This window comes from Python bivittatus, unplaced genomic scaffold, assembly GCF_059951505.1.
Source record: "Python bivittatus isolate LINGU-HERP-01145 unplaced genomic scaffold, Pbiv_v1 ctg000200_np1212, whole genome shotgun sequence".
Taxonomy (NCBI): Eukaryota; Metazoa; Chordata; class Lepidosauria; order Squamata; family Pythonidae; genus Python; species Python bivittatus.
Genome location: NW_028277040.1, coordinates 17039016 through 17294422, shown reverse-complemented (window position 1 = coordinate 17294422; position 255407 = coordinate 17039016). Strand labels below are relative to the sequence as shown.

Genomic DNA, 255407 nt, shown 5'->3' with positions numbered 1-255407 from the left:
CCAAGTAGATAGCAATGGAAATTGCAGTAGCATGCTGCTAACACATTAAAGAGTTTGAAAAATGGTTTATGTCTACATCAATCCAGGTTGATGCTATCACAGTAATTAATATAAAGCGTTGGGTTTACTGTCCAAGGCCCAAGGCATCACTAACTTGTATTTCCCAATCAGCAGTTTTTCATACTACGTGTCAAATCATTTTTGAATGTATGAGATGTCTGAAAACAGAAGACGCCATAAGGAAGTTGCTATGTAAAAAAAAACAAAACTGGCAATCCCATTAGGTGCTCTCAGTAGTTCAGATATGTACAAGTTATCTTTTTAGTAAAATGAAACCCTTTAGAATATAGTTTGGGGCTTGTGGCTATTGGTTTTTTCCTTGAATTGAGAAACACTAATTCACTGCTTTAACTATCTTGAGGGGAGTAAGCTATGTTCCCCTGAATCTATAAAAATATAACAATTCAAATACTAGGTTTTGATCATTTGCATATTTGGCAGGTGTTCTAGCCCATTTTTGTAGCTAAGAAAAATGCTATGATAATTAAACTTTCATTTGACTGAAATCTGATAGTCCTCCAAAAACAGTATATCAAAAGCACCCAGTGCTTTTCTAGTATTGGACTAGAATGCCAGTCATTCTCAGCCAACAGGATCGGACTATTGATTATCTTAAAATGGAAGGCAGAACATGCTAAAATAGATGCTAGGCACAAAGCAGATTCTAGGTTGAACCAAATATTTTTCTGTGAGCGCATCAGATTCAAAACAACAATGTTTCTCGAGTTGGTAGGGCCACAAAAGGAGCACCAGCTGCATAATCCCAGCAAAAGAACCTTTGTTTTAAGGAGTCAGATAAGTGCTGCGATTGTGCTCCCAGGTGCTCTGAGAAAGCTCTTTGCCTTCAGATCTTAAAGCACTGAGCTACCCTACTTTCCATCATGTATTACTTCCTTTTACAGACTGGGCATGTCTACATGAGATTCCTGCATCAGATGAGAATCAGCTCTGGACCTGTATGAGCTCAAAAGTCAGCTGATTCTTATTTCTGGCTCTGCATCAGTTTATCTGAAACCAGAGCAAATCTGAGTTGGTTGGTTTTTTCCCTTTTGGCTCAGTGAGGCTCTCGTGGGCAGTTTGTTTTTCCTATTGGCAGGGATTTTTGCCTCACCCAGCCGTTAGCTCTTGGACGTAAGACAACCATCTTGGTAGCCCTTCCACTGCTTGCTTATACTCTTCCGCTGTCATCGTTCTCAAACCCATTGCTTGAAACACGTGCATCTGTTTCCATTATCCAGAATTTTGTTTTTTTACTCGGATCAATGACCAAGTTCTGTATCTGCTAGGCCCATTGGCTCAGATTTACAAGCCAGTTACAATAAAACTTGTATTATCTAGGCTATCAAAACCTGTGCTTTTTTATTCTCTTGCCTGCTTTCTTTTGATGCATATATATTTGGATGACACAGACTTCAAAAATAGCTCTGAAAAAGGATGCAGTTGCTTTAATGAGTTCACTCATTGAAATTACTCTTAAAAGTGGCATTTTTTTAAGGCTAGCACACCAGGGATGTGTTGTACTTACACTAGGTCCAAAGCACTTCTTCCAAATCATTTTTGAAGCATGCAGAGCCATAAGATACACTGACTTTCCTATAGAAGTTCAAGGTAATGTAAGTAATAGTCCTCTAATGTTATCATCACAACAACCCTGTGAGTTAAGTTAGGCTGAGATGTAATGACCAGTCCAAAGTGATTTAGTGAGTTTCATAAATAATTTGGGATTTTAAACCTGTGATTCCACAATCATAGTCCAAAGAACTAACCACTTCAACACATACTAATCCATAATATGGTTTGTTTCTGACATAGTGCAATTTCTGAACCTACATACTGGCTCTGAATTATTAAGGCCTACAATGATAAAAATGACACATGGCCAAAGTACATGTTAGCTCAAAGATGTTGATGGTTACTTACGTCTTTTAAAATTCTACAGTAAACACGGGAAGCTGTCTTAATCTGACATTTAGCTTGGAATGGTGGTTATGTTTTAACCATTTGTCCCCCTGCTGTAGATTGGACCAGCTCCTATGTGCCTGCTGTTTCCTTTGCTAAAGGAACACACACGAGCAGGTTCTGCTTTGGTAGCAGTAGAGGGCAATGTGTCAAGCCCCTCCCCACCACCTCCCAAACAAGGGCCTAGAACTGAATGAGTGTTTGCATTAGAGAAAAAAGGCATGTTTTCTAGCTGCATCGCCAATGTAGTTTGGTCTCTGGGCTTTTGCAGACAATCCTTTCACTTTGCTTCTTGCTCTTTCCCCTATTACAGTCATTGTGCTATTGCATTAGAGAGGTGAAGGAGCCCTCCCCTAGGAACCCACTGCAAATTTCAGCAGGCGTTGGGTCTGCAGCTTGGCAATAGTCATACATGGGATGGTCCCCTCCTATAGAGGACCACAAGGCTGCTGCCAGGCTTTTTGGCTGGCTGGGTTGAATGAATTAAGCATACAATCTAAATGGTTCAAAGCCTGGGTATCTTAGGGAACGCCTTTTCCCCAAGTTCCTGCCCATCCTGCCTGGACAACTAGGGAGCACCTGCTGAGGATCCTCACCTGCCAGGAGATATAATGTGAGGGGGCCTGGCACTGCAGGGGGCAAGCATTGAACTCTTGATTTCTTTTTTTTTAATAATTATATATAATTTTTAAAAAAGATTTTTTAAAAGGAAGATAAAAACTATTACAAACTAATATAAAGTACGAAAAAGAAAAGAAAAATCAAAATTAAAGCTAAAAGTGCAAGAAAGGGAAAAAAAGGAAAAGAAAAATGGAAAAGAAAGAAAAAAGATATAAAGAAGTGGCTTCTGATCTTCTTTACAGCAGTTATAAGTACAATTATAAATTTTCCTCTTACTCTATGGTTACAGCATAACTCTCTTCTTTCTATAATCTATCCTGTCTAATGATCAAAACCATAAATCATAAGTTCATTTCTTCTGTTTTACACAAAAAATCCATAAGGAGTTTCCAGTCAGCAATAAACATAGATACTGTCTTTTCTCTGATCAAAGAATCAGTTTAGCCATCTCAGCAAGTTCCATCATCTTCACCATTCTTTCATTGTGGGTAGTGCCAAATCTTTTCATCTTTGTGCAAACAATAATCCCACTGCAGTTATCTTGTAAAAAAACAAAATTCCACAACTTTTTTCCAACTGTTTGTCCATCAATCCCAAAAGTAAAAACCTCTGGTCTCAGTTGTATATTAATCCTTAAAATCCTCTGAATCAATATGTGTATAGTATTTGAATCCAGAATTCTCTAGTTTTTTTTATAAGACCATGAAGCATGATAAAATGTCCCTTCTTCTTGTTCACATTTCCGACATAAATTTGAAGTGCCTTTAAACATTCTAGACAATTTCTCTGGTGACATATTCCAATGGTACATCATTTTATAAACATTCTTTGTTTGGGCTAAAATTTTTGGTTATAATATACAGGTGGAACAATGGGAAAATATGTGGCTGAAAGGATTGAAATTTACACTGTTATATTTTAGCCCATTTTATCATTTATTCTTTCACTTGTTTTTCTTTGATTTCACATTTCAATAAAAGTTTATACATTTTAGCAATTATATGTTCATCATTTGTACACAATTCTATTTCAAATTCAGTCTTACAATGTTCAAAACTATAAATTCTTCTGTTTACTTTAAATCTTTCTAATAATTGTAAATAAAAGAATCATTGACAACTATACCCTCTGCCACCAGTTATTCTCTTGATTTTATTTTACATTCCCCTTGACAAAATTCTAGTATCTCACCATAAGTTAACCATTTGTGTTTACCTATTATTTCTTGTCTATAAAATGCTTCTTGTGCTGAGAGCCACAAAGGTGTTTTCAGGCACAACCTGGGTTTGTATCTATTCCATATTCTCAATATGGCACATCTAACATAATGATTTTTAAGATCCACATTAACCTTGGCTTTATTATACCACAGATATCCATGCCATCCAAATCTCATGTCATGTCCTTCTAACTCCAAGAGCCTTCTGTTTCTCAGCAGCACCCACTCTTTCAGCCAAACCAGACAGCAAGATGCAAAATACAATTTCAAATCAGGTAAACCCAATCCTCCTCTTTCCTTTGCAATTTGTAGCACTTTATGTTTAACTTGTGGTTTTTTCCCCTCGCCAGACAAATTTAGATATATCCTTCTGCCACTGTTTAAATGGTGCATCGGTTGTCAAAACAGGTATTGTCTACAACAGCCTCTCTCAACCTTTTGACCCTGGAGGAATCCTTGAAATATTTTTCAGGCCTTGGGGGACCCCTGTACATTCAGGCTCAAATATAGGCCAGAAGTCACAAATTTATTATATTTGTTCCATGTAGCCCTGTATATGTGCATTAACAATGTTCTTAAACTAAAAATAAAGAATGAAACTTACTTCTTTAATATGAAACCTGTGGTTATTTTTTGCTGCACAAATACTCAATTCTGGGCCAAACTTGAGATAAGCACACAAGGATTTCATCTTCAACTGAAATAAGACCATTTCTGTCTTTGCTTTTGATGCTTGTTAAATAAGAAAAAGCTTGCTCACACACGTAGGAAGATAAAAACTGCAGCAAAATGTTCAGTGCCTGGCAGGATACTCTTCTTGCACAGAAATCCAGAACGTGTCCATGGGCAGATCAGTGAATCTCATCTTGAGTGTACGAACAGACTGCAGCTCACAAAGTTCTTCCTCTTCGTTCGAAATGAAGTTCTCAGGCTGAGCAGAAGATGCAGAGAAAGGATCCCTCACCCAGTCATACATTTGTGTTGAAAGGACTGATCAATTTTGTTCTGCAGTACTTCCAGGTGGTTTAATCTAAATTAGATTTGAGACTTTCTGGTACCCTTCCTCACTCTCAAGCCCAAGCAGCAGTGGAAACATTTCAATATTTCCATTTGCAACATGATTTTTCCAAGCATTCAGTTTTCTTTTAAATCCAAGAATCAAAACATTTTATAATAAGAACTTGATAATCCATCTGGTCAGAGCACTTTTCCTAGTTTAATCTTTTTTATAGCTTCAGAAACTTGCCTTATTGTTATAGGGCCATTCATAATCTACTTCTGTTCCTCTGTAATCCTCTGTAAATTTTGTTTTATTCATCTATTTTCTCTAGAGAGATGCCGCTTCCTTTATACAACTTGGCATAATATTGATGAAATGCTTTTTCTATGGCTGCATTGTCCATTAATTCAGTATCTCCCTCTTGTAATTTCAATATCATTTTCTTTTTCTTTTGGTAATTTATATGCTAGCCACTTCCCTGGTTTATTTGCAAAATCAAAATGTTTTTGCTTTACATAATTCTTTTTTATTTCCATTTCCCTTACTGTTAACATAGATAATTGCTGTTGCAAAAGCTTAATTTGTTGAGAAATATTTATCTTCTCTGGAAATTTCTTTAATTCTTTTTCTTTTCTCTTTATTTCATCCAAAATAGCTTGTGTTTTCTCTTGACTCTTTTTAAGTTCACTATTGTGTTATATAAAATAGCCTCTAATAAAAGCTTGCATCCCAAAGCATTCTTAAATCAGTGCTTTTCCCTAAATTATTTTTTTTAATTAATTTCTTTTTACAATCCACTATTGCTTCTTTCTGTAGCAAGATTTCATTTAGTCTCCTTCTAAAAGATTTTTTGGATCATAATCCTATGAGTTTGGTTTATAAAAGAAAATCTAGATTTTTTTTTTATAAACCAAACTCGTAGGATTATGATCCAAAAAATCTTTGGTAATATCTCTATTTTAGAAACCTTAGTAGCTAAGTTCTTTGAAATCCAAATCATGTCTATTCTTGAATGTCTTTCAGAAAAATAGGTATACTCTCTTGAATTGCCATTTTTCTGTCTCCATATATCAACTAGCCCTAAGTTGTCCATCAAATCAAAGAAAACTTTTGGTAATTTGCCTTGAGTGATTTTAATATTTTTCTCAGACGTTCTGTCCAGTTGTGGGAAGATTATTCCATTCCAATCCCCCATCAAACACAATTTTCATAAGTGAAACCTATTAATCTCTCCATAAGTCATTTATAAAACAATACTTTGTCCTCATTTGGAGCATAAATTCCCAGTATCAAAGTCTTAGTCCCATGCAAATTAACTTCCACCCCAACAAATCTACCATGCTCATCAGTCAATACAAGTTCTGGTTTTAGTTGGGGATTTATATACAAAACAACTTCCTTCCTTCCTCCCTCCTCCCCTTCCCTTCCCTTCCCTTCCTTCTTTCTTCTTATTGTTTCTGCTGAAATAAATTCTTTACCTAAATTTTTATAAATCAATATTTTATGTCCTTTTTTTCTAATATGTGTCTCTTACAGGCAAATTATACCTGGTTTTAATTTTTTCAAGTAATTAAATATTTTCTTTCTCTTCTGAGGAGCTTTTGCTCCATTTATATTCCACATTAAGCATTTGTAATCCATAATCAAGCCACAAATTTAGAAAAAACTGATACCTGTAGCACTTAGTTCAGTATCATCCCTTTCAGTTTCCTATTGCACCTGTTGGAGTTTTTGTGTAGTTTCCTCTGACACCTCCATTTGAATCTCCTCCAATTCCTCTTTGAATTTTTCTAGAAATTTCCTCACCTTCTTGATAGAATTCAATCAAAACTCTGCTGTTTAAAAGTAAAAATCACAATTTGTCCCATTGAAATGGGATATTTTCTGCTTTAATCTTTCAGTCAAAAAAGAATACTCTTTTCTCTTACACAAAATTCTAATAGGAATTTCTTTAAGAACAATTACATCTGTATTATCAATCTTCAGTCTTGTATTAAAATGCTGCTGCAAAATTTGATCCCTTGTCTTCTTCCTGACAAGGTGCCCCAAAGTATCTCTTGGAACATTTCTTATTCTCGCAAATCTTGTATTTATTCTATATACATTATCAATTTCTGCCTCTGTATCCTCCTCATCCCAAACCAAAACATTTGCTAACACTTTAATAATTTTTTCTCTAATATCTTCACCAGAATACTCTGGGATTGCTCTAAATCTCAAACAAAATTTCTTCTCTCTCAATTCCAATAGAGCCAGATTATCTAGTTCTCTTCCAACTCTCTGTCTATAACTTCTGTCTTACTCTCCAAAATTTCCTCTTTGTCATTAATTTGTTTTATATCTCCATATACTTGTTTTACAGAGCTTCCCAATTTCTTAACTTCTTCTTTTATCTCCTCTTTCATCTTTACAAGTCTTTCATCCATTCTTTTTTCAAAAACTGTCAATTTAGTATCACGTGATTCAGCTAAATTACAGCCCAGTTACTCAAATATTGTAGTGTAATTCCTCTCTCTACAGGTTGCTCTAGCTATCCTCTCTTCTCCTCCATTCTTGCCACTTTTCTGGTGGTTGCCATTATAGTATTATAATCCAAAAATGTAAGTGTCTCAAACAAGGAAAAAAGAAAAGGAAGCTTCCCCGCTTTTGTTCTCTTTTGTCTTCTTGTGCCTTTAATATTTTCATCTCAGGTGGCACTCCATAGTTATAGTGAGCATCACAGTCAGCATCTCCCTAGTTACAGTCAGCATCACAATCTGGCTCATATTACCTTTATCTTTTGTTTTGTAAATCCACCAGTTGTCTGCACTCTAGACAAAAAACATTCCCACAAAGGTCTGGTTCATTTGTCTATTTTAATTCCAATTTATTCAAAAGCACTTTCACCAGAAAATAATCTTTCAAAATAACTATCCTCTTTATCCATTTTAAATTTTCTTACATCCATTCTTTGTTAAGCTTTTTGCAAAAAAAAAAAAACCTTAGGTCCATGTAGGCAGCCTTACAGCTGTGAGCTTGATTGGAATCCCTCAATTCCCAGCTGCTCAACTCATGAGCAGACCACTAAAACCTCAGTTCCTGCAGTCAACTCACAAGGAGGAGCTGTCTGGAGTGTAGGTGGGCAATCTCATGATCTCTCTTTTACCTGGAAAGACTGTGCCAGCCAGAATTCACCATCTGGCCACTGATCTCTGCTGTACTGCTGTCTCCATTCCTTCAGGGATGTCTAGTTCGCCATGAATCCTCACCAGAAGCTCAATTTAACTCTTAATTTCTGTAAGCCACCTGGAGTCTGGCTGGTTTCAGACAGATACAATATATATATATATGTGTGTGTGTGTATATATATATATATATATATATATATATATATATATACACACACAGTATGTATGTATATGTATATATACACACACACACACACACACACACACACACACAAAGAGTAAGAGAAAGGCTAAGAAGTCATTATGGAAACAAAATCCAACTGCTGATTATCAAAGGCAAGCTCTATTGATAATAATCAGTGTTCTTATTTCTTGCATCTTTTTCTTCTATCCATTCTGCGTAAAGAGCTAGAAGCAATTATTTTCTATGTGTAGGACAGAGTTGCCCTCTATTCCTTGTTTTGATAATGGACTGACATAGTGTGAGAGCTGTGTGAAGAATAGCTTTCACAGATACAGCTGCAAACGTAACAACCCAAACATGATAAGTATGATGTTCCAGAATTATTTTTCACATTTCTGTATTAATTAAAATATATTTTACCTCAGCCTTGATCTACCAAAATCACTTGTCATGTTTTATATTTGAGATCTCACTACCACTAGCCAAGACACAGCCTTGGTGGGTGGCAGCCTTTTCTGGGTATGGTAGCAAAATAAGCTTAGGCCCAGTTGTTGCTCAGATGGAAGACTACCAGGGAATTCCAGAATTGTAGGCTAAACAGGGAAATTGAAAAATATACTGGCAAAAGAGAAGAAATTGCATTCTGCTACATGGTTGTTGCCCTGCTTTCATCGGAGGTTGAGATGAACTTGAGACCATCTTTTCCTGTCATGGTAGGACATACAAGTTCTTCTGTTTGGTACTTGTAGCTGCCCTTCCGTCTGGGTTCAGTCTTACTAATATCTAACTTCAGTCTTCAACTTTTGATTTGTATTTGTTGTATCTTTCAAATGTTTTATTAAAAGAGAAATACTCAAATTGGGATAACACTAAAGAAAACTTCTGAGCTTGAAATGTCAACATTTTCAAATTTAAAGTCTCACTTATTTGAGGAAAACATTATTCCTGGATTGAAAAAGTGGTTTGTTTGCTCTTCTAGTATAAATCCAACATATAAATATGGAGAGAAGAATCTTTTTATCATTGTAGCTTTATATCCTATTCAAGTATTCCTGTAAAATTAGATCAGTATGAGGCAAATTTGCCTTGCCTCAATTAGGTGTTTTGAGCTGATCCTCACTGGGGCCAAAAGGCCACCCAATTCTTCATTTTGTCCCAAAGTCTCAACCAAGGAAGATCTTTGCCCTGAGCAACCCTCACCTTGGGCTTAGATGTGAGAAGGCAGTGTTGGCTTGTAAAGCTGTTTCAGGAAAACAAGGCACTTGAAATGCCTCTTTGAAGATGTCCACAACTCTTTTCAACATATTATATCTAAAATACATTTCATAGCACAGGAGATAGCAAAGCAGTGGTGTTCCTCCTCTTAATCTTTTTTGATGCTACATCTTTACATCATACATGCTGATCCCAAGAATCTGAACTGATTTTCAATCATCTTGGCAATATCCCTAAATAGTAGATTATTTCCCAATTAAATATATTACAGTGGAATTTTAATCTAAATTCCATCTCAGCAGAATTTTCATTGTTATAACATTGAACTGTAATCTTCAAAAATTGTTTTCAATATGTAATAAGATTGGGTCTTTAATCTCTCATTTCTATAAATTGGTTTTGCAATTTCTAAAAAATAATTTTGGGGGGCTTAAAGTATCAAGACAGGCCAGTTGTTACAGATGAAGATAGATAGATAGATAGATAGATAGATAGATAGATAGATAGATAGATAGATAGATAGATAGATAGATAGATAGATGATAGAGGAATAACTTAATTTTTTCCAAAAATGTGTATAGTGCTATTCGTAAATGGTGCTTGGCCTTCAAGAAATAAGATGTTCTGTCTTGAGAGCTTGCGTTTTAATCCAGAGCTGATAGGGTATGGCAGGCTCTTTGGCAAGGAGAAGGATGCACTTTAAGCATCCATTATTGTGGCCATTTTTATATCAGTATTCAGCCTAAACGCTGACAGCAGTTTCTAGGTCTGAAAAGTGATGAGTCCCAAGCAGGATACCATTTGCACAATGACAAGAAGGAACACACAAGGCAAGTACCAGAATAGAAAGGAGCCTAATTTCATTGATTAGTCAAAAGATCCACAGCAAATAAATCCTATTCAACTAACCAACTCATGAGCGTGAGTACCTGTCCCACCTTCCTTATAATGACAAAGGGTCACTCTTCCTGCTCACAGTTATGGAGAGGGTACAATTCCTCTCTAGGCTCTTGGCAGCCATTCTGTGCCTGATGAAACCAAGTGGAGTCACGGCTGCTCTTAGGTCAATTAGACCTGAGTGGACAGAGCAGGCAAATGCCACTGGCTTTCCATTTTGGTCACTGTAAGCCTGCAGATTAAATATGGGAGGCCACTTGGGGCTGGTCTAACATCTGCTTTCTTGCCCTCAATACACACTTCACAGTCAAATGTCCAAGTTGAACACATGCCGAGTGCTAACAAAGTTAAAGCCTGGGGGCGGGGGGGAGGGAATCACAATAGGAATTGCCATGATGACACCCACACCCTAGTGATCCATTTTGCACCCAGAGTTCCTGAAAATCACATCCTTCCAATTTTGTTGCAAAATCGAGCCAGCTTCTTACAATGGAAAGACCATCCTGCATACAACAGCTGCTTTCATGGGAATCTAGAGATGGAATGGATCATCCAAGAAAATTTGCTGATCGTACCTGGTTCTTGGATGTTCTGCCCAAAAAGGCTTATGAATTTTCACTTATAGAAAAACGTGTGGATCATTTGAATGTACAGACAAGCCCTGAGATTCCGATTAAGCCTTTCCTTCCTTCAAAAATTCCTCAGTGAGTCATATAAACAGGAGCCTCTAAACCAGACTTCTCTAACATAGTACCTTCCAGGTATGTTGTACCATTCAGATATCCAGTCTCTCTGGAAGGCATCAGACTGGGGAAGGCTTTCAGCATACCATCACCAATTTCTGGTTGCACAAATGATGCTATAAGGTGACTAGGGTGATTTCCCCATCCCACCACAGCCAGAAACATAGCTTCTCAGTCAATAAGGGAGACCAGCATCAACAGAGAATCTTCTGATATTGTCCTCACCTGCTTCAAATGCCATCTCCACACATCAGTTTTGCAAGCTTCCTGATCACAGGCCTATCAATAATTCAGGGCCCATCAGCAATACTCCAAAGGGCAGGCTCTTACCCTGCACTTTGGTGCAGTCAGCAAGTGATCTGCCGTGCAGAGATTCTCCATTTCAAATCCCAGGGCAGCAGGCCAAGTCTAGCTAGTATTGCATTTTCAATTAGCTTCTGAGTGAACGCTTGGCATCTGCGGAAGAGAATCTGTACACAATTAGCCTCTTGTTCCTTTCAGCTTGGTGCTGAGTGGATCATCTGGAGAACTGGAGGAGGAAGAACCGCAGCTCTGAGCAGGGACATTGCTGTGGATGTAGAAGGAAGAAGGAGATTTTGCAGTTCAGGCAGTTTCTGCTCTCTCTATCTCAGGAATTATTGTGACTGTTACAGAGCACTGGGCTTCAGGGAGTTTGCCAGGAGACAAGCAGAAAAGGAAACTTCTTGTCTCTCCTTTCAGCAGGCCAGGTCTTTCCCCCCACACTTCTCCTATTCCTAAATACTGCTATGGAGCCAAACAGTCCTAAAAAGATACAATTCGCTGTACCATTATTTCAAAGTCAAATAGATTCTGAAGCAGCTGAACAGGTAAGCTGGTTTTATCTTCACTGCCTATGGAAGAGGATAAAGTTTTCTAAGGGCACCATATTTCCAAATCTAGAAACTGGAGTGCAACTTTGCAGAAGTGACGGAATTCCATAAGAATTCTTTGTCATTGAAAGAGAGAAAGAAGAGGGGGGAGATTTGTCCTTTGGATACTCTAGGTGACTTTTTTTTCTTTTCTTTCTGAGCAAACCTCTGCTTTCCTTCTTCTCTAAGAAGAAAAGCATTCCAATAGTGAGCTTGAGAATTTTGTATATAAAAATTGTTGACAATGTTTAATGCTAGCAGATTGATTGCTAGGTAAGAAGGTAGTTTAGTTGAAAGGCTATAAATGACAAATGGATGGAAGGAACTGTAGCATCTTCAAATGGAGAAAAGACATCAAGAAAAGGATTTTATTTCTAAATATTCAATATTTTTAAGGAAATTTCTGAGCAGTCAAATTTATAGCCTAAATTTATGTTATTATAATATATCATCAAAACAATACACTAATATCAGCATCATATAATCAGAACGTTAAGAATGAATTGATATAGGTTGAAGCCATTTTCTGTTTGGCTCTTTGAAATGGTGTGTTCCCATCACTGACTGTGCATGGTTAAACCTGCAGAACAGGATGTTTCTCAGAAGAGATTCCCACTCTTAGAGTTCAGTTTTGATGCTCCGAATGGACAAACGTGGCTGCTGTTATGCACTTTTGACTCCTCTGAGTCCCACTGAACTGAATCAAATTTATATCTGAGAAGGTATGAGTAGGATTGCACTGTTAGTGTTATAGCTGAGATGCCCACTATGAACAGAACTTTCACCAGAAGAAAAAAATAGGCTGTTGATGGCAGCCCCACGGAATAGACCAAGCCTGAGCAGAATGAGATATCCTTATGCAGAAAACGTTTTAGATGCTATGCTATGACCCAAGATGAACTCTCATCCATCTCAAATAGATAAATATACTTTCTGAGTGACAAGTGCATGGTTTTGAGGATACCAATTTTTTAAATCATCTTCCTGTATGTGGACATAGAAACTCCTAGAATTAAGGTCATATGCTTCTTCCTTGACTTGGTGCCCTCTAGAATTGCTAGGGATTATCTCTCCAAATAATCAGCTGGTGAGAGGTTTTCTAGGAATGTTGGGAGCTGGACTCATGCTAGATCTGGAGTCAGTAAGCTGAGGAAGGCTGTATTTTTCCCGTTTAATGCTGCGTGGTATAAAACATCCACAGCATGATCAGGATAGATGCTGTGTAATGGATGATTCTTGACCAACTCGTAGTCTTTCTCCAGCAGCATATATACTAAGGATCAAAGTATTGGTTTTTGTGCGGATATAACATTATGCTTCTTGGCCATTAAGGTGACATGAGAGTGACTTTCAAACCAGCCAGAGGTTTACAATAAATTAATGCAACTGTGATTTTTTCCCTGCTTTCAACTGTTGATTTCTGTAGCCTCAACCACATGGCTTTTGAAATGACTTTCCATTACAAAAGCAATTTGTGGTGTGCTACAAGGGGCAAATGCATATCCCTATAGTGTCTTCTGACATCAGAAAAATGATTTGGGCCCACTTTATGACCACATCTCACTGGTAGTGTAAGAGCTAGGAGGCCAACCAATGTGACAAAATGAATTCTAAGTTTTTTGAAAAAGAAGGTCTCCAGATCAAAGTCTTCCCAGTATTTTCAGTCAGAGTAGGCAACGGAGTCCAAGTGGAATTTAAAAGCCCACTGCAAAATTGTCTGGGATGGGAATGTTCTGGGATATAGATAAAGTGCCATTTGGGATGAAAGCCACACAAAAATCCAGGCTTTCATACTCCTTCCACAGCCCTTGACACATACCCCAGCAGTCCTGATTAACCTTGGCTTTTGTGGTCTTATTGAATTTGAAAACCAGCAAAATGTGGCAAACTAAAAAGACATAAAGGAAGAAATGATCTACTAGTAATACTAGCAGGACAAGTTCATGCTAACTTGCTGTGTTTTGTTCTTGACACAGAAAACATGACCAGCTTGTAAAATTGTTCCGGTTTTGAGTGTTGTTAAAGAAAGCCAATGATTTAAATACTTAGGGTGTATTTGTATTAGTTTAGTTACTTGTCATTGACTGTGAATTTAGATATATAGCTGCTTGTATCTATATTTGATATCTATATCTGCCTATACCTATAATTTCTGCAGATCAGGAAAAGAAGGCCCACCCCAGCATCATTAGTAATTATGAATGATTCGTCTCCTGGTAAGTCCACTCTATGGCTTTCTAAGTGCTTGATGAGATTAAAAAAAATATTAAAGGGAAAGAACTAGAATAGATGTAAAATGGTGGCACGATGTAGTTGCCAGAAAGGAACATCTACACCCGCTTGTGCTTCTCCACCTTGTGGATATCGGAAAGAAATAATTTCTTGTAGATATCAGAAGAAAATAATTTCTCAGCCTAACCCTACAGATGTTTTTTCACTAGCCAGGTTTGTATAGTGGTTAAGGTGCTGGACAAGGAGTGGGGAGACCCAGGTTCTAGGGCCACCTTAGGCATGGAAGCCAGCTGGGTGACTTGGGCCAGCCACTCTTTTTCAACCCTATGAAGAAGGCAGTGGCAAACTACTTCTGAAATCTTGCCAAGAAAACTGCAGGAACCACTTCTGTATGGTTGCAGGAATCAAGACTGACTTGAAGGCACCAGACAAAAACCAAACCCCACAGATTTGTCAGATTGGGATCAAAGCTACCCAGAAAATCAAGTGTGGTCCTTAAGGGTTAGGAGAAGGTCCTTTTCAAGGTTTTATTATCCATTATTTTGTTTAATTTAATTCATGAGTCCATTCCTTTCCACAATGAATGTTATAAAAATTCTCTTACAATGTCCATAATGGTTACCCCCCCCCCCAAAAAAAATCAATAGGTAAGAAAAGAAGAAAAGAAAGTGAGCCCAAATAAGGGAAATAGTATACAGGATGTACCAAGTCAGGCCCGAGAGGCCAATCACAATTTTTTTTTCCAGAGATAATGTTACTGTACTTAGGAATGTTCAAAGATCACACGTCAAACGAGTAAGGAAGTATTTAGAGGAAAATGGTAACGAATTTGAACCTTTAATGTAATTTATATAATAAATTGTCTCTGGGGCCTGACTTTTGGTATACCCTGTATATAAAAGAACTGATAGCACAAACTGCAATATTGAAAAACCAATGGAAGAACAGGATATTTCCTCAGGATGCATTTTTAGAAACTTCAGGGTGGCCGCTCTTGAGAAAAGAAATCACAAAGAGCAAAACAATTGAACTAGAATTAATCAGGGGACCTAAGACTTTCTTTTTACATTCCAGTCAGACTACATACGTTAACTAGTTTATCAGTAAAGAATGCCTCTATTAATTACTGTTTTGCTAATGGTCACAATTTAAAGATACTTCTGTCTCTTGCCTTTCAGACTTTTTTTATCCCACCTTTATTATTTTTATAAATAATTCAAAGTGACAAACAAACCTAGTATTCCTTCCTCCTCCTATTTTCCCCACAACAATAACCCTGTGAGGTGAGTTGGGCTGAGAGAGAGTGACTGGCCCAAAGTCACCCAGCCGGCTTTCATGCCTCAGGCGGGACTCGAACTCACAGTGACCTTTCCTTTCGCCATTTGCCATTCTCCATTTCTGCTTTTCCATTCCCACCCTCACCCCCAACTACTCTCTCTACAAACCCTAACCCTTTCTCAGCACTGTACTATGTGTATCTAATGACGTGGACTGGGATCCACAAAAGCTTTTGCCAGAGATTAGTAAACTTTTCAGGCTTCAGGCAGAATCCTACAATTTTACACATAATGCAGATGCACAAAAATGAATGAAAATAAAACATTTTTTAAAAGTCGCTGACACCCCTTGAGAATGCCAAAGGGCACATGCTTTTGACAGTCACGCTTGAGACTGAATGGACTTCCTTGACTGGGTGTTAAGTTACCAATGTTGTGATTTACTCCATGCTTTCAGGACACTAAGTAAGCAATCGTTAGATGCCATGTCTTCTCGATTACTGTTCCAACTCTTCCCCTTGATGAGGATTGCAGAGATTCTTCCCCAAGTTTTCAGAGAGAATCTACCTCTTGAATCAAATCTTTGGCTGAGCTGCCCTGTTTTTCCAAATCTGTTAAACCTCTAATGTCTGCACTGTTATTCTGTACCAGGATGGTGTCTGCATATTGCCTGCATCCCTAAATCCATTTCTGTGCCCCCTGGCACTCCCCTTGATCATAGTGCCAGAATTTAGCAGTAAAATGCCAAGGACAAGAATAGAGTTTTCCATGGGCATCAGGGGCGGGGGTGGGGGGGGTGGGGGTGATGAAACGTGGTGCAAGATAACCTCTGCACCTTTTATAACTTGCACTGTGACATCCAGATGCACATTTCATCCTTTTGATAAACACTCAGTTTGCTATAGTTGCTCCTGCAGTATTCCATTTTAAGGATGATTTTGATATTTTCAGCCTTTAAAACGTTTAAAGTATCAACATTTCCCTTATATTTCCCATTACTTATGGGCCTTCAAGTCAGTCTTGACTCCTGGCAACTGACTGGACCAGCCCCTGCAGTTTTCTTGGCAAGATTTGCCAAAGTGGGTTGCCCTGGCCTTCTTTTACGGCTGAGGGAGAGGGACTGGCATAAAGGCACCCAGCTGGCTTGGCGCCCAAGGCAGGACTAGAACTCCTGGTTTCCTGGTTTCTAGCCTGGTGCCTTAAACCACTATATCAAAACGGCTCTCAACGTTTCCTTTAATCCCCACAAAAAATCTCGGAAAATGAAAAATCTGGAAAATCATGGCCAAATCATCTGCTCCAATCAACTGCAGCTTCTCTATACTAATCTAGGAAAACAAAGTTATATAAATAAACTGCACAACTGCTCTAGCAAGTTGTTTATTGGATAAATGTGTACAACAACTCAGAGATACCTTCAGAAGGGTGCTGTACATGACAATCTTCCCAATCTGGGATGTACAGTGTTTTCCTCAATTTCAGACAACCCTGAATCAAGTCATGGTGAATATTTGCATTGATGGTTGGTGTGGCTTCAAGGTGACATATTGTTTCAGCTGATGCCCTGGAAATACAGCTCGAACATATATGCTAATCTAAAGCATTGCCTATCTACCGATACATTAAATAATAAGAAGCATTTGCCTCTGAGACTTCTGGCATTTCTATATGGGTGTTTGATGTCTGCAATTGCTGACAGCTCTGCCTGAATCTATGATACGAGAGAGCTTTCAGTGAGTTGGTATGGATGATATTTTCCATCTGAGATGTACAGCAGCTCGTGAGCCAGCCAAAATCAGCCCCACAAACTGTGCCCTCAAAGTCATGCCACTGACAGATTTCCTAATCAATTTTTACCACTGCCCATTTAAAAGCCATTTGAGAAGCAACCTCGCTTCTCTCTTACTGATATTCATTCCCCATTTTCTATAAAAGCTTTACAGCATTTTATACCCATTAAGCATTACTAGACTAGCAGGTTCCAGCTCGTGCAATTGGTCCTGCTCGGGCACTAGATGGAGGTCGGGCAACAAAAGGCCACTTTATTCCTCTCATACTAATAAGGCATACAAATAATCTACTTTCAAGGAGGGGCAGTATTAGCAAATGGCCATGAAGGTTTAGAAAAGCTGTAGTAGAGCATTGCTCAAGGATGGAAGACGTTGTTGTTGCTGTTTTCTGCTCTCTATATCCATCAAAGGTACGTATAATTTAAAATGAACCAAAACCTTATGGAAACTACTTGGAAAGACATTACAAATAAGTATGAATCAGGGAGGGATGGTAATCAGTAGCTTTTAGCTGTTAATATACAACTCCAGTAATTTCTAATGGAGATGAGGCTGATATCTAGAAGAACTCCCAGCCCTGAACCAGACAAGATGGAACTGACTTAGCTCTTATCTAAGTGAGATGATACTTTCGGGTCCAGAAATGATACAAACCAACTTTTTGCCCAGCAGAAAGATGGAAATGGACCATTATTCCTGGTCTGCCAGCAGAAGTGACACACATAGCAGGAGACTAGGAGAAGGTGGACTTTTGGTCCAATCTGGCAGGCTCTTCTGATGTACATATTGGCTCCTGAGCTTGGGACATGGAGTAATTTGGCAAGTCTGTGGTAGGTAGGCCCAACTTAAGAATATGAGGCCAAAGATGCCTTTAGGCAATCTAGGGGAGGGGAAGAGGATGCATCTTCTAGCCACGTGCTTAATCCTTTCCGAGATGGAAATCCTTCGGCCATCTCAAAGACTTCTAGGAAGCCACATAGCCTCATAGCTGCCCCAAAGGAAGCATTCTACTGGGAAAATGTCTTTTAGCCTTCATCCCAGGAAAAAAGAGATCCATGTGAAAGGCAAGCACTGGAATATCTGAAGCAAACTTCTCTGCCTATAGCAGAAACTTCTGCCATCTTATCAAACCGTGAAGTCTGGCCCAAAATATTCTGCTGCTTGAGACAGAGCAGCAAAGTTATGAACCACAGTACTCAGGGCTGATCATGTTATTTCCGTTCCTGTGTAGGCAGTTCATTAAAAACCACACTAAATTGTTTAAAGGCTAGCAAGATACTTGGCTTCAAGGAATGGGCTCATGGAGAATTGACTGGAAATGTTTCCTTTGCATTCTTAAAATTGCTGAATGGCAGTTATGAAGAGCCCATTTATTTTTCATGGACTATGCAGCTTGTTCTCAAAAACAGCAGGACATTCTGAGGAGTCAACCTCATGTCCCTCTAGCCCAGTGTTGTCCAAACTTGGCCACTTTAAGATGAGTGGACTTCAACTCCCAGAATTCCCAAGCCAGCCATGCTGGCTGGGGAACACACCTTGCTGTTTTTATAAGCCAGGTGCTCATGACATTGGCTTTATCTCCCTTTCAGCCTACAGCAGAGGCAGCTTAAAATCATCTGTTCCATTTTTAAAGTTGTTTCCTCTCTTTTCCAGACACAGACTTATGGCGTTACAGTTGATAATATGGTCAGGGACTAGGATATGTTGAGTTCAGGCTACTGAGGCACACCCCTCCCCTGTAGGCACTCTCACCACCACCCTGGGCCACTTTATCTTGGGCTATTGGAGAGACCTGACATCTGGCTTCTGCACAGGCATTTGCCTGTGTAATCCCTGGCCAGCATTTTCCAGGGTACTTCTCAGGTCTTACACCAGCTCATGAGTTTGGCCCTCTTGCTGTGCATTGGTGGGTCTGTTAGCAAGTACAATATAGGTTTTATGGTCCTTCTGCTAACAAGGAGTTTTGTGTGGCTCTACTTTACTATTTACACCACTTTCATTATTTCTGGGGAGTAACTCATGAGTACTGCAACTGAGTGGTCAACACCACTAGTACCAGTATCATGCAGCTGGTGGTTGTTTGCTGTTACTTATGCTGCCATCAATATTATTGGTGGTGAGGATGGGGAAATAGGGAACCAGTTTTCCTACTCTACTCTGGCTCTGATGGCACCAGTGTCAAGGTGTCAGCTGTTGTTCTTACATATGGGACAATCCCAATTGCATTCATAGGGCACTTCCAGGTGCTGCTGACCAGAAGGTCAGAGCTGGACTTCTTGGTGACCACTATACAACAGGAGTACAAAGATGCAGATTACTTGCTTACTCTTCAGTACTCATTCCTTCTTCATATCTAGGCTACAGGCAATTCCTCTTCCATAAACCAGCCAGGAAGACATCCCACCAAATGACGAAAGGGGAATATATGGGATGGAAAAGGACTGTTGCGAATGGTGCAAATCAAAGCATCAGCGAAGCTTCAGGCAGTCATTTCAATCTTTGAAAAAATTGCAGAGGAATGACATAGGCATGGATATTATCACCCAGCAACAGAATGTCAGATAAAAACAAAGGAAAATTGCAAAACCCAGAAATATCCTAGCAAAAACATTCTCCCAATATTCCTGTTCCATGAAGTCCCTCTTCTGCACTTCCAACTTGGAAAGTGGGCTACCTGGGCTACCTTTGAACATGGGTTTAGCGTTCTTTCTGAAGATTGCTAGACCCATGTTCAGAAACAATCTGAATGGCAGGTGCACAGAGTGAAGTGTCCCTGCCACACCTGCGACCTATTAATTAGGCTATTTTTGAACACAGGTTTAGCATTCTTTCAAAAGGGTTCTACTAGACTACTATTCAGAAATAGCCTGAATAATCACAGGCATAGAGGACCTCTGGATGTGTGACCTGTCACTCAGGCAACTTGCCTAATCCCACCCTACCACATGTTAAAGCGAGCAATTGATCATTTTTTCTGCTAGCAGGAAGGGAAATAAAAACAGGGGACACCACCAATTATTTTCTTTAACTAGTCCTGCATTCAAAACTGTAAGGAGAGCATCACTTGCTCTTTGTGTTCCTGTAGTAGAATAGGGCTCAGCCAGTATGGCAGCAGAATTTATGCTGGCATATTTTTTTCTGGCTCAATGATTGAAGGATGTCATGTTAATGAGGCCTTGAGGAACAGCCTGGGAAGGAATGTATTGTGGACATAAAGAAAGTAGCAAGAAAAGTACTATCATCTGAGTAAAATAGCTCATAGTACCCTCCTCAAAATTTCATGTTGGAGATTTTACTACTATACTAAAATTCCTTACTAGGGCTGATGGGAAGATACTATGAGCTATTTTACTCTGGCTTGTTGATATTCTGATTGTGAAAGTTTATTTACTGAATAAACCCGCAGTTGGTTTACCCAATTGTTCACCCAACATCTTAATCCATAAATCATGGTTTACAACCATAAGGACCCCAAATGGCTAAAACCAGATTAAATGATCTGCAATGCAATGTGTGAGCCAACCTGCTGAGTCCATTAAGCTCCAAGCTAGCTAAAAACGCTTGAGGGTTTCATCTGCCTTGCACTTTTAAACAAATCAGCCTGATCATATTTCCTAGATGAATAAATGTTGTAAGGTAAGCCACTTTGTCTCCTATAAAGATTTTGGATCACAATTCCCGTAATCTCTGATTATGGATTAAGGATGGGGCTCATGAGAGTGAAATCCAAAGTATCTGGACAGTGGTGTCTGCAGGGAGGCCGAGGGAAGGGGCAGTGGGATGCAGGTGCCGTTCTAGCATTGTGACTCTTTTCTTTGAGCTTTGCAACAACACTCTCCCCCACACCCCACACGCAAAGGGGCAGACCTTGCGCTGTGATGGTGTGATGCTGCTTTTGTCATTCTGATGCCTTCGGGCGCCACTGTAATTAGAGAATGTAGGTATTTATATCTCCCAATGAAACAACATCTCATGTTACGTTTTTCTACTTTTCTGAAGTCTGTGATTCAGTTCTCAGCTAAAACAAGTTCCTAAACATGGAGGACTGTGGGGTTGGTGACAAGGAGTGTCTGAGAACTCTGGACCAATAAGCTGGTCACTGCCTCCCTCTCATCCTCCGATTATACATAGGGGAAATTTTAACCACATGGAAGCAGTTTGAGTCACATGGAGAAAGTTCTAACCACATACAGGAAGTAATCCTGAATCCAGGAAGTAATCCTGTATATGACAAATCCCTGATGGTTTTTTGCATAAGAATTGTTTGGTGGTGAAGTACTGCTTCTAACTACATTCAATTCAAGAAGAGTACTTTGTTTAAAGAACAGTGTCATAACTGGGCTCCAACTTGCCCTGTTTTCATGAGACAAAACTTAAAGTTAACAGTTGTGTGAAGCAGTAGAAAGTAGTCAGGGAGCGTGTGGCTTCTCTGAACACCAAAAGGAAACCATTTGGAGAAACCAAACAATTCTCTCCAAACATCCCCTGAAAAGGATCAAATAGAAAGAATTTTCCTAATATTTCAGGCCATTCCAAGAAACCACAAAGTAAAACTTGTAGAAGGGCAACAGGTGATTTTTCTTGTTTTTCCTGAAATATTCTTTCCATTGTCCAGAAGGCTTTCTCTGCTGAACCAAAATAGATGAAGAACAGATGTTGAGGAATCATTGCAACACTCTGTGCAAAAGATTGATGACTAATGTGCACGTGCTGTCACTTTTGAACAACTTGGCTTTTTACATGAAAATCTTAAAAAACAAGACAAGTGCCAGCAAGACCACAATGTTTCTTTCCAGAAATGTTTAATGCAATTAATGAATTGTGGTACATCATACAACCTGCAGATGGGAAGACTCAGATTACTGAACCTGCTTGTAGGAAACAGCAGGAACTGAAGTCAAACCAAGGCAGAAAATAGCAGGAAGTTCTGGGCACAGAGGTGCTCATCTGGGAGGTAATTGTTTTCTGAGATGGATGCAAGTCAGCCACAACCATGGAGAATAATTCCATGTTATGCTATGAACTTGGATAAGTCATGCCCTAAAATTATGGTCTGCCACTGATTCAAAATGTAATTTAGCTTTGCTTGGTAATACCTTCCCTAACCAGGTGTCCTCCAGATGTGTGGTATTACTACCATTGTGAATCTCAGTAGTTACAGTTCAATACCTCCAGGGGGTCAGTCCTTCTTGGGCCCATCAAGAACTTGGCTGAAGCTTTCCCGAAATTTCACATGGCATGGCTAGCAAAAAGTCTTGATTGGCAACGGGGGCTGAAGCTGCCTCAATCAGTTCTTTGCCTTCTGATAATTAAGGCTGCTGCCCACATTTTATACTCTTAAGCTGGAAATAGGTGCCTTTTCTCCCTCACTTTCAACAGCTTAATAGAAACCCTGTTTTACATACCCCACGCTTGGGGCTATGTGGCACGTAGTGATTGGCGTTTTCAGCATTCCTGTCTCAGGAGACTGTAGCTCCCCAGAGAGAGTACAGGTACCCCAAGTACCAGGTTTGGGGAAAGCATTAGATGCGCTATCTCAGTGTTTCTCAACCTCAGCAACTTTAAGATGTGTGGATTCAACTCCCAGAATTTGCCTGCCAGCAAGACTACACATCTTAAAGTTGCTGAGGTTGAGAAACACTGCTCTGGTTCACTGCATTTCTAACAGGCTGCTCGATTTCCAGTGAATACTGGAGGAGGAGTTAGGGAGAAGATGTCTCTCATAACAACATTATTTTCAACCATACAGACTTCTCTGTGCGGCATCTTTTGGCACCGGCAGCTGGAATCTAGCAGAACTAACATCAGCTGCTTTCAGTTTCAAGTTTGTGCTTATGGTTAGTTATAAACTCTTCTGACAGAGCCATATATCAGCGAAAACAGCCTTCATCAACTACTGATTTTACATGTTCTTCTTTCAGAATTCAGCACAGATGTTTTTTCTCTCTGTGATAGCAGTACAAAGGAGCAAAATATGCTTAATATTAATTTAATTAGAAAATTGGTGGGTAGAGATTTTAGCAGCTAAGAGCAGAAACAAGCAGAGATGAGGGACACTTTACATTTTTTTAAAGGAAAAAAAAAAGCAACACCCTGAAATGGTTTTGAATTTTATACAAATTTCTTTACCAGTCCAATTTGTTTAAGAAAATAATACATGAAAAAACCCTGCAACAATTGTTATTCAGCTTTAGACAATTAAGGGCAGAGAAATATGCAAATAAAAAATAATAACCAAATTATAAATATGCAGGCCAACAACATCAACAACAAAATTTAACCATTAACAAGTTAATAATCTGATCTTCTGAAACAAGAGGGTTCTCATTGTTCTCAGCCTGGACAGCCATGCTGGCCGGGGAGATGGTTTTATAGCTTAACATTTCTGGAAGGTCACTCAGGCTGTTCATGACTTCACAGTGTCCATCAGAAAGGCAGTGAAAAGATGGACACAGGCCTTTTCCCTTCCAAGCTCCATATGAACACATGTTCATGTGTTCTACTGTTGTAAAAACTCAAAGAAAGCCCCCTTTCTGTTCCTTTTTCTCTCATCTGTACATGTTATTCTTCTTAAGCAATGAGCCACATTTTGCATTTAAGGGAAATATATATATAATAAGACAAAAGACTGCAGATTTGTTATATCTAGTATGTGAGTGAATGTGTGTGCATGTTTAAATTAAATTAAATTAAATTAAATTAAATTAAATTAAATTAAATTAAATACTTTTCTAAGCCATGCACCACAGCCACAGGTCAGTGGACCAGAAAAGTTTGTGGTATTGTGCTAGGCACCCAGGTTTTTCAATTTCTTTATAAAAATATGCAATGGAAATAGTAGTATTACATATTATTTCATTTACAGTTTCTAACGGAATACCTGTATAAATCGGTTTGATGTTTGACTGCTCCCATCTGATGGATGGTTGGGACTTAGGTACCCCACATCCCAAAGAGAGACCCCGAACAGAGACCCCTAAGATATCTTATGAGTGAAGCATTCAAGCAACACTCAAGGGAACTAAGGTGAAGCCTATTCGTTCACCGAAGTGGTAGGTGGGCACACGTTACCGACTTATGGCAGGATATGGCCCAATATTTCACATCTGCAGCTTCCCCAGCCCATGCCATCAGGAGGCAATACTAATCAGCAAATGCTGGCAGTGGGGTGAGGGGCATGGAAGGACCTGTGTCCTTGTGCACTCCAAGGATTTAAAAATGGTGGCCATTTTTACCCGATCTTATTCTGGGTGGATCTGTTGTCGACTCTTTCTGATTCATCTGCTTGTTTTTTGGGTACTGCTGTACAACTCTGAATCCTACTATCCAAACATTTGTGCTTCATAATAAATAAGAGGATGCCTCTTTGTACCTTCTTTGCATAGGAATTGGAGATGGGGAACGAATTGGTCTAGCCTGCAGTTGATGGCAAACTCCTTAATTTTGCACTTTTGAATTAGCACAGAAACTGAAATTTAGCTATCATTTGAAATTTAAACTTCTCAGAATTTTCTGAAGCTATTTGCTCACAATTTAAAAATATGTATTGGAGAAAATTCCATATAAAAACATACCTAGTCATGAAAGTATGACATAAAACACATTGTATTAAAGAAATTATTTACAGAAACTATCTACATTAGACCAAATTGTAAAGTGCAACATCTAAGTTTGAAAAAAAAAATATTCCAAACTACAGACATTTTAATGTAATTTTTTGAAAAGATTAATTCAGTGAACTCATTTTCACATATTTGCAGAAATAAGAATGAGAGAAAGTGGAAATGAGAGATTCATCCATCCTATTAGGAACTGGAGAGCCAGTTTGGTGCAGTGGTGGAGGCTCCAGGTTAGAAACCAGAAGATGGTGAGTTCTAGTCCTGCTTTAGGCACAAAGCCAGCTGGGTGTCCTTGGGCCAGTCGCTCTCATTCAGCCCTGGGAAGCAGGCAAGGGCAAGCCACTTCTGAAATCTTGCCAAGAAAGCTGCAGGGACTTGTCCAGGCAGTCACCAGGAGTCAAGACTGACTCAAAGCTACCAAAAAATAAATAAATTAGCTTACAATCCTTTCACACACATTTTAAATTCTGCTGATTCCAAGCTTTCTTAAGTCCAGCAACCTCATTTTAAGTAGGAAAAGTAATTTTCTTTCTGTTGTTGAGAAATGACTGAGAATCCGAAACTCTTCCTAATGCAATACAGTTCACCCAGAAATGTCTTGAGAAATCCGATCTATCTTCTGCTCAATCTGAATAGGAAAATCACTTACTGTAATTATGTTCTTACAGTGACAGTATTGTCCCCTGAAGGCTGGATTAGATTTTATTGGATGCCGTGTTAGAGAAAAACATTTTACTGCTTTCCTTGAAATTGCAGAAAGACTAGCTTTAATTTGTCAAGGAATGTCATTCTGAAGCCCTTGTTTGCTCTCATAGAAATTAACATCCCAAACTGAAGCTAGAAAGGATGGAAGGCCAGTGGCAGTTTGGAGACATTCATTCCATGAAAGGAACATTTTGGTTCTCACATCTCACTAGAACTTAATCTCCAAGATCATTTTTTCCTTTCCCCCCACTTTAGTGGCTTTCTTAAATTTAATTAGCTAGCGGCTGATTTATTAATCCTCAGAGCAGAACAACTTCTATTTGCCATTTTATAATTGACATAATTTCTTTATCTTTACAAGCCTTTGCAGAAGATAATATCCATTAAGCAATGTTATTCCCAGATGCCTTCACCATGAAAACTAGAACAACAGCAATCCCTATCAGGAGCATTAATACTTACCCACTTGTTAATTTATATTTCCCTTTAATTAGGTTTTTTTTTAAATAAGTTTTAAAAAAAGAGTGAATGCCTGAAGATAAAGACCAACAATCAGCCAAATTCTTCTCTAAACATTTTTAGATACAAACTGGATTAGATTCTTCAGAAGAAGCCTGCCTTGTATGATTTCAGGAGAGGTACACATGGCAAACTTTAGCTTGGATTTAGCACCCAAGCATTCGTTCCATCTTTGTGAGACACAGTAAAGTGAGTGGGTAGGAAAACAAGAGGTAGTTATAGAACTACCTATTTGTGGTTTTTAATATATTTTTATTCCAGTCTTGTTCCCAAAGGATTGCTGAATAATTTAAAAGCTGTTTGCAAAATGCTGTGGAAACCCAAAGTTAGCACCATGATGATGATGATTAAATATATCGCTTTTCAGAGAACATAGGACTAGGGCATCTAGGGTGCAAAATCTGAACGAGCAGAGAGACACTCGTTGTCTCTATGGCTGCCACCTCATGGCCGTCTGGCTTTTTGCAGTCCAGGTCTGGTGGCTCTGATGCGTGGCACCTGAATATTGTTCTTTCATGAGGAACTTTACCACACAGACATTTACAGAGGTATATGCTCAGACAGAGAAGATCCTACCTGAAAATAAGATAGGAGACATATTGAATAATTTGAGAGATGTTGCTGAAAGTATAGGATATTAGCTGCAATTTTTAAGGGGGTGCCTTCGAGTCAGTCTTGACTCCTGGCGACTGCCAGTTTTCCTGAAGTTTTCTTGGCAAGGTTTTTCAGAAGTGGTTTGCCCTTGCCTGCTTCTTCCCAGGGCTGAGAGAGAGGGGCTGGCCCAAGGTTCCCCAGCTGGCTTCGTGCCTGAGACGGGACTAGAACTCGGGTCTCCTGCTTTCTAGCCCAGTGCCTTAACAACCACGCCAAAGTAGCAAAGTGTGGTGAAAAGAAAACTCTGTTGCCAGCAGCATTCCTGCCATAGAGGGGCAATTGAAGTCCCTCAAAATGGAGGCTTGGGAGGGGGGAAGACAGGGTGGAACAGGCCGAAGTGGATTTGGGGCCACTGGCAGGTGTTTTCTGAACTGAGTGACTTCTCCATGTAGCAAAGCAGACAACTGCTTGACTTTACTTGCCTCCAAAACTGCAGCTAAAAAAAGGTGTGCTAGTGAAATGTGCAAACAGTGGTCTCACTTGTAAACATGAGAGCTGACATTGGGAAATGCTCATTTTAAAAGCCTGCAGCCAGGAAGTTTATGAAAGCAGAATGATTTACGTTTTTTTAAGGAAGTGATGTTACTAGTCCTGCAGACTGAATAACAAACTTAGAAAGCTTTAGTATGTTATGAGAAATTGTGAATAGAAGTGTGCATATGTGTAGAGCAGTGTTTCTCAACCTTGACAACTTGAAGATGTGTGGACTTCAACTCCCAGAATTCCCCAGCCAGCCATGGGAGCTGAAGTCTGCACATCTTCAAGTCGCCAAGGTTGAGAAAGACTGGTAGAGAGGATTAGGGAATGGCATGTTCCATACTGCATCATAGAACTGCCTATTCGTTGCTGGCGGTTGTTGGTAGTATGTTTTCATGGTAATTACACAATCCCCCCCTCCCCCTTCCTCTGTCACTTCTCCCAGACTGTGAGTGGGTGTGTGTATGGGTGTGTCACCTCAGCCATGTCTCCAAGCTGGAGAACAGTTCAGAGACCTTGGTTGTACTGAAACCTTATGGAAAAGAGAGCAAGAGAACTAGACTTGGAAGACCCATGCCAATGTATAAGAGCTGATAGGCTCCAGACTGATCCCCCCCCCAGGGGTCAGCTGACTGCCCCTGGCAAAGTGCTTGCATTGCACCCATGATAAAACTTATTGACTGCTTCAGAGAGAATATTCTTTGAAGCTGCTTCTCAGAAGGGTTGAGGACAAGATGAAAATGGAGTGAGGGGACCTGGCATAAAAAAAGATGTTGCCAGGGGATGTCCATGCTGTGGTTAGATGCAAGGGTGGGAAGGCTCTCTGCCTCAGCTCGAGAGATAATTTAACAGGTTAATTGGTGCCCAAGGTTGAAAGTTGGCATATGTGTTATTTGTCAAGGTTAGACAGCCTCTGGTGTATTTTGGCAGTCACAAACAAAATAAGATGCCTTTTCCTTCTAACAAGAATTGATCCTTTACATTTTTCAAGTTAGATTCTGTTGCAAATGCCTATATTAACTGAAGATAGCCAGTTTGGTGTAGTGGTTAAGGCACCAGGCTAAAAACTGGGAGACTGTGAGTTCTAGTCCCATCTCAGGCAAGAAGCCAGCTGGTGACCTTGGGACAGCCCCTCTCTCTCAGCCCTGGGAAGGAGGCAGTGACCAACCACTTCCGAAAAACCTTGCCAAGAGAACTCCAGGCAGTCACCAGGAGTCAACACTGACTCAAAGGCACCAAAATAAAATCTGAAAAACAGCTTCTGCCTTAAGGGCTTGGTAATACATAAATTGCCAGTCACAACAGGAGATGAATGACAGGACAATTCCACCTGCAGATGTGAAAAACAACAAAATCACTGAGAAATCCAAGACCCTTCTGGGCCTTACTGGCAGTTGAAGGGGGGAATTTTTCTTTCCTCAGACTGATTTTCATTTCAAGTATTTTCGTTCACTGCAAGAAATGAAAAGTGAATTATTATGCAAGAGTGAAACTGAGGATATTTGGGATCTGGAAACTGGGATCCAGGAGCTGGAATCAGGAAGTTTTTAAATCCCATGGCTGCATAGTCATCTCCTATTCACCCATCACCCCACCCCTTTTCCCATTCTCCGCTAGAGCTCTGACATCAGAGGTTTTAAGATCTCTCTTTCTCTGCCATTAGCAGGGGAGATCCAGTCTGTCTTTGAATGTCCGAAACACATAATTGCACTTTAAATAACTTGCTAGTTTTACCCATTTTTTAAAAAAAGATACCAAAACCAGTTCAATTTCACAGGTAATAATAATTAATCTTGCACTCATCTCTTATGGAAACATCAGCATAAACTGACATCTATCTGACATATTTATTCACACTGCAGAAATAGAGGGTTACTTTCATGAACCATAATGAATTATTTCTGTGCATTGATGAGCTACACATTGTTTCCTTGCTTGCTTGTTTTGAAAAATAAAACATCACTGGTTTTGGGGGTGAAAGATGTTTGACAGACTGAAGAAACATGTGGATTGAAATTCTGAATCACTTTACAGTTTCTCACAGTAAAAGGGTGCCTTGTGGAGAAATAGTTAAGGAGAGTCAAAAGCTTGAGAATGCGTTGAGCAGGAAATGTCTCATAAGTCAAGTGATGAATTAAGAACAAGAACTTGCTAGAAACAGACATAGGCTTATGAAATTAATGGAATCAAAATGTGGTTGGAAATCAAGATAGATTTTTAATTTACAGCCAATTGAGCTGAATGACCGTTATTCCTAAGTGGGTAGAAGAATATGAATTTTACAGCTGTCACACTTTTTTTTTTTGTGAATTACATTGTGTTGATCTCCATTCAGTGCTTCCACAGTGAAATTAAGATCTTCATAGACTCAGATTTTTACAGTGCCCTTACTTGATAGAGTGTCTAGCAGTGTTTTACCAACTGAGGGATGATTTTTCTTAATAATAGAAGAAGGAAGAAAAAAACTACTTATACTACCATGCACAATGTTTCTTCAAAGCATTATGAGCCCCAATTTATGTTGGGGCTCATAATCAGAATATAATGTGCTGCAAAATTTTATATCAGGACTCAATCTTTTCCCCTTTCTGTTGAACCCTGAAAATAATGGTATGCTCCACCCCATCATAGGAATTATAGTGTAATGAGAGGATCAATTTAATGTACCCTTGCAACATAATATGGTGGACATTTTCTCAGAAAAGGCTACTACGCAGGGATTGCTTCCAAGAAAGTGTGAATAGAACAGTACTTCACACTTGCTTAGATTGGACTTTCAGCTGCATTATTTGAGTTGTAATTCTGCACATATTTCCCTGAAAGTAAAATCTACTGAATTCACCAGAGACTGACTTCAGAGTAAGCTTATGCTGTCTTTATGTTATTATATAGTTCTTCTTCTAATTGTGTTTTCCTATCCCATAGAAATAGATGAGAAGAGAATGAACAACAACTCCCAAGATGAAGTAAGTTAATTGCAGTTTAAGAAATAAACCGCTGTTGCATTGTCTGACAAACATTCAGAAACATCTTAATTCTTTCCTTCTTGTACTGCAGCAGAGATAATAATTCTTAAATTGTCTTTTGGGATATACAGGTGGTAGAAGACATCAACAGTGCAATGACATTTATTGAGTAAAGTCAGCCTTCTGATCTTAATTTTTTTTTTTAAAGATAATGCTGCCCTCTGAGTCTCTGCATGACTGTCTGCTTTGGCTCTGGCTTAATCAGTTTCCTTGAAGGCTGGGGAGGACGGCAGGAAAATCTGCTCCATCTTTGCTTAAATTCTGAGGGCCTTCTGCACACTCAAACTAGATATTTGAATTGAGCATAGGTCTGAGGCTCATGAATAGGCTCATTCTGACACCTAAACTAGGATTACCAAATCTGAGCTGCAAAATCCTAGACAACCACTAGATCGCAGCAAAGATTTGGATTTTTCTATATCTCTTTGCTGGCACCTAGTGGTTGCCTGGAAGCATGACTTCAAAATTAATTCGGGAAAAAAAAAAGATCTCCAAGCAGTTAGATATGAAAAACATTTTTTAATACCTGAAAGGCTGTATCCTTCCACTAATTACTAAAAAGATTTACTTCATGTGAAATGTATATGCTGAGAATTAAATCATGTAATAAATGTAATAAATTATTATTATTATTATTATTATTATTATTATTATTATTATTCTGTAAAGAGATGGAGGCTACAAAAATATTGCACTGGCATATTCCATTTTCTAGCCAACCATGCCCTCTTTCCAAGATACTCCATGCCATTCCTGTGTTTTCTCCTTCCCCCATCAATCAGTACTTTATGTGTAATCCTCACTATACAGTTTTGGATAACATCCACCTTTGTTTAATGTACTTCTTAAATTACAAACCTTCCCCCAAGACGACTAACGTCTTCCTTTTGTGTATCAGTGATGCTGTTTTAATCATATAAGAATCCAGGCTTGTCTCTGAATTTTAAAAATTGAAGAAATTATAGAAAATAGAAGGAATAAAGAGAATTATCCAGACAACATAATGTCATCTCTGAAGTGGGTTTCACCCAACTTTCTGTGCTCTATATGATATGTTCCAGACCAATTTAATTTTTACTGAAAGTTGAGACGGGCCAGCATTGCTTTTAATAGCAAGATACATTATTGATTTTTTTTTCCAGATTTAGGTCCAAACATTTAAAAGCATTCAGTGATGACAATCAACATCCCATCATGCAATAAATATAATTAGCACTCTCTGACTGCATCCAATCATTTATTCATAAAAAGCATCTTTCCATCCATTAACATAAAATGTTATGAGCCACTTTAAATTTCACAGGCCAGGTTATAGAGCGGCTGAATCTTCACTGATTAGAACAGGTATCCTCAAAATATACTTGGTGAATATATAACAGCCTCAACTCTCTTTGGAAATGGGATATGGTGTTTTAAGTTGAGATTCTCTAAAGAAGTAATATGAACAGTTATTATTTCATAACGCTGAAGTGCCATTAGCTGAACTCAGTGGTGTTTTATTTATTTATTTGTTTACAATTATAGTTGGGCTGCCTAGTTGAGCAGCTTTAAAAATCTGGTGCTAACTTCCAGCTTTTGGGAACAAAGCTTTCAAAGAAGAAACAAAAAAAGAGCGGTGCAATCAGTTGGTAGACACTGTAGGAGGAGGGCTATGTTAGTCCCTGATGGCATCTGATGAAGCGTGAGCTCATGAAAGCTGATGCCTTTTAATAAAATTTGTTAGTTGGAAAAGATGCTACCAACTTCCTTCTGATTTTTTGCAATCGGATTGTGTACTAAAATAAAAGGAAATAAAGGATGTGGCCTTCCCCTAAAATATTTATATCAATTTTGAAATTTCTCAAAGTCAAATAAGGAACAGATTTTTTTAAAAATTTATTAAACCAATTTATATAGCTGCCCATCTCACCACAGGTGACTCTGGGCTGCGTACCACAAAGCTAAAAGCAGTCCATAAATACATTAAACATATAAAAATAGAATAGAGAATAAAAGGATGTTAAAAATAAGGGAGCCATCTCACTAATTCCCCCATCCCCTGGGGTCCCCAGGCCTGCTGGCATAACCAGGTCTTGAGGGACCTCCAGAAGCTCAACAATGATGAGGTCAGCCTCACTTCAAGGGGGAGAAGATTCCACAGCGCGGGCACCACAGCAGCATAAGAAAGAAAATACTGCAGTGCAACCACTGCAGCAGAGCAGACCAAGATGATGCCTCAAGACCAAACCCAAGAGTATGGGCCTGTGTTGAGAAAAGGACCTACAGAAGCCCATCTCTGTAGTCTGGTGTGTGATGCCTCGCTTAGCTCTTGATTGTGCTAAAAGGTCATTCTTTTTATTGACAGTCACAGAACGCCTCCCCCAAACAGAGGAAGCAGAGTGTCTATACTGCGCCTGCCATGAAAGGTACTGTCCAGGTACTGTTTCTTCTTATGCAAACGCCTCTTGGTTCATCCCTGCTGAGTGTGGCATGTCACCAACTCTCTGCTGGTCTGTCATTACCTGAGAACTTCATAATCATATGGAGGGAAAAGAGCCACCTGTCTATGATGCTGGTCTCCAGAGATGGATTGAAAGGAAGGGAATGCAGAAAGGCTAGGAAAAAAATTAGGCCTTTCTGGTACAGGTGAAGGATGGGCTCCTCCCTCATTCCTTTCCTAGCAATAATCTTATTTCCATATTTATTTCTTTATTTAACTTATAGGGCTGTCCACTTGCCAGACAACTCTGGGTGGCTAGCAATCCATTAATTAATTATTTATTAATCCAATAATAAATAATTGTTTAAAAAATTAAAACCACAGATCATACCCAGAGTGATATAGAAACCATACATCACCAACGACGGGCTCTGCAATCATCCTGGCCTATTGCTTGGGGGAAGAACCAGGTCTTCAATGCCTTATGAAAGGCTAGCAGAGTTGGGGCATCTGAACTCAGGGTGGGGTGGGGAGATTGCTGTTCCATAGGGGCTGCAACAGAGAAGTCACTCTTCCTGGGTCCTCTTAGATGGCATTGTCTGATAGAAGGGATCTGTCTTTTACCTTGTCAGATTTCAGGAGACAGGCATAATTTTTTTTAAACAGTTTCTAATAAAATAACTATGACCTATCTCACAATGATAGATACCACTTTTTCAGAGGAGGGCAATAATACTCCTGCATAAATCTCCCTTGGTGTCTGTCATGTTCCTTGTTCTATCTGCCTTTATATTTTAAATCTTTCTTTAATTTAAAAAAAATATGGGAAGCTAGCATGGCTCAAGGCAAAACATTAGCTTTTAGCATTAGAGGAGATTGTTATATTTTATTACTCCCAAATAGTGGTTCTTAACTGTGCTGAATTTCCTCAGATACTCATTCCTAATCTCTTTAACTATAGATTCTGATTCATTTTATTTCTGGTACAATCAATGGACTTGATTGAGGACCATGATACTTCTCTAGTTTTGGTCTTGATTATTGCAGAGATGCTATATTATGCACCTAAAAAATCAAAGCAAGGGCTACACATTCCACAAAATGAGTTTATATATGTACCATACCTATAAAGTGGAAATGCTATTATTTACTGTAGTCTTCTTTAATCTTCAGATATAACATAAATCCCCTAAATAAAGTCAGGTGCACAAAAGCACTATCTGGTAAGTTGAGCCCAAGATTTGCCACACAGGAGCGGAGGTGGATCTTTTAGTACCGATCCAAACATCTTTGAGATTGATCAAGCATTCCTGAGCATAGGAGTGCCCTGTTCCCTTGGCAACTTTCCAGCTGGTTGAAACAATCACTCTGGCTAATGCTAATATTGTTCATGGAAGAATGGAGAGGCTGCCTTCAGTCCCCTTTCTCCAAGCTGCACACACTATCCAACTGCTCTAACAGTGTGCAAAGCAAGCTTTTGTATATGCCAGGGATTTATTTATTTTGCTAGATTTACATCCTCCAGGAGCTTCAGGAAGTATACTGAGCAGTTCATCCTCCAACATTTCCCTTACAGCCCTGTAAGTTGGGTTGGCAGACACAGCATGATTTATCCAAAGTCACTCAGTAATCTTCCCTTGCTGAAGGCAGAAGGAACCAGTGCCTTAACCACTAGACCACACTGGCTTTCTTCACTGGCCATGCTTGATTGACAAGACTCCCTTAGTTCTGTCATCAGAGCCTCCAAGGTATCTGAAACCCAGAACCAGTTTCTGCCATCAATTCCAAAGCAAGGATCGGTGTTTAATTTTTCTTTCAATGCATTTCTTTTCACCAAACTAATAGGAAGAAAGATAGGGTCCCCCCCCCTTTTTTTTTTTTACAGTTTAGGGGCCAGTCTTGGGAAGACAAGGATTGTGGACTCTGTGTGTCCAGAGCCACTCCCAGTGTGCTGCTCAGCTTATCCCCAGCAAACCTCTCTTCCTCTTTCTCCAAAATCAGAAACAAACTGGCCTCCCTGGAGCCTGGGACTGGGGGGAACACCTGATGTCAGATTCACCCTTGATTTTCTGCCCATGGGGCAAGAGAATGCCATCAGACCTCCTTACAGACTATAGGGTTGGAGCCTTAGGTATTTAACACCCTACTTAGTTAATATTTGGGGGATATGATTTCAAACTCTTTAGTTGTGTTAGCTTAATGAAAAACAATAGGAGTCTTTAGAGCAGAAGCAGGCAACCCATCTCTTGTGGATCCCAGATGACCTCAGCAACCCATTTTCACCCCACAGCACCGAGATTACCTTGCCAAAAGTCAGTATCAACATGAAAAAAGATTCAGTAACATGATTTCAAACTACTTGGGGTTTGGGGGGGAGGGTTTGGGGGGGTCATTAAGGGTGGGAAAAGTAATAGTTTGGCCCCAAAGCCTCCTATTTCCATTCCCACACTTAAGTTGCCCAAACGCAAAATACTGATTGAAAAAGAGACCACTTTGGGGTTTGGAGTAGGGGATTTCATAGTGGAATTGGTAGTGGGACATCTTTGGAAGGCAGGAAAAAAAGACTTAAAAAGGACCAATTTCAGCCACATCACTGCATTACATCCCTCCTAGCCACATCACTCCTACATCCCTCCTAGGAAGTCTGGAGAATGAATTGCCCCCAATCCTTTAGAAATTACCTACCTCAGATTTAGAGAAATAACTTTCATTCATGTATTTGAACTGACCGGAAGAAAAAGAAGAAAAACATCTTGATGCTATTACTATTAAGAATAGCAACCAAGAGCCCTAATGTTCCTTGCACACAAACCTTGGTACTCTGGGCTCCTTTTTACATTTTGTAAACATTGTTTTTATTTTAAACAAAATTAAAAAGGAGTATGCCCTCATGCTCATTTTTGTTTCCAATAATGTTCTTAGATTCTATATAGACCTAGAGCTCCTTTAGAAAATAAACATGATTGGCTTCAGCCCAGTCCTTTGCTTGCATCTATGCCTGCCTGCCCATCCAGGGGGAAAAAAAAGGCCCAAGAGAAGTTGGGAAGTTGGCAATGAGCTTCTGGGGATGGGGGTGCTGTAGAATGGATGAAGAGAAACCTCGCCAGTTTGTTTTCTAATTTTGTGGCTGGCCATGACCACAGTGGTAGCCATGATGTGAACCAGGAGAACTCCTCAGCAGGACTTTCTTTAAGAACCCACCAAGCTCTCAGGATGTTAACATGTCTACTTGCTGCGTCAATCATACGTTATATGTGTTGTAGTTTGTTTTGTCACCTGTGGATAAGATCAGGAACTGGAACCTGTATCTGGATAACTCATTCTCACTTTACTCTTTGAGTGAATGTGTCTCAGCTGGATGCTGATAGAGTGATAATGACTACCTTGCATCACCTATGGGGACCTCCCTTTTCTTGAATTTGAATTCAACCCCCGGGGCAGGCTGGCTTTGATCAGCAAGTTTTGATCTGTGCACCAAAACTAGCTAATGCATTCAAATCATCTTTGCTGGATGATAGACGGAATGCCCAAGCAAAGCCAATGAATGTTGAATTGAACCTAACATACACATAAAATCTTAAAACAGTGTTAACACCCATATCTCTTTCCCAGCCTTAAAACAGAATATTTTAAGCAGAAAGGATAAATGGTGCCATATTATATTGTCTGGCCTGCTAAGCTGGTATAAGAAACTCAGCATATCCTTCAATCTGTTGAACTACTAAGGAAGCAACATCTCTACTCTCTCCATATATGGCATAGAACTGATTTTGTTGTTGTGGTTGTTTAGCCCTCTATGACTGACTGATTGATTGATTGATTGATTGATTGATTGCCTAATGGAACTGAGGAGTTGTCTAAATTTAGAGAGAGTTCCTTCCTGTATTGGAAATTGCAATAAGGCATCAATAGCATGCCAAAGTATGACTGATATCTCACAAATTCATTTTTTTTCTCCCTCTCCAAACTCCTTCTGGTGTATTTTGGTTTCCTCTGCATTTTTGCATGGTATCAGCAAATAGACATTTAAGCGGGAAATGGCTTACTCTTCTACGCACGTGTGCATTTTACTGGAATACAGCACCCTGGAAAAATCAATGTGAGTGCTATTGATTGCAGAGTGAGGCGGATAGCAGCCTACAGAACTATTCAGGGCAGGATATTTGAGCAGATTATATTTCTGTGCTTAATGGATGTTGGGAGACACCTTCACTGTTCAAAAGGCCTCTACATTTCTGCTCTCCCTGATGATGCTGATTGCCTTCTTCCAATATGTGGTTAGCAAAGATATCAGATTGGGTTTCTGTTTTTAGGAGATTAAAAAAAATGTTCACAACATCATGTTTCCCATGTCCTGGCCAAACAATTCACCTCCCTTATATACATACGTACACATACAGTCTTCCTCTCAGCCACCTACACATATTGTACAGTACTGATGTGATGATGCAGAGTTGGAGAAAAAATGTTCTAAAGGCAAACTCTGACCATCTGGGCATGCTCACTAAATTTAGTAAGAGAAACAATTTTAATTTGTTGTAAGCTCTGAATCCTGCATACAGATTAGAACTTCTTTCTCCTGCTCTCCATAGATCCTTGCCACTAGTTTCAGCTCTTGGGTGGAAGTTCCTCTCTCATCAAGGAGTGCATGAAAATTAGACATCAGAGAAAAATCAGAAAGAGAACTCTTCTTTTTCATAATTGAGACACCCCTAATCATTTCCCGACTTTCAGGACACTTTTTTGGGGGGGTGATTTGCCATTACATGGTGTGGATTGTTGGAGAAAAACATCAAAATATATTTGGTATTCCAAACCCAGAATGAGGATGATACAAATTCCACCCTAATTCCCATAGCCCATTAAAAAAAAAAAAACCACCAAAAACTGGCTACCTTTTCTATTATCTACTTCATAGGATTGTTGCTATGGAGGAAAATTAGAGGAGGGAATGTTATATATATATTACCTTGAACTCTTGAATGAAAGGCAGAATAAGAAGCTAATAAACAAACTTTGTTAGAGAAGAAATAGAATAAAAATGGATTTATTTATTTAAAAGACACATACGAGTAGTCCTCACTTAATGTTCACAATTGTGACTGGTAACTCCATCACTAAGCAACATGGTCATTAAGTGAAGCATCACATGACCACGCCAGACTTACAGCATCAGTTCTGCTGCAGTCATTAATTGAATCACCTGCGGTCGTTAGATGCAATGTCACGTGATCACCATTTGCGACTTCCTGCCGCTTCTCCATTGACTTTGCTTGTCAGAAGCCGGCAGTGAAGATTGCAAATGGCGATCATGTGACCATGGGATGCTGCGACTGTCATAAATACACACTGGTTGCAAATCACCCAAATCGCAATCACATGACCACAGGGATGCTGCAATGGTCGTAAGTTCAAGGACCAGTCAAAACACTACTTTTTCAGCTCCTTAGCAAGTTTGAACTTACTAAAGTTGCTAAACAGGGCAGTTGTTAACTGAGGACTAACACAGGGCAGCTCACAGAACAACAATACAAATATAAAAACTATAAAAACCATAACAGAAACTCCTGGTGCCCCAAAGGCAACATCTCCCCACATATCCACATTCAGCTGTACTAGGCTCCAGCCTCACTCTCCCTAAAACATTTGTAGGAAGAGCAAGAGTTGTTTGGAGACTGGAGGAAAGTTGTCCAACATGGTCAGGTCCAAGAATGGCCTCTTGAGAAGGCAGGCAGCACACCCCCTCCCAGTGAGAGATTAATCACTGCTTGGACCCAGCTACTTCCCAGAAGGCCTTAACCGACCAAAAGGGACATGGGTCCAGAATATAGATGGCAGAAGTCACAGCCCTGAGGACCCTGTCTACTTCCTTGGGAGCAACTGGCTCAAACTTTTCCCAGATAACTGAGTACAGATGTGCCTTAGTCACTTCCCTAGGATGTGCCCAGCTGGTGTCCAACTGTGAGCAAAGTTGAGCGACTTTACCCAACAGATGCCAAGAATATTCTAAGATGTTCTCTCAGAAGTAGAATAAGTATAAGAATAATGTATGCTATACCTAGATCACGCTAGTAGGAGAAAATATTTTAAAATTCCCAGTTGTTCTTATCCCCTCATAGATACAAGGACATGATCTGTTATAAAATACCTGTTTTAACTTCCCATCTATAACTGCTGATTCTTAGTTATAGAAAAATTGGCCAAGGGGATGATTTTCAAATGTGTTAGAGGTTGTGCAGTCGGGCTACAAAAATGTGTTTATTTCTACTTAACTGTTGCCGTGATAGTTTGCTATGTTAAACTTTTTTTAAAAAAATATTCTTTCATTAATTTTTCTGTGCATTTGGATAGATGGTACTTAACTGACACCACATCTATTTCTGTAGCCCTAGGGCTAAAATAAAGAAACAAGATCTTCTTTCAATTTCCCATTGTTCTAAATAGTTCGTTTTATCTTAAGTTCAAAACAAAGTCTTTTGTTCCAAGTTTGAAATACTCAAAATGGCCATTTCAAGCTTGGAATGTTTTGCACAATACCAGTTATAAGAATCGAAGCAGCTTCTGCTGAAAGTACTTGCTTTGTACATGAGCTGGCAAACCACAAGAGCAAAAACTGCTTGGAGCATTTAGAACAATTGAAGTTCGGAAGTTCTATTCGTACAGATTCTCGTTCAAGCAAAAAAAAAAAAAAAAGGGGGAATCTTTGCTGTTCAAATGCTGAAAAAAGCAAAAGTGACTCTAGAAGTCTCCGGAAATAGGGTGAAAAGGTGACGTTTGCCTTTATGCCTTAATACAGTAAAGGCCTCTGGGTTAACCCTTTAGGGATTCTTTTGGTACAGAAAGTCACCACTGTGGCTGAATTTAGGCAGATCTGTATATGTGCGCCTGTGTGTAACGTCATACAGCAAAGCAGAAAGAATATAAATCACGTACAAATGAATTAAAGCCAATTCTGAGGCTATTGTGGAGATATCGCAGTTGATATTTTGGACTGCAACTAATTTTTCCTCTCCACGAATGGAATAAAACCTTCCAAAACTGGAATGAAATCTTTGGATCCAGTTGATCTTGTTGGAATGCGTATTGCAGTTGATAAAGTAAAACAAGCTGGGAAACAAGTGTTTGAGACAACGAACCTAAAAGACTGGTGTATTGGAATAGTTCCTTATAAAATCAATCATATCAAGGGAAAGAAAAGATCTTGGAACAGGGAATGAGAAAAAACCAGTAGACTTAACAGAAATTTCCCTAAACATGACTAGATATCACAGACTGAAAACTGCTTCTGTTTATATGACTATATAAACAGAAAATCTCAAGATTTCAGGGATTATGAATTAGGGATATAAAGTAAGCACATGTGCATATATACGTACATGCTTGCTATGTCAATTCTACTTTTTGTCAGGCTGCCTTCTCAGCGAAAGGCAATGTTTGGTTAAATAGAGACGTTTGGGTAGGAACATATCAAAGCAAAGACTTTCTGTGTCAAGGCTATCAGCGTGGCCACAGTTAAGATGGATTCCTTATGCTTAGTTGGAAGGTGGCTTGCTCTTTAGGGACAAAGCGCCCTCTAGTGGTTCATAGAGCTTGCTGCACTTGCAGTCTCTGCCCCCACCCCCCAAAAAAAGCTGTAGAGGGCTAGATTCTCATTGTTGATAGAGAGAACGGTGATTCTTCAGAGCAAGTCTAGAAATTCAGTCGGTTATAAAGAGGACTTATCTTCACTTGTGACTTGTGCGGGCAGCCACAAGCAGCCCTGCTTCTTGATGTGTCAGATGTGACGTCAATCATCTCTGGACATGTACAGGTGACTTATCTCCAGCAAAGGGAACCAAGGCTATCTGAAGGGACAGCCTCTGCAGTCTGGGAGGGGTCAAAAAATCCTCCAGTTGTATGCATTTATTTATTTACTTGATTTATAGGCTACCCAACTCCACTGCAACCCTGGAGCAGCAGGCAATATAAAATGTAATGACCCTGAAAGGAACATCTGGATAAACAACAGAGTCCAGTAACAAATCATCCTGTAAAGGGCCCACCACCTACTCTAGCCTAAGGTCTGGTAAAACAAGCCAGGTTTTAAGGGCTTTTTAAATATGGTCAGGTTGAAGGCCAAATATTTCTTTGGGAGAATGCCAGGACAGAGAAGGTCCACTTCTTGGGTCCCATCAGGTGGGCATCACTTAATCAGTGGGACTCAGAACATGCTGACTGCTGGATGGACAGAAACTATGGAAGACAGACGGTCCCTCAGATAAACAGACCCATTACCCACCTACCCCTAAAAGGCAGGACAATCAAAGATCAGTGGCAGGGTTCTATGTAGAACTTTCTGGACCTTAACAAACCTCTCAAATGCCCCCCCCCGGATGAGTCATCAGTTCAAGAGCTAATGGCTACATGCCAGGGAGCAGACCTTTAAGGTGCTCTCTTGGAAGGGGTTAGAGTGGAGACAGCAGGTATTCTGTCAATACCTGTCAATACCTGTCAACACCTGTCAATACCAGGGCTACCAGATCGGGCATGCAGAAATCTGGACAGAGAGCTGGGCATTTCCTGTGCTCCCTTGATTGTCATCTAGGGAGTGAGGTAGGCACCTGCATCCTGCTTTGGCCTACACCTATCATCCTACTTTAAGCACATTTGGATCCTTGGATCCAGACCAGGGTGGAAGTTTCCACAAACCACGCGGGTGATTTCCAACTGGAAACCGTGCCACTAAATTTCAGCAGTGCAACTGGAAGAGTTCATGCAGGTTGAAAACAGGTTGGGGGAATACATGTGTCCCTCTCGCTGTAGGTGGCCTGGGCCTATCAGACAGGATGCCTTCCCACGGAGGACTCTCCGCAGGGAAGTAGGATGTACAGTCCCCTCTCTGCACAGTCACTTATTAGAATTCAAGGAAAGCTTCCACAACTGCCACTGGAAAACCTAAATTCCATGTGGGAAGGAAAGGACTTATTTTCCCATCGTGCCATAATCTCCATGAACGCTCAGGTCCTTGAAGAATGCCATCCTTCTCACCCATTTAATTTTTGCCTCTCTTGCAGCCACACTGGGAAGGGGGGATGGCAGAGTGGGATGGAGTGGATGCCCTCAACGCAATCCATCTGCAGTGGCTCTGATCCCCACCAGGCCACTGCAAGTTTTTTCCTTCATCCAGGGTGGGAGGAAAGCCTGTGCAGTGGCTGGGAAGACATTTGCCCTGGAGGAGAGTTTGATTGGGTCAGCTGTGATCTGCTAATATGGCCATGGGATGATTTCAGAAGGATGGCTTCTGCACTGCCAATCTGTCAGCCCTTCAAGGTAGTCCAGACAAGAATCCAAAAGCATGAGTGCTAACACTATCTTTATTGAAAGGTTACAGTAACAGAACCTTGCAAGTCTGAAAGCGCTTCCCCCTCCCCTGCCTTTACTTTCCAGAGAACTAGGGAGAGTCCCTTCTGAGATACCGTCTCCACCCCATCCTTCCTTTGGACTCAGATGTCTCTTATCAGACCTGGCTGCAGCTCTTCCTCCTGTCTCCCAAGGTCATTCTCACAGCCCATTACACAATCCCAGGGTGTTTGTTCCAGGATCTTTTTTGTAATGTTCAACTGGGCCTAACTGGGCCCCCAACTGAACAGATCATGATAACCCAAGGATATTAAAAGCTGTTTTTATTCCATGACTGCACTGTGCTTAGTTATAAGCTTGTGACAGATATTGTATGTTTATTACTACAACCACTCTGGGGAGTGACAGGTCTGAATGGGCACACGTTGGTTTCAAGCCCCAAGTTCTGCAGCCTCTGTAAGCAACACAGATGATGCCAACTGGATTATAGCAGCCTTTAGACCCCCAAGAACCACCCCCTTATCAGGGACAGACCGTTACTATGAGGAATCTCTGTGCAAGATGAATTTCTGGTTCATATAATATTGCTAAGCAGTAAACCAGAAGAAGCTGGGCTCCAGCCATAAACCATTGTTTCTGAGTCAAACTGATGGCATGATGGCTTAGCATTTTGTGTAGTTCAGGGCACAAAATTGCTCAGTGCTGCTGTATGTGAGTCACGCTGGAAATTATAAGGTAGTGAAGGACTTCGATGTGAGGTTACTTCTGCTCATGCAGGTTTTAGCATCAAAGCCCAAACCCCCAGTACACTGTATCTCTTAATCAGAGGATTGCACAGAATATATTATTTTCCAATAACCAAACTCAAATCTTTGTGGGCAGATGTTCCTGTAAATCTACTTCAAGTCTCCGTATCAGCTTGTAGGTGCATTATAGAAAGGATGTACAGACACCACAATTGAACTAACTCTGGCCATGTGATACATTTTGCTGAATTCTCAACATTGCAGTTTCCTGAACACGTGAGTTAAAAATCAGTGCAGGGCCTAGTTTCTTGCTTACACTTTCCGCTGCTTGTGATAGTCAGACTCTGACTTTTTCTATGAGGCACTGAGGCGTATTTCCAAGCTCCTTCTCTGGCTCACATGGGAAATAGTCCAGGTGCTGCTTGTTCCCCTATTGTGTTCAGGACAAAATGTGGCAAAGTCACAGACCTATATTTAAAATGAGTTTATCTTCCATAAATGTACATTTTTCCCCACTTCTTCTTTCCATCACCCCTTTCCATCCTGATGTACAAGCCTGTGTTTAGCTAAATATTTGGCTCTCTCCAAGGGAATGGAATTAGTCTCATTTTATTTGTGCTCACTTGCACATTTAGTTTTTGACACCTTTGTTTATTGGCGGTGCTCTGCAGATCTATCTTCGGGGGGGGGGGGAATTAAAAAACACACACACACACACACAGGGCAGTTGTTATTTTGGGCAGCCTAGTATGAAAGTCAGAGTGCTGCTTTACTATGCGGAAACCTGGCAGCCTTTCCAGTGTATCATCTTAGTCCACTGGTGCCTTGTAACAGGATAAACTAATCCTGAGAAATGTATACAAAAGAAATATTGTTGTTTGGGGCATTTTGCTCCCCACCTCCAGTCGTTTGCAAATGTCACTTACTTCTTTATCAGTACCCATCCTGTCTTGTTTGGCTCATTCAGCGCAAAAGAGAGTTTCGCCGGATCCTGCTGCTCACCCTGTGCCCAATGATGGGCGCCCACCAGGGGAACAGATTCTTTCTGCAACTGATTTGAAGAGCAGGGGAGGGACAAGGAGGGAGGAGAAGAAGAGGAATTCCAATTGCATACGTGGATCTGAATTTGTGCATAAATAGCTATCTGCATCTTGTACCAGACAGTCAATTGTTCCTTCCATACCTCAGTCTGAAATAAGGAAACATGAGCTATAGCCTAATGGACAGTGGTAGATTCACCAGCCCTATAACTGAGTCCATCTACCTGCTGCTAGTCATCCTCTTCATTCCTTCTACCTTTCCCAACATTATGGACTTCTCAAGGGACCTAGGTCTTCAGATGACGTGCTCAAAAGTTGATAAATTGAGGCTGGCCATTTGTACCTCAAGTGAGAACTCTGGACTGACTTATTCTATAATCCATTTATTTGTTTTCCTGGCTATCTATCCACGGCATTTTCAGGAATCTTCTCCATACCAAAGTTCAAAAGCGTCAATACAGTACTCTTTCCATCCTGCTTCTTCAAAATCCAACATTTGCTTCCATAGAGTGACACAGGGAATACCATAGTTTGCACAATGAATGAATGAATGCTTCAATGCTTCTCTTAGCACTTTTTAAATGTGATGAGGGTGAGCAGGGAATTGAATCCATATCACCTGGAATAATGAAATGAGATATAGACCAGGCAGTTGTTGGTTATTCTCCTACCAGTCAAGCCGAGGCAGGAAAAGCAGTGGACCCTTTGCTGAGGCAAGAAAGGGGTCAGAAGCACTCTTGGTCTCTCATTTGGAAAGGAAGCAGGAGACCTTGGAGCAGGCAGAGAGACGCAGTCAACAAGGGTGGTTAAAGAATCAATTCACTGGTATTTTCTTCTGTTTTGCTCTTTCACATTGGAGTTCAAAGTTGCAGACAGGGGCAGTGCTGAGATATAAAGAAGCTTATAGTTCATCCTTATGGGAACAACCTGGAACAGCTTCAGACTTGCCCTTTTCTCTCCCTATAGCAATTCCAGATTTTAGGATATGAATCATCAATCATTTATTGATTCCATTCATACCCTGCTTTCCTCACAGGAATTTAAGGCAGTTTACATGGTTCTCCTCTCCCAACCCTCCATTTTAACATTACAACCACTCTGTGAGGAAGGTTACCTGGAAAGAGAGAGAGAGAGACGAGAGGGAGAGGGAGAGGGGGAGAAAGAGGGGGGGGGAGAGAAAGAGAGAGAGAGAGAGAGAGAGAAGGGTGACTGACTCAGTCACCCAGTGAATTTGTAGCTGTGCAGTCCTTATCCAAGACTTAATCACTTCACAGTACTAGCATTCCCCCTACTGTCATGGGGCGGGGTGGATGAGTGGAAGTACAACTCTATCCGTTTCCTTAAAGCAGTGTTTCTCAACCTTGGCAACTTTAAGACGTGTGGACTTTCTGTCCTGGGGCTACCACTTTCAGTGTTCTTTGCTAACATGCTGGCTGGGGAATTCTAGGAGTTGAAGTCCACACATCTTAAAATTGCCAAGGTTGAGAAACACTGCCTTAAAGAAATGAATTTATATTTTTTTAAAAAGCAGAACAAAACAAAATCCCTCCTGCAGAAACACAGTTAAGAGCATGCCAGAAGAAAAATATTTGAATTAGAAAAAAGTCCTGGATTTTAGCCCCAGCGTTCATGATGGGTGGGTGGGGATAATGCCTTCTCTGTTTTGTCTTTCCTTTAATTGCTAACTGTCAGATACACACAATAGCAGGAAGACTTTTAAAGTAAGAAGTAAGATTCTGACTCTGGGCAATTATAGGGAAGATGGAAAAGAGAACAACTTCTTCCCCAAGGGACATATTTCTTAAGGTTTCAAGTGCTGAAATGCAGCATATTTTCTTCATCTTGCAAGATCACAATTGCAGACAAGTTAGATTATACCCAGAGTAGAAATTATTTTGAACCATTTCAGTCTTGCTTTCTTTTATGAAGCATATCCCCACTTCTTCCATCCTACCATCGCAACCTAAGAGTCTGGATTAACAGCACACTTCTCCATGGCTCAGTTCTCTTCAAACATATCAACATGCAGGGAGGACTTTGGTAGAAGCAGGTTCTCTAAGCATCTCCACTTATATAAGGAGCTGTAGAAGGTCTTGACTAAGCTCAAAAAGCTAAGGGGTTGGACCTGGTGAGTATTTCAAAGGAAGACCGCCAAGAAATACAAACTAGACTGGGAAGTCAAGAAAACATCCTGAAGAAGGTAGTGGCAAACTACTTCTTTATTACTACCAAGGAAGCTACATGGAGGTGTCCATTAAGCAATGAGGAGTCAAACTCAACTCGAAGGAGATTTATCTTTCCCAAATAGACTGCAAGAAGACCATTTCCACCACTGAGCTTGACACAGTGGGCCTTCTGAAGGATTCTTCTACTCAGCACTCAATTTGTTGGAGAACGTAGATGTCCCACTCAGAGGAAGCTTTAGCTATAGGCAAAGGTAACTCTTCTACACAATAAATCCAGAAAACAGCTAAAGAATCTCTTAGAAGTCTCTTGCAGATTTAGTGACCCCAAACTGCCTAAACTATTTCAGGGCAAAACTGAATATAGCAAGACTAAACACTGAAATATTTTATCAAAGGAGATTTTATTAGGCAGGGTCAAAGACCCGGTTATGTTTTTCCATAGTTTGTAGAAACGTAGGTATATTTTCACTGTAAAAAACAACTAGGCAAGCTCTTTATGTAGAAAAGGAAAATTAATCCAATCTTTGGGTGGTTAGACTGAATGAGTGTGAGTAGACTGGTCTTCTCCAAGGACATCCCTTTCCTGGAACAGAATGGTGGATGGAGCCAACAGCAGAGAAGTAGGGAGGACGTGGTAGCCTGCTGTCTGGACTGAATACCTTGAAGGATGTTGCTTAAGGGTCTTAGTCCAGACCAGTTTTTCTTAAACTGGTTTAAACTTAAACTGCCAGGGCACAGGACAGGAGCAGCTTAAATGGTTAAGTGCAGATATTTCCTCAATCTCCTATAGAAGGCATATTGTATTAAAGCACCCGCTTCATGCAGAAGGTGAAAAAATCCTAAAAGGAAGATGACTGATTACTGTTGGCTGGCCTTGAGGCCCAGTTAGGTATGGAGGTTTGTCATACAGTTCATTCTTGTGTGGCTGATTTTTTTAAGGAAAAAAATCTACTGCACTGAGAAAAGACAGTGTAATCTTTTGCCCCTGCAGCGATCCTCATGGAGTTAGATCTCACATGCAGCCTTCTTGCAGATCAGTTTTCAAAACCTTAATAAATAAAGGAAACTTCACATTTGCATGTATGTGCTGGAGAACACTTTGTTCAAAGGAAACACTGAATGTAAGAAAGAAATTAAGTTTATTTTGCCTGATGCCACAATCACTATCATTGTACATTGTACAGAGGTGTCATAACTCACGGTGATTCCCGTGCTCTCTTTGGAGCCCTTCTGGATATTATCTGACCCATACATTTTGATGGAGGGAGTTGATTTACACTGAAATATCATGCAACTAGAGATCTCCTTCCTCCACCGAAATGAATGATGTATATCTGCTAAGTGGGATCACTCCATGGGTGTGCTGAAACTTGGCACCTATTGGTAACTATGGAATCAATTCATCCATAGGTAGTGAAATTTGTATTACATGAATGTATAAGCCTCCTTCCGTGCTCATGGTTTGGGTATAGGTTGAACATATGCATTATTTTAAATCTGAGGAATATTTAGTAAAGTTGAAGCACATTGTTTAATGCTTATTCAATTTAAATTTCTTCTACTTTGGTTGGATGAACTAAACCAGATGTCAAGTTTTCAGATTCCCTGTTGGAGACACTGTAATCTGGATGCAAAATGCGGGAAGTTATCTTATTTGCACAGATAATTTATCCTGAATATGGAAAGAAGTTTTGAGGGGGTGACTTAATCTAACATGCATCAATAGCACAGAGTGTTATTCATGTCTCCTTATACACAATGGCTGGCGTTCTAGCTCTCCTTCATCAACACATATTGGATTAATTAAATTATCTACAGTGAAATCAAAGACTTCAAGGAAAGGAGGAGAGAATAACAAACGTTATATATGAAGCAAAATAAGTCTCAAATATTGAGGTATTCTTTCTTGTATTTCTGACTTTGGGGGAATGTTGAGCAGAGTAATTTTGAAGGAATGAACCTAAGGTTGCAATTGGGATGGGGTAGAAAAGAAAGATGGATCCAGGGAAATCATAGTACTATTTTGGGCCTTGCCAGAAGACCGATGGCAACAAATGAAAAATATCCCTAAACAAAAACAAAATTTTGAGTTTGGAGTCTGTAATGAGGAGCACAGGCTGAGCAGAGGACAAGAGGGGTAGCAGGGCATGAGAAGAGAGGAGCCACAGCAGGCTCAGGGTCATTTAATGCTGCAGCAGAGAAATACAGGGCAGGGTGGGAACAAATTAGGAGAGGACTAATAGCATTTTTAATTACCTGGGGGTTTTTAACAGTTGTTTTCAAGTATGAAATTTACCTTACACAGGACTACCATATCTGGGTGGCAAAAATTCAGGGGACCATGAGACCGCCCCAAAGAGTTAGAGTTTTCTGCAGCCCCTAACAGACATCCAGAGTTTGCAGAGATGGTAGCCCTACTTTCAGAATGATTGACCAAGAGCCATGTTCTGCAAATCAGATTACCATCAGTTTACCCGTTTAAATGTATTATGTAGAAGAAGGGAATAAAGGGCTGCAGTTTAAAGATGGTCCCACCAAAACTAAAAATAAAAAGTAGATGAGCAGAAAAATCTTATTTCATGCTATCTGACATATCTGTAAATGTAGCTTGACAGGATTGAAATCAGTATAGAAAGATGTTTACATCTCTCTCTCTTTCTCTTGGTTATTTTTTCTTTCATTGCTATTAGATAGGGGAGATACCATATTCATTCTAGTCAACAGAGCTGGCATCTCATCCAGTTACTAACCAGGACTGACCCTGCTTAGCTTCTGAGATCAGCTAAGGCTGGCTAGGTGCTTAGCCTTGTGGAAAAAAGAACAATGTTCTCTTTCACAATCCTCTGGTCTAATTCAGATGTCTTCCCTGTTATTGCTTTTGCTGTTGTTGCTATTGTTGTTATTACTAGTGCAAAAGAAAGAGAGGGAGGGAAAATGAGAGGTTGAGAGAAGCATCCATGCACTTCTGACATCAGACTCAATTCCATCTCTGTTTTAATCATGTAAAGGACTGAAAGGTAACATTGCCATTTTCATAACTCGCAATCCTTTTAAACTTTGCCATTCTGTGGTGGTTGTTAGCATGCTGGGCAGGATTGCGCATCAGAGTGCAAAAGCGAAATCTTAAATCTGGTCTTTATATTTACAGGAATTAAGCATCTAAAAAACCAGAAGGACTTGGCATTTCCAGAGGAAGAGGAAGGCGTCTGTGAAAGAGATGAGGAATAGAACCCTTAATGGCACCAAACGTCTTGGGAAAGAGCCTTGATTGTCAATTATGAAACTGCTAAACATTCAGTACTTACCGTGGAACTTTGTGGCTTATGTTCCTGACCTGAAACAGTCTTCATCGTGGTACCTAGGAAAAGGAAGGTTTTGCAGTGGAATTCATCATCTGCAGAACTGGCCTGGGGTACCGCCTTGGTGAAGATAGCCATTTCTTTTCTTGCCATGTCCTTTTCTTTGTAACGACTTAACCTATATGCCATATATGTAAATATATGGTTTCCAAAGGTGTTGGCTCTCCTGTCTTAAATTCCAAATGTGAGCTGCAGCCTAAAATCAGTTGTAAATAGTGCAGATTTAAATGCTACAAAATAAATATAATGTACATTTAGACTAAATGGTATTTTGTAGAGTCTTTCCAGCCAGCAAGAAAGCCAGGTTGGTGTGATTCCTTACAGATATTCTACAACATTTGGGAAGAATCTGTTTCCTCTTCTTATCCTCCAACCCTGGCTAAAGCAAGAACAGGCTGCTCAGAAACCTCTTCTGGCTTTTGCCTGGGTTAGAGATGTGGAGGAGGGGCTGAGGAGGAGAGCCCAGGGAAGGAAGGAAGCTGCTAGCTTTGCTCTGCTCCTAGGAGCAAGGGGGTCCAGTTACTTGCAGAGCAACTTCCAGAGACGTTGCCTGGGTCAAAATGTCTTGCCTGGGTCAAATTTTCATGGAAACAAAGCCTTTTCAGAATATTTGCACAACTCTGGTGTTTGGATGTGGGCAGGGAAGAAATATTGTTACTCTTTCTTAGTTGCAAAGGGGGGGGGGGAGTAAAGACTTCAATAGATTTTAAATTATTTTCACCTTATTTTTATGAGATTCTGGGGCATTTCTGCCTTGGGCTGCAAAAAACCAACCAACCAACCAAAACAGATTAGGGAAATGTAATTGTACAACTTCTAAGGAAAAATTATCACATGATCATAATCCTGGGAAGAGAGAAATTCTTTATCCAAATGGTCTCTTAATCTTTTAGAGATCTCCACGTTTCTTCACATGAGTGGCTGCAGACTGCAATTTACATTAAGTCCTAAACTGGTTAAATTGGTATTTTTCTTATAGATTACTTCAGAGATTTCCCTAATTTGCTCTGAGAACAAATTTCTCTGGTAAAATGCCATTAAGACATACGCAAAGATAACCTGAGCTTGACTCTGTCAAAGAAATGGGCCTCTAGCTTTGTAATTCTCAACTCAGAAAGTAGTGCATGATGTGGTCAGGAGGTTTATGGCAATTATGTGATCTGTAACAAACAGATCATTACACCTTCAAACCTCAGCACATAACATCATCATTGGACCCACTTTCATTTTGAATGTGTGTGATACACACCTTGATCTGTGAATCTAGCAAGAACCATGTTGAAGCCAATAGACCACATCTAGCTATTTTAAAGTGGCATTTTAAATGGGCCTTCAGTTCTTTTGATTTTAGGAGAACTCATTTCCACTTATCCATGGAATTTCCATCCTAAATAAATGACACTTACAGATGAGCAGCATAACAAGGACATTCAGTTGGTGACCTTGTACAGCTACATCCATTATACCTTTCTTTTCTAAATCACTAAGTCTACTTGTGATATAGCTTATGGGGAAGGAATGACAGTTTTGCAAAATATGTGGAACAAAGTGAATAGAGCCACAAGTATTTGAAGAGCCCTCAAAGATACACATTACACTTTATGCAATTGTTCAGTGACTTCCTCTTGGTTCTCATGGGAGGTAGGAGGCTAATGAAATGGTACAAATGAAATAAGCACTGAATCTTCACTTGAGAATAGTTCAGCTATGCTATTCAAGAAAGGAGAGCTCATGTGAACCCTTGTCATGCCATGCCCAAGGTAAATGCATTTTTTGGACAAGAAGCTACAAAATGTCCATGTGGAAGCATGGAGACAATTCTAGGAGGAGAATTGTTAAGGCTCCTGGATTAGCTTATAGTAATAATGAGCTCACATGAAAATCAATGACAATTTGCCCAATGGACTGTTGCAAAAGGGTATTGATCTCCCACATTTTAGGTGTAAAATTTAACCAAGTGGCATTTTGGATTACTGTGTCCAAAATGTGTCACATGCTAAGAAGCACCTTGACAAACTGAAACACTTCTATTGTTATGGGGAACAGTTGAAAGAGTTGGGTATGATAAACTTGGAGAAGAAATTAAGGGGAGTCATTGTCTTTCTTCAAACATTTGAAGCAAAGTTGTTCTTCTTGCTCCAGATGAGCAGGCTGCAGATTTCACTCCGCACTAGAAGAAATTTCTTAAAGGTATGAGTTGTTGACAGAATAAATTGCCTAAATAGTTTCAGTGAAGGAGAAATCCTGCCTGCATTTATACAGAGGATGGACAGCCATGACTGATGTAGCAGGAGACCTTGTACTAAACAGGACTTTGACCTCAGCTCATCCTTTTCAGTACTACAGCTTTATGAAATGGTTTAATTTGTATTAAGGAGGAGAGATGTGGCCAAGTGGTAGAGATTAAGAGATTTCCAGAAAAACCTGTGTATATCTCTGCCTATGTCACTGAAAAAAGTGGGACTTGAAAGTGTTCAGCGAGAGTTTGTCACTTGGCTGTTCATGTTTCTTCCTGAACAAAGGAATTGACTTTTTACTTTTCTTAACAGTGAATAAGACATGTTGGTTTCTCATGACACCTTCTTTGACTTACGAACTCTCTTCTCTTGTATCTCTTTAATCATGCTAATTATACTGCCATATGTTATTCTCATATTTCTTTCCTAGCTCCAGCGGGAGATTGACTTCATCCTTCTTATGTCATTTATTTATCACATTTATCAGGGGGTTACACAAGGGCTTTAACTTCACTGCTTTTTGAAATATCCAGCAGAATCACCATTCAGAACTGAGGTAGAGATCAATAACAACCATAAATATAACTCAGGTTTGGATTGCTGGTATTTTTAAAGGAAAAACCAAATTAGTCACTTCCTGAAAATAGCCAGTTTATTGTAATCACATGGATATTTGTATACATTGGTGTCCTGAGCTACAAAGGCAGTCTAGGAATGGCACCGCTTTCCACATTTAGACCAGTTTTGCAACATTAGGACCCATTTCTACAAAAGAGAAATAAGTACATCAAGGGAATTGCAGGCTTCTCCCAACTGTGACAGCATTCTCACAGCTGGCAGCATGGTGGCTGTTGCAGGAATGAATATATATGCAGTCAATTTTCTAGAGAAAATGTGGAAGCACTTGGTATGCAAGCAGGAGTGTAGAAAGTATACTGTAGTTAGCAGCTGGCCCGTGAGCCCCTTGATACAGCCAGAGGAAGCCAACTGGGCAGGGCAGAGTTGACAGAGTTGAAAATATAGATTTTCTTTTGCTTTTTGCAGGTTTGGAGGGAATTTAGGAGTCAACATGGGTACATTAAGCCTTACAGAGGCTTAAAGCATCATTTCATCCTTAAAACCCAATACACCCAGATCAATACCCTGAGGATTCTGGTCCTGCTCATTTTATGAGTCATCTCCACAATGCAGCCATCAGGTTGACAGACATAGCACACCGTTCCCCTACTTGATCAGGGTGCACCTGCTCCTTGCTTGATCGGTCATTGGAGAGGAGGGAGGTGCTCTAAACGCATGGGAACATCTCTCTCACTGTGGGGATGGCAGCAGCCTAGGGACAGATTTTCTGATATGGATTTCTGGTTTTTCGTGGTAGGGTGGCATACATACATTTTTTTTCTGGAGACTTCTGATTTGCCCAGTGTTCCTTAAAAAGAAAACTAATTTGAAATGACACCTTTATCAACTATCTTTAAAGATTTATTTTTAAATGTTGGCACCATATATACATTTCTGTGCCCGATTGGTTCAGCTTCCTTTAATGTGCAATGGTGATTTTCATTGTCATGACCTCGAGAACCTGCTGTTCTTACCTATCATACACAATAGAAAATCAGGAATAGGACTCAGCAAAGAGATTGTTTGCAAATCTTCCTCCTCCTCCTCCTCCTCCTCCTCCTCCTCCTGCTGATATTTTAGATAAATCCATGGATAAAACATCCAAATAGGCCTCCATCAGTAAGGACTGTCAAATTTATCAATTTGTTTCCCATGCACAGAATACTGGATTCTAGCAGGGGTTTCTTGGTCATGAAGCAAATGGTTTGCTCTCTCAAGAATGGTTAGTCCTTACTCTCATTAGCTGAACAGCCCTAGATGGTTATGTGTCTGTTCATCATCAGCAAGGTAGAACTGGATTAAATACCTGTTTTAAAAAGAGTATATTATTCTGTATGCAAAACACTCATTACAGTCTTTGGATATCCTAGCAGTGTTTGGGATGGAATGAAGCTGTTACTTCATGGGATTGCTTGACTCATAAAGCTTTTGCTGTTACTGTTTTTGCAATTGTACCTGGAGGACTCTAAAATATTCCCCTTATGTTTCCTTAAGAGCTAACATCATTGTCTCCTCCAAATGTTATTCAGCTTTTTTCCCCCCAGATCACCTGTCAGAATGGCCACCAAATTTTTCTTAAGTACATATTTGAGCACTGAGTAAAACCACCACCACCAGCAGTTTCTGGCATAATGGTGAATAAAACTTTGAATAAGTCTTCTGGATAAGTGTATGCTATGTGTCTCACTTAATTTTTTTTAGGGGAGAGACACATACATCCAGACTTATTTAGGTCTTTTGCCCATTAAATAAAATTAATCCTCCTCCTCCAGAAGGCAATGACTTCTCCTGGGATTTACCTGAACTGCATGAAGCCAGGGAAGCTGCAGAACTTGGAAAAGGGATGAATGTATTGTAAAAGGCAGGACATTCACATATATACCCCCCTGCTTAGCCCTCTCCTAATAAATCAGTCCAGGAACCCCAGAGGTCACCAAGGCAAATTCCCTTCTTTGTTCTCTAAATGCAGAATAATTTTTCTCCCTCTGCATTTTCCAGATATTTCTTTTTACCAGATATAAGTCCAGCTCTGTTCAACATGGTTTCTCATTTAGCTACTGAACATGGCAAGACTTTGCTCCCTGCAAGGGTTCAGTGTGCACATGCAAGAGTTAAAAGGAAAACAGGATATCCAGGAGCTGCCCTCCCATATTCCAAGTGTGGCTGACCAAGGGCGTGTTAAGAAGACGTCTACAATGTCTCCACTCGTAGGAAGCCTGACAAGGCAGAATTACATTGCAGGGAGCCTGTAAGTTCATTCAGAGTTCAAAATACTTGCTCTGAAAACTCTCCATTGTCATCCCCCAGACTTGTCCCATTTCAGACAAATTAATTACTTCTAAATTGTATTTATATGTTATTATTAAACATGTGCAACATCATTCTGCTAATATAAGTCCTCAAGGCAATGGACAATAACTAACACAAAGTATAAAACATTGTGGTAGAATCAAAACAATCCAGGTCAGTATCATTAAAATCAATTAGCAGCGAAAAGCTTGGCCATGGCAACATGGATGTATTTTTTCTCTTTTCCTAAAGTTTGAGGGTGGGGCAAATCTCCCTCCTTGGGGAGTGCATCCCATTGGCCAGATAGTCAAACTTCTTCAGTGGGGGCATCTTCAAAAGGGTCTCTCCTGTTGCTCTAAGTAATGGAGCAATTTATTATGGGAAGGGTGATCCTGCAGATAATCAGCCCAAAAGCCATTTAAGGCTTTCAGAGTCAATGCCAACAATTTACAGTATATTGTGCCTAGCAGGCCAATGGTAATTAGTGCAGATCCTTCAGCATAGGCATCATATGTTCTGTGTAATTTACACTGGTGAGCAGCCTGTCCACTGCATTTTGCATCCACTGCAACTTCCAGGCATTTTTCAAGGACAGCTCCGTGTAAACTTCATTAATAGTAGTTGAGGTGGATTGTAATCAACTAATGTGGATCATCATTATTAACCAATCTGCCTTGCTCAGAAAAGTAAAAATTAGTGCACTGGCAGGAGCCCTACAGCAGCTACCTGCACATCCAGTAACAGGAATGCAAAACATGGAAGCAGGCATCTGTCACTGTCTCCCCCTGAAAGAAAGTGTAAAGGGTTCGAGTACTGCTTGGATATACATTCTGAACGACCATTCCTGCTAGCCCAGAAATTGTTAATTTCCTTCTAAGGTACCATTCCTTGGAATACCATAACATATAGTTTCTAGCCATATTTATCTTTCTTTCTCTTGAAGCCCAACACCCTGACAAGTCCTGGTAGCACATCCAAATCTGAAGCGCCTTCTGATATCTGCAAGATGAAGCAAGAGTTCTCCTTCCATTCCAGGTTTTACAGTTCTACTGACTGAAATTGAGGAAGTTCAGTGGATTGAATCCAAGAGTTCTTGTTTGCTTATGGAAGATTCTTTGAACTAATAGAGTAGAAGAAAGGGGAAGGAAGCCTTTGCCCTCTCTCATAGCACTGTCCTCTTAGATTGTCTCTTATCTCTAAACCCTTGTAAGGTCTTGTAATGATGGATCCCATCTAATGAATAGGAAGATTCTTGGGACAGAAGGAAAGTGATGAATTACTTGCAGAGACCAGGGAGGATGGGTGAAAATATCTCCCCCCTCCTCTCCTATTAGTGCAGTTTTCCATTAGGTGGAATCTGATATGCTAAAGTGCCACTGAATGGAAAGAAATATGCCACTGCAGAGTAAGATACAACACCAGCAAACCCATAGACTTGTATTGTTTTATGAGATAAAGGGAAAGCTCAATCAAATTCTGGGCTGAGTCTTTCTTTATGAACCTGTCCTACAAAATGACAATAGCAGAGGTTTCATCATCTTTGTGGTAGGTACAATATTGCAATTATTTTAAGAAGAGGTTCCAATCCATAACTTGAGATATGATCATGCTGTAGGGAATCACTAACGAGCCATTGTTCAAAATGTCAGTTTCAGATAGGAGCTCACTTCAGTTGCCAGGAGGCTCACTGAAAACCAGGAGTTTTCTGTTCAGACCTCATATCTTCTCAACCAGGAATTCACCTGAATCTGAGATATGCAGAGTACAGTAAAATAATATCCACCCTGGTTATATGGTGGTTGTAAATATTTAGAAAATACAGCAAAGAGCCAGGTCCCTGCTCCTGTTTTTTTTGTTTTTTTTTTAGTCCATTTTTCCATAGCTGTTCAGTCTTTAGAGTTTCCTAGTTTATTTCTGAACCCAGTTCAAATAGCCAGTTTTCCAAATGTAAGCCTTCTGTCTTTGGGCCAATGATAATTCAAACATTGTCTAATTTTTTGGTATTGCAAGGACAGACCCTGTGTTGTAACCCACCACAATGTGGGTGGTTAAAATGTGATGTTTTTGGAGGGAGGGGGGCTGTAACAGCCACACCGTGGAGCTTTCTTTCCTGATGGACTTCCTTTGTGCAAGCCTTGGGAAGCTTTGTTGCATGGATCACCAATGCTGTGTTTATCCAAGATATTCATCCTGCTTTCATTAGCTGCAGCTGATTGAAAAATCACAGCTGGCTAGGCTTGTTCAATAGGCCAAGCCATATATCATGATTTACAAACTACATTTGCTGAGTTCACATAATATGCTAAGCCATCGTATCATTTGTTTGTCTTTAGGATAGCAGGATATGCAAACTGCATGGCAAACTTGGTTTTATTCTGATAAACTTTCAGCATCACTTAGTTGTGCCATGACTGGAGATTTGTTGGGGCTGCTGGCTTTCCCTGTTTCATTTAAGAATTTAAGAAAAATACAGCTGGGACACATGAAAGGCCTAGAGAGTCCAGCAAAGTTTTAGGCCTCATTGCAATTAATCAGATGGTGGGATGCCCCTAAGCAAGATATAAAGATATTCTCTTCATAGCACTGTGACAACTGAAATGCTAGAGCATCATCTGAGGCTTTAATTCAGCATCTTGGGGAAGAAATTAATGCATAAATATGGCCCAAGAGCCATGTGACAGAACCACACAGATCAAATGTTCTACTTGTAAATTGGCAGGAGTCTTGAAGAAACAGCTGAGTGGAAGTGAGTGCACGCTCCTTCTTTGACCCATTCAATTACCGCATCCTTTCCCCCTCTCCCTTCTGAAAATGCCAACTTCATTTGGGGGTCCCATCTGGGGGAGAAGCAAAACAGCGAAAGGTTAATTAGCTCTCTGACTTGACCCCCCCCCCATAATGCAAATCTTCTTTCTCTTTCTCTCTCACGCACACACGCAGGCCCCTAGTACAGCAGAGAAACGGATTCCCAGATGTATCTATTCTGCAGTCAGTGCAAAAGAAAAGAAAATACATTATTTGCATTGCATAGATCGACAGCTGAACAGAAGCGGGGAGTCCGCTTGCTTCTTCTGATCAGCTTGTATCACCATTTGGTGAGTGAAATCAATCAGAGAATAGCTGAATGGCTGCGTAGTACTGAAGACCAGTGACACTCTGAATTCCATGGTGGGAAACAATGCTCCCCGTGGCGTCCTTTCTCAAAATGGGTCCTATGCAAGAGATGTAAATGTTGCGGAGGATCCATGCAAGGAAGAACACGTTCTTTTATGTAAGTGAATAATACGGTTTTCTGTCAGCCTGGGAGAGAACAGACTGTTCCCAATAATCTCTAAACGTGCTTCATCCCACTCTTTAATTATAACTTCATTGTACCTCCTTTTGCATAGTCAAAGTGGTTAAGAAGCACTGAGATCTCAACCTGAAGGTGAGGACGCTTGAAGTAAGCATTTTCAGCTTGCGAGGTCATTCCTTCGGGCAGCAGCCCTGAAAACTGGAGGCAGATCACACAGAGCTTTTGGAAAGAGAAACGGGGTTTGATGGAGTCATCTCCAATCATGGGCTATGCTGTGCTAAAAAAAAAAAAAAAATCCTACTTGGTCAGAGATGCTGGGCAAAATGAAAGTGTGCCTGTGCGATGGGAAAAATTGCTTTCACCTCTCCTTGAAAGCACTGGACTGTCTTTAGCTGTGTTGTTATAATTTTGCAACAGTTCGCTGTGATTTGTTGCAGGTCTAAGAATCAACAGAGGCATTCTTTCAAAGCAAAGCTTTCTTCAGTAGGTGAGAAAATCATACCAGAGCATCACGGATGCTTGACTATTTCTTGTTAGCAACTCACTGGGGAACAAAGTGCACCTTCTCTGGTTGCTGTTCCCTCCAGGTTGAAATAATCTCACCAGTCTACATTGCAAACAGAGCAAATTGAGTCTTCAGTTCTGAATTTAGCACATTTCAAGCAACAACATGGGAGCATCAAGCAACTTGAATCAAGGCGCATCAAAATATTTTATCGTGGGATTATGGTTGTTTTCTCTCGCTTAGGGGAGCCTTGCAGGGAATTGGGAAAGGGAAAGAAAGGGAAAAGGAAAGGGGCAGTGTCACTCAAAGGAGAACACCTGTTTGCATAAAAGTTCTGTAGCCTATGTATCGGTACAAATTTAAAAACAATTCAAAAGTAGTATTTTTTTTCCCAGGTAAGGGTCAGCTCCTGGTAATTTCACAGACATATCCATGTAGATTTCTTGGTAGCAATGCAGAAGTGTCTTGACAATGCCTTCTTCCAGCTCTAGTATTTTCTGGTGGTCTCCCATCCGAGTTCTGACCAGGCTTCCTGTCTGCTGAGACTTAGAAAAAAATTATTGTGAGGTAAATAAACAGCCAAGTGAGCGAGGATCAGGACAAGTGAATGGAAAACTTCGGATGCTCTTAACAGAAGATTGTCCACTGATAGCTCAAACAAAAAAATCATCCTTGGCAAAGGAGGATACATTGGCCCAATATTTTTCAGCCACTCTCTTCTGCCAAAGGAGCAGAAGTACTTTGATATTTCTTGCACTCGTCCTGTGGAACATCATCCCCCTGGACCCTTGATTGGCCCCAACCTGCCCAGCCTCTAGGAAGGCCCTGAAAACATGGCTCTGCCATGGTGTCTGGGGGGGATCTAGCAAAGGCAGGGACCTTTTACAGTGGCGGTATTGAGCTGATGTATGGATGGATTCTGCCACTGATCATGATTTTTTGTTTTAAATTGATTAAGGATGGTTTTTATATATATTTGTATATTGATTTTGTATATTGTTTTTATTGGATTTTTTTTTACCTGTTTTGAGCTATGCAGAATCACTTAGATGAGATGGGTGGCCATACAAATTGAATAAATAATAACAACTTCTGCAACAATCATATTTAAAAGTCAAGGGACAGAATGGCTTTTGTCCTGAGAAAGGTCAAATGGCTGAAGCCCCCTTATGAGAGCAGTTGCACAATCATCACTGCCATAGCTCTATCCCCACCTACCTATAACAAGATCTCTTTTCCTTTTTGCAGCTTCCATATCACTTCCTCTCAAGCATTTTAAATGTTACTGAAGTCCTACTAGTTTGTAAATTATGAGTGGATCATATCGTGATGTATTTGGCCCCTTCGATGGTGCTGGATTTAGTTTTATTGGAGTGGGTCAGATGTATTTTCCCTTCTTTATTTAGATTGAAAAGAGACAACCACATTCTAGTTAGGTCTCTGACTGCTGTGTCCTCTAAGAGAGGACTGATTTGTGGAATCTACTTTGCTTTGTTTTTTGACTAGACCTCCAAATTCTGAGGAAATAGGATCACTTGCTATGTAAAAAAATCCAGGCTTCGAACTAGATTTTTAAACCTAGCACTGAAGAGAGGCCATGGTCCATTTTTCCTTGCCCCAAGCCTTTCAATTTCAGCAGTGCAAATTTAGGGTTGGGAACTCTGAAGGCACCTTATACTTCATCTGATCCAAGACCCTTCTCATTCTCATTCTGGCAGAACAAGAGTATGGGTCTGCACTAGTACATCCATATCTATTATTTATTTTATTTTATTTATTTATTGGACTTGTCCCCGCCCATCTCCCCACCATGGGGGACTCTGGGCAGCTTACATCAAATTAAAATCATAAATACATGATTAAAAGTTATAAAAAACCCCCACACTTACAGAGATAAAGAAGAGATTAAAAGATCCGAGAGGCCGATAGAGGCCACACCAGGCCGCTAAGGGGCTAGCCAACCCCATTTCTGACATTTTCCCTCCCCGCCCCAGGCCAGATGGCAGAGCCAAGTCTTCAAATCCCTCCGATTAAGTACACAAGTGTGTTACCAGCTTCCCCCTCCACAATATACTCTCTTCTAGGAGGGGATGGAACAGCCCTGGATTACCATTAAGCAAAAAAGCAGTGCTGAGGGTACCTAGAGAAAGGAGGCACCACAGGGTTTCCCCCAGCTATCATGCCCTTAACTCTTTCACTGCTGCACTCAACTTTAGTTTTCAGCACTTAGTGAGTCTTCACATCTTGTCAGTTAAGTAATAGAAGGGCTGAGGGGCACCATTGTTGGGCTTGGCTTAGGGCATCAGTTGGTCTTAATTCCTGCCCTGAGAAGAAATGTTAATAGACCTTTTTCTTTCACATGTTCAAGGATCATGGAGGAAGAGCAGAGATATGCTGTACATGCAGAGGAAAGAGGAACACTTGCTGGTTCATCCCTGGACATTTATGTGGTGGAAGCACAGGTCTGAAAAAATCTTCATGGGTATCAGTGGAATGTGCTTCTTAGCAATGGGAATCCTTTCCTCACTGCATGGAGAATTCAAGGGTTTTTTTCCCGAGAATCTATGAAAACTCCCCCTTCAGGACTTCAGCCACAGGGCTGAAGGGGAATACAGGTAGTCCTCATTTAGTGACATGTTAGAACCCTTATTAAGTGAAGCGGTCACTAAGTGAAATTGCAACTGTGCTTATGATCTTACTCCCTTTGCTTTACAGACCTGCAAAGCTTTCCTTTGCTTTACAGACCTGCAAAGGTCATAAATGCAAGGATTGGTTGCAAAATTACTTTCTCATCACCATCGTAACTGCGAACTATCGCTGTATGAGGCAGTCACTAAGTGAGGACTACCTGTATTAGGAAAGACCCAGCACCTGCTGCCTACACCCCACCATACATTCAGAAGTTGACCCTTTCCAAACTCTTCTGAAAGAATCAAGAGAGGATGTACAAAATGATGCCAAGGCATGATAATGCATAACACTGAAAAATGACTGAATCACAAGCCACAGAAACCAATGGTAGTTTTATAGTACATCAGTATTGCTAAGCATAGCTAAAGGAAATTTATAGTTTTCATAATATTAGCTCAGTATATCAACATAATCAATATTTTACAAACATGGCTTCCCAATATAATTTATTTAGACATCTTATCATAGGCAGCTACAGCAGAAAGAGCCCCCCCATACATTCCATGAGGATTGCCACACTAAAATTTTTTTTTTTTAAATGCAGAAATTATAATTCACGTTTATATTACAGAGTATGCCAGAGATCTCAAGATAAATATATACAAAATAAAAGTTGGAAATTATATCTCTATATCTATTCAGCTATACTCTGAGCAGTGCAAGGTGAAAAGATCAGGCCACCATTTTAATTTCCCACAATGCTCCCTTAATTTTAAACATGGCAGACCTGCAACCATCCCAGTGAACAAATCTATTTATTGGTATAACTCATACATGGTGTCTCTGGAAAGGACAATGCACACTAACTATAAGTGTACAGAAAAGACCAGATAAGACAAGACATATTCTGCATAAATCACTGCAAAACTGAATAACTAATCCGTAACGTGGTCCCAATCCAATGTTAAAGTCAAGGGAAATTTAAACGACCTGTGGAGGAAAAGCCTTCTTTCACTGAAGCCTGTCACAGTGTTTAAAAGGTAGCCTAAAGCTAAAACAAAACAAAGAGAACACGTAGAGAATGGGTAACTTCCCCCCCCACCCCACTTTCTGGTCCTAACCGCTAATGAGCGTGCCCTACGTCAGGGATTTTCACAGTATTTCAGTTCTATCCACAAGCAAATGAAATTGAAGAGCACAATTTCAAATTAGGATCTTAAGACTTGCAACCATTCATACCTTGCTTGTTTTAAGGTTTTGTCCACAATATTTTCAACCTTTTCAACATAAGGCAACATATAGGAAAAGAAAAAAAAAACCAAACAAATTATACAAAAACAGATCTTAATGGGATTCAGTCTGCTGCATTTTTTTCTCAGCAAAAAACCCACAAAAAACTCAGCTTAAACACAGTAGCTGTTGCCGTTTTTCATTTGTAGCATAAAAAGACAAGACAGTTTTCACCGTAAAATAAAGGCCACGTAATGTACATTCTTACTGCATTGGCCTCAATGTTCTAAGAGTGAGAGGAGGTCAATTGCTTCTTTGAATGCTTGGCATCATTGTCAAAGAGCCTGTCCCTAAGACAAATGCATTTAATGAAACCAATTGTACATCTACCAGAGCCAGAAGCTGGCATTCATATGGAATTACGGCTGAAACTGCACCATGGTTGGCAGAAAATAATTGCCTTTCTTCCTGGCAGACTCATGCTTTGCAAAGCTTTAATTGTAACCGCCCTACAGTTTGGTGGGTGAGATGACTACAAGCATGCGGGTGACCAAAAAGAGAGAGAAAGAAAGAGAGAGATTGAGAGATTAATCCTGTATATTTAAGGCATTATATGAGGGCTTCCAAAATAAAACTGGAGATCTTGCTGTTGCTGGACAGTCCCATACAAGGAAGAGATCTCCAGAAACTCTCTTTCCCAGCAGAAGTGGACATCTCAATTTTGCACCCAGGGCTCCAGATTGAAGTGTCTACAAGTATTTTTCCTGAGTAATTCCTAGGATTAATGAAAGAATATTTGCCTATGATTGATACATATCTCTTGAACTTGAAGCAAACCATTCACAACAATGGTTATTTTAATCATGGGAAAATCATTCTATAAGAGCATGAAGACACAGTGAATAATCCAGATTCCTGGTGCCTCTTGATAGTGGCAGCATACGGGTGTATACGCATGACTACGTATACATATGCACATTCACATACAGAGCAGAAGAGAGAAAACACTTTAGCAAAAGTGTAAGATACATCATAGGACATTTCAGACAATTTGATTCTTCCAAAGGTCATTCCTGTGGTGCGGCACAGAAGGTCCATGCAAAATGCAAGCTCTGCCCTTGTGGACGGAAATAGTTGCCACAAGCCTTTTTTCATTTCCGATCCACCCACCCAAAACTTCCTTCAAATCAAATAGCTGATATTTAATATTCATAGCTCATATATGGCATATGTGACCCCTTTAACGTGAGCTTTATAACTGGATGTCATTGCTTTCTGCCTTCCCCAAAAGTGTGGAATGCAACTCGCTCCAAAAGTGAGAAAGCCAGAAGAAGCAGGTAGACCGCTAGTTCTCTTGTCAACTCTTCGGTTTTGCTGCTGTCTCAGTGGGAAGGAGAGAAAGGCCCTGGCTGACTTCTATCTACAGGGTGAAAACAACTTAAGATTTATTTAAAAATTCCACACATTCCCCTGGCATGCTTACCAAGATAGTCTGAAGTAAGAATGCTTAAAAAGAGACAAGCTGTTGGCCTACCTAGCCTAGTGAGCAGCAGTTCTCCAAGCTCATAGATCGAGGTCTCTCGCACAACCCTGATGTCTCAAGTCAGTCTTCTCTGGCACCAGGGTTTGCATCATGGACCCCCTACATGCAAAGCACATGCTCAGCTGCTAAGTCATGGCTTCTCCCGAGAGTCTGAAACAGCAACTAGCAGTCTGATCTTCTCATACAACCTGACCTAGCCTTGTTTCACTAGTTTTAAATAGATATTTTTGTCCCTTTCAAAAATATGGCTGGTTAAGTAAAAGACCAGAGGTTCACCTCATTAGATGCCTATAAAACCATCACTACTTATTCAACGGGCTTTCTACAACTCTTGATTTTTTTAGTGCAGCTTTTCTGAACCCTCTCCCCCATATTTCTATAAAAGCAAAAATCTGTACATCTGGATATGTCATTAATCAACAAGACAGGAGAGAAGCAGCTTGCAGCTGTCTACACTAATTGCACCTTGAGATCCAGGCCACAGTCCTCTTAATCATCTCCAAGCAAGGCAATCAGCTCAGAGGAAGCTTTCACAAAGTCTCTGCTAATCAGGCGCTTCCTCCCTTTAGCAGTCATTCTATATGGGTGTGTGTGTCTAAGAATGATTTTGGCTGAAGATGTATTCCAGCTAAGTTAAGGATAACAGAAGAACTGAAGAAGAAATCAAATAAGTTGGAATCTTGATAGCTGTAATCAATGCCTTGAATTACCAGCTCATTCCTTTGTGGTGATACATAGAAAAGATACCAGCCTTGTGGAAAATGAAGACGTTTTCTTGCTGTTCAGTTCATCCTGCAGTGGTATTAGAGAGGAGAAATTTCGGAAATTTGTTCTTGCATGAAACTTTAGGCATTTAACTAGAGACAAAGGATAAATATGAGCATTTAGAAGGCTGTACAGTTCACTCCATGCAGACGAAAGAAAAACTGTCTCGTAAACTGATCTTAACACATGAGAGATACAACAAGGCAGTTGTATAAGGGCAGAATCGTAAATAGTCCCCTGAGCACAGCAGCCTACTTTGCCACCATATAAGACTGAAGGTTTGGCCTTATGCATCATGTTAACTCTGCTCTACTTCACAATGGTCTGTTGAGAAAAAGAGTTCTTTAAAAAAAATTCTGGCATGAAACCAAAATGAAGCAAAACACTTTATGACTCAGCATGATGTGTCAATTTGGTCTAGAGTCTGTTGGAAAAAGAAAACATAAAACTGTGGAATGGGGGGATGGTGGGGGGATTCTCCTGGGAAACTGAAGAGAACATGGCTTGCTAGGATCCCGGATAAGAGCACTCCGAGCTGCATCATCTGGCTGCCTCCCTGAATATGATGTCTTTCAGATAGGTTGGGACTTGGAACTGATGCTGGCTCAAATAATGGGGGTTTATACCTGGCCCAGGAGAAGTCAGGGATCCCAGAGGGGATTCACTTGCAGAAGGTGCTTTTCAAAATATACAAGCATGCAGGCAGCACCTTTTCCAGCTGACAGAAAGAGTCTGGTAGCACCTTTTCCAACTAACAAATGTTATTGAAAGGCATCAGCTTTTGTGAGCTCACGAAATCTGTTAAAGTTAGAGCAACAAAATAAAATGTGTTTGTTGGAAAAGGTGCCACCAAACTCTTCCTGTTTCTATGCTACCATTGACCATGGCTCTCCACCTACAAAGCATGAATGTATAAAGCATAAAGCACAGACAGTGAACGTGAATACAGATTATAAATGCAAGCACCTGGAGGAGGAGGAGGAGGAGGAGGAGGAGGAGGAGGAGGAAGAATCTTGAACCTAGCTTCACCCTTCCACTTGTGTGCAGAAATGCCCCACAATGACTGGGCCCTCAATATATTTCATTGTAAAAGCTCATTCTTGTAACAAAGTAAACCCTTTTCCTTTCAGAAGTATAGAGAAGAAAAGGAAGGTAACCGTCATTAGAGAAGAACGAGGATGATTTACCTCTCAGTCTGAAAACGAGCAGAAACAATGAAGGTCCCATTGACCTAGCTGCGCAGCACAACCTGTTCTGGTTCTTTCAGTGGCTCTTCGCAATTCTCACTGAGATTAGGCTCACCTGAAATGGAAAACCATAAACTGCTGAACAAGGGTCTGCATGCTGTTCATCTTAATTCAGTACTGTGTGATCTGTGTGGCTCAGTGATTAGAGCAGAGGAACACAATCTGAGGCCCTGCACACATGTTGTCCACAAAAGCCTTGAGTGTGGCCCCCAGAAAAGTATGGAAATTGCAAGAGATAAAGATTCAAGAGACCTTTCCTTAAAGAACCAACTGCAAACTTTCTCTTATCAGGGAAGAGACTCCCCTCCTGACCAGTTCATAGGAAGGCTGTGAGAAGGAGAATTAGAAAGACTTTGCCTTAATATATATGGGGATCTATTGCTTCTACCGAATATGGTTCACTTGCTGAAGTTCTTGTACCTTATCCCTTTCATCTCAGTATATCTTGCTAAGGAGAACCCTTTGAGAACTCTGCTTGGCAAATCATCATATTTGGGGCAGGCAGCTGCCCATGTGCCTGGCATTAGCTTTATTTAATTAAATAAATTAAAATAATTAAATCAATTATTTAATTAAGCCTGAATTTAAATTAAATTAAATTTACTTTTTGTCTTGGCTGCACCCATACGTTTGTTGAGGCTCCTCCCAATTTTTGGAATGTAGCCCTCATCACGCAACTCAGCGGCCACAGGAGGTCCAATGAAATCACCCCTGAGGAAAGCCCCTTGAAAACAGAGCAAGGGGAGCCGGGGGAGAGCAGTGCTCAGGGTCCCTTGGGGAAAACATGGAACATGGGAGGAGGAAAGGGAATAGGATGGAGTTCTTGAAAGAGAGTCTGGCAGTGTTGGTTGGAACCGTAAATGGGAGAACCTCAGACTGCAAAATTTTGTTTCAGGTCCCAGTGAGTCAGCCCAGTGAGTCAGCCCAGATCAAACAGAAACAGACACCACGTAGACCTAAAACTACTTTTATTAGAACACTAATAGTAAAAGTAACTTTTTGTAAGTCGCCCATAGTCCCCTATTGTGGGGGAAATGGGCAGGGGAAGAAATCTGATAGATAGATAGACAGACAGACAGACAGACAGACAGACAGACAGCATCTTGTATGTCTGAATGTGCTTCCCTTCCTCCTTCTTTTATTTTCATGAGAATTGGGGGGGGCTTTCTGAGGCATTTTCATAAACCACTTTCTTGGCCTGGGTTCAAGTCATCTTTATCTGATCATTGCCTTTGTAGCGGATCTTCTCTCTGTCCTTTAAGGCCATCCCCTATACCCCCTACACAATTGGACTGGTGTAAATATATAACGAATGGGGGGGAAATAAAGATCTCCCAAAGTACCTTTTTGTCAGCATACTAATTTGGATTACATTTTTTCCTGAGATTTTAAAGGTATAATTAATTTAAGGGGAAGTCAATCATATTAAATTCCATGTCTTGCTTGAGTACATCTCATAGCTTTTCCATGTTATTTAAAAACAATTTCAGCAGACTGCCCCCCAACTTTTATGTAGAAGAAAAAAATGCCCAGATATGTCAATAGTTTCCCTTCCCCACCTTAGTACAGCTCTGAAAGCTACCCAAGTTGAGGAAACTTCACTTAAAGAAGATTGTTGCTACATTTAAATCCTTTGGAGGATGTAATTTTCACTTGTCCCACTGAAACCAACCAAATATTTTAAAGATTTTTTTTTAAGATTGGGTAAATCAATTCAGTTCCAGGGCCCAGTCCTAAACTTACTCGGATATGATATGTTAAACATAAATAAATACAATATAAAGGACTGGTTTCCATCTACCAACAATTATTTCCCCAGAGATCAGCTATATAATGAACATCCCTTCCAGAATGCATCCAGATGCTTTTATTAGTTCTAATCCAAGCTAATTATTGTAGTGCATTATCAAGAGCCTTCTCTCACGCTATGCTAGCAACATAACCTTCCAAGGTAATGAAATGCAATCTTCTGCAACTTCTTGTACTGGGCTGCTTCTCCTGAAATTAATGTAAATTAGCAATGGAACCCAAGTCGTCTTTTTAGTACAAATGACTTGGCTCAAGGGATTCTAATGATATTAAATGCCTGCAATTAAGGGGAGGTACTTTCTAATAGAAAGAGAATGGTTCAGCCACAAAAAGGTGGCACTCCTTACTATTTACTTAGAAAAGGTTACCATGGTGTCTCAAAAGATTTGACATTCAACAAATGACAAGACTACAATTGTTTACTTCTCTGGGAAGAAGGTCTACTGATGTCAAAGGGGCTTACATCCAAATATACTCAGTTAAATATGTCATTTTCATCACTTTTTAAAAAAAATCTTATTGAACTCTACGCACAGATAACTAGTCACATAGAAAAACTGGTTTATGGACCCATAGGAGCAGATCCAAGGGCATGTAAAGACTTTTAAAGGAGAAGAGTAATTAAAACAATCTAATATTGGGTTTTGCTTATATTGTAGGAAATATTCCTCCTTCAGTACCAAGTTTTCCAAGGTAACTTACAAACACTTCAACCTTATAGTTCTTTAAAGATAAATGGGTAATTAAAAATATACAGCATGGTTTTGAAAGAGCAGAAACTACAGGAATAAAATTAGATTAAAAGTTGCCATCACAGCAAACATTATTAGCGAGCGAATAACTTGAAATAAATTAAACAAGAACTCCCAGGAAAAAAACGTCCTTGCTTGACCCTGAAAGGGAGCAAAGTAAATGTTTGTTGTAAGCCGCCCAGAGTCCCCCATTGTGGGGAGATGGGCGGGGACAAGTCAAATAAATAAATAAAATAAATAAAATAAAATAAATAAAATGCCAGGGATACATTCCAAAGCTGAGAGGCCACCAGCAAAAAGGTCCATTCCTGCACAGCCACCTACCAAAACCCAGCACAGGGGGAAATCAAGAACAGGAATCTCTGAAGAGATCTAGAGCTCAGGTATGAAGATAAAAGAAGAACTTTTCCTTCAGATATTGTGGCCCTGAGCTGTAATTATGCTGGTTAGTTCTTACACACTGAAGAACATTTTTTGTAGTAGCTATGGCATAAGTGGGCTTGAAACAAACACAATGTCCTATGAATCCAGAAACGATGACAATGAATGCTAGGTGACTGAGTTGGTGGCTTTACCATTTAGTGGGATGTTCAGGTGCATTTCTTGAGGTGTATCCTCAGGTCCTTTTGTATTCATAGGCAATTTAGCTGCAGTCTTGAGAGTCAGATGCACTGGGAACAGAACTGAGAGGATGCACTTGAAGGACTACAGAGATGTGGGAGGAATCTATTGAAAAGGGTGTTGCATCACTGGTTTCCTGATTCTTCTCGCTTGAGAGCTTTGTTGGCCCCTCCTCTAACAGTGGGTCTGAGATATGTCTGCTTTGATCTTTCTGCCTTTTTTTTCCTGCCCATCTCTTTGCACAAATTCTTCTACAGAAAGAGAACAACATGCACACACATATATTAGATTTCCTGTCAGAGTGTGGCATTTTCCTAGGACGTGTCTGGCCAAGATTATTTTAAATGCATGGCTAGGGGTCCTGTGCTCAGTATGTTCAGTTACTAAAATAAGACCAACCATGCTGGTTTTCAGACCAAAGGCCTATTTCCGCCAACCTGGCGCCTTCCAGCAATTTTGGACGCTAATTCCCAACAAATATAGTCACATAGCCAGTATTAAAGTACTACAGAATTTCTCCTTCAGAATATCTGTGAGAGCAGATTTTCTACCACTCATCTATCTAGTAGAGTATCATCTAGAGTGAGCCACAAGGTTTAACCAAAAGATCCCATCATATATCCACTTAGTTTAACACACTGGTATACAGATACATCTGGCCATAATATCCTCAATTCAAGTTAGTAATTATGTACATACAGTCATGTGAAAAAGAAAGTACACCCCCTTTGAGTTCTATGGTTTTACATATCAGGGCATAATAAAAATCATCTTGCCTTAGCAGTTTTCAAAAGTAGGTAAATACAATCTCAGACGAACAGCAACACATGACATATTACCCCATGTCATCATTTATTTTATAAAAATAAAGCCAAAATGGAGAAGCCATGTGTGAAAAACTAAGTACACCCTTGCTGCTTCCATAGGTATGAAGAGGCTCAGTAGCAGCCAGGTGCTGCTAATCAAATGCCCTTGATCATCAGCAAGTGTGACTACCTCTATAAAAGCCAAAGTTTTAGGAGTTTGCTGGTCTTGAGCATTGAGGTGTGTGTTAACGCAATGCCAAAGAGTAAAGACATCAGTAGTGATCTTAGAGAAGCACCTGTTGCTGCCCATCAATCTGGGATGGATTATAAGGCGATTTCCAAACAATTGAAAGTCCATCATTCTACAGTGAGGAAGATGATTCACAAGTTGGAAAACATTCAAGACTGTTGCCAATCTTCCCAGGAGTGGATGTCCCAGCAAATTCACCCCAAGCTCAGACTGTGCAATGCTCAGAGAAATTGCAAAAAATCCAAGAGTTACATCTCAGACTCTACAGGCCTCAGTTACCAAGTTAAATGTTAAAGTTCATGACAGTACAATTAGAAAAAGACTGAACAAGTATGGTTCGTTTGGAAGGGTTGCCAGGAGAAAGCCTCTTCTCTCTAAAAAGAACATGGCAGTACAGCTTAGGTTTGCAAAGTTGCATCTGAACAAATCACAAGACTTCTGGAACACTGTCCTTTGGACAGATGAGACCAAAATGGAGATGTTTGGCCATAATGCACAGCGCCACGTTTGGGGAAAACCAAACATAGCATATCAGGACAAACATCTCATACCAACTGTCAAGCACGGTGGTGGAGGGGTGATGATTTGAGCTTGTTTTTCAGCCACAGGACTTGGGCACCTTGCAGTCACTGAGTCAACCATGAACTCCTCTGTATACCAAAGTATTCTAGAGTCAAATATGAGGCCATCTGTCCGACAGCTAACGCTTGGCTGACACTGGGTCATGCAACAGGACAATGATCCCAACCACACCAGCAAATCTACAATAGAATGGCTGAAAAAGAAAAGAATCAAGGTGTTGCAATGGCCCAGTCAAAGTCCACACCTCAACCCGATTGAAATGCTATGGCGGGACCTCAAGGGAGCTGTGCATAAACAAATGCCCGCAAACCTCAATGAACTGAAGCAATGTTGTAAAGAAGAATGGGCCAAAATTCCTCCACAATGATGTGAGAGACTGATAAAGTCATACCGAAAACGATTACTTCAAGTTATTGCTGCTAAAGGTGATTCTACAAGCTATTGAAGCATAAGGTGTACTTAGTTTTTCACACATGGCTTCTCCATTTTGGCTTTCTTTTTGTAAAATAAATGATGACAATGGTGTAATATGTCATGTGTTGTTGTTCATCTGAGGTTGTATTTACCTACTTTTGAGAACTGCTAAGGACCAGATTATTTTTATTATGTCCTGATATGTAAAACCATAGAACTCAAAGAGGGTGTACTTTCTTTTTCACACGACTCTAAATGTGTGTGCATGTGTATATACACACAAACACACATACACTATGCTGAATGATCACCTTGCTTTGAAATTGCCCATTCATAAAAGGGAAGTATTTTGAATTGAAGTGATCAGAAAGGGGAGAATTCTGTTCACAATTTGGAGGGGAGGGAAGGATTACTTTCTTGGTGACTTTGATTGTTTCAAAAAAAAAAAAAATGGAAAAGAGCCACTGTGCACAAGGGCTTATAACTTTTATGTTATCTCTTTTTATAATGATCTCTAACCCATACAAGAATCAGGGGACCAGGTAACATTGTGGGGTCCAGGGATTCTTATAAGGAAGAATGTGGCAGGTTCTTGAGTTTCATGAGTGCACAGGATAGGAAAAGGAAAAAAAATGTATTAAAGGATAGTTGGCCACTCATGCATTAAGAAAGCATGCTTTCCAACTCCCTGCAAATTCTCTTGAGAGTTCATTTATTATAGTACTTGCAAAAGAGGCCTCTTTTGTAAGGAAGAACAATTCCTGCATACTCTAGGGCCTGGATTCAATTTGTATGGATATGTATGCATGTATATATTTCTTCTTGTCACGTATTACCACAACTTAAACAAAACAGTTATTTCATTGGAAGAAAATTCAGGGAAAAAAGAGCTACATCTTCCTATGATACAAATTGATTATTGAAATGTCCTACTAAAGGAGATGGTGAAGCTCTGGACAGCTGTAAAATAAACATAGCATAGGTCTAGCCTGCCCTAAACAGATCCAGATTCAACAGTTTTCCTCCAAATACCTTTATTAGGCCCAATCAAATAAGATTACAGTTGTAGCCAAGGCTTCAAAATAGATATTAGGGAATGGAAATCAGTCAAGATCCAGTTTGAATGTGAGATTTGTAGGTGACCTGATTCAGTTCAAATTTATGATTTACTGGCAACAACATTCTATTTAAACTAATTTAAGGGTAGATTTGATAAAAGATTTGGCTGTAGGTTACAATGGAGAAGCACCAAAATGCCTGTAGCTGCTTTGTTTTTGAAAGAACGGGATGGAAGCAGCAGAGTCAGTAGACCCTTTAAAGGGCCCTGCAACATTTCAGGCAGATAGCTTCAAGGATTTCACTGCAATAAATTTTAGAAATATTTCCCACGTACTTTTTCTAAGGCAAAACAACAACAATGAGGGAAAAAACAACTTTTAAATTGTCCAGCAAAGGTCCTATGCAGAATTGCTGAAACAATGCAAACAAGAACAACTCCTAGTCCAACTTAAAAATGTATATTATCAAAAATTGTTTAAAAAACTAACTAAAGATGAAAGAATCCACCCCCTTTGGACTATTTCCTTTTCTGCTTTGGCAGGCTTATTGACATAGTTCATTGGCTGTGCTCGGCTCTTCTGGGAATGGTATGTTGCTTGTGCAACATTTAAAAAAACCTGAGAAGGGTGTATGCATAATATCACTCTTGTGCACATAATAAACTATTATATGAAATACTTCATCTTATACCCAATAGCTGAACAGCAAGCACACCGTCTCAGACTCACTCACATAGGCATCCTCAGCAAACCAAGATTACATTAACACGGCACACCCACCGTGATATCAGGATGTAAATTCCACCCTTACATACTTGTGCCCAAGGTCTGAGGCAAGTATATAAGGTACAAGATTTGCATCTCGTTGATGCGATGCACGTTCTGTCACCCCCCTGGCCCCCCAACCCCTGTGAATTAAACTAACCCACTTAGTATAAGATAAAACAGATCCAGACAAGATGCAGAAAGGAAGAAAGGACTTGAGTGGGGCGGTATTTTGCCTTTTTTTTTTTTTTTAGGGGGTGGGGCTAAAGGAATAAAAGGGTGTAAAGAATTGCAGACAGACTGTATACAGAGACTAATGGGGACTTTACTGAAGGTCAGACAAACAGATTAAAAAGGAAGGGAGGATAAGGATAAGAAGTTACGATTTGGAAAAGCTAGAGGTTTACAAGAAAGAGCAAAGCAGATTAGGAAAAAGAGAAGCAGAATGCAACTGAGCCTGTCTTTCTCCCTTTCGTTCTTCCCCTTTGAGCAAGCCTGCCTAACAGACTCTAAGAGAAGACTGAGGCCCAGAGAGCAGAGTATCGATTTCCCCCATCCCAAGCAGTCTGAGAGGCAGGATTTTCAAGGATGATAATATTTATTGGCCAGCTAATCACACTGGTATAAAACAGCTTGTCGCTCTAATTACCTCCTTCTTTCTCCTCCAGCTTTGTCCATTTATAAAAAGAAAGTTGCAAAATTATTTGACGCAGCAAAGCCAGAAAGTCCACTGGATCTCCAGACTGCCTTGAAATCTCCCAGAAACTATTTGAAGGCACCAAATTCAATTCTATGTCTGAGACAGACTGAAAGATTCAGTTTGAAGATTTGATTCAGGACGTGATTTCAGCAAATTCCTTTTGAATGGCATCACTTCTTCAAAGCTCTGCACAACCCTAACAGTTATTCTTGATTAAGGAATTCTAAGCCCAGGATTTTTTTCCAGTACCAGAACCAAACAGGGTTTCTAATTCTTACATATAAAAATGTCATTGACTTAATTTAGACATTCTTACTCACAGCAGGATAATTTAAGGTGTGTCAAGGGGTTGGAGAAGAAAAAATTTGTAGCTGATATTGTTACCCCATCAGGGATCAGAAACCTTTATGATCTACTGCATATCATCACAGAGAATCGTAATATTTGCACACACCCAAGTAACTTTGCCCAGTCCCCTCAGTCTCTCTGTGTAAAATTAGTTTCCAGTTCTCTCATCTTTTTTAACCTTCTTTCCATCTTTTACAGTTTCTTTGAATCCCAGCACAGGAACCAAGTGGAGTCTGATCAATACAGAATGCAGATCTATTAACTCCCTATGATTTGAAAACTACATTTCTACAGTATTTATATTGCTTAAATTGCCCCAAAAGCACATTCACCTGATTTATATTCACCTTGCCATTACAACTGCAACATCCTTTTCACACATACTATTATCTGGCCAATTATTGGCCTAGCACCTGTGTATGTATGTGATCAATTTTCCCAAATGAAAAACTTTTACATTTGTGTCCATTAAATTTAGAACTTTTTATTCTTAACCCACTTCTCTAACCTATGTTCCAATCCAAATTTCATCTATTTTGGATATGCAGGATACATAGGTTCCCAAGATATGGACACCTACCATCTAGTGGCTTGAACATACATACAAATGCAACCATATGAAGCATCTGACAAATAACAGATTTGACTACAATTTTGCAAAAAGAAGAAAGAGAAAAGAAGACTTCCTACTTCACTGTATAGACAGTGAGTACTGCAAGACTGAAGCCACTGGTTCTCTCTTGTGCATACGACCATTAGCAAATCTAGTCTTGTTATCCAGTATGTCCAAGGTAGCGTAACAAACACAAATGAAAGATGACATTACTTGACATTATTAGTGAACTGGCAAGGGAGAACATACCTTTTTCTGCTAAATCTTTCCACCTGTCTTTGTTTTCCTGTATGGTCTGGAATAAGTTGTCCTTAAAGCTTCTTAAATCCACCATTGCCAAAGCATTTTCTGAGCAGGTCCCACCAACGCATGCAGCGTTTTTGATACTTATCTTTTTCTGTATATCAGTGCTGGTGCCTCCTGTACTATTTTCACTACAAAGAGGGGAAAAGGTTCGATTAGAATTAAGACACCTTTACTGCATGGAAATACAAAGGCAGCACGCTTTTGGTAAAATAAACTGTATGCCTCCAGAATGCAGAATTCAACTAAATTGGGCCCATTCATTCCTTTTCATGATCAATCCTAGGCATATCTTACAGCAACCATTCTAACATGTTGCCTTCCCTATGTGGACATTCTGGGAGTTGTAACTAATATTTCTGGAGGACTACAAATGGGAAAGGCTAGCTTAGAAACAAGTCTCACTGATTTCAATGATATCTTGACTTCCGGGAAAGAATGCACAGCACTGAAGCTTAAATCAAATAAATTGGATTAGAAGAACTAAGGCATCCACCAGCTCCTGTAGCCCTTTCCTCCTCCTTAAATAATAGAGCAGAGCTATTCATTTTAAATGTATTTCATGATATCAAATCAAAACATTCATCTTTGACTTCAGATTTTTGGATGGTGACATGATGATAGGTAGATAAATAAAGTATATGAAGTAAATATTTATAATATTTTACTAGCACAGGGGAAATAATCAACACAGTAAAAAGTTTTTCCATTGTTTGCTTGAGATTAAAAAAACAACCACCCCACTCTCTCCTTTAACATTTTCTACATAACAATTCGGCTTTAGATTCCCTGAACTGAATCATTTTCTTTGTATGCGTGCTACTCTATAATAAGGAAAAACACGCTATAGTAAGCAATACATCCTGTCTTTGCCTTCCATGCATTCAGTTTCTGCCTTGAGTAGAATACGCCAAACCATAGATAACAATTGTAAATATTGCCACTAGATGGCAGTATTACATTAGGGTCACTGCAGTTTCCAATAATTACAATGGTTTAGGAAGAAAACAGAAAAACCAAAACCTCAAACCTTGGTGCTGTCACAAAGGTAGGACTTTCGGACTTTGATGCTTCCTCTATAAGAGGAAAAACTATTTTCTCCATGGAGTCAGTAAGAAGAGCAAATGTTGGTTTCACTATGAAATCAATGAAACCTGTAGAACAATGGAAAGTGGGGGGCGGGGGGGGGAGAGAACATTTAGGGCTTGTCCAGTCAGAATGAAAAACTTGGCACCCGCTATGCTAGCACCCGGTAAACTAAACAGACACCAGGAGGTGCCGTCAATGGCCGGAGAGAACACCACAGAAAGCCCATCTGGAGGAACCCCCAGTAGCACCATTTACATAAGTAGGAAATACCCAGGACATTCTATGAATCGAAGGACACCGAGCTTCAGTGAAGGTTTTGTGCAAGAAAAAAGGGATGGAGGGACAGACCTCACTGATTTCTCCTGGCATGTTACAGAAGTTCCCCTCCTATTCTCCCAAGCAGCTTTTTTTTGGGGGGGGGGGCAGGAAATAAAAACCGGCAAAAATCCCTTCCCTTCCGAATGCTTCAAATAGTCAGAAGGTCACTACACATTACTCTGGATCCAGCCAATGTGCTCTTACAAAATCAAATGAGTTTGTATGTTCCCTGGGTGTAGTAAACTCTGTTAAGCAGGATTAGTTGTATTTTGCTCATAATGCAGAGAAGGGGGGTGAAGAAATGGGTAAGCCAATATAGCTAGTTCAGCAGACGTGAATCTAAGATGCCACCCTATACAGAAGATGGCTTGTCACAGTTGCTTCCAACTTGATACACTTATTTTATTCTGAATTTCATAGACTATAGGCTCAGGACTGTGATTTTCATGCTGACCCACAAGATGAAGTCCAGGTCAAAAAGAAGTTGACCCTTTGTATTGATAGCTTTTCATTTTCCTAATCAGGTAATTATTCTATATGTCTTCACTCTGAAAACACACTGAATGAAGAAAAGCACAGTGTTGACCACTGATGATCAGGGCTTACTTCATTGTTTTCTCTCTCCTCAGCCAGTTTTTATGTAGCATCCCCTTCTGCATGCTTCCTCTGAAACGAAAGCCACTGAATTCCATGACGCTGACTCTCGGATAACTCTGCTTTACGCCAACCAGCATCTTATTTCTTTATCTGCAGGGCTTATAGGGCTCTCATCTGCTAACTCTGACTTGGGTACAATTCCCCACTCTGTCACTGGGGTTAAAACATACAATTAAGTGAAAAAGAATCTAAAAGTATTCCTATGGAAGTGGGAGGCATGACTAAAAACATGAACCATAGTGTGGACATGCCCTCTCCAGCCAAGAGACCGTGACAACAATCAATGGAACAACCAGGTTGTCACCAGCTTCCAAAAAGCCAGGAGGGAAGAGGAAGATTGCACACTGGAGGCCTACTCTTCCAGAGGAGAGGGCAGCAATTTTAAAGCCCTGTTTCCATGGCCCTAAAAGATGACAGCCTCTAACTGAGGGAATGGTATGAAAGAATGTAGACTCTGCCTTGGGAGGGAAACAATGAACCATTAAGGGATGAGAAAAAAAAATTACTCAGTTGTGAGAAGGAGGAAAACATGAGAAAGAAACTCAAAATAACCCCACCTTGATTGTCTTTGGTATAAGATGTGGTAGAGAGAAACTCTTTCTCTTACCAGGCTTTCAAGATGCTGCTGCAATACCCTACAACAATTTTTTAAAAATCCTGAAATCCCTACTCCTTCTGTTTCATGACCTTGCTCACCTGTCTGATAGATACATAGAAAACCCTGCTCGATTTAATTGGGAGAAGATGGTTCTGCAGATACCCATGCTTCAGACTCTGAGGGGCTTTAAAGGGGCAACCAGCACCTTGAATTGTACCTGCACACAAAGCGGCAACTAGTGCAGCTCTTGGAGTAAAGGTGTTACATGAGTGCCTCCGGAACTACCCATCTCTACCCAAGTGCCTGCATTCTGGACTAGCTGCAGCTTCCAAATGCTCTTCAAAGGTAGCCCTACATAGAATGCGTTACAATAGCCCAATGAAGAGGTAACAGAGGCATGAGTGACAGTGAGTAATGCCTGCCATTTCAGGAATAGATGGAACTGAGCAAAGGCCCTCTTAGCCACATCTGTCAGTTGTTAAAGCAGGAGCTGTGAATCTAGGAAGACTTCCAAATTGCAAACTGAATCCATCTGGGGGATTCAGAATGGGTGATGGTATCTCACTGATGGTATCTTACTGGAATTAGCTGAACCCAGAGCCACATTGTCTTACTGCAATGGAGTCTCAACCTGTTCTTCCCCATCCAGATCCAGACAGCTTTCAAGCTCCTGCACAGCACTTAGCCAGGATCAAGATGTACAGAAGGGGAATCATCAGCCTACCAATGACCCCAATAATCTCATCCAAAAGCTTCATGTAGATGTTGAATAGGAGTGGGGAATGTGTAGAGCCCTGGGGCATGCCCCCACTTAAGGTGTCTGGGGCTTGAGCTGTCCTCCCCTACAACAAACAACTGAAACCACCTCTTCATGAAGGAGGAGAACCACCATAATATAATCCTCTCCCCCGCCCCAATTGTTGGAGATGGCTTAGAAGTTTGACTGATAGTATTTGAAAACCACTGAGAGTTCAAGCAAGACCAAAAGGGTCACCAGAAATCATCAGTAAGTGCCATCAATGCCATCTTCATGCTGAATCTAAGCCTGAAACATGACTGAAATGAGTTCAGATAATTTGGATTTGAGGATCTGGACCTTTATGACATTGAATTTATATTTGAAATGATTCTTCATTATGTGATGCTAGTGATATTTGACAACATGTTGGCAATGTTCTGTCAGATTAGTGAATGAAACAAGTAATAACCCTTGGAGACAGAATTCAGCCCACAGCTCTGAGGTGGCAATACTGAACCATGTCTTCATTTTATTTAAAAGAAAACACTTGCCACTGTGAACAAAGCACTATCTTCCACTAAGAGCTGAACTGGCAAAAAACTGAATTCTATATGGAATGGTAATAGATTTTACATCCTCTTGATATGCTAAATAAATGTCCCATCACAAAGGCACCCAGGAGCCCATTTCCTTCCTGAATTCTTGGAACAAGGAACTTCACCAATGCTTAAAACTGATAGAACCAAAATCAAGATGCTATAGTCGTCTACCCTGTGTTAATAAAAAGAGAGGCTGACATGAAGACCCTTTACAGTAGCATCCACCTCCCTTTCCGACTTGCAAGATTCTGTTAATGTAACTTTACAATAAAGTGGAGCTAGTGTGCTTCTTGTCTGGACTACCTTGCAAGGCTGACATCAGTTTTGCAAGTCTGAAAGTACATTTCTCCCCCGTCAGCTTTACAGCCCAAGAAACTAGGGAGGGCCTCTTCTGAGATGCTTCCCATGCCCACATTCCTGCTGCAGGCTAAGCTGCCTGTTATCCAATCACTGCCCTGGCTACAGCTCTTCCCCCGTCTCCCAAGGTCATTCCCACATACCATTACACACTGATGAGGAGTAGAGAGGTGCTGCACTCCTGTGGGATCTCAAGCACTTCTTCTGCATCATTTTTGAAGCATCCACAGCCCTATTCTATACAAATATATCACAGAACCAAGCTCTAAATGTTTACCACACATCTTAAATACATATTCTAAAGTATACCATTTACTTGGTTCCTATGTACTCTGGCAGCATTTTGAATTATACTTCATTTGTTTCAGATGGGTTTCTACTGACACATCAAGAGAGCAGCCACGGGATACACCATGGTCCAGAAGTAACCGTGCCTTTTATGTATCGATTCAAAATTATCTTGAAAACAATCTTTATGGAGGACTGATAGCAAACTGGTGGAAATGTATAGAAATTTATAGAAAAGATTGTCTTCACTTGGAGAGGGGATTCTGGCATCCTAGAAGAATTTCACACATGGATGAAGAACAGGGATAAACGCATTGTTTGGTCTCTAAAAGGATATATGCATTTGCTCAGTGAAAAAAAAAATCTCCAAAGTGAGAAGATGGATTTAACAAAATCTGTTGAGGACGTTCACATGTGAACAAAAAATGCATGAGACATCTCTTTAAAAATGAATGAAAAAATAAATGAAATGAAAACATGAAAAAATATGAAAATATGAAAAATATGAAAAAATAAATAACTTTAGCATTTCCCCCCAGAAGGTTTAATTAAAAAAATGCAGTGTCTAATTTAAATGTAAGCTTTCAGCTACTGGGATTCATTTTGTGGCAGGTATTCACAGAATATGTGCCTTACCAAAAACTCTTATAAAAGGTGGGAATGAGGAATGGAATAGATTGCTTGACCAGGGTTGCCATATCTGGGTTGCAAAAACACCAAATGACCAAAGATGGGAGCAAAAGCTTATGGTTTTCTGTATTTCTTTGCTGCAGTTTATTGCTCATCTAGATTTTCACAGGCCTACTTATGCTGTCAGTGGGATTGAGATTGTTGAAATGTTCTCAAGAATTTTATAAATAATTATAGAACCAATAGAATGCTTGTCATTTGGTAAACATGGTTGTACATAGGGGTATAGTTTATGCTCATGTAGAATCTTTTTTGTTAGTTTCTTAATATGTATTAAGAATTGATAATGTATTTTCCAAAATGCATTGGGCAGAATAAAGAATAAGTTCTGCTCTCTGGTTTACGTGTCTTTGTTGTGTGACTTTGTGTCTCTCCTTCCTACAAGAACAACAGCTGGAAAAGACTATGGAGAAAAGTGGTGCATGAAGCAATGCAGCCATTTACAGGTAAGGAAGCAACACTCCTCTGTGAACTAACTTTAAGCCACAATATTTAGATATTTGTAATATTCCCTCCTCTCACATCACTGATTCACCCATAATTATATACCTGTGACTGAGAGCTAGTTTTGATATCACAATTGACCCCACCTATACACGTGCCGGAGTGTAAGTCAGTGCCAGAAAAGTGAACTAAGATGGGACGCTGACAGTCTCTTATGAATGAGAAAGGCACACTGTGAAGCCCCTTCCTCATCGACATTAGCAGTGGCACCAAGATGGGAGGAAACATGCTGGGATCCCAAAACACTAGTTACAAACTCTAGGAATCCCCTATCTAATTCTTCCAGTGAGGCTATTCTCCACCAGGGATGAAGGTGTGAAAAATTGTTGGAGGCTGAACTGCATGACAAAACCAGCTGTGTCCTGTTGCATCAGGCATTTCTTCCTTTCTTGGTATGACATTTAAAAAAAAACAACAAGCCTTACCTATTTGGGACTGTGCCACCATGGTGGACTTCCGGTCACAGAGAGGAGAGAATGGTAGCCCCAGCGCTGCCTCTTTGTCTCCCTAAAGGGTGGGTGGGGGGAGAGAAAACATACCATTATCAACATACAATTGAAGCAAGTGAAATAAAGTCTGAGTGAAAGTAAGCCCAAGCATTCAGAGATGACAGCTGTATATGGCCCTAACTATTTAAAAGCCAAACGCCTGGCAATACAATCCTAGGTAAGAAATAAAAGATATAAAAATTGGCAAGTAGCCTGTCCCTTTCTCATTGCTTATAGTAGAACTCTTGACCTGCATCTGCCATAGTTAGGAATAGTTAGGAATGGGAACCTCTTGATCATTCAGGGTCATGGTCATGGATATTATGCCCTTGAGCTATCTGCCATCATGAAATTATCTCCATATGGTTGGATGCAAAACAAGGTTATTGCCTGAAGTTAAATAACACATGGTTGCTATTTGGGAGGGGAGAAAGCCTGTATCTAGCCACAAGGACACACAACGAGGGAAAGGTTCATTGAGAATATTCCTATCCATAGGTAAAAGTTGCTGAGAGTCGGGCAGCATATAAATTTAAAATAACAACAACAATGTTGTGCTTGTCCTTTGGATAGGTACACACACACATACACACAGACAGACATGCCATGCTAGTGGTTCTTCTGCATTTTTTCAGTCTTTCACTTTTGACTGTTTTTTTAAAAAATTCCTGGGTGAAACAATGGGAACTGCATTTAAGTTAATTATGTGACCAAAGGGTATATGTGAATGTCCCTATTGTATGATGATCTCTCTAATAGTCTGCAATCCACAAACACCAACAAAAGAAATTATTGAGCAGTCTGAAAACAAAAGACAAAGTCTCCAACATTTAATCTGCTTAGATAAATTAATTTTTTTTAGATATTCTTCTGGACTTAACAGTTCAAGGAAGTGCTTAAGAGAGTGTAATGCATGCAATTACTTATGTCCAAGACAAATACATTTATAGAGATCTCTTGATTATTTTAGGGAACACAAGATCATAAAATCAGTGCTTTTCCAAGCAAAAATGGCTAAACCATTCTCTTCTTCCTTTCTTTTTTTTGCAACTGAGACATTCTTAAACAGACCTGCATTTGCTTAAAACAACCCTTTTAATTTAATTTTATTTTTTCCAATGTATGTGCTTAGATTGCTTAGTGCTTAAATTTGTTTTTTTATCATATATTTTTCATCTCTTCCCCATTTAACAGGCTCTGTTCAGATAGGATAGGATAGGATAGGATAGGATAGGATAGGATAGGATAGGATAGGATAGGATAGGATAGGATAGGATAGGATAGAAATCAGTATACAGCAAGCATGCTATGCTACAGCTTTTTTCTGGGTTTGTTCTAAATACCCAGATGAAGCTGCTAACAAATATTTTCTTATCATCTAGCAACTCCAATAACAGCTGCATCCAGTAATGCATGCCTCTATCAAATTTCAGTTTAAATGAAGTTTTGATAGGTTTCCTAATGCTATGTATTCTTCAATGCACTCTCTTCAGTATGTCAACTGAGATTTTTTGTAAATCAGTTTACTCTAAAAAGGAACTGTGATATCCTGGCTGTTTAGTTACCATACTCTAAAACTACAGTTTGATTCATATTTAAAGTCCTGGTTTATCCAGCTAGAATTTAATAATTAACCAGCCTTCCAAACTTGGTGTCTTCCAAGCTTTACAGCTATACTGGGTGGGCATTCTGGAAATTACAGTTCCAGTCCATCTGGAAAGCACCAGATTGCAGAAAGCTGCATTACACAATAATTTTGTATATAATTGGAAATTGGGCCTGAAGGAAACTATGCTTAAATATTAAACCTAGTGCACAAGGGAAAGGAAAGGGTGACATGTATGAGCAGTGCTTATTCCTGATTTAATAACTATTGGTATATCTGAACTCTTTGAAATCTTACTGTGCCGGATTATAAAAATATCATGCACACTTCCAAAATAAAAGAAAGGGTTTAGTTTGATTACTTTGGGACAAACAAAGTGTCCGAAGGGTTTCTTTTGGCACCTCCAAAAATCCCACCCATTTCTTGGAAAATGAATGCCAGTACAATCCCTTTAGAAAACAGTTCAAAGGGATTTATTTTATTTCATGGGTTCCTGCACAGCCCTTCTCCAGATACCTGCCATCACATGGGAGATGAGTGGGGGAAGGTCTTTCCAATCCTGGAAGCCCCCATGCAATGCCCTCCTGATCCTAATACGACAACCTTCAGAGGTTGCGAAAAGAACTCTTTCATACTGAATGTCCAGGTTTAGACTGCTGTTTGCTCCTGTATTTTGTTCTTGCTCTTTGATTGTTTCAATTCTTTATGTCAATGCTATATTACTTACATTTTTAATTTGCAGTTGAAAGACTGCATTAAAAAAAAATTAGAGAAGGAAAATTGATGAAATGCCTGATTCTATTTGCCATGCCTTGCGAAATGTATTACATGCATTTGAGAGAAGGGAGTAGTACCTGTCGAAAAAACTCTTCCATCAGGGCCTTTGTCCATCGGTAGTGCAGATCCCACAGTTTTGATGGATGGCTGATGTCTGCAGCGTGGAGGATCAGGGCCATGGCTCTGGCTTTGTCAATCCTGTCCATTCAAAGACATTCTCTCATTACCTTTCTGCAAAGGTGAGCCTTGCTCCAGGTTGGGGATGTCATTTAAACTACCCCGCCTGCAGCAACAGAAGGAAGGATGGAAGAAAGCCACTTACCCTTCTGTTTGCTGGAGAGTGTGCCTCATTGTCTTGATTTGCTGGAAATGCCCAGACATATCAGTAGATAAAACCATCTCAATAACCAGGTTGCGCAGCTCCCTGTGGGCAATCAAAGTGGCTAACTTACAATGGCATTAATTTTATACCAAGGCATGTGGATTGTACTGCATTGACCCATTTGTCTCTCAGAAGCAAAAACAACATTAAGAGGTTAAACTGCTTAAAATAATGAACTGTAACCTTCAATCCTTGTGCTAGTCGGCTTTAAAAACATAACCTTACTAATACTATTAGATTCCTTTTTACTGCAAGTATTTAGAGAATCGTGACCAGAAGTTTAGATACAATGGGAGGCTTTCTTGCTTGCCCACTATGGCAGTGAGCTGACATATACATCGTTATAATTCTGCCATCAGTATCTAACCATCTCATTGGAAAACACAGACAGAAGCAACCAACAGGTCACAAATGGGTGATCCATGACCCACAATCCGCTTTTGGGCCCGAGCCCCATTTCTGGGGCCTAAAATTGGTTCTGCTAAATTTTCAACAAAAAGAAAAAGAATTAAGCATGCTAAGATCTTAATAGCAGGATCATACTTATAAAATTAAAAATCCCACCATCCCTCTAAATGAAGGAGAATGAGCCACAAAGTCTAGGCCTGTTCCAGTAACACTATCACATTACCGCCCTGTAGAAAACAAGAGCCTCCAGTCACAAAATAGCTGGAGCTAGATTAAAATATGTAATTAGAGAAAGAGGTCCCCTTTCAAAAGATAACCTGCTGCAAAGGGCTCCCAGTCTGGGAAGATCTTTCTAAGGTGGTAGAGGTAGTAGATGAGGAGGTCACCAAATTTGTGACAGAAAAGTCTTTAGGGGTAAATCCTGCCCAAACACCTTGAATTATTAAGATTGCCCTTTATCATATTTTGGAAAGGAAACATATTCCATGGAAACAGGAAAGTATGTAGCATCTGTCCATTGATTAGTAATGGGCAACTTCCTTTCAATTAAATGTCTGGGATAAGTTTGCTTTATGATTATAGGTTTTGGTTTATTTTATACTAGCTTATGCTATCTTACAAAGGTAACTGCCTGAGCTGGTCAGTGAGTAATACAAAATGGTTTGATGTTAACTTATTCTAGGACCATGCATGTTCAGGAATATTTTCCTAAGGCCATTTTTTCTGATAGTTTTGAGAGGGAAAGAGTGTGCAATGTAACCAAATAATGATTGGTAAATGAGATCTGCTGGTAGTGGCTTTCAGCAGAAAATATAATTTCCCTCTACCTCCAAGCACAAATCTTTAGGAAAAAACAAAATGTTCTCTTCTCCCACTTTTATGTTATTGTTGTTGTTGCTAGTGGTAGTGGTGGTGTGAATCAGAGAGAGGGAGGCGGGTAGATAGAGACAGTGCATCAACAAAGTCTAGAACCCCATACAAAAAGAATGATCCCTTGGTTATTGAGGCAGAGCAGCCTGAATCTATCTCCCTATCTAGGATCTCAGTTGCAGCATTTACTCCCACGACTTCCTGTTTTTAAAATCCTCTCTTGAATAAGGCAGGCACAAAAACTACTTTTAATTCATGGTAACATTTAAGCATTATTCAGGAGTGTTCAAGGAAGTCCTCTGCTGAAAAACTGATGGGCTTCTGGATCAATGTAAAAATTTTATGAATGTAAATAGATTGCTATTCCTAAAGGACAGTGTCCAGCCATGGTAACATAAGGTTGAATTTTGGGGGGTGAGAGGTGTTGCCTTGAAGGATAAGATGTAATGAAATCCTTTGGAATATTGCTATAGAATAATGTCTCTTAATCCAAACACTCCAATTACAATCTCTGTCCTCTCTACATTACATGCAAAGAATTTGGCAGATGATCTTCTGCTTGAACCCTTAGGAATTGCCTTTTAGCTATCACAAGAGGCTGCAGCTGAATACGCCTTGGCATTCATGAGAGGTGTTGGAGAATTTCACTGGGTCTGCATTTTTCAATGAACTGGCCTAATTCTTAACAGAAAACGCATTTTTCATGGAAAAATCAAATCCATTTTCTTTCCCCCATGTTTTAAACTTACATTTAACCACACTGTAATGACAAAATTTTGTCAACAGACAACGGAAACTGCAGAAAAACAAAACGTGCACTTATATATATGTATAACTACTGATACAAAAGAGAGTTGTATTTGTGATCTTAAGGAGAAATATCCAATTTTAAGCATTCATATTTATTATTTCTATTAATGTTTTAAATTCTGTTCTGTTTATGTTTTCATGATATAAACTGCTGGAGTACTTTTTTAACCTGGCAGAATAAAAAAGATGCAAGAAGATATTTGTGCAGATGTAGATAATCTATTAAGAACTGTTTTGTTTATATAAGTAAAACATGGAGGTTAAATGTGAATAAGCTTTCATTAAAAGGGTCTTAGATTCTCATCTACTGTTTTAATCTTTCAGCCAAAGCTATTTCCTACACTTTTAAATATCATTGATTCAAAGAAAGGTACACAGTAAAACCTTGATTTAATTGACCATTTAGAGGAAAAGGGCTCTGTTCTTCCTGAACATTCTTTAAAGACAAAATCCCATGGTGATAATTATTTACATCATTTATGTAATGATGGATTTACATGTATGATGTGTAAATGATGTCATTTGCATGACTTCATGATAAATGATGGAATGTGTCATTTGCATGATGATCTCATTATGTAAATAATTTAAATTGGTACAAATAGAGTAAAATTAATGCCATTTTAAGTGCTTCATCCAGACATCTTTGGATGCAGTAAATTTGTCTGTTATTCTGGGGTGTGTCTAGATGGAATTTTCCCCTTTGCATATGAAGTAAACCTAGCAGATAATAACTACAATAAAATAATTCATGTCTTGTGCTTCATTATTTTATATGTTGGGGGGGGCAAACAATAAAGTCATATTAGCATTCATTGAGCTGTTATGTATTTTTTTCAATTTTATTATAACCTTTCAACCAACATGAATAACTACTGATACAAAAGAGAGTTGTATATCTACACATTTAGTTACAATTTCTCCAACGTAATTTAGAAAGACTTTGATAAATGTAATGCAAACTTAAGGAGCTATAGTGTACTTACCACCTATGAATTCTATTTACATTTAATTTTTGATGACTTTCTGAGAGAGATTTAGAAGGATTTTTGTGTCATAAAAAATTCTAAGCTAATTTTTCAAGAAAAGATATGATAAAGTAAGGTAATATATATCTACCAGTGTTTGACAGACGGGTAGTTGGGCCTGATTCAGTTCTGTCCATCTGAAAATCCATCATCCCACCCCTGTTGAAGCAGGGGGTGATACCAAATGCCAACAAGGACAAATAACATGGAGGCAATTATCAGGGTTATGCTACCTTATGAGCTCCTGAGAAGCAAATTAACAGCCATTTCAGGAAAGAAGATGATGTTTGTCTGGATTGAATTTTAAATTCTGCATGCCATCCAGAGTCCATGGGAGTTGGGCAGCTATAATGCATTTAAATAAGTAAATAAATAAATAAATAAATAAATAATAAATAAATAAGTGTTCTAGCTAAACCTTTACCCTGTCTTCCCCTCCTCCTCCCTATGTATCATAATTCCACATCAGTCAAGCCATACTATGTATCTGATGAAGCGAGCTGAAGCTTGTGAAGGCTTATGCCTTAAAGTAAGGGGTTTTTTTTAATTGGTGCCTTGGAGTCAGTCTTGATTCCTGGCAACTGCCTGGTCAAGTCCCTGCAGTTTTCTTGGCAAGATTTCAAAAGTGGTTTGCCATTCCTTGCTTCCCGGAGCTGAGACAGAGAGAGAAGAGAGTGACTGGCCCAAGGTCTCCCAGCTGGATTTGTGCCTGAGGTAGAACTAGAACTCAGGCAGTAAGAATTGTACGAGAAAAAGTAAGAATTGGTTATTTCTAAAAGCTGCTAAATCAGGAACCTGGTAGCAACTTTTCTGACTAACCATTTTTATTAATTTATTTTAATAAATAGACCTCAGCCGCTGCACCAGGGCTACACAACTACCACAGCCTCTCATGATCTCAAATATGTTTCATAATAGAGTCCCTGGTAATGTTCACCCACAAGGTATTAAATCCTGAACTACTGAGTGATGTCATCGTTTTCTTCCTGAGAATGAAGTTACTGCTCCAGTGTTTGGATACTGAAACCATGGTATTAGTGTCCCTCACTAATACCCACCACTGCCACGAACTTGGATACTGAGCTTCATGTCTCTAACCTAACCTAACCTAACCTAACCTGAAATCACATTGGGATCTTGAGAGAGTTGATTGTGATGGCTTGACCTCCTCTTTATCCCTTGCTGGGTAACTCAGACAAACTAGCTTTCTACAGCGGCAAAGTTCACCAAACATGTACTATATCCCAAATAATACTGAACATGATTTGGTTGCCTCTCACATCACCTTAGTAACTCATTTATTGGAAGACAGCACTGGTGGGGGATTAAAAATATCCACATGATGCAGGTCGCCAACATTAGAAGATACAATTTTGTTTTTATAAAGATACAGCAGCCAGTCAATGAGCATTGGATTTCTGATTGTTAGGATAATATGAATGATGTTCTTAATCTTATTGCAGCTAAAAATATTCACTCTCTCTATACCTTGTGATTTGTATATTTTAATTTTTAATAATATTTTAGTTTTAATTATTGTTTTATATTTTTATAATTATTGTTTTATATATTTGCTGTTTTATTTGATTGTTGTACGCTGCCCAGACTCACTTCTTGTGAGATGGGCGGCCGTATACATTTGGTAAATAAATAAATAATCAGGACTCCAGTCTTACCTCCATTCATCTTTTGTTAGATTCATCAGAATATTCATTTCCTCTTCCTGCATAATCTTATAAGCAGCACTGACATGGTGGTTTTCAAGAACAGAACGATCATTATACAAAATGGCAACCTCTGACCTAAACGCAGAGAGGGAATTAATAAGCAGAAGTTCACAGCATGACTATGGTTTTATGCATCTGTTCTCTTAGCAAGTGGAGTTATGGCTGGTTGAAATGAAACCCTGCAAAAACTTTACCAGCTGGACATGAGGTTACAAAACCTTTAGCAACTGTAGCGTCTATACTTCCACATTATAATGAAGCTGTTACTGCAGGTAGCAAAATGGCATTATTTCTCTTTCTTCCATTTCCATTCAAATATATAGGTGAATAGGAATATATGCCCTGATTAGAACATTAGATTAAATCTGTTTCGCAGAGGTGTTTAATATCGCAGGCAGCAGAAATGCTAAATATTAGATACTTTGTAAGCATAGAGGTATGGTCTAAATATGCAATAAATAGAGATGGTACCATCCTGAAGTGATTGGGTCTTCAGAGGAGTAATAGAATTCTTCCAGGTACACTATTTCCTGGCAGATCAATGATTCTATCGTATCTGCCCCTTCTCTCTATCTCTTTCTCTCTGTTTCTCTCATTCTCATTTACTCTGAATGGAAAGAACATTTTCCTACTCCCACAGCACACAAAGCCAATGTATTTTAGATCCAAACAGAAATGGGTCTGAAGTTCAAATTACTAGAAGGGATGTAAAAACTTGTATTTAGCTTTTGCCTGGAAAACAGATATGATACTGGAAAAATAGATCAGTTTAATTCCTTTAGTAATTCCTTGAGTAATTAATTCCTTGAGTAATGTGTGCGGTTAGAGAATGTAACACTAAACAGAACAATGGCCAGGCAATGTGATGGGTGAGCAAAAGAGAGTCTTCTACTTCAGGAGAGGCAGAGGATATATGTAGGGAGGGAAAGACTGTATCATGATATACAGCAGTACAGCTATCAGACCCAATGACAAGGTCCTTAGTGCAACTGAAAACCAGTATCTTCACAAATAGGATGTTCTGGTGTCTGTATAAAACATTTTGGGGAAACTTGCGGTATCTTAGATGTTGAACTCCAATCATCCCCAGCCCAAACCAGCTTAGTCAATAGCTAAGGATGATAGTGGTTGTAGCCCAACAGCATCTGGAAGAATACAGATTCTCAAGTCCTGATAGAACAGTATGATAAAAGCCACAGCATTATCAATATCCTACCCCATCCACCACAAAGAAGCACACATTATATATAAATCTGAGAGTTCCTCCCTTCTTCCTACTAAACAAATGGCTTGAAATGGTCAATAGGAACTGAGAAAGGATAAGTGGGAGTCACTGTGACTACATTCTGTTTCACAGTGATACAAGATCTACAGAACAAGTTTGACATGATGATAGGAGTGCTGAATTTTAATCAGCAAGATCTTGGTTTAAATCCCTGCTCACCCTTGAAGCTCATAGTGAGTCTCTCTTTGCCTAGCCTATCTCCTAGGACTGCTGCACGGCACCCTGGGTGTCTCAAGAATGGTGAGAAAAAAAATAAGCCTTTAAATCTGGGAAGCCACTCTTAAGTGAGGATAGGCAACTCTATTCAGAAACTCAGAATTGTCCTCTTTCTGAACTGTGCAGACCCGAAGCATCTCCAGGGTAACTAATTCTCTCAATTTACTTTGTCTCTTTTCCCCTCTCATTCTCAGTCAGTGTCCAGTGCCCCTTTTGTCTTCTTGAAACTCAGCAACTATTGTACTAGTAGGAATTTGTGCAATGTACTGCTGGCATTACTAGTGTGAGAATGCGTCATCTGCAAATCTGATATAAATGCAACATTTGGAGCCTGCTCCCAGATCAGAATTTTGTTGTAACTAATAAGCATCATGCTTACCTGGTCTGAATGTGGAAGTTGTTTGTAGTCCCAGTATGCTCATAGTCATGAACTGCAGCTGCAAAAATCATGGCTAATATTTCCAGTTCAGTGAGCCAGTGCTAATCAAGGAGAGAGAGAGAGAAAAAAAATAATCTGTAATGCAAATAGTTCATCTCTGCCAACAAAGATTCAACATGTCTTACATAATCCTGGGTTTCTTCAAGAGAACATGAAGACAATTATAGCTTACCCTTACCCAAGTTATTTATAAGATTCCTAGCAATATTCACAGAAAGGAACCCTGACACTGTAGCTTTTGCCCTTACCATGATCCCAGTCAGAAGCATGATGCAATGTACAGTATGGGTAACATCAGCTGCATGGATCAAGTTGTGGTAAGGATTTCTATGCTTGCTGTAGCCAATTTCCAAAGCTTCTCCAAATGAAATAAGACTTGGAACAGGGATCTGCAAGAGTCAAAAACTGAAGTAAAGTAAAGAAAGGGAGGGGGGAGAAATCTCCAAGATCAACCAGTGCCAGATATGAGGTCTGCAAGATTTCACGCATAGTCAGTTTTGCCATTTCAGCCTCCAAATGTGACCAGAAAAAGAGGGAAAGTAAATGAAGATATGAATACTCTGAAATAAACTTTTTGCACCTGCCCTGATAAATCATAGGAATGTGAATACCTCCAGTTCCAGATGGCCAGGTTCTACCACTTACTAAATTGAAGTGGGTCACGTCATAATGCAGCTATCTAGTTTTTCTCACATTATCTCAATGTGGCACATTTCTTTTGCATGCAGTGCACAACTTCCACTGGCTTAATGAATGCTGTGACTTTTAGAATTCATCCACACTGCCGGTTACTTGCCTTTCTTGCTGAATCCTCACAACAGAGCTCCCATCTCATAGAACAGCCTGGTGTTGAGGCAAGCTGAGGTTGGTCAAAGTAGTGTTTTCCCTGGGAAAACAGATCTCCCATCCAGACAACTCAGGGCACATGGAAGAGAAAGCTGGAGTGATATGGTTGGGGCATCTATTTGCTCACCCGCCTATTGGCCCAGCAAGTCTGTTGCAGGACAACCCTCTTCTGTCTGGTCCCAGGGCTCAGTGCTGTTTTGGCTGCAAGGGAGATTGGAAACCTGGCTTCTGCAGCTATTTCCTTTTCTAAAAAAAACAGGTTGGTTGACTGGTTGATTTACAGAGTATGACACCCTGAAATTGACTAGCCCATCCCTGGCCTAACACAAGTAAAAATGTAATGGAAAGGTCTCCACTTGTGTGCTTTCATAGCTCATGTCAGGAGGAACTCCCTTCTTGGTGGGTGCTGCTCTTGGGGAAGTCCTAACTCCATAGTTCCTCTCTTCATGGAATATCTGGATTATCTGGACCCTTTTCAGTCAGGTTTCAGGCCCAGACATTGGACGGAAACAGCACTGGTTGCACTCTTGGATGATTTCTGGCAGGACTGGCATGGAGGTAGTGCATCCATCCTTGCTCATCTTGACCTCTCAGCAGCTTTCAATACTATCAATCATGGTATCCTTTTGGGTCAGCTTGGGGAGTTGGGGTGGGCAGCACAGTTATGCGCTGGTTCACCTCCTTTCTTCAAGGCCGGTCCCAGTCGGTGTTGATAGGGAGCAAGAGGTCCAGCTCGCAGCCCCTCCTTTGTAGGGTGCCACAGGGTTTGGTACTCTCTCCGATCCTTTTTAACATCTACATGAAACCACTGGGTGAGATCATCCACCACCATGGGATGAGATATCATCAATACACAGAAGATACCCAATTATACATCTCCATCCCCGGTGATTTGAGTGATGCTGTGACCACCCTTTCAAGGTGCCTGGAGGCTGTGGGAGTCTGGATGGGGAACAACAGGCTTCAGATGAACCCTGGTAAGACAGGTGGTTGTGGGTTGAGGGCTGCTCTGTATCTGGGAATTTACCATCTTTGGTTCTGGATGGGGTGGCACTGCCCCAGCAGATCCGATGTGGAATCTGGGTGTCCTCCTGGACTCACGACTCCTACTTGAGGAGCAGGTGGCAGTCATGGCCAGGAGGGCCTTTCTCAACTTTGTGTTGTGTGCCAGTTATGCTCTTTCCTGGATCAGGAGGCCCTCCGGTCAGTCACTCATGCCATAGCAATTTCCTGTATACACTATTGCAATGCACTGTACATGGGACTACCCTTGAAGAGTATCCAGAGGCTACAGCTGGAGCAAAATGCAGCCATGCGGGCAATTTTTCCGCAAGGATGGCACATGCAACACCTTTGCTACGGGAGCTGCATTGGGTGCCAGTTTGCTTCCAGGTCCAATTCAAGCTGTTGGTTATCACCTTTAAAGCCCTACATGGCATGGGACCAAGCTACCTGAGGGACTGTCTCATCCCCATTACGTTGACCCGTCCCACCTGGTCAGACAGAGAAGGTATGTTAGACCCCGTCTACAAAAGAACGTTGACTGGCGGGGTGCAGGAGGAGACCCTTCTCTGCCATTGCCCCCACCCTGTTCTCCCAGAGGTAGGGCAGGCCCCCACTCTCCTGGCCTTCCAGAAAGGGGTGAAGACCTGGCTCTGCCAATTCATGTGGGGCGTGAGGAGGGGTAACCAACCCTGGGGGTGGCTGGCACCTTGAAGATGCTCCCGCAGGTTAACAACCATAATTTACCATAATTACTGTGGAAGATGTTATTTATTAATTGAACATTGGTTTATTGTATTTTAATCAGTATTTTAACCAGTATTTATTTTTGTTTTTACTGTAAACCACCAAGAGTCACTCACTGGGAGAGATGGGTGGTGACTAAATTTGAAGTATAAATAAATAAGTAAATAAATAAATATTCTTTTCAAGAATTTCATTGTAGAATGTACAGCACATTTTTCCCTTTCAGTTTGGATCATCAGGACTATATATACACTGTAATTTGAAACACATGTCAGTAAAGTTATTTCAGCTTTTCAACAACACTTCTCCAGCAGTTGCATCTGGGCTGAAGAAATCCAGAAGGCCACTAGATGGCAGCCAAGAGGTAGAAAATCTCCCTTTGCTACCACCTAGTGGTGGATAATTCAACTGATTGACAGGTCAGTGATGACTTTATAGAAATTATGTGGATATATCTGAGAGCACCCCAGAGATGCACATGTCTTTCACACACCAAAACCCCTTTCTTGAACTCTGGCTCCAAGAGCATTTTTATGCAGCAGCTGCACAAATCCAGACAACCACCACCCTTTGCTGCCATCTCATGTTGATAGGTTGACAGTCCTTCAGGGGAAAAATGGATGGAACACCCAGACCTTACCAGCATCCCTCCCGCAGACATTCCACTTGGTTACTGAAGGTAACTTTTCCCACAGTTGGTAATGGTTGAATTTCAGCTAGGTTGAGGATTAAGGACATGTTATGGAGACAGTAGTAAATAATCTCCTGACAAAGGAAACAAGAGCTATGATTGATTGGTCTGATAATCTGGATGCAAAGACAGTCCCTTTCTTCTTCCTTTAATGGTGAAATTACTCCTAAAGTCATGTTTCCCTTGTATCATCTAAAAATAAAAATAGCAATACCATTGTTTGACTTTTGAGCCACACCAAACAGGCAGAGAACCATATCTTTTTCCAAGTTTTTGGAATGGAACAAGCTAGAAATAAACCAGTCATGATTTTATGCAATCATTATACAGTGCCAAGCAGTTCCAGCTGGGCTTTCAAAAACAACAAAAGTAATCTTCCTGACAAGAACAGAGGAGACACTACAGAGCCAATCTTGTGTTGTTGTCTAAGATAATGCCTACAGAACCTCACTTGGATTTATTATTGAGGAGACACCCATCATTTTTACAGTCCAAAGTCCTGGCCTTTGGCCTTTGCAAGTGCAGTCTCCTATCCTGTCATCAATTTGTTGCTTCCTATTCAAGGCACTTACCCATCATTGGGCCTCAGCATCTGAAAGGAGACTCAGTGCCTGCAATATTTTTAGATGCTGCTCTTTGACAAGTTCTCATTTCATGACAACCTTAGAGCTGATTCATTCATTAGTTTTCTAATACATGAACATAATGCATGCCAACTTGTGTCTATTCTGCTCCTTTGTTCTCATGGCAGATGAACTTACATGACACATGATTCGTAGGCAGGACTGCATTCCCCAATTCTCCAAGTTCTTCCTAGCAGAACAACCCAGAAGCATAGGAGGAGTAGGTTCACCATTCTTTCTGTTCTGTTTGATCATTTTTAAAATGGGTTCCACTTATCGCAAGCAATCAAATGCACATTAAAAAAGCACATTAAATTATCTCTGCATTTGAGAATTTAAAGGAGTGCTACAAATGCATACCGCTGCTATTATGGATTGCCTCTTCTCTCATTGCTCCCTGTGTGCCTCCAAATCTGCTAGAGGGGCATATGAGAGGACAGGTGGGGAATTTCCACTTACCAAGTCTATTGAGGAAGTAAGAAAGACCAGGTATCCTTTGTCTTTTAAATATGCATTTGTAGAGAAAGCTTCTCACCTTGAAACGGCTCAGTAGATCATATCTGGTAAACAATTCATACATCATAAATTTCAGACTATGGCCTCCACTTGCTTCATTTAGGGAAAATACGTCAAATGACCATTTGTCAACATCCTATAAAATAAGGAGGGGGGAAATACTTATGGATTTTCAGATTGTTTTTCATATAATATTTTTCAGATAATTTTATAATTTGCTTTAATATCATTAGATTATGTGAAGTGCTATTTGAGCATCGTATGTATGTATGTATGTATGTATGTATGTATGTATGTCCAATCTAATCTTAATGCAATGCACAAATGAGAGAAAGAGAGAGAGAGAGATGGTATGATTTAGGTACACCTAAGCTTTTTGCTTTCAGTAGAACCGTTCACTGGATATTAAAATGTCCTCCACTGAAAATTTAGAAATGCTTAAGCATGACTATATTATATTCTACATTATCCATCAAGTTCTACCAAATTATTTGCTTGGTTCTTCACAGAAGAAAAGGCCATCCTGCTTTGCCTCTACATAGGACCTGCAATAAAAACCTTCTGTGACTACATATTCAGCTCTTATTAGACCATTTCAGAAGTTCTCCTTCTCTGCTCAGCCTTTTTGCTGAAATTATTCCTAGGCAGATAACACCTCCCTCTTATGTATGGCCGATGCGGTTTCAGCTATATAAGCACTGGAAAATAAGATCATTATTAATATATGATGTTGAGATCAGCACTATTGCTATGGGAGCCTTGCTCCCTTGCTGGTTAGCAGCTTCTTCTCACAGATGAACCACATGTGGAGCCTCAGAAGCAGCATGGCATTCTCACCGAAGAGCACTTCTTCATCACTCCTCACAGGGCATGTTGGGGATTGCCTATCTGAGAAGAACCTTCAACATTTTTAGTGCAGAAGTTATCACTTCCGCAAAACTTTGGTTAACGGAGAAGGAAACAGTAGAAATGCAGTAAGCCTCCCACTCTGCAAATGAATTCTAATCCAGAACGTTAATCATAACAATAATGATCACGTAACGCAACAACTTTCAAATCAGAAAAGCCTTATTGTTGTAATAACGTCTAAATGACCTCGCAACTAAAAAGAAAGAGCATCACAATCACAGTCCTTTGGGAATTGCCCATATATGTATTTAAAACAGAAGTATTTTGATTAATTCCAACAAGAAATGCTTTAGTTTCTTTTCACGGCTCAGATACGTGAAGAAAATCTAATGCGAATTAACCACATTGCTGAGATGGCCATTGGCCATGTTTGTGTTTGTAGCAAGATCAGCTGAAATCAAATAATTAGCTATAACTGTTATGAAATGGATAGATAGCCTTCAGAAATATGGACAACGATAGCCGTGTTTACAGCAGAACTAATTAAATGTAAATATGCCACTGTTGTCATTATCTGTTTATGAAAGTAGATTACAAATGTTGTTTTCCATGCAATTTATACAAGAAGAAGAAAAAATCTGATTCCTATTTCTCTCAATAAATTTACTGAGAGAGATTGAATGTATTTTGTACAGTAACTGAACTCAACTGACCTTAAAAGTTGCTATTACGTCAGCTGGATAGGCCAAACCAACCATGCTAGATGTTCTTCGATACATTCTAGAAGAAAGAAATATGAAATAAAGCATTAAAGTAATTCACAGTTAAAGTGGTATCTTTATTCTCTGGGAGCAGTTCCTATTAAGTTTCATGAAAGCTGACATTATATACAGAACTCTTAAGATCACATGAAAGACTGTATTGCCCAAAGCAAGATATGTGTATTTTCAACTTACTGTCAAATCAGTTAATAATCTCAGTTCTTCTCTGTATCTATCCAATGAATAAATGCTAAACCTCTTTCAATCATACCTTATTGCTAAAGGAACCAGGAAAATGATAACTTAAGTACAATATTACATTCTGTTTTAATATATGCAAGCATTACAGACCTTCTTTCAAATATTAATTATAATGAGGATTAAACAAATGAACGAACAAATCCATCAGTAAAGGATTGTATTGTATGCTTGCTTAAGAGCTAAATTCTCTTTACTATTTTTCTGTGCTCTTACTCCCTGGAAATACCAATCACCAATCTCTTACTGAGTTTTAAATGTAATACTACTCTCTTCATTGTGAACAATGAAAAAGCTGGTATAAGAGATTTTTTTTTAATTTTTAAATTTTTAATTGCATGTTTATGCAATTAGTGGCACATACTCCCAAGTAAGTCTGAAGACAACTACAGTCAGAGTGCACTTTTCTGAGTATTTATTCAGAAGTATTCCTCACTGAGTTCAACAAGGCTCTCTTTCTTTCTTTCTTTCTTTCTTTCTTTCTTTCTTTCTTTCTTTCTTTCTTTCTTTCTTTCTTTCTTTCTTTCTTTCTTTCTTTTTTGTGCCTTCAAGTCAGCATTGACAAGTCCCTGCAGTTTTCTTGGCAAGATTTCAGAAGTGGTTTGCCCTTTCCTCCTTCTTCCTAGGGCTGAGTGAGAGGGACTGGCCAAGGTCACCCAGCTGGCTTGGTGCCCAAGGAGGGACTAGAACTCACCATCTCCCAGTTTCTAGCCGGGTGCCTTCACCACTGCACCATGCTGGCTCTCAACAAGATTTACTCAAAAATATTTAAATATTTAAATATTCATATGCTTGTTCTTAATTTTGTTTTTAAAGGTCAACATATTTTGATATAAAAAGGCCCCAGGCATGAGGTTTGAGTCCAGACTTTTTCAAACTCAGGGAGTGAAAGCACCCAACCTATGGTTCACCTTGTTTAATACCATTTTTGAAAAAAAAGGCCACGTTTAAAATTCTGCAAAGTAAAATAATTATTTCTTGCTTCCTGTGCCTCTTCATCAGGATACTGATGTGGGGAACACATACCCTTGCTGTCGTATCATTAATAAAGGAACAACACGCACCTTTCCACAAAGATCCCAGCTTGTACAGCATGCACGATGCTTCGAAATTTTGGCTTTTCCTCTGGCCTCCTTTTTGTCATCCCCATTTTCCTTGTGAAGGTAGACGCTAACCAATCTCGTACTTCCAGAGGAACGGAATCGGATTGGATATCTGATAGTTCATCCTCTGTATCCAACAACCTCCTGTAAATGCATATGCAAAAGACAGCACAAATGGGAAAACAAGGACCAAACATTCAAGACTCTTAAGTAATTGGAACTATGTCTCAACTTCCACCCAGTAGCATTCCTTCCACATTACCATAAAACAGTGCAGGCGATCATTGCTCTATTTGATAGAGTGCTACTTTATACCAATCAACATCATGGATTCATCTACCACTTTATTTATTTATTTATTTATTTAATTTATATTATTATTTATTATATTATCTATGTATATAAATAAATAAATAAATATTGTCTGTTTAAAAAATTAGCACTTCAAGCTCATGGAAGTACTTTGTTTTTTTACTAGAGCTTCAAGGGCCATAAACTAGAGACAAGAGCAAAATAGAAGCTGGAATTTGGAACAGAGTTGGAAGCAAAATGGTGATTCATTAGTAGAGCCAACATCTACTGTACTTTCCCTCCTCTTCTCCCAAAATGAATCTGCATGTACGGACACAAATCTACATCTGAAGTTTGGTACATGCTAGCCCTTTGAGTTAGGCCAGATCAGGAAACAGACACCACAAAGATTATAGGAATCCTATTTTATTGTTGTAGGGTATAATAACAGAATTGCCAGAGTTTCTCTCTACTCCAACTTATACCAAACAGAATTAAGTCAGGTTATTTTGAGTTCTTTCCCATGCTTTCAATTTTCTCAGGATTGAGTTATAATTTTTCCTTCCTTAATGGCTCATCTACTCCTTCATGAAGGTTATCTTCACATTCCTTTACAGTATATCAGGCTTTCTGTTACAATTCTCTAAAACTGCACAGCAGAATAATACAAGTTCCTTATTGAAATAACACAATAGATACCTTTATTTTATGTGAGCAACACTGTCAGAGATATTTGATTATTACAAGGTCAATTATCAGTATGACCCACAACTTCACTTGCAATTTTGAAAGACTGGGAGCAGAAGTCATTGCAGATTTATTGCCAAACATCAAGTGTAGACTCTGATTAATTCTGTCAATCTCTTGTCTACCTTGACTGGCTCCAGGGTTTCCAAAAGGGGTCCTTTGTTACTAAGAATCAACCTGAAATTTTGGTATAAAAACTACATGGACTATTATTCAGCTTGTGATCAAGACTGAAATGGATCCTAGCTCTACAGATTAGGAATTAAATGCGGTATCCCACCTTACGTGGTTGCAACAGAAAAAAAAGTATGTGACACTCTTCACCAGAATTTTTGTTTGGCCAATAGCCATATTCGTGTTTCAACTGTGAGAAGTCCCTCAGTAAATCAAACAGATAAGTCTTTTTGAGAACTTCTGCTCCTTTTGCCACTTGTATCTCTCATGTATTTCTTTTTTTAAAAAATAATGTTATTGAAGTTTTTAACAAGCGTAATAAAACTAGTACAAACTAAACTAAAACAAAAAAGAAAAAGAGAAGTTCAGGAGGTGCAGAAAAAAGAAAAACAAAAGGAAAAGGAAAATAGTAGAAGGAAAAAGGCAACAAAGACAATAATAAAAAAGTGGCTTCTAACCTTCATCCCACCGAGCATAAGCTAATATAGTAACTTTTCATCCTCTTTTAAAGTTACAATAAAAAAACCCTTCTCCCCATAGTCTGTTATCTATACACAATCAAAAAATCGTCATCTTTTCAGTCCTAGTTCAGCAAAAAGTCCATTAGGAGTTACCAGAAATATCAAACAAATAGTTTATCCCTGATCAAATAGCCCAACTTTATATTCCTTCTATTTGCTCTTCACAATCTTGACCTTAAAATCATTCCAATGGCATCACAGTATTTGATCTTTCATCAGTCTTTGGCATTCAGGAGGAGTCTTCAAAGCTTTCACCAGCCTACTTTTTAAATCCTATAAAGAGGCATCATCCAGGATTTCTTGTCACAGCTATTCCATGTTCAGATCCTCTTCTTGATTTGTCTTTTGTATTTACATTTTGGTAAATTCAATTTTGTTGTCTTCCATGTCTCCAAACCCTATTTCAGGGAAAAGTTTTTAAAAGTTTTTCTCATTATCTTCTACAAGTTTATCCATTGAAATCTGTATCCTTTCTGAGATATTAGTTATTAATATCTCAGTCCAGTTTTCAAAAAACTCTTTAAGATGAGTTTAGTTCTGTTTCAGTCATTTCCCATGAGCATATTATTTAATTATATACTTGTTTTACAAATCTTACAGCAAAAATAGCCAATATTCCAAATCTCTTTGGTTTCCCAATCCATTTAAAACTTTCTTAAATCAACCCCCCCCCCTTTTTTTGCTTTTTGCCAATTGTATATTATTTTAAATTCTTAAGTCTCTGTTTAAAATTTCTTAAATCCAAAGAAGGTAAAACTCACCAGGTATTGAATTAAGCTCACCATTTTGAAGGTCTCTAATATCCATAAAGTGGTTAAATTGAACATTTCCAAATGTAATTAGAAAGTGAGTTAAAGGCTCCACCGCTGCTGAGAGCAAAGATGCCAGCTCCTGGCACTGAAACCTGCAGGAGACCACTGTTTTACAGTCTCCTTGTGAGAAGCTGCCATTCACAGCACTCATGGATGATCTCCTCTTTCTCTCCAGAGAGCTTCAAAGGACCAGTCTACTCGCCGGTGGTCATTGTCTCCGCTCATTCACAGAGACGTCTTCCGTTAGCCATGACTCATACCAGAAGCCTTTCCATGTATTTCCCAAGGGGTGTACTTGATGCCATGCTGAAGAACAATGCCATTCAAAATATATTGGAATTTTTATAAAAATAATAAAAAATATGTACTTTATACCCAATGACCTCATTTTCTTGTACAGGTAGTCCTTGCTTAAGGACCATAAATGGGACCAGCAATTCCACTGCTAAGCAGCAGAGTCATTAAGCAAATCATCCCTGGCTGTTAAGCAAGACATCAATGTCTTGCCAAATCTTGGGGGTGCTCACGCTGTCCCTCCTTCAAAATCATTCTAAAAATGCAAATCTTCACATTGGTGGGAGGTGGCACCCTCAGTCAAAATGGCCTAGGGGCGCCATATTCCCTTGAGGCAGCACTGGTTTTAAGGCTTTGAATGAAGGAAAGTCTCATCCACTGCTAAAGCGCAGTCTTGCTGATGCTGGATGTCGAGCTATTACAAGTATCAGAGGTGTTGCTGCTTGAGTAGTCTAGTTGATTTATTTTTGTTTGTCTTGATTATGGTGTTTGATCACCTTACGGACTTAGGTAAGAAACTCTCATTCTGCAACTAAAGGCAGAATCTTTGGGATCACTATGAGAGTATCTGGAATATAGTTTAATGGAAAGAGTGAGGCAGGGATTCTGGCAACAGATTTGGGATGTCATGAAAGGGCAGCAAATCATTTACTCTTTTATTTCTTAGAACTGTATTTTTACAGCAAGGAATCAGGAAAGATATTGTGAGATTTTCTGCCTCAGGGGCCAAAATAATTGGACTTATTTTGGAAACTATGCACCATGATGGCTGAAGGATCAGTGTGTACTCCTACTGCTGCTCTACTTCAGTAGCAAACATTTCCCATTGGTTGTATATTCAATTATTATCTATCCACACACATATTCCCAGACCCCCATATATATCATCAGGGGCTCAAATCAGGATTCTTATACCTATTATTGTAATGGTTCTATAGAGTATTTCCCAGCAGAAAAATTTCCCAACCATGTGACTGTTTTTTCCCCCCTAGTACAAACTTTCAAAAAAGTCATTAAGTTAATACAGGTAGTCCCCGGGTTAAGAACGCCCGGTATAAGGATGACACATAGTTAAGAATGGAGCCTATTGTAGCAACATTTGAGTTACACATAATGATTCAAGTTCAATACACAATGGTTTGAGTTCATTAGACAATACTACTTATACAGTATTGTACAATAATACTGTTCCAGCTTACATACAAATTGGACTTGAGGACAGACCTTGGGAATGGAACTCGTTCTTAAACTGGGGACTACCTGTATTCAGCAAATCAATATCTATGTGTGGAACTTCATATGAAGAAGTCTGCATGGATGATGAAATCCATTTGAAGAAATGAAACAAAGTAAAATAAAATGGTTTATGGATATACAGGAGCATTAGCATTTACTACGAGGGAGTAAACACACAAAGGAATGATCATAAAGTGCTTTGGCCTCCACTGGAATACGTGCAAAAATCCCATTAAAGAAACACTTTATTTGCTCAGTGGGGCACTGTTGTCAGGAAAAATGAGAAGTGAGGAGAAACCAAAAGGCTCCAATTTACCAGAAACTCAACAGTTATGGCTTTGCATTATCTTATTATGGCATATGCTTCTTGGCATTGATATGGTATTGATTTTCATCATCCATTCAGCAGATATAGATGTTCGTAATAGGCCTCAGATACAGTCCTCTTACTTGGCAAGGAAATTCCCCCTCACAAGGCACAGCCTAGATCTTTCTAAAGGTACATTAATTGGTTCTGCTTGCCACAACACTCTGCCTCTCCTCTCCTCTTTTCCTTCCATCTCCCCTAACCCACATATATCTCTTCCAGGCTCCACTCAGATCTATCTTGTCATCCTCCCACTTCAACATACAACATCAGCATAGAAGCCTGGCTACTCCCAGTTTTGGCTTCAGTCTTTCCCTCTTGGAACCAATATTTTTTTCTTGATTTCCTGGGATCAGGGTGGCCACAGAGCAGTAACAAGGCTAATGAGATCGCATGCCCCAACTGTATTTCGGAGTTACCAGAATGTTCTCTAATGTTCAGCATTTTTTAAAAAACAAAAGTATTAGTAGGTTTATGTCAAAGTATTAATTGTCAAGACATGAATTCTAACAAAATCTTCCTATCACTTTGCAAATGTCTTGTTTGCCAAGAATAAAAAAGAGGGAATTAAAATTGCCATTGAATTATTCTAATAGCTCTTTTCCTCAGCTCTTTAAAATGAGAAGATTCAGAATAAATAGCTATTTACTGAAGAGATCTGACTGCTTCCTTCATCTGGAAGAATTGCTACTGTATAAAAGAGGATTGTTCTCATTAATACAGACAACATGGTATTTGGTGCTGTTTACAAGCTTCTCCTCACTTGCACACAAACCACAAGCCAAACATTCCCTGCCAACCTCTTTTTAATATAATGTCCTCATAACATTGCCTTCATCTTATCACCAGCCCACACTTGGGCCAGGACTATGCTGAACTATTCTCTCAGGTCCATAATAGAATTTAGTCTACAAAGAACAATAATCTTATTAAAGATAATTCTTGATTTAACAGTGAGATACAAAGTTGGTTACAGTTCCAAACTTAAATTTTCTCATCAAAGAAGCATTATATTTGAATGTTGGAACTACTTTAATTTAAATGCTCTTTATAATCCCATTTCCTTCTAAATTTCAGCAAAAGGAAAAAATATAATCAGGTGTTGTTGATTTTTCTATTAAAAGCTATTGCTTTTACACAAGTGCTTTTACACATTTATGAAATGCTTAATGGGGTCCAGACTGGACAAGGAACTTAATTGTCATCTACTTTTACTCTGTGAGCTGGGGACTCCTACACGGGTAATCCTTTATGAAACAGATCTTCAACATAGCCAGACAGTGACATTCAAAGTATTCCTTCATCTCAGGAACACTTTGAATGTCACTGTCAAAGTATGTGACATTCAAAGATCCACATCTCAACCCTTGAAGGAGTGTTCTGCAGCTCCCATTTCCAAGGAATAAGCTCTACTGCTCCATCAGCAACTCTGGTTGAAGAGTTTTCTGCAGGGGAATAACAGCACTTTGTCATCTCCCCTCTGAGTGCCAACTCCATATTTGAGGGGATCCTGGGTAAAGTGCACTCTATCTTAATTTACCTGGCAGTGTAGTGTTATCCCAATCCCTCAAGAAATTATAACTGAGTTTTACAGATCAGCACTGAAGGAATCTGCTGTAGGCTCCAGCAGCTATCCTAGGTTGAGAAGTGCTGTTCCCGCCCTGTGTCCCCTTTCCTCCCATCTTTTTAAAAGAGAATTCCAGGCTCAGCCTTTGCCAGGAAGAAAAAGTTAAGGCTGATGAGGAATGGTGAGGTGCATGACTCTGAACAATAGGTGAAACTGCTAGCCATTCTAACATTTTGAGAAATAGCAAGCTGATGCATGGGATTTATTTAAAAGCTTAAGCTGTTGATTTGGCTTATTATAAGGCACTGAATTACTAGAGTTAAGTAGAGCTCATTGTGGATTATTAAAAAAATGGCAGGTTAGTTTAAACCAGTGGTACTCAAACTTTCCCATCTTAACTCCCACCACCAATAATTGTATTGAAGTGCCTGTCTCTCACGAAGATAGAAACCAAAAGGCCACTTCTTTTTTTCAAGGGCATATACATGTTTCCAAGTGTTCTGTTATTCTATTTATCAGTTAACAATAAATGTTAAGGACGTTAAAACTCAGAATAATGCAGCTGACAATACAGCTGTAAATGAAAATAAGACTGATTGCTCACTAGGGCTGAAAAATATTTGTCATTGTGGAAACAGTATACTCCAGCACAAATAAAAAAATATGTCCATATAATGAGGGAGGAATAACTGGGGCCGAAGCACTGTTTGTGGGAGCATTTTTTCACCAAACCAACCCAACCCAACCCAACCCAACCCAACCCAACCCAACCCAACCCAACCCTCTTTCAAGTAATGGAAGGAAAAAACAACAAATGCTATTTTATTTTGATTCCTAAGCCTTTCCAAAGTTTCTTCTTCTGCTGAGATGTTTAGTTTCTTCGTCTCAGAGCATTCAACTGGAGATGGGTGGTTCTGCCCTTCTTCCCCTCCCTTGGTTCCTTTCCTGATTCAAGGAAGGGAGTTGCATCCCATCTCCAATTCTTCTGTGCATCGTCTGTGGCTCATGCAAAATACTGACTTGAACAACACACTCAAGGAAAATCTTGCCCAATATTTTATATAGTAGCTTTGCTCTTGCCAAGAATTCTTATTTCACAAGGGGAAAGTTACCATAAATATGTTAAGTACATGAAAGACACCAGGTGAATGTCACTATTTCAAGGTCACTATGTCAGGTAAAAATGTCAACATGTTTTATAATAAATAAAGACTTATTTTTGCATTATATGCAAATAATTACAGTAAATACTATCTATGGGTTAATGATGGAATTGAGGGTGAACATTTGAATATTTATTAAGGACACTCAGCTTTGAAATTTATTTATAATGTCACTATTTTCCAACATTTTCCCTTGGGTCCCTTAAATTCTGAAGAATTGCCACTAAACATCAACATCCACCACATATTCAACAATTATTAAGCCATCATCCTTTAATATAAATGCTAGATCACCACAAAATGTTGTGGGTTTTTTGGCTTTTATTTTTACCAACCATTGCCCCAAATCAGCTGGGAAACCTACGTTTTTGTTGTTTTTTAAATGTTTTCTCTGTATTCCAGAAAATATTTTAATAGTTTCAATATGTGGTAACAAAATTAGTGCAGAGACATGGAACATTCCAACTCTTCATGAAATGCTATATGTTGGTGATAGGCTTTTAACTCTCTTACATCCTAATCCTAAAGTGAAACATTTAAAAGGTTCATATCAAAGATCAGCTCTCATTAAATGCAATGCATCTATAACCCCTGAAAATATATTTTGTGTCATGCCAAAGATAAATGAAGAAAAAAAACGTTTGAGGAAAATGCTATGACTTGAGAAATTGATCCTTCTGTCACACTTATTCATTCTGATTAATAGACACCCTGTAAGAAGGAATACAATTACACTTCTCCAATACTTTCAGTGTTCAGAATACTTATTTTCTAACTGTCATGCTTACAGCCAATCAGCAAAGACTGCCCAACAGTTGTCCTTGCCTCTTCTTTCTTCTTCCCAAAGTATCTCTTGATGGAGAAACTACTTCTCACCGTACCTTCTTCCCTTCCCAGACACTATGCACTGAGCAGCCATTTTGTCCCACCATGATTCTTCCCAGAAAGGCCTTTCCAGTATGACACAGCATCCTCCCTCTATGAATCCGGTAAGTATCACGTGGCCTGAAACATGGGGAATGATCAACAGCACTCCCATCCCTTTTAATTGCTCTGCTGCTGTGGTTACAGTTCTGGCACAGCCCTGACTAGAAGTTAAAGTCATCCTTATCATCAAATGTAAGGGATCGTGGAAATTCAGGTCATAATTGAACAGTACCTGCTGGGGTAGGACAAAATTCCAGAATGCAAATGTCTGTGAATAATACAGAGTTCCTTTTCTATCAATTTTCAGTTCTTAGTAGAGGTAACAATATACCACAAATATTTTCTTCCTCTTATTCCCTATGTATTAACTCTGGAAGCATGTATATCATGCAAATTAAATATATGATACTTAATACAACAAAGCTGACTGTCTGGACTTATCAAAAGGTCAGCTCTTCAATTAAATAAGGAAAGAGGGCCAGATGGACCAGGCATATCTAAGTGACACTGGAAACAGTTTCACAGTCATACTTAAAAGCACATTTAGTTCTGATTAAAACGTTAAAGATCAAGACACCAGAATGTACAACTTAGGTCAAGTTTGATCTGACATCTGAAAGATTTTGTTTACTGGGCAATCCTAAACTTTATTTCAAGTAATTAAAAAATGAGAAATGAGAAATTGACTGTGAAATTATTTCAGTACAATTGAGATATGTATTAGGCATTTTTTTTAAAAGAACTTATTTATAATGTACAAAAAGCAATTTATTGCAGGTATTTCTAAACATCTATATATAAAAAGTAGCATATGGCATTCTTTTCCAAATCTGTGTTTCAGTATTATCATACAAACCTTTCAAATATACTGTATAGTACTGCCCCTGAAAGGATGATAGAAGGGATGAATGGACACTCAAACTCTTGTTTCAAAAGCTCACCTTGTTTCATCAATGTATACTGCCTCCAGAACCGATGCCGCATATTCAATGTTCTTCTTCAAATCAACCACGTTAACATCGCCTTTCTCCAGCTGCTTTACTAAACATCTTAGTCTGTTAAAAACAAAAACCTAAATGAGTAATGACAAAACTAACAGCCTTTTTAGGATGCAAAGTAAATGGGTATATAGAGTAGTTAGTGGCCCAATCTTCACGTATTTACCCAAATTGCAAGTGTGAACATTCTTCAGTCATATGGAGCTCCTCCACCAAAGGCATGTAGTGGTGTCCATTTATATCATAGACTGTTTACAAATTATCCCTTCCAAAGTAGTGAATGAGAAACATTTGTCTTTTTGGAGAGGATGTTAGGGATTCTGGCATCCTTGATTATTGTTCTCGGTTTTGCTGAATGGATGACAGCAGAGACTAAAGAGTGCATCACCCTGTATGTGTAATTGTGTGAATTTAATTTAAATTGAATATGCCACTAGAAGTTGTGTAAGGCAGAGAAATGCTTTGGATCTTCTTCAGCTGTATTGTTTCGTTTCTCCCGTACTGGTTGCTGTTCACCTCAGTGGGGGCAAAGTCAGGCCCTGTTATTGGATCCATTATTGCAGGTGAGGGGGAAACTTTCCATTGTGAATTTGTAAGGGGTAGGGGCCCAACAACACATCTAGGCCCCACTCACACTCCAGACCATTTTGTCTGCTGAGGGACAAAGCACACCTAACCTAGTTCTACACTGAGGATGGCTTTTATGACTTGGTTATTCTGCAGTGCATTTGGGTTTTGTTGTATTTTTAATGTCATTTACTAGTTGTTAGTTTGTTCAGGAGCTCAAGGTGGCATGCAAAGCTCTTTCTTCCCATTTCCCCCCACAACCACCACCTTGTGAATACATTGGGCCCAAAGTTTCTGATGTGATTGCAAATAATCTTGAGTCCAAGGAAGCAGGTGGTGGATACAGTTTTGTATAAGTAAACAAAGAAATCCATCCATCCCATATGAGGTTAGCTAGATCTAGTTGACAACAGATTCTGCTGGACGGAGAAAGATCAGTGATGCATCTTTGCTTGGAAATCTTATCCCTTGAAATGTCTCTAAATATGTACCCTTCCATACCATCATCAATGTGGGCATTTTGCTAGAAAATAATATATTTGGACTAAAATGACCTGGTTTGTTCTCCAGACAAATTTGTTTATACAACTGAACATTTTCCCCACGCCTCCAGGTGTTTCCACTGTTTGTATTCATAGCTATATAAAGCAACAAAACAGGCTGTCATTTTAGCATTTCATTTGTGCTCTTGATAAAATTTTGTTCTTCTGTTTATTTTGGTCAGGTGTAAAGTACTTTGTCATTTCTTTTTGCAAAGCAGTTTCCCTGGATGGAGTTTCTGTTTTGACTTTTTTAAAAAAGTAGAAACACAGAACAAATATAGTTAATGAAGCCTTTGAGATGTGTCTTAGGTAGCACTAACCATCTTGATAACTGACTTTTTTTTAGCATGCCGACCTATTGCTACAGCTATTCTGTGAGGACCTTTCTACTCTACTTCTGGATAAATGCAGATGATCAGTTTGTTATGCATGAAGCTGCATAACAAGGTGGAAAGTTTGCTCATTTGTTAAATCAACAAAGTAGCTAGTTAGTTTCAAGCTATTTTGTAGCTGTCTTTGCTCTACTTTTGAGTCAATGTATTTTATTTTTATACTTGTCCCTAATTGATTATCCACACTGTCATTTTGATATGGAGCGAAGGCATTAATTCGACCTATCATCCATGCATTGTTGTGGCATTCTACTCCCCCCGCTTTCTTTTCACTTCAGTAAAATGTTGTTTCAAAAGGGTGAATAAAATAATTTCTCTCATTCCTTCTGTTTGGAATTCTTCACTCTCCTTACAGAAGAAAATAGAAATTTTAGGAATATTGTGTTGCTGTTGAATATTAAGACAAAACAACCCTCAAGTTTTTCAAATGCACAAGGAACACTTGGAATATATGTTGGAAATCAGAACTTTTAAGCCTGAAAATCAGATTTAATTAGAATTAGAAAGCAAACTTTTCCATACAAGAATATTCTAGCTATTAAACATTATAGCTTGGAAAAAATATTCTGTATTATGCATTATTTATTACTAATACAGATAAACAGCTAACCATCTGGAAAAATGGAAAGGTCTTACCACTTAGTAAAGTTTCCTACTTTATTACATATAAAATTAGTGGCAAAAGTTACCAAAAAAACACCACACACTGGCAATTAAGGCAAATGTAGTTTAAAACAACTATGTGATAGAAAAGCATGCCTTGTGGGGGAAACTGGTGGTATGTTCTAGTTGATTTTCTGCCTCTTTTCATAGGAAAGGATTGTTAAAGGCTGAAGAGCAGGGCAAGCTATATTTCTGCAGTAATCACTTAGCATTTCTACTTATCTAAAAGGATTCAAAAATCTACTTGTATACATTTGTGAATAAACTGTAGTAAAGTGGTATAATTTCAGGCCGTTGCTTATAATTACCTTGTTGTAAGGAAGGGGAGAAATGGAAACCTAAGATAAACATATTTTAAAATATAAATTACACAGACAAGCACTGCATCTATATTAGTGGCTGATCTTGTTATACAGGAAAAGAAAACAAACAAACACAAGCCAGCCCAAGACATTTTCCCATCTGAGAGAAGTCTCCTACCCGGTTGCTGCCAGAATCTGACCTGCTGGATTTTATTTAAATACTTTTCAATCACCTTAGGTTAGAAATCTTGGCCACAGCTGAGGATAACTTATTTCTTTATTATACTTATATCCCACCCAGCTCTGTAGACTCCAGGCAGCTAGCATCTCAATAAAAAAATAGTATAATAATGGCAATCGAAACAGAAATATACAATAATAATATACAGACTAACTAGAGATGAGAGAAACATATATGAGGGTTAAAAACAATCTGTGCCGCAGCTGTTAATCTTCAAATGGTCTCTTAGAGGCGTCTTTGTTGCTCTGTGAAAAGATGAGGCCAATATATTCCACATAGGTCAGGGTAGCTATTAAAAGCCTGTTTCTGAATCTACTCATTTGATCTGGTGAGGAGGTGAACGCCAAACATCCCTCCATGGATAGAATGAAACAAGTAGATTCCCTCTGGAGCAAACAATTCCAAAGCTAGACTAAACATCACCACATTTTGCAATCTCACAAGATTTAGGGTTTGGGGTGATGGGGGGCAGTGGTCCTGAAGAACCTGGAAAGTCCATTGACCCTTTTGATAGCGTACAGCTCTTCGGCACAAGAAACATGAACACAAACAAGGCCTCTTTCAAACCGACACAACAAGAGCACGGGGCACTGTTTCAGACGCCACCATCAGACAGACAAGAGAAAGACAGCTGAGAGGCCCAAGACATTTGGCTACCAGCAAGAAATGCCACTCCAATTTTCCACCGGAGGACTGTACCAACTGGGGCGTTGAGAGACTAAAAGTGGAACATGCTCATTTGTGTCCTCTTGGCACTAAAAACGTAGCCCAGACAAACTTTCAGATAAGGCACAAACAGTGGAACTGCTTTGCCTGGGTTTAGTATCCGATCCGTAAAGCTACTTTTGCCCAGCAGCATCAGAACTAACTGTGAAGACACCAAAACGACACCATGCATGCAGTGCTGCAATCAGGTACTTGTGTCCCAATGTCTGATGCAAGCAGATGAGTGGTAGCATTTGTATGATGACATCATCGCGTATATTTCATCATCTGCCTTTCCTTCAGAGGCCAATTTCTTTCTTTTTTTCTTCAAGAGGGAATAATTGCACAATGTCATTAGACCAACTGGAAACACATCAGAACTTTTGCTTCAAATCACACCAGGAAAAAAAAAATTAACAAAAGGCCAGGATCACTATTAATATGATTTTATTAATTCTGGTAAGACTAGAACTCTATTCTTGTTCAAGCATTATTACCATACAAGCTTTGGGGTACAGCATTTTAAATGAGATGCAAAATTAGAGGCCATTTAATTTCCTGTGAGAAAATTAGTTTTACATTTCTGCCTCTTGTGTGAAAAATTAAGCTACACTGGTGTATTCCCTTCAGCATCATTCATGCCTAGATAGAAAATAATAATTAATTGAAAATAATGAGGCCCAGGGGCCTATCCTCCAGGATTACATTAGACCTTTGCTCAGTATCTGAGAAAGCTTGATTAAATGCTGTAGACACAATATTAAAAAGCTATTCAAAATGTCAGAAGTACCATATCACTGAAGCATCCTACTGTCACTTTCTGCCTATTTATTAATATAAAGGCCCAAAGTTCAGGTTTTCAGGTTAACTGCCTTAAGTAAAGCTGCAAAAGTCAGCCCGACTGTAAGGCAGAGGGAAGCAATCCCTCCAAATAGCCAGTGCTGGTCAGTTGCTGGAGCAATGGCACTGACCCCTTGGTTCTTCCCCTAAATCGGTAGACAAAGCATTACTTGGCCAGAGCCCCCTAAGCTGACCTACTGTCTCATGTATGGGGGAGGCTATTGTTTCATTGCTAGTGCTGAAGGAATATGTATTGGTCAGGTTTCCTTTTATAGATGGAGTGAGTGGAAACACCCTCTTACCTTTAAATTTTAGGCAGTAAAGTCTTGTGTGAAAATTCTGGTCTTTAGAAAGCAGTACTACTCCTTTGTGTGAATGACTTTTTACTTATCTCAACAAAAGAAACCGCTAAGGAGACTTGTCACCTAGAGGTTGAAGCTGCTTTCTCACATAAACATTGCAGAACTGGGACCTAGTATGATCCTTTGTTGTCACCTACAAAAATCAGTTTTCAGTTAACAATGTCAACCCAACTCAGTGGGCCTACTGTACATTCTGTGAAAGAAAAGAAAGAAAGAAAGAAAGAAAGAAAGAAAGAAAGAAAGAAAGAAAGAAAGAAAGAAAGAAAGAAAGAAAGAAAGAAACCCCCATGCTTCTGCTTGGACCCCCAACCATCCACAGTGTGTGTACAGACACCTGCAAATTCATGTTATGAAAATCTCTCTTTATAATCGTGCCCTTGATATCTTTATTTTTTCAAGAGAATGTATGGGAGGGACCCTCTGTCATCTCTAGCCCCACATAAATTTAGTCTGTTTTTAGTTTAAACAAAGTGTTTCTAGTTTGGATAAAGCTGTATTTTGGAAAACTTTAAAAATATCTTTGTTTTCAAAAGCTTGAGAAACCACTGCCAGACAAACAAAACAATTAACCTTGAGTTATTATGCCATTCCACCTTTCAGTTTGTTAATATTTCTATTCAGAAAAGCCAAATAATATTTCTGAATTAAGTTCCAACTTATGACAAAATGCATTCATAATATGTAGGAATTTTATACAATTTTTCTGAGATTTCAGGATTGTTTGCACTATAATAAGATTTCAGGTAGATTAATTGATAACATAAAATTCTTGCATTTAGTTACAACTGAATCTTTATCTCTACCAGTCTAAATTGTGAAAAAATGTCTTTCTGCACACAGCTAAAATCTAGAAATTTTCTTTCTTTTGACATGCATTTCATCTAGCCTGAGAAGCAACTTAAACTAGTCTTAAAGCATTGAAAGCTATATCTGAACAGTGAAAAATAGCTCTTAAACAAGAACAAAATTCTTATGGAATCTATCACATTCTTAGATAGATAAAATAATAAGCCATGATAAATCTTGAATAATCTAACTCTGAGCACCTTATATATAACAGACATTTTCTAAATTTCACTTGAACATCACTTTTGCCAATTCCAATTTATGGTCCCATTTCCTCAATGTATTTTTTATTTATTTTATTTTATTTATTTATTCAATTTATATAGCTGCCCTTCTCAGCCCAGTGACTCTGGGCGGCTAACAACAATAAAAACAGCCAACATTTACAACAGTACAAAAAAATTAAGTATAAATATAAATGTAGCCAAGAGATCTTAAAAAACTGTCGGTATTAGCACAACCATGAAATGGGGCCCTTCACACGCTTGGGGCCTCAGGCCTGGGCATACAGCCAGGTCTTCAAGGATTGAAGACCTGATTGCACTTGCCGCTTACGAGTGGATTGCCTATCGATGTAGACTTTGTATGGACAAGTATAATGAAATATGGGACTCATTTATACAAAATACAGTAGGTTAAAAAAAGTGATAGTCATATAAATGTATGAGAAATAAATACGTACTTGAATAATATTTGATAAGTATATATAGAATTGTAATTGTTTACTGTTATAATGACATATTAATGTGTTTTTCCTTTGTTTTATTTCTTTCACTTTTTTGTTAAAGCACTTTCTGTGTTTTTTCTTCTTCTGAATAATAAAAAATAAATAAATATTTTTTCATAAATATTTCAGATACTTTGATAATGAAGCTCAAGCTCAGATACTTTGGTCACCTAATGCGAAGAGAGGACTCTTTGGAAAAGACCCTGATGCTGGGAAAGATTGAAGGCAAAAGGAGAAGGGGACGGCAGAGGATGAGATGGTTAGATAGCATCACCGAAGCAATGAGCATGAAACTGAGCAAACTCCAGGAGGCAGTGAAGGACAGGAAGGCCTGGCGCAATATGGTTCATGGGGTCACGAAGAGTCGGACACGACTTAACGACTGAACAACAACAACAAATATTTTTTTAAAATGCCAATTTCAGCCACGGATCAGTGGAATTCTGTGGAATATTTGGTCTGAAATGTTCCATGGGATTTACTAGGAAGGGAGCAAGGACAGAAAGAGAATGAGAGAACATGTCAGGCCAGATTGAGAGCCTGGCATCTGTGGGAGCTGTTACTCTGTACAAAGGAAGCATGTTTTTTTCTGCCCCTTTTAGAGAAAATAAAACAAATTCTATTTTGGATTTTGGGAGGGAAGGGAGGGCACCTTACCTTGCCTGCTGGCTGTTGGCTTTGTTTTCTTTTTCTTTATTTAAGGGCCATCCCTGGGTTTGGTTTGGTTTTTTCGTTCCTTACAATGGTCACTTCGCCATATAAGGTGCGTTTTTTGTAATTAGTAAGAAGATGGCAGTGCTTCCTTGCACCACTTGAATATGTTCAGCAGAAAGACGCACCTACTACCAGTAAGTTGACCACCCATTGTCCCTGCTTTGGATTCCAAACAGAAGTTGGACTTCCCTTTTCAACCGCCCCACTTTGAAGAAATCTGCCAGAAGAAGAGAAACTGCAGAGTGAGAACCAACGTGCTTCTTATTTCTGGGGCCATATCTCTATGATGCGCACTCCGATCCCATATGCAAAGTGGATTGGATATAGAGAGTGTTTAATAATTCATTTCCCCACCTACATTCTGAAGCTGAAATAGTAATGAGAGATTTTGCTTTCCCTATAGAAATGCCTCTAATAGATATTCATTCGATTAGCACTAGCAGACTAGACCTGGATGGAAGGCACGGTGTCACACAGAACGAAAATCCAGAGCAACTAAGGACAGCTTTTAAAAATATATAAATCTAAAAAGTGCAAAAGAGGTATGCATACGTAAGAGGCATTGCTGGCGTTTGTCATTTCCTGAGTTAATAAACCTTGCTGACCTATCAGTGAAAACATCATGTGGAGCTGGTTAAGGCCAGACAGTGGGGAGCATTTGTGCTCTGAGAATCACCAAGAACTTCTCTAAGGTTTCAGAATGATTACTCTTATCAACAAAGCTAATTAAATGAGCAGAAATGCCATTAAAAATGAGGTGGTTTGGAGCTCACCATGTCATAAAAGAAAATGTATCTGTAACATTTGCACAAAAGAACTAAGAAATTTGGCACTGGAACATCTCAGGAAATAACAATACAAACGTTAGGAGACTCTTTTCTTTTTTTTAACCGCAAAGGTTCACTTGCCTTTGCGTTCATTGTATGCTGAAACGTCTCTTCCAAAAACGATTTCTTTCCTTGAGAAAGAAGCTTCAGTCAACTTTCTCATCCTCAGGGCATTTTCTTTTGAATTTCTTTTGCAACTTGCTTGAGCTTGTTTTAGGGCTGAAAGGCAGAAGTGGGAGGCTGTTGCTGTTTTTGTTTTCTGTTATGCCTCTCTCTCATCCTTCTGCAGCCACCCCAGTTACCTCCCCTTCCTCATCTGAAAAGGCTCCAGAGGGGGGAACTTCCTCATAATATCTTCCTTGAGATTTAATTGAAGCATGGGAAACCTAGACAGCTTCACAAGCGATTATATGATAAAAGACCACTTTGGAACTAAAGAAAACAAGAACTCATTAATAGCCACTATGTAGGACAGACAGGCAGAAGACTAGCAGAGCCCATCCATGAACACCAACTAGCAGTCAGAAGACACAGTGAAGACTCCTTAATCTCACAACACATGGACAGACTTAACCATAGTTTCAACTGGGAAACTATGAGCATCCTAGACCAAGCTAAATCCAAAAATGCTACGGAATTCCTGGAAGGTTGGCATTCAGACAAATCAGCCATCAATAGATACACAGAGATAAACCACATTTACAAACCATTCAAAAGAGACAACAACAACAACAACAATAATAATAAGCTAAGAAGGAAACAAAAAGACCAGAACACATCCTCTCCAGCAAACAACCCAGAACACATTCTCTCCAGCAGCCTACACCCAGATAAGCAGGGATTAACATCAGACAAACAATCAAGCAGAAAACAATACCCTAATCAAGGAACTACCAAGGAGAAAGCCACATCCCCACCAACATGGGCAGGGCAAGCTACTGTAAATAAACAGGAAGCAAACTCCACACTCACTAGCACTGATGATGTTACCTAGTTGGGTAACGAAACGTCTGCAAGCAGACAACCAAGCTCAGAGAGCACCAAGGACTCCACAGAAGGACAAATGCTGGTCATTTTCATTATGACCCGACTATATCCCAGTATGGATTTCTTACAGCAAAATCCACAAATTCACTTCCAGCAGGAGTCACAATGGAATATATTTCAATCCCACCTGCATCTATTACAGTCTTCTGTCCGGCTTTTCCCTGCTTCTTGATGTATTTCCAATCAGTTCAGCCCACAAACTGACTTCTAACCCCTAAGCTTTTCTGGCTGCAATCTCAGCCAAACTGACGTTTTTTCCTTCTCTCCCAAAAGCTGGGCTACAAATACTTGGAAAGGTATTCTTTGAAGAATGGTAGTATCCATGAATATTCAGCTGACTGTTGCAAGCAACTTCACTGTTTTAATTCACTCAAAAAAACCCTAGCTTGATAAGACACAAACAAAAGAGCTAGCGCGTGATATTCTATAAGTAAAGAACCAATAAAATATGGGGGGACAGAAAGTACACTGATCTCTCAGGAAGCCTAAATAGATTTTCTCTTCTCCGAGCTGCATGGTAAAACTGTGTAAAAACCAGTATTTCCAACGACTAGATGCCTGCTTACATTTCTATGAATTGTTTCTGGAAGGCATCCAAAATCTGACTTTGACAAACATTTGCAGAAGCAGAAATGTGGATCGGGAGAGAATAGCTAACTGGAATGGGTTTCTATGTGCATTTACTTGTCCTTTTCAATGCTCTGATTCTTTAGACTAACAGACATCATAATGGCGCAAGGCAGCTAAACATAAATGCTTAATATTATCCTTGTAATTAGTTATATTCTACATTGGATCAATGGAATTAGGTTACAGTGCAACAGTTTTCTAGAGAAAGTCTTCTCTAGAAATTTCTCTGTAATAGGAATCGATGGATTCTTGTTGATTCAGAATTGGATTTGGATTGGATTCAAAACTGGAGTCAAACTTGAATTTCTTCACAAAAGCTCATCAAGCCAAAATATACATGCTAAATCTGAATTATGGATGTTTCCAAATTGGGAATATCAAAATTAAAATCTGAGTACTGTTTTATAGTAAGAGACATATTCCCCCCTTTCTGGAAAGAGGAATATTATTTCAAAGTAAATTGTAGCCAAGATAAAAATAATTTATTTTCTGAAAAATCTCTGAGCCATTGTTTAAAGGAAAAGTTTTCAGCTCTATTGGCTCAAGTGAATTTTGTGACAGGGCTTATATGGACACATTGACCTGGTAAAATTATTCAGTAAATAATTACAATAAACTGTGCAGCTATACAAAGGCCAACCCAGCACTTTTTATGAATACTGAACAATAATTAAATCTGGAGAGTTTAAGTGTTAAATTAAACAACAGATTAACAAGTCAGCAAATGAATACTTAGTTTTAGTGGGAAATATTCAAAGCAGTCTGCCATGACATTTAGCCCTTTTAAAAAGTTGACAATTTAAGCTAGATGAGTACTGGAAGAGCTGAAATTTAAGATGATTGATATCATAAAAGCATTAGGCAGCAGGGTGACACATCCCAGGAAACCCTGCCACGAAACTTCATTTAATGTGCTGCTACAGCTTGATTGCCAGTTGCACTTGTTCTTCTTTTGTTTCAAATTCTGATAAAAGTTTACACATTTTAGCAATCACATGTTCATCATTTGTACACAATTCTGTTTCAAAGTCAGTCTTAGAATATTCAATGCCATAAATTCTTTTGTCTACTTTGAATCTGTCTGATAACTGTAAATAGGAAAACCACTGACAACTATGTCCCTCTGTCACCACTTGATTTTATTTTGTATTCCCCTTGAAACAATTCTAGTATCTCATGGCATGTTAACCATTTGTGTTTGCCTATTATTTCTTGTCTGTAAAACGCTTCTTGTGCGGAGAGCCACAAAGGTGTTTTCTGGCACAACCTGGGTTTGTATCTATTCCATTCTCAGTATGATACGTCTAACATAGTGATTTTTAAAATCTGCATTAACCTTAACTTTGTTGTACCACAAATGTCCACACCACCCAAATCTCAGGTCCTTCTAACTCCAAGAGCCTTCTGTTTCTCAGCAGCACCCACTCTTTCATCCAAGCCAAACAGCAAGCCACAAAATACCATTTCAAATCAGGTAAACCCAATCCTCCTCTTTCCTTTGCATCTTGTAGCACCTTATATTTAACTTGTGGTTTTCCCCCCTGCCATACCAACTTAGATATATTTGATTGCTTTTGCCATCTTTTGCCACTACCCAACAATGGAGCACTGGAGAGAAGAAAGGCTGTGGGAAAAGCCAGTGTGGAGACTGTGAAAGCTTTTATTTCTAGGAGGTGGTGACTTTGAGCTCCTGTTTGCTGCTAATTCTGTGTGCCAGGGGCCTGTCACATTTTTCCTTTCCCAATCACACTGTTATTCCAAACTCTTTCATTTTTACAAGTATGCTCTGCAATTTTGTTCCTTCTTTTTTAGTTTTACTCAGATGTCATTTTGTTTTAAGGTAATCCTTAAATTTTCCATCTTAATCTTAATTTCTCAGTATGTCTGCTTATGCATGTTCCCCACTTCTTAATGCTTTCGTTTTCTTGGCATCTTGAATATTAACCTGCCACTGCAGCTAAGTAATTCCTTGAGCTGCTAAGGGGTTTGCAGTGGATGTCATACAGCCAACCCCAGGATGAGCCACTAATGCATTGCCAAACCGGGATGGCCACTATTCTTTCCACACACTTTTCTCCTTCTCTACTACCAACTCCCTCTGCTCATATGTTCACTGCCCCACTGTCTTCTCCTCCTCTCAGGCCCAAGTAATATAAAAGTTAAACTTTTTAAAGTTTAAAACTTAAAGCGTGGTTCTGCCTTTTGACTACATCATTTCTCTTTGTTCCCTTTCTGCAAATTGCCCATGGGAGGGTCCTTTAACACTTTGTCCATAGCCAAATGACCCTAACATTCCCCATGCTTGAAATGTGCATTGCAAAAGACATCCTATCAAAAATAGCAAGTTTTTTGGGGGGGGGGTGCAGAACAATAATGGCTAGGAAATCCAGTCCAGGTCCAATCCAATCTGCAGCATGTCCAGATTAGAATCCTGGTCCAAATGAAGAGGGGGGATACTAGCAAAAAAACATATCTTGTGTTCAAGGATAAAGCTACATAAGTACATTCCTATGTTGCTTATGGTTTGTTTTCCAGGGTTTCTGTACCCGCCAGCTCCCATCTGCTCTTTCTTTTGAAACCTGTCCCTCTCCCATGGGTTTCATGCTTTTCCCTCTTAGGTCTATCATGTGCCTCTCTACCAGCTCCATCACTCTCCCACTGGTAGCTTCTATTTCTTCCTACTGCCCCTTTTTCAGCAGGAAAGTCAGCCATGCACCACTGCTGCCTACCTAAACAAGGGCTCTTGCATAGACTCCTTTCACTGGGAAGGATAATTTGCCTGATCGCTTTTATTTCTGTCCATCATGGCAGCTAGGAAGGAGAGACTGTGTTGCATTACCTGATGCAATGGAAGAGTGATCACTGTGCCTCCATGTTAATCCAGCCATCCTAATGAAGAAAGACTTGCCACTATGTCCTCTTATTGATCCTGCTGCCTGCTAGAAATCTGCCAGGCCCACAGTCTCAGACAATACTCCTCATCCACCAGATGAACAGGCCATAGATGTTGTCACCATATGAAGAAATGAGTGGGGAGAAAGAAAGATTGTACCATGGATTACTGTCATGTTGTTTTAGGGGTTCCTGAACAATCCAGGTTACAAGGAAGCACACCTTTTAGAGAACTGTGGACTGCACTTGGATATTTGAGTGGCAGGCTAGGTGACATGCCCCCCTAATTAGTGATTGTATGATTTCACTTCATTTACATTCCAGTGTAATGAAAACTAAATATGGTTAGTGTGATTGCCTTCAAGTCATGTACTTATTGCGCCCCCCTTCTGTCTACTGATGCTGCAAGTACCATTTGATAGTATGGGAGGTTTGGGAGCAATGCATCAAAGCTTTCAGGGGGGTTCATGAAGACCTGGGTCTCAGGTGATTCACCTCTGGACCAGCCCAAGAAATTGTACCCATGAGGCAGTCAAGATGGTGCCTCCTCCACTCCATTATTCCTGAGGTTATACCTTACCGTCTATCTTAGACTGCATGGCATACACGCTTCAGTCTGTTCCTTGTCTACCTGAGAGATGGCTGCCTCACTTTCTCTAAAAGTAGAATCAACCCTAAAGGAAAAAGAAGCAACATTAGTTAACTCCACTGCTGATGGAATGGGGTGGGAAGCTGGGGCAAGATAGTTCTTGGTTCCTTAGCTTAGGACATTATTACCTGGGAAGAGGTAACATTCACTTTCCTGCTCTCCAACATATCTATTTCATGTTTAATTTTCAGCACCTCACACTTCTTATCCACATTTCATCTTCTCTTTCTTTCTGTACTACAAACAATATACCAAACAACAGCAACAAAACCAGCTTTAAAGAAATGGTTTAGCCCCTATATACTATCATGTCTTCCACCTAATTCCTGAAAGTTCCCTCTTGGGAATGGAAGCAGCAAGCACTAAACAGTTTATCAGGGAAAGGAAGAATCAATTACGTCCTTTTAAAACATTTAATCAGTTCCCAAGAGGCACAGTTGGAAAAGACCCTTGGCCATGTACTACCCCTAGCTAAGCAATTTTGCAGAATCTTTCTAGTCCACGGTCCCGCCTGTGAAAACTGACCAAGCTATGCGTTACATTCTTATGCAGGAATGTATGGGATGCATACATACACACACATTGATATTGGTAAAAAAACATTCATGCTAACTTTCTGTGCTCAAGATAGCTTAATAGTAAAAAAAAAAATAATAAAAATAAAAATCCAATGTAAAAGAATCAAATTATGCTTAAGGCTGGGTTGATAACAACAACCCAGCCATAAGCATAATTGTACAAATATAGTATCACACCAGCTTCTGGGCAGAAGCAAAAGTGAATGGAGCCAACTTTTCAACATACGAAACTTAAAACTCCAAAAAATTGTTGGAAGAGATGTTAACAGAGTCTTCCTGAATAAGCAGAGATAAAAACTTGATACATTTTACTGGTACAGAAACAGAGCAAGAGCAGCCTATACAGAAGGTATAGAAGATAGAAAAAATCTAGATCTTTTCTTTTGTACCCCAAGCTCAGTACACTTTCTTTAGCGCTGTTTGGTTGCTAGGCAACAGGTATCCAGAACTGCCGTTCTGTCTCATCTGGCTGACCCCTGCTATTCTATTTTTTTAAGACTATAAAGAGGAAACAACCCTGCATTTCCAAATTCTTAGCTCAATGCCTTCTAGAGTAAGGATTGAGAGAATGAACTCCTCTTTCCAAGACAGTCAACAAATTCAGGTGGAACCCCTCGAGCAGTGCTTCTTAAACTTTTTGCTCCCAGGACCACTTCCACTTTTAAAAATTATGGAGGACCCCAAAACAGTTTTTATTTGGATGGATTTTAGATATAGATATAGATATAGATATAGATATAGATATAGATATAGATATAGATATTTGCCATATTAAAAATTAAAATGGACACATTCGTTGAATATTTATTGAATCATTTAAAAATTACAATATCAAACCCATTAGATATTAACAAATAAAATATTTTTCATGAAAAAACTATATTTTTAAAACAAATGAAAAAATAATGAGAAGAGCGACATTGTTTAAAATGTTTGCAAATATATTTAATATTTGGCAAATAATTTTAATTTCATGGACCTTGAAAAGGTCTTGGGGGACCCTCAGGAGTCTTAAGACCACACTTTAAGAAATGTTGTCCTACAGTGAGCTCTGACATTACAAGTATTCTTTTGGTTCAGAAAAACTGCAAACTCTTTTACCAAACTGCTCTTCTTGTTGATTCATAACTTCTGATGTGATTTCATTTTTAAATTTCTCCTTTCTCCTTCTGGTGACACCTCAGTGCTGCATGATAACTGACATCTATTTTAAAAAGCCCCATCTATTATTTTTAAATCAACATTTTATAACAAACAAGACACCAACCAGTCTGCTAACATCTTAGAAGGGTTTATTACTATGCTATACTGTATACAATATTGGTCCAGCACAGCTATCGACAAATTATAATAAAATTTCAGAGGAGATTACTTCTGATGAGGCACCTTCTACCATGCCCATGACCAGCTATTAAAAGTGGTGATGCTGTTTTGATGATGTCACATTTGTTAGGACTCTGAATGGGACAATCTAAAAGAAGGGACTGGATATGAAATTCCCTTTCTGTTTAATCACAATTGGTGCTAAGCTTTATAAGACTTTGATGTCAACTAAACATGTATCTGTTTACACTGGTTTGGTTGTATTTCCAGGAGGAATGGAAAGTATTCCACAATGTTAATTTTCTTATCTGCTACCTCTGAACTTAACAATTTCTGCCCTTTCCACCAAGTTGTTACTAACATCAGGAGCAGCAGTATTGCTCTCCAGCAAGTATGGAGGCAAGAGCAGGGATCAACACAGTAAGAGGCAGCCAGGGGCCCATACCTGGGAGGGGGAGGCAGGCAAGGGAGGCAACCCCTTCCCTGTTCCTTGCTTCCCACCCCCACCTATAGCAGCAGCAGAAGAGCATTGCCCTTATGAGAGCAACAACTTTGCTGGCCTCATGTTTTGAGGTGTGGCAAAAATACCACTTTAGAGGCTGCTGTTTTGCACTTACCTCCTGTCTCAAAGACAGGATGTATGAATATTGCCAGGGGTATGGGGAACAGCCCGGTACTAATATAGAAATAAATGAATCAACTTTGCTGTACAATGAATAGCTGTGTGAATGGTTGAATCTATTTATCTGTCTGTCTGTCCGTCCATCCATCCATCCATCCCTATCCATCTATATCTATCTATCTATCTATCTATATATCCATCCACCTATCCATCCATCTATCCATCCATCCATCAATGATCTCTCAAGTGAAAAGGTCCTGGAAATATTTTTAAAAGTCCCTGGGACTGTAATTCAAGTGGCATTCATACTGAACATGTACAATAGTCAACTAAGCACATTTATGCTGCTTTCAAGCAGTTTTTTAAAAAGTCATGAGCGTACATCCACAAAATAGTGGGATTTTATAGAGCAAAGTGTTGCCAATGAAGGCAAGAGATGATAGGACCAGGAAAAGCAGAAAAAGCCAGCAAGCAAATCAAGCAAAAAGCTTCCTAAATGTGTGGGAAGAGGTTTCTCCATTAGTATCCTGCCCTCCCCCTCTATATAGGGAAGGCTGTCCGTGCTGAGTTGAAGTGTTCTCCAGCCATTCTTGAGTTGGCAGAAATCTTCACTGGCATGAAACTGGCTGTCTCCATTGCTCATACCAATTCTGGCTGTACTGCTTCTGTTTCAAGTCACTGCTAGTCACTTGACTTTCTTCCAAGATAATGAGTGACAAAGCTTTTACACACCATGAACCTGTTTTTGATTGGTGTCTGAGTAAGGGGGAAAAGATCACCATGAACATCAGTACAGCTAAGGATAACTTAAGTCTGTCTCACTTATAGGATGATGACAAGATGAATGCAACATTATGAAGACGTAGCAGGAAACAAGATGTTGCCAGGGCAAATGGGAAAAGGCCAATGGTCAATGATGAGTGTGCGGAACTTGTGGGACTTCAAACATTATTGGATTCCAACTTCCTACAATTTGTGGGAGTCTGAGGACATTTGGTGGGCCAGAAGGTGTCCACTCTGGTCTTTGAGATCCCCACAACTGTTTCCAACAGAACAGTATAATAATACTGTTTTAAGAGTAGCAGCATGGAATATTCTCAGTGAACTGCATATCTGTGCTTCCAAATAACTAACTTTTTACCAGGTGAAAAAAAAATGATAATTTAGTTCTCAAAATTCTCTTTATAATAAAAACTGTTCAGTACTTTGCTTTGCTACAAAAGCTTTCAGTTGTTCATGTGGAACAGTGATTGTTCAAGTAGAACCAAGATGTAATGGATATTAGAACTGCCCTAGAAAAGAGAAATGCAATCTTTCTGAATCCTTTCATTAGAGAAAGAAATAACTGATAACTCCATATTTTACTCCCATGAGCTTTGTAACAAGGCAGTGATCCATTCAGTCATGGAATTAGTTCAAATTATTCCAGCAAAGTATCTAAGTGTATTTCACATTTTCAACCTACCACAGTGAGAAGAACCCCTGAGAGGTCTGGTGTGCATGTGTGTGAAAAAATAGAAGCCATAAAGGTTAAATGTAACTGTTTTGTAGTATTCGTTGTTCATCTAGGATGTTGCTTTTACAGATGGTTAACATCATGCCAAAAGATAACATTGTCTTATACCAATTTCCATTTTTATGCCATACTCTGAGCACAGTATCTTCCATTCATTTAGCCAGTTGAAGTAACTAAACAATTTTTGGTAAAATTCAGCTGTTAAGCCAGAGTAGAAAATCAATTGATTTAATAAAGGATGCTGTACTGCTAATAGATTTGTGAGCCCTTATTGGCAAAGGAAGAAAACTGCATACTCTATTCCTATCTCCATGTCAGCCCTACAAGGTAAACCAGACTAAGAAACCAATGGCATATACTCTAGGTCAGGCCTACTTTTATTGCAACAGCTGTAGTAATAGAATCTTGCAAGTCTGAATGTGTTTCCCCTCTTCCTCACTTTATCTTCGGGTGAACTTGGGAGGGGCTTGTCTGAGACATTTTCTCAAATTAGTTTCTTGGAATGGGCTCAACCCCTACTTATCTGATCATTGCCTTGGCAGCAGCTCTTCTTCCTCACCTTCAAGGCCATTCCTTATACCCTCTAGACTCCATCCTTTGGGTCAGGCCCAGAAGATTGTCTCAAACAACAGTTAAGATGATAAGTAATGAACTGGCATGGCTGGGCAACTGCCGAGGTCCTTATACAGCAGCAAGTGCCTCATCAATTCATCTCTCATTGCTGGCTCACCTGCCCCCAGTGAATAGTTCGGAGGAATCACAGCTGTCCACTCCCTGATTTGCTGCTTGGGAGTAGCTTGCCCTACCAAATGAATTATGGTCTTTCCCTTAATGCAGGAAGGATGCCAATTACCAATTGTCTCTGCATTGCAGTCATTTCTGTATCAAAGACATGTCTATATACCCATATAAACTATATTTTATAGATGCCCAGTAGTTAGTCAGATAATAAGTTTTCTCAGATGAAATTATAATTGAATTCAATTGTCAGATAGAGTCACTGAACACCAAGGCAAAACAAACAAAAAGTATTTTTTTACTAGTATCCTGGCAACATAAGAATGAAACTTAGCCCAGAAAAAAGGATGCGTTCTCTTACAGTAATTCTCCCTACATCAGGCAGTATTGTATTACATTGCAGTGCAAGGCACTGAAAGTAGCACAGATGACTACTGAATAAAAACTGTAAAGTGCAACCACTTCCCTACTCAAGGCTGAACCCTGTTCCTGCGTCAACACAACATTGTGGTGCTTGCAGGGATCTCACAAGCTTGGCTCTGTTAAGTTTGCTTCAGCTGCGCTTAAGAGAAAATGCTGCTAAGACAGATTCGCGGCATGACCTCAGAGCTGCGAGGTGGAACGTCTCCAAAGAGTAGCACCTGCTGCCTTCAGAGTCCCCTGAAGCCAAATCAGCATGACATGTTGCCCATGTTTCCCAATTATTGTGAAAGGCACCTTTGTTCCTCTCCTGACCATTTCTTTTTTCTTGCTGCAAAACCCAAACATTTACGGGAAGAACAAGCACCAGCTAGCTGAAGTTCACCCTCCTGCATTGGCCAGCAACAGGAGCACGTTCCAGCTCTATGGGAGAGTATAGCACAATGAGAAATGCAGCTGTGAGGACACACATACAGTGATATGAAAATGGGGCAAAGGGTATGAAGGGTGACACTGAGGCTTCTGGGGAAATGCCCAGAAAATCCTGTTGCTCTGGCTCTTCTTCTCAGAAGATCAGAAATCAATGTATTGTATCAACTAGAGAGAGAAGGAGCCAGCTCCTCTCCTCACATAGCTTCTCAAGGAGAAGAGGAATGGCTTCTTCTCTCTCTAGTTGGTGCAGTATGTTGATCTACTGTAGCCCACTGCAGAGTTAGCCAAAGTTTCTCCAAGGGTATTTTTTCTTTTTTCTTTATTATGCACTCCCATAGAAAAAGGAGTCAGAATTATGCTAACTGGGCCTTTCCTACTGCCAAGTTAAAGCGATCTCCACCCATCGTTGCGATGACAGAAAACAGTACTGCCATAAAATGTGTTGTCCCCCATTGCTGCAGCTATCCATTTTCTTCTGGTCTGCTTCCAGAGGGCAATGTCCCGATTCTACACGTGCAGAGCGTATTAAGCAAAACAACTGGTTGAACCCTCTGGCTCTGCTGTCCTCCCGGTTTTGGAATGCTGTTACCAGCTGGTGGGAAACAGTGATGTCAGGAAGGATCAGAGGTGACATGGCAAGTTTTGACAGGTGGCTCAACCTGCCCTCTCCTGATCCATTGCACAAGGCAAAATAGGAGAGAGCAGGACTCCTCACCAACTCTACTTGTGCTCTCACGAGTGTGCAGGTTTAACAGTCTTTCAAACCTTGACATTCCTACAAGCTTGCTGAACAGCTGAATGGGCTTGGGCAGCTTTGAAAGAACACTAATCCTACATTCATAACAGTGGTTCAGGGGGTTCAGGGGTGTCTCCAAGGAAATCAACAGGCTCAGAATGCTGAGTGCAACTGAGTGACTGAAGTCTTGCCGCTTTTTAACCTGGGTTGCCTCCATCATGTGCACATAAAAAGGGGTAGGGCTTCAATTGCCCTAGATGCAACACCATGTTGATGCTATGGATCCCCCCTTGTGGATATCCCTGATTAGGCTTGTAGAGATGCAGGATTTGGAAAGGGCTGCAGTGCTTTACCACACACTCTCAGGAGTGCATTTTTCTTTCAAAATTCACCATCTCCCCAACTCTTTCCCCAGAAAGGCGGGGAGGGGGGAGCAATAGCTGAGGGGGAGAGTACCTAGGGACTGGAGGAGAAGAATACCCCAGGGGATATATACACACGTTCATGGGAGTCAGTTTGGTGTAATGGTTAAAGGCGCTGGAGACTATGGCTTCTAGTCCTCTCTTAGGCACAGAAGCTGGCTGGGTGACTTTGGGCCAGTCACTGTCTCTTAGCCCTAGACTGGAAGTTAAAAGACATCCAACTACCAACCCTCACTAGATCAGCGAACAGGTCTTCATCCTGCAGTGGATTAATCTGAGCCAGGGGAAGATGCATGGCTTAGCACATGTTAACTGCAAGGTTAACTGACCATTATCACGACGTTAGCTGAAGTTCCGTCAAGCGTTTTAGCCACAACTAGAAAACATGTGGGCAGCCTTCATCACACAGAAAGTTCATCCAAAACAATCTGGGGGGCATCGCAGCATCTAACCAGAGATATCTAGAAACGAATTTAAATGCTTTAACTGCACAATTTAAATGTCTCATATATAAAACTGTACTGTGCTGTTAATTCAAGTCAGGGACATCCGTTTCTATTTTTGCTTCTTCTTCAAAGCATTAATAAACTGTCAAGTTTACTGACAGTTTATTAATACTGACAGGCTTTACTGACACTCTCTGAACTTTGCAGATTAGTCCAGTATAACAATGAGCTTGACCTTCAACTTAGTCTTGGACCAAAAATACACTCTTACGCAAATGTGATAGGATCTGTACTTCAGCTCCATTTTGTAACAGCAAAAGCCTTGTGAATGACTAGAGCGCACAGCCCTGTTTATTTAACTTCCCCTAATCTATTATCTCTTCACCACTGGAAAAGCTGGCTAAAATAGTCTTTTGAAATACTTGAGAACATTCCAATATCTTGGAATTGTTTGTGATTAGAATTGCTCTTCCTACAGCCCTTCAAGTTTCTATTAATTACAAGGTGAAAAAAAGTATGTTTGTGTTATATCAAGGATCATTCTCTGTTGAAATAAATTCAGATGGCTGAATACCAATCAGTTGAATGGTCCTCGTTGTATGTAATGCTGGACTAGGGAAGCTTTGGGCATTATGTTCTTAAAGACACTTAGTTTTAAGTAAACCAGAAGTTAAAAAAGAAAAGGAAAAAATATTTCCTTTTCCCCACCTTCCAAACTCTCCATCCCCATATACTGTGGAACTTTGTGTCCTACAATCAACCACAAAGCTAAGCTCCCTAGTATGATACAGAGCAAGAGAACCCTTGGAATGAGGCATAGAAGAGACAGCCACGTATCATGTATTTTCTCTTGTTCTCTCAGACTCTTTCTCCCATATATTTAAGTCAGCTTGAACAGTATATGGCACAGTATATGGCATAGGGCCTGGATACTTGAGGGACCACCTGTCTCCCACAGTATCTGCCCAGCTGATCCTCAGGGTTGCCACACTCTGGATTCCTTTGATAAAACAATGTCATCTACCCGGATCCTGGAAGCACGCCTCCTCTGTAGCAATGCCTGCCCTCTGGAATGAGGCTCTCCTTGAGACCCAGATGGCCCCCGCACTGCTGCTGTTTAGAAAAGCTGTGAAAACCAGGCTTTCCACCCAGGAGAGTGAGACCCCTCACCTCATCGTACTTGCCATCTTTTTTCTTTATTTTGTATGTGTTATTGTAATTTCTTTGTTTGATTGTTGTGAGCTGCCCAGAGTCGTTGAGAGTTGGGTTTAATAAATTTATTTAATAAATTATTATTGTTGGTCACACAGTCAGCCAAATGTTTAGATTGGATGTGGCATTTTTGTCCACCTATCAAATCCTTCCCAAGGACCTGGGATGGGCAGATGTGGTTGTTTGATGGTGTTAAAGGTATCGTCGCAGGATGTATGCTATTCCAAGTAAAGCTGCCTTTTGCAATTGACTGATGGTGATTTTGTCAATGCCAATGGTGTTTTGGGATTGCTCCAGATGTTTTGGGATTGCACATAAGGCGCCTATAACTATTGGTACTATCTTTGCTTTCTTTTGCCACAGCTATTCTATTTCCATTTGCGGGTCTTTTTATTTCCTCCAGTTTTTCCTCCAGTGATTTCCTCCAGTTTTTTCTCTTCTATTTTTCTCTTCTATTCTGCTGTCTCCAGGTATTGCAGTGTCCACTATCCGGACTTCTTTGTCTGTCTTATCAACGGTTGTTAAGTCTGGGGTGTTGTGTGGCAGGTGCTTCTCTGTTTGAATTCTAAAGTCCCAAAGCACTTTAGCTTCTTCATTTTCTATTACTTTATTTTGTGGTCCCACCAGTTCTTGCTTTGCAGATATTCCAGTGCACCATAGTTGCTACTTTGTCATACCGTTGTTTGTAGTCAGTCTGTACAATCTTCTTGCAGCAGCTGACTAGGTGGTCCACTGTTTCTTCAGCTTCTTTGCAGAGGCGGCATTTGCTGTCTGTTGCTGTTTTCTCAATTCTGGCATTGTATGCATTGTTCTTAAGGCTTGGTCTTCTGCAGCCAGAATTAGCCCCTCTGTCCCTTTCTTTAACTTTCCTGCTCTTAGCCTCCTCCTCCTCCTTCTCCTCCTCCTCATTTCTGCTATAAAAAACGCAGAGAAGGGAGATAGGTGGGGTTGTGCTGACTGTGCTTCTCCACCCTAATCTTCCCATGTGGCTAGGATAGGTCTTAAAGCTAAAGATAGCCATGTGTCTATCCCCTCTCCTTGTTTAGTGACTGAGTTCCGTTCCAGCGACTTTTTTGTTAAGTGAAATGGTCGCTAAGCAAACATGTGACTGAGAGAAACAGCGAAGATTGTTCTCTCATACAGTGTCCTGCACTTGACCTGTTTTTTCCCTTTTTCCCCTCCCTTTCAGGGCGCAGAGGTTGCTTAAACAAGCTATTTCTTCCTGAGCTGCTTTTCTCCAGAGCACAGTGCTTCCCTAAAAAGTGCAAACCACAAGTTAACAAGTTCAACTCTGTAAACTTAATTAGTTGATCAGAAACCTCCAGCCACTCAGGCTACTGTCTAAAACTGACTAGACCTTAATCAGCTTCACACTGAAGGCTTTTGTTGTCGTAAATGCGTGCATTGGTCAGAAAATGATTTTTTAAATTACCCTTTATTACCATTGTATTTGAGGTGATTGGTACCCGAGTAGTTGCTAAACAAGGAGTGGCTATACTGAAGATGGTGGCACATTCGCTTCAAGACCTTCCCTAGCGACCCAGGGCGAACAGGAGCAGAAAAGATGACACCAGAAAGGAGGAGGTAGACCACAGCAGAGGAGGCAGGTCTTCTCCACATTTTTTCTCAGAAGTTTATTAGTGACTGGAGATACCCTGCAAGATTTAATTACAGATGCCACCTGCTATATTCAGTTCTCTAAACCAAATACTAACAATTAACTTCTGAAGAGGAACTAGATTTGTAATTATTGTAATGTATAAATGATTACGGCCTGAGTGAAAGGAAGCCCCCTGCTCTAATGCAACATCCTTTTTCTGTCCTGGAGTATCTGAGAGCACAAGAAATTTGTGGTGCTTTTAAAATAGACCACAATTTTTTAATAGATATTTTTGGATAGATTTGTAGGAATCCTGAAGCAAAGATAGGGTTAGGGTTAATTAAAAGTTATATCTTTAAAAGATTCTTGGGAATTAAAAATGTTACATAACTGTAGACAAATATTTTCAGAATCAGAATTTTTGGTGGAGCAGCAAATGTCGTTTACCTACAATTCCCTCACCCCTGTCAAGGTATGTAGTACTGGAAAACAATCAAGCAGTACTGATATCTGAGCCACAAAATCCCATAGGTGTCTTTTCTTCTGAAAAGATGATAATAATAATAATAATAAAAAATTAAAGAAGTAACCTTTTCCCACCTTCAACCATACTCAAAGAGACTTGAATTTCACTCTCCCCAGCAGTAGGATTGGCCCTAGCTTTTTCCCTATGACTGAGCCTTTGACTGGAGATCTTTATCATTTTTGTCCAGTTGTCTAGTCACCACCCCATTCTATTAAATTGTTTTTTTCAGAGAAATAACTGATGAATGTCATTCATTCAGTCTAGGTCAAATTATGTATATTTTCTTTTAAGCTCATAAAAACTTTACCATATTTTAGGCAACTTTGTTTAGATCTGTTTCCTGGACCAAGAGATAAGTTCTTATTCTACAAGTACTACATTTGTTGACTAGACGTAAATTATCTTGAGTCTGGGAAATTAGCCATGTTTGCATTTTGTCATTACAAGAGAGAGAGAGAGAGAGAGAGAGAGGAAAAAGAAAGGAATAATTAGTTTCTTATTCCATTATCCTTCTTGCTTTGAGATCAGTTAAATAGTAAATAATAAATAGTATTTTAAAACATGCCTTTATTAATTTGTTTATTCTGGGACTTCATATCAACAAAAATGAACACCATTCTGGAACCATATGATTCATTTAAACACAAAAATGGGGATATTTGTCTTCAAGCTGCAAATTTGCAGTGAATGTTTACCAAGGATTGAAAGAAAAGAAAAAAGAAAAGAAAAGATCCCAAGGCCTTTTAAAAAAGGGCCAGAGTGTCAGTATGTGTTTAGGCATTTTTCCATTAATACATCTGGAGAATGTCAGTTTCCAACTTTTTCTTTTTTTTTTAATTGGCATTGCTCCTGTACCTTGAAAAGCGGCCCAATGCAAAAAGTTTTAGCAAAGGAAGCTATTTCTGGCATGCAGACAAATGGACAGAAAAAGCTTTCCTATCTGCATATCAGGCTATTAAAGCACAAGGAAAGTACATGTATAATAAACCTTCCTGAATAAGAAGTAATGGCATGGATGTTTTATTTCAAAATATGTAAGATTGTTCTTTAACTGATACTCAGAGGGCCTGTGTTAATTACTGGATATAGAGTTTCCACACATATCATTAACTTCCGCGGGAGCTTTGATATATGTAAACACACACACAGAGACACACATACAGAGGTACATGTATAATGGATATCCTTAGTAATATGTTTCTAAGTGCGTGTCTGTATGCATTCTCTTATATACTTTATGTGCATTTAACCTTATGTGCATATTCTCTCTCTCTCTCTCTCCCCCCCCCTCTGTGTAAACATTGATTGATTAGGTGCCATCAAGGTGGTCTTGACTTTTACTGACCATATAGATAGATTTTCTCCAGGAATGGGGAAAGACACAAGTTTAAATCTTGCCCCTCAACAGCATTTTGATTAGTATACCCATACCAGCTTTCTACTTTTTAAGAAACTACCAAAGTAATGGCAATTTGCATGGGTGGTATCGCACACTGTTTAGGCCTCCACCCTATCTCAGTTTGCTTCAGCTTGAGCCACATACTTGACTGGCCAGCTACTGCTGAGTCCTGAAGACCTGTGCAATTTCCTTGACCAGTTTTTGAATTTCAGCATAAAAAATGCCTCACCTTTATTTCATGCCATTAGCCTGACATTTTCAGTACTTGCATTTTTATCTCCAAGTAGTCTGTGTGAAGATTGCCACAGAACAGAACCTCAGTCTAGGGTTTAATACATCACCGTGCCAGAATACTGTTCCAAGCCTCATCCTTTGATCCTGGTCATACTTATCTAAAGGCTGCAACCTGCTGGACACTTACTTAATTGTAAGCTTCACTGAAGTTAATAGTATTCCCCCTGGGCAAACATGAATAGGCCTTGAGTCTCTATCAGTTCTTGTTCTCCCTGCCCTTTTCTTGAAATCATGTAAAAATGATTAAGTAGGAAAAGATTAAATACATCTAGGTCTTCCCTTCTTTAAAACCACTTCCCTTAATATTTTATTTTATACTTACAAAGAGGTCAATTTATGGATGATGATCCCCTATATTCTCTCTCCCTCTCTTTCACTACCTGTGCCCCCATGAAATTATAGCACAGTAACATCGCATTCTTAGTCAGATTCCAATTATTAACCTAAGAGTTGGCCTTTATTAAACAAAAGTGGCTGTTTTTCTCCTGGAGGCAGAGAATTGCTCAAAATGTGACACGCACGCACACACGCACATGCACCCCGCTGTGGAGATGATTTACCAACCCTGCTGCGCACGTTAATACAAGCACTTAACATTTTCTAGAAGCTTTTTTAAAACAGAAGAAGTTGGTTTTATTAGCAAGGGCTGATTAAATGATTAACTGGGTTTAATGTAATACAACGACATGCATTCTTGACCCTTTCTCTTCCAGTCTGCCTCTCAAACAAGGTCACGCTAAAGTGACAGGTAAAAATTAATCAAATCCCAATGGTTTTAAAGTACTTTCCTTTTTCCTGGCCTTACAACCCAAGTCCTCTTATCAGCATCAGTTTACATGAGGCTAAGGTCACCTGATCTGCCAGGAAACTGAAGCTGAAATGGTACATTTGAGGTGGAGCTGCTTCTACCACCTTACTTAGTGCTTTAAATCTACAAATTCCCATGACCGAGACTTCATACTCCAACTTGGATGCCTTATACCTTGCCAAAAGCTCCCAGTCCAATCAGGAAATCCTTTGATATAGTAAATATGCCAAGGATAGACAGATCCATATCCCTTTTATTTATTCCTTTTCAAACTCATATACCAGGTAAGGCAATAAAAGGCTTTTGGGGCATGCACAGAAATATTGTATGGTTCCAACTTTGTTAAAAATGGCTCTTCATCTTTCTGTAATTGCTTTATGCAGCAATCGAAGCCCCAGATTTCATGCAAGAGCTGATTTCTCGAAGGAGGTTTACTGAAAGGGGCCAAGTGCGGCTACCTGACAGACAGACTTTCGCCTCTATCTATGACTTGATATGGGTTAGCTTACCTCATGGTATCCAAATTCAGAATAAGGGCTATAGTTAAATAGTAATTAACCCTCCAGGAATTAAGGAGGGAGAATTAAGATGGGAAAGAAAATGTCTCTCCTGCTGATATTTTGTCCTATTTTGTTTTGTTTTGTTTTGACACAACCCTCCGTAAGAGATGAATTGTGCGTAATGCTTCTCTGGTCCCAGTTTGGCCATTTGTTGGTCATTTAATTGCTTACTATCTGTAAAAACTTTCAGGGCAGTGTCTGATTTAAAATACTCAAAGCAAATATGAATAAATAAAATATAAAATGAAATTGGAGAAAAGAGCAGTACATTCCCTTGCATAAAGAGGCATACAGATGGCTAATTTCAACTCAGTGAGTTTACTGATGGGCTTCAGAGGGTGTTCTCTGAACCTGGGTCTTACAAAACAGTAACATTTCTTACTGAAGTGTCCTTAGGAATGACAAGTATGTGAAGTTCTTTACAGTTAATATTAATATGAAATTATAAGCTACTTGCTCTGAAAGAAAAAACCAACATGGTATCGTTACCAAAATGTTACATTTAGATTACAGAGATCTGATTCAAATTCCAAATCAGTGACAACGTTTATCATCCAATCTTGGTTTAGTCATTCTCTCAGCCTAACCTACCTCACTTGTGTATACGGCAACATGAAAACTGGACAGAGATATTCATAAGGCAATTTTACTGGCAATATATATATCTGGGGAGGGAGGGAGGGAGGAAGGAAGGAAGGAAGGAAGGAAGGAAGGAAGGAAGGAAGGAAGGAAGGAAGGAAGGAAATCCTATTGCCACCTTCATTAAACTGGTGTCCTCCAGATGTGCTAGACTCCCATTGCTTGGTCAGTATAACTGTGTTGACTTTACCATTTCTTTCATTTTCTGCTAACATCATACTTTTTATAAAACCTTTTTATGAAGATGATGTATGGTTTAATTAATTCCCAAGATTCTTTAAATATTGCTTAAAAATTTAAAAAAACTGATCTTAAATAGCAGAGATGAAGGGTAATTTCTACTATTGCTATTATTATTGACACTTTTTAATTATTATTTGTGTCAGTATTCTCCTGGTGACTATCTGGATTAGGCCCCACAGTTTTCTCGGCAAGATTTTTCAGAAGTGGTTTGCCTTTGCCTGCTTCCCAGGGCTGAGAGTGACTGGGCCAAGGTCACCCAGCTGGCTTTGTGCCTAAGGCAGGACTAGAACTCATGGTCTCCCAGTTTCTAGCCCGGTGCCTTAACATTACATCAAACTGGCTCTTATTATTGACATACTGTACAAATCCCTTAAAACAATACAGGTAGTCCTCGATTTACGGCCATTTGTTTAATGACCGTTCAAAGTTATGATAGCACTGAAAAAATTGACTTACAACCGGTCCTCACACTTACAACCATTGAAGCTTCCCTGCAGTCACGTGATCAAAATTTGGGTGCTTGGCAACCAGGATGTATTTATGACAGTTGCAGCGACTGGGGGTCACATGATCGCCATTTGCGATCTTCCCAGAGGGCTTCTGACAAGCAAAGTCAATGCGGGAAGCCAGATTCACTTAACGACCACATGATTCTTTTAACAAGCATGGTGATTCGCTTAAAGGACAAAAAATGTTGTAAAAAAGGTTGCAAAATCCCACATGACTCATTTAATGACTACAGCACTTAGCAAAAGAAGTTCCGGTTCCAATTGTGGTCGTAAGTCGAGGACTACCTGTATTGCCCACAAAGGCTATAGCTCTTGATATTCATTTCATTTTGCAAACATTGTTTATTTTACCAGCAGAACACAGGAGTTTAATGCTAAATTTTGCTCCTGGCACAACTCATGCAAACTCCACTGATTTCAGTGGACATTTCTAAATCAAAAATCATTGCTCAAATTTAGTTTCACAGAACATTACAAAATGGTTAACCATATTCACTACAGTATTGTGTATTATTCTATTACTGACACTAACTTGGTCATATTTATTCTAGCACATCATGCAGTATAAGCATTAGGTTACCTAGAAGATCTCTCTGGAAGATGTGATTCCTTTCTGACAATCTTCAAGGGAATAAGAGCTCTTAAAAATAAGGCAAGAAGAATACGTAGCCCGAGGCACCGCAGTGTCTGGTACTTATGTCAGAGTTCAGACGGCTTATAGTTAATCTTTTGGAGATAGAATTTGATTTAAGTTTCAGGGTTAGCCAGAAAACGTTGAATTACTTTGTGTGGAATGAATGAACGTTCTTTACAGGAGGTTGAGTTTATCAGATCTGCTGTTAGAGACACAATATAATCATTTGTTTCCTACACGATTTCAAATCGTGTTCAAAGATCTGCTTTACAGCCATCCATTTTGATTGCTACAACTCCTTAGCAGACACAAGCAAAGAGCTAATCCACCGCCTTCCAATAGTGCACTGGCTAGACCTGCCGTAATACCTGTGAGCATTATTGGTTCTCACATATGGCAACATTTTCTCTACAAAGAGAAAACTGAAAGCTTTATTTATTTATTTAACTCTATTAACTCTTATGTTAATAGTTATATACAGTAAATTAGAGGAACATGCACACAAAGTCTGCATACATTATGAGATGTGAAAATAAACTTGGGGATTTTATATTAAATTCTATAGAGTTTGCATGAGTTTTGCCAGGAGCAAAATTTGGCATTAAATATCCTGTGTTCTGCTGGTAAAATAAACAATGTTTGCAAAGTGGAATGATAATAATAATCAAGAAGAAAATCCAAAGAGTTTTGTTATACCAGAACTGTAAATACTAGAAATAAATTGCTGTCTGTCTGGTACAATTCTGTAAAGAACAATATGCTTTCTATAAGTCACCATTTAGGAGACAGTATACTTGGATATTACCAGCAAATATGCAACAACATATATTCAGAAATTAAACAGATTATATACTAATTAATAAATATTGAGATATAGAGTATTAGGTGTAAAAATATACCCAGGAGCTGATAAAGGTTTGAATTGTAATCCAGTAATGGCAAATAAGATTACAACTCATCAAAAAGAGAAAAAAAAAATACTAGAATTGAAAGGAATAAATTGCAGAATGCAAAACTTTTAATGGAAGTAAAACAAAATACTAGTATTACTATGAAATAAGTGAATGGAAATTTAATTTCAAGTTTAATGTTGTGAATGAAAATTGAAAGAGCATTTGCAAAGCCCTAATATAAATTACCAACAAAAATTTCAGATTGAAACAAAGAAGGAATGAAGAATGCAATTTTAGATCTAATGAAAGAATGTTATAAAATGAAAAATATAAAAAAGGAAAAACATAAATTCATTAGAAAAAAAGAATGACTGCAAAAGAAAAATGGACAAGTGATAGATGCACTGAACACTAAATATGATACTTTTAATATGCATAAGAAATAAATTAAAAGTGCTCCTAGAACACAAAATGCTAATATACTGCTAGACAAGGAAGGAAGGAAAATAACTGACACTGAATAAAAATTACATATTTGCAATTGTGGAACAACTTTTTTGTAATAATAGAGTATCACATCATAATTATACTAATGGAAACATAAAATCTTGCATCTGCAGAGAAAATGTAATATAAGCACAAACAATCATAACACTGAAAAATGTCAAAGCAGGAAGATCTGAAGGCATCTGTGCAAAAGAAATAAATGGATAGAATTGATATAGACATTTTAACAAAATTATTGAACATAGTCTATGATACAGGGATTATTCTGGATGACTGGCTAATATATACATTTATTAGTCTTCCAGAAACAGGCAACTTGAGGAAATGCTATGAATATTGTACAATAAGCTTGATGAATCATGCCTCAAAAATACTTAAAATAATATACAGTGGGCTTTTTCAGAAATGTAACCAAATTTGGATTCAGGAATGTATTATGTACTAAACAATCTCTTTTTAGGATACAGATGTTAGAAAAAACATTGTAGACATGTGAATGAGGATGTTATTAACTACGAAAAGGTGTTTCACTGAGTAAAATGTAACAAATTGCTAGATAGACTAAATATTATAGGATGGATGACAGGGATAGATGCATTATCATGAATGTATACTGGATGCACACAGCAGTTGTTAAAGTAGAAGGAAAAACAATAAAACAAATTCAAATATTACATGGAGTGTGGCAATGGTGAATATTATCACTTTTGCTATTTAATAGCTCCTCAGATGCAAAGCATCTTTAGATGAATGTCAAGAAGGCATAAACATTAATGGTGTGATAACAAACAACTCATTCTATGCAGATGACACCATTCTATGGCAAAATTTACCAATCTTACTTAATCAAACATATCAGTTGAATAAATCTTATGAATTACATATAAATCAGAGGGAAAAAAATAAATGGCCATAAAAAAATAGTAAAAATAAAATATCCATACCAAATATTATACTAACAGCAAAACAAATGCAGAAGGTGCACAATATAAATAGTTGGACTATATTTGAATGATTGATGAGATCATACCATGGAAATAAAGAACAAGATTGAACAGATGATAGTAGCATTTTGAAAAAATAAGTATATTTGTTTGCTGTAGAGAATTAAGATCGAAACTTTGTTGAGAAACAGTATGCTGTTATGTCTTGCTCATTCTTTTGTATGGAGTAGAAGCATAAACAATTAACCAAGACACAGTCAAGAGAATAGAAGCCTTTCAAGTGCAGCTATATAGAAGACAGTTTAAAATATCATAGATTGAATGTATATGAAATGAAGCATCCTCAAAAGAATAAATAAAGACTATGAAATTGTGAATACCATAAAGAAAAGGAAACTGAAATATGGAGGACACATGACACACAGCGAAAAATAACTTCGTCAATTAATTATACAGGGAAAGATTCAAGGGAAACACAGTGCTGGCAGATGACGCATATTCTGGCTGAAAATTTTACGTACATGGCTTGGCAAAAATTCAATGTCCTTGTTTTTCACATTAGCATCAAAAGAACAAATAGCACTGATGGTCACCAAGCTCCAGGAGGAATGAAGAAGATGACAAAGGGGGGCATTCTAATCCTTTGTTTTCAATATATGGAGTTCATATTTTTCTGACAATGGGTTGACCGAGCTTTTAGTATGCTAGAGCTGAAACACAGCCAGCATAGGCCAGCTCGTAACCTGAAATTTAAAAATTGGAATAATTAAAAATTGGAATAATTAAAAATGAAGCAGTGTTCAAAAACAAAAGCTTTTTTCTCTGTCAAAAATTCCAAGAGTAAGCATAACAGGGTATGAAAACAAAGCATCTTTGAAACCTAAGCCAAAAAGCATGTAAAAATATATCTATTTTTTGGCCTGACATAGGAAAATGCATGAAGTAAATGGACAAGGGTCCCAAAAAGATATTTAAAATCTATTAAAAATGTAAGAGCCAAGGCAGTTCCGAATGATGCAAATTTTGATATTTGGATATCAACGTTAAGAAAGTTAAGCACAGTTTAAATCTCTTCAGTTAAAATTGATATGAATTTAAAATGAATAACTTAACTATATTTGTAATCTATATTTAAAAGGATAGAACAGTTAAAACATACATTTTCATTGCATTCCCATTAAAATCAATGGCACATAAAATTGAATTGCCTTAAATTAAATTTCTCAGCTTCAAATGAATCCAAGTTTGAGAATGCTTTGTTTCTTTCACATGAAGCAGTCTATCTTTTTCTTGAATATAGAGTAATCCATCTTTTTAAACAGTGTCAACAAGTGGCTGGTGGCATCATAAAAAGCTACGGATTTTTGAAGGCAGCATTCTGCAAGGCTACAACGTGCTTTCCATACGTCCATCTATCTATCTGATCTACCTCCAGCAGGTTTTGCTAAAAGGCTCTTACAGGGGGAGCATGGCAAGATCCTTCCTTTTTAGTCCTCACACCTGACAGGTTTTATCATGCCTGCTCCGGGGCTCATGCTTGAGAACAGTTCTCAGGGTTTGTCTAAGAAAGGCTGGAGGGCAGCCGCAAACGGTCTGCCAAAGTTATTGGGACGGAGTGATGCAACTCTCGAATTTCAAAGTAAATGCCATTTTTTAAAAGCCAGCGTCAGCTTCAAGTTAATAATGTTGGCGTCAGACAATACCGGTCAAGACTGGGGTTTAGATCAACCATTCTAAAGAAGCAGTTTAAAAAATTACAGATGATAATGAAGGAAAAAAGATGTGGCTTCTCGGAGGCCACATCTACCTTGTGATCTATCAGAATTCCTTGGTTCTCCATTAATTGATGGCTTAGAGCCCCTTTCTCATTCAGGATGCATAAAACGGGAATGAAAGGCAAAGAATGAAAGTTATAACAGATCCAGCATTACTCTTTATGACAGGAAAGCCAGTAACACAAAAAACTTCAGCATTGCCCTTATATGTCCTAAAACCATTTTGACTGGAATACAGCACATACGTTTCATCATCACAGAACCAGAAAATGCCATCCCTCATGCAGTCCTCAAAGCCTGGATGAGTTACCCATTAATCTGCTCCTCCAGCACAAATCACATCCTGTCCCATTAAGACATGAAATTATCTTAATCCAAGACTTTCCATTTTATGGAGGCCCAGATGTTTTTCCCCATCAGGTATGCATCTGATCTACCTCAGACAGACTTGTCTGACGCTATTATGGAGAAATATTCCTTGGTTATACTGACTCAAGTACAATACAGAGACAGTTAATACTCAATTCCATAGTTTTATATTGACACAGGTCAGAAAATGGTGACTAGAAGAAAGGTTTTCTCCCATGTCAATCTGCAGAATGAGAACTTTCTCAGATGCTTTCCTTCAGGAAAATCTTCATCTGATGTGAGGGCATGGCTACAGCAGAGAGGCTAATTCGACACTTATGCCAGCGTCTTTGGAGCCTCAGACAAAGTCCTTTTTATAATTCCAGAAATACAAACCTTCTGCTCTTACTGAGTCTAGTCCTGCTTTTTAATGCCCTAAACAGATTTGTTTAGGTACAGCTGAAGTGGGAGCCTCTCCAAGAGATTTACTGTATGTTCATTTTTAAAAAACAAGCAGATTATTTTTTGAGATAGTAGAGGAAAAAAATGCATTCCTCATCCTAAAAAAATAAAAATGAGGAAAGAGAGATCACAAGCTATATTCAGTGTATACAAGATAAACACACTGAAAAATAAAAAATAAAAAAACCTCTGTCTAATTCCAAAGGGATAATAGGCTTACCATCACCTCAGCCCATCTGTGAGATGTACTGAAAAATAAGGGGGCCACAACTGAGAAGAGCCTGCGCCAAGTCACCTGGGGGCTGGCTTGATAAAGAACTCCAAAGAGAAGTCTTGCTCACCAGAAAAACACATCAGCTACTGGGTAACCCATAATTATTTATGGAACAGTATATATATTTGTATCCCTCCCAGTTGATGTGTGTCCTCAGATAACTTGCAAGCTTAAAAACTGTAAATTTAAAAGAAAAAAAAATAGCAAGAATAAAAATCGCAACCCATTCAATCAACGCATTGAATCAAACGCATTGCAGCAACCCAGAACAGCAGAAAAAGGAAACAGACCACCTATACAACATCTTCCAACAAAATGGATACCCACGTAACTTTATCAAAAAGTGCCTGACCACTCAACCTACAACACAACCCACACAAGCCATGAAAAGGATCACACTGCCATACATCAGAAACATCTCAGAAACCACCAACAGATTATTACAACCATATGGCATCTCTGTAGCACACAAAGCAACAAAGTCACTCCAAATTTCCTAAATAAACCAAAAGACCCAGTTGCCCAAGAAGAAAAAACAGGAGTCATCTACAACATACAGTGTAAGGACTGTAACAAACACTACGTAGGACAAACAGGCAGAAGACTAGCAGAACGCAACCATGAACACCAACTAGCAGTCAGAAGACATGATGAAAATTCCTTAATTGCACACCACATGAACAGACTCAACCATAGTTTTAACTGGGAAACTGTCAGCATTTTAGACCAAGCCAAATCAAATATGCAAGAGAATTCTTGGAAGCCTGGTATTCAGACAAGGCAGCAATTAACAGACACATAGAGATAAACAGCATCTACATACTATTCAAAAGAGACAAAAGACCAGAAGATCGCCTCACCAGGATTCAATCACCAGCAATCATCTCCAGCAATCATCACCCAGATAAGCAAAGATTACCACCAGGCACACAATCAAGCAGTCAACATATGCTAATCAATGAACTACCAGAGGAGCAAAACAAAACCCCCACCCCACCAGCACTGGCAAGGCAGGCCACAGTATATAAATAGAGAGCAAACCCCACTCCCTTCTAGCACTGAAGATGTTACCTAGCCGGGTAATGAAATGCTTGCAAGAAAAGAACCAAGCTCAGAGAACCCCAAGGACTCTAAAGAATAAAAATCATTAAGAGATTAAAAAGCTAGCTACACAATTAAACCTTTAAAGATTAAATGCTTGACAGAAGAGTTAAATCATAATCTGGCATTTCAATATATGCCGTGGAGGCACCAGGTGGATTTCCCTGGGAAGTCACTCCATCGATGCTCATTACACCATTATGAGCAGCAGCTGTAAGAGAAGGTTCTCTTATTTTATCATGAATGAATAAATGAGTTGATTATATACTGGCAGCAATTGTGATTTAACAATGCCTAACATGGACCTTTGACTTGGTTATATGTATTTACTGGGTTGCTGTAAACCACTTTGAGTCTTTACTGAATCAGCAATATACAAATAGAGCGAGCGAACGAATGAACTGAACAAATATAAAATCCTAATATTCAGAAGGAGCGTATGTGGAAAGAGAGCCTTCCGGTAAACTGAATTTGGGTTTATGTCATAAGAGTAAGTGGGTCTACACGGCACTCCAAATTCTCTTCTCTTTGTGGCATTAACTTGTAATTTGTATGCACAGAGGACATGGGTTCAATACACCTCAGGGATATGTCCAAGTCGCCATTTGGGAAAGAGAAGATGAGCTGGGAACAGTGTATGGGCTGTATGACATGGTATCCTAAATCTATTCATATCTCAATTTCTAGTCAGACTAAAAAAAAAAAAAGTCTGAACTTTCAGGAAACAGTTTAATATATAACTATTAAAACTGTTATTACTTACTGGGAAACATATTTTAAGAGAATTAACTGCAGCAGAGAGCCTTAAATAAACTAAGGAGATTGCTGGATATGCATGTAAGACTGAATAAACTGGATCTCAGCAAGTTCCCAGATTGCAGGACTGAAATGGCAAGGGCTCGTTCTCTTTTCTATTATTGGGAAAGGGAAGTTTGTTGTTTTTTTTAAAACTTTTTCCTATAGTTTTTTTTTTCTTAATTGGAAACTTTGTGATGTCACTTTGTGAAGCAATTCTCTGCTATATGTCCGTGTCAAGATAGCAGCTAAGTAATTAATATTCGCAGCCCGAGGCAGACACATTTTTCACAGTTAAGTAAAGGAACAGGAAAAAGGTTACTGAAGGCATTTTCCCATGCGCTTCTTGTTCTCTGCATACTATAAACCTTTCTTCTCATCTGAGAAAATTCAGATGGGTCACTGCATCCTGAAAAGTACATAAGAAGATGGGGATACAGGAGAACTAGACTGTGAAGAATAGGGACTTCTTTTTGTTTATATATATATAGTTCAATTCCTCTGGAATTAGCACAGAATTACAGATCTCGCCAGATATCTGTATGGGTACTGGAGATGGGAAGAAAATGAAATTTATACAACAGGGAATGTGTATAAAAACAGTTTTGTTTTTGAAAACAAACAAGCCAGCCCTGAATGATTCCAGATTTTCTTTCTTTTTCCCATAATGATTCCCTTCATAAATTGGGTTTAATTCATTCTTAATAACATTCTTCTGCTTCTTCCCATATAATAAGTTTCAAGCTGACATTACTGTAATTAATAAAATATAAAAATGTCTCCCTTGACTCAGGCTGAACTTCTGGTGACTACAAGTCCATTATTTGAGGACCGCCTCTTCCCGGTTATATCTACCTGCCCCATCAGGTTGAGCAGAAGGGGTATGTTGCGGGTCCCACCTACTAAGGAGCTCCATCTGGCAGGACCCAGATGGCGTGCCTTTTCTGCTGTGGCCCCCACCCTCTGGAACATCAGTCCCCCCAAGGTGACGTTGGTCCCATCCCTGCTAGCCTTCTGGAAAGCCTTTAAAACGTGATTCTTCCACCAACCTTGGGGATCCCATGGTGAGCCTGAAAGTGGCTGTATGATGTCAAGTGACTGTTGTTTTCCTGCTATCTTGGGTTTTTATGTTTTTTTTAATTTATGTTTGAGTGTTTATCATTTTTAATTGTTATTATGCTTGTATGCCACCCAGAGTCATGTTTTATGAGATGGGCAACTATATACATTTGCTATAAAAATAAATAAATGTCCTAGGCAACAAAAGGGAATTGCTTTGCCACTGCCTTCTTGGATGCTTGTTCAACTTTCCAGTTTCCAAACTGCATCCCTAGGATTTCCTGGTTGTCTTCCTAGGATGAACCTGGTCCAACCTTGCTTGCCTTTTTTGAGATCAGCCAGAGTGGGCTAGGGATTGCCACTTGACATGAAGCTACTGTACATTTAAAACAATGACAACATTACTTAGATGGGGGACCGTTTGAGCATGCCAGGACTGTTGGCTAGACTGGGAAATATTTCCCAAAAGAAGGGAATGGCAAAATGTTTCCATCCTGTTGCCAAGCAAACTGCGTGATTGCATTCATGAAGTCTGCAGGAATTGACTTCAACTTAAACAATATGTACCTTTTACCCAAGAGTAGAAAGACTGTTCTTAGGACCTGGTATATTTACCATTAGTTAGTCACCGAGTCTGCCTCCCATCTTCTGGGGTCCCTTTGGTACTTATATTGTAACGCTAACTAGTAATAGCCAATAGTACCTGTTCCTTGAATTACTGCTGTGCTAAGAAAAATCCCATCCACTCACCCTCTGCTCTAACTATTGTTTTCAAGCTTGGAATGAGAGGCAAGGATTAGTTAAATTTACAACAATGTATAAGTAAGGGCTTCCCTAGTACTTCCTCCCATAATTTGCATAGAGCGCCCTTCTACCCTAAACACTCTGTTGAGTGGATTTGAAATGGTAACCTGGTTAGGAACCTAATCTGTACTGAAAAGTGAAGCATTTCAGTACATGCATATGTTTGTTTGTGACATAGGAACAAAACAACACCTGGTTTAGATAAAAATCATGTGAAAAAATACAGTTATACACAAACCAAGAGACCATCAGACTGAGTCAGAATGGAGTACCTGAGATTAAAGAAGTCGCATTAAGATCCACACCCTGTCCCCGTCTTAAACCAAGTATTTTTGTTGTTGTTGTAGTGACAGATAGGAAGAATAATCTGTTACTACAAAAAAAGAGGATTTGGTATGTGACAGAGGTACTCTATTTATTTTGCAAAAAAAAAAAGTATATTTTCTTCCTCCATCTAACTTGTTAGCTCTCTGAAGGTAGCATGCATAAAGGAAAGGGAAAAGTAACAGGATAGAGATTCTATGCATCATACATACATTATAAATAGTAATGAAAAGTTATTTGATTGCCCTTGAAGCATAGTGTGGCAGCACTTACAATGAATAAACTCCACCTTCTCAAAAGGAAAAAAATAGCATCATTAACTTTTTAGCACAGAGTTACAGAAAGCTTGGTTTTCTCTTAAGAGTATCACTCCTTGAAAAGCAATCTGCGGGAGTCATCTGGTATAAAAGTAGGTAGGGATAAATCCAGTGGTGGGCAGGGCCATTCCTGCCTGCCTGCCTGCCTGCCTGCCTGCCTGCCTGCCTGCCTGCCAAGTGGGATGCTGGAAAAAGAAAGCCACCTTGTGGGCTAAGCCCTTGCAGACGGCTGTGGTGGTCTTAAAGCAGGAAGACACAATCTCTTTTTTTGGTCTGGGTGCCAAAGATTGTTGTCCAAAATGTAGGGAGGGCTAGGAGAAAACTAAAATCAATTCAAATTAAATCAAGTTAAACTTATAAAATACAATTAAACTGATTTCTCCCCATGTATTTAATAATTCTTCACTTCTTTTGTGCTAAAAATTACCATATACCAGCATGGAGGGGCTGGAGGATTGAGGAGGAAGCTGCATTTGGCTTTGATTGTACATTTTTGCTCTAAGACCATCCCTGACTTAATTATGAATTACTGGGTGATCCTATGCATTCCTCCTCAAGGATACATCACACTGTGGGTTTATCTCTACCAGAACTGTGTCCAGGACTGCAAAGTTAACTTCTCTGCCTTTTGGCAAAGATCAAGTGTAGTTTCATGAATAAAAGTATTAGGAGATGACTTCAATGGCAAAGTGTCTCATGATCTTTCTTTTTAACAAAATATTTTTGACATGTTTCGATATGATCTGGGATGGATTCAACAGCATAATTGTTGCCTATCATCCTTAGAATACATGAGAGCCCTAAAAACCTCTTTGATTTTACATTTTTAAACATCTCCTAGCCTTCTAGGAGACCATGTGTTTTATGCAATGTACAGATGCTTTACTTCAGTTTCTCACTTAACAAAATAGTGAGATTGAGAAATGCCAGCATAATCTGCTTTTGCAATACAGATGACTTCAGCCAAATGATGCAATAAGTCTTTCAAAGTTAATAGCATAAACAGAACTTGAGTCTGAGAGCCCACATGCACTCTTGAATCTACACACAATATTTGCTTGAACCTCCAGGTACTGTCAGCATTCTTTTAACTATGGCACAGTGAAGCATGGGGGCAGATCTGGAAAGCAAGGTTCTTTTTGTAACAGAAACATGATATAGAGGACATAGGGAACGGCCTTGAAGGATAGGAGGAAGAGCTGCTACCAAGGCAACGGTCAGATAAGCAAGGTTTGAACCCAGGCCAAGAAACTAATTTGAGAAAACATCTCAGACAAGCCCCTCCCTAGTTTACACTAAGATAAAATGAGGGACTTGCAAGATTCTATTACTATACCTGTTACAATAAAAGTAGCCCTCACTTATATGGCTTTGGTTTCTTAGTCTGGTCTACCTTGGCTGACACATATGCTGAATTAGAAAATGTTGGATTGAAAGACAGATTAAATCTGACTTCTTTAAGGGGAAAAATACAAGTTTTCTAAACTCAATTCTGGGTTTGGGGAAAGGGTAGAAGATTGGAATTGTAGCTTCAACTGTTGTATAGCATATCAGCCCTTCCATGAACATAACTGCATAACCTCCCAATTTATGCAATCTCTCACTCTCTGAACTAAGCAGTGGAACAAAGAGCTACGTGTGAAAGCTGCGGGCAGAAGCCCTGGACTGAGCATAGAGTCCTACTCTGTTCACCATAAAGCTTACTGTCTTTCAGCCTAACTTATTGTGGAAGGATGGAAGTCTTGTTACAGAAATACATGTGCCTGCCTTTCTCTGGTCTCCTTTAAGGGCTTTGATCTTATGGGTTGACAAGCTGGGTTGTGCCAAAGGGCTTGACTGTAGTGAGTGTGGCAGCACTGGGAGAGAAGAGTAAAGAAAGAAGCACCTGAAGGTGGTGTGCCAGCAAGGGAACCCAGTGCAATGGAAGTGGAGGTGGGATGGAGTTTTGGCTGTGAGAGAGCACCCAGAAGTAAGCAGCTCAGAGCATTGGCAAGAAGGCCAAGCACTGCCATTTCCAAGTGGCCCAGAGTCTTGGCAAGGCAGAATAACCCAAATGTGGGCAACTGCAGGGTAGCCCAGGATGATAGCCACTGCCACTTCCAGCAAAGGCCCAGGTGCTGGCAGATTCATGAAGTGAGTGTAAGAATTGGTTGTCTGGCTGATAAAGGGTCAAGCAACCATTACGTAAATAACCAGCTGTCAATTTCCCTGTTACCACTATAGAAAGCAGCCGATGTGCTATAAAGAAAAGACTCAAAAAGTCTGTACCCTAAGATATCCTGAAACATCTGGGTTCTCAAGTCAAAACAGTCCACTTCCTCAGGTTCTTGTACTATGACCTGTTTTGTCTTAATCATGCCAATGAGTCCTCTGAACATCATACTGGGAGAAGAAGGGCTTTTGGTGCAGGCAGTTATCCAAGGCCTAACTCCTGGGACTGAGGACCCAGAGCCCAGCCAGAGCTGCAGCAACAGCCAAGGAGAAGCACCCTCAACTCTACACTCACCCAGCACCCAGTCCTCAGCAGGCCAGATCAGTGGCTGTAGGGCCAGAAAGACTAGATGAAAAAAGGCTCATTTAAGGAGAAACTAAAGCAACATATATTATGGATTATGCTAATCTTTCCAAAATTTCCCAGCATCCATCTGTGGCAGTTAGACTAGACTAGGCAGTTAGAAATGTCTCATTTCCTCCAGAGAAGGCCACAGAAAACCCCTCAAATTTAACTATATGGTCACTATTCATCACCCTGCTCCTGGGGTATCAACCTATTTGAACAATTAGTCATTACACCAGGGTAGGAAGCTTTGAGACAATGGAGCTTTGTCACTACTTTGAGCAGAAGTATCAGCAATCTATAGAATGTGTTTTTTTAAAAGCAGAAGGGATTCACATTTAAGCACAAAGCTGAAGGTCCTCAGTTCTGGTCAAAAGGTGAGCAATGATTTGTTGACGATTCTCCATATTCACCTTGGTTATCAGTTCTCTGCAAGCTTTATAGGCCCATAAACAGTCAAAACAGTTTGGATCAATCTCAATGTTTTCAAGTGAAATAGGAAAACTGACAAAGAAAGGAATGATGGAAAGTGAGGCATTTTATGGTTCCAAAGTCACCCAGTAAGCTTCATGGATGAGTAGGATTCTAAACTTGTGCCTCCCATTTCAAGCCCAATGTTCTATTATATAATACTAAGCAGAGTGCAAATGTAATACTGTAAAAAAATACACCTTTTTTTCTATCTCCTTTCTTGCTTCTGCTGCCCACAGCCTTAAATTGCTTGCCCTCCACCTTTACAGACAATGAGACTGATGAGTTCCAGTGTGGCATTCATAAAGTTCTCCTTCAACCATCAAATGATTTCCTATTAAATAATTAAACTACTGTAACCATTTGCAGGTACTCTGCTGGAATTAAAGAGTCCAATCGGACCTTAGAGGTAATCTAGCCCAACTCCCTGTTCAGTGCATGATCTACTAAAGAATCTCTGACAGATGACCATCCAGCCTCTGTGTGAAGATCTCTAACAAAGGAGAAATCACCACTTTATGTGGCTGTCTGTTCCACTGGCTGACAGCTCATTCAGTTCCTCCTGATGTCTAGCCTGAACCTCCTTCCTTATAGTTTTAACCAATTAGTTCTGGTTCTGCCCTCTGGGCAATAGGTAATAAATCTACTTCTTGTTTGTGACAACCCTTCAGGTATTTGAAAACTGCTATCATATCTCCCCTCAGTAATCTTTTCTGTAGGCTACGCATACCTACATTCTTTAACAATTTATTTGAAGGGCTTGGTCTCCAGGCCTTTCACAATCCTGATACTTATCCTATGAACTTGTTCCAATATGTCCCTCTTCTCTTGAACTATGGTGCCCAGAACTGGACTTAGTACTCTACAGGAGGTCTGATCTCAGTAGAGTGGAACAATAACTTCTGATGACCTGGATTCTATTCTCTTGTTAATGCACTCCAACGTGACATTGCCTCTCAGCATCTATATCACACTGTTGGTTCATGTTTAACCTCTGGTCAACAAGGACACAAGCTGCCTATCCATGGAGATTTTTATCAGTATACCAAACTAAAAAATGTTCACCTAAATCATCCTTCTCTGTCCAGATATTTTCCCATTGTTTTAGGTTACAATTCTCTTCATATGGGAGTTATAGTCCAGAGATTTCCATTTGGGAAGACCAAATTTTGCTTCTATTGAGACCAAATTATGCTTGGAGAAATGAAACAGGCGCCTGCTGCAGCTTCCACATCTTTCACTCAAATGTCTGCACAGTGGGGCTTCAATTGCACTGCCCTTAGTGTGTGTAATAAATTGTGGTTTATTCAATAAACCATAGTTAAATAGGCCAAGGCTTAACTTGATGTGTGGGCCAGGCCACTGAAAAGAGATATCATGAGTAATTACCAGAATGAAACACAGATCTGAAACTGTTTATATTTATTATCCAACTTATCACTTCTAGAACACTCTAAGGAGGGAACAACTTTCCTTCTCCTTCTTACAATACCAGTATGACATGGCTGACCTCTTTCTTGCCTCTACTGCTTCTGTTTCAAGTCATTAGAGTCACTTGACTTCACTCTCAAGGCTATGGGTGACAAAGCCTAGGAGATTTTGCAAACCTGTGTGAATTTGGAAGAATAGGAGAAACACTTAACACAAGTGCAACCAGGATATGGGCTATACATGAGATGACAGAAGTGCAAGTGGGGGAAAAGTCTCAAGAGAAAACAAAGTTTAAATTGCAAGCTTTCAGGCTCATTGCTCTTTAAAAGGGACAGAGCCTGGGAAGAACTGTCTGGGGTAAGCAGCCTCTGTTGAACTCCATCAGGTAGTCATCCTAGTGTGTTCATACAACATACCAAACAATCATTTACCAACCTAATGGCTCTATTTACACATGATAATAACCAGGTTTAGGGTTAACCTTGATTAGATATTTTGCAGCTTAACTTGTCGAATAAACCCAAACTGTGTTCATGGGCATTTGCAAGAGAGACAATGGAAGCAAATGGTGACCAGCGAGTTATAAGGTCCTCATGCAAATGATTCGGCTTACATACTTACATCAGACATCATGACACTTGCATTGCACAATGTCATCATAATGCACCTGTCATCATTTTGATGTCATCCTGGCTTGTTATGGATGCCATTGCTCATATGGTTAGTTTATGGTGTTCTACCACGAACACCTAGAAAATAGATTAATTCAGTAACCAAGTTAAGTGTATCATGTGATACAGCCAGAATGTTTTCTCCCTGGATCTCTCCAAGACCTGATTCCTCTAATCTGATACTGGGAGATTGTCAAACTATTCATATGCCTTAAACCTGAGCTTTTAGGGCTATCTTTGATTCTTCGAGTAGGGTTGCCACATTTCAGCTGCAAAAGTACATTCAATCACAAGATAGGAGCAAAGAAGCATCGTTTGCTGTCATCTAATGACCATCTGAGTTATTGTGGCCCAGTTAATTCCTGTCAAGACAAACTGAAGTGCACTGTCCTTGTGTTAACCTACCCACAACTTTACACAAATTGTTACAAAGAGCCATTTAACATAAATATCTGAGCAAAACATAGGATTCATTATAGCTGAGAGGTTAGGAGGTAAAGTAATTCTTCACCATGCAGGATTTTGAGTAAGGCTTTCTGAAGCAGGAAATGAATAATGAAACAACAAATGTGGCATACAGCGATGTTCACCTTTGATTGTACCAGGAGACTAGACCTGAATTACAAAGAGGGAAGGGCTAATTCATTCACTGCACTCATCAGAATGCCTGTCATAAACTGTTCAAATATTGATGTTATATGCATTCATTTCTGCTATGGCCAGACCTGACCATGTTCTTACGCGCATTTGCTATATCGCAGTCTGATTCCTGTAATGTTTTGGAGGCTGCCCTGAAAACTATCCAGAAACATCCTTTAATATAGAATATTCTTGGCTAAAATCTTGATTGGGGCAAAATGCTGAGTTCAGGTGAGAACATATTCCATCATCCACAGCTAGGATGCTCTTTAGGTGTATCCTTGTCTTAATAGGCACCATTCATAGTAACACATGCTAATGTCAGGATGTGGAATTCCCTGCCATAAGAGGTTAGATCATCATCCTTCTTTTTCAGTATTCTATTAGCAAATGAAAACTTTAAAGAAGCATTTGATTCACTCAACTGTTGCATCAAATAATTAATAATTTAATAATTAACAAATAGTTTGTTTAGTTTACATGGGCTCAACAAGTAGAAATACCTGGTTTATCTTGCCTAAGCAAAGAAACTTAGCACGGTTGGGCCTAATTAATACTTGCATGGGAGACTTTTACAAACTAGCAGGATTGTTGGCTAGACTAGGAAGTTGAAAAAAACATCTCAGGAGAAGACAATGACCTCCACTTTGCTCCCAATAAAATTATATCGTTGCATCTGTACCTTCACAAAGAGTTCAGCTTAACTGTGTGTGCTTATTACCTTTTGCATGTCAATGTGTTTTTATTTTAACTTTTTTGTACGTGCTTTAAAGGTTTCTCTTATTTTTTAGAAGGGAAATGTCATAAATTAAAGAGGCTACAAAATTTAAAACAAGTCTCATTTTTGCTCCAAGCCAAGTAGATGTGAGTGCTTCTGAATCTGAACTCTATCACAGCTTTGGGAGCAATTCAGAAATCTGAGAGGAGAGAGAAAGAGAAGGAGACAGAGCAGTCTGCCAAAATCTGATTTTTTCCAAGTTTTCCACAGGGACCCCATTTATGGAGAGGGTACAGCTCTAGCTTTAAATAAAGAAATAACCTTTATACTTGTTTCCATCCAGTGCTGTTCCTGTGTTTTCACTTTGGGTCTGCTAGCTGCATCAGTGGTTTGTGATAGTCCTTATCGACAATTACTTGGACTTTCCAGACTGTAATGGATAGTTATCCTGATACCAACTCTCTGTTTACCCCACATTCAGCCAAAGCTAATCAAATCACATTATACCTTAGTGCAATGTGTGAACTCAGCCACAGAACGCCACAATGGTACAGCCCACACATTATACAGAACCACAAGCTAGCCAACCACAATTTAGCTTAGTGTGCCCCATGAAGCCAGTCTGTGGATAGTTTATGATTCAGTGTGACATGAAAATACAACCGAGTTAAATCCATGAACAAGTTCAGCTAATCATGGGTAAGTGTATCATATGAACACATCCAATTTGTTTCAAGCTCCCCTAGAATATGGCTGCTGAAACAGGGAGGATAGGTGTTAACAAAGAAGTTCTAAGGAAGGTCTAAGGAAGGTCTAGGTAGGCAGCCAGGAGGGGCAAAACTGTTATGCAATTTCCAGACTGCTTCTTTCTGTTTGAAACAGGGCCTGGTTTGCATGTAATCCTAGACTATAATGTACCTTAGATGAATTTTGCTTTGGTACAATGTGTGAAAAGCCATCAAAAGCACCTGAAGAACTTTCATTTTTTGCTTGGGACATGAGTCTTTTGAAGGTTTTTACAAAGAGGGAGGCTAAAACAAATGCCCTCTTGCGGCAACTCTGTCCTGAAATTCATGAGGCACCTATGACTGTATGACATCTTTTAGGTGCCTCTTGAAGATGACCCTCTTCACTCATGCCTTCCCTGTATGAATGTGGTACATATGGTTTTACTTATGGGTTTCTTTCTTTTCCACATTTTTAAATCAAATATGTTATTTTTATAGTGGTTTGATCTATTGTTTTCATTTTGCATTTTAATTATTGATTTCAAAGCACTTAGAGATTTGTAATAATGAAAACGGTATCCAAATCTGCTAAACCAATAGGTGAAACGAACAGTTGCACTCTTATACTTAATATAGGGTCAAATAATGAATTAGGGCTTATTTGAGTTGAAGCCTAACATGGGCACTAGGCTAGAAAAGATTGCTTTCTGAACCATGGTTACTGATTCCCCCAGCGTGCATATTCAATGTTGTTGTTTTTTAATCCAGTTCAGCAATGATGAACATTTGTACAATTCTGCTGCTGTCAGCTGAAGAGAAAACGCCCAGCACAACTGTTTTAATTTACCATACTTCCCACAATGTTGAAATTGTGCAGGGTTACTGCTAAGGTCACCTTCAATATGAAGGCTACACAATCTATATGCCTGTATTTGGCAGTATTTATCACTTCATAAGGGACAATTATGCCTGCACAGTTCATCCAATTCTACCAAGGAATAAAAAAGATTATATAGATGATGTCTGTGTGTGTGTGAGAGAGAGGGAGAGGGAGAGGGAGACAGATAGACAGAATATTGTAACCTATCCAGGTCTTTTCATCCACAATTCTTGTCAAAAAGAGGATGGAAGGAAGGAAGGGAGGGAGGAAGGAAGACTGATTCATGGGAGGTTCTGGTTTCAGTTCTAAAGTGACAGCCTGTAAAGCAGTATGAACTCTTTCCACAGAATAGCTATGTGATAACTGTAGAGTTTACTTTTAAACAATACATACAATCCAATTATGAATTATAATGGGGGAGCACATGGCCTGTGGCACTTTATTAAAAAAAAAATGCTTTTGTTTTTAGAGTACCACAGCGCTGCATTTTTCTACATCATGCTAGCATGGCTATACTGGATCCAAAGGCTCTCTTTTGTTTAGGGGCAGAACTCAAAGAATGGGCAGGGCATTTCTGCACCACCACCACCATCCCAGCTGCATCTAACTCTGCCCCTTTCCCCAATATCTGCTTTGGAGAGTTGAGCTGAAAAACTTTACAAACGAGTATGGAAGGTTGTGAAAAGGACTCTGAAGGAATAGGAGAGAGGAGTAAAAGAAAAACATTATTTCTTTACTTCTTTCATTATTTCTCTTAATGAAATTCTGCATGAGATCCAAAACTCTCAATTCATAGAGGATTCCTTCAATACATTAATGGTACTCTTGGGCAAATACCATTAAATGACAGTGTAGTTGACAAGGCATTTAATTCACTCCCAAAGGAATTGGTTTACTACTGAATGTACTGTAGATTAGGTTCACTGGTATAGATTAACTCTGACCTGTATGTCAGACTTCTCTAACATGAGCACCTATCAGCTGCATAAACCTCAACTCCTGGAACCCCAAGAATAATCTGAGAGCTGAACTACTGCAATTCATGACATTCCAGGGTGGCTGAAACTTAAGCCAAAGTTATGATAACAGCTGGATAACAATCTGCTGGTCAATAATATGGGAGAAGTCCCAGGGAAAAGCACCTGGCTGCCAATATAATCCATCCATGTGGTATTCAAAGAGCCTGAAGGAAGATTTGCAAACAGCAGAATTAACCATTTCATACTTTCCTGCAAGAACTAATCTTTTACCCTTCTGTAGCATCAACAATCCAGCTACATGTAAATACATATATTTGAACTGTGAAAATTTAATTTAGTGTAATAAACTTCTTGATATTTTGCAAATATCTTCTGAAAAAAAAAATCCCCATGCATTCCCAGGTGTCATTTGCACTTTTGGTGGGATGGAATTTACATCCTTAAAATTTTGCATATTTAAACATTTTTGGGGAAGGCACAGCTGTAATATTATCCAAACCAAGTCTCTTTTTTTTCATTAATGCATTTTCAGCTCTTAAATTATATTAATTTATCTTAAAAACATTCACTTAATACCTCCTGAAAAGTGAGCCAATGCTACATTTCTTCTATCTTCATTGCAATTTACCAGAGATCAAATTTACACTGACATCCGCACCAACTCAGTTATTGTCCAGTGATTTTTTTTTCACTGCTGCTATTAATCTGAAATGCCAGCAAGCACTTTAAAGTAACTGGTTTGCAAGATCTCTCAAAATATTCATGTTTTTTCTCTATAATTCAGCCTTCTCTAGTCCAGTGCCCCTCAGGTATATAAAACCACAGTATCTATCATTCCAAGCCAGCAAATCGAGTAGCTGAAAATGATGGGAAATAGCGTTCAGTGCCTTGAAAGAATGCCAGGCTTAGAAAGACTGCTTTACTTTCATTAGAATGCAGACTAACAAAATGCAGATTTTTTAAATAAAAAGGGGTTCAATCATTTCTTCATTACAGTCTACTCTTATACTTATAAAACTCACATACAATAATCATTCATCTGCACATATCCTCAGATTGTTCAAACTATGCTAAGCAGGAGAAGGAACGTATGAATGATCAGCATCCAAATGATTCTCACCCACCAGATGTATTATTTCCTGGGAATCATATGTTCCTTTAACATCATTTCAGTTCAAATCCGCTATAAAGTTTGATCCCTTTCCTCATTGATTCTCAGTGTTGTGCCTCTTCCCTGCTTCTCTTTTCATCTGATTTTCCCCCCAGTAATATGAAAACAATTAGCTAAGTTAACAAAAAGCATTTATAACCTGTGATTGCTGCTTCTTCATTTAAAAAAAGGAAAATAAAATATTCTAATCTGCATGAAAAAAACATGCTATTAACCTGGAAGGGATGAAAGAGACGTTTATGACTTAAATTGTTTCTCAACTCCCAAAAAGGCTCTGGGTCTTTCATTCCTTCTTCTGTGCTAGCAATGAAAGCTGTCCAATTTCAAGGCACACATCTCTTTCCAATCACAATAAAGAAGGCATATTTACTATGCATTACGCTCAACTTCTGAAAGGTCATACCCGGTCTTCTCCACTATTAAATGTCAGCCTTTGCATATGCAACAGCCTGTCCACTCCAGACTAAATGCCTGAAATTTGAAAGCCTGGGGAGAACTCTGAACTCTACAGAAAAGCCAGAATGGATGAATTTCTTTTTTTAATTTTATTAGTAATAAGTTCCCTACTAATCATTTTCTAGGCCCTTCACTACAAAAACCTTGGTGGTGGTTGTTTGGATCCTCAGAGGGCACTGACTGGTAGTTGCATGTGGGTTTCTTTCATGCCCTGTGCTATATATAACTTTCCATGCTTTTAAAATGGTACATTTAACAGAATCATTCTTAGGTGACTAGACAGCATGTGTCACTTTTTCCATGATTAACTTTTTAAAATGTACATAAAAGGAGAAAACCTTGAGAATTAAATAAAGTATGCCAGAGTTCTAGCTGACTCAACGTTTTTATATATGAACGTGCATGTATGTCTCTGTGCACCTGCGCGCACACACACACACACCACACACCATTTTAGAAGTGCTATTGTCATCTCCTTAGTCTTTACAGTATTGCTCCCTTGAGATTTTATTCTCCTGTGGTATATTATACTCTCTTTAGTGACACATACCTGAATGAGACATGGATTCATCAATCATTCTGAAGGTTAGGCTTAGATATCCAATGAATCCTGATTCATATGCAATGACGTATTATTTGTGGGCAGGGGTTGTAATATACTCATAGAACAGGAGTTTCCTGTTCACTTCAACAGAAGAAAACTATCTCCCATTATGGAAGAGAAGATCCACAAGATCTTCTGGTCTGGAAGAAATGGGGCAGTAAGATGAACATAGAAAGAGCCATACTGGGTCATGTACAGCATCCTGTTTCCCACAGTGCTCAACTATATGCCTCTGAGAAGCCCAGAGCTTGAGCAGAGAGCAATAGCTTTTCTCTGTTGCTTCCTGGCAACTGATCTTCAGTGCCAATTTGCTTCTGAATAAGGAGCTTTCATACTGCCATCATTAGGTATTGATGACACTCATATGCATTTTTTGGAATGGAAAAGTCCTCTGCCTGTATCAAAGAACCTGTAGAGTTCTGGAATGAAAGAACAGTAGATACATGGGTGTTGATGGGTCTGGTATGTGTGTGTGTAGGAACAACATTACACACATGTACATAAGAGGGAGGGCTTGTATTGTGACATCACAATGCACATTTCATAATTTTGATGAAAATTTGGCTTCCTATGGAAGCCAAGTAGATGTAATAACCGCTAAAACATGACATAACATGTATAATGGTAAGAGTAGTGCAAAACCAGTTGATATCACTTTATGTGCAGGACTGGCGAGGTTCTCTGTGAACAGCTGTGCAGAAACAAGTATTCCTTTGCAGATGTTGCACTGAATGCACATCCACCATGGTGTGACCCTATCCTTCACTGTGAGGGACAACAGGGTGGTCCTGCTCTTTTCTTTTATATATCTGATTTAATTGTATGCATAGAGTCTGAAAGGAATATAGCTAAAAACAACACTTCAGGACAAAAATGGAAATTTTGGAGATATGCCAATTTTTTTTCCAGCAAAATGATAGTTCTGGCAACCTCTATTCCAGCTGTTGAATGCATCTACAGCATAGTCAAAATATAATAAATATATTCTTTTTTCTTAATTCTCAACCTGGTTAAATACATCAAGCTCAGCAACTGGCTTAGATATCTTTTTAAAAGCACTAACGGCTACTAGTTACAACATTTAGCCATATCGGCATATAACAATGTTTGGGATAATAAATGTCACTGCAAACATTCATTTCTTAAAGGAGCACAAGGGAACACCTGGTGCTTACCAAATCTTGTGCTTCATGGCTCCTAATGTTGCCATTTCAAAACAAATATAGCCTCTATTGTGCTTTACTGTTTTGCCAATTTGCATAAAATCCCATTCTATTTGAAACAGATTATTTTGCTCCACATGTCAGTGGAGATTGTTCTGCCATTCATCTTCATGAAGAACAATGAAAAGTCTGGATGCAAATATTTGGGCAGCTGTTTAAATACATCTGAAGAGCTTGAAGATGCCAAAACAAATGTAGGACATTCCCTTACACGGCTCCTTTTTCTTTAAAAACCACTGTTATCTCTGTCTTAGATCAGTCGACATACAGTTCAACTGGATTTTGCAATTCCTTCCACACAAAATAGCCTGCAGATGGATTCAGTTCAAATATTTATATTATACCTTCCTTCATTTTATTTACCAAGTCCTTAGTAGGAGATCATCATATTATTATGCTAGCCGCCAATTGATTATTTATTATTCTTTCCTTCCTTCATGGATCTTAAAAGGCTGCACAGTCTCCCCATACCACACACACGGTCATTTTTGGTTGTCTGTGCAATAGGACAATTTACCACTTTGTCGTGTAATTCTGTAATAGACCCAACTGCAAATGCAAAGAAATGGCACAAGTGTTGCATTATTTTCTTAAGGTGGGGTTGAGCACATTTTTGGTGATCAGGGTTTAGAGAAAGACAATCTGCAATGGGGGCAAAATTAGCACATCTGGAAACAGTCAGAGTCGACTGTTTGGGTTGTTTTCTTTCCTTTTTAAACTTAAATCTAGTTCAGGGCTTTTATTCATGTTTTCCTGCATTTCCCTCTTAGAATTGTAGAAAACTGTGCTCTAGTTTTCAGTAGGTATGGTTGAGACGATTGCAGGGGTTGCAAAAGGCGGCTGCATGCTACCCTGGGGACTCAAGATGTCCCCCCCGATTTAGAGGAAGGGACATAACTGAGTGATACAGCATATGATTCTTGTGCAGAAGATCTCAGATTCCGTCTCTGGCATTTCCAGATGAGGAATGTCCTGTCTGCAAGCCTCTGGCCAGTCTAGAGACAATACAGAGTTAGGTGGAACAATGTTTTGGCTCACGCCTACTTTTGCTTCCCATTTTCCTTATTCGGCAAACTCATAACTCCAATAAATAAGGTGGCCTCTTGGGCAAAGCACTGAAATTAACTTTCATGCAAGGGAAGAGATTATGACACCCCTCTTGGAAACTCAACCATAACACAGAAACTGACCAAATCATTCCAACTACATTATATTATTCTGCTCTTTGAAAACAGGGTGCCACCTTCAAAGGGCCCTTGAAGTATTCATTACATATAAGAGTGACCAGAGAGTTGTCTTTCAATGAGGAATTATCAATGTCTCCCTAGTTCTGTGAAAGTCTGCCTTCCCTTAAACAAAAGTGAGCAATAGAAGGACAGTTTGTTTTTGTTTTTGAAGAAGCGCAGATTTTTACAGAACAGTCTCATTCTAAGGAGAAGATGCTGACATTAACCAAGATAGGTTGATTTTCCAAAATACAAAGTAGTACAGGTAAAGTGGTACGGATCTGTGTTTGTCACCTCCAAAGCAGTATGAATTCAGCCTAAAGCCAACAAAGCACGGAGTAACTCTTGTCAAATGTAACTTTCTCTCAGCTGCCGCAGAACATACATTTCAATCTTCTTCCCTGCCTATATTCCAATGTCTAAATAGCTTCCTTCCAAGATTCAACTCCTACCCAAGCATGTCAGTCATCCTGGGAGCTATTAACCACTAGATATCTGAAGCCACTGAGGAAGCATCTTCTAAACAATTGTCTTGAGCTCTTTGTTAAAGCATAGAAAGTCCTCTCATCACTGGACACAACATAATAGGAATCTCTCCTTATAGGCACATATTTAAAACAATGCTGTGTTGTAAGCATTTTGTAAACTCTTTGCAATCAAAACCAACAGGAATTAAACAACTTTAGTTACGTGCCTTGCCTACAAGAAAAACTAATCAAGCTAAGACACAACTAGACATGTACGGGCACTGGTACAATTCTTGGCTAATTTGTAATTGTAAGTCCTCATTTTTAAACTGACCTTTCAGACAAGAGGTAAAGTCCATGTAAGGGTGTTATGTTTTTATTTGAAAAGAAGAATGTTTTGTGGTGGTGGTGGCAGCAGCTTGTTTGTGCACGCATGAAAATACATTCCAGAATGTCTATCTGCCTCAAAACAATTAGATTTTATTTTATTTTATTAAAATAGAATAAAACTAACAACGTCTTTGGCATTATTTTACCTGCTGCGATGCCTTAAGCATCAGATAAAATGCAGTTTCCTGGAATCAGTGCTATTATGCTTAATCTTTTGACCAGAGGTACAGCCAACTAATCAGCTAATCAGCAGGATTAGGCAGATGATTTATGTTATGGATTTTGTTCTAGTGTCTAAGATGAAAAACTCTATTTCAAGTGTTTTCTAAGAAATGGAGCAAAGTTGGGGCAGCTCTGCCATATGTAAGCCTGAAAAAAAATTCTGGAGCAATAGTTGCCACAATCAACTGCTTTGCAATGAAGCACTGATTTCTAATCAGTGTAATTCAACGTATGCTGTAGAAGTTCTTTAAAACTGTAATTCTCAGAGCATCCCAGGAAATGTGTCAGGACTATAATAGAAACAAATGTGATTTAGGTTGCATTAAAAGAACCACCATCCCCAGGTCACAGGAAGTAATTGTCCTGTGCTGGAAGATTGTCTCCAGTTCTACATGTCATATTTTAAGGAGGACACAATAAGCTACAGCATATTAAGAAACGAAAAACTGGGACAATGAGAGATTTTACGTAGCAGGAGTTTAATGATGTAAATGATCATCGCCTTCCAACATCTGAAGGATCGGCCTTACCACAGAGATTTGTTCACTGTTGCTTCATATGACATTAATAGCCATTTGAGGAAACATTTTGGCAAAATATTAAGTTTTAAATGGTACAATGGTTCAACAGTGAAATCAACCAGTTGTGGTGGAGCTCTGAAGATTTCACACGGAGCATGAAGCTGGATTGGGTGATATTCTACAAGCCCATGAAATTAGCAAGGACCACAGCAAAATCAAAGGGAAATAATGATCTGTTATTGTGCAAATCAATCAAGATCTTATTCAAATTTGTGTTTGTGTTTGATTTGAATTGTCAATTTGATTTACATTTGTAATTCAATTTAAAAAGTTGAGCATAGTCAGTTTTAATCATTGATTTGAATGATCAAATAATAACTTGATCAAATCACCTTTGAATTAAATTGTCAAATTGATTCAAAATGTAAAATTCTACTCTCTGTAGTTTTTTAATAAAATAAAATAGGCCAATACATTTCTAACATCATTGTTCATTTTCAGGAATATTACTATTTTTATTTTGCAACTCTTCCAAGGGAAAACTAAGTTCCTTTCTTTCTCCACAATTGCTTTCTGACAGCTGTACCACAGCCACAGAACCATGCCAGGTGGTTGAGGAATATGAATTTGATGAATGACTTTATAAGCCATTTCTTCCATATACTAATCCCAGGCTGCTCTATAATTTTAAAAAAATGAAATCAAACTCAAAACTCATGCTCCGTGTGAAATTGTAGAAAGAACTACCAGGAAGCTTGTGAAATTAAGAGAATACAGCAGAACCCATGAAAACACTTCATACTGGGATGCTTGAGTATGTAAAATAAGTATTTGTTAGGTACAGGAAGTCCATTGAGAAGGATACCAGATGGATATTTTAGGGAGAGGACATGCCATAGTTTGAATGCCAGAAGCACGAAATCCCTCTCACCATCGAGCTAACATTGGCTGCAGTTGAAATAGATGGAAGCAGAGGCTCCTTAGAATGCTCAGCAGTTAGACAGACATTTGCAAGATTTGATGTTTCCAAGTTTGGGATATCAGTCCTGATTTTTTTCCTCAATTATATTAAGGGAAGTGCACGTAAATGACAGCTTTTTCCCCATGGCTAATCCTGAACCTTTGCTGAATTCCTGGGGGGAAAATGGACATTCTAGAGGATGGCTCCTCTAGGAGCACGGCTGACCTGTCACTAACTTGGAGGAAAATTCCAGGGGAGAAGACATTAAAGAGATTAAAGATGTGTCAGTGGTTGTTGGTCAGGCAGGACCCTATGGCAAAGACTCAGATAACATTCATATTGATACTGATATCAGTACTTTGATACTGATTGAAATGGAGGCATCTTCTCTCCAGAGGCTCATTTGTTGAAGCAGGGAGAAGAATGACTTGTCTCATAGAGTTCCACTAATGAAAGCATTTCCATCAATGGAATAAAAGTCTAAGACTCTACACATTGTTTCTTGATATTTTATTTACCGTATTTGAACATTAACCATGAGCTGCCTTAGAAGGAGATGAATTCACAGAGGTGGGATATAAATAAAACAGACAATAACAGGAACCTTGATGACTCTGAATCTAAGCTATCATTGTCTCTTAAAATGATGCAGAATGTAAAAAAAAAAATCCAAAGAAGTGTTCCCAATTGGATGTAAGATTATGAACATTTCACTAATTCTAAATTTCAAGTCATTTCAGAACGTTATCATCTCTGTGAAAGAATGTGGCTTGAAAGATGTTTTTCCCCATGGTTTATTTAATAAAAAATTATATTGTTATTCTCATATTTTAGATACTATTCCATACCTGTTGAAAATGCAGTTATATGCATTTCTGCTCAGAAGTAATTTCATTCAAGCCAATAAAAAGGCACAGAAGATCTCAGGAATGAGATTGAAAGGAATGTCCACTACAAATTTACACTGTCGCTTACTTTGAAGCAAGTATTTCTATGCCTAAATTATAAATGTTTAGGGCATCATCAAACAATCTTTTTTTTTTTTCTCTGACTACTACAGCAGATCTAAAAAAAACCCACCACATGATAATCAGCAGAGTATGAAACACATAAAACTCTAGATGCTGAAAACAAAGCAGCAGTATCACAACCTTTAGCTCTCTTCATGCATAAACATACTTAGTCGGGTGGGAGTTAACACTGGGGAGTTCTGAGTGCACAGTCTAGAAAATGCTGGGTTCAAATCCTTGCTTGAACATGACTCTCACTGGCAATCTTAGACAATCATTTTGGCTATGTTTGCATAACCCACTGAAATCTAAACCTACCATATTGTGCAAATCCAGCCTGTGTTATTAGTTTAGTTTTCATTATACTGTATGATTAAATAAAATGGATTAAATCCAATGCAGCCAAGTTTAGGTAGCCATGGACAAACATCTTGTGGCATCTCTCTGTATCATCATGCAATGTTGCCATAAGAATTAAAGGAAGGGGAAAGAAAATCTTATATAATATCCTGATCTTATTCACAGAAAGGTAGAATACCTTTTGTACACTAGTGCTGTACAAAAGGATTCTTCATGCATTTCAAGGGAAATGGCAATTGCCTGCATGCAGTGTCCTTCTCCTGCTTGAAACAAATTGACAAAAACATAATAAGTAGGAAACCCTATGCTAGCCTACTCAGGTTTCACCCTAACCTGGATATTGCCTTCAACAGTAAGTCAAAAAGAACCAAAATATTTCATGTGAATCTACTTAGAGTAGAATCACTTTTATCTTTGGAATTTAACTTTTGGGCAAATACTAGAGTTTTTTCCAGATGCAACCCAGTTTGCTCTTCCATGGTCTAAAGTAGTCTTATATTTGTCGATCATTTATTTATTTATTTGTCACATTTATATAGCCGCCCATCTCACACAAAGCGACTCTGATCATACCAGCAGTTCAGGATCAAGATTTCTTAGTTGTGATCTCATCCTTTCCAGAAGAATTTTTAAAAAGCCAGGAGAAGTAGCTGCAATTGTTCTGAGATATGATATACATCCCTGTGATGTATGATACAGCTATCATAGCACAGTAGCAAGGCTGAAGTGTAACTACTTTGAAAAACCATTTGGTCCAAAAATGGTCACAGGAGACTAAACTAAATGGCACATATTGGTATAAACATAGTGGCATTTGCCATCAAATACATTAGATTATATAATACAAGCATAATAGCTTTCAGAAGTGTTTTCTTTATTATTTCAAATATCAAATATATTCAGAGTATCTACTGGTATCTGGACTGGATTTATAGGAAAATTCTTAAGTTGGTCCTGATGTTTGGCTGAACTGATGATCGCTCCCCAGGATGCAATATGGCATGCAGCTATGCTGCATAGAGACACAATTCTATATGTGTCTACATAGAAGTAAATCCTATTAAGTTCCTAAGACTGGATTTTAAGCCTTTTCCAATGGGACTCTAAGCAATTTAGAGAGCCAGTTTGGTCTAATTATTAAGGTGCTGATCCAGGAGCAGGGAAACTTGAATTCTAGTTCTGCTTTATGCACAAAAGCCAGCTGGGTGACCTTGGGCCAATCACTCCCTCTGAGCCCAAGGAAGAAGGCAATGGCAAATAATTGCCAGGAGTTAAGTTTGACTGGAAGGAGGGAGGGAGGAAGGAAGGAAGGAAGGAAAACAACAGAACCATGTTAAAAATCACAGCCGTGAAGTTTTTGCAAAAGAGAACATCTTCATAATTTGGACTGAAATCTTACAAATGGTTGCTAGAGACTAAGATCCATTAGGATAAGTGGTATGTACAGCTCAATACATATCAATAGGACCGTGCTACTGAGTGGCTGATATTTTTTTTAAACAAAACAGTTGCATTTAATTTCCAAATCAAACATTCTATTAAGGCTACATTCTTCAGCATATTTCCTAGAAGTAAGTCTGTTTGAAAATTTGCAGTTTAAAATTGCAAGGGAATGTCATGAAGAGGTATTACATTTCTGGCCCACAACAAAATTAGCTAAACTGAGTATGAACTAATGCATCTGAGCAATTAGAAGGCTTTAAAAATAGAAATTCATTCCCAGGGATTTTTCACAAGCATCAAAATCCCAACTCATAGTCTGAGAGAAAGTTGATGATGTCTGGGGAGGTAGAAGGTTGCTGCTGTTTTCATTCCAAGCTTCTATCAGAAGTTGCCAAAGTTTACTACAACTTTCATGAAAATGTCCATCTCCAAACTCTGCTGGCGCACACACACACACTCACACAAACAAGCAGATAGAGCACGTTAAACTTCAGATTCCTGCTCCTGAAAACCTCGTTTGCTTTCACATTTGAAATCCAGGAAGAGTTGCAAAAGGTTCTGTTCAAAATAACTTCACATCCAGAGGAACGAGAACACCACTTACCTAAAGATAGGTCTCTGGAGATGCTTTTTCCTAATTGCAACATAATCATCCATTTAAGTGTGGGGGAGGAACAGCCTCTTCCTGAAAAGAGTTCCTGAGAAAACCTGGGAGCAATCAGGAAACTTGTTCTTAGCTACTGTGCTGAAGAGACCACACCAAGGTTTTTTTCTGGTGCTGGGGAAAACCTCCCTCCGTGTGACAGTCCGGCAAAATGAGGCCATAGAGACCACATAGAGTCTAAGCAGCACCAAAACATGCAGGCTGTTACACAGAGACTGGAGGCAAGTTGAGCGAAGCAGAGAAGAGCCTCCTGGAAGGGTTTCGGCTGCCTGAGGAAAATGCAAAACTTTTACCAACTGTTAACCAAGTTTAAAAAAAACAGACCCGTGCTAGATTATTCCAGGCATGAGAACTCTTCTTAGACGCACCAGTCAAAGTCTTCAACTAGGAGGCTGACTTGCTTTGTGAAACAAGACCAGTCCATTGGGAGGCTTCCCTTTCTTTCTTTCTTTTTTTTTTTATCCTCCCCTTTCTTCAAAATAAAAGTTGTCCAGCTGTTTCAGAGCAAACCCCTGCAAGTGTTTTCTAAATGTTTCTGTGCTGTTGTAAGGCACTGTATACAAATTAACAGAGACGGATGGCTCTGATCTCCCTTCCTGGCTTCGCTTCAAGACATTGTTGCAATTATTTTACAGTCTGGCTATTATTCACTTTGGCTGATGGGTGACTATAACTATGCACATTAAACCACCACTCATAATTTTTGGCACCCACACAGCCTCATAGCCAACAGTTGGCTGAAGCACAATCTGATGTTTGCAGCTGGTGGGACCTTAACTACGCTGCATGGAGCCATTATCCTTGAGTTAGAAAAATAAAAATGGAGTGGGGTCCTTTGTTGGCAAAGTCAAATCACTCAGCCTGGCCAGGGGGCAAAACACAGATCATGCGAGACTGCTAACGATTATTCCAGAATATTCACTTTCATGCAATTTTCTATAGCAGGGGTTACAAAGTTATGGTTCTTCAAATACAGGTAGTCTTCGTTTAGTGCCTGCCTCATTTAGTGACCATTCGCAGTTATAACGGTGATGAAAAAGTAACTTTGTGACCAATCCTCGCACTTACAACCTTTGTAGGTCTGTAAAGCAAAGGCAAGCTGAAGGAAGATCATATGCACAGTTGTGGTTTCACTTAGCGACTGCCATGCTTAATGACTGAGTTGCCAGTCCCATTGTGGTGACTAAATGAGGACAACCTGTATTGAAGACTTACAGTTTCCAGAATACTGCCTATCACTGGTCTCATAGTCCTATGTAACAGAGGGGGATCCATAGACTTGGGACTGGGCCCACTAGAGGCTTTATATGGCTTCTTTAACAGCTACAGCCATATAAAGAAAACTAGCATATCACAGAGAAGAGCTTCGTGTACCTCTCTCCCTGATCTGCTAGTTTACTATTTCTGTGTGTATCTATATAAGGACCATTGACAGGTATAAACTCCTGTCATGTTGTACAAGGTGTAGATTGTTTGTTCTCAGGCTCCAATCCTATGAATTGGGGGGGGGGGGGAGAGAGACTGCAAAAAGAAAAGAAGTGTATTGTATATGTTTTACCCACATTTTTAAAAATATATTTATTTAAAACAAAGATTCGCTCACATTAACTGCGGTGTCTGCTGTTATTTTGGCCATGCTTCAGGCTATCTCCCAGAGAGTAAAACTGAAGTACGAAGAAAGTCTTAAATTACCTGTCTTAAAAATCAGTGAAACTGTGACTGCAAATCCAAAGGGACTGGAAAGCTTTCCTAGAGAGTAGCATTGTGGTCTCCCTAGTGAAACTTGATATTTATGATAGGTGACCTGTTATATGAACCCAGCAAACATATCCGTGAGATACAGTAAACAACAGCTGAAAAACCTGAGCACATAGCAAGTCACACTTTGATTGTGGAATGGTAATTTAATACTTCCCTCATCTAGGGCTCTGAAAGTTCAAGACTTCTGCCATGACTCCTGTGGAAATGAGAAACAGCAACTTTTCTTAAAGGTTTCTGTAAGTTGCCCTGAAATCATATTTGGGAAACATTTTAATAACCATCCACCACCGCAAACACCCGCACTCCATTTCTCACGCTACTATACATGGTGAGGTGAGGGAGGCTGAAGGCAAAAAACACATTTTTTTAATCATGGTGCCCATACTCCGGAACAGCCTCCTGCTAGAAGCTAGGCTGGCCACCTCAGTGATGGCTTCTGGAAATTGTGAAAATTGAACTGTTCTGGAGGTAGTGCACCATCTGGAACTACACGTACTAATTAGTTATTTATTACTGTGTATTATAGTTGTTAGAGAGCCAGTTTTGTATAAAGGTTAAGGCACTGGGCTAGAAACTAGGAGGCTGTGAATTGTAGTCCCACCTGAGGCATGAAGCCAGCTGGGTGACCTTGGGCCAGTCACTCTCTCTCTCTCAGCCCTAGGAAACAGGGAATGGCAAACCATATCCAAAATCTTGCCAAGGAAACTGCAGGGACTTGTCCAGGCAGTCACCAGGAGTCAACACTGACTCCAAGGCATCTCATATTCTCTCTCTCTCTCCCCCTCCCTCCCTCTCTCCCTCCCTCTCTCTCTCATAGACTTGGTAGCATCAATATTACTATAAATAATAACAACCACCATAGGCCTTCACAAGAAACAAAACAAAGACCCAACCAATTCTGGCTACTCTTGGTTCTGATGGGCTTTTGAAACCTGAACTTAGAATGGAAAGGCTCATTTCAGAGTCATTGGTTTAACCATACAATTGGCCACCTGTTTAGGTCTGTCAGATCTTCTGAAGAGCAGACTTGGAGAAACTTCATTCCTTCTCCATTTGAACTTTCTCCAAATCTCTCTACATAGCCTCTCACTGTAGGGGTACACAGAAGATAATCCCCAGGGATGTAACCACTACTCAACAATCTCACACTGGCCCTATAATATTTTTGCCTGGCCTTCAGCAGATAGACTACTAGAACTATTTACAACAGCTGCTCTTGGCTTATATATAGTTGAGTACCAGCTTGTCCAGGTAGTCTCTGAGACTTGGACACAATTGAACAGATTAAAAAAAAACAACAACTTAGCAAGCTGAGTATAACTTCTAACTCAGAGTGATACTGATTACCTTCAAAGCCCTAAACTACTACAGATCTCAATTTGTGAAGAAGCATCTCTTCTGATATCAGCCTGCCTTTGTTTTGTGATCTTTTGCTGAAGCTCTTCTCCAGATGCCTTCCTTATGAGAAATATGATGTGTAGGAACAATAGGGGGGGACCTTCTTGGTGATAACCTCCTTCCCTATTAAGGTGTTAGACATTTTTATTTTAGCACCAATTTATAATTAGAACTTGAGAAATGTCTTTTTATTGTTGCAGCATCTTATCAAACTTGTCTAATTTCAGAGGTGAGACCTGGTTAGTATTTGGATGGAAGACCACCAGCAATGCAGCTGTAAGCCTGGAAGAAAGCAACAGCAATTTGTTATTGCCAAGAATACAACATGGATGTCTCTGGTCCAAGAGTTGACCCTGATTCAAAGGAGACTCCATCTTTTACTTTTTTAGTGTTAATATTATGGTTTTACCATAAATGTCTATTTTCTTGCCTTCTCTAATTCCAGCAGAAACAAGAGGAACACAAATCAGTGAAAAAAATGACCATATATAGCCACTTTTCAGATATTGCAGATCATATTAATCAGTTCCTAATGGTTCTCTGTTCCCCCAAGAAAGTGGCATGGTGTAAGAGTCTGAACTAAAATCAGCCATGCTCATAGAAACAGATATCCTATATATATGTATACAGATACAAACAACCTTTCCCAGATATATCTCCTCCACTGCCCTGTAATTCCTTAATACTGTTATTAAAGGGACACAGAAATATTCTTTAATTAATGTATTTGCATTAAAAAAAGGTTCTGCCAATATGAAATATGGCTTTTTAGACTGAATGTCTTATTGAACTGATTCTCTAGATAAAGCCATGGAATTTGGCAGCCATGGTCTTCTCTAGGAGTCAGTGAATTGCCCAAAATTCAGACCAATCAAGGAAGAATTACTGAAAACTGATACATGTATTATGTGGCTCCAATGTTTGACCAAGCAGAGCATATATTTCTGGTGAATTGTGGGAAAATTGTTTATGTTGGGCTTTTTGAGGAAGGCAATCCTTCATTGGTTTGGTGAGGGTTTTGAGTAGTGATTCCAAAATTCCTGCCTCATGAAAGCTTAAAGCAACAACTGCTGGCAAAGCATGAGATGCAGGCTTAATTTTGCTTTGGAGTTAGAACACTGGCAGTAAATCAAGGCTTGGAGAGGGTGCCACCTAGCGAGTTCAACATGGAATGCTCCGCCATTTGTTACTTCTTTGGGGTGGGGGCATGGAATGCACAGTGGAGAAAGCAGAGAAGACGCGGGCTTCGGACTACCTTTCCAAAAGCCAAAATGTAGCACAATGTTTTTCAACCTCGGCAATTCTAAGATGTGTGGACTTCAGCTCCCAGAATTCCCCAGCCAGCATGGTGACTGGGGAACTCTGGGAGTTGAAGTCTACACACTCATGTAGCAAATTCAGTCTTTATTCTTCCTTCTTTATTCTCCTATGGTGAATAGAAATGTGTGGGCTGGGACCCTTGTTCTGCTCTTCTAAAAGCTGTGATACGGTTCACAACCCTTGCTGTTCATTTCTTGGGTTTGACATGAAATATGTACAGGTTTCAGAATCTTTCTCTGACACTGGATGTGCAGAAGTTAAAGCCTTGCCCTGAACTGTTACAAAACCTGCAACAACAAAAGTCCTTTCACTCTTTTTCTGTACAAAAGGAAAAGAAAAAGGGTGGGGATGAGGGAGAAATGGAAAACTAGCAGACTTCAGCTGATACCACCTGAAAATCAGTGAAAGTGGCATGTAACCTGCACACCTTTGCACAGCTTATCACTTTCACCTCTGGGTGTTTTGTCTGGACACTGAGTGGGAGCTGCAAAGCCATCCAGCTAGCATTTCCCTTACGAGTCCTGAAACTTAGGAACCTTGAATCCTGGAACCTAGCCTCACAAAGGTTTAAGCTATATAACAGCTGAACTAGAAACAAATCATCTCAGTTCTTCAACACTGCTGACTGCAGGGGTACCAAACAGCTTTCAAGCTGGCACAGAATCCTCGTGTGGAAGTGCACAATATCATATGTGTGAGTTTGGCATAACTCCTTGTTCTTCTCCATTTTCTTCCCTAACATCTGAGTACAACCTATTACTGCAAGAAGCAGTAAAGGCCATCAGCTTTAAAACAAAGTTCTCCCACTCTGAGATTGTTTTTAATTATGAGAAAATGGCACAGAAATTTTAATCAGTCGGTCAAATGAGCAAATTCATGAAGCACATAATTGGTAGCAGGCACAAGCGCTATTTATCACATGTATCCCCATGTTATATGATTTTTGAGTGCCCTACTTTCTCTTCATTCATGGTTCATTGTAAATTCATTTTGTCTCTATGGATATTATCAGCTAAAAAACAAAGAAAGAAACCTCTCCAAAAAAGTTTACCCAAGCTTACATTTTACTCCCAAATTTTGAAGCACACAAATGTGTAGGACTACCCCCTTGTCTTGACGTCAGCAAATGGAAAAAGACACTTTGAAGCTTAACCTAATGACTTTTCAAGCTTGCAAAATGGGAAACTACTGAACATAAGCAATGATGACTCATTCAGGCAGTACAGAGAAAGAAAGAAAGAAAGAAAGAAAGAAAGAAAGAAAGAAAGAAAGAAAGAAAGAAAGAAAGAAAGAAAGAAAGAAAGAAAGAAAGAAAGAAAGAAAGAAAGAAAGAGAAAGCAAGCAAAAGGGAGGGAGGGAGGGAGGGAGGGAGGGAGGGAAAAAAATAAATCCTAACAGTTTGTTGACCAGTTCCATTCTAGTGTTTGGGCAGTGAAGTTGTGAAGAGTTATAAAGGACTTTAAGCTCTGATTTCCCTTTGCGCCTCCTGCCAATACGAATGCTTACAGAAATAATTGAATCTCTTCCTGTGTGTGTGTGCGTACAGAACACACCTAGGAGGCTGTGTCACTGAGCAGATTAGCTTTATTGCAAAAACTTTCTCACCTCCATTGGCTGAAGCATAGCATCTTCAGTCTGGGCATTTCCTGGGTGGCTGCCTGCGATAGTAATACAATTCTGCTTCATTGAAAGCTGAGTTCTATGCAGATTTAGAGCTGTGGGCTTATTATCTAACCTAGCTACAGTTCTCTTGTCATCAGAATGAATGACGAGAGAACTGAATATATGCGCACTACTGGAAATGGAGAAAACCTTTCCCTAACCACTTCACCACTGAAAAGGAAATAAACTTGATCAATAAATGCAACCTCTTCATCTGTTTTTTTTCTACAGATTCTTTTAGCCCTGAAATACTATCTGATGGATTTATTTAAACAGATCATGTTGACCACCTTATAAACTCAATTCATTTATTCACTCACCTGATTTTATGCTACCTCTCTCTCCATACTGAACACTCTAATTAGCTTACATTTACTTAATTTTATTTATTTTTGTTGGAAATGCTTACAAAAAGAAGGAACGTTTTATCTTCTATGGTGGACTTGCAAGAAAGCAAAAAGGTTCTGGACACAAATACATGAGATGATTCAAAGAGTTCTTAGGGTAGAATTTGAAAAAAAACCAGAACTATTTTTATTACGTATAATGGGAAAAGAATTGGAGGAAAAATTTGGTAACTTATTATTATATATGATTACAGCGGCTAGGATTATATATGCGCAGTACTGGAAAAAGGAAAACATACCAACAATAGAGTGGATGATGAAAGTTCTGGAACTAGCATACATGGTGAAATTAACAATTTTAATAAAAGATAAGAATACTATGAGATTTAAAGAAATATGGCAACCAATATTAGACTACCTGTATACAACTGAAAAAAGTGAAGAGATGATAATAGGATTTATATACTAAGGAATGAGACAAATAGAAATAAGAGTAAGATAAAGGGGAAAATATAGAAAAGAGATTTTCAGAGATAAACAATCAGATATCTATAACTGTGAAAGTCGGAAACAGGTTTCCTCCTCCTTTCTCCTTTCTCTTTCTCCTTTTTTTCCTTTTTTCTTTTTCTCCTCTTTCTTTCTCTTTTTTCTCTTTTTAATATATTGTAAATGGTAATGTAATTGGAATTGCAATAATTGTAATTGTATTAATTCTTGTTTTTTATTCAGTGTATATGTATATAATAAAGTTCATTAAAAAAAAATATTTATTTTATATTATGTGCATCTGCTTTTTTTGCCCATGTGGCATACATCTTTCTGCCCATGTGGCTATACAAATGAGATAAATAAATAAATAAATAAATTCTACTTATCTAACTTTAAAATAAATAGAGAGACAAATAAGAGGCGGCTTCCTTACTGTGATTAACATTTATCCTCTCTTGTGCCTTCTGCTTTTTTATATTTTTAATCATGATTGTTTTTTATATATTTATTGGTTTTTTTTATTTCAGTGTCATACGCCACTCAGAATCACTGCTTGTGGGATGGGTAGCCGTATAAATTTAATAAATAAATAAATAAATACATACATACACTTAAAATAAGTTAAATAATAAAATCAGGACCCATCTTAATTATCATGTATTACCTTCATCATGCACAACCATATGCACATGCAAGGATTTTTGCCTATATTTAAGTCAATTAAAATAACTCTCCAAGCGTGCAATACAGTTTTTTGCTGCAGTGGATCAGATCACATTTAGCTGACTCTCTTGATGGACTTTTCCCTGTCCTTAAATATACTCCCCATTCCTTCTAATTCATTCAGAACCATCAGTAACCAACAATGGCAGTTGGCAGAGTTGACCCTTGGTTTCTTATTGACCAGCATGCTGGGCACCTGCAAAATAACTTATCATTGAAGGAAGCCAAGATCATGGGATATCATTTGTAATCATCGTCATCATCAACATTTACTACTCATATATTACATTTATATCCTGCCTAACTCCTAGCAACTCTGGGTGGTTTACAAGTTGTTTAAAGCATTAAAAACAGGAAAAATAAGAAACAAAGGATGACAAAACCAGATGAGAACAAAGGAAAACAATCTAGGAAAGGAGACTTCAAAACACCAATAGGGTGGGGGCCATTCAAATCCCAGAAGGGAACCTCATTTCAGAGGGTAGGTGCTGCTACAGAGAAGGCGCGCTTCCAGGGTCTCAATAGATGGCATTGCTTAATTGAAAGAACCTGGAGCATGCCAACTCCCCCAGATCAATACTATACTATGAGAGATACGCAGTCCCTCAAGAACCAGGCCTGATGCCATGAAGGGCTTTATTGGTAACAAGCAGCACCTTGAATTGCATCTGGAAGCAAACTATTAACCGATGCATCTCATGAAGCAGAGGTGCTATATGGCCATATTGAGGCATGCCCGTCACTGCCCATGCCACTGCATTTTGGACCAGTTGAAGTTTTTGGATGGTCTTCAAGGGTAGCTCCATGTATTTTGTAAATACATTTACATAAACAAACAAACAAACATTTGTAAAAATGTGTGTGTCCCAGGTGACTTATGGCTTGAGGATTTTTGTGTGTAGTTCTCAAAATTACAGAAAACTGAGTATGATTGATGCCAAAGGCAGAGAAGATGCAGCCCAGAGCAAGCTAAGCTCAGCCAACAAATTTGGGCACACATCTTGGCAACAAAGCCCATTCCCAGCACTACCAAGAGATGCCAGAAGACAATGGGAAAGTCCCAACAGAAGACTGCTACAGCACTAAGGTCAATGGTTCAGCTTATTAATTAGCTAGCTAACTTTAAAACTCAACTTCCCAACCAAAAGAGAATCTTGGGTCAGCAGTGGTAGGATCTCATGCTCATACAACATTATTTTTCAATGACATTATAAGCACTATTTCTAACCAGCATTGTACATTTGGTATCACCAATAAAGATGAACTGAGAAACCACTAGGAATGATGTCAAGAAAGACAGAGTAGAGAAATATGTCCCCCTGAGAGTGAAGAGGATGCTATATTTGTTCTGGGATACACACAAGTCAAAACATGGGATTCCTTGATTTGGAGCCAGCGGGATGTTGTTATTGGCCCGAGTGGATGGAATACAGGCTCTTTATTTGAGTGCATTATGAGGATTGTTTTTATGTACTGTATGTTTTCTAAGCCCATCCATTTGGATGTTGCAGTTCACTGACCATTATAACTGCTTGCACTTAAACTCCATAAAGAATTCTTATTTCTGTGTCCATGGTGGAGTAAGATAATATAATAACTACATGTCCCAATTTAATGTGAAGGTTACCTTGAAGGGTTTACAGATCTTTGAGAGGGCAAAACAGGGAAGGTTTCAATTCCATTTACATCAAGAAAGAATAGGATAAAAAAGTATTACAAAGGGGAGAGGGGAGAATTGCAAGCCATGATTTGCATTGACAGTAGTTTTGTGCCATCTAAATTTCCCATAAGAATATTAGCATCATGAACAACTGGAATAAAAGTTGTGCAGTAAAAATAAATGAAGAAGAAGGAAGCAAGGATCAAATTCCTATTTCCATCATTCTTTTGTTACCTATATTAAAATGGGGGGAGGGGGGAGAGACAATAAAAAAATTAAAAACACGTTAGAAGTAATGCAAATTTTTAACTATTTTTACTTCACAGAATAGAGGTAGGATTTAAGGGTAACAACATTAAGGGCTAAAGGTGCTTTGTTATAAGGTCTCCATCATAATTTGAAAATATCTCCAGATCCTCTCTGATCCCATGACCTCTGCAGAATTCAAGAGATCAATTTATTTCTGGTTCAGTCATGGTATATCTGAAACTGCAACTAAGCTAGCATTTTCTTTAGTAACATTTTTAAAATAGGGAGTTTCTGGGCAGTTTCCCTACTGGCAGTAACTCTTGCTTCACCTCACCATGATTCTCCCCTCAGTTTCAATTTAAACTATACCACTGGGGAAATCCCATTTCAAAGCATGTCGTCACTCAAAAGCACAACTGAACAAGCAGAATTGTTGTCATTTTCACCCTGGCTTGCTTTGTCTGAGCTACTACAGAACCAGGAATTGTAAAGATCTGTAAGCAGCCAAGCAGTTCAGGTCAATCACAGCTGCGTTCGCCTATGCTCATCACTGCAGCCACAAGCAACGATGACGGTAACTCTTGTGGAAACAGCCTGTTGCAAAAATGGTGATGTGCTATTCTTTCAGCTTCACAGCTTGTCCTGGTGTTTCACAGAAAGCAAAGGAGATCTTTGCAGGCAAGTAGGTTCCCCCAATAGCAACGGCTAAGGCTGTTTGAAATGTGGGAGGGTGAGAGAAGAAGCTAGCCACTGATTTTATTTCACTTTTGTGTGAAGTGGGAACAAGGGGGCTTCTGTTACTCCTGGAGCTGCAGAAGCCATCTGAATGTTCTTTTTTGCACCCTCCGATTGATCGCCTGAAGAGAGCCATCATCTCCTCAAGGAGTTCTCCCCGTTTGCTGGTTTGAGATCAGGAGAAGCGAACACGTGTGGGGCTTGGCTGCTAACTGCTTCTGAGTGGCTGCGAAGTGAAATGGAGGTTGTGCCTAAGGGGTCTGCAGCTGCACCCATATGCAGACCTCTTCAGAAGTATCTCCCCTAAACTTCGTGAGAGGTCTGACTGAACATGCAATATTTGGGGCTATACGAATCATTCTAGAGCAATTAGAATTTCAAAACAGATGAAATGACTTTGCTTCTCTGCCAGTCAAAATCTGTAGTGGCAAAGCAAGTGACAAGGCTTATTTATTAAGCATTTTGAGAATTTCTGTTTTATATCTGTTTCTTTTTTCCTTCATGGCAACTCCCAGATGAATAAGAATCATTTTTTTCTGGGTGCATAGTTCCTTTTTCTAGCACCTGAACACACAGTCAACGTTAGTTTGTCAAGGCCCATGTGCTCTCACCCCCCCCACACACACACACAGACACCAAAGAAAACCCTTGCTGTTACCTCAGGAGTGCACAACTTTTTTCAGGCTCAGTCCCGCTCTTGGCCATTGAGTAACATGTCAAACAGGTGGAGCCAGAGCCAGGAAGGTAACATGTAAAGCAGCTGAGGCGCCTGCCAGCAGAATAGCCCTCTGAAAACTGAAATGAATGGTACCAAATTTGGTGGGGCAAGAGAAACTGGCAAAAGAAAGCTCAGGTTTAAAAATTGCTCAGATCTGGCTCCAGGCTGCAGAGAAAAAAATCCTCCCCAAATCCAACCTCAGTACCTGCCTAGGAGAGAGGCTCAGAATGTGATCGGGAAGCCATGCGCTTCGTGCTTTCCTTATGATGCTCACTTAGTCTAAGATTGTACACATAAACGGATTCTTCCTGGGAGTTTCTGCATTTTATAACTTTACATTTACCACACTTTTAGATTCCTTTCTGGGACAAAGCCCTATATTCCAATAGAGATATAGCTTAGTCCTATGCCTGACCGTGCCTCAATAGGCAAGAGCTTTTATTTTAAATTGCAGCACAATGCTTTATTTAGGTAGAACTGCACTCAAGTAAAGGGTTGTCCCAAAGGTGGATTCAGCCACTAATCGATTTTTGATCAGTTAATCAATCCACTAAAGAGGTAGTATCTAGTTGGTTCACTCTGGTTTGTGAAAAACACTTGTTAAATTCTGTTTGGGAAAACGGGGAATGAGAGAAGGCTAGATCTCTTCCCTCCCCCCATATGCACCCCCCATATATGTAACTGTTTTCCCAATTATCAGAGATCTCTTACCAAGAAGACAACTGCTGTTCTTCCCCTTCCTTAGTCTTAAATCTATGAAATATGTCTGATTGTCATCTCTTGCCACTGCATATCCAGGAATAGTGTGTGACAACTTAATCAGCTTCTTGTTATCAATCCATCGCAGCACAAAGGAGCCTTTGAGCAAAGCCATAAGCTGTGCCAAAAGCAGCACAGCCCCACCCACCCATGATGCTTTTTTTCTTCTTTTCTTTTTCTTTTGCCACCAGTGACACCCTGTGAGGTGTAATACAGAGGCAGCTAGACTCAGCAAAGTCACCTTACAGTACTTTCTCGGAATGTAGTTTATTCCGTATTCCTTTAAGCTTTCCATTGTTACTCCGGAAGAACTCATTATTTTTGAGGAAAAACAGGTAAAATACTTCTGTGGGTGTGTAAAAGTCCCCACTGGAGATTGCTCAGAAATAGACACAGCTTTTTCCAAGCAGCCTTCTTTAAAACTGGGGGAACAAAGTAGGGTAATGAACAACAATTAAAGCGGATGTACAGAAAGGTGTAGCAAGTTTCATTCATGTTTCCAATAGGTTCCTAATGTCTCTAACCTCACATATTCAGTCAAAAAGTGTGCAGGGTTTAGAATGCTTAACTAAATGTACAATACAAGTAAATACGCCGTTTCTGAATTTAAACACTCACCAAGAAGAAAATGTAAATGGGGGGGGGGGCTAGCAACTTCAGGTCTAGGTTTTCATACACAGAATAATATAAGGTTTTAAGATAGGGTTAGAAGATTTTTATTTAATAAATTTACTATAATCACATTCTATGATAAGCTTCATTTTCTTTATTTAAACTCACTAGAAAATGTTGTGTCAATGTATGAAAAGGCTTCTGTGTTGCACTCCCCAGGCTGATGAACTAATCATTATTATGATTATGTTTATTACTATTATTATTGGCACCCAGCTGCGATGGACTCATGCTGTATTTGTGATGAAGGGTTTGAGACCCTTGGAATACAGCAACCAAACTAATTAAAGAATTTTGGCACAGTCAGAAAATTCCACAAACATTTCTACCCAGCCCTAGCAGCAAATGCATAATAACACATAAAACCAAACAATTTTCTACCCTTGGATGACATACAAAACCCTCTGGCTTCCTGTTTTATCAGGTTTGATGGTCTGTCAGCAGATTTTTTAAAAAAATAATCTTTTAATTTGTGCTAAATGTCTGTCCAACTCTCTATTAATAAAAATGCTGATACTGAAATAAGTATGCAACAGCATTAAAATAAAAAGTATTTCAGTGTATATTGATTTAAAAAAAAATACCCAAGAACATGCAGCATTTCCTAGGTTTTCTAGTAAATACAGTTTTAGCACTCTGTTCTTCCTCCGAATCTGCTGACTCACCCTAAAATATTTGAAAAGATAATTATGTAACTATAGAAAAACACATATTAAGTGTTTCAGTGCAAACAGAAAAAAATATTAATTTTTTTCTGAGATTAAATTAAAATTTGATTACAATTTGAATCTGAGAAGACTCACCATGTTTTACAATGTCCAGAATGCAGATGAAACATGGGGGCTTGTAAATAGATAAGGATTACTCCACCCCAAAATGTGAAAAAGGGAATTGCGAGATAAAACTTTCAGCAGAGGAGAAATACTTCGAATCTGCCACTTTGCCATACCACCATGTTTCCACAATCTTGGCCGGACTGCTAATCTCTGCTTGTCTCTAGTAGTTTCTGGTATTTATATAAATGTATGTATTTAACAACATTTTTATACCACCTCAGTTAAATGACTCTGGACAGCATGCAGAAGAATCTCAGACAGCAATTTCCCCACCACCCCAAGTCTAATAATAAAAACCAATATAAAATCAGATGCCCTACCTCTAGCCTCACTAAGAATTAAACCATCTAAAACCTCCCTAAAAAGAAAACTTTCTGCAGTCCGGGCGTGAAGCATACCTCCAAGGCAGTGTATTCCACAGGATAGGTGCTAATTTTTCAGGATAACCCAGATCAGGTAACAGACATCACAAGGACTACAGGAACTCTACTTTCTTGTTGCAGGGTATAATAAGAGAATCTTGAAAGCCTGACAGAGATTCTCTTTCTCCCCTCTTATACTGAAAACAATCAAGGCGGGGCAATCTTGAATTTTTTCCTTACCCCTTCCTGTCTGTCTGGGCTGAGCTGATGTTTACATAATGGTAGTTGATGTTTTCCTTCAAAGTCATCTCTGTCCTGCTCTATAGTAGGGGCCACTACTGAGAAGATCTGGGTCCTAGTCCATATTGCCCTCAGCTTACGTGTGGCAGGATCTATAGCAGCTCCCTTTAGATGTTCCGTTGGGATGGGCAGAATCATTATGGTCAAGATGGTCTCTAAGATTGCCCTAGGTATGACACAGTTTTATTTCATAGCTGTGACCTCTAGACAGCTTCCCACATCGCTTTCTCTTGTTACTCATAAAGCATTTCCAGGGAGGGAAAAGCTAAGGCCACCTCAAGATTTTTGTAGCCAACTAAGGGAAGGACAAGATGACACCCTGCTTCCAATTCCTTGTTTAGAAACAAGTAGATGGGCAGTTGAATCTTCTATCAGTACTGACGAGAGAGAGAGAGAAAGAGTGTCAGTCAGTCCACCGCCACAACTACAGGTAGCAAGATAATTTAAAGAGTGAAAGATAAGCTGTGTACCAATACAACTTTGTTCCCAAATGGACAGAAACATCTGAGAGGCTGTCCTCAATATCTGCTTTTTGAGGCAACTGCTTCAACTCTTCCTAATTGTAGGGCCAGCACTGGAAAAGCTATTGTGCCATCTGTGAGTCATCACATTAATATGCTTGTATAGTTCTTGCTGTGTAAATATGACAAATGCACACATGCTATCAATGACACATAATGATTGATAATTTTAACACTGTTTTTTACATGGAAGTGCTTTTTGTGTGAAATAATGATCTCTTCTCGAGCTCAATATGTGAAGCATAATCCTTTTGTCAATCAGAGGGCTATTAGCTAGTTGGATTAGGTCAGCTTGCATCAACCAGTTGTTAAATTTGGGAGGCTTTGCCTACGCTTCTTCAGGAGAGGTTTCATTCTAGGTCTTGGCATTAGCCTACATATCTGCTCCAGACAGCTCAAGTACTGCATCTCCAACCCCTCTTCTACATCATGTGTGTGTGCATCCACATGGTCACCCGGGTTATCAAGTTTGCTATCATGGGGCTGGCTTGCAATCATGATAAATCATCAGAACTGTCTGATTTTTTAAATAAAAACTTTATTATATTATATAGAAAATACAGTTAAAATATAAAACAGAGAGTACGGCAAAGAAAGAAAAGAAAAAAGACAAAAACTAAAATAGTGAGAATAGATAGAAAGATGAAACAGAAAGTGACTTCCGACTATCTCCAATACAGATATAGATACAAATTTTAAAAAAATTAGTCTCTTACCACTAATTAATCCAAATTCACATTATTTCTATCAACACAAACCATCTAATCATTAAAACCCACAATCAAAGCCTCATTTTTTGCACATAATCTAAGAAGGGTTGCCATGAGGAGACAAATTTAGAAACAGTATTATCTCTTATTAACGCTGTTAACATCACCATTTGAGCCAAGTCCATTAATTTAATGATCCATTCTTCCACTGTAGGTATTTGTGGATCAATCAGAACTGACTGTTGTCTAATTTAGACACTGTAGGTTACTGGACTCTTGAACAAAGTGGCTTTCGCTATAAATGTGAAATATTTTGCTTTTAGAAACATTCTTAACATCTAATCAAAGGGCAAGTTGCTCTCTTCAGATTACCCTCTCTGAAATAAATTCTGAATAAGATCTGAAGGCCTTTTTTTCCCCCTCAAGGAAACACTTTTATATATTTGGGATTTTTGCCTGAACTGCTTAAAGACAGAATATTTCCTAAAACTTTTCTCCTGTGGAGGACTGTATGGTTGCACAGCTATCTTTTATGGTCTTAGAGTTTTCACAAGACTTTTGTGTTTGGAGCAAGAAAATTTAAAACATTACCCCCCTCCCCCCTTAGAACTTTGCTGAAGGCAAGGTCTTGGCAGAAGAGTTTATAATTCCCCAGGTAAACTAGAATTTTCCAGTATATCCCAGACAGTATGTCAGTAGATTCAGCCTCTCAATAGTAGCCCAACCTTTTCAATTTAACATAATTTAATTGTCTAAGGTAGGGGATCTTGGAAAGGTAGGACATTTTGTTTTGTAGAAATAAGTCCATTTAGTTCAATGGCTTGTATTTCTACACAGGTGTTATTGTTAACTATTTATCAAGAATTATGTTTGATTATAATTTATGTTGTATTTTCATTATGTATGTGTAATTTTTGTGTGCTGAATAGGAAGCAGCAGAGAAACAGATGTCCGCATATTATCAAGCCTAATGGCTGGGACATATTACAAATGGGAGAGGGCAAAGAATATGCAACTGTACACTCCAATCAGCAGGATCTCTCCATCTTTTTTGAAGGAAGGGTAAAAGGTTGAGGGATCATCATCTTCCACAGCCCAATAAAAGTCAACATGTGTTTGCTTCTTACAAATGCATCTGTACTTCTATTTAGACTTCAATTCCAGAAATATCTATGGACAATTTTCTGCTTCTTGATGTATCTGTCATTCTCAAGCAGAAACTAGGGAAGTCACCTTAATGTTGAAGCTTATTAGAAACAAAGTGATGGAACTATTTTCATACCACCATGAAGTCAAAAAGGTAATTATGGGAAATTCCATAGAAATAGGTTGGCAAACCTTCCATAAAGGGAAGTGTGAATATTTTACTGCTTTTTCTCCTAGGGCATAGGGTATAAGAGTTAACTCTATCACTCCTTGCCATTTCCCAATCTAAACAGTCTATCCATTCTTGTAAACTTATTTTCTTCAATGGGGAGAGTGTGGAGTATATCATTCAACTCAACAGAATGAACTCCCAAATCAGCATGTATAGGTTTGCAAAGGTAAGCCCTTTTAGCTTAGTTTGAATCCTATCCAAAATGTGTGGTTGCCAGCATTAGGACCTTAAAAGATTACCATATTTTTCCGACTATAAGACGCCCCCATGTACAAGACACCCCCCATTTTTCCAACCCAAAATTAAGAAATCAATATTTTAAAGATAAAGCAGAGCACATTTTTATTTAGTAATTAGGTAACATTTACCTGATACACTCAGTGGGAGGAGGTCCAAACTGTCTCTCTGCAGCTCTGTTTCCATGCTGTTTTGCAAAACTGATTACATTCAGTTTAAATTTTGCACAGTAAGACATTCTCTTATTTATATTTTTATTTTCTGACATCTTTATGGGCTCTCCACCTCCAATGGGATGCGTTCCAATTGGTTTGTTCAGCATCAGCTGACATCAGTTACATAAGGCTCCTGATTGGAGGAAGCCCGTTCGCAGAGACAAAGTATGGGCAGTTTCACTCGTGGTTGGACGCTTGTGATTAGAGGAAGCCCGTTCGCAGAGACAAAGTATGGGCAGTTTCACTCGTGGTTGGAGGCTTGTGATTGGAGGAAGCCTGTTCGCAGAGACAAGGTATGGGCAGTTTTGCCACCGCGGGTTCTCTTTTCGGCTGACTTCCTTGAATAAGACACCCTTCAATTTTGAGCATAAGGATTTTAGAAAAAAGTATCATCTTCTAGTCGGAAAAATACGGTATGTTGTAGCTTCTCAGAGAATAGGGAAAAAAAAGTCCTGAAGATGATGTGACTGAAATTCTAGACTGGGCCTTATATGGGCTGCAAAGCTACTGAAAAAATCTGCTGTATAGAGTTAAATAATTACAATAAAATAAAGCAAGCTTTTATAGTGGTCTATTAAAAAACAAAGTCAATACAAGGCACGCTGTGGAAAATGAGTCACGCCATACTTCAGAGGAAGCAATGGCAGACTGAAGACGGCTCCACAAGAGCAGAGCTGATGGCCGTGGCAGAAAGAGGAGCCAGTGAATGGATTGGCTCCTCAGAATTCCTCTCTGGATTAAGGAGAGGACTAGGATCACCCACAACTTTGCTCCATACAGAGACTTCCCACAAAGAGATAATAAAATAGCAATCTCCGGTGCTATTTTATTATCTGGGAGCGAAGGGAAAGTCATCTTTCCTAAGCTGCGGTTTGGCACCTTTAAAAGGACACTGGGTTTGTACACCCCTTTCTTAACCACTTTAGGAAATTGCTTGTTTATGGCTTTTTGAATGTTAAGAACCTTCAGAAAGGCAAGTTTCATTATACTGGGTGAGTTTACTTCTATCCTTGACGAAAGAAGTTTCATGCAAGTTTAAGGACTTAAAAAAATTATTTTTGAATAAACAGCAAAAGGGTAACTAGAACATTGATTTTTGAAAGTTATAAACAGATTAAGGGGCCAGATGGACTTGAAATAAGTTTTTGAAATTAATTACAAGAATACTTCCTGTGGGTTGTTTAAAATTTTATAAAAATATATATACGAAGATTTTGAAACTAACTGTAAGAAATCTTCCCATGGGAAACTCTTGTTTATTAGAAAAAAAAGACATGATAAGAGGGGACTTTGAAGGTTGACTAGAGGGAACCAGAGAGAACTAAAGATTATAATTAAAGGAGAAGAGACCATTAATACAGAATGGAACAATATTATTTGACTGTGGAAGAATTCAAGGATATTTGAACAATGCACTCAGAAATTACTCTTAAGAATGATTGCTATTATAAAAATGGATTCAAAAGAAGTTATGGAAAAGGAGCAGATTTTACTGGATAAAACAGACTGAGGCTGATTTGAATGTGGATCATAAAATGGATTTTAAGAAGTCAGGCTACAAGAATGATATGGAAAAGGATGTTACAATGGATTTACAAATGAAACCAGCTGATGTCTTAATAAGGAGACATGCAAATAATGAATCAGAAGAGTGACTTGGATAGCTTTCTTATCTTGGATTTATAAGAGACATGCTAAATTTGTGAAGGAGTTTCTGAGAGGAAACAAAGAGAAAATGATAAGAAATCAACTTATGGAACGCTATTTGAAGGGATTAAAGATTAAGGTTCTTAAAAATAAATGGAAGGAATACAAAGTGGGTTTATCTGATCAAGGTTAAAATATATATGTTGTTGTTTCTGATAGCTCTTAATGAACTTTTTTTTGACTAGGCCTGAATTACAAGGTTTTAAAGATTTATTTATAGATAGAGATAAAATATGGGAAGAAGGGTTTTTTTGCTGTATTTTTAGAGAAAGTGATAAGTTATTATGTTAAAAGTAAAGTAAAGGAATGTAAAACTGATTTATTTGATTAAAGTTAAAATATATGTGCTATTATTTCTGGTAACTCTTAATGGACTTTTGCTGATTAGCACTGAATGATGAGGCTTTATAATGTGTTTATTGATAAGAGATGAGATTTGGGTAGAAGAGATCTTTTGCTGAAATATCAGAGAAGGTGATTATTTACTGAAGTTGTTTGTACTTGCTTGATCGAGGGGAAAGTAATTTCTTTATATATCTTTTTTCTTTTTTTTCTTTTCTTTTTTTTCTGCACTTTGCATTTTTTCTTTTTAATCAGTTAACTCAGAAGGGCAGAAGGAAAAAGCTGAGAATTTAAACTCTGACATCCAGATATATAAACACTCTGAATTCTTCCTGCTTGAGCAGGCAGCCAATGATTGTGTTATGACTGCATTCTTCTTGGCAGCAAAGATTTTAATTTATTTTTTAGTGATTTCTTATATCAGGTTATATTGCTGCCCCTGTCACAATTGCAACTCTGGGTGGTACACATAGGATTAAAGTCAAATAAAAACAACAATTAATAATGAAATAAAGGTAGCCAAGAACAAACCCAGTTCAAACCATAAAAAGCCCAAAATCACATAAGCAGGTTCACTTAACCTTCAGACCACGTGCCCGAGGGAACACCCAGGTCTTCAAGGGCTTATGAAATGCCAGCAGGGTCATGGCCTCATGAATCTCAGGGGGTATGGTGTTCTCAAGGGCAGAGGCTGCAGAAGAGAGGGCACGCGTCCTGGGTCCTGCCAGATGGCACTGTTTAATACATGGAACCTAGAGCATGCCCACCTGTCTAATCAGGTTTTGAGAATCTTCCATCAAGTCAAGCCAATAGGAAATAAGTGAGTATCTGTCTGAAGAGCTGTAATTGATTGCCAAGCCTTGCCATGAAACCTGGTACTCCAGATATTTCTAGTCCACAATTCCCAATAGATGCAGTTACCACAACCCATAGATTAGCAGCATTGTGAGAACCACACCTCAGCTGCAGTAGCCCGACTTTCCATCTGATTCCTCTTCTTCATTAATCCAGTTGGAGGTTAGTGGTGCCATCCTAGTTGCACAGTACAGTTTCAGCTCGCCGTGACACAATCATGATCAGTTTGATACAGACTGAAATGGATGCAGGTAGCAAGGATGGGTTGAAAGGTTCAACCTCTCACAGAGGAATTAGCTATAAAACAGCCTAAGATTATATGACAAAAAGATTTCTGATTTATCTTAGAACTGATTCTGACTTGTAGTTAGGACTCATCTTTAAATAGCACACTATATAAAATCAACTATATTTCTCCCCTAATACCAAATCACTTTCCTCATTTGCTTTCTACTATTTTCTCCCTATACAGTTACTCAAAGGCAAAGCACTTATGTCAGAATAATGTGGGATATCTGAGTAAATATTGAAAGGTCAAGTGCTTTTAATCGGCAAAATTCAATCTTTATTATCCTCTTATGAGTCCCACAGCTATCACCAAAACAACACTTTATGAACCTGACAACTTTCATTTTAGAAACTAAACACTGGAGAACCATCATGTTTCTATCTGCCTCCCCAGAACTGTCAGCAAAATGATCTAGGATCTCCCTTTATGTATGCATATATGAATATGGAAATTATTCAAGGCTCTTCTGATGTTCATCCTCACTCTAATGCAGAACTGATGAAGAGCTAGTCATGTTTATCACTGTCACTTCTGCTATTGTGAGGTCTTCCCCTTTTACTGAATTTGTTTTCTTGTGTGAGAGAAAGCAAAAAAGTGAGGAGACAGGAAGAACTCTAGATATTTTTGATGTCAAGAAATTACAGGAAACAAGGAGACTTTTAAAACTGGCAGCTAACCAGTGATCCTGCTTCAAATTCCCTAAAAGTCACAGATTCTGATTAAGATATAGTTTGGTTCTCAGCTGCCAGTGCCAATGGTCCAGAACAGTACAGCTTTGCTGGAAGTTGCTCAAATCTCTTGATGTCACATGCAGTGCATTAAGACTGCTTGTTTTTCTACACGAAGCATGCCAGAGTAAAGGAATAATGTTTAATAGCCATTTACCTTCTTTTCCAATCCCAGCTATATTTTCTCCAGGTTTTTCATTGTAGCTTTTCTTTGGGGGAGGGCGGGGGGGGGGGAGGAATGCTTAAAGATTATTGTATAAGCCCAAATAAATGTATGGTTGCTTTGGGCATCTATGGGGATGGGCATCTGCAGAGGGGAGGCTGGGGGGAGGGGGCAAATGAAAAAAAACTCACATTGCATTATCACCCTAATGCAATAACACTGCCATCAGTTGCTGTTATCCTGGTGTTATTGTGGTTTGCTGCCAACATTATTGCCTATAGGGACTCTCCTAGCTTTCTTCTGATCTACATATATATTGTAAACAATATGTCCTCTCCCAGTGCTCCCAATATATCCCACATGGCAAGAGGAGTTCATAAAGAAAAGAAAAAAACAGCCCCTATTGGTGTGCCTATCTGTTCACGCATGCACAGGCGTAAAGATGCACCAAGTACTTTGGAACTGTTGAGCATAGAAATTACGTAATAAAAATTAGATGTTTTGTGATATGTATGTACACTGCCAAACAATGAGGTTGTCCAAGTGGCTCCCATAAAAGAGAGTAACCCAAACCACTACACTGTATCTTAAATTTACATTCTGTATAGCTTTACCATTGAGAATAAGATTTGGATAGATCATTTCCTAAAACACTGAGTACCTATTTTCCTTAAAAATACTCTAGTGACTTGTTCTCAGAGTATCTCATATGTCATATGTTCTTTCTGGGTGCTGCACGTGGGCGGGTTTTATAATTCCAAGCTGTTATAATTATACACTTGTCTGTGGTGGGTATAGTAGATTTGCAGTTTCTTCCAACAGTAATTGGCTGTATGTGCACTTTAATTTGATTGACTTTCGCAAATCAGGTATATTTAAGATTATTTTATTAGGACAACCAATTTCCTTTCTTTCTCATCACTCATTCCACAAGAATCCAAGAATTCTCGCTGGCAGCCAGACCTCCTGGAACCACAACGGAGCAAAGCGTCAGCATCCTGTGTAGGATGCTGCCAATGGCATTAGTGTCTGTGACGACACTTTGCCTTCCCTGCACTGGCCCTGTACTCTACAATTCACAATCTCTCCGTAGCTTTCTCAGCTTCACACTGCCTTCCACACCCTATCTGGTCACTGCAATCACCCACAAAATTACATCAGTACAATTTTAATGCAAAAGCGTGCCCTGTTTTGCCTTTTCTATTACTGGTGGACATACACCTCGTTTGTGGCAAGGGTGAGCTTTTTACTGTTCTGGGTCTGTTTCATTATGAGAGAGAGAGATGGATGTATTTATGGATGTATTCATAAAATATCTTGCCCAGGTAGGTGGCAACCCCTGGTGGAACACAAAAAGCTAAATAGAGTCAGATCTAGAAAGTACTTGAGGAGCACACAATCAAAGATTACCCACTGTAGGCTACCCCGAGGAGCTGAAAAAATGTCCCAGAAGAAGGCAATTGCTCACTTTCAAATATATATTATTATTATTAAACTTTGTCATTGTACCTCGTATAATGAAATTAAATGCCATCCCCAGTGCACCTTATAAATATAAAAACCATAGAATAAAAAACACACATCCTTCACATTCCATTCACCATTGCACAACCCCTGATGCTGCATTAATACTGCACTATACAGTAGAGTTCAGTATAGCTGCAGCTCTGAGATAAAAGCTATTCTTCAGCCTATTTGTCCTTGTTTTTATTATCTAGAGTATCTAAGGTATTGGATATTGAAGGATACTTCTAAAACAGCAGCTAGTTACTAATTTTGCTTTGTATTTTCTGTGGAATTCATAACCACAAAATACATGTACACAGAGCAGATGGTTCACTTCAGAAAGCATCAACTACCCATGAGCAAATAATCATCTTCAAGAAATACAGACTGTTTTTCCTTGACAATCCTTTTTGTTTAATTAAAATTAAAATTATATTTGGACTTCATGGAGATATTACAGGTGAAGTCTGAACATTTAATTCTTCCTTCTCACATGCCAGAATATATTGATAGAGAAGCGTGTTTCAGGATTATTAAACAAATACATGAAGAAGTCACTGGAAGAATGTGAGGTGCTAACTCTACTCTTTTGATGACCCCTCCTTTGGCAATGTGATTCAGTCAAACACATAACTGAATGGAAAGCAGAAAAAATGTGAATTCCACCTGGTCTTTGCAATAGCACTTGGGGAAGGAAACCCAGCATAATCCTGCATGGGAAAAAAGAGCTAGTATTTCAGACATATACATAGAATTTTTGTATCTCTCTATATACCAAAGTAAGTTTCACTGATCTGGTTCACACTTCACTCTAAGCCATGGTTTGTTGAAGCTTAAGTTATTGAGCAAATCTCAGTTGGTTGGGTCCTGGCAGGGCCCAAACAAAAAGTGCATTCCCCAGGCCAAAACATGCTGCCCGTCCTTCCTCTGACTGAAAGGCAGCCTGGTCTAACTCCAGTTTAAAAATAAAAAACCTTAACCATGGAATATGGGGCTTTTATATTATTAACCAGCAGATTGAGTCAGCAGGTGCATAAATCACCAGGTGCTTCTAGATAAGGCTTTTACTATGCTGTTTCCTTGCCTTAGTTGTCCACTTTTACACTTGCATATGCACCCAAGCAACAAGGACTTTGATTTGTAACTCCACTCCTTTTTTTAATCTCTCATTTCTTTTTTCCTATAATATTTGTATCACAGAGACATATATATGCACACATACAACTTTAGGAAGATGGAACAACTGCACGATTCCTTCTGATTGTGCTTTCTGTTATGCCAAGAAAGCAACTACCTGTCTAGAAACATCCCTAGTCATAATCTTCAACACTAGGGTGATATGCCTGGAATTGCTAGTGAATTATTTCCAAATGTACATCTTGGTCTATAAATTAGCATAGGGAAATTTCAGGCACCTCCTTATACCCTTTTACCCTCTTGTTTGGTGATGCTAAGTAACATCCAAGTGCTAAGGAGTTCTGTTGGACTAAATTGATGTTTCCACACATCTGAAAGTTATCAAGGTTGAGATACACTGGACTAAATTAATGAATACAGAAAGCACTAAGAAGAGAAGAGTCCTAATGGGGAAACAGGAGGACCCAAGAAGTTGAGCGTAGGAACATCAGATGAAAGAAGTAATGAGGAAATAAAAGAATGAAGAGCCCAAATAAAAGGTGGGAGAGAAAACGGACTGATACTAATTTTTCCAGTTACAAGAGAAACAAAACAGAGTTGTATAATATCCTCTCTAATTTATTTTATTTTATTTATATGATATGATATATTATTTATTATATATGTTGTTATAACTTCCAAGATAAAAGAATCTATGTCAATATAAGGCTAATTCTCTAAAAGATTCCTTAATTCGCCTGCTTCATTTTAATTTGCTCAAGTCTCTGAGTTTATCTTGGGGAAAATGTGGGAAATGTTGGCTTAGTTATCTTGGCAACAACTTCAAAAGACAGAACTGGGCAGGAACAGATTCAGAGAGCAAAGTCTTTTCCATCCAAAACATATGCCAATCATAATTGGCAGGATATAACATGAACGTACCCTAACATTAAATAAAGTTCAATTACATAAGAAGGCTCAACAATGAAGACAAAATTTACTCCAAGTCTCTCAAAACTGCATATTATTATGCTGTCACCGGAGGAGAACCTTGCCCATTTACCACAGGAATTTGCTTCTGCTATTAGACCTTTCAAGAGATCAGACTAGGGACCAGGGGCCAGAGAGGGCTGACCTTGCACAGAACCCACTCCAGCATTAAAGGGAAGAGTTCAAATTCCACTGGATTCATGTTCTCTCATGTTCATCCTTCCCCCCAACTTGCCACTGTTGCTTAATTAAAAAAAAAAAAAAGAGCTTATGAAAACACTTCAATCAAGGCATACATAAAATATAATCTTCTCATTAACAGAATTTACAAACGGAGGCTCTACAAGGTGGAATCAAAATCTATATGGTATATGTAAAAACGACTCCTCCTCCTCAAATATTCTCACCTCTCATATTAGCCTCTTTGGAGAAAGGCCTTAATTGCAGGAAAATAAGGAACAATTTTCCTGCAATTAAGGGCTTCCTCCAAAGAGGCTTTACACAGCACCATGTAGCACTTCCCAAGAGGATAATTAACTTTCCTCCAGCTCCCCTTGGTATTTAGAACTTACAACTGGTCCCAATGCCTCGGTGTTGACCTTGAAAACAACTGCAGTTGCCAATGTGAAATTAAATGGTGGTCCAAAAGACGTACGGCCTAGCTTCCCCTAGAGCAGGGTTTCCCAGACCATGAGGTGTACCTCCCTTGGGGAGATGCAGAGTCCAGGGGACGTGTGAGGAACCTTTTAGTTACATGGTTACAATAAACTCGCCTTCCCAAAACTTTAATTGTATTATTTTCACTGTTCATTGGTGTTCACTGTGGTGTCTGGAGTTTTAGGGGAGGTGTGTACATTAAGATACTAAAGGGAGGTGTGAAGACAAAAAGTTTAGGAACCTCTGCTCTAGAGATATGTCATTTATTGCAGGGATGGGTAACCTTTTGATATCCTAGGGCTTAATGTTTCTGAGGCGCCGAGTATGTGGACAGAATGAGGTTTCTTAAAAGTTATGTACCTATCTAAGGGCCTACAATACCACTGTCATGTGTTTCTCACCTGAAAATGAGAAGAAACTGTGTTCTCGGTTTTCGGACATTTAAAGTAATTAAAAATAGTATGGATGTGCCTTAAACTGAGAACCAGTTTGGTGTAGTGGTTAAAGGCGTTGGCCTAGAAAACCAGGAGCATGTGAGTTCTAGGCCTCCCTTAGGCATGAAAGCCGGCTCGGTGACTCTCTCTCAACCCAGCCCACCTCACAGGGTTGTTGTTGTGGGTAAAATAGGAGGCAGGAGTTTTAGGTATGTTCACCACCGTGAGTTGGTCAAAAATAAAAGTGGGATTAAAAAAAAAAATCTAATACATGAGTAATTATAATAAATATGTTTTTAGCTGAATTAATTTGTAAACATTGATAAGCATAATAAATATGTTGGTGATCAGAGGAGTGCAAAATGTTTCAGATTTAAACTTAAAGGGGACATTTCAAACCGGAAATAGGGTATTATGCGTTCTAACACTTTTGCATGTTTCTACTGCCACTGTTCTCATTCATTTCTCCCCCCAATTTTTTTTTCAACAATGAACCCTCAGTTTATCTACGTCCTCATTTTGGACAGTATAACTGATAGGACTGCTACATCTGTAACTTTAGCTTTAAAGCAACAACAGCAAAACATTCTTGTTTCACTAAGCCTTCTGAGATTGGGAACGCTCCCTCACTACGTGAAATACAATTGCTATGGCTTTCTTGTTGTTTAATCATTTGCTTTGAAGGTACTTTGGTTATGAGGGCATATGGTGACTTTGGGCCAGTAACTCTCACTCAGCCCAACCTACCTCATCAGGTTGTTGTGGGGATTATAAAAGGAGGGAGCATTATGTACACCGCCGTGGGTTGTACAAAATAAACATGAGAGGGATGGAGATGGGGGGGAGGGAAGAGAGAGAGAGAGAGAGAGAGAATAAAATAAATGAGGGTTTGTTTTAACTGGAAGGACCTTTGATAATACTGTCCCAGCAGAGAAGCCTGTAACTAGCCTTGTCTGCCCTTGGAACCTAAGCAGGGCTGGGCTTGGTCAAGGCTTGGATGGGTAATTATCAGGGAATATCAGGACTGTAGGCTAGATTAGGAAATCAGAAAATCTTCCCAGAAGGTGGCAATGGCAAATCACTTCAGTCTTATTGCCAAGAAAATTACATGGGTGAAAATGACATGAAATCATCAGGAGTTAAGTTTGACTCTGGAGACTTTTCTTTTGAAAATATTAGGGTGGAAAAACAATTTACTAAACGAAAGTATACACGTTATATAATATAGGCGGCCTTATAAAATGTTCAAATAAAGGTTTCTCTACTGTAAGTTGTATGTATCTTTTCATACATAACTGTCCATATGCACACTTTTTTCTAAGATAGTTTGAAAGTTTGTCTTTCTTCATGATGATTGGTTTTGACAGTTAGCGTAAGCAAGTTCTGTGGTGCGTGAACGGAGCGCTGACAGTGCGCACAGCTTACTGTGAGTGTCCCCCGAGGTCCTGTAGAATTAAAATAAACACCTGAAAGCGAGGAAAACCTTGCCAGATACAAACTGTCTATTTGCTCTTTTTGTTCTTCGTAGGAATGAAAAGCAGAAGCTCAGTGGCACAGTGCGTGTGGTCCTTGACAAAGGTCCCTCGTTCATTTTTCTTAGCATCTCCTGGCGAGGAAGAACTGGGACATCCATCTGAGACCTCGGAGAGCTACTGTAACCCAAGACAGTCAGGGTAAACACTACTGGATCAGACTCAGCTGGACTTGATAGAAGGCAGATATGTAGTTGTGGTTTGTTTAGTATAAAATAACTGGGAGTCAAAAAAGTGTAGAAATACTTCATGCATTTGATTTCCATCTACAAAGGTTTATGAGCCTCTTGATTTTCTGTTACTACAATAACAAATACAGACATCTGCATCTCCTAGTAACACCCTTGTTTCAGCCCAGGTTACAAACGTATCTTATACTACTCAATGTTGTAATATATTTTTCAGCATCATCCTGTTGGTTGCTATATACACATCTTTAAATACACTTTTGTACATCTCCAGGAGGATCCACTAGAGGCCAGTTTTCACATCCGTTAGGCTGTGGCTAATAATCCTTTCCATGAGGGTTGCTCCTAATATTTGTTTAGCATGCTAGGAGTAACACCTCTAAATCTGAACAGAGCTACGGCTGAAAAGTGAGTGGAGCACCTATGTTTGTTGAAAAACAAAATTAGCACACTTCTTTCACTCGATAGAGGTATTTAAAATGTGAGAAGCTGCTTTGGCTGAAAAATTACGACAAGTTTTGAAAACTCTACAGTGAGGATAAGTGTATTCAAATTTGATCACAAATTATCCATATTAACATTTTTTTTCCTAGATTAGCTTTGTACAAATAGATATACTTAATGAATATGGATGTTTAAAATGAGAATTGATGATTGGCATGTATTCACATATATGTTTTCAAGTAGCTATTTTTCCTTTTTTTTTTTTAATTTGCTTTTGATCTTGTTCTTGGTTTATCTTTTTTTAAACACTGAATTTATTAGTTTTGGTCTTTATATTTATAAAAAGCAAATATGTTTTATAAAGAAACACATGAATGATTTATTGGTAGTTTACAATCTTATATATCAGAATTTCCAATGCAGTCAACAGAATGCTGTAATGTTTGGTGTGACAGTGGAGGAAAATGATTGAATACATGTACAGTCACATTAACCATATTTAACTGGGTTAACGCAATGCACATTAACTGTTAACAACAGGACAATCAATATAACTTTTGTCTTGTAACCAAAATATTGTTGGTTCAAAATCCAACAAGAAATTGTTTGAGAACCAGCTTGATGTAGTGGTTAAGATGACAGGTTAGAAACTGGGAGCATGTGAGTTCTCGGTCTCCCTTAGGCATGAAAGCCAGCTGGGTGACTTCGGGCCAGTCCCATTCTCTCAATCCAGCCCATCTCACAGGACGGTTGTTGTGGGGAAAATGGGAGGAGGAATTTATGTATGCTGCCTTAACTTGTACAAAACGAAGGTGAAATATAAATAAATTAATTTAAAATGTTATCCACTGTCATCTATTTCCTTCTCCTGGCCCTGCCCTCTTTTTGGTGCATGGCATTCAAATAATGTTCTTGGACCCAAAGACCATATATAGTATAGGTTTCCCATCCACCCAGGTTTTTCTCAAACATATCCTATTTTATTCAATATTCTGTCCATCTGGAAACCCAAAATCTGGCAAAACATCCAGGTTTCAGAGGCTGGCTAGAACATATCAGTGTAAGTGGGAGCACTGCATTTTCTACAAAGACACTGTAAGTAGAGGGTATGCAGAGAGAAGTAAAAGAAGTCCTTTTCCAGATGATGGAGAAGAGTGGGATGGGGTTGAATTATTGACAGGGGAAGCCAGAGGAGCTCAAAAGAAAAAATAATTGTAGATGTCCTGTCACCAAGGAAGACACATGGCATCTTGCCATCCTCTGACTTATTGGAAGGTGTTGGCATGCTTGATGGGCATTCTAGCTCCTGAAATCCCATAATTCCCCCATTCCTTTTTCTTATCCAGGTTAGAATCAGCTGTATCTCCTTGTAACCCAGACCACGCTGGCTGGCAGTGCTGCAAATTGTAGCCCAACCCAATTGGAGGATGCCAAAAAGGGGAAGAATTTCTGATGCAAGGAGAAATATAACGGAAGCTCATCTCCTACAAAGAGACGACAGAGCTACACGTGAGCTTGCCTGTTTTAAAAAGACCCCAGAAACTAAACAAAACAAAATTCCTGCATGGAGTTAATGTGACTACCATCTTTACTCTTCTACAGTAACTGCTCCTCTGCCTTTTTGCTAATGCTTTGTTCTGTTGACTCTTTCCTTTAAGCCTTGAGAGACAGAATATCTGCTGGAATATAAATGCATAAATAAATAAATGCTGCACACCATGCTATATTCATCTACAAACATCTTTAGGAAAAGCAGTAAAGTCTAATAAAATTATTTGATTGCTAAAATATGAATATGGTTGATTCTGGGCTGTAATACTTTTTAAAAATGCAGTTCTTGTTTCTGGCATCAAACAAGTTGGCTTTGTTCACAGATATTGTATGAAGCAATAGCAAATGCAAAAACAACTCCTGAAATTAGTTTCTTACATATGGTGATAAAATAAGGTCTTGAAATTATTGGAAGATTTGAATGTTGATTACAACATGAATTGATCTGTATTGCGTTGGAAGAGAAAATAGTTTTATGAAGAAGGAAAATAACTCCCCCAAAGGCAGAACCAGGGTAGACTTGACAGTCTAAGATGCAAAACAATAATACTCTTTTATGATAATTGGGGAAGTGGAATTTCTTTCTATCATTTCTTTTTTTTTCCCCCCTATCATTTCTTTGTAAAAATTTTGATGCAAAGACATGCTATCATGTAGAGTAAACATAACACGTGAGTAACTTCCTTAGTGGTTTGCAAAGACCTGGAAGAAAAGCACAATACTAAAAAATTTCACTGCATTTGTAGAGTCATCAAGTAAACCATTTCTGATATATTGTCTTTGCCATGTTATAGTGCATGACCACATATGGAGGCTCTTTTAACCTAGGGTGTGATCATGTCAGTTCTTCTCCCTGGCATAGTTTACTTTCACATTTTCATCATCCACCATCTTGAATTTTAGCAGTAGCACAAAATTAAATCAAAGAAAAAAAATCTTAGCTCAAGTGTGCCAACAAACAAGAAAGCCAACAAGCCTAAAAGCTAGCATAGTTTTAGATTACCATAATGGTAATCTAAAAATTTTATTCAAAAGAAGATGCTCTGTAACTAGCCTGAAAGTACTAGTAAATGTTTAACTCTCTAATCTTTCATTTAGGACCACCATATCTTAAGATCAGCAAAGAGGACAGCACAGTAATAGTTCACATCAGAGTATCTCCACATCAATTAAGTGTTTTTGTTACCCACTTCCCTATCATGGAAATAGGTTTAATATACGCATTAAGCTCCTTTATGCCAATATTTAATGCTCTCTTGTTTTTTTTCTTAGCCAGACCAGATCTGGACTACAATAATCCAGAAGACCACTAGACAGCAGAAAACTAACTCTCTGCTTCTATCTAGTAGCCATATATGGTATGGCTACTCAATCTCAGAATTTGGTGAAAAGTAACCTCCACTGAATGACCTTATACCGTATATTCTAACAACTCATACCCATACAATATGAAATAAAATTTACAGGAAATAGGCACTCATGCATCCACTCAAAAATAAGTCTGTTGAGTTCCATGAAACATATTCTCAAGTTAGCATGTAAATCAAGAGTAAGCATGCTGATGTTCTCAAAAATTTTAGAATATGTTGCCTACTGTCCCTTGATGTTGGTAACACTGATTGATGCTGATGGGAACTGAAACACAAAACACCTGCAGATCTCAGGTTGCCCATCTTCCTTCAAAAGTACAAGACTATAAAGGTGCATTCCTGCAGTGCTCAGCTTATTATACACTTGAGTGCTCTAGTCCACAATTATCCAGCTGATTTATACAAATGTTTTAAAACTGCATCGGCAGGGAAGAAGGAGAGGCAAATGCTTTTGGAGATATTGGAAAATGCACATTACAAATTCTGTAATTGTAAAGCGACATAAATATTCACACACAGAAAAATAACAGTATACCACTACGAATGCTACTAATAACAATAATGGGATTGTATTAGAAAGAACAGATGTGAGAATGGGGGGAAAAAGCTAATTGCCATTGGAATATCATATTGGGTTTTGAGCTAGTAAAAGTAATTGAGTGGAAGGAGGAACAGCTCCATTTCTCTGGCAGACATAGCAAAAATTCAACAGCTGAACTTACCATATTATGCCAATCTCATTAATAGGTCCAAAAGAAGCTCCCTGAGCCATAATTGTCTATGCTTTGCTTGCAATGGGAGCAGTTAAGGTCATAGCAAAAGAAGCTGAAGTAAAGCCAGAAAAGACTTCAACAGCTCTTTTGGTTTGTTCCTAACCGGCATCCAATCAAAGTAGAAGTGACACTGCCAAAGTTTAGCTAAACTGTATTTGGCCTATCCTGGCTCTGGACTTTGCGATATCTGTCACAGGCTGTACTAACAAAGTGCTAAAGATCCATTCAGCTGACCCCCAGGGTCAATCCCAGCCCACCAGTTCCTGCTCCTGCAGGTGCTTCTGTTTCTTTTCTCTGGGTCCCCTTCCTTTTCCCCGATTGGTATCATGGGACTTGGCCATTTTGACTATGAATCAAATCAATTCCTTTCCTCTCCTGATTTGAACCCCTTAATGGCAGCAAAAAAAGTCTTGTTCCAGAGGCATGTTGCCCTTTGATTCAGGCCGTTATATCACCAAACATTTGGTTTTGGTTTAGCGTGTGGTTTGCAAACCAGGGATTATCGCTCAGGGTTACATATGAACCCGATCATTATGGCTGGCACAAACCAAGAAACACAAGCGAAAGCTTAGTGCAACTCTACAAATGCAGCCACAGTTTTTGAAAGAAAAATTAGGATCTTTCAAAGGATGCATTTTGAGTAGCTACCCCATGTGACGCTTGGAAGGAGCACTGCAGGGATGGCATGGCCGAGCAATTAAATTGCTGAAGCATTTGGCTGCAGCAGCAACGTAGACGGTGACTCCTTGGCAGGAAGAATATGCTGCAGATATTTAACAAGAAGATGCTGACAGGGCAAGTGGGAGAGTAAGGATGCCACATGGCACCGTGGAAATTTCCTGTGTCCCAGCTTCTGCCTGAGAGGTCTGTTTGTGTTTTCCACCTTCCATATCCATTCGGGGCCAACCCGTGCAGATGCAATCCAGTGCTACTCAAAAATGCAAAGATGGCATACCTCCTATCATTGTGCTATACCAAGTCAAACTAATGATTGATCTATGCTAGTATTGTAGACGTGGATTATCTTTTGTTTGTCTGTGGTTTTCTTCCTTGCAGTTCCATGGATTAAACCAAAGACCTTTTACCTAATATTGTGCTGTTTAACCCTCCTTCACTGCTGGTCGAGGGTGGGAGAGGCCTAATCAGGGATGTTCACAGGGTGTAGTCAAAAAAGTTAAAATGGTGGTCATGATAATGTGACTGAAGCTTCACCTGTTTTTATGAGTGCCACATGCCCAACACACATAAAAATTAGGCAGAGTTTGATAACACTCTTGTGGCCATCATCTTGATCTTTTTGACCACAACCTGCAGATGACCTGATTTTCTTCTTAGAGGTGTCTCTCCACATGAACTTCTAATATCAACTGTTGGGAGACACAGAAAAGAAGGCTGAGGTACTCCATGTGTGTGCACATGCACCTGGGCATGAGAGAGATGTCTGAATGTCTATTCTAGCTGGACTGTTTTTTGCTTTGTTTAATTCTTCTTCTTCTTCTTAGCATACATCATTTTTAATGCATTCTTAATGCATCCACTGCATTTTATGTTTGTTGAAAGCTGCCATCAAAACTATGGTTAAAATTAAGGTATTTTTTATGTTAACTGTGCTAACAATGTTTCATTTAACCATAGTTTATTGAATAAATAATTCAATAAAATAATAAAATTCAATAAAATAAGTCGTAAACTGATTTACAAGCCACAGTGACTGGGTTCATTCAGTATACTTCACCAAAACAACTTAGCATGAATCTGTGAACCCAGGCTCAGTTCCCCTTGGCGTAACATTAGGACTAAGTAGACAATAATACTGGTTTGAAATAGCCATTTTCGGAGCCAATACAATGGAGTTTGCAAATTGTCCTCCTATTTTAACTCAAAAACAAGTTCCTTAGAATTCTGTGGAGCTGATTCCATCCAAGTAAGTTTGCCCAGGATTACAGTGTCTCTGTTCCCCCTTAAAAAGTTTGACAAAATAATTTGTCTCCTGAGTAGAAGCCAGTCTAGATATAAAGCTAGACATTTTAATGTCTAGCTTAATATCTAGACTGGCTTCTACTCTGGCTCATCAGGAGACAAATTATTTTGTTTCTGCATGACCTTGTGGCTATTGCTGTTGCAATGGATGGGCTATGAGGCAAACATTAGTTACTGTGGTGCTTTGAACATTTTATCAATGTCATTGGAAACATAAAATGAAGTACTCAAAATTTACACAGAAAGAGAAAAGGGGAACATGTCTGAAATTATGAATGCAGAGAGGAAAGATGATTTAAGGGTTGGCCACTTTCGGCCATATTTAAATGATACAGGAAAAATACACCACATTTGCCATGGTACAGAAATACAATAGCAGAACACCACATTTTATAGCTGTGCACAGCTTCAGTTTGAAGCTATGATTTGAAAGTGTAGACCAGATATCTGAGCTTCAGCCAGCGACTGAAAAATGAGGGATCTGAGAAAGAAATTTTATTGTATATTTGTTGATTTAAAGAAAATGTATGAAAAAGTAAATAACTTGGGGATGTGAAAGTATGTCTACCAATGATGCCATGTTGTTGTCTGAAAACCAAATGACCTGCAGCAAATGTTAGATAAATTATATGCTGCCACAAGGAATACGGATCTGAACATTAAAATAACAGAGATCCAGGTACTTTTGTTCGAAGGGAAAATGGAATAAATGTTTGCAAATTAGATATCAAAATAAAAAAACTAGAGCAAATATATGAATATAAGTAGTTTGGTAGAATGCTTACTAAAGCTAGGAAAATTAATGATTTTTATGTTAGGTATTTACTACAGAACAAAATTCTAGAACTTCATAGCAAGTTGCAAAGTTCTGACTGCCTGCTTCTCAATCCTGATGCCGCTGTTTAGAAATGAATGAGGAATAGACAAATGAAATAATGATATGCTTATTAAAAGTTATTTTACCTACAGTAATTTCATGAATTTTATATTGTTTGTGATGTCTATTGATGGTATTAAATTGAGTATAGCACAGAGATTGTAAAAAAACTGAATTAAACTGAAAATGGTTGGAGAAATATTAAGACATACAACTGCTTGTAGAAAAGCAGTGAGTAGTATGTTTTTACTCATTTTCTGCATTTTTCATAGTTGTTTACCCTAAAAGGAGATAGTGTCATGGATTATGAATGTACCTATGCATGATCTGAAGGTGATTTGAATTCTTGATTGAAATCATCAGATCAACTTGATGCATAAAATAAATGCACCAAGTGAATTAATTTGAAGATTCCAATAATTTTGCATTTGTGCACATATACTTTCATCGAAATGATTTTTCAAATCAATTGAATCTCCAAAATGAATCAATTTAATATAGCAATTTGAAGCAGCAGTTCAAACAGAATTATAAATTTGAATCCAAACACACACACACATACATATAAATAGTTGTTGGTTGATTCACATTCCTCTACTGCATTTGCCATGCTTTGGGATTATTGTAAGGAAATGTTTCTAGAAATCATCACTAATTAAGTATCTTTAATATTTTAGTTATATAGCAAAGGTCTATAAAAGAACAGCTACTTGAAATGCATGGGGAATCATTTCCTACCCACAAAATAGGATCAATTGTATAATAAATGATTAGCATTTGAATTAATGTTGAATATTCAGAAACATTATTACTCCCAGATGCATGCATTGAAAAATGCCTGAATCCTTCATCATAGCATAATTTTAATATGCCTATGCTGATTTTGAAATTTTGAGTTCATTGATGAAAATGTACACAAAAATATGTACATTAGAATACACACAGATTCACATACTGTATTTTATACTGGCAAATTCCTTCCAAAAATGTATGGACAAGGACTTACATGCAGAAAAGTAGACACAAAATCCACACATATCCATAATGTTTTTGGGGGCAAATTTGTTAAAATCAAGAACAAACAGAACTTTCATCAAATCAGAACAGAATTCCAGACTGAAATGAATATTTCAAACTGGATAAGATAGAATCATGCATTTCTGGTTCCTGTGACCACTGCAAAGAGCAACATTAATTTTAAAAACAACAACACCACCGCCACCACACACACACACACACACACACACACAAACATACAGTGGGAAACAAAGAATATTAATAGAAGGCGAAGTCTATAGTCATTAAGACAGCAACAATTTTATCACCCCACAACATAAAATAAACTGCAATCTGAAATATTCAAGGATCAATTTAAGTCCATTTGCAGTTCAGAAAAAAATGGCATCATTTCTGGCTAGCCAATAAACCATTTTAAAAAAAACTTACTGTATCTAACTGCTCTGAATTACGGGAACTGCAGAACTCCTGGGAGGAAACTGATATCAGGACATAGCAGCTATTAACATCACCAGTCACTGATAAGATTGTCACTTAGTCATTTGTTCCCCTGATTAAAAAGTTGGGAAAGGCAAGCAAGATTTAACTCAGGTTTTGGGTACATGTGAACATGCAGTACATTGTTTTAATGATCCTGCCACTGAATGAAAAAACACTCATCAGATGGGATCAGATATATTTTCCCTGACCAGAGCTGAACACAAAACAGCTATGCGCTAACATTCAAGCAATTATGCATTATTAACCTAGCTGCAGAGATGCTTTCTGAGTCTTTAAAAACTGTATTTAAAATTAATGAGTATTTATCATGCATTTTTAAAAGGACAGCATACCTCAAGACTGGAAAAAAGCAAGGCAGATTACTGAAATGAGTAAACACTGGCCAATATATTTTGTATAAACTAAACTCACTCTGTCAGAGAGTAATAAAGCAGGCCTTGCTCAACAGAACTTCTGTTTGCAGCTTCGGAACTTCTGTTCATTTCCTAAACGGACATGAACACCCTTTATGAGTTAATTCTATTATTTATTTCTTTAATTCTGTACTTACTCAGAAGAAAGATAACTTGAATTTAAAATAATCACCTACAAAAAGAGAGATTAGACATAAATAAATAACCAACCAACCAACCAACCAGCAAAACTAAAACAAGCCTGCATGTTAAAAATACATTATTGGGATGAGGTGGGGGGGGACTAATCTTCCATTAAGGGAAATACAGTTTCACCCACAGAGAGATCTACGTGATCCAGCTCCCCTTTACTTGATTTGCAACCAATCTCATGGATTGTTCATAAAAACAATACATTGCTTTTCTCTGATCCATGATCAAATACTGCTCAAGATTTTAAAATCTATACAACGTCTTTCTGGAAACCAACACACGCACACACACACACACACACACACACACACACACGCACAAAAAAAGAGGAAGTAATCCAAGCTTCCAACTGAGACCCTTGGAAAGCTAAAGCAACAGTAACTCCCCGTGAATGGCCACTCAAGGCAGAAGTAGATACTATAAGGATTCTGACATTCTATGTGTCTGTTCCCTCTTTTCCTTGTTACACTTAGTTCAAGAGCTTCTCTTCAATCCTCCAATGCACGGGAAGAATTCAGAGGCAATATTTTACACAAAACAAAGTACGTGTGCTGATTCAGGACAGTCTAGTTAAAGTAAAGTTAACAATGTAGTATTGATACTTGTAAATGAAAACTAGAGGCTAACTATTAAACCTGGAGGTGACAAACAATGTTTTTGTTAAGTCGCTGTCCACAAAGAACAATTGTCAAGTACCTAGTGAGTGATTATATTAGTTGTATTTAATTAATTTAGATGTAAACTCAAGTGTAGACTTGGTTCTGGCATCAGGCTATTGTAGTTGGGAAAGGCATAGCACTACCCTGTTCTGTATAAACCAAAGCGCAAGACTAACGCCATGAAGGGGACCTGGTGAGGTCACAATGGACCACTCCCCTCCTTACAAAGCCTCTACATAGATATCATACTATATAGTATACTACATAGATGTCAATCATCCAACAGAGGTGAGGATGGGTAAGAAATAGAAAAGGAATCCGTGGTTTTGGTGGATGCTACTCTGGCACAAGCCCAACCATCATGCATGCATGTGCCTGGGACTGGTAATTCTTGAAAACTGGAAAACAAAAGGGATAATCTTTTGGCTTTGGAACAAAGCTCAGCAATAATACGGCAGAATCCAGCATTAAAGAGATGTTTTGTAGTTGGAAATATGGAAGCCCATTGTACACATTCTTATATAAGCACAGAAGGAAGGGGAGAAAGAAGGAAAAGGGGGTTTATTTTATTTTTTATATTTCAAATTTGTCACTACCCATCTCACTGCAGAGCGACTCTGGGAGGTTTTGTTCATATTCTTAGAAAATGAAAACCATAGTAAAAGTTTCTCTATCTCTTTATGCTTATCTGGCTCAGCTATGTAACCCACAATTCCTATTCACAAAACTTTTATCTAACAAATTATTTGTTAAATTAATAGCTGGTTATTCCCAGATGGTGTTCCATTGGAAGGCCTGAAAGATCAGCTTAGGGACAGATCATCATGGAGAAAATCTATCTATGTGGTCACTAAGAATAAACACCGACTTGATGGCACATAATCAATCAATAAATATTCTCCAGGAGATTCAGGCAGTTCACATAGAGAACTCCCTGCACTTTATCCCTATATCAGCAAGTAGGTGGGGCTATCAGGTAGACTGGGCTGAGGAAGAGTAACTAGACCAAAGTCACCCAGTAGATTTCCATGGCTGAGAGTGGACTTGAACCTGGCTCTCCCCACTCCTAATCCAACACCTTAACTATGGTGTACAGTATACACAAGTTAGGTATACAGTAGTGACACATGTCTACATCAGCTAGTGTAGCCTATCTGCATACTCAGAAGATGCCACCTAGTGGGCATGAGGCACCACAGACTAGCTGGTGGTCTGAAATAACCTGCTGCCCTTATAATGAATCCCAAACTGTGAACTGAGTTCCACTGAAAATACAAAGGATAGGGTTTATCAATGGACAATCATCTTGGTGACTATACACTGTCTCCAGAATCAAAGGCAGCATGTCTTTAATATCAGTTGCTAGGGAGCAATGGGAGAAGAGAGCTATTGCCCTCAGCCATTGCCTTGTGAATTTCCCAGATGCATCTGCTTGACTGCTGTGGGACACAGTAGTTGCATTACGACAGTTTTGGTCTGATCCAGCAAGGCTGTTGTGATGTACTTATGTTGAACTCTTAGAATTCTAGGAGATGAAGTCCAACCCATTTGGATTCTACATGGACACACACCTCCTGACAAAGCCCATGCTTTTGAAAACCTATAATATTGGTTTTTCAGTGATCCAAGATTTTTCAGTTGTATGTTCCAATTAAAGGAATAAAAGATCTTCCACCAGCCCATTGTAATGCCCTTTATTTTACACATTATGGAGAGTTAGAATCTACCCTTTTCCCCAGATCAATAGTTCTGTTTCTGTTGCCTTCACTGGGACCTGTCACAAAGGAAACAGAGTAGAAGACTCTTCTCCTTTCAGAAGAACAGAGTGAAGGTGAGGAAAGATGACATAATCTATATGTCATTAAAAACACCAAGTCAAAGGATGCTTTGCAATGGGTTCCTAGAGATACCATCCAAAGATAATCTGTGGCCATTCTCTTTACTTTTTTACCTATTACATATGCAATTTCCTATTCATTTTTATGTTAGATTTTATATAGCCTTTATGGTAAGAAAAAAGATAGGAAATGTGACAGAAAAACATGGGAGAGTTACAAAGATGTTACTGTATTGCTTTGACTTCTCATAACATTCTGTGAATGAGAGAAGGCAATTACAAGCACCCTAAACCCTTTTTAAACATAGATTTGCTTCCCACTGAAAGCAACTTGTACAGGCTGTCTCAGCCTATAATAGTCAGCATTTAAAAAACCATCCCAAACCCAATTTCAGAGCTGGGAATGGAATTCCAAGTAAAGTATGCAAAGAATCACAGAATCTTTTGATTTACACTTGCAACAATTATGTAAATGAGCTGTTAACATTTATAGCTTTATAAATGCTGTAGCTAACAGACTGTAGTTTGATTCATAGCCGTGATTTTTCAGACTTGATAGTTCCATTGAAAAATGTTTTGTGCAAGGTGATACAGGGTGAGATTTGACCTGAAGTTACACTCATATACAGATTACTTTATCAGAGCGGTTCTCAAACATTTTGGTCTCAGGACCCCTTTACATTCCTAAAAATAACTGAGGACCCCAAAGAGCTTTGGTTTATGTGGGTTTTATCTACCAATATTTACTACATTAGAAATTAAACCTGAGAAACTTTAAAATATTTATTTGACTTCAAGGACCCTCTGAAAGGGGTCCCCAGACCACACTATGAGAACAACTGCTTTATGAGAACTAGCATATATGGGGGGGAAACCCCTTTTCTCCTGCACTCATAAACCAGACATGGTTGGGCAGATAACACAAAAATGTATGTTGTTCTTCTTCATGAGCTTTTCTTGAGATAAAACATCCCAAGCTTTGCTTTGAAGCCCTTTTCAGGGCTCCAGTCCTTCCCTATGTACCTCCTTTTCTGTGTTCTGAAAGAAAAGCCACCACTTCTGCATATTGCCCAATTCCCCAAAAAAGTTGGATTGGTCCTTTGTCTAACATCTCTATGCATCTACTTTGTGCCTATGTGACTGAGTCATGGAAAGTCACATTTCACCTAATGTGTGACTTCAATGTCCTTTTCTCCGCCCAGCCCCATCACAGAGACATTTAGAAAGCCTGCTTTAACAGAATCCATGAACCAACTTCTGAGACTGAGATTGGGAGAAGGAAGGAAGGAAGGAAGGAAGGAAGGAAGGAAGGAAGGAAGGAAGGAAGGAAGGAAGGGAGGGAGGGAGGGAGGGAGGGAGGGAGGGAGGGAGGGAGGGAGGGAGGGAGGGAAGGAAGGAAGGAAGGAAGGAAGGAAGGAAGGAAGGAAGGAAGGAAGGAAGGAAGGAAGGAAGGAAGGAGGGAGGGAGGGAGGGAGGGTGGGTGGGTTTTACAGTATGAGTTCAAAGATTACTCCTTTAAATGCTGTGCTCAAGCGCACTTTTCTGTTTGTACTATCCCTATGTCCCCGCAGAAAGGCCAGTTTTGTTTAACAAGATTGCTGCCATATGTCCAACCCCAAGATTCAGTGCACTATTTGTGATGGGGGAATGATCACATCCCATTGATCAAGAGGTACAACTGTGAAAATTCATGCTGTGCACTCCCTTTATACTCCATTGCCCACTTTATGCACAGTAAAGAATTCCAGCTTCCCAATGCAATATTCTCTCTTGCATACCCTCCTTAACAGAGGACATTACTGATCATTGCTCTTTCATCTGAAATCCCCTGTCAAAAAATTCATCAGTCATGTTTCTGAGTTGACAGCTCTTTTCTGAGAAAGGCAGGACCAAATAAAGAGAAAAGGCAGGATACTCACATCCCTTTCAGGCGTTGCCACATCTTCTCTGTATGACCTCCTGTTGGATACTTCAGAGGAGCACTGTCCATTCTCTGAGTTGCCTCTGTACCTGTGGAGCCCATGGTTCAAGCTGTCCCACAGCAACTGAATTCAAGTTAGGCTCAGAAGCACGAAGGAAAAGGCTCCTTCCACCCAGCACACATGCCAGAAGGTCCGTACATGCTAGATGGCCGCTGCTTTTCTCTCTCTTGACACCTAATCAGAATTGCAGAGCAGAGGAGCACTTCTGCCTTAGTTGCCTATTCACTTGGCAGCCAAATATCACCCCACATGCAGACGGCCCTTCTGACCTCCCCAGAGATTAATCCATAGAAGTGAGGCAGGAAACGTACCACTGACTGTGGAGGGTCTTCCCCCCACCCCCAGCCACACACATACACCCACACACCCACACACACTTTTCACTACTTGCCTTTGCTACAGATTAACTGCCAGAGTCCGGGGCACTGGAACGCACGTTGGAGGTTTGGTTCTGTTTTTCAAAATGTACCAAAATCTTTGGCCATGGCAGAAGAACTGCAAATGCCTAGCCCAGTCCAGGACAGAGAAAGATGCCTGCACTCTGCTGTTCATGAAGCAGGATGCAGTCGGGAAGCAGGTGGCAGAAGCCAATCCCAAACTTGAGCCCGCCCTCCAAAAAGGAACATCTGCCTGGTGCCGCACTTATGCCTTTTCAAGTTGAACCTGAATTGCTTCGTGGAGGACAAAAGTAGCACAAATACGCTGAACGAATAGATGGAAGGCGAGCCGGCATTGCAGCTGTGCACTCATCCCCTGCACAAAGGAAATTAGAGCTCTACAGGTTGCCACTGAAGGAGCATGCTCTAATTGCGACTATTCACCTTCTCCTAGCAACTCCGCACAGTAGGCAACTGTCAGATTAACTAGCTGAAAACGGAGCCAGTGCAACCCAGCCTGGTCCCTGACTCCTTTGGGATAACAGCGTGCCCAGCTTCAGAAGGGGAGAGAGAAACGGAGAGCGAAACGGCATGCTGAATTGCAGGATGTGCCAGAGGGGATGGTCACATTAAGTGTGCAAACAACAAGCGATCTACGGAGAGAGCTAATTGTTCTGCCAGTCCTGAAGGCAAGCGCCAATGCTGTCTTGACGTCAGCCCGAGAATTTCCGCTCTGCAGCCAAAAATGAAGTTTCTGAGGGAGAGAAGTGTACGCATCCGCTCTCTCACCCTTTCTGTGCTGAGATACTTGAGCACTGCTGGAGCTCAGAATCAGACCAGCAGTTGGCCTTGACTTTAAATAAATCCTATGCTAGCGCCTGAAAGCGTAACAAGAGGAGGCCTCTGCTGCAGCCCGTTCAGCTTAAGCGGTAGATTCTGGAAAGATGGATTGCTTGTTTGCTGCTTGCTTTTGGAAAATTCCACTTGTGGGACTGATTAGGGGGTGACTTTATGTTTTCATGTATTAAAACGCTTTCACAAATTAAAATGCTGTACCTCATTGTGTTTATAATTTCTACAGCACATGGATAGAGAACCAGCTGAATCTTGAAGATCGCTGTTCTTACCCTCTGGATGGTTCCTGTGGAAAACAAAACACTGGGCTAGGTAGGCAATTGACCTGATCCAGCAGTGTTTTTCCTATGTTATTTTTCATATCACAAGTACTTCTCTTGCAGCATCACAACAGGCCTATCAATTAAGCCCATAGAATTGTCTCCCTACTGCAACTGGGTCAGGGGGGAAAGGAAGGACTGTGAAGGCTCTGATCGAGTGCACACATAGCTGAGTGAGATTCAACTTCTGAAATAATTTGCACAGCAAATATTGTTGAACTTTATAATATACACCAACTTTCCTCATATGGTAGACACATGGCATGTTAAAGATTAAACATGTTAAATTTCAAAAGAGTTAACTATTGTACTGAAATCAGTGGATAGCAAAGGCCCCTGGATCATGCTTGCATTTTATAGGGCTGATACTGATTTTATGCTTCAAATTTTGATTTTATGCTTTACCTCTCACCATTTCACCTGAATTATGAGTCAACACTTTCCTCATTATCATCATTTTATGGCAGCTGAAAGTTTACACTAGCAATAATGTTTATTTGTTTATTCTTTAAAGCATTTCTGTGTCGTGTAAAAGATTCCCAGGTAAAATAAAGCATTAAAACATATTGAACCCAACATGATAAGAAAGAAAGAAAGAAAGAAAGAAAGAAAGAAAGAAAGAAAGAAAGAAAGAAAGAAAGAAAGAAAGAAAGAAAGAAAGAAAGAAAGAAAGAAAGACGTGCTCTCCAGGTGCCAGAAAACAGTAAAATCATGACTAAAGGAAAAGTATACTCATGAGATGTCAAATATCAAGATAAATAAAAAATGTTTCCACCATGCGCTAAACTAAAACACGGGAATGAAGCATGCAGGAGAACAGACTTTAAGCACCACACCTTCCCTTTTCAAGTGGTGAGGTTAGAGATCTGTCACTCACTTGCAGGATCACCTGCAGCATATCCTGCACACACACACACACACACACACACCACACACACACAAATTAAGCAAAATGCTGTCTACCACTTTTCTTTATTAAGAACTTCTCGGAGACATGCGGAAGATCCTAACACGTCATAAAAATAAAAATACGCCTGGACAACAGGGTTGCCAAAGGGTACATCAGTACAATCTTTGCGAATATGATGCCTCAGTCAGGTTCTGTATGCACACTGACACATTTAAATATATTTAGCCATTGATACTAACAGACTGAGCTCTTACCCTCTTGTACAGCAAATTTCTGACCACCTAGATGAAAAACACTGAAGTTAAAGAGAGGAGCAGGCTGCTTGGATTACTACTCAAATGAATGGAGAAAGAAAATGAATTGAAGCAAAAAACAAACAAAAAAAGTGACAAATGAAACTATCAAATGGAGAATGAAACAAAGGAATTTTTAAAAATAAAAATCTGAGAAAAAGGAAAAAATCAAACCATGTCTTCTTGAACATCCTTGGTTTATATTTGGGGGGGAAGCAAGATAAATAATAGTATTTAAATATTTAGTGCCTCTGTGTGTGTGTCTACACATACACAAAACATCCATTAGTGCCTGAGATGGAATAAGCTTATTCACATTTATGACTGGATATACAATCTGATTTTAAAATTGTTATCAGCCTCATTGCTCTTATCTTACAAATGTGAATTCTATATGGAGGAGAATAAAAATTGTGCAGATCAAATAACATTACAATAACCTGGCATTTTAGCAGGCTGGTTGCAGAGTCATAGAGTACATAGTGATAATACCTTGGTTAAAGCTTAAGAAAATGAGAAATTTAGAGAGATCAGTGTCTAGGATGACAGTGATTTTATTAATTCCCAGTTAAGGCTGAGACAGGCTGCCAAACCAAATGGCACTAACCCAGTTAATTAAATCAACAGTAGCAATGAATCAATGTTCTTTCTAGAGAGGAGAAAGAAAAGAAGAAACAATAATTCAAATAGGCCAAAAGGGTTGCATATACCAACTTTCCTCTCCTACCCTCGCTGAGAAAACAACCCACACTTTTGGCTTCAGGTCTTGCTACACTGCATATTTATAATAGTAGCTTTATTGCTTTCACTCCTATAACTGTAGTACAATATCTGCAATACAAACTACAATATCTATCTGTAAAATAATGTACAACACACGGTTAAAATCAAATTACTCTTCAACACGACAATGTAATAACCAACCTTGTACCGTAAGATAAAATCTAACTGGTACAATCATCTCGATTAGATATACAGTAGACCATATGGAAGTAACCCTTTTCAAGAGTTTCAGTCTCCAGTAGCTTACATACACCAGATATAGATACAATCCAGCGGTATTGTTGGATCAGCCCGAATTAAGCTGGTTACTCTTGAAAGTTAGAGTCTGTGTCTATGTAGAGGAGCACAGAGATGAACTTGGAAAAAATATGTGGCAGCTGTGAGTAAAAATTGAGCTTAGCTTGGGAAAATAAGAAAGTATGAAAAAGAAATTAAAGACTGCCCTACCTTGACTTCTCTTTGGTATCAGAGGGAGGGAAGGGAAAACTGTCAGGCTTTCAAGATTGATGTCAGCCTTTTGAGGTAGGTCAGGTCAGGAAACAGACATCTCAAGAAATACTAAAACTTTAACCTTGAAAGTCTGACCGCATTTCTCCTTCTTCAGTTACTTTCTCACACTTTGTTTTCCCAGTCCAGTCTAAGCTCACTTTTACTAATCGTCTCCACATACTTTCTCCAAGTAATCTCTGTGCTCTTCTAGGGTCTACTGCAGATTCCCAAACGTTCTTGGTTCACAACACCCTTAGTATCTCAGTAATTTTTCCACAGCACCCCATGGTCCCCAAACTGTATCACTCACAAATTTAAAATATCCCCTGGTGCCAATATAAGTTTGGGAACCATGAGTCTATTGTATCATTATTGACTAACATGTTTCTTCTCCCATCTGCAGAACAGAAGCAATTCTTTTGATGAAGCAGGATATTAAATGGAGAGGTCAAAGCATGATTATTTGACCCCCATACAGAATTCCTGTCATAAATCCAGACCCAAAGGCAAGATCTGAAATCAAGGGGGTGGGCAAACAGAAAGAAAGGTGAAAGGGGAGGGGCTAGTTTGTGTACCAAATAATCTGATATCATTTGCCACCCTCATATGTCCAGGCAGCCCCCCTCCCTCAGTGAAGAATAATTACATTCTTGGAACTCTTTGAACTAAACTACTGTTGCAGAGTTCCATGCAACTCTTCTCAAAAGGAGATCAGGAGGAACTGGTCAACCCTTTCCCTTTAGCCTTTTTTCTTTTGTTTTTGAACATTTCTCTTTCTCTTGAAGGGAAATGTTTAAGAGAACCTACAGTACATGTTCTTTTTGGGACAGGAAAAGCAGCTTTAGGAATCAATATTGAGAAAAAAAAAATCCCTCCAAACCAAGTCTTTCTCTGTTCCCAATTCCAGCCATCAATGGTTGCTACTCACTTTTAAATAATGTGAGAGGAAAAGATAGATAGAAGTCACCGTGACATGTGTAGCTTGGCTTAGAAGTCATTGGACCATATATTAAGAGCTCTTGCTGTGGAATCTGTACAGAATGACTATGTAGTATGTAACGCCTGACTAAAAAGAAAAGAAAAAATTCAAAATTAAGACTATAGATTCTTAAATAAGAATCCTACTTTTCTAATCAGTACCATGATTTCATATTCAAGCCTAGAAATCACTATAATGCTTGCACCAAATTCATAGGTTGGGTTCATCTATATGTTACTAGAAGTCAAAGAGCTTCATAGTCTGGGATTCTTTTACCAAGCTTTTGCTGGCTTGCCAGTTATAAGCACTCCAGGACAGGCTGGAGTGGCTACAGTAGATAGTTAACCCACTGACATTACTACCATGCATGTGGGATTACCCTTGTGTTGAATGAGATGGAGACTGTAAGTACTGAAGAATGTGACAGCTAGAAACCCAATTGCTGTTGTATACAGCTTACAAAATACACATAACATTGGTTTCAGAACAACTGCTCTGGTTGCTAGCATGCTTCTGACCTAAATTCAAGACACTAATAATAACATTTAAAGTTCTCCATGGTTTGCCAGAGGATAATGTATTTTGAACATTATGAGGAGATGCAAGAAAGTTCTTCTCAGCTATGGTCCCTGAGTTATAGAATGCCTTCTCCCAGAAGCTAAGTTGTGATTTTAAATTTCAGATTTGATTTTGATCTGGAACTAGGCTAAAGACTAGTTAAAACCTAGCAGATGGATCCCTCCACGCAAACAGATTCAGATCTGATTAGTATTTGGATGGGAAATTACCAAAGAATGCCAAGGTCACTAAAGTTAAAAAAAAAAATACTGAAAGAAGGCAATCCACTACTATACTGTTACAAAGAAAACATCATGGGTGTGTCTGTGTTAATTTTGAGGGTATCTTCCAGGAGATTCCAGCTTATGCTAAGATCTGGCTTTTAGTTGATAAAAGTGGTAATAGGAGGAGATTTTAATGAAATATTGGATCCTGAGCTTGATACAAAATTCACTGGCATGAAAAAAACAATAATTACTGAGGGAAACAATTAAGACTTATTTGGAAGAACTGAATTTAACAGACCCTTGGCATTTGATGTATCCAACTAAAAGAGAATATACATTTTATTCTAGTGTGCACCAGAATATTTTTAGGCTTGATTATTTTTTAATATCATCAACTTTATATCACCAAACTCAAGAATGTAATATAAATGTTTGTTATGTATCAGGCCATAATGCAATTACTCTGAATTGTGTGTTTCAGAAACCGGTCAAGGTATCAAGAAATTAGTATTTCAATGTCTCCTTACTGAATGATAAAGAATTTGTACAACAAATGCGGGTAGAGACTTTGCAATACTTTGATCTGAATTCAGTAACATCAAGTGCCCGAATTTTTGAATGGGTAGCATACAAATCATATATCTGAGGTCAAATTATTGTTTATGCATCATACAAAAATAAGATTAAAAATAAAAGGGAAAATAACTTAAAGATGAATTGAAACATTTATGGGCATGGCAGAGATGGTTAGATGCCCATCTGTATAGAGAAATACAGAAGAAGAAATATAAACTAAAAACTGTAATATCACAGCAGACAGAATTCATACTAACATGTTTATGACAGAGATATTGGGAGAATGGTGAAAGACCTGGTAAGATTTTGGCTAATCACTTAAAGATAGGGCAATGAATTATTAGAGGTGAAAGAGATGAAATATATAAAACTCAAAGGATATAAATTGTCAATTTTTCAAATTCAAATCTATTCAAAATTATATAGTAAACCAGAGAATGTATTGAACAAAGATATAGAAGACGTTCTAAACAATATTAACCTGCCACATTTAGATGATACACAAAAACAACTTTTGTTTGCTCCACTATCTGAGGTAGAGATTAAACAAATAATCTTAAAAATGGCAAGTGGTAAAACACCAGGATTTGATGGATTTCCTATAGAGTGGAATAGAACATTTATAGAACTTTTGGTGCCAAAACTTTGTCAACTGTATGATGAGATATTTGATAAGGTAATATTATCAGAGGCACCTAATCAGGCCTATATTACATTTATACCAAAATCAGGTAAAGATCATACTCAGTGCGCTAATTATTGTCCAATCTCATTGATTAATGTTGATACAAAGATCTTAACAGCAGTGCTAGCAAATAGATTACAACAAGTGATATTGTTCATTATTAAGAACAATCAAGCAGGGTTTATAAAAACTAGGCAAGCAGCAGACAACATTAGGTTAGTTGTAGATTTAATAGACCTGAATAAAAATAAAGACCAATTTGTATCTTTATCATTAGATGCTGAAAAAGCCTTTGACAAAATATATAGACAGTCCATGTTTGCTGTACTAAACAGGTTTGGATTTCCTTTGAAATTCATAAAATGGATCATGATATTATATGAGTCACCCACATCTAAAGTAAAGGTTAATGGCATGTTTTTTGCTACTTTTCCACTAGTATTTAGAGGAACTAGACAAGGACATCCACTTTCACCCTTGCTTTTTAATATCTGCGTGGAATCCTTGGCTTGTGCTATTACACAACATAGGGAGATCTGTGGATAGTACATAATTCAGTTGAACACAAATTGGTTTTATTTACAGATGACATTCTTCTGTTTATTTCTAAACCTCACACTACTATTCCAATGTTGATGCAAATGTTAGATGCCTTTAGTAAAATAGCAGGATATTCTATTAATTGGTCCAAAATGGAATTGATGCCAACAGGTAAAAATTTGGTTACCCATTCATTTAAGGAATATCAATTCCATATTTGTACTGAGTCCATTAAATATTTAGGTATAACTCCATAATATGTAATATAAATAAAATATATAGAGAGATTTCTTCAGATATTGATAGATGGGAGTCATTAAACCTCACCCTTTGGGGAAAGGTGAATGATCTCAAAATGAATATTATTCCCAGATTAATTTATATTCTGAGAGGAATTCCAGTTCATATATCTGGAAAATATTTTCAGAAAATAAATTCTTTGTTTAGAAAACTTTTATGGGGTTCTTTGATTCCAAGAATATCCCTACAGAAAATGCAATTACCAGTGAATGAGGGAGGATTCAGTTTTCCAAATCTGGAACTATATCATCAAGCTTATCTACTGTCAAGTATTAAATACTTTTTCTGATGAAAAATGTTGTTAGACATTCTGAATGTAATGTCTAATAAAAAAAAGATTTGACCCCTTTTCCCATGCTAGATACAAAAAATAATATTTAGAATTTATTGAACTCCACTATGTTTGTATAGAAAAGGACTGTCTAAGACAGCATTTTGTTGGAGATGTAATAAGGATAGCGCTTCTTTAAAACACATGTTTTCACAATGTCCTATACTTACTAAGTTTTGGGAGAAAGTAGTGGACTATATAAATGGGACTGTGCCACAAAAGTTAAAAGTTTCAGAGGATAATATCTCTTGAACTACATACCTAGTACATGTAATTTGACACCTGGACAATGTAAATGGATTCTCTGTGCCATTACTACAGCCAAAAGACTGATATTGCAGCATTGGAAAGATAAAGGTATGGCTCCATTTACTCAATGGATCGAAGACCTGATTACACTTGCCACCCGTGAGCGGATTGCCCATAGATGTAGACTTTGTATGGACAAGTATAATAATTCATGGGAATCATTTATACAAAATACAACTGGTTAAAAAAACCATGATAGTTCCTAGTGTATTAGGAACAAATATATTTATACTTGCATAATATTTTTATTAGATAAGCATATATAGAATTGAAACTGTTTACTGTTATAACGATATATTATACTTTTTTTTCTTTTTTCTACTGTTTTTTATTTTTTAAAGCACATATGTGTTTTTTTTTCCTTTATGTATTTCTATCATGATTATCTTTGTGTTTTGCTCCTTCTTTTTCTTTTTCTGTTATTATTTTAAAAACAATAAATAAATAAATGATCTGGCTTTTAGTGCCAAGAATTTGGTGTTTGCAAGATGAGCAATTTGTGATTTTGTTCGTGGGTATTGTTTTTGTACTCATGATGATTATGGTGGACAACATAATTTTTTTCTAATTTACGGTCACTCTGCAGAATTATTCTACTGAGCGTTTATTTATTGTACCTCGCCCTGAAATCTATTGCTGTATAGGGCAAGTCAGAAATACTGAAGTAAATAAATAAATGTATAGATTGCTAAATGAAACTAAGGTTACAGCTAATATAATGAGATATTAACACAGAAGCAGTAGCCAGAAAGCTCTGTCTAATATTTGTCTAATGTAGCCCCTTCAAATATTCACTTTGCACCATTCAACAAAGGAAACAAGAACATGTTCCCTCTGGCTGCATTACATTTCCACAAGGACCATAGCAACAAGGAAAACACTGCCTGGTATTTATAAAAAGGCTACAAACACCGCAGATGTCATAAAGAAAGAAATTCTATGCAGACTCTTGATGGAGAGGCTTAGATTACATGGTACGTCTGTGCTCACATTCAGCGTTGCGGGGAAGTGTTTTGTCACATGACTGATTAGCAGAGAAATGAAGCAGCCCATTCCTCCTCTCTTAGAAATAGGGAGGGAAATTGATCTCGTTCATATCTGAATTGAGGTACATTTTGATATTTGTGTGTCTACAAATTTTGTAATGCACTTCATCTATTATCGTTACATACAAAGAATTGTACATTAAATGATTGTAAAAATGCACTGCATGCTAAAAGTAAGTAACAAACAGAATGATCTTAATGGACAAAAATATGTACATGCATTAGTCAATATTGCATCCCAAAAAGCAAAGAATCCTATGACTCTTTCTTTGAAGTAAGCACCACTGAAGACAATGGGACCAACTTCCACATAAATATGAATACAGGTAGTCCTCGACTTACAACAGCAATTGGACCAGAATTTCCATCACTAAGTGATGCAGCTGTAAAGCACGACTGCATCGCTTAGCGACAGTAATCCCTGAAGTCCTGGTTGCCATCGTTAACAGAATCCCATGGTCATTAGGTGAGGCAACTTCCTGCCAGCTTCCCACAACCAAAATCAGTGGAGAAGCCAGCATGGGGGAGGGTGTGCAGGTGGGGGAGACTTATCCCAGCGACATGCAACTTCCACTGACTTTCTGGGGAAGCCAGCAGGGTAGTTTGCAAATCATGTGATCGTGGGGTGCTTGGCAACCAGTTGTGAGAATGGGTTGCCAAGCACCCAGATTGCGATCACGTGACTGTGGGGGTGCTGGGACAGCCAGAACTCAGAGGTCCGGTCATAACCACCATTCATTCAGCGCCATCCTAACTTGGAACGGTTGCTGACCAAATGGTTGTCGGTCAAGGACTACCTATACAATTGTTGTCTACAGCTCTTACATGGTTTCATAATTTACACTGCCACTTATTCACTGTATTTTGTTTGTTTTGCGCATTAGAGTAGTGACTACATTGATCTGTGATATTTTAAGAAGTTTTATCTGACGTATGTAAGCATATTACAACAAGGCATCATGGTATACCTGGAAAATACAAGGTGAAAGAATTGAAAATGCAGAATTCCCAAGCACTGCAAACAGAGGGTCAAAAGCACTTGAACTAGTTTCTGCAATCAACCATCTTTTGATTTTCATGTTGGAAAAGGGAGGAAATGCCAGGATGTTTACCGGGCAGGCTGAATAATTAATTATCATTATGGCTTCCTCTCAAACTGGCCATACTGACCCATCTCTTTCTTCCCCCTTACTATATTTATTTTTAGTTATGGGGATAAACAGAAAGCCATCACCTACACAAAAAGAAAATAAATTATTATGCCTCTCCCTGTCCTGCCATGCATTTCATTCAATGTTTTTGTTACATATGTCTAGCAGTTTGCAAAAAACTCTCCCAAACAAAAAACACTTTTGTAAAAGGCTGCTACATCAGAGGTGATGGTAAAGGAAGATTGTACAGAAAATGTAAATAAGTATCCTAGATGAGCCGTTCCTTGTCCATGACAGGAAATCCACACAGTCTCTTCCAAGTAACCTCCTTGGTGTCTGATCAGTAGTACGGTAAGCTTGTATTACAAAAGCCCTTCTAATTAGTGACGAGGGGGATAGGCTTTAAAAAAAAAGTTGTAAAGAATGCATACATTAATATAGGACATGGCATCTCCAAGAATTGAAATGAGATATGAAAGATGAGCGTGAGTACTACAAGACGTGGCAGGACATTCCTCCAGTAGGAAACAGACTAGTCCCACGGACTGCAAAAGTACAGCTCAAATTCCCACTGTGATAAGGATGTAAATTAAACTGTGGATTTCAAAGGACAAGCTAGTTTTCTTTTGTTAGGGACAATGTCTAGAGAGGGAACATTATAGACCAGGTTATATATGAAAAGGCTTCTGCATCATGATGTCAGCCCTTCAAGGCCATGTAGGTCAGTACTACTTTTATTATAAAGCTATAGTAACAGAATCTTGCAGGTCTGAATGCAATTCCTCCCTCCCTCCCTTCATCTTCATGTGAACTAGGGAGGGGCTCATCTGAGACATTTGCTCACATTACTTTCTTAGCCTGGGTTCAGCCCCCTTTTATCTGACCAGTGCCTTGGTAGCAGTTCTGCCTCCTGGCCTTCAAGGCTATTCCCTCTGTCTCTAGACATGAAAACTGCCAGGAAATGAGGCATTCCATGTGTAGATCAATACAGATGATTGGAATGGTCAGTAAATAAATCTAACTCCCTGAAATAAGCCCAGCTACAAACTTGCTATCAAGAATGGGCTGTACATGTTTTCAAATGAAATGTGTAGATAAATGACACAGGAGTTTGTAGAGGAGACTCCACGGGCACCAAAGGATCAAATATTCAGCTACCCAATCTCCAGTGCATCTCTCTTCCTAACACCCTCCAGCCCATATCTACAGTATCTCAGCAAACACAGGTTTGGTTCCATGAGTGGACCATGGCTTGATTTCATTGCATCCTTAGCCCTGACAATGCGTACAAGCTATTTTCCTCACATTCCGCTAATCTGCTGGCATATTCTATTTTTTTTTTTTTTTGCCTTTTTCCCAATCTCCAATGGTATTATAGACAAACCTCAGCAAGCCACAGCAGGAAAAGGTAAGAGTGTTTCCATAGCAGCACAATACCATGGAAAAGACAACCTGAATGCACTTGCTCTCTCACAGTCCAGACCTGTTTACTAGGCCTGTGCAAATACGCGACACTCTGGCTTGATTTGGACTGATTCGAAGTGTTATATTGTTTTGGCAAATTGAACTGGCAAATCTTCATTTAAATCAAATCAAGCATGTTCAAATCAATTCAGACTGACCTGGGCACTTGTCTACCCATATTCCCCTGCATTTGAACTGTACAAATTGAATCAGGCCCACTTTGGAGATATGGTCCTGATCTGCTCCAATATCCAAGTCAGGTTTTTGCATTGAATTAAACTGGATCTGATTTGCACAACCATACTTTCCATATATTTGCTTATCTGTACATGTGCACACACTCACACACACACACTACATTTATAAACATTCATCTAACACTGTAATGTACGAGCAAGTGGTTTTAAAGACCAACGTGTCATGAATCGGAGTAGCAGGTTTTCACTGTTACATGTGAAATGATGCAAATGATTTTCCTTTCCTACTCTATGTCCAGTCCAAATTTTCTCTTCAGGAAGACAAACTGCAGAATGGGCCAGAGACAGACATTCGTCCAAGATATCAAAAGCAGCAGGGTAAAATAATAACTTCCCTGGAATATAATGGCAGTTAACAAAGTTCTCTCTTTTAGTGGAGCCTGGAACGGCTAAAAGGCCAGTATCTTGAACTTCTGCCCAGGAAGTGAGATCTATTCTCAGTCCTCAGTGTCAATGGGAACAGAGCAAAACGCTCGCCATCCTGAACAACAAGCACAGAATGCTGTGTTATAGAGTAGTAAAATAGAAATGGAGGACTGTAACGACTGGGGAGAGTTTTCACACAACCAAATAATTATGCTTTCCTTGGCAAAGTCTCCAAAGCAGTTAGAGAAACAAACATAGAAATGGAAAACTAAGTTCAGTCTCACCAACAAAATAAAATAAAGTAACATCTGCAATTATAAAAGTATTAGAGACCCAGAGATCTTTCAGAAAAAGGGGGAGCCCAAGTGCTTATACATAATGAGCTTCCTGCTGATTGTATGACCCCAGAACAATGTTTCTCCCTGTGGAACAAGAATTGCCACTTCAGGACAGCAGAGGCTGCTTCAGAAACAGCAGCATATCACGGCCTTGTGCTTGTTCTCAGCAGAGGAGATTTTTGGCCCATCCCTCTTACCTGCTTCAGCATAGGACTGGCATGAGTACCTAAAAGAGCCCACGGTATGCCACCATTACGAGTGTTGCGGTTGGCCCCTATGATAAGCGCAGGGACACCAGAAAACTCCAGCCATCTTTCTTCTTGGTAGGGAGATCTGTATTAAACTCTTTACAAACTCTTAAAAACTGAGAGGGCTGATGAGACACTCATTTATTGGCCAGCAAGCGAGCAATAGACTGGCTGTCAATTTTCTGTGCCTGGATATTGGCCACAAAGAGCAAGACCTGATTGGCTGGTGGTTTTCTGCAAGGCCTGTAAACCCACAAACCGACAAACTTGCCTATGCTCATAACTTCGTTGTGTTCGAATAGATCTGAAAACAGAACAGCTTGGCTCAATCTTGGGTATGTTTTACACAGGATCCAGAAGGGTTGATGATAAACCTGGGTATCTAGAAGTGCCCAGTGGCTTGGATCCAAATCTGTTAATTGATGGAAATCCACAATGGGGAATGTTATTGATAAGGGTGTAGCTTGCAATTTAAGTGGCTTCCCACTGAATTTTTGGGGACCAAGTACCATGATCATATACATTTTGAACAGCAGCCTTCCTCAATAATTTGGATGGCAGTTCTCAGAATCTGCAGCCTTTGGCTAGCAGGGAATTCTGGGGATTGTAGTCTACAACATTTAGAAGATCCTAGATTGGGGAAGGCTGTGCTGTGGTACATCAGCTGTATTTATAGGTATTGTTTGCAATTTAATGCATACAACATTGAAAATATTGTCAGTGATTATATGGTACAATTCCATTTTTGATATTTTTTCTTTATTCTATCTATACTAGATTTCTAACCCCCCTGCCAGTTTATCTACAGTGTATTTTCTCCATCCTAATGAAATTCCAAAATCTTTCTTGGTGCATTATTGTATGAGTTATTTTTCAGAAGGCTACTGAGATCCCCAAGATAAAACTGTTTACTTCTGGGTTTGAAAAGATGCTTTGAAAGAATATAACACTCTCTAATTGTATACCTATGTATATAGGAGCAAGTTTTTATTGGACTCAGTAATAATTACATCTGAGTGGATATATCTAGATGGTATTGTAGGAAGCTACATCCAATTGGATTAATACTAATGGTAAGTTCCAGTAAACACAATAAAACCTAACTAATTTCCACAGGAATCATTTCATATCAGCCAGAGATTATATTCACTGAATTTTCAAGAATAAAAACTTAGCTGCTGAGACAGCTCATTTGACCAGAAAGCTATAATCCAATATCCAATTATCTTGGCCCAAGTCCCATTAAACCCAATAGGACTTATTTCTAAGTAGGTAGGTCTACAGTTGTACAATAGAAGTAGTTTTATTTAGGATAAGTATTTAGCCTCACAAGGCCAAATTAAATCTATGGGTTGTGTTTTGTTTCATTACTTATTTTAAATCCCCTGAATATTATAATGTCTCTTTCATAGATTTTCCGCTTCATTAAATCCATCTCCTTAAACTGTACTCTCATTCACTCTTGCGTTATTAAATGCTATGGGTTTGTGTGCCAAATATATTAAAATGAGGAGTCACAAATGGAAACGTGTCTTTCTTTTTGAAACCCTGCCAGGATCCCTTCCCCACATACTACTGTATATAAAATAAGTTTATTTGTTCTTCAAAATAGTTAAGAAATTAATCCTTGTTCCTTTTTACCTTGTATTAACCTCTGGGGCTGAGGCTGGCAATCTGGTGCTCTCCTGATACTTCAGCTCCCATCAGACCCAGACAATGGGTCCAGTGGCAAAGAATTCTGGGAGAAATAGTACAAAACCTTTGGAAGCCACCAAGTTACATATCTCTCTTCTAGAGCAGCAATGCACAACGAAAAAAAATGACAAAAGGTAAAACTTCCTGCAAGATGAACTAACCTCCTGGTGACTTCATGGAAATGTCTCTGTAGTTTTCTTGGCAGTAACACAGAAGCAAATTTCCATTTCCTTTTTTCATGATGTTTTCTCTACTTCCCAGTCTAGCCTAGCCTACACTCTTGGAATTCCTTAGAAGTCTCTCATCCCAGAATTAACCAGACCTGACTCTACTTAGCTTCTGAATCTAGATAAATTCAGGGAAGAGTGAGCTGCTACCTGCTAAATAGCTTATATGTTTTAGATAAGGATTTGTATCCCTATAAATTTACTGCTCACCTTGATTATCCTTTGCTCATTTTTTTAACATATTCAGATACAAATTCAGCTGGCTTCTTCGGAAGCTGGCTTTAGTTTCATCTATCTCATTTCTACCATCATGAGAAAACCCTTAAAGGTGGATTTATTAGGAGGTCCTTGGTACTCACTACAACTTTTCTCAACATCCTTTGCTTGTTAAGGAAACTCCCTTCTGACCAATAGAGGCAATAAATCAAGATTTTTTTTAAAAAAACCCATCTTATACACTGTTAACACATAGCTACTGAAGAGAAAAGGAGAAGAAGGGGGAGGAGAACAGTACTATGCAAAAGTCAAGAAAATCTTAGAGAATTTATTATATAAGACAATAAAACCATTTCAAATTATACCCATTCCCAAATTAGTACTATGGCATCGATTCTAAATTTAACACTGATATTGCACAAAGCAATATATATGAGTCAGACAGAAGACCAGAGAGGGCAAGAAATGTGTCCTGCATTACAGTATATGGAAAACTAAAATGTAGCAACGTGCTTATGTGGAGTGAAGCCAAAGACAGAAATAAGGTAGCAATGTCACTGAGCCTTATAAGCCAATGTTATTATCCCTGCACAAAGGAAAGTAGATTGCCATTAATTAGCAACTAAACTAGCATGCAGATGCCCCTGACCTAGGCCAGTGTTCTCCATCCTGGGCATCTGCTAAATGTAATATGCCTCAAGACCCAGAATCACCTGGCCTTTACTGAGAAGCCTGGGAATTAAAGTCCACATAGCTGGAGGATGCCCTAGAGCAGGGGTCTCCAGACTCTTCAGCTCATCGATCCCTTCATGAAGTTTCAGATTGTTCATTGACCCCCAAACACTATATGAAAATAATGTAATAAATACTACTTTAACCAATAGTACTATGAATGATGATGATGATGATGATGATGATGATGATGATGATGATGATAACCCCTTGGTTAGTCCCATCAACCCTTGGGGATCAATACTGACCACTCTGGAAAGCCTCCCCTGGAGCAATGGGGATTAAGCCCTTCCTTTCAACTATTACCACTAGCAATACTTTTGTTCACATCACATTACTATTACTACCATTATTACTACTACATTATTCAGAACCACTACAAAATAAAGCTGGGGAAAAATATTAGCTCCTTTCAGGTTTAACTCATCTTCCCCATTAATACACATCTGATGTTGAAACCTTCAGTTCTGGATTTATTTTTTTAAAGTAATCAGACATGAATTATGAAGCTCAGAAAAGTGTGGGGGGAAGTGTTTTCCTCCTTTTTCCCTGGTTACATCTGCTGATAAAGTAACAAAAAGCTATGCCAGATGGTAGACAACCAAGAGTTAAGGTGAGGCCTCACGAACAGAGCTGATCTATTATTTTACGCTTGTCAACTTTGACAGGATCTCAACTTTCTCCTGGGCATTTATCTACCGCATGTGAGTGCATGTGGGCAGGTGAGAAAGATAAGAGATAACAGCCCCTGTAATGGTGAACTCAGGTAGTGAATGCTGATGTAAATGGAGCCCAAATGCTAGCAAAAAAGTAGGAACTATTGGGAAGCTCACATGAGCACTGAGATTTGTAGAAATCATACACAGACAGGAACTGTACTTCTTCCCAAAGAACTGAGCCTCACAGTGATCTGCAAAGGCCATTAAATGTTGAGGTTGATTAATAAAGGAACATGAAAAACTAGTGAACAGAATAAAATCTGGAGCTATTTACAGCTTCTATCAGGAGAAGATAGATAGCTGGCTGGAGCCTGAATGTAACCATTCAGTCCTCAGTCTAGGTGTAGGTTCCTCTTTTCTATAAAATATAACCAGTACACGAATATGTATGTGTGGCTGAAGATTGTATCAAAATGCAGAATCACATAAACTCAGAGATTTACCATGCTGTCACCTTAAGTGTAACAATTTATGCAAGCAAAGCATTGGCCCTGAGGATTTAATATCATAAAAACTTGGAAGAATTTTATTGAGAAAACACACTTGGCAACTTAATCTATTGTAAATTAATGTAATTCCAAATTTAATTTCAATAGAGCCACAGCATAAATCATATTCATGTGATAAAGTGGCACCTGATGGACACTGTGTGCTAAAAAAGATGAAAAGTCATTCAACTGCAGTCTGATGTGTCCTCTGAAATAAAAGTCACCAAACAATGGAATTTACTCAGAGGCAAGAATCAGATTGTGTTTGGCTTGGATTCAGATACTCACTTACTTGGGAGTAAACCTAAATGTTCTCATTGGTGCTAATGAATGAAAATAAGTAACAGATGTTCATATTTAAGGTATGAAGCTGGCCCACTGTACTATGCAGTGGTTTCATTTGGCACTGAAGACATAAAAGATTTTGCCAGGAAAACAAGTAACTTTCAGGCAATTTATGTTATTACAACATAAATGTTCTGACTGCAAGTTCATGTTAAAGAGAGAGATGTGTCTTGGTTCTTGGTGTATACACACACTCACATGTCATTATGCTTTGGTGGCTATGTTTATTTAATAGCCATGTTTATTGACTGACTATGGCAGCTACAGTAGTATATATATGAGTTATCCCTTCTCACTGGGGGCTGGGTTCACGTATACACATTAATCATTAAGAGATCAGGAGTGTGGTGGCACCTTTTCAGACTAACAAATTTTACTAAAAGGCATACAAGCCTTCATGAGCTACAACTCATTTCATCAAATGCATGAAGTAGCTAAACTCACGTAGGACGAGGAGGAGGGAAGACAGGGTGGTTATGCAGATGCAGTTTTCATGTGAGACAGAGGACAAGTACCTTATCAACTGTAATGTGTTAAAAAAATGTTTTATTGTGGCCTTCTGAGATAGCCTGAAACATTTTGATGTATGTGAATTCAGCAGTTTCTCACCCAATTATGCTGGTAAAATTTCTTTATTCCAAAGCAGCTTCTTTGAGATCTGTAATGGAGTATCCTGGGAGGTTAAAGCTCTTTGATATTACTTTGTCCTTGTTTTAAGTACTGATATGTCCATTAATGCTTTCTGCACAAAGTTTGGCCTGTTTGTCCCACGTAGAATTCAGAGGGGCAGTGCCAGCAGATGACAGAATGTATCACATTAGGGGAAGAGCATGCAAAAGGCCCTCTAATCTTATATATGCAGTTGTTGGGGCCTATGATGAGGTTGTGGGTTGAAACATGGAGGCAAAATAGACATCTGGATTTGTTGCAGAGCCTGGCTCCCATGTTAGCATCATTGTCCCATTGTTTCTTATTGCTGGTGAGAATATGCTTCAGTTTGGGTGTTTATCTGTATGCAGTATCGGTATGCACCCAGGGTCTGAGAAAGTGCCATGTTATTGTATGAGTTCTGGCTTATTACTAATGCATTTGAACGGCTGGAGACAACCAGTGGCATTCTTTTATTCTGATTTTCGGTTTGGTCTATCTTTTAATAAATCCTCCCTGGGAATTAATCTGCCTCTACTGATTTGTCTATCCATCTCATTGGGTGGGGAGTTTAGTCTCCTGAATGCCTGGTTTAATTCCATCAGTTGAGCAACTCTGTCAAGTGGGTCAGAACAAATGTGGTTGTAGCACAGAGCCTGACTACAGATGATAGATTTGGTGGTGTGTTCTGGGTGAAAGCTGAAAGCATGTTCATAATCCAGTAATTTATAATATAGAAACACAGAAAGTAAGGATTGGAAGGGACTTTTGAGATCATCTAGTCATCTAATCCTTTGTCCAATGCAGGAATTCACTACTACAGCATCCCCAAATGAGGGCCATCCAACCTCTGTTAAAATTTTTCCATCAAAGAAGAGTCACTTCCCAAGGCAGCCTGTTCCTCTGCTGAACAGACCCCATTGTTAGGAAATTCTTCTTGATGTCCAGTAGAAATCTGCTTCCTCATAATTTAAACCCATTGTTTCATGTCTTCTGGAGGAACACCAAACAATTCTGCCCCTTTTTTTATATGTCAGCCCTGCAGTCTTCTCTTCTTTTCTCCAGGCTAAACATACCCACCCTTCCAACCATTCCTCCTTTTTTTATTTTTCCAAGCCCCTTCTTGGTTGCTCTTTGGAGAAGTTCACATGACTTTCTCCACTTATGTGATCAATAGACAATTTTTGCAGCACAAAAAATAAACCCATTCATCACGTTAATGATACAGTGCTTCATCTCTGCAGTGAGTATCCATCAGAATTTGTGAGAAAGCGTTCTCCAGACATATATAGGTGGAAATTCCTACAGTAAAGGAGTGGGAGCTGAATGAGCAATGCTCTTCCTTAAGTGTAGGAATTTCATCAGCATGGACTCCTTCTTATGAACATCTAACAGTCACTTGTGGCATATAGAGCAGTATTATATGGTTCTGCTGGTGGGCAGGGCTAGGCCATGACTACTCATTCACTGAATGCACAAAAGGATTTATGTAATCCGCCAAAGAGAAATCTATAAATGCAAACTAGCTACAATAGAACAACCAGATGTGATTTTTTTATGTCACACAAAGTATTACCAGATGCAAGATGTTTTGTTTTTTTTTAGGCAGCAATGCATGCAAAGTAGGCAATAGGTCATCAAAGGCCACATGTATACATAACTTAACAAGTGTACATTTGGATTTAATGTAAGAGAGTCTCAGATGCCCTTCCCCCATGCACATTCAGAAAAGTTACAAGGGGGAGCTCCACATTCCTCTGCTCACATATTCCGAACACAGCGGAAGGAGTCTACATGCATAGTTATGCAAATGTCTATACATGTATGAAGAGAGGGCTGTTTTCCAAAATCTCTCTCTCTCTCTTTTCATATTATTTCTCATTTTGTTAATGCAACATTGCAGCAGAATTGTGAGTATATCTCATCTATTTGGGTCACAGGAATGGGGCAGAACATTTGAGGATGGGGCTTTTGACCATACGATCTCTGAATACACTATCTGGAGAAACAGCTTTTGAAACTCTGCAGTGCAATATTGTTCTTAATCACAGCATACTTGCATTTGCTTTGGGATAGCTTGGGATGGGGAATGCATAGTTCTAGTATTTTTATTTTTTAAATCTTTTAAAAGTGTTCAAGGAAAGAAAGCTCAGTCCAATTAAAAAAATAAGTTGTTTCCAGATTTTTTTCCAGTTCAAATACTTGTTTTATTATATTTCTTCACAGCTTATTTGCACTTTGGCAGAATAGAGCAAAGATGAATAATCTAGTTAGTACTTCAGCCAAAAGCATTAATGAGCTATTCTATTAAAATATATGTTTTATGTTTCCTCATAAAGATTTGTTTTTTGAAATTACAACAGATATTGATGTTAACTCCAGACTTGACATCTAAAGGAAATCTGATCTCTCCATATGCTATTTTAATTGGATTTACGGATAAAAGGCAAATATTCTATCTAATCTCTTTTTACACACAAGAAGATATGATCGAGATCAACGTAAAATGAGAATGAGTTTAAGCAGCTTTTATCTATGGGTTTTAAGATGACAAACACGTTTTCACATCCCTTTAAAGACTCTGCCAAAAATTCTTTGGGTGGGACAGTACATTTTCATAACAAGAAAGAAATCTAGGGGCAGAGCCAAGGGAATAGCACAGTAAACCATATTAGGGCATATAGAGCAACAGAGATACCTTTTCCTCTTCACAGGGCTCATCTGTAGAAATTAGGCCACAAGTTAGGGAATTGTGTTTCACACTAACTATCCATCATGGTTAATATTGGCACCGTCCCAAAAGTGGTACTCTAGTTTATTTTGTTAATTTATACTCTACTTTTCCTCTATCATGAACTCAGGATCGCAAAAATTATATTATTATTATTATTATTATTATTATTATTATTATTACTACTACTACTACTACTACTACTTGGGCCCCACAATAGGCAGAACTGAGGATAGTAGGAAGTGGGAAGGGCACTTTTCCCTCTCAACACTTTCTTTTTTTCCCCTTTTTCTGACTTCTGATCACTCACTTTCTTTCTAATGCCTTCTCTTTCCCAGGCAGCTGGTTCCTAGGGAAGGTCTAAACAGTCTTTTAAAATTAGAGGAAGGCTACCTATTTCATACCACATTCTGCTAACCAGGGGTGGGTACAAGCCACATTTAATCTGAAGTCTGAGTTGGTGGGGTCACGCCACCCATGTGCACTTCATGGGATGGAGGCATGATATGCCCATTTTAAGGACTCAGTTTTCATGTGTTTTCCACCTCAAAATGGCTGAAAATTCTGTGGTTAGTTTTCAGCAATCAGAGGGGGCTGACAGAGAGCTACCGAAGAGCCCTCAAGGTACATGCAGGTACATGCACTCTTGGCCCATAGTTTATATGGTTAAGATGTAAATGCGGGTTAATTGTTATATACACAAGGACTACAAGGAAATGCTAAAACAACATAAGATGGAGATTAAACTTTGATTCTTTGTAGAAACTGGAACATAGAATGGCCATTAAAAAGCAGGCATCTCTAGTATTTTGAAGATCAAGAACATCCTTGGAGAAAGGCTGTATCAGATTGGGATGACAGTAACAATCAGTTGTTGACTGTGGAGAAAAGCTTTTACTCACTTCCTCCATTGCCTGATAAGAGCCCAATGTGTTTGTCTTGTCCCCGGCATGCCGTGCTTATATGTACCTGGGGGGGGAGGGCGCAGTCAGAGAAGGAAAATGACCTCCCTGTCAGGGAAATATTGGGTAACAAGAGGATAAATTAGGTGTTCTGTTTCCACCCAAGAAATCACAGGAATTAGGATGGAGGTGAACATGGAAGTGGAAAAGGGATGTAATAGCCTTTCGTTAAATTACATTGAAGTTATGCAAGATGAATTGGTTGCCTGAAATAATAGCATACAAGGCCAAGCTGCTTCACATTTAGATAGCTGGAAAGGGGAATCAGACCTTTTTACCTTTCTAAAGATAGTTTCCATGATAATAGACTAAACTTTTCCCTCTGATATTAATGTAGAGTGGAACCTGTCAGAAGGTGGGAAAAAAGACAGGAACTTTCCAGACATTCATACATGCTGTTCTTCTCTAAATTACAGTGTTTAGTGTTGTGACGCTTTTAGGTAGATTATTTATGTGTGTTTCCAATAGATAAAGTGACCTTGGCTTAACAAATTATACATACACAGTTCTGCACAGACAATTCCAACAGAGCTTTTTAGAGTCTGTTATCTGTTTCATTCTGTCCCTCCCTGACTCATATAATGTTTCTCAATACTTTCACTTCTAGGATTGCTTGTAGCCTGAGGGGGTGGACAGGAAGAGGGGAAAGTGACTTTTTTCAGGGCTTCTTGGATTCCAGCATCTTTGCCAGGCTGCCTTCATTGGCATTCTCCAAAAGCTTCAGGCTTTTTCACCAGCCAGTCCGCTCAGCAGATCTCTCCCTTGGTCCGTCCTGTTCCTACTGGATCTCCAACTGTAGATTCCTCCTTTACCTATTCCTTGATACACACAGTATCTCTAGGTCATGTCATACAAAAACAACTCCAACAACCTTGTCCTCCACCGCTTAACACTTCTGTCTTTTATTTACTTGCAGCTGGAAGGTAGACATGCTAGCACCCAGGTGTTTTAATCAGGCATGAAACATCTCAGTGTCCCTGTGACATTGAGCTTGGTTTGGGCACAGGAAAAAAATGTTAACCTTGAGACCATCAGCACATCTTATCCTGTCACAGAACCTCCTTTTAATGAATCAACTGGGGGAGGAGATGCCCATTACTGCCCAAAGTCTGTTATAGTATGTCTTCGTGACAATTTATATCATTTGTGTAATGACTCTCTGGATGTTGTAAAATTAATGTAAATTTACCTGCCTCATCCAGATTACTTGAGATGCAATGGATCTGTCTGTTATTTGGGTGGATGTTTGGCAGAATCTTGGCCTGTTGCATCCAAATTCTGCTAAATTGGGACCTTTAAAATTGTATTTTAAAATAGCAGTACTTAAGAATTCTACTTGATCTGCTTTCCTTGACTAATTACCCTCTAAATGTTGTTGGGCTACAACTCTTTAATTTCTATGGTTAGTTGTAGATATTCTAGAAGTTATAGTCCCACCAAATTTAAGAACACCAGATTTTCATGTGCAAGCCATTGCAGGTAGTTTCCTTCTCATGTTATATGGTAGTTCCTACAATAGAACACCCAGACACATTAGCTGAGTTTAGAATTCTGTCATCCCTTCCCACAACTAGCACGGAAGTTATCGTGGGACAGAATTTTCTGACATGCCTGATGGCTTTTTATATTATTTACATTCAGCAACATGGGAAAGAGCAGTGTGGTAGCAGTTCTCAGGTCAATACTAAAGAAGCGTTCGTAAAACGGGTATAACAGCTAGTAAGAAAATAAAATGTAATAACATGGATTATGATTATGATCTATTTTATAAAACACAGGATAACTAATAAATAATTCAAAGATAGCTATGCCAATCAGAAAATATTAGCCATTGTCTCCAAAGCAATACAATATTTGTGGATTAGAAATTTGGAGGAAATCTTAAGATGAGAAATTTATAGCTACTAAATGAAGAGAAGGAAATAATAATATGATCCATCAAAGTCAGCAAAAAAGATTTCTGCATATGAAGGTGTTCATAGTTACTACCACTGACAATAGCTTACTTCAGCCTTACAATACTTCACAACTATATTATCTATACTGATAATCTGCTTCCTTACATAACCATTGTGCATTTCAGTAGCTGTTTAATTTGTCTTCTTTTTAAAACATTAAATAAATTAAATAATCATGGAGCATATATTCTGTCTTAGCTCAAAGATAGATGAATTACAACTTTTTATCAGTTTGGTTTCTTAAGACACTATTTCTCAAAATAATAGTCTTTTCTTTCTATATCTCATTATCTCATTCTTATTAATATTTGAGTGAACCTGAAGGTATTAAAGCTAACATTTGTCAGTATACAAATATGCAACATCTACAAATGCAGTAGATATTCAAGAAAAAATAATTACATGCTCTTAAGCTCAAGCTCTCAAGCTCTGCTTCTGTCAAGGGCTTTTGTGACTTCTCAGGATTTGATGACAAATCCAGGCAAAAACACCTTCTGATCCCCCCCACCCCATCCCACTTTATTACACAAATAGATCTACTTTTGCTTTCAGCCAGGTTTTGCAAGTATAATTTACAAGTTCAAATCAAATCTTTATTATGGTCAAAGACCAGCATCAATTTACAAGTTAGGTAACTGAATTCCATTGCCCACTCCCTCCTTCTTCTGTCCTTTCAGGTAGCTAATGACTTTAAAACATAGTGGAACATTTTTTTTTTCCCTCTACAGATTATTGCAATCTAGGTTTTCCTTAACTACATTCGTTTGCAAGCTATAATGTTCTAACATGTTTGAACACATGCCTGTATTCTTCTTGAACTAACAAACCTTCACCAGGGTAACACTTCTTACTCCCTTGCAGGTTCACCAGCCAACATTGCTCTTTACCAAAACCATAAATCTTCCACAGCCCACTGTTCTAAATTGATCCTAGTTTGTCAGCTATTACTTTTCTCCATCAAAGTTCTCCTTTTCTTCAGTTATCCCTGGGTTTTTGAACCATTCTTTGCAGCCCAAGCAGCCCCCCTTTCTCTCTCTTATGAAAAAATATTCCAGCAGGAATCTAAGCTAACACCTACTCTCAGCTTTTACTTAACTCCCTAGAACAAAGTGTTTGTTTGGGTATCTGGGCTGCTTTTGTGACAGACTCACAGAGGTATGGGCTCCAGTGGGCTGTCACAGTCTCCTTTGACATTTGGGAAATGTAGCTCTATTGCAATGCAACTGAATTAATCCTGTTGGAAGAAAGGCATGTGGTTAATAGGCAAGGAGCCATAAAAATGGATTTGTACAAAATATTAACATTTTGACATCATACTATCATTCATGAGAAAGTGTATGTCACTATCTACTGGCCATATATTATAAGAGTACTAGTCACTTCGTTAGCTTTCAAGGCATCAATTCCAACTCCATGTCCAACCCCTAAACAGATGACTTATGTTGTTGAAAGAACAGAATTTGTCGATTAGCTCTTTGGGAGCATGCATAAAGCCTAATCCACAAAATCCTTCTCTCCAATTCATGTAATCTTCTTTTTCACGTATGGAACAAGAATGGGGAACCTTTTTCAGGCCAAAGGTTAAAATTTCAGCATGGGAAAGATCTTGTGGAGACACATTCTAGAGGCCAAAAGTAAAGGAGGGCAAAACCAATAAAACTCAACATTACCTCTTAACCAGTTAACATCCAATCACCAAACTCAGCCCCAAATTGAGCTTTCATCACAAATCTTCCCAGTCTAGACATCCAATCAATAAAATTCTCTGCAGACCACAGGAGTAATTTTAATAAGCAATGAGAAAATATATAAATTCTCTGTTTCTCCAAATCCAGCAAAGTTCTCTTCAACTAGAAGTTGAACTAGGGAGCCAGTTTGGTCTAGTAGTTAAGGCTCCAGGCTAGAAAGCAGGAGATTGTGAGTTTTGGTCCTGTCTTAGGCATGAAAAACCAGCTGGGTGACTTTGGGCCAGTCACTCTCAGCCCAACTCACCTCACAGGATTGTTCTAGTGGGGAAAAGAGGAAGAGGAAGGAGTATTAAGTATGTTTGCCGCCTTGAGTTGTGTATGAAAAAAAAGTGGGATAAAAATCTTTTTTAAAAAGCCTACCAAAAAACCCCTCCAAAATTTCCAAAAATCATAATCCAATTTATTTTTTAGCCAGTTTTGGAGCTGATGATCATATATTTTAATAAATTTAATTTAAAAATTTCTCAACCAGTATCTCACACAGATGCACTTGAAATTTCAGACAAATTCACCGAAATATAATACCCGCAACAGAACAAGTATTGAGAGTTGAAATCGAGAGAGCAATGAAGAAAGTATAGCTAGCTATACAGCACAGGAGAAGCAAGCAGAAACATCTCTCAGCTGAAGAGGAAATGAAAGAGAGGGAGGCAGAGAAGACCATAGAGCTCTGGAGAAGACTCCAAAGAGCCTAGAGTGGTTCTGAGGAACAGTGAGGATATACAAAAAGGAATCTCTAACGGTGGAAAGTCTATGAAGCACAAGTGACTATTAAAGTTATAAAAGCAGGTAAGATGAAATTGATTCTTGCCCGGGAATTGTGTAAGAATTTGCTCAGCAAACAGGCAACAGCTTCATGAAAGAGGGAGAGAAAGAGGTGGAAAATGGCGAGGACAGAATATTGGCGGCCTATTATTCTGATGGTTAAGGTTACTCAGACTATTTCAAAATGCCTCTAGACCAGAAGTGGGGGACAGCTCTGACAACCGAGCAGTCTCCTGCCCTCTTTGTGATTGGAATAGAGCAAAATGTACACACTGCTAACGCAACAGAGGAAAAGGCTGGTCAGTTGACGTTCTCACTTGAACTTAGAAATAGGTTGAGAGATTTGGCATATAGGAATATTCCAATTCCTACCCCGCAAATTTGTTCAGTATACCAATTCAACAATATAAGGTACAAAAATACATTTCAAAAATATAAATAGGCTTTCAAGCTCAAATAGTCTATCATGCTGAAATGCCACAAAACAGTGAGTCTAACCAGCTTCACAATTTTTGCAAACCTATTTGGAGAAATGAATACTTTATATTAACTTCCAAGAAAAAGAGAGTGAGAGTGAGAGAGAATACTAAAAATTACAGCCCTTCAATTTAGAATAAGCAGTGTTCATTTGACCCTTCTGCAAATGTTCACTGCTGCAAAATTCATTAAAAATTATTCATAAACAAAACTGATGAAATAATTAGCACGTTACAGGCTTGTTTCTCTGCATGCCCATAGCTCTTGCTCACAATCTGTACCTCTCTGGCATCCCAATTCTATAGACATGTATAGCTATGATTGCCTTGTTGATGCCAGTTTAGCAAAAGCAGTGTTCTATACTTGTCAGGTCCATCTGCCACGCCACCTGTCATTTGCAAGCCCCATTATGAAACATTAATGCCAATATTATAGGTATGATTCACACCCTATTAGAAGATAGTAGTTGAACTCCCATGGATTGAATTGTGGGTTGCACTGACCATGTCCAGTCTTGTGTCACTGGAACAAACTCAGTTTTAACCAAAATCTGGAATCAGTTTGGCTGGAGCTCTGCCTAAGTTCTTTGTAAATCTTACTGTTTTATGTGCCCTGCTAGGTATAACTGCCATTATTAAATAGTATTATATTTAATGATGGCAGTATAGAGAAGCCAAAAGACATGTTCACAGGTCACACACTTAGACGCGTCCAGCTAAAGTCTTTGCATTGCTCCTAAACTGATGCCTTCTGAAAATTCAACTTGTTGAACCTATCAGCTCATCTGCGGCCAGCTTAAAGTATAGTTGAGCAATTTCCCTTTTGAGATACTGAAACTCTGCAAAGCTTGTGGGAGGACTGGTGTCCTATTGGTGGAAACTCTTATAACATGCCACAAACTCTGCACTGCTTCTTCACCCTCCTGTAGAAGTTCAACAATGCAACATCTTACCAAGATGCTATTTTTTTTCAATAGAGTTTAAAATAATACAAATAGAAAGTCCTTGGAAGCTTTGCAGACCCCATCCCATAATAATACCTCAGCTTTTGGGGGAAAGCCACCAGAGAAATGCACACAACTTGAAATTAAAACATGGATGGGGAACTCACCATTGATAGCTATGGCATACAATCAATCAATCAAAAAAATGTAATAGGCTCCACTTTTTAAGCAGTGTCATTCACTCACTTTCTATCCCAGAACACTCAACAACAGATAGGGAGATTGCTTCAGCCACTCAGCAGCCAAGTTGACTTCGTCCTGGCCAGAAACTGCTGGATTAATATAAGAGAAAATCAATTGAACTTGATGGAATTTATTCCTAAATAGACTACCAGGGAATACCTGAGGTGCAGGATTGAAAAATCAAATAAAACACACTTTCATGGCAGTGCCAAGAAAACCACATACTGTAGATGTGTCTGTGTAGTCACCAGGAGTGGACATGAATTCAAAAGAGAGTTTTCCTTAGGCATATGCTGGGTTTTGTTTATTTTCTAACATCTGACAGCTATTATGAACTTCCCTGGTTATTAAATGTCTCTATATTTGCTCCAGCTGTGCCCATCTACCAGGCAAACAGAAATTAATTCTAATCAGATCTCCCTATCCATTTTGAGAGATTTGTATATTAATTGCAATTCCTTGTGGAGTGGAGAAATTCAAATGAGTGTTGTGGATCAGCTGGGACTGAATCTTCAAGTTTAATCATATCTTTGGAAATCGTGGCAGAAAATGCTTGAGACTGGCCCTTCATCATGCTGGATTCTTATTGTCAATCTTCCTAGATTGCCAGGAAACATTTTACAACAAGAGGCTAGCATCACTGTTAATTGGCCGTTGCATTACCCAGGGATACAATTAAATGTCATTGATCCTTGCTGCACAAGAGATTGCGAGAGGGAAGCTCAACAGTGGTAGCAAAATAACATCTGACTCATAAACTCTACCTTCAGAAATAGGCTCCTTCTACTCTCACTCAGGAAGGTGCTCACTTTTTTCCTAATGCTTGATTAATGTGTCCCTTCTGATCTTCCATGTCTTTTCAATTGTGGTTCTATATATTAAAGTTCATTTGGGGTCATTCTGAGCACTGTTGTCAACAATCAGAATCAATAAAGAGTCCTTTGGCAGCTTAAGGACAATCAGATTTATGATGGTATTATCTTTTGTGGACCGTAGTCCTCTTCATCAGATGCACAATCATGAAGGAGCAGAATATTACATATAGTCCTGACTGAGATGGGCTATTATTAGCAGTGAGGTTCAAAGCAAGTGAAATGCAGAGGTTACAGTTAAAGTCACTTCTGAGTCAACTCTGAGAACTTACTGTAAAAATCCATGTAGGCATGTTCTAGAGATTAACAACAGTGGGAAGTGTTTTGCCACTGTCTTCTTCTGAGATGTTTTTTAAAATTTCCTAGTCTAGATTACAGTCAAGCTACTCTGAGGAAGTCTCCATTAAATACTAATCAGGCCTGACCCTACTTAGCTTCCAAGCCAGGTGTTGTCTCCTATTTAGACATATATTATAGAGAGCGATACTGTAATTACATTATTTTCAGTGGCTATTCATAAAATCACTGCTAGAGGTAACACATTGTTCCAAGGGTGACCTATTTAAGGGAAGTGGTTTGAAAGAAACTCTTTGTTGTTGTTGTTGTTGTTGTTGTTGTTGTTTAGTCCCTAGGAAATAGAGCTGGAACCCTAGATGAATTTTATGAATTAGTTCTGCTGCTTTTTTGTTAATTGTCTTCATAATTCTTTGGTTTAGGAATAACCCCTTATGGTTTGTGCCCTAGATTTTGGGTATTGCCACTGCTGATGTCAAATGTATACACTATCTGTTTATTATTTTGTGTAGAGCACAGTTTAACCACAACTATCATGATCCCCCAACAGTGGCAATGTTGGGTAGAACTGAGGAGTTATAATGCACTGCGGGACCAGTGCAAATCTTTTGCTTGGAAAAGTCATTGTTGGGATCATTTTAATTTCTTTTTATTCTTGACTGTTGCCAGAATTTTGCTGAGCCAGGGAGAGGGGCTCATACAAGAGGGTTAGACCTGCCCCCCCTTTTTTTTAACCAGACTGGGAATCTCTGCCAGTCAGCCATAGATGGCTACTAGCCTTCTTCTAGTGCAGTGTTGTCCAAACTTGGCCACTTTAAGATGAGTGGACTTCAACTCCCAGAATTCCCCAGCCAGCATGGCCAGCTAGGGAATTCTGGGAGTTGAAGTCCACTCATCTTAAAGTGGCCAAGTTTGGATAACACTATTCTAGTGCATCAGAGAGCCAATTTCAGTAGGGGACTGCAGTTTAACACAGACAAGGCCTTCTTGGCCATCAGCAGAGTATTGGAGCTGTGCAAATATTGAGCCCAAACATTGAGTGTACAGTTGAGTAACCTCTGGAGAGCTACAGGTTTCTTAGCCCTGGCACAGAGTTTGTTCTATAGGAGGGATGGTAGAAGTCTCCTGACAAATAGTGGCATTTGTCTCGTTAGAAGACAAGAAGGTATATTAAGAACCTTTAATTAATTTATGTATTTGCTAGATTTATATTCCACGTTTCATTCAGGAGCTCAATGTAGCATTGTAGCAATGCAGCAATGTAGTCAATGTTGGTCCCTCCTGCCATTTTTCCTCACAACAACCACCTTTCCAAATAGGATGTATTGAGAGAGTGACTGGCTCAAAGTCATTCAGCAAACTTTTGTGGCTGAGGGCAAATTTGAACCCGTGTCTTCCCAATGCCATTCCAACATCATAACAAACATTGTAGGTATTATTAACAGATTTTGTAATCATGTTGCTAAAATAAATGTAGGCATAGGGATGGCACTTGGGCCCACTATAGGGTTCAGTCCCTGTGTCTATGTCATAATGATGAGGTGTATCCATGTTATTAAGTAGTTGTCTTAGGGTGAGGAGCTATGTATAAGCAGATCTAAAAGGGAACTGTTTTCTAAGATGGACTACGAAGAATTGATAATGCTTTTGATACATTCAAGCTGGGAACTGCTGGTAACAAGTGAGATTCTGTTCATTTCTTTTGGAGTTATGATTCTCCTGAATGATCATGTTTGTTGGTTTATTATTTATTTTCACAGTCCATTGGGCAAGTAAAAGTTTAGGGGTACCGAATTGGGGAAATCTTTCCAAAGACAGGTATTTAGAAAAAGACATGGTTATGATATACTTCAATCATAGGCAATAAGTGTTTACTGTTATTATAGAAAAGTCAATCTCAGAAGTACAACACAGCCTTAAAGAAATGCAGTAGAAACCAACCAGCTCTTATAAAAGTGTACTAAGTTACCCCTACTTCCTTTACAGATTGATAACTAGGATTTTGGCAATGCTTCAGGTCATTTCTTAAGTTCAAGTCTAGCAAATCTCTACAATTCACTTAACAGGGAAACAGCATGTCCTTGGCCTGATCCTGAATAACAGAGACCCAGAGGGTCAGAAACCTTTCTATTTATAGAGGGTTTGCCATTTTTATATAAAATAATAAGTCTACAACTACTATTTATAAATGGTTTCTAGATTAAATTGTTAGGTGTTCCAGAGGCACAGAATAAGGGAGTGGAATGCCCAGTAAGTTGACATCAATGGAAAATTATTTTAGCAACCCTAAGTCACATTTCCATAGATTTAAAACTAAGGATTCAGCTAATTATTGGAGATGTGGTGCTCAAAATGCAACACTGGTTCACACGGTCGAACCTTATGTGTTGCCTTTTGTTTGGGCTAGAAGTTTTGTCACAGACTAATTTTGTTTGGGAAGATTCATTGATTTTTGTTGATGCAGATGTACTTTGGAATTACATACCATTGGTGTAGAAATTAACTTGTGGACAAAAGAAATTAATATTGTATGTTTTTACCATTTCAAAAAGCTGATATTATGAGGATGGAAAGATACTATTTTCTGTCTGTTATACAATGGTCTAAAGAACTTACCTCTATATATACTCTATCATGTTCTATTTTTAATATTTTTCTAAAGTTCTATAAGCTGACTTAAATGTAAACCAATTATCTGTTTAACATGTTATGAACATACATGCAAGACTGAGTAGTCTATGAGTGATTAATATTCATGATCTTAAGGAATTCAGCTCTCAGACCCCAACTCTTTCTTGTTTTCAGTTGCATTTTGTGTTGAAACTTGAACCAAGAAAGCTAAAGACATGAAAATGGCTTGTTTTCCTTCCAACACTAGAAAAGAGATTTTCAGGTCATTCTAGTTGAGATCCTTCCACTAAAGACCAGGACTCTCCAAGGGGGAAATCAGATGATTTTCTCTTTATTCTTCCAGATCCAAAACTCAATTCACTGGCCTGCAGCTTGCCAGCTCAATGCCTAACTCTTGGAGATAAAGTTTTGGAGCCTTCCTAACAAATATGGGATGCTGCCACCTAGATAGACTGGGTGGCTGAGCATGATTTTCTCCTCTCATCAACCTAATTGGTCTTTTCCAAAGGATGGTTTTTTAGTCTTTTTTCCTAAGCATCTTACAGTCTGATTGCTATAATACAGATAAATTCCATGTTAGTCTTGTTGGCTGCTATTAAAAAGGAAGTTGCATACTCATGATTCAAAGATGTAGATCTCCAATAAGTAAGTATATTGTAAGAAATAGAAAGGCCATTAAGAAAGAATTCTACTGTCTACTAAGTATAGAATACAAGCTCTGTATATAGTGAATTGAAGATTTAATTCTTCTGCCTGCACAATGCAACAAGCTTGAGGCCTCCCACTTTGGGGTGAGAGGTATGATTGCTATTCCAAAGTGGGAGGCCTCAAGTCCATTGCACTGTTCAGGCAGAAGAATTAAATCTTGAATTCACTATGTACACGATATACACCTGTCTCTTGTTACTGTAATTGCCTTATCTGGCTTCAGGCTATTTGCTTCTGACCTTTTCAATCAAAATCAGTGATGTCTAAAACCTTCCCTGCTAGATGAAAGCATAGCACCCAGGGCTTAACTGGGACTCAATAAATCTTTAGCTGCACATCTTGAAAAATCAGCATTGGTTCTTGCCTGAAGTGCAAGCTGCTAGTCTTCCAAAAGGATAGGGAGACCATTGATTTGCTGAAAGATAATTGGTCTGTTTTATAGCAAAATTTGCCCTAAGTTATTTAATGAAAAGGTTTCCAACATTTAAACTGAAAACTTCAAATGTTAAATTTTTAAAGTTCTCTTAGGATTGGTTTCCATAAGGTTTAACCTAAATCTGTATAACTAATTTGCCTGGGTGAGTTTGTGAACCACAATAATAATCTACCTAAATCTGTTGCATAAGAATCTGTGGCTGCCTCCATTCTCTGTCCTTTTCCAGTTGGAGCATGATCCTCCTTCATCAAGATTTGCAGTGACTGTAAGTGACAAACCCTCATGCATCTGGGAAATCTGAATAGACCAAAATTCATCCTTTCTTTTGTGTATGTATCTCTGATACAAGTTCTTCTCAACACGTATAGTGTATAGTGAAAACAGACCAGGCCCTTCTTTATTCAACTGTAGAGTCACTGAGATGGCGATTTTAGCCTGTAAGTAATTTTGTGATTTGTTGGCTAGATTTCTGACATCAGAGCTAGAGTACAACACTTTGTCCAATCAATAGATGTTGGTTTTCCCTTATTTTTGCTATCTATAAAAGCGTGAGACCTTTGTTCTGAAAGGGAGAGAAACAGATGCAAAAAAGACCTGTCAAACAATCTTCAAGGAAATCTAGATGTATCATAACCCCCCCACCCCATAATGAACTCTTCCTACATTCTAAAATCAACACTACCTGTATTTTCAAAGAGATACTAATAACTAGCATAATTATATTGACTGTGTTGTTTTCAGTTACAATTCTATCCATTTTATTGTCTTTACTTGTTCTTCCCATTTCCCCCTTTTATATCTAGGGATTTGGCCATCTTGTTTAAAAAGGGAATTTCTCATTAAAACATTCCCTACCTGCAAGAGAGGTAGGGATTTTCATATGGTCTTGTTCAGTTCTGGATTTTGGACAGGAAAATCCAAAGTGTTTTCTTTTCCATATGTTCCTACAGCTGGACAAACTACAGGGTGTCAGGAGCTCAGCCTGATTGTTGACATCTTCCTATAATTATTTTTTACTGCAGAACACTTAAAAGAAGTATCTGCTAGTAAGATAAAATCACCATGGCTGCTAATTTATTGTGCTTGAGAAGGATGGTCAGGAGAGAGAGTTTTTGCCTTGCAGTGATACCAGAGACAAACAAAACCTTTATATATATTACATGCATAATGAGTCTGTCCATCTACAGAGGTTCTGCTTAGGGTCTTGTCCTCTTGCAAGTTGAGAGAGGAGCATGAGCCAGAAAAAGCTTTCTTGGTCTTAACCTTGGCATTGTGGAAAACATTGCAGAATACAGAGATGATTCTAGTTCTGGTTCTGTTGCTCTTGGCATTCCATTCTTTTTAAGTGGACATTTCTGAGGATGACTAGGCAGCCATTAGGCTTTGATGCTATTTTATTGGTGCATTATTTTATGATTCATTTTTTTTATTTTGTAAACCACTTGGAATGGACATAATTGGGTAATATAAACATTTTGGTAATAAATCAATATCCACGAAGAGGGCTCCACAGGTAGAAGGGAAACTGGAACCAAGCTGCTAGCCCCACTTTCAACATCATAACAATCATTGGCCATGTCCATTGACCTCCATGTGTTGTGTGTGAACATCTCAACACAAGTCATCTATACACATGGATACTCAGTTACAGTTGATCTGGAATCCTGCATGTTTGAAGTTCCATATTGCACAAAACCTACACAGATAAGCTTCTCTTCTCGGGTGATAATGTTCAACATGTCAATGTGAGGGGGAAGAGACACAGGTGATGGCAATTTCAAGGGCAGGGCAAACAGCACAGCCCTACCACCTTGACTATAAAGGGATTGCTCTTTCTTTAGGTATAGAACTTGAGAAAGAAAATATAATTCCTCACTGAGTAGTACACTGTAACAAAAAGTTGGATGACATCCCATCTGCAAGTGTAGAACTTCCCCAGATGGGAGAATAAGACTGGGAAGAGTTCTTGAAGCCAAAATGGCCTGGAAGCTTGAAGGCTTTTGGGGTGAGACAGCTGTACCTTTTTCTTTTAAGGCAAGGGGTGACCCATTATGGATTGGAGAAAAAGCTGTAATGAATAATGGTGTCACTGGCAGCAAGAGCCTCACGGTCTCTCTTTCACTATAGGTGGAGAAAATAATTTTTAAAGAGAATGCCAGAAACTATGGCCTTATGCTTGTCCACCTTGCTGTACCAAGAAAACATTTGCTGTTTTCAAATCTGAGCTCTATTATTACTGAACAAATATCTACCTGACTGAGCTGTTAAAGTAACTAGTGAGAGAAAGAAGGGGGAAGGCAGCAGCAGGGAATGAAATCAGACTTTTTCTTCCAGGGAAAGAAAAAATGGAATAGAGGAACAGTGAAGAAAACACGTACGCCCCATAATTTTCCAGAACCCTCTCTGGCTATAGGAATGGCCTCTCTGCATACACCTTTCCAGTGGGGGAGGCTGTTATTGATACATATGGCCTATTTTCCAACTGTTTTTTACAACACATTCAATTACCATCAGAATTAGTGTTTACAGTCATTTGCTTCCATCTGCCATCCTTTCTCATTTCCACCCACTTCATAATACTACAAGGTCACTAATCATAACACCAGCACTCGTTTTTCCAGTACGTATAGACAAAGAAAGTATTTTTTATCCTTGAACAGTCTTGAAAAGATTAAGCTCTGCTCCCCTTCCTCCCAGGTGTTTCCATAGATACAGTAAGTCTTTTAGACAAATTGAATAATAGTTTCTGAACTGAGTACAGGGTGTACCTCTGTAGCACCCAGCTTTTCCTGAATTAACCTTTTAGTAAAGGGGAAGCTCCTTTATACTGCCTCAATTTGGAAGGGCAGGATAGGAAGGGGGCTGCAAATCTACTGGGTGTCCTCCTTTATCAGTAGTGCAATCCTGTGCATGCTGGCTCAGAAGTAAAGCTCATGGTGTTTGGAGCCACTTACTCCCTGGTTAATTGGGTTTAGAACTTCAATCTTCATATTAAATTTAGGCTTCACCAAAAGCCAAGGCAGCCAATCATCCAGTAATATAATTACCATTCAAATTGAAGAAAAGAAGGAATTTCTGTTTGAAAAGAAACCTATGTAGAATCCATATTCATTATTCTTCTGAACATGTCAGTAAATAGATTTTTAGAAAGGAAAAAAGGGAATACGTGCATTTCAGACTCCATATAGACTACATGACCTCTGCAGTATTAACTTGAATAGAGTTACCCATTGATTAAAATATCCAAATATTTTCTAGCAATATTGCAGGATTAGTAGCTCTGGTTCAATAGTGGAAGCCAATTTACCTGAGATTGGTTCTTATCTTGAAATGGTATTTTCATTTGTGTTGTGATTGCCTTTTTCTATTATTATAAATTGATCACAGGGAAAAGGGAAGCACTTTTGAATCAATACTTGAAGTGAAAACAATGTTTTGGCTGCATTGCATAAAGTGTTATTGGTCAAAACAACAAAAAGGAAATGAGACCACACAGGTTCTTAGTACCACAATTCAACATTTAGAAGGCATCTGTTGTAAGTATTTGTTTGATAATTATTTTCTCTGATATACTAATATACATTATGAAAGATTCCTAGATTTCTGGAAACTTCAGCCCACATTTAGTAAATTGGTGGAGAGGATGTAATAATTATGCAGGATCTGGCCATAATATATATAGCTATAAGAGGAGATGTGAAGACCTCTAAGTCAGCATGGATTATGTTTCTGAGATGACATTCAGTCTTCTGTGGTGTGCTGTGAGCAAGGTGAAGGCCAAAGGGGGGGAAAAACCTGGGTTGTAAATTAATATGTAATATGTTATGAAAGTGAATAAAGGAAACATTATACCAAATACTTACACATGATCCAGATGAAAGGTCTATGAAAGCTTTAGCCATCAATAAACTCAAAAACATACATATATTTGTCAACATTGCTCTTTTTTCCCCTAAAACTGAAGATTATCAAACTAATAATCTATAAAGGAAACTTTCAATCTGTCATCAGTCACAAATGAAAAAGGGGCCATTTAAAAAGGAAACTGGTCAATTCCCAAATATTTCAAAAAAGTTTTATTTATTATAATGTCTCAAATGGTTATCTTTTAGTCAGCTTTTTTCTCCAGCCACTCCATTTCAGAAGACTCTGTTCAAGAAGCATTGCCACAGTATATTATATAACCAAGAATTTTCAGCTGCAAATAAGAAGTCTCTGGCTCCAAGCTTTCAGGAAAGGGTCTGTGGTCCATGAGCATCATGTAACTCATTGCAGACCCACCATAGTGCTGTTTCACAACAGAAGATCTTAAACTTCAATGCTATAAATGTCCCTGCTTCTTCACAGCAGCTTCCATGAAAGCCAACTTCCTGGCTCAATTGTCATCTCTAGTCTTAAACTAATCCTTCTATAAATAAGGGAGGGGTTCGACTTACTACCAATCAACTCTGTTCTGGAGTGCTGGAAAAAAAGAAGATGGGAGCACTTCAACCCTCCATGTTGACAGAGAAGAACTGTTTAGCTTCAGCCACATTGTGGTTTCAATAGCAAATCAAGCCTAACATACTTAATGTGAGTTTGTTACCATAAAGTCTCTTAGTGTAGGAGTGATTTCCTCCACCAACCCAATGTCGTTCATCAATCTTCTAGCTTGTTCAATGACAGGCTGTGACAGCATTCAGCTTATTTTGGCCACAGTTATTTTGCAAACCTTCCCCATCAACTTTGGATGGCTGGACCAAAGGAAATAGAGTGTGTAGCCCCATCTCCCTTCTACAGACTTTTCAGACTGCCTCAAAGAGAGTTATAGCTGCCATAATTTTCCACTAGGTAAGCAAGGTGAACTCACTGTCTATCATTCTAAGATGCATAAACAGTTTACTATTTTCTAAACTGGAAGGGGATAACAAGCATACAGCCAGCTCAAAAGAGTCAGTTACGCTTCTTAAACAGTGTAATACCAGCAAAGTACACAAGACGTGACTGAAGCCGAAATCTTATATAGGAAAGAGAGTATCATGTTCTGTAATACCTGAAACTCTTTTCTTTGGGCAGAAGGCTGATGTAGATCAACAGTTATAATAATACAAACCTTTGTTATAGCTTCTCATTTTGTTACTCCATTTGTTTAAAAGGAGAGGAATGTAACCAAGTTTTTTTAAAAGGATTGATGTAGTACTACATCTCTCTTCGCTGTGTTGAAGCTGAAAGATTCTTGTGATGAAATGGACAAGCAGTGGGGATCTAGCTACATGATGAACAAAGCTTGCATTCTTCAATATCAACAGCATAAGCAAGACAAGAGGCACATCATGATGGGAGGCTTCAGACCATCATACTGAGTAACTAGTGACTGTGGTCAGGAGCCAACAGTGCTCTTTTATTTGCTCTAATAAAATAAATCAGTCAATAAGAAGCAAGGAAAAGTGCACAATTTTGAATGAAGGACCCATGCAAAATTATAAGCAGCCCTGAGAGTTTTTTAAAAGAGTGTCATGTATCCACCCCAAACAATTTTCATGATTGTTTAAAATGAGACAATGTTACTTGAAGAGCCCTTAACTTTCATTCACAAAACAGATAGTTGCTGCATGTTATACTGTAAATATTGATCTCTGCATCCTCCATGCTAGTGCCACTAACCCTGACTATAAAAAGCATTCAACCTTCCATAATGTCAGACGAGAATGACATGCATCCCTGAATATGAAACTCATAGTCTGGGTTCACATATCACATTAAACTGTAATGTGGTTTGTTTGGTTTGGATTTGCATGTAGAAAGAACCTAATAAACCCCCATTATGTCTTCTTCAATGAACCTTGGTTAACAGAAGTAGAATTCTAGTTTAACTTAAAGTAAAAAACATATCATAGAAACAGAAACATAGAAAGATAATATAGATCTAGCTCTTTCAGGAGCTGGTATAGAAATGGTGGGACCTGGGACCATGACAAATGAAGTATTTATTTATGAAATGTCAAATAAGAAAGGATTCTGTCAATTCACTTTGGCCTACTGTATGTAGGTCTTTGTTCCTAACTGCTATGATGCCAAGGTGACAAAATCTGTGTTGTGATGTAAGCTCTACTTTTCCAGACTCACATCACAACATTGCACAAAGTACTTCAAGGACAGAGCAGGTGCCAGTGTTGCTCCCTGCTTCTTACAATTTATCATTGTGAAAATACAAAGTCCTGCTTGGCAGAAGGTTCATGGCTTGGAAACCATCATTCCAGAGGAAAGGAAATTACAACAGATAGCATTTCTCCTTTACATTGCAATTTCTTGATTGTTGTAAAGAAAGTCTTTTGGGTGAGGCCATTCATCAAATACAGGTAAAAGTCTATTTTTAAAGAAAATTCCCTCATTATCCCACCACCTAGGACTACCAGAACTGGGTTCAAAAATCCATTTGGCCAAATAGATGGCAGCAAGAAGATGCAGAGAGCATCAAGGAGATACTTGATGCTGCCATCAAGTGCTCATTCAGACTTTTGCAGCAAGGAACTGGGAGATCTACCAGTGCCTGGGGAGGAAAGCTGTGTAGATCTTGTTTTTTGTTTATGTGGCATCAAGTCATTTTCAATACCTAGCAACCACACAGATAGATTTTCTCCATGACGATCTATCTGTAACCTGTTCTATTAAGTCTACCAACAGTGCACTCTTGCTACCGTAACTGAGTCCATCCACCTTGCTACTGGTCGTCCTCTTCATTATTCAATTATTACTTGGTTTTTCTCTGCAACTGAGGAGACTCAACCTTTAGGGAATCCAGATTTACCTGATCATTTGTCATGACTTCTAAAGACTTTCTTGTCAGAAGGAAAGCAGGTGGTCAAGTCCCACATCCACTTTTGTTTAACTGGCTACTTCGTTTTTGCAGTTAATATAGTCAATTTTTACAAGGATACTCTGCCTTTGCGAGAGGCTTTGTCTTTCTCACGCAGGCCATGCTGATTGGGACTTCACCCCCCATAAGGAAATTGTCTATAGCTGGCTCTGTGATTAATCAAAAGGACGTATCACTTTTCTTTTACTACACTTTCTTTTTTCTTTAAATTTGTATTGTTTTTAGTGTGTAAAACTCCTTCAATAAAAAAATAATTTTAAAAAAATAATCAAAAGGACTTGAGTTTTTATTGAACTAAATCAGAGTTCCCCAAAGTGGTCAATATCAACCCCCCAAGGGTCAATGGGACTATTCAAGGGGTCGATAAATGTCTAACGGTCAATAGGTGGTTGATAAATGATGGAAGATAAATTGGGGTCAATTAATCTTTAAGCTGTACGCCAGTCCCTAGTCCTGAAGGTGAGATGGCTAGCAGTGAGACAGTTATCCAGGGCTGGATGGTCAGCCACCAGTAAGAGTGGCTTTGAGTTGTCTTATTATTACTATGATTATTATGGTTATTATTTACAGTCTTGTTAAAGTAGTAATTATTAAATTATTTTCATATAATAAATGTTTGGGGGTTGATGAACAATCTGAACCTTCATGAAAGGGTCAATGAACTGAAAAGTTTGGGGACCTCTGAAGTAGATGATCTTTTTCACCATAAAAATGTGTTATTCCAGTCTCAAAAGCAAGTCCTACATACATGGTTTATTTTTGTCAGCTAGCTGTGTTCATAAAAATATTTGCACTAACAGAATCTGAAGTGATTCTGCATTTTGATAAACATGATGCAGCAATACATTGTGGCTTTATCTTAGTTTTTAAAACTGGTGTTGTGGGTTGAAATAAAGTTTAAAATACAGGCAACCAAAAGAACAACGCCACAAAGCAACATTAAAAAGTCACATATAAGATAAAATTCTCATTTTAATTGTAACCAGTTAGAACCCTTTGTAAATCACAGGTTGCCTTATGGCATAATCAGAATAACACAGGAAAGGGAAATCTCACTAATTACTAAAAGAGTTTGGATGTGCACATTATGTAGACGAACTGTATTCAGAAAGAACATATGAATCTTTTTTGGATTGGAATGTGATCAAAAGCTTGGAATTGAATTCCTTTCATTTACATATTAGCAGACAATAAGATGGCAATTCTTGGCATATTTACCTCAATGCACCAAGGCTGACTTTTCAGTAGACACAGGATTGTTTTGCAAACCACACGAAGCACTACCCCATAATTCATTTAATGAATTCCTTAAACCACCACCACTCTACAATTTCTAGACATGCCACAGTTGTCATTCAAGACTCTTTCTCTTCCTGTTGCAGTGGCATCTCCATAGGTTACTGGAGTTCAGATTCAAAGGTACATTTCCCATACCTTTAATCCAGTGTTGCATTTCAGCTTTATTAAGGGAAGATCAACCTGGGATTCACAGGCCATGGGATTCACAGGCCACAAAACAGTCTGAGAGTCCCTTTATGTGGCCCATGAGATCCTTAAGATCAAGCTGGTAAAAATTAAATGCCTCTAATTGCCAAATTAGAGTGACATGATTTTTCCATTCATTTGAGGCAGCAAAGCAAGTAAAATCAAGATGGTAAGCCTCCAATGAGAGCCAGTTTGGTGTAGTGGATAAACACACTGGACTAGAAACCATGAGACTATGAATTCTTAGCATGAAGCTTGGGCCAGTCACCCTCTCTAGGAGGAAGGTGAGGATGAAGCACTTCTGAAAATGTTCCCAAGAAAACTGCAGGGACTTCTTCAGGCACTGACTCAAAATTGCACCTTGCTGCCCCAGCCTCCAATGCACATGGTCTGCTTATTTATTTTTAAAAAATACCCAACAGAAAAAGGATAAGAAAATTCCAAAACTACTCCATCTGGTGATGTCAGCTGGTCACTACCATATTCTCTGCAGCCCTCACACAAACCAAATTAATAGCCAATACCACAGACTATTCATTAACTAAGAGCAAATACCAGGAACTGCCATTCTCTAGACCAGGTTTTTCAATAGAAGTTATTACATAAGTTTAAATGAAAATGTGAAAACATACTTGACTTGAGAGACAATGAAATCTTTTGCAAGTGATCAGACTACGCTCCATATAGTTAGCCACATTAGGATTTATTTGCATCCAGGGACATCTTTAAATTTTCTAACACACATCTCTCCAATGTGGCCTAAATATTTAAGGGCCTTTGGTGGGACATAAAACAAGAGGAAGGATTTAACTGTACTTTTGAATGTACCTGTTAAATATGCATTTACATGTAACTCCATTGGTCTGACCTTTCCAGAAGCAGCAAAGTAGACATCCTGAAATGAGGCTTAACTAAGTTTCTTGTTAATACATTTCAGATGTTGTTTCCAGTCCTTAGGATTCAGTGACCAAGGAAATGCTTTCTAAATGTAGTGATTGGGTATAACTATAAGGAAATGGTTATGTAACAACTGCTTTAGAATTTTGATATAGCCATAGTCTGAAATGTAGGGAAAAATTGTCCCAAGATAAAGAAAGTTAGTATGTGGAATTAGGACTAGGGATAAATCTTAATGCAGTATGGAATTAATTGATACTATATGTCCACCTAACATATCTTACAGGGTTGTTGGGCAGATAAAATGTTGGGAGAAACCAATTAAATAGTTTAAGCACATGGAGGAATGGAAGACTACAAATACAATAAATAAATATAAACTACAATGACACAAAACAGAGTTGGGTTGAGTTGAGTTGCTACCTTAGAAGTCATGCAGAGTCTCTTATAGAGTCTAACACATATGGCTACTCTAACAGTATGTGGGAATGACCTTGGGAGACAGGTGGAAGAGCTGCAGACTAGACAACGGTCAGACAAGTGGCAGCTGAGTCCACAGAAGGAATTTGGGCATGGCAAACATCTCAGAAGGGACCCTCCCTAGTTTCTTGGACTGTAAATGCAAGGGGGAAAAGATGTACTTTCAGACTTGCAAGATTCTGTTAATGTAACGTTACAATAAAGTTAGAGCTAGTACTTCTGGGTATGCTTCTTATCTGGACTACCTTGCAAGGCTGGCAGCTACTTACATAGCTGCTTTCTACCAAGTTAAACCACTGGTCAGTCTCCCCAAGTATTGTCCATTTTGAAAGGGAGCAGCTTCCTATGATCTCAGGATTTTTTTCCCATCCCCTGGCCATTGAAGTGAAAATGCCAGAGCTTGACTATAGAAGCTTCTGCGGGCATGCCTTGTGCTCACTGAACTATGAGTCTTGGATGAGAAAGCTAAGCTCTGGAATTGGGTTACTGCTGAAACAGGAAGCAGCCCATAGTTGCCCCTAAGATTGCTTAAAAGCCTATATTGTATATTGGTGGGTTCCAGTTTCTTTTACCATCACTGGTAAGTGTTCTGAATAGAAAGGCAGTACTTGCCATTTGCGGACTATTCTCCCAAGGGAGATTTGTCCAGAACCTACATTGTGTTTTTACCAGAAGTCTTATTTTCCCAGGCATTTTACAAAACAGTTTGTTAATTTTAGACTTTTTTCTTTATTTTTTTTAAATAGTGAAATACTGTACAAACTATTATACCAACAACAGTAATAACAACCAAAAAATACAGTAGTGGTTATAAAATTTTAAAAGCATGTGAATTAGAACCCTCACATTTCTTGCAACTCCAGCATGAAAGATTTGATGTCCAAGTTTTCTTAAACATTCTTTGAAGGGTCCAATAGAGATAAAAGAATATTTTCTGATGAATTAACTTCATGTTTAAATCATAAGAAGTCTTGTTTTACACTTTTTAAAACTTAGACCCATCGATTTTCTAAGACTGGACATTCCAATTCTTTGGTCCTCAGTTCAGGTATGTAACTAATACTAACCTTCATTCTGTTTTTAATGCCATATGCAATTGAATTGTCAGTCTCACTTCAAGCACTTTATCTCTTAAGCACCCTAAGACTGCAGGTACCTCTGAGGCTACTAAAACATCTGAGCCAAACTGTTTTGTCAATACATGTTTCAGTTGTATATATTGCCAAGCAGCTGTTATGGGTAAATCATATTCAAAATGCAATATCTCAGAATCTTTAAAACAATCATTACAAACCAACTGGCCCAGTTCCAGTAGAACATCTTCCCTGATATTTACAAATTCAGATTATTCCAATAGCATCAGTTTCTCACGTGATTCTGGATCACAACTTAACCACTCATTTATTATAGGTATTGTAGGAAGACAGCCATGTTAGCCTATGTTAGCCAAAACTCAGAATCTGACAGCACCTTTTCAGACTAACAAATTTTCTAAAAGTCATGTTATGCCTTAGAGGAAAATGCATTAGTCTGAAAAGGTGCTATTAGACTCCTTCTGAGTTTTCACTTACTTGTTAATGACCAAATATGTGTGGCAGCTTTCAAGGCTGGAAATGACAATCTCAGTTTACTATCCTTTCACCCTAAAATTTGCCAAGATTTCAGAGAGGTTGCACACCTCCTCTTTAAATAGGCTCAAAAAGGGCAACATTTAGTACTGTTCGTATTCCACAATCATATAGGTATTAAAAGCCCAGTGGTAGAATTGAATTGCTTTAATATCTTTGCACTGATACTTTTACCCCGTGGCACTGACTCTTTCACCCTGATTTATCTTGTATTCATTTGCTGGGGCTTCCTGAGTATTGCGGCTTGCTGGCGCCGGCTGAAGCGGCTGAGGCTTCCAGGGGCAGCTGCGGCTTCACACTGTGCTGCATCTCAGGGACTCCTTGCAGCCCCAGAGCTGTGGCATGCCAAGAGCCCCTGAGCTGCAGCAAGGCAGGCAGCCCCACAGCTGTGCAGTTCTAAGGCTACTTGCCACCCTCCAAGGCAAGGGGCAGGGCAACCAAAAGGGCAGAGATGGGGGGAGATAGGCAGGTGAGGGAGTTGGAGGCAGTCTCTTACTTTACTGAGGCTCGAGGCTGGCAGGGACCAATCCCAGAATGGCTTAGATTGGGGTGGGTCCTTGGCTAATGACCAGTGAAATTCACTTGACGACAGCAAAGGGGGTTGCTGGGATTGGCATCGCAATCAATGCAGTTGCATGACATCTCACTTTACAACCACATTGCTTAGCGATGGAAATTCTGGTCCCAATTGCGGTTGTAAGTTGAGGACCACCTGTAATGAAGTATTCCATGGAAAATGTCTCCAAATCCAAGGGAAAACAGTTCCAAACATATGTCTAACTCTGGTATCATGCCTTTGAAAGCAAGAAAGGAAAAAGTCAGGCATATTTGGAAGATAGTTGATTTGCATCATGTGGTTTATTGGCTGCAGAATCAGTATAATGTGAATAGGGGCTAGATGAAGAAATGATGGTAGACTTTTTGAATATACTGTCAAGCTGCTAGGAAGGGATCAATAGCCCTCCCACTTTCTTTGGAGGTTGTTGTTGTTCAGTCGTTAAGTTGTGTCCAACTCTTTGTGACCCCATGAACCATATCACACCAGGTCTTCCTGTCCTTCACTGCCTCCCTGAGTTTGCTCAGTTTCATGCTCATTGCTTCAGTGATGGTATCTAACCATCTCATCCTCTGCCGTCCTCTTCTCCTTTTGCCTTCAATCTTTCCCAGCATCAGGATCTTTTCCAAAGAGTCCTCTCTTTGCATTAGGTGACCAAAGTATCTGAGCTTGAGCTTCATTATCAATCCTTCCAATTAGCAATCAGAGTTGGTTTCCTTTAAGATTGACTGGTTTGACCTCCTAGCAGTCCAGAGGACTCTTAAGAGTCTTCTCCAGCACCACAGTTCAAAGGCATCAATTCTTCGGCGCTCAGCCTTCTTTATGATCCAGCTCTCACAGCCATACTGGAAAAACCATAGCTTTGATTATGCGTATCTTTGTCGACAAGGTGATGTCTCTGCTTTTTAATATGCTATCTAGGTTTGCCATAACTTTCCTCCCAAGGAGCAAGTGTCTTTTAATTTCATGGCTGCAGTCTCCGTCTACGGTGATCTTGGAGCCCAAATAAATGAAGTCTGTTACTGCTTCCATTTCTACCCCTTCTATTTGCCAGGAATTGATGGGTCCAGATGCCATGATCTTAGTTTTTTTAATGTTGAGTTTCAAGCCAGCTTTTGCGCTCTCCTCTTTCACCCTCATCAAGAGGCTCTTTAGTTCTTCTTCACTTTCTGCCATTAGGGTGGTATCATCTGCATATCTGAAGTTGTTGATGTTTCTCCCTGCAATCTTAATTCCGGCTTGTGATTCTTCCAGCCTGGCATTTCTCATGATGTACTCTGCATATAGGTTAAATAAGCAGGGTGGCAGTATACAGCCTTGTTGTACTCCTTTCCCTATTTTGAACCAATTGGTTGTTCCGTGACCGGTTCTAACTGTTGCTTCTTGTTCCACTGGAGAAGGAAATGGCAACCCACTTCAGTATCCTTGCCAAGAAACCCCCATGGACAATGTCTTTGGAGGTGGGGATATGCAAATAATATCCAGGTTCTGCCTATTCAAGAGAGAAGTTTTTGCAGAGCTCCACTCTGACAGTAGCCACATTTAAAGAAGAAAGGAATTTTAGAGTTTTGAATGTTTCTCCCCTTCACTGAATGGAGGGTTCCCCCCTCCCAAAACAAGACATTGTCCTTATGGACATATAAAAAATTACACCATTCCATCTGGAGCAAGTAAAATGAAGCCCCAGCCTTGCACATGCTTTGCTGGCGAGGATCAACAATGATGAAATGTTAGTGCCAGGAACCATTGGCAGACTTGGCCTCAAGCCGGGCAGCGTAGGCTTTGCTGCTTCTTTGGAGAAATATACAGGAAAACGCGACATCTTGAAAGTGAAGGAGAAGCTATCAACAACAGCCCTTCTCTCTAGCTTACCATATTAAAGATCGCCTATAAAATAATCTGCCAAAGAAAAAAGAAAAGAAAGAAAGAAAGCTTTGCTAACACTTTTGTTAAGTTTTATTTCAAAAGAAGCTCTTTGGTGATTTTAAGGAAAGGTTGACTTAATGTTTCTGCTGTCAACAGTTTTTCACTCATTGCATAAGATACTGGGTTTTTTTCCATGGTAATGAATGACAGCTCCACAATTATGATGACAAAAATAAAGAATAAAAGGTGAAAAGCAAGTGAAAGCCTAACTCTTTTACACCATATGTTTGATTAGCAAATCCTTCCCCCCCCCAAAAAAGTAATGACAGGATAAACATCCAAGTTGATATTTTTAATTCTTTTGCACTTAACAATCTGTGTATACCAGCAAGACTGAGCTCATACTGTGCAAGTGGTATTCAAAGAGCTGCTTGATAATTAAGCCACTTTCTCAAATTCTTTACCTTAATTGTGTTGTATGATGAAGTGCCTTTGCTCTGTGAGTAATCAAACGCTCTGAAAGAAAATTGTTTTCAAAAGAGGATATGTTTTAACCTTTAATCACTGCATCTGAACTGGAGACATGATGTTTCTTTAAAAATTATAATAGCAATGGCTTTTCATTAGCTCAGCCAAAATGTAGTTTCACTGTTCAGTTCCTTGGTAAATAAATCACTATATTGACAGAGGTCCAATTAATTAAGCCAGTGCACTTCACAGCATTGGTATTGGTATCAAATGTTGCCTTCTAATCATAATAATGTTCTGCAGAAAAATGGTTTTAGGAATAAAGCTATTTCGCTTGCTTGAATCTCTCTAGGATGGTCACATTTCAGCAGGAAAAAGCAGCCAATGCAATTCGGATGTATTAAACTACAATTCTCATAAGCCCCAGACAGCATAAACAGTGGTTAGGGTATAATGGGAACTGTAATTTAAAACACTGTGAGCCCAGCAGATTGTCTAATTGTATACTTCAGGCAAGATTTCCCTGCCTCCTTCCCCCCCCCACAACCCCCCAGTATTGAAATAAGGGCTTTTTAAGTTGCACGCAACTTTTCTACCAGACTCAAAAGTTCCTCCAGAATACTAATAGATTGATGTTTCTTACCATGACCAAGGTCCAAAGGACATCACAGAGATGTTCCAGCTTTTCCTTCTTAATGGATTTTATGAATTTGGGAGGAAGGGGGAAAATATTCGTCCTTCCCCCCTATTCCATGAACAAGGCATGGCAACTACAAAATAAAGGCATAATCTAGAAGTACCTTTGCTCTCTCCTCATAAAAGTCTTCTTATGTACTTAAGTTGGATGTATTGTACTTTATAAAACATTATAATCTTGGCAGATACTAGCTGTGGATGTGAATTTGCTTATTTCCATTCATATAATGCCTGCTGAGCACTTCAGGAAAGGTGACAATCCCCCCCCCCCATCATTTGCACAAACACCATGTATGTATATGCATTTTTAATGACATCATCCAAAACCACAAGTGTTTGGGATAGTCTTAAAGTGGTATATTGTGTAAATGAGACTGCAGTGTCTAATTCATACTTGTGCAAAAGACAGAGTTAAGCTGATATATTAGTCCACAGATCAATTAGCATTTTGGCTCCATCAAAGCAATTTTGCCCATTCCATTCCATTCCATTCTTAATGCTTCACTTTGGGTAAATTGCTGGCTACTTGGAAGGGAATTGTGTCCTTTGTTAGAACATCACCTGTTTTCCAGTGTCATCTGAGATTACTTGCAAAACTGATAAATCTGTCAGTTTCACTCAGCTTCTAATTTATAATCTTAAATTTGCTCATGATTTTGCAACTTAAAAACGTTATCACAACCCTCACATATATGTTAATGCAATGTGCGCTAGTATGTGCATTTTCCAAAAATAATGCACCCAATAAACATAGTATGTCATGCTGTTTTCCAGAATATTGTTGACCATGATTGTCACTGATAACTGTTTTTTTTAAAAACAGAGAAATGTATTTCAAAAATTTAGGAAGAGAGAGAATATTATTGTCTGTGTATTGATTTGGGAAGAAAATGAAAATGGAACGCTGTACATTTCAACCCCATCCCAAGTTGTAAGCCTTCAAACATGGGACTGCCTGAAATAATCAGAAGGCAATTTACTCCTTAACC

General features: G+C 38.9%; 2 protein-coding genes across 6 annotated transcripts; one reads left to right on the top strand and one right to left on the bottom strand.

Moving 5' to 3' along the window:
• The first annotated feature begins 11608 nt into the window (after nucleotides 1-11608).
• On the top strand, nucleotides 11609-49656 carry PPP1R1C (protein phosphatase 1 regulatory inhibitor subunit 1C). Of its 2 annotated transcripts, none has more exons than XM_007422775.4 (5): nucleotides 11609-11913; nucleotides 14114-14171; nucleotides 30154-30194; nucleotides 32599-32659; nucleotides 49133-49656. In XM_007422775.4, the coding sequence occupies exons 1-5, from the start codon at nucleotides 11833-11835 to the stop codon at nucleotides 49210-49212; spliced, it is 321 nt and encodes a 106-aa protein (XP_007422837.1). In that variant the 5' UTR covers nucleotides 11609-11832; the 3' UTR covers nucleotides 49213-49656. The 2 variants fall into 2 exon arrangements, with proteins under 2 accessions (XP_007422837.1, XP_087991952.1); XM_088135826.1 differs by having other exon boundaries at nucleotides 32599-32670.
• Nucleotides 49657-61407: 11751 nt separating this feature from the next.
• PDE1A (phosphodiesterase 1A) lies at nucleotides 61408-206302 on the bottom strand. Of its 4 annotated transcripts, none has more exons than XM_088135735.1 (15): nucleotides 206184-206302; nucleotides 107036-107149; nucleotides 97957-98139; nucleotides 96587-96653; nucleotides 95044-95160; nucleotides 90848-90988; nucleotides 90540-90640; nucleotides 88609-88734; nucleotides 83757-83858; nucleotides 83512-83632; nucleotides 80989-81070; nucleotides 75755-75878; nucleotides 74671-74855; nucleotides 65644-65758; nucleotides 61408-64548 (listed from the first exon to the last, which is right to left on the bottom strand). In XM_088135735.1, exons 1-14 carry the CDS (start codon nucleotides 206285-206287, stop codon nucleotides 65688-65690), a joined length of 1638 nt encoding a protein of 545 aa, XP_087991861.1. In that variant the 5' UTR covers nucleotides 206288-206302; the 3' UTR covers nucleotides 61408-64548; nucleotides 65644-65687. The 4 variants fall into 4 exon arrangements, with proteins under 4 accessions (XP_087991861.1, XP_025018858.1, XP_007422836.1 ...); XM_025163090.2 differs by having other exon boundaries at nucleotides 61408-64483; XM_007422774.3 differs by lacking the exon at nucleotides 206184-206302 and adding an exon at nucleotides 165032-165595 and having other exon boundaries at nucleotides 61408-64483.
• Between the last annotated feature and the right edge of the window lie 49105 nt (nucleotides 206303-255407).

Excerpts from the sequence above, each read along its gene's own strand:
- PPP1R1C (XM_007422775.4), top strand. The coding sequence starts at position 11,833 with ATGGAGCCAAACAGTCCTAAAAAGATACAATTCGCTGTACCATTATTT. Across the intron at positions 11,914-14,113 it reads ATTCTGAAGCAGCTGAACAG|ATCAGGAAAAGAAGGCCCAC; the intron begins GTAAGCTGGTTT and ends TAATTTCTGCAG. Across the intron at positions 32,660-49,132 it reads TACTGCGCCTGCCATGAAAG|GAATTAAGCATCTAAAAAAC; the intron begins GTACTGTCCAGG and ends TTATATTTACAG.
- PDE1A (XM_088135735.1), bottom strand. The coding sequence starts at position 206,287 with ATGGGCTCCACAGGTACAGAGGCAACTCAGAGAATGGACAGTGCTCCT. Across the intron at positions 83,859-88,608 it reads CTAACAAAAGATGAATGGAG|GGAGCTGCGCAACCTGGTTA; the intron begins GTAAGACTGGAG and ends GATTGCCCACAG. Across the intron at positions 81,071-83,511 it reads TGGAAGAGTTTTTTCGACAG|GGAGACAAAGAGGCAGCGCT; the intron begins GTACTACTCCCT and ends CCCACCCTTTAG.